The sequence below is a fragment of the Pectinophora gossypiella genome, chromosome 7 (genome assembly GCF_024362695.1).
Source record: "Pectinophora gossypiella chromosome 7, ilPecGoss1.1, whole genome shotgun sequence".
NCBI classification, from domain to species: Eukaryota; Metazoa; Arthropoda; class Insecta; order Lepidoptera; family Gelechiidae; genus Pectinophora; species Pectinophora gossypiella.
In genome coordinates, this window is record NC_065410.1 from 11,195,125 (window position 1) to 11,483,482 (window position 288,358).

A 288,358-nucleotide genomic window follows, 5' to 3' on the forward strand; every position below is an offset into this window, starting at 1 on the left:
CCGTAATTTTGACTGGATGGTAAAAAATATCGCATTAAAAAAAATCTATTTGACTTATTGGTTGTTTGAAAGAGATGGCTATTATTGTAAGACTACTTTACTTTATGTTTTCTGTGTGTTCAATGAAGTATAATATGTTATGTTATAATTGTGTTATAATTCATGCAATAAAGCCGCCAATTATCATGTACCTACCTAAACAAAGCTCTTACTGCTGTTAATGTTCTTTTTTGTGAAATAATGTACCTACCCAAGTATACTTATATCACCATCATCAGCCGTACGACGCCCACTGCTGGGCATAGGCCTCCCCCAAGGATCCTATACTACTACTTGTATATTTGTTATTTATTGGGAATCCCCATAACATTGTTAATGTTGTTATTTATTGTTAACTAGCTTTTGCCCGCGACTTCTTCCGCGTGGCGTGTTATAAATGAGAGATCTTTGTGTGTGTGGGAGTGCATATCAAATTTCAAGCATCTAACTTATGCAGTTTAGATTTTTTCATACAAATGTTTCTTTCCGCTAACTCCCGTTTCCGTGGGAATTTTGCAATATCCTGTTGCAACTAAGTTTTAAGTTAACTAAGGTACCTGCATGCCAAATTTCAAGCGTCTAACTTTCCCGCTAATTCCCGTTCCCGTGGGAATTCCGGGAATTCCTTTCTTAGTGCACCTCTACGGTACCTAAGCTACGTCCCTTCCAAATTTCAAGTCCCTACGTTTAGCCGTTTAGACTGTGCGTTGATATGTCAGTCAGTCAGTTTCTCCTTTTAAATATATTTAGATAATGATAATTACTTTATAGTTTCAGTTGAAATGTGAACATTTTATTATTGGATAAGGTTAGTATGAAGCGAATGGACGTACTTTCACTTCTGTTAGAGACAAAAAACTCTTCTCCAGTAAGTCTCCCTGATCAGCGCTACGCGTGTATCGTGCCGCGTAAGTCTAAGCTCCCTGATCAGCGCTACGCGTGTATCGTGCCGCGTAAGTCACCCTGATCAGCGCTACGCGTGTATCGTGCCGCATAAGTCTCCCTGATCAGCGCTACGCGTGTATCTTGCCGCATAAGTCTCCCTGATCAGCGCTACGCGTGTATCGTGCCGCGTAAGTCTCCCTGATCAGCGCTACGCGTGTATCGTACCGCGTAAGTCACCCTGATCAGCGCTACGCGTGTATCGTGCCGCATAAGTCTCCCTGATCAGCGCTACGCGTGTATCGTGCCGCGTAAGTCTCCCTGATCAGCGCTACGTATGTATTGTGCCGCGTGAGTCTCCCTGTTCTCCTGTTATCTCACTTCACCACATCACCCCCCCCCACGTTCCCCTTGTGATATTTCGTGTATTTTCTGGCTTTTGCGTATAATGCTGCGGGCAAGAATACTTACTAGTTTTCGTCTCCTCCGTGATCTTCTCCCCCCCACGTAGATCTGTGAATATAAAGTGCAAATAGGTAGGCATACATTTAAATTAAGAAATGGGAAAGCTTATTAACTAATTATTTACTACATTTATAAATAATCCTATGCCTATCGTCTCAACTGGGGTGACCAGAGCCACAAGTAATTAAAAGACAACTTGCAGACACTTTTGATAGCTACAAAGTCCTAAGATATTAGGATCCGCGTGGTGACAGATGATCACTCCGTCGGTCGATCATAAGTAAGTAGATATAATAAATAGATATTCCATCATGTTAAAGGACACAATGCCTTTGTCGGATTTTTCTACATGCCCAGAGAGGTTAGCCAAAGTTACAAACAATATCGAAAAGTGAAAAGTGATAGGTTTCATACCAGCGAGATACCTATTTGATTCGTTCGGGTTATCGTTTAATTTCCCCTTTCATTTTAAAATTACAACCTGACAATCTTTCGTCCCTTACCTTTTCCGTGGGTAAGAAAATGAAAAGTACTTATACATACATACATAAACTCACGCCTATTTCCCAATGGGGTAAGCAGAGACTATAGAATTCCATTTGCTTTGACTTATAACTTAAAATAAATCAGCACTAGCGCACGCCTACATATTTATTGTGCTAAGCCGCTTTGACATAATAACGCTCCAAATATATTTATAAATGAATACAAAACTTGAGGGACTCAATAAAGTACAGCTACTTGCTCCGCTAACGTAGTTATTAATTAATACGAAACTTGATGAGCGGGACAAACGTCAAAACGGCCATCACAGCATACCGCTAAAGTAGTAAAACTTACGTGGGCGTCGTCGTAAGTGTAGTAGTGGTAGTAGGTGTAGTCGGTGTACGTATATCGGGCTGTGGTGTAGCCACAAACATACTTCCCCATATAGCCCCAAATGTTAGCAAAAAAACGCACAAAAGGCTGAAAAAATGGATTAGGTGGCAAGTCGCCCATTTATTATCAGGCTTGCGGGCGAGTTAACACTTTTTATATTTGTTTGTAGTAGAATGGTCTCATGAGACTACACCAGCTTACTTCGAATGACGACTGAAGGGGTAATTGGGTGCTTCCCTGTATCAACCATCATTTGCAATATTTTAGGACCAAATTACCCATACATTCTTCGTTCGGGGTAAACTGGCTCAGTCTCATGAAACCAGACGAGTTACTACCAAAAATAAAAAAGTGTCAATTCGCCCGCAGGCCATATATTAAGGGGGTGATCTGCCACTTAACCCGCAAAAATGTATTATTCAGACTCTAAAGTCCTAGGACTAGTACTGCAACCTTCCTACAACATGGTAAAACACCCGCCGGTGCCAGTAAATAGAAGCATCTTCAGGGATTAACCACCGATATTAGGAAGCCAAATTACTGAATTGTGTAAGTACTTGAAAATATTTTATCTTTTTTTTTTTAAGAACGTCTAGGGTCGGCACAGGGCCCAGGTTTTTTTTGCAGCATATTTTCCTCAGCTGTACAGGTTGTTCGAGAAAAATCATATTTGTGTAAAATAATACGATTCAAAGTCTAACTATGTTACCTACTGAATATTTTTTTTAATAATATATGCTTGCGTTTGACCACAATCTCACCTGATGGTAAGTGACAATATGGTCTAGGATGGATCACGGTTACCTAGCAAATGCCTATTCACTCTAGCCTTGAAGACTCCCAGATTATAACGAGTCGGAAAAACAGACGACGGCAGACAGTCCCTGTTTTTTGCTGTTCGCATCAAAAAGGAAGAGGCAAAACGAAAAAAAGAAATTTTTGAATTTGAATTCTATGTGGTTTAGGATTGTTACAATAATTTACTACTGACTAAAAACTCGACCCTGTTTTCCCTGGGTACAATGATTCCCTATGGTCTTCTTGAAGAAACGCTGATCATAAGAGTAACAAACCAAATTCAAAATCTCGGAAAACTAAACAAAAAAGTAACTATTATATTCACATTGTAAGAGCAAAAACCATTGTAAATATAAGTTTTGTAAACTTTTCACAAAAACTGTACTTTATTTGGATCGTCTTAAACTTGGAGCATTTAACGATAAGTATCACTTAAATCCATTAAGATGAAACTGATACTCGTTGATTACTTGTTCATGAAGTTTCGTAAAATCATACCAAACCATTCAATTGTTAAGCCAAGAATATACTCAAGGGAAAATAGTTCGCGACGCGTAAAATGAGTATTGAGTCATTTATGATTTACATAAACGTTTATGACGTAGTTCTTCCTCTAACGTGTGGGTTTAAAACCCCACCCCACCAACAATTAACCCCATTAGACCCTTTGGTCAGGGTTATGTAAATAGTAACTGGAACCAACGGTTTAACGTGTCTTCCGAAGCACGGAAATAGTACTACAATAATACTGCCCCACACACGCCTTCCAAAAGTCCGGGACTCCATACTCCGGGATACCTACACCGATTGATTGCTTTTGTAGTAATAAATGTACTCCACTCCTTATCTTGTGTTGACAATGAAAATGAAGAATAGCTACCAACATTTGAAAACGATGCACAACTGTCCCTGGATAAATATAAACAGGACAATTAATGCCGTGGGAATTAGTAACTGTAGTAAGTACATTACAAAATAAGCGCGTTAATAAGTACATGTGGATTCAAACACGAAACTACGGGGTCTTAAGCCACAAGGTACTTAATGTATTATCGATCATAAATTATTGTATATCATGATCATTCATAAACAGAATATAAGAAAACCAGGTATACTCAATCCTATGACAAGTAGCCATTGATAACGTCCAACATTCCAAGGACGTAAATTTTATTATTGAAAATTAAGTGAATTACTGACTAATGTCATCATCATCATCATCACCAGCCCATGAATGTCCCCACTGCTGGCGCACGGGCCTTCCCTATGGATGGACAGGGAGATCTGACTAATTATGTGACAAGTAATATTATTTAATTACTATTACTTGTCACATATATAAAAATCATTAAAACTGTAAGTAAATATTTTACTGAAATTTCAAAAAAGTTAATATAAAAACATTAGTCGTGCGTGGGTAATTATTTTTTTAAGAAATGGCAACGCAGGGCGAGTTGACGTCAACTGGGCTAACCTTGAAACGTTAGCTGTCACTTTGAAACAACCTATATACGTCCCACTGCTAGGCACTGGCTTCCCCTCAATTAAGCATACTCAACCACGCTGCTCCACTGCGGGTTGGTAAAGACATTTTTACTGCTAATAGCCAGAACCAACGGCTTAACGTGCTTTCCGAAGCACTACTTTTTCGGACAATCAGGTGATTTAAGCCTGCAATCAAACAAAGCTTCTTACTAAACAAAGGACAGCCTCGCAAACTGATTTCGACAATTTCCCCATCGGAAATCGAACCCGGACCTCCAGATTGTGAGCCTAACGCTTTAACCACTACACCACGGAGGCTGTCTATTAAGTTTTTAGTCCATAAGAACCAATAGAATTTGCCCACGCACACGAACATCAAGGACCATTATTTATAGGCGATTAATTAAATATTCTGTAGGGTATTATGATAATACCTACTCGTGATTTAATATTCATCAAATAATAAAACTACTAAACAAATTAAAATATAATTATTTTAATATTTAATTTAAGTACGCTAGTTATACATTAGACAACAACTGAATAAAGATATTTTTGAATTTGAATTTGAATTTGAATTTGACAAGTTTAATCTTATTAAAAACTTTATTTAAATTATGATAAGTAAGTAAATACCTATACTTATTAAAAATAGTACAGTCTTGTACAGAAAAAAGAGGTTTCGCGGAAATATTGGATAAGTACATTAATCTTAAGTAAAATCACAACTTAAACAATTTGGTTACAAACGACAATGTTTAATGTCATAAGAAATATTTATTGTCCTAAACTCACTTTGTAGTTATAAAATATTGCCAAATAAACCCTAAAGAATTAGTACAAAGTTTACAACTGAAAGTTTTTTTTAATACAAACGGATGCACCTTTTTAGGAAAGTCTGTTAGACTTTCCAACAAAGTTGCATGCGTTTCACGACGCCCTGAGCCGAGGTTCGCGCCCAACTGGTACCCTCAGGTGTGTTGTCTTAAATTTTGTGCCGAGTGAGAGCCCTCAGCGCTCCCCATTTGTCCGGCCAAGTAGTTAATACCATTTCCGGCAATTCTACAATAAGTCACGTCAAAAAAATAGGAATGTTGAGATTAGGCCGATTGATTCTGTTCTATCTAACAGTATATCTATGCATGAAGCCCGCGTATAAATTGGTTTAAACTCAACACACATAGAAATAATTTAGTATCAGAAGCAATCCAACAGCTAGTTTTTGTAATGTTCGAGTATGGGTGCCCATGTTCACGCAGAAGGCTTCAAACTTTCGTTTCACACTTCGAAACGCTCCCGGAAACATACATTTATCTGTGTACGGTCACGAGTACTAATATGTGTACACTTTGAAACCATGTCACATTAACTTTTTTGCGAATGAAACCGTAAGTCTCATGAAATGTCAAATATCGACAAGCGACAAGGTTATAAAGTGGGTACATGATATTGACGTTGTACGTTGAGCTTAAAAAATATTAAAGCGGTTATTAGACTTGCCTATGCAACCTGCCCGATGCTTGAAGGTAACGGGCTCGGCGATTGGAACCCTATAGGTAGTATAACAGCAAATTGGTGGGCGTAACCATAGTAACACGATCTCGAGCGAGTCTACCGTGACCTTGACGCATTGGGCTGGATGGATTGGGTAGTCTAATAACCGCTTAAGGTCCCTCATCTTGTAGGGGTTATTACCTGTCCGACAGTCTAGATGCGTCACGGGTGGTTACTATGGTTAATCCCCACCAACTTGCTCGTGATCGTGGTTACCATGGTTACGCCCCGCCGACTTGCTATTAGATTACACGGTCTGATCGGGAAGTGGGAATAACCAAGGTAACCTGTAACTTTGACGCATCCAGGCTGTCGGACAGGTGGGTATAATCCCTTAAGTAAGGCTCGCTACGCACGCACTCCAAAATGATGACACTATGTGCATAAAGTACCTAGCTATGTTTCAGGGGTGATCCCTCCTACATTTACATAAAAAGCGTAACTATTTACGCCGTGATAATAGACCAGCGGCTCAAGTAAATATTAGAATGATAACACTGGAGAGGATTAAGGTAACATTCATTCGTCGTCGAACACCCACGCAGGCGTACGCGAGGCTCGAAAGACAATTCTTGGTGTGGCCGGAGTACTCGTTGTCGTCAGCCCGAAAGAAGACCTTGTGTCTGTGGGAAATAAGCCCCAATTAATGTTATATCATCTCACACTACAATAATTGCTGTGTACTTAAATTATTTATTGTTTGTGTTACATCCCTCTTTTGCCTATCAACGGGTAAAAAAACTATGAAAAAAATGTGCCACGAATACTAAACAGTACCTATTTGTTTACAAAATAATAATAATTAAGTATTTTAGGAGTTTTACTAATTGCGTGTGTATAAGAATGGTACAGCACTAACTACTTATGTCTAATTTGTTTATTTTTTAAAGTCAGCGTCTCGAAAATGCTTTTAAAACTTTTTGTATGTAATTATTATCGTCACTTTACGTTTTGTTTCCTTATTTTAAAAAGGCTAGTTTCCAACTAGTCAAATCATTGTTTTTTTACTAAACGTCAAAACACGAAATTACTGGGGAATTGGTATAAAAAAGCACACTGTGACGTCATAGAAAAACGTGACAGAATAGGACTTACGTTTTTCTTGATTAAAATTCGTAAATAAGTTAAGTGGAAAAAAGAAAATATTTTTCATTAGATTTAGCTCAGTCTTTATTTGGTAATCAAAATTTTACAATTTATCTTGAACCTAGTACACGACCCAATTGTCCGGCCAAATAGTTAATGCCATTTACGGCAATCTAGGTACAATTAATCACGTAAAAATAAACTATAAGTATGTCTATAATTTATGATCTTTTAAACGTGTTTATGTGAGTTCTGCAAGCTTACAGGCAGATACGATAAGATCGTTTTTATTTCAGGCCCTAACCATGTGTTTGTGCAACAGAAAACAAAACATACTTTCACATTTATATATTAGTAGTACGCAACAATGTGATATTAAGGTACAGATAGGACAAACAAAACGTGACAACTTGGTTCTTCAACATTGGTAAGTGCATCTGTGCGTTTCATGATTCATACACGTGCACATAATTACCAGGGAGACATCGATCGCATGTTTAGACATTTATTAATTAACGAAGACCATTTTCTGGAAACCAGCAGATAATGCAATCTGTCGCGTCAATACAATCCATAAACCTATTTAAATGCAATGCACATAAAGAGAAAATATTAGAAACATTTATAGCCGCAGCTGTAGCAAAGATGAGACGAGCTTGTTAACCATTACACCATTGCGCACTGGATCTCTTTAGATCGCTTTGGCCTTGCGAATTTTCTATGTTATACAGGTTGACAAGAACGAGGGCTAAATCCCGTCTATTTTATTGTAGTGAGTTTTCCCTTAGCACAGATAAGTGCTGGAAAAAAGTAAAATCATTCAATTCAAAAATGTTACATTGATCTTCAACAGGTTTATCCATGATAATTACGTTGAATAAATGATTCTGATTCTGATTGATATTCATCTTCAAGCTAAGTGGAGAATCAGATCAGATTGTCCCTATTTATATAATAGCAATATTAACTCTATGTGGGTTGTAAAATGGATGACTTTGGCCCACCTCACCAACCTTGGTGACCGGGTTATTGTTGATCCGTCAAATGGAAACCCGCTAAAAATGACTTCAGCAAATTTACCGTAGCCGTGATCGACAGCAACGACTTGATGATGCCTTCCGTACAATGGAATCACCTTAATTTTTGATAATAAATTCATAAAGGGATACCTTGTTTTACATGTCCCCATTGTGAATGAAACTTAGAACCTCCAAAACGTAAACTCAACGCTCTAGCCAGTAGAGCACAAAGTTGCCATTAACTTGACCTGAATATTGACTTAGTGAATTTGTCTTACCTATCGACCTCGTTTAATGGTCCAAAAAACACAGGGATCTATTTTCCTTAGACAGGAGAGAGAGAGAAAAAAAATAATGAAAGTGTACGAAGAGTCGTCGGAGGGAAACGGCAGTACTCTTGACGAACTATCGATTGCTGAGCTTGAATCGATCGATAACTGATTTGGATCAATATTCGATTGTATTGTAATATTCGATTGTATACTATCGATAGTATTTTCTTTGAGTAATGCAAGGATTATGGATACTATCGAAACTCAGCAATACTATCGATGTTATGAATAGCCTATTGATACTATTTTTTTTTAAACTACCGGTAGACTATCGATATATAGGTCATTGCCTATCGATAGGCAAAACTAAACGGCAGGCTTTCCTGAATTCTCCTCCCACAACGTCCATCTCAGGTAGTGTCCCTATCTCTACCTTATCATCAACAGTGTAGTCTACAAACAACACGAACATAACATCACAAACATAACATCCAAAAACTATACATACCTATATAGATTCTTCACCTGTCGCTTGCATGTTATGAAAAAAGCGATAAACTTTGTCCTGTCCTGAGCTCCTGGCTTTAAAAACATCAGAGTAATAGTAAGCTAATCGTATAAACTTTATTTTAATAGTAGATACTTCATCAACTATACCAATAGAAAAAATAGATTTCAAGCTGTTTTCGTCATGTGGCAATAGGCTCGCCCCCTATTGCATGGAACTTAACATCCCAGGCGAGTAGCTGTATGTACTATTCACATCTGCCTACCCCTTCAGGGATACAGGCGTGATGCTGTGTTATGTAGCTTTGTTGTTCGGCATATAAACATTCGCTATCTGTTGATATTTTTATTTTCTTTCTTTAGCTCTAATTTTTTTGTCATAAGTTGTTCTGACAAGTTTTTCATAATTAAAGCGGACCCCAGAATTAATTGCTATGGTTTTTGTTCCATACAATATCAGTTAAATGTTGACGCGTCAAATCCCGGTGCTGTACAATAATAGAAATAATAATTACCCATTATTTCTGTAGGCATATTCATCAGGTACTTCGCAGTCCAATAGGCCCCAAATGCTAGCAATCCGGTTACCAGTAGGCTGAAAACAAGGGTATATACAATACCAATGAAATAATATGTTGGTAAGTATGTCCAATTCCATGGTTTGGACGATGAAATTGGACATATAGGGTATTTTTCCTATTTAAACCTGTCTAGATTTGAAGGTTGACAATTGTATAAAAGGTACTTACATTATATTCGCTCTGCAAATTGAGACAAATTCGTTTTCTTTATAAGTACTTAATTATCTATTTTAATAAATACATACTGGATGAGTCTTCTTAGTATTGTTTTAAAATATTGCTAGATACTCTCATAAAGGTGAAACAGTATATTTTAATAATTATATTACAAGTCCTCTCAAACCCTCCTCCCACACACTAGTATTAGTTTATTCAAAAAAATATCGCAAGCACACGATCAAAAGTTCAAAAAAACTTAAAGAAACCAATCCAGATTATGCTTCCACACACAATACATATGTATAATATAAGAAACATGCTCGTAATATTTACATAGAAGACCACAGGCGTCAAAAGATGTCCTGCAGCCGGCATTGACTCTTTTATATTTGCTTTCCATTATTGTCAATGATGAACCAGGTGACAATCAGCCCAGCTCAACATGAACCACTATCTTTACACACGTTCTAAGAACGTTCTAAGTTATTTTGTTCCCTAAACTTGCGTGTAACTGAATTCTAAGTTACTTATTCATAAGTATAAGTTGTTTAACTGACTTTCAATAGCGCACAATCCACACCGCTAAGGCTAGAAAGTAAAAAAATCAAAGTGTCCTTTTATCAGACCTACAAAAACTTATGCTAAGAGATTTATTTGAATACAACTCCTCAGGGTTCAACAGATTTCACCCCAAGTACCATGCAACAGCTAGTCGGTAAATACATACCTTTGGAGTAAGTAAACACCACGAAATTCGACTTGCTACAATCCTGACACACCACATTCGCTTCTTCGACTCTCAGCAATCCTCACCGGTTTAAGTTAGTCAGCTAGTAGGTAAGTAGTATAAATATAATAATAAACACAACTTACAATCCAAAGGCCATTTTGAAGAATTTATCTTTTTAAAATTGATTTCACAGTACACAGTCGCATCACCATCGGTTGAATGAAACACCAGGAGACAGTCATGCAAACTTTTATATTTAGTTTTAAAGTTAAGGCCTGAACTCACTCGCTACATCATTTCACAAATTATTTCTCTCCGAGTGCCGTATTTTATCATTTTAAAAGCATTTACAGTTATATGAAATTTCTGCCGTTCGTTATATATATGTCCCTTAGTTACTTGATCAAATATTTCAATTTTATACATACAATAATGTATCCTGACGGACTGTTAAATGTCTACCCGTTGCCTTACTTGCGCTGATAACAATCAATGTCTGATATAGTTATTAAAACACGAATTGTACTTAAGAATAACTCATAACGAATCATAAATAATATTTTAACAATGTTTTGTAACAATAATAATTGACGATGACATAGGTCAAAGAATTAGGTTTACTGAGTCATCTTCGGATACTTCAAGACCTCATTGAAATAATGTAGTAAGTAAAAGCAACTATGCATCTAGTTTACAATGAGGGACTTTCCACCAACGCGACGGCTTAACGTGCGGTTCAAAGCACGGAATCATCTCACTTTTTCGGACAATCAGGTGACTCAAGCCTGTAATGTCCTTACAAAACAAAGGACAGCCTCATAAATGATTTCGACAATGTCCCCATCGGGAACCGAACCAAGACCTCCAGATCGTGATTTACGGAGGCTGTTACGGTCTAGTGGTTAGGTTAGGCTCACGATCTGGAGGCCCGGGTTCGATTCCCGAGGTATGTTAGGCATTAATTAAAAAAAGTATATCACGTTGTCAATTGTACAATAACATGAAAAGAAAGAAAAATCCGGAATCATAATTTATTTCAATAGTAACCTAAGTCAGGGATCATCAGCAGGATGAAGTCAATAGTTTTGCAAATGCCAGCAAGGAGGAATAGAATTCCAATGCTGACGTAGATTGAATCCACCTGTATTGACCAAATAAAACTTCATCAGTCATCATTATATTCCATTGCATATATACACACAGGAAATTGGTATCTATAAATGAGATTCATATGTATTATCGGTTCACGATCATCACGCTTGGCTCACGTTGCTTTGGTCTTTAAATTCGCAAGTCTGGAATTTTAATGGTTGAACTTTTAGGGGACGTTGTTGTAAAATAAATATTCCTTGAATTCTGTGGTCTTGTTCTGAATAGTACAACTCTGGCTCCATCTGGATCCATGAAGATGATTATTGTACATGTGCGTAATACTTATCTATTGTATTATGTTACTAAATTGAATAAGGACTATCCTCACACAATATTGTCTATATGCTAAGGGATTAGAGAACGGAATTCGACTCTGAAAGAAAAAGATGTCGGGATGAGACAGAAAATCTTTCCAAGTCCTACAGTACAGTCATGAGCAATATCATGTACCCACTTTAGAACCCTGTCGCACAGTATATTTGATATTTAATGAGACTTACGGTTTAATTTGTCAAAAAAGTTAATGTGACATGGTTTCAAAGTGTACATATTAGTACTCGTGACCGTACTTACAACGTTCCGTCTACTCGTAGATGTTTGCATTAAATCTTTCTAAAATCAAAAATAAGATTTAAGTATCTTTAAATCTAAATCAGTAGGTAATAAAGTACCTTATTTAATAAATCGACGTCTGGAGTGCCTCCACTTTCACGCACACTACGAACACTCTTGCACAATATGAAAGCTTCTATGGTTATCTACGAAAGTTGAAAAAAAATAACTTGACTTAAAATTAAACTGTTCCAAAATATAAGGTACCCAATACATGGTTATAACCACGGAATAGAAGAAAGAGGTTGGAACGGCCAAGTGAGCGCGTGCGCCATAAAAGTATGAGCAAATAGTTCATACTCCAACTTTGCACTCCACTCGTCCAAACTTTACATACGACTGTCATGCAAGGAGATCCCTCCTTATCACAGAAAAGCTAAAAACCTTAGTTTGATCGGCTGTTTATCAAAAAAATACTTTTGTATGCAGTATTTTACAGAAAGTAATGATAAAATTGCAACCTATCATATAAAATATACATTGCCGATAAAGTGGCTTTGTCCAGCCAAGTAGTTAATGCCATCTGCGGCAAAACTACAATAAGTCACTTAAAAAAAAAATTGTAAAGTGGCTATGCAATTAGAGAATGCAGTAGAGCTATCGTAGTTATCTGTTTGCAGGATTATTAAAATAAAAGAGAGTGGGGTCGAACCGCGACAGCGATACTCATACAAAATGCGCGTTAGGGCCTTTCCAACCACTTTCTTCTATTCCGTGGCTATGACATACCAACCCTATTCCAGCGAATAACATTAGAAATCCTCCAGTAAATGTGAAGTACGTGTACACGAGTGGATGAATTTTCTCATCGATAGTTTTAGATAAGAGTATGCCGATTGGGATGACTATTTGACTCCATATCGCTCCTCCAATAAGAGTTTGGATGTCCGTGTACCGGGGTCTAGCATAGGCTCCAAGGCCTCCCCACAGCGCTGCAGCAGCAACCACCAAACCCAAACATACCAGGCTCAAACAAAGGCTCACAATCTTCAAAAGCATCAGTAACCTGTAATCGACTTTATCGATCTCTTTCGTCTGCACATTTTGGCTCTATACATGGAAAACCAGCTATTTTCGCCAAATTGGAATTGTTTATTTTGATCGATACTTCATGACGATGTCAAAATTATTGTTTTCGTTTAAATACGGCTTACATAAGACAGACAAAGATCTGAGAACCATACAGCCTTGAATTGGACATATATTTTTTAATTCGTCCATGATTTTGGAACAGACTAAGGTCATCAGAACAATAGTGTGGATATTTTTATTAAATACGAGCTACTTGACTTGAGTCAAATGAGATACATTTTTACGAAACGTCAAAACGGAAGTTTTCTTTGGAGTTTGTATGGACATACCATCCTGTGACGTCATCAATAAAAGCACTCAAACGTCGTACTCACTGTTACTTAATTCGTAATTAAAATTCGAGAATAAGTCGAAAAGTAAAATGAGATTGATTTTTGAACATCAGCATAGACTGGCTTCTATTTTTAGATTAGCATTTTATAATTTATCTTTGACCCAGTCAAATACCCAATTAAAGGTCATCGGCTTATGTACTCCAGCATTTCTTCCTTAAAAACGTATTTAATTGTGTAAGTGATATATATGGAAAAATCTAAACTATTTATATACTTAAACCTAAAAATAGATTCAAATATTATCTACGCCTATAATATACATATATAACGAGGTACAGTTGGTTTGTATGTTTGAACGTTAGAACTATGTATACACTGGACCGATTTAATGCTAATTATAACAACAGCAGCAGCATCCGTGGTCTAGTATTTCTAGGCTCACGATCTGAAGGTCCGGGTTTGATTTTTGAGGCTTTTGAGGTTTGATAAAGACAACATTGATGGAGGCTGATTAACCTAATCAAGTTAATCAGCCTCAATTAATTCATAATCATGAATTAAGATGATGATAAGGCTACCAACCGAAACACCTCGACCAGCCCGAAGCAGTATGGTGGAGTATGCTTTTTACCCCCTCCCTTCGGTTGGTTGAGGTAATACCTAGATACGTCAGCGGTAAGGCGTATATAGGTTGCTCTTTTTCTCTCATGTAGGTTATGAGGTCAGTGACCAATCAACCAACGAACCACAACACAACAACCTTGGTGTCAAGTTGACTTTCGAACCGCCGAAGGCCCGAGACATGGATCACGACCACACATTTACTTGAGTAAATAGCAAACGGGGCCGACTCCATAAGCTGTCCCAATGAAATAAAATATGAATTAGCCATCTTTTTATAATATAACAAAGACTTTATTGCACAAACAGGAAAACACATAATAATACACATCATCATCATCATCAATTTAAGAGCCACGCTCTTGTCGGTGCAGCATTTTCCATGCTACTTTTTTAGGGAAAAATAGGGCAGTGGTTTCCCTCAAAACAATAAATAATACACATATAATTGTTATAATAAATAAATATAAATAAGTACTTAAAATACTACATATATTACGGAAGAAAAGGATGATATAAGTTAGGTAACAAAATCATGCGGATAAGGCCGCGGGCACAAAGCTAAATAAAGATAATCACGACTATGTACGGCAATTTGAGTTAATAATATCTTAAACACAATCTAAACCCCCAATTGGCCAATTACTTTAAAGTGACCTATGTCATACAATTCATAACTCAAATGTTAAATAGCGTAGTGCAAGTACCTCTTTAGTCGATTTATTTTTTTAAAACGTAGCTTCACAAATTAAGTTTTTATTTTTATTTTGTGGAAAATAACATTCTAAATATTATAATAAGTATACAAATAATATGTGTCTTTCCATCGTTTTAAATTAAATAACTAGAAAGAAAATTGAGAAAGTTATAAATTTTCATTATACTTATGATGTGTTTTTATTATAGATATTTGATACGTGCAATTTAAAATTCATTTCAAATAAATAACTATGGTGCGAGATAGGTTGCGATCGCAAGTTTTATTTGCAATTTTTTTAGCCTATCTCTGTTTAACTGCTTACAGTAACAAAGTCAATTATGTAAGTATTTTTTTACTAATAATAATAAAAAAAATATTTAGGTACAACCTGCGGCACACATATACATTTACAACATACACATTACAACACAACATTACATTTAGGTACTACTTGATTTTTCTAATAAAAAGTAGGCTTTTCTGCAGTAAGAGTATTTTCATGATCTAACAACATAACATAATTTCATAAACAATTCACATTCATTACACTTTCTATGAATTCGTATTTTTTTATATTACTATGTTTTACTAACTATTTATACTTACCTGCATTAATTATTTTTATTAAACTAACATTAAGTACTTAAGTATGTATAAATCTTTGTGATAATATTTGTCTATGTACCTACACCTTTATTCTATTTAAGTAATTAGTTACTATTAATCTATGTACATTATTAACGCATATTTATAAAACACGACCTTCGTGCCTCCCCCAGCAGGGTCCACATAATACCAGCGTCGTGGTTCACACCGCGACTTGTGCTGAGTGAGACCCTTTTATCTCAGGACGTCCACCACCACCGTATGATCATTTCGACGACCATCTGTTTAGCTTTTTTGTAATTGTTTTAAGTAAATTTTAAATGAGGTTATTGTCTTGTTTCTGTGTGTGGCGTCCTTTTATAATAAACAATTTCTATTCTATCACCACAAACTATGGCTCACCTTTTGTGCTGTCCTAAGTGCCCTAACACCTGCACTATTAAAGACCTTTACGAAGCCACTGACAATGCCGTAAGCGTGGCCAATTATTGGTCAGCAATAATTTAGTATCGATCGCCATCGACACGCAAAGAAGAAGATTCTATAAGATACGCTCACGACTAAATTCTCAAATGGGGAACTCAGCGGTCCATCCATCTCAAGATGAACTATGTACCCACGCTACCGTTATACCAACGCGATAGGTGATGAGCCGTATCGTCGTCTATGATGGTCGAGCAAACTGTGTTATTGATCACTATCGATAATACAATATATATAAAAACAAGTATGCAAAAAAGGAAGTCTGCCCTTTGTAAGTGTGGATTTGCATACGATTTGATTGATTTGATTTGAGGTATTTACTGTTATGTATATGCATAGTCTAGGCATAGTCAACCAAACATACGTGGCCATTATAAAAAACGTCCGGGACTCAGTTGCATCAAATTATTTGCGCAACCAGGTGAGGTGCCATTCATATTTACTTACTTTGGTTTCTTTTTACGTTTCTTATTGTAGAATTGGGGAGGGAGGCCTATGCCCAGCAGTGGGCGTCGTACGGCTGATGATGACTGTAGAATTTCCGCAAATGGCATAAACTACTTGGCGGGACAAATAGGATCTCACTCGATACAAAATTTAGTGTCCTTTGTTAGTGTCATTTGTGGTGGTGCTCAATAATTGCTGCCCACTTAGTGCCGCCTAGTGCCTATCTCTAGAGAATTGCTTCCAACAAATTAAAATAACATTTAAAGGTGACCGATGATTCTGACATCAGGATGGCCGGTCACTCGGTGTGTTTATGGCAATAGAGGTCAAGAGACGATAGTATTTATGAGCCAATAATTGTTTATTTAAATGTTATTTTATTGCTAAACTACGGTGGAAGCAATTCTCTAGTGTTAGGAACTAGGCGGCACTAAATGGGCAGCAATTATTGAGCACAAATTCAACTTAAAATACGTCTACAAAATACTAGTGACCGGTGATTCTGACGGACACAAAATATAAGACAACAGACCTGAGGGTGCCCGATTGGGCGCGAACCAGCTCAGAGCTTCGTCTAAGTGGAAAACCTTTTATACAACTACATACGTTTTGTTGGTATGGCTATGGTGTCTTAGTGAGACAAGGCTATATACATGACTGAGATTTGTAATGTGTTTCAGGGTGAATTTAATCTACATGTCGACAAATTCGAAAATTGCAAAGGGCCAAAACGCAAAGATTGCGCAGTAATATGGTCGAAAGTGCTACAAAACAGAAGTATTTATTATGACATTGACGTAACTGAAAACATGAAGCCTACGAAAGTAAGTAAATACATAGTCAATTTTATACATATAGCATAACGCTTCTTCTTCTTATCGTGTGGGTTGCGAGGTGGAATGCCAACCTCAGCAACCCTGGTGTCAAGGTTATTATTGAGTCGCCAAAGACCCCTGACATGACTCATGTAACGACTACATACTTACATCTGCAAATAGTAACCGGGACCAACGGCTTAACCTGCCTTCCGAAACACGGATCTTCTTACTTTCGGACAACCAGGTGATCAGCCTGTAATGTTCTAACCAAACTACGAACCACAAAGTGATTTTTGTGAGATGTCCCAACCGGGATTCGAACCCGGGACCTCCGGATCGGGAGCCCAACGCTCAACCACGGAAGCACAGAGACTGTTTGTTATTATCAACGCCTGATATAATTACAGTAGCTATAGTAACCAAAAAATGTTTTGCTTGAAGGCTTTTTTTATTGCCAACAATACAATACAACAACACAATCACAATAGCGTTATCATAGGGTCCGCTTACCTAATGGGTTCTTTTTTATCGCGAATTAATGATATAAGTTGTCCCTTTAGAAAGGACACAATCCTTTTGCCGGTTTTAAGAAGCTGGAGGTATTCTACTTTTAAGTACGTTATATTCGCACCCAGTCCAGCATAGAAGATCAGCTAAATCAAATTAACATAACAATCAACATAAGGTCACGACTATATCCCATCTGAGGTAGTTAGAGGTACATCCATCGCAAGATGAACTTAATACCCACACCTGGACCTTTCTCAAATTCAAATTCAATAATATCTTTATTATATAGGAGGAGCTCGGTGGCGCAGCGGTTAACGCGGTTGGTCTGCGATTGTTGAAGTTAAGCAACTTTCGCAAAGGCCGGTCATAGGATGGGTGACCACAAAAAAAAGTTTTCATCTCGAGCTCCTCCGTGCTTCGGAAGGCACGTTAAGCCGTTGGTCCCGGCTGCATTAGCAGTCGTTAATAACCATCAATCCGCACTGGGCCCGCGCGATGGTTTAAGGCCCGATCACCCTATCCATCCATAAGGTAGGCCCGTGCCCCAGCAGTGGGGACGTTAATGGGCTGATGATGATGAATATCTTTATTCACTAAGTAACTTAGTTACACTTTGATTCGTCAATTTCTACATAACAAACGTCTCATCCGCTTACTGCAGTATAGCCGAGAAAAAGAAGCTGAAAGAAAAACCTCGGCACTAGGCCATAGAATCAGGAATTAGATGTTTTTTTTAAAAACAAACAATGTTATACTGTTAGACAAACGAGATTTTATTTTTTGTAGATTAGTCGCAACTACAGCGTATTATACTTTTAATTTTTAATACTTACACAAAGATTCTTTCTTTTTACAGGGTAAAATCGTAGTGATGTCAAAAGGCAAACAGTTGGTGAGGTTACAGGCAGATAACCCTTGCAGTCACCTGTTCCTACGTCCTCTATTCCAGACAATGCTCAATGTCACTGAGAACTGCACTATCATTAAAGTATGAACTTTTTATTCACATGTTACAGTCAGAACCCGTTATTAGTCAAAACGCTATTTCCCCAGTCAAAACTGGTTTTAAGTAAAGGCCATTTTAAAAGTATAATTTGCGTCTGGCTGTGTGTAGCCGCTATTCATTTGTTATGTACCCTGATCAATTTCGTAACGAAGCTAATCTAAGCTAATACAGGTATATTTTTAGGTATTTCTACTTTTAACAAAAGGTTTTTAGCTAAAATTAGTTTTAACAAGGGAACTTTACGCAACTTAAAAAGTTTTTAGTTTACGCGGTTATTATCATAATTACATTTAAACGCGGTAGGAACCCGTTATTATGTGCTTTAACTTAAAAAGTATTATATCTATGAAGAAAATGTACAAGTTGTTCTTAAAGGCCTTATTACATTACGCGATCCATCGGGCCAGATACATCAGGATTAAGCAGTTAATACTACAGCGGGATGCAATGATTTCAGGGCTTATTATGCTACCCACAAAACACAAAATATATGATCTCGACGAAAAACGTCAAAGACGTAAAACTCATCCCAAGTCTTCCTACAATTACACATTTAACTCGGATGGACAGTTATTCTGCAACCAATGTGATCGGGTATTCAAAACCAAGTTCGGCTGTGCTAGATGGATAATTCATCTTGAGCTGAGTCATCCCCCTCCGTATTCGTTATGATGTCACTAACAGCCTGTATTACGCTACCCAATCCATCGGACCCGATGCAGCGGGATCGGTCAGTGTAATAGCTCATCGTGGGTGGCGCACGGTTTCGTCATACGTGTTATACTTACCTACACCTGACGCAGCGGTCACTATGGTTTGAGTAGTGTAATAAGCCCTTTCCTTTTACACCTACCGATGAATCGTATAATGCAATGAGGGCTTAAAATAAATTCCTTCTGATTTTTTTATTACTTACAGGGTCACTACACATTCAACGTAGATTTGGAAAAAATAGCGAAGACCTACTACCAAGGTAGTTTCTTGCTCGGCAATCTGTCATTCAAATCTATATTCTATAACAACGACTGCAACCTTTCATGTTCAATAGTCGAAGTTACCTTTAAAGATTCCTCTAAATTGCAATAATACCTGCTCGGTGGCACGGGAACCGAATTACATCGAGGGCTTTGATAAATAGCCCCACGACATCTATCCACATCCACGTAGACAGCATTCGCTACATCTATTCGTCGAAATCCTCGATATTATTATATTCGTGCCGCGCGGTTGCTATGCTGAGCCTGCTGTCGCAGTTTCGCCCACAACCCAATGTGTTTTGTATTTTTTGTATAACCCGTCATTCCGAATATTCCCTATTTCCATCAATCAATCAATTAATAATTCTTTATTGCACAAAACATAAACGCAGGACATGTACAGACGAATAAAATAATTTGGCCTATACATTAGCCTCATACTCAGAAATAGTGCAGCTGCAATAGTAAAAACTACTGAAAATCGATTCAAGACACCATAAACAAAAGTCCATAATCCTTAATGAGATGGGCAGAGTCCCAGATACCTAAATAAACAGACGTGGACTTACACCTACTTTTAATACGAAGTCTACCTCTGGTAAATCCTATGGGAACAGATTGTCAGATTGTTGTGTGCATTCCTAATACGCAGCCGTTAGAAAATCAGTTTTTAAGACATGTTTGTGGAAATAAGCAGCTGTTTTATACGTTCCTTAGAAGCACAAAAAATAACTTTAGTTTTAATTTTTGGTCACTTAATATTAGTTAGGACGTAGAAGATACCTAAATTGAATAACTTTCATGCAATCAAAATTTTTATATGTACTTTTAATAAAGAAGTTTAATGTATTGGTATTTGCAAATATCCAAGCCTACTCAATATTATTAAAAACAAACATTGTCATTCAATCGTAAATTCACTTGTTCAATACTCGTTCATAACTCAATCATTCATTCCATCAGTCACACTGTATTTTTCTTTCACTTTAAAATAATCCGTTAAACGAGCAAGTTGTTTTCTTTACCTGCGCCCACCTTTGCAATAGGTTATGGGCCCAGACCGCGATTTATAATTAGTATCCTATAAAGTGAATACGAATAAAGTAAACAAGACATTATAATAGTGTTAAAGTGTCCGTAATTTGTATATAGTGATAATAATGGATTCACGAAGCAAAAGAAACATTCAACCGTTCAACGGCGAAAGATACAGTACGTGGAAGTTTCGCATAAAATCACTTTTAGAAGAACTTCAAGTTATTTGTGTTATTGAAGATCCAATGCCTGCGGAACCTAATGCTGAATGGCTGAAGAAAAATATAATTGCTAAAGGTACAATTATTGAGTATTTGAGTGATTCGTTTTTGAGCTTCGCAAAAGATTCTGCTACCGCCAAATCTATAATACAAGGACTAGATAATATATACGAGCGAAGAAGTTTAGCTACACAATTAGCATTGCGTAAACAACTACTGAATTTGAAGTTACAACCAGATGAAACATTATTACAACTTTTTACAAAATTCGATAATTTGATTACCGAATTGATCGCTGCGGGTGCCAGGCTCGATGAGATGGATAAAATATCCCACATTCTTCTCACACTACCTACATCTTATGATGGTGTGATCACGGCATTAGAAACGCTTGGTGAAGAACATCTGAATTTAGTTTTCGTGAAAACACGCCTGTTGGATCAAGAAGTAAAACTGAAGGCTGAAGTTTCGACAGAAGTGAAGGTTTTATATACAGGAAACAAACGATTTTCGGGGCAAAATCCCTCAACCGGACCAAACAACAAAAAAGTAAACTACCCCCAAGGAAAAAATAATAATTTTCAAAACAAAAATTCTAACTACAAGATTACGAAGATGTATTGTGATCACTGTGGACGGCGTAACCACTTCAAGAAAGACTGCCGTTACTTCAAGAAAATACAACAAGGTGGCCAATCTACCAGCTCCAACAAGACGGTCAACAATGTACAAACATGTAACGCAGTTCAAACCTTCAACAATGACGAGGACAGTTTCGCTTTTATGTTATCAAAATGTAAGTTACCCTATGCTGCTGACAATCATCTAAGTAATAATGAAATTTGTTTTCTTTTAGATTCTGGTGCGACCGATCACATTGTCAATACAAGGGATGCATTTACGTCGTATGTTGAATTACCCACACCTTTAAAAATAGGAGTTGCGAAGAACGGCGCCTCCATTCTTGCGTTTGGTAAAGGACAAATTGAGGTAACCACAAATTTAGGTATTCAAGGAACCATTGACGACGTGTTATTTTCACCGGAGGTTCGTTACAATTTATTATCGGTAAATCGCATACAACAGAGTGGAATGTCGGTTGTTTTTGGTAATAATGGAGTTCAAGTTTACAATAAAAACAATAAATGTTACATGACTGGAGAAAATACTAACAATCTTTTTAGTATCACTTTTGAAATAAATAAATCTCAATGTAATTTAAATGTTGCTCAAAACAAATCAGATCAAAATCAGGTAAAAACTTATAATTTATGGCATAATCGATTAGGTCATTTAAACAAACAAAAATTTAATATACTCAAAAATTTTATTGATGAAAATGATTGGAAAATAATAGATGACGTCACACCTACTGATGAATTATGTGAACCTTGTATTCTTGGTAAACAATCTCGATTGCCTTTTGCAAAGAGTAAAAACAAATCATATAATATTAACCGACCACTTTATATTGTTCACTCTGATGTATGCGGCCCGATAACTCCATCAACTGTTGATGATAAAAATTATTTTGTTACATTTATTGATGATTTTACCCACTATACAGTTACATATTTAATGCATTCAAAATCAGAAGTTTTAAATTGTTTTAAAGATTATGTAGCAAAGAGTGAAAATTTATTTAACCTAAAAGTGACTAATTTATACTGCGATAACGGGCGAGAATATCTTTCCACTGATTTTAAAGCTTTTTGTGTTTGCAAGGGAATAACGTACCATTTGACGGTACCATATACGCCACAACAAAATGGTGTAGCAGAGCGCATGAATCGTACATTGACCGAAATGGCTAGAACATTGGTCACAAGTGCGAAGTTAGATAAATCTTTTTGGGGCGAAGCTATATTAACAAGTACATACCTAACAAATAGACTGCCCACAAAAGCGCTTACAAATTATAAAACACCATACGAAATGTGGCACAATAAAAAACCAAAAATAAGTCATTTAAAAATATTTGGTTCGACAGCTTATGTCCACGACAAAACTAGAAGAACAAAATTTGACGATAAATCTTTTAAAGCCATTCTAGTCGGTTATAGTCCAAATGGGTACAAATTATTTAATATTGAGAATAATCAATTTATTATTGCCCGAGATATTGTATTTGATGAGACAAATTTTGAAACTTCTAGACCTGTCACTAAGGACATAGTTCAAAAACCCCCCGAAATGGTCGATAAAGAACCATATCAAATTCCCGCCGAAATTAATAAGCCCGATAATGAATCGGCAAAGTTAATAGGCAACAAACACAAACAGCTACCTAACGATAACTCAGAAGCTGGATCTTCATCCGGCAAACTGAGACGTAGTGAAAGAATTCTCAACATACCTGCAAAAGATTATAAGCAGATGAATGATCCCGACTTATTTTTATCGCTCACGACTGCTCAATCGCTACCGATCACGTACGACGAAATTTTTGATAGAAATGATTCGGACAAATGGTTAAAAGCCATAAATAGCGAGATTATGTCACTTCATGATAATAAAACTTGGACACTTGTTGATCGACCAGATAATGTAAATATAGTTAGTTCTAAGTGGGTGTTTACGATAAAAAACAATGAATCTGGTGAGCCTACACGATATAAAGCGCGATTAGTTGCACGAGGCTTCACTCAACAATACCTTCAGGACTATGACGAAACGTTCGCTCCAGTTGCTCGCATATCTACTTTTAGATTTATTTTAGCACTGGCTAATCAGTTTGATCTACAATCACATCATATGGACGTAAAAACTGCTTTTTTAAACGGTGTCCTCAAAGAAGATATTTACATGGAAGTACCAAAAGGTGTTGTAGCTGAACCAAATCAAGTCTGTAAATTAAATAAAACACTTTACGGTTTAAAACAATCTTCTCGGTGTTGGTTTGAGCGTTTCGATCATGCCCTTAAGGCTATTGGTTTTAAAAATTCGCAAGTTGACCCCTGTCTATATGTTCTAGATAAGAATAATATAGATCAAAATATATATATCGTACTTTATGTAGATGATTTGATTATTTGTGCGAAAAACAAACAACATTTACAATTGTATAAAAATCGTTTAATGCAGGAATTTAATATGACTGACTTACAAGAGATTAAGCTGTTTTTAGGCATAAAAGTTGAGCGAAGTGAAGGGAAGTTGACATTAGACCAATCATTGTATCTCCAAAATGTTTTGAACAAATATTCTATGAGTGAATGTAATCCTTCTAAATCACCTTTTCCATCTAAATTAGATTATGATGCTTTAAATTCCGACTCATATTATGATGCACCATGTAGAAATGTCATAGGGTGTCTGATGTACGCCATGCTTTGTACGCGACCAGATATATGTGCTGCAATAGGAATTTTAAGTCGGTATCAAAGTAAAAATAATGAAGAATTATGGAAATGTTTAAAACATCTTTTGAGATACATAAAAGGGACTATTAATTTAAAACTGACCTATAACAAATGTGATTTTAAACAACTGGTTGTTGACTATGCAGATTCTGATTGGGGAGGCGACTTAGTCGATAGAAAGAGTACAACAGGGCATATATTTCAAGTGTTCGATAATTGTACAATTTCGTGGAATACACGAAAACAAAGCACAGTCGCCGCCTCCTCAACAGAAGCTGAATATATGGCCTTGTTTGAGGCTGTCAGAGAAGCGATATGGTTAAAATCGTTATTGACAAGCATACTAATTCCAATACAACAGCCAATAGTTATCTTTGAAGATAATAACAGTTGTATAAGTATCGCTAATAATCCATCAAATCACAAAAGGTCTAAACACATAGATATTAAGTACCATTTCACTAGAGAACAAATTGCTAATAAAGTAATAAAGCTAGAGTATATTTCTACAGGAAACCAACTGGCTGATATTTTCACGAAAATGGTGCCTACACCGAAGTTCTTAGAATTAAGGCAAAGATTAAACTTAATTTAATTTTATATCTTTATCAAAGTTAAATTTTAGAAAAATGTTTTTGTTAATAATCAGATTAAATTTAAAATAAGTATGTCTTAGTTAATATTGTATACTTGTAAAAATATGCTTGAATATTTGAGGGGGACTATTGGTATTTGCAAATATCCAAGCCTACTCAATATTATTAAAAACAAACATTGTCATTCAATCGTAAATTCACTTGTTCAATACTCGTTCATAACTCAATCATTCATTCCATCAGTCACACTGTATTTTTCTTTCACTTTAAAATAATCCGTTAAACGAGCAAGTTGTTTTCTTTACCTGCGCCCACCTTTGCAATATAATGAAACGTTATTTTATTTACCAATTCCTTATCTTTAAATGAAACGTAGTACTTAATCATCCATTTTGTTTACCGTTGCATTGACATAACATAAACTTTTTAATTAATTGAATGAATTGTAGAAGTCAATAATCTTTTATCTGAGGGCGACTGCACCGAGACCGGATCTTTTACATAACACATACATAACATAACATAGCCTCACGCCTTTATCCCCAAAGGGGTAGGCAGAGGTATATTGTATATATACGCACTACTTCTTAACTATGTTTAAGTTTTATGTGGGTAGTTGCCATAAACCGAAACTTTAACATTATCACTTATACGAAAATAAAGTATGCTTTAAATGATCATTCAGGTGCTTTAAATGATCACCTGAAGGACCGAGCGGAAAAATATATTGTCGTGAAATTTTGTCGATATTCCAACATTGATGGAGTCAATTTAAGTTTTGGCGTTTACTCTGGGTCTGCGCTGACCAAGCGCTGACCCTTATAAGTAAAAAACTATAGTAGCCTATGTAACTGTGTGCATGTGGTAATTTTTACGATGTACTTACCGCTAGTGCAATAAGTCCTATTTAGGAGATGGCTGGGAAGACAAGCAGCTAAACCTGTTCATGTTTTTATTCGTTCCCACTCTAGCTTACTCGTAGACGCAAAGGAAAAACGGTTCTCAAACTTTATTGACGATGGAACCCTTTGCGTGTGTGCATGTTAATTTATCGTGGTGGATTTTGTTTTCGAATTCATGTTTGGATCATAGATAATTATAACATGCTCAGCGGTAAGAAGCTCAGCAAGGAAAACATCGTGAAAAACCACATTGCCGAGAAATGCATTGTCGGAGGTATGTGACCTAACCGGCATTGGGCTGGTTGTCCCTTCGCGGGTTGGAAGGTCAGACAGGCAGTAGTTTTTGTAAAAAAACCGGGCCCATCAAATCTTCAAGTTAGGTAAGCGGACCTAGTGAAAAACTTGCACTTGAAAAACAACACTATTCATCTTGCGATGGATTTTGTAACATTACAAAGTTATGTAATTTGTAAAAACGCAAAACCAGCTCACACATGTACTTATTGAGTTATTATTTATAATAATCACATTGATTAAGATGGTACATTCTTTCACCATTTCTATATAATTCTTCTTCAACTTATGTATGTACGTAAATAAATAATTAATAACTTCGTAATTTCAGGCTTGAATAGACTTTTAATTATTATTTTTAAATTTAAATAATCTTTATTTTATTTCACAAAAATATAAACTTTCATGTAAGTTTAATTGGAGAGAAAAGGTACGATCTACTCTGAACTGGCGTGCGTGTATGAAACGATTGATGAATGTGGAAGAAGCAAGAGAAGTGTGTCAGGATCGAAGCAAATGGAATTCCATAGTCTCTCTTTAGCTCGGTCCATTGCGGTATTTTGGTAGAAAGGTATAATTATTTTATCAGGGTGCTACACTCGGTCCCATCCAATTGATTGAGACAATTATTGTATATTCTGTAATTGGGAAGGCCTGTGCCCAACAGTGGTATGTTCTAGAGTGTTTTTTTTAGAACGTCAAGGGCCCTGTACTAAGCTTTTCTTGTGCTGTTTTCGCGTGCTTAACTTCCCTCGGATTGTGAGAACCCGCAGTAGTCTTAGGCGGCTGATGTTCGATAAAAATTTCGAAGTGTCGATGTTATCTAATGAATACTCGTAAATTTATTTTTGAGTTCGAGTTTATTATTATTGTGTGGTAACAAAACATTGCGTGTCCTTCTTGATAATAGAGTTCATTTAATACCTATCTATGTAGATAGGATTAATCATTTAGGTACGAAATACTAAATGATATCTTATTCGTCGGAAACAGACCATATTTTGCAATTTTATAGGCATAACATAAGCTCACAACTAAGCACCTAATTACCAGTTAGCGTTGGTAATGACGTACATCCAGCGCAAGATGTTGTAAACTAATTACAGTTTCTCGTTGGATGAAGGTACCTCTGACTAGCCCAATTGGGAATATGACCGTGAGCTTAAGTTGTGTGTTAGGTATAGGCTTATCTCGATCCCCCAGTGATGTGCCGTTCGTAGGAAAGTTGTAAAAACTCTTATTATAGACTCTTATAACTCAAAAATAAAATATCCTGCGTGGATCATATGTCCAGCTTAAGCTCCCCTAACCAAGTCTCTGCCGCATCCGTCACACAATGCAGCTCGGCTATGCCACAACCGGTGCAGAGGACACTCGTTCACTATGTGAGATATGGTTTGATCCGGGTGACCACATAAACACTCTAAAAAACTCTTTAATAGCGAGGACACTGGCTTCTTTCTTTTTTAAATTGTTCTTTCTCGTATTCTGGTCTTATGTGCATAAAGGTTTCGTAATAAAGCTCTTTTTAAATAAGATTAACAGATTACCAACCTCCGTGGTCTAGTGGTTAGAGCGTTAGGCTCACGATCTGGAGGTCCGGGTTCGATTCCCGCCGGGGACATTGCCGAAATCACTTTGTGAGACTGTCCTTTGTTTGGTAAGGACTTTTCAGGCTTGAATCACCTGATTGACCGAAAAAGTAAGATGGTTCCGTGCTTCGGAGGGCACGTTAAGCCGTTGGTCCCGAAAATGGGAACATTTCCAAGAACGGCACTTCACTGCCCACCACCATAACAGTAACATTTATACACACAATATTGAATATAATGCATGAATACGGAGTACACCTTGCCGCCAACGATATGCCGGTGACGCCGGTTTATCGCCACATCGACGCGACTATAGCAAGTAGTAACATATAAAAACAAGCTATAATAGGGTGTACGATTGTATTGTTACTGTAGTAACTTGTGGTGAGCACTGTATTCAATAGGGTAAAAAGACGTGTGGTTATTCATTTAGCGTCACTCAGCGGGAGTCGACAGCGGGAGAAGCACGCGTCCTAACGTCAAAATAAAATCATATTTTTTATAAAAACACAATGGTGAAGGTCGACATCAAATATACTAAGGTAAGTTTAAATGTTTTCTCTTAAATTCCTTATTGAGTTTTACATAGAGAGTAATTGTTTATCCTAATTATCAACTTAGTTAAACTGAAAGTGACGACAGGACTTAGCTGGGAAGGAGTGGGCGTATTACTACTCAGTAAACAGCTCTGTTTACCCCTTCGGGGACAAGAGCGTGACGATATGTTAATATTGTTGTGAAGACAGGAGTTATATTTACTTAAGTAAACAACTCTTATCACAAATGAGTTACCTACCTATACCTACCTAATGTAATATTACTAATTCCTTACCTAAGGAGTACTTATAATTAATTATATTATTTTGAAACAACAAGAGTGTTTGGGTAGCCGCGAAAATATCAAATATATAATTTATCTAATATATGAAAACAATAGTTAGTGCATATACTTACTAATGTAAATAAATATCAGCGCGAAAAAAAACTTCTATGCTAATATCACTCATGCCTGCCAGTACCTAGTCATACTGGAGTTAAAAGTCTCTTCGTCAAACTTCAAATGTAAGTCATCGGTAAAATGTAAGTAACTGCTATAATGTAAGTCACCAGTAAAATGTAAGTCACTAATATAATGTAAGTCACCAGTAAAATGTAAGTCACCAGTATAACGTAAGTCACCAGTAAAATGTAAGTCAACGGTTACAATGTGCGTTCTGAAATGGCTGTGTAAATCAAATTCCAAGTAAGTAACTGTTTGTTTACATGAGGTAAACAATGCCTAGTTAATGGGAAATCATGCATTCTCTGCACGCCCGCAGTAATACCTCCAAGAACGGATGTATTAATATTTCTTTAACAACATGATGTTCTATTCGAGTTGACAGACTATGTATATGAGAGTTAGGCTAGTAGCCTATCAATTTACGATTCTATCTTAGGATTTATTGTAGCTCTTGAATCAATTGGGCCAGATCTCCGGATTAGTCCGTAAGTCTAAGGCATAATAGACAACAACTTTCTCTCTTCTGATATTTCTTTCAGCGCATATCGCTATCGACCTACTAAGGCCCGTTTCTCTCAAATACTATTATAATCCCTTCAGAAGACAATGATTTTGTACCGGGTACGAGACTTCAGCGCTCGCCATTATGTCCGGCCAAGTAGTTAATGCCATCTGAGGCAAATGTACAATAAATGACGTCAAATAAAACGGATTCCTGTTTCATCCCCTTCTTTAATTGAAATATTTGATGAGTCAGACATTTCAAGGGATTTTTTAGTTCGACACTGTCTAATTTTATTACCCGACTGCGGCGAAGCAAAAAGAAGGGTTATGTGTTTGACCACAATGTATGTGTGTATGCACATCTGTTCCAACCAAACTTCTACACTACCTGTCAGAATTTAACAAATAAGGTGACGCCGTGGTTCTATGCCAATTTGGTATAAGATTTTGCTTACTACGGCATACGACCGCCACGGCTATCTACTAAACTTCACTATTCGAAAGAATTTCAGAGAATTACACCTGTTTTCTGGTTTCACACTTTTTAGATTGTGACCTTTCCGTAGTCGCGTTTTAGTTTTTAAACTTATATTTTTAATCTATCAGATGAACAGAAGACTTACAGTTTCTTATCAGTTGACCTTTCTTGATCCTTGCTACGTGTAGGTAAGTGGAATAACAAGTAGATAATACCTATGTTATATATCTACTCTCTCACGTGATTCGGTGGCATTATGGTTGGCAAGAACAAAATGAGAGCACTTTTCGTATTGGCGATAGTGTTTTATCGCGTGTCTAAACATGGCAAGAGGTATTACGTTATATTAGGTCCATTAACGGAGAAATAACAGGTACGAAAAACATAAAAATTGCGGTTACATTTCGAATTCCTTTGAGTCGCATATAATATTAGGTAGCTTGTATTGCAATAGATCATAACACAATACAACAACGCCCCTGCATCCCCGAATAAGTAGGCAGTGATATATAGTATAAAATATGCACCCACTCCTTGCCAGCTATGTTTAAGCCCTATGTAAAAAGGAGCGAGCACATTGCCATTTACCTGGCATAAAGAGAAAGAGAAAATGTAATATCAAATATCTATGATCCAAACGTGAATTCAAACATACAAAGTCTACTAGATCTTCCAAAGAAAATTAATTTGGCTTATAATTTCATATGAAATCTTAACAAAGATTTAGATCTTGATAAAACGAATATTTGTTATTTGAACTACTCTGAACCAGCGCGGAGTGCATGTTGAAACGATTGATGGAAGAAGCAAAAGAAGTATGTCAGGATCGAATCAATTGGAATTACATAGTCTCTGCTTACCCCGGTACGAAATAGGCGTGAGTATATGTATGTAAAACGCATATTTGTCTTTTATTTCAGTTGTTCATCAACAACGAATGGGTAGACTCTGTCAGCAAGAAGACGTTCCCCACCATCAACCCTCAGGATGAGACCGTCATCACTCAGGTTGCCGAAGGAGACAAGGTAAACAAACTATAATAACATAAGTACGTTATCTTACGGATCATCCGTTATGGACAAAAAGATACACAGCAACCCTTTGATGTCTTATGTTATGTCAGTGGGCTCTGTTTCGACTCTTAAGATGATCCATTATGCGTGCTGTTGTAAGCCAACCTTACTCCTTCCAGAAGCTCAGAACCCTCCGGGGATTTTCACAGGCTTCACAGAGCGAGCAATCCCCTTGATTTGTACCCGTTATGCTGTCACTCCCGGGCATTCTAGAATCACATAGGAAGCAGTATGTTCTTCATCCAGACAGCTCGATGTCTTAAAATAAGACGAAATAATGGCAGCCTATGAGACAGAAAACAACAGATAGGTGAAAATTGATAAATGATTGACTACAGTAATTTATATTATACATCAATGGTATAATCTGTTTATATATTAATATATGTAAGCTCAACAGGTGACTATACATTTCATTGATATGAAAGTTGAGGGCAAAAACCTTTCCTTTGATATTTTTGCGTGCGTTAGACCTAACGACGTTTTTGTGTTTATTTTCCTTAGATGACATTCCATAAACTTAGAATGCTAATGGTTCTCACCCGCGGCTCAATACCTCCTAAAGTAATAATATTACAAAAATGTATTGTCTATTGTATTGTCCTTAGGCCGATGTGGACTTAGCCGTAGCTGCTGCAAAGAAGGCTTTCCATCGCTATTCCGAATGGCGCTTAATGGATGCATCCCATCGAGGTCGCCTCCTGTATAAGTTAGCAGACCTTATGGAGAGAGACGCTAAATACTTGAGTGAATTAGAGACCCTGGATTGTGGTAAACCTGTGAAGCAAGCTGAAGCAGAAATTATTTGGGCAGCAAATATCGTCAGGTTCTACGCTGGCAAAGCTGATAAGATTACAGGCAACACTATTCCTGCGGGTCAGTAATAAATCATCTCATATTGATGACACAACCAAATATGTAAATATACTTAATGATGGTAATATGGCTTTCTCCTTACAGATGGAGAGGTGTTAACATACACTTTGAAAGAGCCGGTTGGCGTGTGTGGACTTATACTGCCATGGAATTACCCGATTCCCTTGTTGACATTCAAGATCAGTCCCGCTTTAGCAGCTGGTGAGTCATATATTTAGGCAATTCGACAACCATTCTCATGATAACGAAAAGTTGTATGACAAATCAGCGAGCTGTAACCAAACCTACCAATTGTTAATGTCATCGGTTAGAGCGGATTGTCCACAGGTTTAATGTCCTTTCGATTTCCTCGTTTGAATGTCAACACTAAACATCATGGGGTGAGGTTATGACAATTAACCTATGACGCTTGTCTAATGCAGGCTGGTGAGTGAACAATAAAACTGCTGATTCGGTTCCAGAACGCAACTGTTGACGTGATCACTAATTAGATGTTCTGTTCTAATATTGTTCCCAGTATGCTTCTTGTGGAACCCTAGAATGGCTTATATTATTGCCAAAGTCGTTTATCAGCAGGATACACCAACTTTGCAGGTGAAGTTGGCATTAGCCCGTAATGTGTTAGTAAGACGTGAACAGCTAGATGCGTACCTACTAGACAGCGTAGAAACTAAGAGCCCCAAATAAAGGAAAGTGGATGAATAGGGCACAGGTCTTTATCCTGTTATCTGATTATGTAAGCTGACAAAATAAATAATGCATATAAACAGAAGGTATTGTAATCGTTCCCCAGGATGTACTGTGGTCGTAAAGCCTGCAGAACAGACTCCACTTACTGCTTTGGCTATGGCTGCCCTAGTGAAAGAAGCTGGCGTCCCTCCAGGAGTACTGAACATCGTCAACGGATATGGCCCAACTGCTGGAGCTGCTATTGCTAAGCACCCTGATGTCGACAAAATCTCTTTCACTGGATCCACTGAGGTAAATGTGCTATAATGAATTGAAAAATCCTACTTGATTGTTACTTTAATCCCTAATGTGGGCGGAGCCGCAAGTAATCAGAAGACCTCTCATAATCTTCACAGTTATGTTTAGAGCATTAGCTCTAAAGATTCTCACATAAGATCACCGATATACAAATTTAACTTTAGATGGCATCAAATTTCATAAAACACTAAAATAATACTCTTAATTTAGTATTGGTAATTGTATTACCGAGCGTCATAAGCGCTTTCGTAAGCGTGGATATCCATTACATAAATATTACTTGCTTATATTATTAGGTGGGCCGTCTTATAATGAATGTGGCGGCTGCTGAAAATCTGAAGCGTGTCACACTTGAGCTCGGAGGCAAGAGCCCTTTGGTGGTCTTCAACGACGCTGATGGTAAATATGATTTTCTTATTACATAGCAGAAATCTATGTTCCTACATTTTTTTTCCTACAAATGTTGTTCCAAGTAGTTTCCTTCTATAAATTCCATCACACCAGCCTTATCAACCAGAATTCCAAGAATTAAATACATGTTATGAAGATTTAATTATATTTCTTTGATTTTTGAGGAGACACACAAACACTAACTTATCAGACAGTCATCTTCACGATGTACACCTTATAAAATAGCAGTTTATTCAAATTAGTCTCAGTTTCAACCTAGATACCCTTTTAACTAATCGGATCAGCCAGGGCAGTAAAAATACGCGATGAAAACCATAGGTACCTTTATATTTTTATAATATGAAAACTATGGATGAAAATACCAAAAATGAGATATAAGAAAAAATTGTTTATTAAACTTCTTCGACAAAATCCAACAGCATTTTTATGACAAGTGTAGGTATTTTGACATTTGATAAAATTCTCACTCAGTCAAAAATAAGTCAAAGAAGTTCATAGCAAGTTCAAAGTCAAACTGAGTCAAACAAATCCTGTATTCAATGCAACGACCAAAATCATTCTCATCTTCAAATAATTTCAATAGATACTCCATAAAATGAAATTATTTGTAGCAAGAAGACGTAGGTAATCTAGAGTTGGGATGGATCTTAGAAACATTGCAAGGCATGTCACGCACGCCATGCGCCGCACGCTTCGCAATGTGTGTACGTTCATATTCCCGGCGAGGCATATGCTACGCACGTATAACACATATCATGGCGTGTAGCGTGGGTTAGGTATTTTATTCAGTACTTACCAATGAAATCAGAGGACGTTACGGTTCGCCTTTCAAATTTCCATAACAAAAATCTTTGTAACGATAAGGACTATGTATATTAGTATCCTGTTATTTGAGTCATATTATTTTGTAAGTAGGTACGTTTTATTGCCTTCGATCACGTTGATCAGCTGAAATAAATCTCATGTGTCGTCTGTCCTGTCGTGTACAAATAAATAAATAATTGATTGTAATTAACAGTTGAAAAAGCCGCAGCACTCGCGCACAGGGCTGCGTTCGCCAACGGTGGTCAATGCTGCGTGGCTGGTACCAGGACCTACGTGCAGTCCGGCATATACGACAAGTTCGTCGCGAAAGCTGCGGAAATCGCCAAGAAGAGAACCGTTGGAAATCCTTACACGGACGTACAACAGGGACCTCAGGTATGTATGTAACGTACATTAGTATTAACATCGTCGCCTTAAATGTCACAACAACTACATAGTTACTTTCCGTAACAAGTATTATAATGTAAGTAAGTATTTACTTTGAGATTTAAGTTTGTGATTTTATTTGTAGGAAGTAATCTCTGGAACTACTGAACCGATTAAAAGAAATATTTCACCAGTAAAAAGTTACATTATTCCTGTTAATGCAAATTTTATAACGAAAAAATCCACGCGGGCGATGTTCACGACATACAATTTATAATCTGTGCCTACTACATGTGTGTACTTACTTTAATTTCATTCGTCCCTTTCAAAATAAAGTCGCGAACGGAGCTGCAAGAAAAATCCTATTTTTATGTAAATTTTTACTATAGAAATAAATGTCTCCCTGATCTTGGTCCTTCGAGCCGGAAATAATATATAATGTATAGATACTCGTACCCTTACAACAAAGTCAATAGTTCTTTTTTTATTTTAGTACGTAGTTTCTATGTTCTATGTATTTGTTTACACCTGATTACATATATAATAAGTACCTACATAAATTAACATTTATTTCATAGTCTGTCGAGTCTCGGATATAGCAAGTAACGTACATTTACATAAATGTCGACTTCATTTTACTCAGAAGTTTAACACACCAAGATATTTGTACACTCGCCACTTATTAACAATCTCATAATGAATAAACACAAACATCTAAGATATTAGGGAAGCGCTGTATGAAAATAATATCTATATATTACTTACGTATATTATCCCGGCTGCATTACCAGTCGTTAATAAGCATCAATCCGCACTGGACTCGCGTGATGGTTTAAGGCCCGATCTCCCTATCCATCCATAGGGAAGGCCCGTGCCCCAACAGTGGGGACGTTAATGGGCTGATGATGACGATATTATTATAGTAATATATAAATGCTTATGATCAGATTTATGTACCTCCTTACTTAAATCAACCAATAACTTCTCAATAGTTCTCAACTTGTACAATTATCATTGTACTTATTCTGATTGATTTCTTTCAAAAATATAATGCTCTCCTTTTATGAACTTGGAGAGAAGTATATCTATTCCTTATGTCATTGCATAAAGCGTCGCTATTAATTTGGAGTAAGGAATACTCTAAATCGGTGCACAATTAGTACTAGACAACACAATAACGTAACCTAATAACCGTAACTAATTCTACAATAAAGTTTGCTTCCAATTCATGATCTTTGGAAGGCCTACGTGGTGTGTGATTAAAACCGTTAAAGGCTTTAGGACTATTTGGTGAAACCGGTCTACGATTATTTCTAAATAAAATGTTTCATTTTGACAGATTGACCTAGACATGTTCAACAAGGTGATGGGTTACATTGATGCTGGCAAGAAGGCTGGCGCCAGGTGCGTGGCTGGTGGTAACCGACAAGGCAAACTTGGCTACTATGTGGAGCCAACGGTATTTGCTGACGTCAAGGATGACATGAAAATTGCTCGTGAAGAGGTACAGTACAAGAACATTACTTTTTCAGACCCTAATAAATAATTTGGCACTAAGACTCCCTCAGTGTTATTACAAAAACTAAAACTAAAATATATTTTAGGTTTCAAAAGTTTAACTTTAAGTTTCCTTTGGCAATCTATGCACCAACATTACATGTACCCCATTTTTACGGTTCTAAAGTTGTTGTTGAATATTTAAATCAAGGCCTAATACTTAATGTCGAAGCCTAAAAAATAACCTTGCCTTTTACCAAGGCAAACATAACTCGCAGCATACGATACCTATAATATTAAGATGTGAGTCGACTGCGTCGGAGATAAAACCGTCTATACCAAACATGTAATCTCTCTAAGCGCCTAGGGCGCCAAATGTCATGTTAATAGTTTTATCAACATTTACTTTTATGCATTAATACTCGTATATTATATTATACCTATTGTATTGTAGAAGTATACTTTTATTCATTTTACCTCACTCTTCTTTACACTATTTTACACTGGAGACCACCACAACTTCAGACTGCCAGGAAAATGATGATCAATGTTCGTACTTCTGCTTTTTAGATCTTCGGCCCCGTCCAGAGCATTCTAAAGTTCGATACTTTCGAGGAAGTAGTGAACCGTGCCAATGACACCAACTACGGCTTAGGAGCTGGTGTAATCACCAAAGACATCAGCACAGCCCTGGCCTTCGTCAAGCAGGTGCGCGCTGGCACCATATGGTAAGCTCTCCTAGTCTTCTCTTGTGTGAATCGTAAGGCTAATTACTGACCTCATCAACCCAGTCAGGGTTGAGCCGCCAGAAGTATCTGACTAGATCAAGTAACGACTCCATATTAACTTATCTAAAAAGCAACCGGGCATAACATACATTCTGAAGCACGGATCAATCTTGCTTTTGGACAATCGAATTATCAGCCTGCAATGACAGTGATTTCGAGACATTCTCCAGGATTGGACCTCAGTATGCTCTATTCAGCCCACGGACACTAAAGATGTTTTACCATATTCCAGGGTCAACACTTACGAGCACGTAGCTGCCCAGACTCCATTCGGTGGTTTCAAAGAATCTGGAATTGGCCGTGAAATGTAAGTATTGCAACGGTGTCGACCTTAGTGATTGACATCCTCAATCTGATTATAATTTTATTTGACATTGTAAAGAAATGAAAATAGGTAGTGTACTACGGTTGTTGTTCTCTCAACCTGACATTTTTTTTCAGTTTGTTCTCCGATCACTTCGACAATGGCCGTTATGGTTGTAAGATTAAGCGACCCATTGCCATAACCTAAAAAAATGATTTTAATTCTCTCTGATTTCTCTCCTCTGCCATTCCATTCCACGTTCTACTTCCATTGTAGTTCTTTATTTTTTACACAAACCTTTTTTTTAAATGACACACAAAAAGCTAAATCAATCAGTTTAAAAGCAGCATAAAATGACCACGGTTCATTACAACCATTCCAGACTTTAATACCAAATGTGGGTACAGGTTGCCATAGGTGACTTATGTGCTTATGACTCTACCCCATCTTTGAATTACAAGTGCGAGTTATGATAATTATGATTGTCAGCCAATTACATGACTTTATAGTATACCGATCAACACACTTTTTCATGTTCTTTTCTTTTTGTTTTGATCAGGGGTGAAGACGGAATACTGCCATACTTGGAGAGCAAGACTGTGACCATAGACCTTCCAAAGAAACCTCTGCTGTAACTCGAAGATCAAAGTTCTTTCCTATACTGTAACCTAAGTACTAACCCTGTGCTAATCATATTCGTAACTTGTACTCATGAAATATATTTAAATAAATAAGTGAAACCATAAGATTTGTTTCAGTTTAATAAATAAATCAACTAGTAACACTTAAGTATTTACAATCAATAAATTAACTTAATAAATTAACAATTATAACAAGTTTATCTTCAGTCGAAAGGACAGGCTTCCTCGTGGTCCAAACTTACGCAGTACATCCCTCGAGCCCTGTAAACAACACAAAACAGATTGTCCAATATTAAAGCATTAAAACTGTCTATAAGAAGACTATGGTTCTGGACAGACGGACCGTATTTCAACTGCACTCCGACTGCCAAATTGCAGTTCCGATGCAGTTTGAATGCAGTTGACACGACTGCAATAGAACTGCAAACCAAACGTGCAGTCCGATTGCAGTTCAGTTGCAGTCGGCGTGCAGTCGTGCTGCACAGTTGGTTTGCAGTTCTATTGCAGTCGTGTCAACTGCATTCAAACTGCCGCTGAACTGCGATTTGTGGTTGGATTGCAGTTGAAATGCGGTCCGTCTGTCTAGAGCCCAAGTAAATATAATGTTACCAAATAATGTTTCCACTATAGATTTAGATTGGTTTCCACGACCTTTGGAAAAAAGTACCTATTTCCAATAGTTTTAGTATCAAAATCTACCTTAGACACTCTTCTGTTGGATATCCAGTTGTATATGGAACACTTTGGATATATAAAAAGCAAGAGGTGATTAGCGCAACGCCCATAATAGCCATCTAGTTAGGAAAGACGAACGATCCCTCAAGTCGGTTTTTGTCCCTATTTTTTTCTGGGAAGATAAACAGCAAATGCGTGCTTTTAATAAAAAGACAAGCAACTGATGAATACTTACGAATCAGGGGTGTCTTCGCTGACCCGCAGAGCTCGCCTGTTGTAGTGGATACCCCAACGTCCACGCTCTTTCGGACAAGTGGTGTCACAAGGCACGCCGACCATGCGAACTTTTTTCTTGATGCTCGCGGCAAAATAACATGAACTCATGAAGTGGCTACATCGAGCTATACCTGTATATAATACATTGAGGTAAGAAGTAGTTTAGTTGCATATTGACTAGGATAATAGAAAAAAGGAAGAGATGAACTGAATGATTTTATTAATTGGCGATTCAAAGCAGAATATACTGGGTTATTTAATATCTAAGTAATACATCTCAGATCTCCAGACTAGAGTTGCTCCAGAATTCGAACCCCCCGGTTTGCATGTTTCTCCTTCAATGCAACGCAAGAGTTCGATGGTAGAATATGCTCCATAAGTTCTTTCGGTGAAGCCTTCTGTGCCAAATGAAACGTATATTATAAAACGTTAAGAAAAAGAACGAGTGAGTGCAGTTTTCACTATCACCGTTGGCTCGATACGGCTCACCACCCATCACGTTGGTCTCACAGAAAACTCAGTGAGGTGTGGGTACTTAGTTTATCTGTCTACCCCATTAGGATATAGTCGTGAGTTTATGTCTGTTATGTTACGAAAACAACTTACGCATGAAATGTCCCTTGCAGCCGGGCTGCAACCTTCCACCGTTCACGCAGAAGTCAGCGTGGCCGACCAGGCCAGTCTCGCCCAGGAAACCGGCGTTCGTATGGATGACCTGCACCACGTGAGCGTCATCTCTTCCAAGCCGAAACAGCCGGGAGCCATATGCTGATACTAGAGGGCGAGCTGGATCTAGACCTGAACAAAAAAAATATATTTCAATCCAAACTCAAATGCTGGAGCGCAAGAATTGGGTAGTTTCCTAGGTCAAAGATAAATTATGAAGTTCTGATTACTAAATGGGTGAATCTCAAAATTTCAAGTTTGGTGGCGAAATTTTATATTATTTTTTCGTGAAAAATTGGGTTCCGACATGAAAAAGATCCAAAAGTATCCTCGGTTCCGACATGAAAAAGGAATTTTTCAATTCCCAATTTTCCCAATTACCCCAATTTTCCACGAAAAAATTATATGACAGTTCCAAACTTGGCACATTTTGATATTCACAAAAAACTTTTTCTTTTTTTCTGTTTAACTTACGAATTTCAATAAAGTAAAATGTAATAATAGTGCGACATTTTTTATATGACGTCACAGGTTGCTTTTTCATACAAATTCCATAGTAATTTCGTGTTTTGACTTTTATTAAAAAGTAACTGATTTGACTAGTTGGAAACCATCCTATTCAGTATAATTTGAAAACAACCGATCTATGTTCCAATTTTCATCAAACCAAATTGAAAAAGACAGAGAGAGACAGAGTGTTACTCCCTTGTTTTATAATATTAGTATGGAAATCAGAAATCAGAATCATTTATTCAATGTAATTATCATGGATAAACTTGTTGAAGGTCAATGTAACATTTTTGAATTTACGTCATTTCACAAGGTGTTATGGCTGAGGAGAAGAAATGACAAGAAACTGCAACAGCAACACATCTTTTAAATCAATGAGGGTACATTACAAGTTATTTAATAACTAGAGAAACACATTCAATACTAGACATTTTTATCATTTAGGTAATCATTAATCTTGTAATAAACTTTTTTACATAAAGTAAGCTTCACGTGAGCTTTAAATTTATTCTCTGACAAATTTAAAATATTATCTGGTATTTTATTGTCAAAACCCCAAAAAAGATGAATTTAATTTACTTAATCTAGATATGGCTGGGGACAGGGAGGAGTGGAAGAAGGGAAGAGAGGCCTTTGCCCTGCAGTGGGACATTGAGGGCTATTAATAATAATAATAATAATAATAGATATGGATATGGAAGTTTGTTAAGTGTGTATTGTATTTATTCCGTGGTTTAGCGCAAGACTTAATTTCAAATTGAAGACTGTTTCATACATACTTATATATACTCATACATACTACGTAAGTATACTTATACTTATGTAGAGAAAAGTAGAAAAAATAAGTCGCAAAAGGCATTTTCAAATTATTGGCGTAGCTGCGGCGGTACGCCCAAGCAGTTTATTGAACATAATTCGATTTGATAGTAACTTTTTAAATTAACTAGCGTGTGGGGCAGTGAAGCAGCATGGTGGAGTATGCTCCGTAACCTGTCTGATCGATCGATGGAGAACAGATATACCAACCATTCACATACTATCAGAATGTAACAATGCACTTTGACTAATATTGCAATTAAGTACAATAGATATTTGCAGACTATTTTTTTTAATGTTCCTTCTAGCTGAAAGAGAAAGTTTTATTTTGCACAAAGATAGACATAGTTGTAAGTATTTATATAAATAATATAGACTAGGCAGCGAGCAAAATTATGTAGGTACGATAAGCGGCATAAGTCCAATCAGGTTCTTAAAAGTAATTTTACTGATTGCACTTAAGACTTCTGTAGTAGACCAAAAACACCTACAAAAACATATTTTTTTATAATTATGACAAGTATATAATAATAATAATAATTCACCACTGGTTCATAATTTCACCACTGGTTGCAAATAATTCGCTGGGCTCAGTGACTGAACTTTTGCTCTTTGATTGTACAATTGTTCATTGGGTTAAAAGGGCGTCTCTTGAAGGGTCAAGAACTGGAAATGAACTTAGTATACTACTACAGCGACGGAAAATGGAGGGTTATGTGTTTAAGCGCAGTGTTTGCATGTATTTATGTTCCCCTTGATACTATTTAGAGCGCAATTTTTCCGTAGTTAGGTTAGGTTTAAATTGAACTTATTTTCACGCAAAAGCCATAATGCTACTCTGTATCCTGTTTGTTAGTTACTTAATTAAGTCAAATAATAATTCTCAGAAACAATAAACATTATCGGGACACAATTTATACGACACCAAACAAGAACACTATACCTAGGTACATATCTCCATATACCACGCATGATAACAGACAATTTACGCAAATAATTATAAATATGAAAATATAATATGACAATGATAATGGATTGTGAGGAGACATTTCGGGCGTGGCTAGTTTTACCGACAATCATTGTTATAAAGTAGATAGCTTGACAACGAATTGTCGAAAAATAATCATTTCGGTGGTCTAAGAATATAACGACACAGTTTCCAAGAATATAACAGCCTCTATGGAAAACAACTTACCAACTTAGACAATAGTGAAAGTTTTATCGAAATCGGCTCAGTAGTTTTAAAGTTGGTCAAAAAACAATAGTACCAACCCAAACCAATAACAAAGATCTCGTTGATGTCTTTTGTATAAAGGATCTTTTAGTAGGGAACAGCAAGACGTTGGAATTCGTTTAATATAATTGCAATAACTATTGGATTAAGAGCCTCCGTGGTCTAGTGGTTAGAGCATTAGGCTCACGATCTGGAGGTCCGGGTTCGATTCCCGATGGGGACATTGTCGAAATCACTTTGTGAGACTGTCCTTTGTTTGGTAAGGACTTTTCAGGCTTGAAAAATCTGATTGTCCGAAAAAGTAAGATGATTCCGTGCTTCGGAAGGCACGTTAAGCCGTTGGTCCCGGCTATTAGCCGTAGTACCTCCACCAACCCGCATTGGAGCAGCGTGGTGGAGTATGCTCCATATCCCCTCCGGTTGATTGAGGGGAGGCCTGTGCCCAGCAGTGAGACGTATATAGGCTGTTTATGTATGTGTTGGATTAAGAATCGTTTAACTTAGGGAATCATGCAAGTTCCATCAAAATCAGTTTAGTACTTTTCATGTTATCGTCAAAAAAACATTAATCTCGCATTTCGACTAAGAGTTGGCGGGTAATAATTATTTTTAGTGTAGCCTACAGTTGTGTGTTGCTAAAATATTAAAAACCGCCGGAATTTTGTTTACTTTCAAAACCAATTGCACCGGTTTGAATTCTTATGTAACGATGATACCAAACAGTGCACCTACCGTATGTGTCAACATAATGCCCGACCGATAACAACAATTGTTATCTTAACAAATGTTAATTTCAATTCTAAAAATACACCGTGACATTTATCACGATGCAGTAGAGCTCAAAATAAATCGCCTTTAACTTTTACACAGTATCACATAAATCAATTACAAAATGGAGATTAATTCAACCTGTTAATGGAATTTAGACTTTATTGCGATCATGCTAAAGTGTTATACCACCCAAGTTCAAGTTCAAAATCTATTTGTCAGTCTCAGTCGACCGGCGACCACGGGTAGGAGAGGACGTCTATATAGAACATTCTAATTCTAATAAACAGGAAAAATGGTGAAAGTGGACGTTAAATACACTAAGGTATGTGTTTATTTATTTTCTTCACTACTTTATTGGCAAATGGCCTAGTAGATGATTATACAGGGCTATTTTTGATCTGGATTCCAGACAGTAATGCCTAGACTAGGGTGTGGAATTCAACTAGTTTTGTATCCTACCGGGATAAGCAGAAACTAGGATGTCAGTATGCTTCGATCTTGATCAACTGGGCACCCTCAGGCCTGTTATCTTAAATATTGTACGGTCACGAGCATTAATATGTATACACTTTGGTACTACGTCACATTAACTTTTTTGACAAATTGAACTGTAAGTCTCACTAAATGTCAAATATGTTAGTGCGACAGAGTCCTAAAGTGGGTACATTATATTGCTCATGACTGTACCGGGTGAGAGCCTTCAGCGGTCCCCATTTGTCCGGCCAAGTAGTTAATGCCATCTGCGGCAAATCTACAATAAGTCACGTCAAAAAAAAATGAAAATGTTTAGGTTAGGTAGTATTTATGTATGAAATTATTGATGCAATACGTTAAGGTACTATAAAGGACTTTCCAGGCTTCGTTCCTCAAAAACAATATAGATGGCGCTGTACAGATTTTCCTTTGTTTAACCTTCTAATTTCATGGATTATGCATCTTTTATCGTTGGTTTTGGGTATAAATGATGACCCTTTTTTATTACAACCAGGCACAATTACATCTTCCACCCATTATTATTCTGATCAAAATAAAGAGAAGCAATGTAGGTAGCAACATAATTCTAATAATGTGATCCCAATATCAAGCAACAATTATTTTTACATATGCTTCCGTCATTACAATGTATTTTGGAATAATTATGTACCCGAGTAATGAGTAAATAGGTAATTATCACGTTTAAGCGTACAGTCATGAGTCATGAGCAATATAATGTACCCACTTTAGGACTCTGTCGCACTAACATATTTGACATTTAGTGAGACTTACAGTTCAATTTGTCAAAAAAGTTAATGTGTCATGGTACCAAAGTGTATACATATTAATGCTCGTGACCGTACAACGCCATCTACATTGTTTTTGGGGAACGTAGCCTGAAGAGTCACTCATTGATTTAAAATAGTTGTGGGTATACCCATTTACTCATGATATTGAATACCTGCCTCACTACATACACACCTTTTATAGTATTTGCAAAGTAAATTGTGAACACCGACCGCTTTTTAAACATTAACGATGACTAACTCGATTTAGCAGCGTAGGAACAGTTTTCTTTTTTAAAGAATATAGGGTCGCGTTTAACAAATAAAAGAGAAGGTGCAGGTCGTGTCGAATCGGGAGGTGAAGGTTTTGGCGGGAAGAAGAGAGGAATGGCGATTACTCCACCGACAAGAGCGCAGCTCTTAAATAGAGAGAGAGAGAGAGGGTCGCGTTTGACATATCTGGCACGCAAAACATATATTATAAAAAGAGCTTTAAGTATTACCAACTAACCCTCATGCAAATGAGACCATAGTACAAGAACGAACAATTTGAAAGAGAAAAGCAGCCAACGTCCTTACTATTAAAGAGTTTTTACAACGGGACCATTCCCGGAAACGGCACATCTCTGGTTAGGATGTAGCATTAAGCCTAAGTCAGTCGCACACTTAGAAAAAAATCGGTACAATATTATATGGAGCCAGGACCGATCGATTTGTAAAGACCATTTTGAGTTTCATTAGTACAATACAATACAAATACACTTTATTGCACCAAAATAAAAAGAAATAATTACAAAAAGACTTAACTAAGTAAAAGGCAAATGGCGGCCTTATCGCTAGAAACCTCACGGGCGGGGTGGCGGTGGCGGGCTTATCATTAGTACTAGAAAGTATAAAAGTCATGCAGATGTGGTGGTTTGCGGTTAATCCTGGGGAAATTGAATATTACGCTATTTTTATGCTACGATGTACAGTTGTCGAGATATTATCAAAAATCCGAAACGAGTGTGGCACAACAGCGGCCGGCAAAAACCAGAACCGACTACGTATTTTGTTGACAACTTTTCTAAGTGCCAGTTTTGTATGGCACCTTTGCTACATTTTTTTTTTTTTTCAATTGTATAATGTAGGTAGAATACAGATTAAATGATAAAAATGTTTTTGTAATTACACAACGAAGTAAATAGATTACAATTACATTATCTCGTAACTCGCAGTGTTACTTACTGAGTGAGATAAGAAATCATTGGAAAAAAATGCAATGTCTCTCTTACAATAACGATAAAAACTAGAAGTTCATATGTAGGCGGCAGCACTATTTTCAACCTCATTGGCATGCTTAAATATAATAACATTTATTTTCTAACTAAATAGGTATACTGACACTGTAATCAATAATAACTGTAATGAATTTTGCGCTTAACGCGTAATCTTTATATGTGGTTGGTGACCTTTTCGTTTATCACAGCTAATTCGACAAATAAGTAGGTATTTTAACATCTCACATTTTTCAATTCACAAAAGTATATACTCACTTGCCTTTTCGACGGATAAGAAAATGACGGGTATAACTTAAAATTAAATTAGGAAGTCGCCTTCGTCATCGTAATTGTCTGCAATCGGGACCACGGCTGCAAGTTGTCTTTGATTACTTGTAGCTCTGCCATTAGGGATTACAGGCGTTTGTTTATACATATATGTATTAATGCAAACTATCCAAAATACCCGGTTGTACCCGGTGAGCAATATGTGCTCTATGAAAAATTCAGACATAAGTAATATTTGTTGCCTACATACCTATTTTGATATCGCCTTTTCACCTAAATGACATCACGAATTTCGGATGGGAGTGACAAATCCGCAACGTCATTTTTATGCGATGCTGACTCTCTGTGATGCTGACAAATAAAACTCCATGAAAGCTAAATAAAACTACAAGAAACTAAGGTCTATAAACACTCTTTAAAAGAAGAAGAATCCAAACGATTCTCATAATGAAAAATGTGTACACAATCCCGAATCAAAGTCACATCGATATTAAAAAAGGTAAACAAAAAATATGGTAGGCGTCTGTGGCAATGCGCATACCGGAACACGCAAAGAGGAAGAAAGCTTGTCCAAAATGTCGCACGAGCGAGATGATTTAATATAAGTAATCGTCACGAAGAACATGTTTGGTGTCGTAAGACCGAAACCCCATTGTTTGACTATTGCGTCTGGAAATCTCGATCGCAAGAGGTTATAATTTATAATAAATGCCTCCATGCTGGACTGGGCATGAGCAAAAAACAGAACGCGTTGGGCTGTTTATCGTCCGGTTTATGATGTCAAAGCCAGTAGACGGATTGTCTGCTCGTTAATTATTTTATTTAAAATATGGATGTTGGGTTGATCACCAGTCCTCAAACGCTTCATCATATCTATCTTAGGGTTTTGTATCAAAAGTGGCGGTGTCACTACCTGTTACACGTAAGAAGACAACATACACATATTACGTACTTACAGTAATAATAGAATATTTAAAGACCTTCTTTTCGGGCTTTATAAGGCCGGAGTCCAACCTCTCCACACCAAACCTGGTGTGTGAGCCGCCGAAGGCGTTTGACTCGGGTATCGAGAAAATACTAAATGAATAGTGGTAATGTCGTAGAAACTAAAAGTAACTATATTTTTCAGTTGTTCATCAACAACGAGTGGGTGGACGCTGTAAGCAAGAAGACGTTCCCCACCATCAATCCTCAAGATGAGACTGTCATCACTCAGGTTGCCGAAGGAGACAAGGTAAATACTGTGCAAATAGCACAAAGTTTAAAACACCATGTGATCATTTCATTTCTTTTCCTAGGAAACTCATGCGTTTTGAGTATGTCCGACTCCTGACAAAAACACTCATTTTCAATGTTCTACATTCCACGCATATATTCTAGTTACAGAAGCGTCCTTATTTGCGGAGATTTCTTTTTTGTTTGCTTAGCTCCTATAGATTGCTTGTTATTTTTGTATTCGTTTCTCTCCATCTAAATACGATTGAATCACTATTGAAAAACTTTGATATAACTAATCCAAACGCTTCCACCAAGTCACAGTGGTGCAATATTTCATCAACATTCATGTAACTGTCAAAGAAGAGAGTAGTTAACACACAACAGAGCCGTTACCATGAGCATTGCAGATCGGAAAGTGGAAGAGTTTCCGTGTACACACAACAAACAAGAATGTACATTATAAATTATTCCTGGCCCAGAACGTACCCAGAAACTAGATGCAGCAATGGGGGTTGCTATGCGATACGCTTTGTGCACAACAGCGTAAAGCCGAGTAACGGACACCTAACCAGTAATTTGATATTCTCTTTTTAACACACTAGGGCACTTACAATGGGGCACAATAGCGAAAACACACAGAAAAAAACTGAAATGGAATTAAGTTACAAAAACTAGCCAGGATTCTTTAAATTAGATGTCTTTAGAGAAGTCCACAGACCCTGCTAACCATAATCTAAGGCCAGAGTCAAATATTATTAAAATCCTGAAGTTATATAATCACATAAATATACAAAACCTTCGTAAAGTTCCCAAAATACTTATTAACATTTCCGACTTCTAGTATCCTTCAATATTCTTTAAATCCTTTCTTTTGTTCTTTTTCTATAATATAATGGTCCATCATGATGTTAGAGAGGACACAATCCCTCAGTTGGATTTAACATGCTCGGGACGATAGCAGTTGAACGCATTGTATTTCGGGTAAAATTTCATAACATTATTTAATATTATTAATTATGTATTACTTCAGGCTGATGTGGACTTAGCAGTAGCTGCCGCAAAGAAAGCGTTCCATCGGTATTCAGAATGGCGTATGATGGACGCGTCACAGCGCGGACGACTTCTGCTGAAATTGGCTGATCTGCTCGAGTCCCAAGCCAGATACCTAGCCGAACTTGAAACTCTTGACTGCGGGAAACCGGTCAAGACCGCCGAAGAAGAAGTCTACTACTCCGCTAGCGTCTTCAGACACTACGCTGGCAAAGCTGATAAGATTACAGGAAGCACCATTCCTGCAGGTAAATAATTGGTCTTAAGCAGGCGAATAATAACTCAAAAAACTCATTTTCTTAAATTAAAAAACGACCTGTCACAGAAAGGAACGTTACTACTTCAAAACAGATGTAATTACTTTTGAAATTTCTCAATAGCGAGATATAAGAAGCTTACATTTGCCAGACAGATAATAACAAAATTTAATTGTAGTGTACCTATTATCTATCTCATGGAGATAACATGTGTTCGAGGCGAAGCCATCATAAGTTGGCGTGATTGAAAGGTTAAAAATTAGGTCACTGGTCAACATCTGATGACGATTGGTTAATAATGATGTTGTTTTTAGATCGGTCTATGGCATTCCATTAATATTATTCGTAATTAAAATTATTACCTATGTAGAATAAATTTTAGCACACTGCTGATAGTTTTATCAAGTAATTATTTCCCGCGGATTTTAGCCCACCTACAATGCCTTCAAAGCATTATAAACGTACCACTGATGAATATTAAGAGAACAATTTTTCAAACCATTTCTCTTTGTTAACATAATTACGAAACATACAGAACATAAATAGACGTTATCATCGGTTAAAAATAACAGCTTGATGCGGACGTTATTTATGCCTCAGCACAGAATGAAATATACCTACCTAGGTGTTTAAAATGGATAGTAACGTTAAGAAGCTCGATAATATTTAATTCTCTATTACAGATGGAGATGTTTTGTCTTTCACAATCAAGGAACCCGTGGGTGTTTGTGCTCAAATCATTCCCTGGAATTATCCAATTCCAATGCTGACCTGGAAACTCGCACCAGCCTTAGCCGCAGGTAAATAACTGATTTTGAAAATAAATAGACACCAGGATATAACACGCACTTTGTTACACAAGAATAAGAACCTGGAAAACCCATACCTACCTAAGTATCATTAAATAGGCAGCAGCAAACATGATCATCTTACTTGGACAGCAATGGACACTATGACCTGCAAATTAGTAGGCAAAAAAGTACCACCTACATCAACAGATCTGTCGAGCCTTAGCTCGGCAATACTACATTCTAGAGTTACATTTTGACAAGTTAGCCCTCTTACATAAGCACTTTACTTTTCACAAATCCAAAGACGTCTCGTCGACAGCAAAGTGCTGCTCATGTGTAAGACGTCTCAATCTGTTAATCATGATTTCCAGGGTGCACTATGATAGTGAAGCCAGCTGAGCAGACTCCCCTCACCGCTTTAGCCGTAGCAGCCTTGATCAAGGAAGCAGGGTTCCCGGCTGGTGTGGTCAACATCATTCCCGGCTACGGACCCACCGCGGGAGCCGCCCTAACTCATCATCCTGATGTTGACAAAGTCGCTTTTACTGGATCAACTGAGGTAAGCAGTCATACGTAAACTAACGGCTGTAATTCCTGAGGGATCGGACAACATGAACACATCACGGTAGGCACCAACTGAAGGTTATTAGTTCAAGTCAATTTTGACTAAGGAGGAGGTGGTGGTTTTTTTGGACTATTTAGAAAAAAATAAATTAAAGTGACCGCCAGCTGTACTATTATCTATTGTTTTGATTTGAGGTCCTAATAGTGAATGAATTTGGTTTATGTGCAACAAAAAATGGATTGAAGGATGCGAAAGAAAAAGAAAGAAATAATCTAGGTCATTTTTAATCAATGGTTCGTAAGAAAGGAACACTAAGATTTGGCTTACATTCAGGTTGGAAGAATTGTTATAGCGGCCGCTTCAGTAGTCAACTTGAAGCGTGTGACTCTGGAACTGGGAGGGAAGAGCCCTTTGGTCATCTTTAATGATGCTGATGGTAAGAATTGTAATATTTTCATATTACTCCGTTAACTAGGCAGCCCTAATTTTCTCAGGGGAAATATGAGAAAATACGGAAACGCTAACAGCATCAAATCTTAAATACATAATTTTGCGCTTTGATATGTTCTCATTCAAAACGTTGGTTATAGGTATATAAATCGAACAACAGATTAAAGTAAACACTTGAAGATAATACGTTCATAACAACAATTTGAAGTTCAAACAAACGATATACTTAATTTCATTATTATTTACACAATGATAGTTAAATCTCAAGAGGTACGCAATGGAAATTATCAGGGAAAGATAATTTTAAAGGATTATTCCACGATTTCGACAGATTGCGACATTTATTATTTTTCATATGACGCAATAATTAAAAAAAACGTAAATTGCTTATATTACATTATTATGAGAAGATAAAAAAATTACGTTAATATTGAGTCTACAATGTTGCAGCACTGCTTGTTTATCAAAATACACAACACTAAATAAATGATGTATAAAGCCGTGGACGTGTAACAGCTCGTAAAAAAATAAATATTATTAATTATAATGTATTTATTTGTTTAAAGGTGATGTTTATGTTCTCTTACAACATAGGGTTGTTTTAAATTCAATTTCTAATTTTATACTCTCGTTTCTGTTCAGTTTTGAGCGTCACTGAAGCCATAATACAGGGAATCATGATGTAAGCGAAGGTCTTAGAAGTGTGCTGCATTTAGGTAGTTTCCTAGGAAGTTAGGAAATACTCATTACTAAATCAACAGAGTCTAAAACAATTGATATTCTATTTTGTAATTTTAATACGTTTTTTTACGACATCATAGCGTTCATTTTTATACAAAATTCCTATTTTTATTTTTATTTTGACGTGTAGTAAAAACTAACTTGACTATTTGGAAACTACAGTTTTGTTTATCAACATTTTTTTTTGCAGTGGAGAAAGCAGCCCAAATAGCCCATGCCGCTGCATTTGCCAACGGTGGCCAGTGCTGCTGCGCTGGCACGAGGACCTACGTCCAGTCCGGCATTTACGACAAGTTCGTAAAGAAGGCTGCTGAGATCGCGCAAAAGAGATCCGTTGGGAACCCCTTCGATGATGTACAGCAAGGGCCTCAGGTAAATGAAACTTTTAATACCATGTCATTGTCGCTTTTCTTCATCTTCTTTTGTGCGGGTTGTAACGTCGAAGACCGACCACACCAAACTTTGGTGTTATTGTTGATCCACCAGAGGCATAACAGGGCTTAAGTAAAGCTGTCTTGGTTCAAATCCAATCTAAGTAAATAAAGGCATGCAATGGCTGAAGGAACTGCCCACAATAGTGGCCGTCACCAAGCCTCATTAGAGTATTGTAGTAGAATTATAAGAGTTAATATTTTTTGATGGTGTATCATATATTATGCTTTGGTGATTTAACGTGAAATCGGAATAAGTAGTAGGTATAATATCATCGTATGGGGACATACGAGCGAATGTCGAAATACAAGGTAATGATGTTTGTAAGAATTTAACATAAGTACCTATCAAAAAATAGTTAGAATCAAAGTTATGTCACTGGAACTGTAAGTTCTGTATAATGTGCAAATTTATTCCAGATTGACGCAGACATGTTTAAGAAGGTGTTGGGATATATCGAGGCTGGTAAGCAGGGTGGGGCAAGGTGCGTCGCTGGTGGTGACAGACATGGCAACAAAGGCTACTTCATCAAACCAACTGTCTTCGCTGATGTGAAAGATGACATGAAAATCGCTAGAGAAGAGGTAAATTTTAACAATACCTTACCTACCTTTACAAGAAATTGATATCTACCAGAAAAAAATTGAATAGGCTTTCAGAAAGTTTATCACCAAATGGTGGAACAGGCCTTAGTGTTTTTGTCACGTTGATGTTGTAATGACCATATTAGTTCGACGAACCTCCGTATTAGCAACAACATAGTGTCAATGTTTCACATCTTTACCTTTGACTACTTTTGTTTCTGCTCCCCAGATCTTCGGGCCGGTTCAGAGCATCCTGAAGTTCGAAACGTTTGAGGAGGTGATTGACCGCGCTAACGATTCCAAATACGGACTGGCTGCTGGTGTCATCACCAATGATATCACGACTGCGATGAGCTTCGCGAAGTTCGTACGAGCTGGCTCTTTGTGGTACGTTTTATTCTTTAGACAAGTAATACACTCCCACAGGCTATAGCCCACTTGCCGTATTGCCCCGCGGGCTTACATTTGTATGCGGAAGGAACTGATGAACTGACTAGCAAGAATTGTCTGGGTGACAAAATACTGTTTGACAAAATATACCATGACATTCTAGATTGGATTTTCTAAAAGCATCTTCGTCGATTACTCGCAGAGGCCTAAGTTTTTTCAATTTATTTTGGTTTCAGGGTAAACACTTATGACTACGTCACCAGCCAGACTCCGTTTGGTGGCTTCAAGGATTCTGGAATCGGCAGAGAGTTGTAAGTTCTACCACATTTTCACGTATTTTAGGAATAGTAGCACAATTTCAGTGATCCTTTAAACAATGGAAGAGCGATTGAAGAACTCTCGTAGCCAACTAGCATTGTTGAAAGGAGATGATCAGTAATGATAAAGTATATTAGAGTTTAAAGTATATAATAAATTATCTTCTTTGTATGTTTGTATTAAACGATAAAACCATTGAACGAATTCAGATACTAGGTATTTTACGTGGAGATTTTACCCAAACGAATCGCAAGTGAAATATTATATTTTAATATTGAAAAAACTGAAGGAATTATTTTCTAAAAACTGACATTTATTTTAGGGGTGAAGATGGAGTCAACCAGTATCTGGAAATCAAGACTGTTACAATGGCTGTTCCGAAGATGCCCCAACTTTAAAACTTCAATCGCAAATAAAGATTAAATATATATATTTTTTTATATTTTTATCTCACTTTTAAAATAAAGATGTTTTGTTCACTATAATTAATGTTTGAATTTTATTACCAAACGGATTATTTATTAATTTGACATTTATAAGACCTTACGCTACACCAGCGCCTTTAGCGGTGAATCCAGATGCGGTAGCTCATTCAGTGGAAAACGCGCCCAAAAAGAGACCGTCTTTAGGTTAGTAACGGCATAAGGTGAGACTCACCAACAATCTTGTACTGTTTCTCGGTGAGGTGGTTGGAGATCATGCCGCAGATGTGCGCGCCCAGGGAGTGGCCCACACATGTGATCTTCCTGGCCAGGGCACCTGCTTGTGTTATGTACGAGTATAACTGGGCTGCGCACTGGGATGCTAATCTGAAAAAAAAATCAATTGTTTACTTTCTGGTTGTCTTTTATGAAGATGCGACGAAGAAGCGATAGTGGTGCGTCAGGATTTCGTGGTCTTTGCCTTCCCCCATAGGAAATAGGCATGAACTTATGTATATGATCGGAGAATCGGTACTTGTTGAAACTGAAGGTACCCTACAATCCTATAACCATCTATCACAACTCCGGAACTTGTTATAGGTGAGGAAAAAGGCACAAGTATTGATGTAAGGCAGTAGATACACCTTCCTGAGAAAATACCATAATATGATGACCAGAGACAAAATATAGCAACGCGATACAATGTCTCGTGCTGCTTTATTACGAGCATGTTGTAAAAGTGGAGTAACTGATTTTGTAGGTGATGGGTTAGTCTTCTGCAGTGTCAAGGTTAAACGACAATTATTTATTCCAAAGAAACTGCAAATTTCCATTTAATAGCTTGTTACATTACAAGAGCCATGCCAAACGCCTCTGGCTGCTACTATAGAGTAATACTGATACCGGAACCAATATATAGGTACACCGTCTAAATCCTACGAATAAATAGTCTAAATCAGACTACGCTTGCGCAGTGCAGGGGCGCGGGGGTATGGCGACAGCGGGGACCGAGAGAGGTGCGGGCGGCAGGCCCATAACGCATTTTTATTTCAATTCAGTTCGCTCGTGATCGCACTGATTTAGACGGTCTACCTATAACTAGTAACATTTATAAGTAAGGCAATAGGACCACACTTTTTATACACAGAAGAAAAATATAGCTTTTTTATTATTATACAGCACCAACGGTTCAGATTATAGATTTACGATCTTATCTCTTCTGTGGTTCAGATGTAGATTGGATCGATGAAAGTGACTGATGATTTATGACAATATTTCACATCATAACAAAGCAAACACCAACAGATGTGAGAACAATTAAATAATACAGTTTCACCGTTGTTCACAGAAGGTAAAAGTACATAATAATGGGTATTGTTGCACGCTATTCCAGTGTTTAAAGGTATTAAATTACTGATAAGTGTTCGTGACTTTGCTACGGAGTTACCGGGTGAGAGCCCTCATCGTTGCCCTAAGGTTTCCCAGCGTAAATAGTTTCAATCGATCAAGGAAATTTCTTGTCAGAGCGTGGAAAAAGTTTATGGCATTTTAAACATTAATAATATAGAACACAGGTTTAAATGAAATTGGAACGGACATGTTTTTTGCATGCACCCAGGACGATAGGCGCTGGTTGTTATGTATTAGATGTAGATATTTCTGTCTGACAGACCTCGAAAGAGATGGCGCGACGTCTTGAAGGACTGACTGAATTACCTACTCACCAAGTGCGTATGTGCCTACAAGCCTGCAAAAAATAGGAAGAAGAGGGAAGTTTTGCCTAGCAGTTCGATCTTATCGTCAAGATTTGACAAACAAATTGTTTCCTTTGTAAGTCGCTTCCGATCTGTACTGACACTAAGTAGGTTACGAAAGAATATATTTAGGTATATTAATGTTAGGAAGTCCAAACTACTTAGTTGAATTATAAATTACCTCATAAACCGCTCTTACTATGATTAAGGCGCGCTTGATACCGTAAGCTCTCAAAATAACTTTTACTTGGCAGACTGGTTGACGCACAACCTAACTTACTAGATAGTAGATAACTGTTTCGCACTGATCTGCTTTTATAAACTGTCGATAGTATCGATAGTACTAGTAGTAGTAGTGTCGATAGTCCTATCGATAGTATCGATAGCTCATTTAGATCAATCATTTGGATCAGATGATCCGTGCTTCGGAAGGCACGTTAAGCCGTTGGTCCCGGTCTACTTACTGATGTAAGTATGTAGTCGTTACATGAGTCATGTCAGGGGCCTTTGGCGGCTCAATACTAACCCTGACACCAAGGTTGATGAGGTTGGTAATTCACCTCACAACCCACACGATAGAAGAAGAGAAGATTTAGATCGATACTGGTGCTGATTCCAATACACAGCATCTAATTTTATTTTAAGTTATGCCTGTCATTTTCTTATCCGCCAAAACGGAAAGAAAAACTTCATCGGGTTAGATTAAACTCATACCGAGTGGCCGTAAACATCATTTTTTTTTATTAAACGGTTTTATTTAGCTCACCCCGTTTGTTTTATTATTTATCCTTGGGTCAAATTTAGTAATTCAAATTTCACCCTCTTCCTGTCAACCGATTAAGCTGAAATTTTGTATACACTTTGGATTTTGGTGACAATACAATATGTTTATTCATTATCATTATAAATCCAAGATGGCGGCCGCTACAAAATGGCGGATAACGTAGGTTTTATCAATCCCATTAATATGGATATCAAATGAAAGGGCTCAACAAGCAGAATACAATATACTAAAAAAAAACCAAGATGGCGGCATTAAGTCGATAATTTGTAGACAATTGACGTGCCCCACGGTTTTATTTTAGTCTAGTCTATGCATATGTTTATAATTCCCACGACTGTATCTATTTTATTATTTTTTGGTTTTTAGTACATTTATCTTAAACATTGCAATGTATGTTTAACATAAAACCGTTTAACTTAAAAAGTTTTTTTTACCTATTTTTATTAAAAGATTTAAATAAGTAAATTTCGGTAGCTGTAAACTAATGGAAACATTTTGTATTTTAAGGAGCTGAGGGGCGCCACTATGAGGTGTCGCACCATCTAAATATATAGCTAGGGCCGCCACTGACGGTAGGAAAAAGTTGAAGCGAGGCGGAAAGCTATAACTTCTGGAACATAAAAGTCAAAATTATACCTTACAACCACTTACATGATTAAATTATACCATCACATATGTTAATCTTGGAAATGAATAATTTAATGGGCGTGGCGAGAAACCTCCGTGAAAACGGATTCTTTATGAAATCGTTGAGGCATAGTCTTAAGCGCACGATTCTTCGCGATTTAATCAATTAAAATCTTAGTGAAATGGCCACAAGCATCTTGTTTATTAACATAAATAATAGCTTAGATCGAAAGATATGAGCAATTCAAAAATGTTACCTAATGATTACCGAAAGTAGCTCTGTTTGTGTGTCAACTTCTGACCGATAAGAATGAAAATTGGCTGGTAGATTTTTGAACCAGCTCAGTGTACTAACCATGAAACCTAAGATGTTCATAAGGTAATAAATAAGTAAAAAACATCCTTACAAAAGTATACTCATCCGATCTGCCTTTTTATCGTTAACATCTAAAGAAAGTGACTATCTAAAGGGAGAGTTACACTTCTTCGAAAAGATACAAATACCGCTATAATATGCTAAAAATAACCACGAAACTGTGTCACCAGAGCTAAAGAAGTCGTGCGAAAACAAGATTTTTTAGTGTTCCGTATGGTAGATCAATGGTTCCGTAGGTAGGCCAAGTAGTGAATGCCATCCGAAGAAATCTACAATACGGCACGTCGCAACGAAACTGGGGTTTTAGAGTACCATTTTTAAAGTTTTTCTGCCTGTTCAAAGAAGCAACAAGAATTTTATAACCTACCATAAAATCCCTAAAACTAAACCACATCTTGTTTAAAGGATGGAATAGTGTTACATAGAGTCACGCCCGTGTCCTATTGGATTGGGCAGACATGTTACCTCCTGATGTATTTGACCCAAGGTGGGTAATGATGAATCATGTGCCAGGTTCTCGACCCATTGCTCAAATAGATTAGTAAGTACCTACGTTATTTTCAAAATGAGATTTGCTGCCACAGACAGCAGTCCTAACATAGATATTATGATAAATAGTGACAGGAATACGCGTTCAATATTTTGAATGATATAAAGGACATTGAAGATGGATTGAAAATGGGGGCCGTGGTACTCCAGTTGGTAAAACGCTTGCCTCTCACTTTGAGGTCGCAGGTTCGAATCCAGCACAGACCTAAACCAATGATTGTCGAATTTGGTTTTGTTTTCATGTCTGGGTTATAAATGTTTACCTATCACGTGCTCAGCAGTGAAGGAAAACATCGTGAGGAACCCACATTCCCGAGAAATGCTTTTTCGGAGGTATGTGACCTAACCTGTATTGGGCTGGTTTTCCCTTTGCGGGTTGGAAGGACAGACAGGCAGTCGCTTCTGTAAAAAACCGGACCTGTCAAATCTTCAGGTTAGGTAAGCGGACCCTGTGAAAAACGGGATAATGCTAGGGAGATAAAGGACATTGAAGATATAATAATTAACAACTCTGGTACTTAAATGAAAATGCGGAAATACTTGTGAAGAAACAAATAAAACTCTGGAACGCGCTAGAATAATGACCACGAGAGCTATAAGCACGTATCTATTTAAAGTTGAAAGCGCGATAAATGTAGAAAGATTTATCGCCCATATACACTCACGGGAGTGAACATAATTACACATGGTGTACCTTAATTTAAGTCGTACGATAGGAACATTAACTTACTTCATGTTGGAGAGAGACGACAGGTAGCACGGAAACCTAGTTAGCGGCGACCAGTCGACCATAAACACGTTGTAGTCTTTCCGAGACAAGTAGGCTGGGAACAAAGAGTAATCATCATTATCATTAGAGGTATAATGGGTACCTACATAAGGTGCTCAAGAAGATAGAGTCAAAAGGACACAATGAAAAGACAACTTGATTGAACAGTAAGTTCAGTGAGATGTGAGTACTTAGTTCATCTTGCGATTGGGGTACCTCTGACTACACTGTCTGATATGTTATGTATATCTTAACTCACGTCCACAGTGCTCAAGAGGGTAGAGTCAAAAGGACAAAATTGGAAGACAACTTGCAGCCACTTTTGTTTCGGATAATAAATATCATCACCAGCCCATTAACGTCCCCACTGCTGGGGCACGGGCCTTCCCTATGGATGGATAGGGAGATCGGGCCTTAAACCACCACGCGGGCCCAGTGCGGATTGGTGGTTATTAACGACTGCTAATGCAGCCGGGACCAACGGCTTAACATGCCTTCCGAAGCACAGAGGAGCTCGAGATGAAAACTTTTTTTGTGGTCACCCATCCTATGACCGGCCTTTGCGAAAGTTGCTTAACTTCAACAATCGCAGACCGAGCGCGTTTACCGCTGCGCCACCGAGCTCCTCTAATAATAATAAATAATATACAATATTTAGTCAAAATTCGTAAACATAAGCTCATGACTACATCCCGTGAGGTAGCCAGAGGTACATCCATTGGATGACGTACTAAGTACCCGAGCACAGTTCACCGAGCATTCTGTCAGACCACCGTGATAGATAGTGAGCCATATCGCCGTCTATAATGGTCGAGCCAACTGTGTTAATGAAAACTGCACAAAAAAAATGAAAATCAAAATGATAGGGGTCATTTCGTTCAGATAGATAGACAGTCCACTTTCAATTATCCCTCCCTAGAGGACTTATCTGATAGGTCCGGTAGTATAAGCGCCGACGCTGGTAACCGGTTCAGTATGTACTATAACAAATTCATCTTTATCTCTGAATATCAACAAGTGCCAAAAGAAGACAGGTTTCCAGTACACTCAGACAATTATAGTATGGAACCTTTGCAAACAGGTAGGTTAACTGACTTCTGAACTTGTTTCTCGAAAGTTCAAATCAACTTTCCTTCACAATAACTACAGGTTATAAGTAAATTCTTCGTCGGTGTCACTTAGTCTTTATACCCAGAGACGGTGATAAGGGAAACCGTGCAAAAGTTTTACAAACTTTTATTTACCATTGACATAACTTAAAACACCTCCACCAACCCGCAGTGGAGCAGCGTGGTGGAGTAGGCTCCATATCCCCTCCGGTTGATTGAGGGGAGGCCTGTGCCCAGCAGTGGGACGTATATAGGCAGTTTATGTTTATGTTTATAACTTAAAAAATCTTTTATTTAAGAGCCCAGTCTCCGGTTGCAGAAATCAGAATTTGAATATTTTCACCCCTCTCGGGGAGCACCCCGCTGACGTCACTATACCTGAAGTTGCTCTACTTTACTATTCCAAACATTCGGTAAAGAAATAAGCAAAAGTAAACTTAATGCTCGCAAAATAGGGTCTGGAATTGAATGTAGGTAGGTACAATTATTTCTTGCCCTTATCATCGTTATTCTGTGCGGGTCTTTTACTTGTATCATGTATATTTATATACAATACAATAAACGGTAGTCAAAGAAATAATCGTTACATTGCTTAAAAAAGTACAGTAATTGTCACCAAAAACTCGCAACTACTCAATTTTGCTGAGACTGCAGCCTTAAGTTAAAAATTGCCTGCCGGGAACGTTCCCAAAGTGGAAACATTCCTAAAAATGGCACAACACCCGTCCAATGATCAGGTAGAAGGAATGTCGCTGTGAGGCCAATGCCACATAGTCCACACGAAGAAGGAGATAAAAGGAACTTACCATCGCGTAGGAAGCTCATGGGTGTTTTGTCGTGAGTGCCGTTGAACCCATGGACGATGAGGACATTCTTCCTGTGCTGCTTCCACCCGTAGACGTCGAGCAGATGCTTGTGCCGCACATCTACCCATTGCTTGAAGGGACGTTCCCTGCTCACGGAACACTGATATACATAAGATCGTAGATTAGATTATAATCTGTGCTTACATCCTAAAGTGTTTATGGTTCGCCAAATGCAGCTTTTTCTCTAGGCTGATGAAGGTGACGGTCACCATATCGTCAGTGCGTCATTATCCTTTCATCATGGTGCAAACACATAAAATGATCATCACTAATTTAAGAGCCACGCTCTTGTTGGTGTAGCATTCTCCATGCGACTTTTTAGGGAAAAATAGGGCAGTGGTTTCCTTCTTGCCTTTCGCCCATCAACAACATAAATGATACTAGTCTAGATTTAAGTACTTACTATACAAAACTAGTCCCTAAAAATAGACAGATAAATCACATTTAGGGTCAAGTATTCTCGACTCACCCTGGAATCAAACCCGGGGCATTTTATAGAAGATTGGAGCTCACAGCAAAAAAGCTATAATTGTAGTCGCCAAGAAATGCCACCCGAGGCAAATCTTGAATGAGTCAAGTCAAAAATAAAATATTTTTTATAAGTACCTAAATTATTATTCAAATTACCCACTTACTCAAAATAATGCTCAAAGCCAAAATGATTTTCTTTCTCTATAATGTCTTTATACACACGTGCATAAACTTACGCTTATTTCCCACTGGAACGGGGAGAGTACATTTATTTCAAATATTTTACACATATTTTTTTTATTTAAAAATATCAATTAATAGTCCTACTAATGTAGTAACAAAAATATCGTAATTTAAAGCTGAAGATGATCTTTAATAAACTTATATTTTCAAGCTAAAATATTTAAATTTAAAGCCGTCTATAAGTCGTTCTTTTCGACGACTATTCAACGACCAGTTGACACATCTCAAGTCTAATGTTTAAAAAAACATCGGCTAACGTTTCCTGTAGATACTTACGGTGTGTACAGGAAAAAGTTGATCTCACTATCTGGACACTTCCACTCTCGTTTCATGACGCATCGAAAGTATCGGAAGTCAAGCATTGACATCAGGTTCGCTTCTGATTCAGGTACTGAAAAAAATGTTTTTTTTTAAGTACAGGTACGTGAACCTACTTTCAGACCTAACCTAACACACTCACACTCTCTCTATCTCTCTCTCTCTACCTATCCCGATAGGGATGTATATGAGAAACCAATGTTCACACTCACAAAGTATAATAACATTTTTCTTGTCATATTCTTACCATATAACCTATTATTATGAATGCCGTAATACTCGTATAATTATAATAACAATGTCGTTAGTCCACTTTCATTTATAGTAAACATTTAAATGAGCTTAGTCGATAAATATCTCGCTGGGTTGCATTTACATTACGTGATAGCTAGTGCATCGATACAAGTTTGGCAAGTTTCGATACAAACATCGATCGTAAAAAGAAAGCAAGCTTAACTTGAACATATTCTTCTTTCTTTAACGCATAAACTTGAATGTACAACTGTTGTATGAGCAATATAATGTACCCACTTTAGGACTCTGTCGCACTAACATATTAGACATTTAGTGAGACTTACAGTTCAGTTTGTCAAAAAAGTTAATGTGCCATGGTACCAAAGTGCATACATATTAATGCTCGTGACCGTACACAAAGTTGTTATCACACAAGTCAATGGATGCAACACGGACACAGACCACTTACCAATGCCATGGTCGAATAACTCGAAAGATTTTATGTTTAGTGTTGTAAAGGGATTGTATCGATATATTTTGTTACCCAAATCAAGTCAAAGCTGACATTTACAACATTTCTCAACACTATAAAAAATTGTTAATTGAAATAAATTAATACATTTAATAAAATCGATTTTTTTTATGTCTGTATTATCAAAGAGAATATAATTCAGTAACTTTTAAGTCTATTATCCGGCCCAATAGAAAATAACTTTACTACAGTTTTTTTTTTAGTTTTTTTAGGTATACCATCTAAGGTAAATCTACATTACGTTACTTCAAAATAACTACAGCATCAATCATAATACCTCATTCCCCTAGAATTATCCCGATTTTTCACAGGGTCCGCTTACCCAACCTGAAAGATTGACAGGTCCGATTTTTTTACAGAAGCAACCGCCTGTCTGACCTTGCAACCCGGTCACAATGCCTACCTACAAAGCGTAAATGATGACTAACTTTTGTAGCTGTCTCTAGATTTATCGATATAAACGAATATTCCTGAACAATCGATAAGGTATATATATCACGGTGTTTTTGGTCAACACTACTTCGATCGGAAATGAAATGCATCGATTTTCACTTCGGCCACGATAGTGAAATGCTATGTTTTAATTATGTAATACAAAATAGATCGAACGTAAGCGGTTAGTACATTTATAAACAGGGTGATAGTGACATCTTAACGAAAACCTTGAGCGAAGATTCAGACCATGATTCTGAGTTGATATCAAGTAGAATTTTCCGTCGCAAAAGTATGCAACTGAAAATATTAATTTTCAAGAATTTTCTGACAGGAAATTTCGCTTGATACGAGTATCAATTCAGAATCATGGTCTGAATCATCCCCGTTAATAATGTTACGGTGTTAGTGACATTGTAACGAAAATTTGACGGGTGATTCAGACCATGATTCTGATTGATATCAAGTAGAATTTTACCATTGAAAATAATTAAAAAAATCACAAAAAATAAACATGAATTTTGCGACAGAAAATACCACTTGATATTAACCCAGAATTATGGTTTGAATCATCCCCCTCAGTATTCGTTACGATGTCACTAACACCATGTATTTTATATTCATAAACGTAATAATGTCAGTTTACAAAAGATTCACGCACTGTATGTTGAACGAAAGGTAATAACAATTACCTTGTTTGTTTTATCTACCTTATTCAATATTTTAATCACGTATTGACCCGGTAGAAATAGTTATATGTTGACCTATTACGTTTCGTTTCGACGATCTACTAATACTTGTACACTAACTACTTAGTAATTTGTATCTATATTCCAGCAGTGGGAAGTACATAGGCTGATTATAACTTTTTAAGTAGGTACTTCATACAAAGTTTTAATATCCGTCGAGCACACCCGTATTAACATTTTACAACACGATTATTATAAAGTGCTATTACAGTGAGCCATAAAAATGTAGTGTTGTTCTAATTTTGTGTTATTTTACGCTTGGTTATGGTGAAAGCTTGGCAAGTATACTTGACTGTCTATAACGTTTCCTGGATAGGGACCAATCTAGCCACTTTCACGATCCGTACAGTTGGTCAATGACCACAAAGATTCACCCATGGGCTATGCAAAGTTGGCTACTTGCAAATCTAGTGGGTACTTACGCTATAAATTTTATTAAGCAGAAAGCACGTCACTTAAGTATCTTCCGAATCGTACGCGCTGTCAGAATTATCAGATTAGTATGGAATCGATGATAAAGTCGATTTATGTTTAGTTTATTTTGAGAAATTCGGGGCGGTATGTCAAATGCTGCACGCTGGGTGCATTCCGGACATCCGAACTATTAAAAAAAACATAATGAATACCTTATTTTTTCTGTGATAGTGATTACAATTCCATAGAAAACCGAAAATGCTCACATCGCGTACGATTTGAAAGATATATACATACATGCATTGCTTATATACGTATATTATGACTATCAACTCATACCCTGCATCTTTACTGTAGAAAGCACTCATGAAGTCGTTAGAAAACAATTTAAAATTACTTTCGATAGGTAAGTGTATGGTGATAAAGACAAAGTAATTATGTTGCTTTATTAGCAGCTCAGTCCCAATCACAGTCTTTCTTACGACATCCCTGGAATGATAGAAGATAGTTTTTTTTACTTCTTTAATCATTATTAGAATTGCATATTTATAGGGTAAGTAGCTACTACCTCTTTATTTTGTACAACCTAACTCATCCCAGGAAGAACCCCCTCATTATAAGGATAGTAAGCCGAGCAAATAGTGCTTGCCATCAGAGAAAATACTTAAGTGAGTGACGCTAGAAGACATTTTTATAACAAAGATTCAATACATAAGGTTCTGCACAATGTTGGTTAGGTTCATACAAATTGATATAATAGTATCCACATACATACACGCACAACTAAAATCACGCCTATTTTACATTGGGCAGATTGATCCTGACACAATACTTTTGCTTCTACCACTCTTAACAGAATGTTGTTCGCTGGTTTAGCAAACTCTTGACCTGACCTTTCTTTAAAACACCCTGAATTTACGCGCGGTATAATCGCCTGAGCTTTCTTCGCTACTCTACCACTTATATCCGCTATACAAATCTATAAAGGTATCATCTAGTAGGCGACAAACTGTCTATCTATAGTTATTACCTACATCAATCAATCGTCAATCGTTGCGGTCTGCAATTCGAAACACTTGGCACCACCGGAATAAAACCAATCTACTTACAAAACCAAAAAACGGTTTCCTTTTACTCTTATTTTTACAGTTACGCAAAATATAAGAACAGACTTTCTAGCAACTCGGTAACTTTCCTATGGTGTCAATAAGGCGATTACAGGCGATCTCAAATCTTATAGTTTAATAAGCTTTAATTATATACTTACCTATAGTCATTTACTAGGTAACTATTTATTACGAGTATGTACTCGTCTTTGCAAGTTTGTGTATGTACATACGGTCACGAGCATTAATATGTATACACTTTGGTACCATGTCACATTAACTTTTTTGACAAATTGAACTGTAAGTCTCACTAAATGTCAATATGTTAGTGCGACAGAGTACTAAAGTGGGTACATTATATTGCTCATGACTGTATATACACATTTGGGTACATACCCAAATTTGCAAATATAAACTCTATTGAAGCAAGAGAGCTATTAAAATACAAAATTAATATAATATACTTAATACCAATAAGTGGTGGCAGGTTTGTCTTCTAGCAACTTTTGACCTAGCCTACGTATCTATGGGATATCCCAAGAGGGATAATGGTATTGTTCGAAATGGAAATATAAGTGACAGATTGAGCAGGCTTTCATTCCTATGGGTGCTCCTGGCTGTGGTAGTATCCATCATATTTGACTAAATACCTGGAAATCTTCTCAAAAGTATAGTGTTTTCTACATGACTTAACCTGTAATAGGGCGGGTTATACTTTCGGGATGGTAGGCCAGGCAGACAGTCGCTTCTATAAAGAACCGGTCCTGTCAAATCCCTGAGGACTTATAACCTGAGTTATACTATAAGCGGACCCTATATGAAAACAAAATAACGCTAGGGAGATAATAATGATTTCGTACTTCGGAAGACATTGCTTTTCTGCTTTTGCTTTACCTTAGGCTGCTTGCTTGTTTTTGCTTTACTTTACACTCTTCTGCTTTTACCTAAGTCCTTACCTACTTAGTAATTACATCAGCCATGACAGCTCTATAATATAGGCAACACTACAAATCTGACACCAGGGTTGGTGAAGGTACAACCACGTGGTATGATGATGAATTATAAAGATGCCTTTTGTTTTTCTTTTCATTCCTGGCCAAGCACGGAACGTGAAACTTAAAATTGAAACGGCATGAATAATATTTAGACTCGAACCGCAGATTCGCGTGTTTAAGACGCATTTCTCCTCGCGTCTTCTTCAGCCAAGCGGCAAATATCGGCCTCAATGATTGTCAAGCGACAAGAAATTGAAAAGTAAGAGTAATAAAAAGTAAAGTAGTTTTTACTTAAGTACGATTAAAAACAAAAGGAATCTTTCACACGGAGCCATATTTTTGCTCATGTTTTTAAATTAAATAGTGCATATAATACCCATTCGAGTAAACAGAGCCACGCTAGGCTTTTGTAAAGCCGCCTGCAGACACTTTTTTTTAATTAAAAATACATCCAATGAATTTTAAGCTAACCAACATTCAGTAAACAAAATATTATGATAATTTTCAGAAAACTTTTAAGCCTTTTGACATCCTAAAACCAACAACATAAAACTTACCAATTTGCGTAGCAACTATGAGTATTCCAAATAATATTATGCCACACTTAATATTGCACATTTTAAAGGTTACCACTTGGAACTATTATTACACTAACAACATGTTATTATTTTTTCTCCGCAAACATTCATAATCGACGTGATCTCCGTGGATGCGCACGCGCAACGAAACGACCCGCGCCAATGAAGGCGACTTCAAAGTCAAGCCAAGCGTGCCTCTGACAACGCAGGAAGGAGAAATGGCCAACCGTGACCATCGAAGACATAACAAAAATAAGCCAATTTGTACGATGTAGCCGTTTAGAAAATATGGTAATCGGTATCGCAATGGATTTTCGACGGTTGAATGGCAAAAAAACTTCTATAACTTTTTACGTCGCTACTTTCGCCTGTTCGGTTTCCACTGTTCTAGATTCTAACATTCAGGGGTCTAGACGAGTCTAGATTACTTTCGTTTTGTATGTAGCATGTAATCATTTTCGCCAAATCGCAACTATTAATAGAATGAAACGAAAATGAAAGTGAGAGCACCTCATTCATCATAATACGTTCACGTCTCGATCTCGCAAATTATTAAGGCAGAGCATAAAATTCTGAACGTAGTATTACTTTTATTCTACGGTACTGACAGGATATTGTGTCCAATCATAAAATAAATGGAAAATGATCTAGTCAATTGAAAAAAATTATACCTATTTTTGTTTTTATAACAGAACTGGTAATACAAAATGTATCTAAAGGAAGTATTTATAATCTACTACTTACCTCTTCAAATAATATCTTATAACAATAGTGACAGCTAGGTAATTCCATCCCGACTCGAGATCTCAAATTTTGATTGAAAATATCAATACAATCAATTAATAAAATAATAATTAAATTAATCCAATCAATACGTGAAAATATAAAAAAAATTAAAGATGGCTGAAAACGATGAAAACTGCTTGTTTGTAATAGTAAGGTTATTTAAAACAAAATATTTTTTGAAAAAAGAAAAGCAAATGCCTTCAATATTACTAACTAAATAGTTAAGTTTTCTTTGAAAATCAGCATAGTCAAAACAAAAAGTATAAATCAAGAAGATTCGCCCAATCCCGACAATATCGAATGGGATCTCGTCATAATATTATGATTCAGTATTGATCCCGAGAAATTAGACGAGACCTCGCGAGAACGGGATTGCATTCCCTAGTCACAAACTGTCTGCCAACCTATTGCCTGTTTTTATAATATCTAGTCCGTCTTTGTTGGAAAGGATAGTCTCTTGCCCTACTTTTACATAGTCACACACACCTGTATGACGGAAGGGATAGGCAAAGGTGTATACATACATAGATACGAGTACACCCACTCCTCGCCAGCTATGTGTCGTGTGGTGTTGTGGTAAGTGTGTTGTTGGTATGTGTGTCTAGTATTACACGTAGTATTATTATTGTTAGTTTCATCTTTTACGACATAAGCAGAATAACAAAACGCGACTAAATCAGTTCTAACCTTCATCGAATATTACTTAACATTCACCGTTAGCTGTGTATGCTACTTAAAACATGTTTCTATTTTTATAACCAGCTCATAAAATGGTAGTAAGAATAACAAGGTCTGTAGTAGGTAGTAATAGAGACTTATCGCTTTAGGACTTTTCTGCAGAAAGAATCATAACCGAATTCTAGCGTTGACAGCGACTTTTCGAACGGCGACCCGCGCTACGGCGACTCTCTTTACGGCGAGTGGCCTTATTTTCCCTTTACGTCGAGCGAGTTTTGACGTTATTGTACAGTTATGGTAAAAACTGTTCTGCTGTTTTCTTATACTTTTTAGTTCGTTGTTTTTATATAAGTAGTAGTGTTAGACCTATTCTTTTTATTTATGATTTGGTTTTAATAGACAAATACTTACAATTAATTTTCCTCTTATTATTTTCTTAGTTACTTACCTTTTAAGAAACAAAATAATTATAGATGTGATAATACTTTACAGTTCGACACTGGATTTCACTGTGGTTAAATCCCTCCAAAACATGTAAGTTGTGTTGCCTGGAGGAGCCGACACATCACTATGTGCCGTACCCGGGAATGTTCTCATAATGGAAATGTGCCTGTTGTAAAACTCTTTAATAATAAGGACGCTGGCTACTTTTTTTCAAATTGTTATTTTTTGCATTCTGATCCCGTCTGGCTAAAGGCTAAGTAAAAGCTCTCTTTAATAACTTTTCCGCCTTTTTACTGCGAACGGAATGGATCACTACTCGGGACGCCTCCCAGGTATGTGTCGTCAAGGTGTTCATTTAATTCGGGTGTGTATTCGCTAGCGACTATAGAAACATTTGCATCTTGGCTACATAATTTATTATGCCCTCACCTCAGGCAAGATGGAATTCAAACGCTAACTTAGATGCGCTCATTCTGACATCTACCGGTACATTTCTGAATTAATGCAACAACAGATTGTTATTTAGTTTGAAATAGTTATAAGAATTTTCACGAGATGTCGGTATATAGGTACGTAAATAAACAGTCGAAATTAATGAAAAGAGCGTGATGTTGGACTGTTTTGTCAAACAAAACAAACACTGCATTGGTTTCATCTTATATTATTTTCCGTGTTAACTCAAACTTCATAGTGTACGAAGAAGATAATACATTAAAGGCATTTAGGTATTGTTATAAGCAGGTATGTACAAACCTTATTTATTTCTTTCTATTGATTTTATTGGTTATATTGGTTATATTGAATGTTGAGCTTGAATTTTTTTTATAATTCTTGAATTAAGTAATATTATGTACCGCTGTATTACTTATCTCAATACATAGGTAGGTACGTATGTGTGTGTATTTCAATAATGAATGGTCATAAACTGCAAATTTGTAACTTTTTCCCGCGCTTTTTACACCGCGAAAATGGTAAAGATTCTGGCGGGAAAAAAGTCTTTTGATTTAGTTTGACAGCTCCCTATAGAGTTAGTTTTCACAAGTAACAAACATTTAATAAAATTAAATTTGTGTCTGCCAAGGTTGATGAGTTCGGTCATTGACCTCACAACCCATATGAGAGAGAATTTCCATCAGAATAGACACTAATAGCTAGTAGGTACCTATTAGATTATTTGAAATAAAATGTTAACATTACAAAAGGTAGCACACCAGCGTTTATTGTAAGTAGGTCATTGCCAATTATGACGTCACTTTTTTACATCTTTTCTCCAAGTGTACCTATCACATGTTTGGTCTACTAAACGAATATGACAAACATGCAGTATTCTTCAATGTACCCAACTAATCTATTGACATTTGACTTTACTCGGCCTTCCTTATTCACATGTCATCAATCACGACGTAAATAAATGGGAATGACTCAAATGACCGTGAATGATGTAATTAAAACTTGTGTATAACTGAATTTTAGCACACTTTTCTTGAAATCTTCAACATAACATAACATCACGCCAGTATAACTGAAGGGGTAGGCAAAGGTGTATAATATATACTATAGACCCACTTCATCCAAAAACAAAGCAGTTCTAACCTCAGTTAAGATTAAGATTATTTGTGGAAAAGTTCGTCCGAAAACCAAGACCTAATTAAGAATTGATTGAACGACTACTGACTGATGTATTAGGTGGTAAAGTAGCGATAATTAAGAACTTTGCGTGCCCACCAAAACTGCGCCGGAAGTTGCGTAACTGTTATTGATTGATGGGGCTGACCACCTGATTGTCCGAAAGTAAGATGATCCGTGCTTCGGAAGGCACGTTAAACCGTTGGTCCCGATTACTACTTACTGTTGCAAGTAAGTAGTCTTTACATGAGCCATGTCAGGAGCCTTTTTTTATTTGAGGTAATCCACCTCTCAACCCACACGAGAGAAGAAGAAGATTCCTTATTCTATGCTTATAGGGTTGTTTTAGGACTTCGTTAGTATCAATCAACAACCGTCATAGGCCCGACCTGCGTCATAGATGCAGGTGTGGTCAAAGATAGTAGAGAAGTAACACAGACATTGCACATTGTAAAGGCACTAGATTTTTTACAGACTGGTCGTTCACTACCAGGCAGAGCCGGGAGCGTTTCTGGCATTAAAGCGGGAAATTATGACAAAACGCGCTGCACGTCGCGTCCTCAATATTTCTGTTTGATCGTACAGCATAACAAAAAGTCCAAGCTCTGGACATAGAATAAAGAGTAATACTCTGCTCTGAACCTCGCTGCACGTACAGAATTTGTAGGCAACGAAAGACATCACAGAAGTAGCCATTTACCTAATGTGTGACGGAAGCGGAAGCGGCCTGAAAACACCGCGAAAGAAACGCCTGGGAAACGTCGTGAAAGATGGTGCAAAATCTAAGCACCAACTAGCTAGGCTAGACAAACTATTAGATATTTTATTGATATTATGAATATTCAAAAACTACTTGATTTATCATTTCATTATCAACTTTATCGCTAGATTAACGGTTTAATACTTTACACATTGACTCAGTATGCTAAACGTTCATTTGCAGCTAATCAGTGTGTGTAAACACAAGATATTTCGGTTTACTTTCATTGTTTACAAAACTAATACTACAATGTTTTCAGGAAAACGAGGAGGTTATATAGATTTAGACATGGAACTTAATTCGCACGACACACACAGTAAGTTACCCATATTTTGTTTACTGATTCCTGTCTTCATTGCCATTATTTCATGAAGAAATTATTGTTATTTTCGTTGTGTTTTGAAAGTTTTTAGTGGTGGCGATCATTAATTCCGTTTTTAATTTATAGGTGGTCGTATTTACATGTTTGTAGGTAAATGTTTTTTAATGTTTGGTACTTGTGCAAGAGGTAACTTTTATAGGTGGCACCTACTCCAAACCTCCATCCATTTAACAGCTGCTTTTTGCTTTTGCTTAATGAGGGTCAATAATAAACTATCTCAGTCTAACTTTTAAACTTTTTTGCTTTCAATATTCTGAAAATAAATATCGTGTGTTAATTCAGCTTTATAATAATCGCAAATTGTATGCCGCAACTAATGAGATAATCGTATAAAAATCAATACTAACTTAGTATTACTAAGCACTTACTACCTACTTATCATTCACGTGCTGGGTTATCGGCATCAAATCCTAGTTGTTGTGGTTAGAACTTATACTTGCCGGCCAAAAATGGTCACAGTTTTGTTATAGAGTGAAACTACTGCTCTTAGTAGGGCGAGAACTTTTTAAAACTATAACTTTTATCCCACAGACGAGAGCGATAACAATAAACGCCACAATACGTAAGTTTTTCTATAAAAACTGTCAGTGATATCTTCTAACATTTAGTGACTTTTTATTCACTCATTTCCCTTTTGTTTTAAGATGGTGGGAAGCATTTTGCCTTCGATTTCACAATGTGGATACGACACCATCATGGCACCCGAACTGGTGGACTAAATTGTTCCCATTCCCAATTTTTCCCACGTACAGACAAACAGCACAACAGCTATGTATTATCATGTTTTGTGAGTATTTCCAACCGACTTCAAAAATAGTAGGGAGTTATGTTTATTACTTCTTTTTTTGACGTGTCTTATTGTAGATTTACCGCAAATGGCATTAACTACTTGGCCGGACAAATGGGGAGCGCTGTTTAGAACTATGTCTATGTTATTGGAAATAATATACTACTAAATCTAGTCCTGATGATGGGTTCCTGGAGGATATACTTTATTGCAATTTTTATCAATAAATTAAGCATTTGCATTCCTATAGTATTCGGTAGAGAAGAACTGTTGTCGTAGCTATAAAAAAATATCGTACACAAATTACCTAGGTACATTCCATTTCCTTCGATACCCGGATTGCTATAGTCAATCCCCGTTAGCATTACCCGAAGCGAAAAGCATTTTCGGTAACTAATAAGTTTAAGCAATTGGCCAAAAGTGATGAAAATTTTGAATTTCAGTCCTTCTCTCGTGGGGTATACTCTACGCCGAGCTCGGGAATCCCGTAGGTTTACAAGGAGAGCTTCTAAGCATGACAGTCCTCGTAATCACTGCATATTTGGTTGGCTGGATCTGGATGAAGATCACCACTCTACCAGCGCTCATTGGGATGCTATTGACTGGGATACTCTTTCAGAACCTACAGCTAGTCCATATGACAGACGAATATCGAAAACTTAATCAGGATTTGCGGTTGGTATCTACAGCTTATTTTTTTTTTGTTGTTCTGTAAAAAACCGGACCTGTCAAACCTTCAAGTTAGGTAAGCGGACTTATGATATTCGGATTATTTTGGTCATATTTTTTTTCCATTTAATTACACTTCGATAGTATAATTGATACGAGACACCTTGACCATCAAACCAAAAGACTCGGGTCTTCGGTTATGTGCAATTTGTCAATTTGCCTCAATTGTCCGAAAGTAAAATGGTCCGTTGCTTCCGACTCTGGAGAGCCTGTGAAGCAGTCAGCCCCAGCTACTTCACTGTAGTCGTGGCTAGGTACCTTTGGCGGCTCAATAGTAACCCTGCCTGACACCAAGGTTGACGAAGCATATCAGTAAGGCTCACAACACAACGCACACGAGAGAAGAAAGGGTGGACAATTGCACGCCAACACTAACGTAGAATTCTAGTTTATGCATCCGCCATCCAGTATGTAAATCTGAAGTCTGAAATAAATACATTATAATTATTTCCAGAAAAATCGCCCTAGTCATAATTTTGACTCGAGCTGGTCTTGGTCTTGATGCTGGTGTCTTAAAGAAGCACTATGCAGCAGTACTACAACTTGGTTTGCTGCCGTGGTTAGCTGAGTGTGTTCTGATTGCCGTCTTTACCCACTACTTATTGGGACTGCCTTGGATATGGGGTGAGGGTTTTTTACAGACAGATAATTTTGGCTTACTAACGCCCTTAGTACCTTTAAGGCACGTCACAAACCACATATAGACAGCTACACTGAGTAGGTACTAAAGATACCTAGGTATTTGTCTTTCCTGCGGTCAATACATTGGTCTATGGTTGTCTGGAAGAAATTGCTTTAAGCGATAAGGCCGCCATGTACTTAGTTAAGAGTCTTTTTGTAATTATTTCTTTTTTATTTTGGTGCAATAAAGTGTACTTTTATTGTATTGCACATTATCTTATACCTATGGTCTTAAGGCCCAGAGTCCTTTTAAATCTAAACCTCATTGTTTAAATATATTGCATGGAAATCTGGGCCGCGCAGGAGTCGGTATATGACATTCTAATATAAAAAATAACACCAATGAGAAAATGTGAGAAGTTTTCATCTAAGTACCTACTTACCATCATTTTGTGTACAATGTCTAATTCCAGGTTTTCTCCTCGGCTCGATGATAGCCTCTGTGTCCCCGGCAGTGGTGGTACCTTGTCTCTTTAGGCTCCGAGACGCAGGGTATGGTGTGGACAAGGGAATAACCACGGTTGTGGTAGCCGCTGCCGCCATCGACGACTCGATCAGCGTCGCTGTATTCGCCATCATTCTTAACGCTATGTTCTCGACTGGTTCTGCCACTTATAATATCATCAAGGTACTTATTTTGTTCTTAACATCAGCTCGCGACTATCCCAATCGGGCTAGTCAGAGGACTAAGTACCCCACCTCACCGAGTTTCGTGTTAGACCAACGTGATGTGGTGAGCCGTATCGCTATAATAGTTTTTGACGTGACTTATTGTAGATTTGCCGCAGATGACATTAACTACTTGGCCGGACAAATGGGGAGCGCTGAAGGCTCTCACCCGGTACAATGTTTAAGACAACAGGCCTGAGGGTGCCCAGTTGGGCGCGAACCTCGGCTCAGGGCGTCGTCTGAGAGGAAAAATATTTGAAAGAATTAATCAACCCTAGTGGGTCGATAGCGATAAGCGCTGAATGAGGGAAATCGTCGACCACGCCGGCGGGGTCGGTATCGGGGTCCTGAAGTGTTTGGTGTCGCGAGCTGATTGGCTGCCTCTATGGCACGAACCGGCACGGTGTTCACCGTTTGAGACGCAAGCGGTGTATCACAGAACCATATGACTTCATTTTTTTTGTCAAATTCCATACCTATTGTGGGGATGATGCGGCCGAGGGTAGAAGAAACTAAATTAGAAGCCTACCTATTTTTGGAGTGAACACGTACCAAAAATACCTAGAAGAATATGGGGCGATCCATTATTACCTACAACCAATATGAGTAACTCGTTAGCGCAAGGGCGGATCAAGCCCCAAGGCGACAGGTTGGGTCATGGGTGGCCACTGCAATTTTATCTAATTCTCTACGGAGATAGGCTGTCTGCGACCGGGTGAAGCAGGATCCGCTTCTGCGTTGGCAGCTATTTAGTGATATGTATCTCATTTCTTTTCTTTCAGGGACCTTTATCGATAGTAGCCGGAGTAATCGTAGGCTCACTATGGGGAGCTATGACTTCTGTTGTACCAGAGAAAGGAGATACTTATGTGATTCCACTGAGGTTCCTAGCTTTATTCTTAGGAGGACTGTTTTCACTGTTCATATCAAGTTTAATAGAATGGAGCGGGGCTGGTAAAGAAACTAAAGATTAAGTACAGGCCTCACTGGCGATGTGGTCCGTTGCGTTGTCCCAAACCTGTTTTCAAGTTAGGAACCTTTTTCTCTGCCGAGTGCCATACTAAGCGACGTTACAAGTTCGCAACGCATCGTGTGACATGCCGGTGTGATTAATAATATTTAAAATAACTAAATTGCGATTATATCGGGCTAAGCACTCTAACAGGAAGGGTTCTTCTTAAAAATTACTCTACATCCGTCCGTGTCAATTTTCATTTAAATCGGTCCAGTGATGTAAGTTTAAAAAGATAACTTTCACATTTATAATAATTGTTATACTTAGTATGGATATGGATGTATGTAGAACGCAGCGTTACCGCTCACTCAGACGACGTCGCAGCGTACCAACATTGCACCGTGGGGCCTCACTCTTAAATATTCTTGTTATTTGCCAGAGTAATAATATTTATCTGTTCCAGGGCCTCTTGCTATAGTATCTTCGGGATTTGTAGCAGCATATTATTGGAATAAGCAAGGTTGGCCAGTAAATAAAAATCCGGTTAGCAACTTATTCAGAATTTTATGGATTTTCTTCGAGCCCATATTGTTTGCTTTCACTGGGGCACAAATAACGGTAAATACTTAGGTACCTTTTACTTAATTTGTGGAGTTAATTATTAATTACTACCCACAGTTTAGTGTCACAATTCATTAACACAAAAAATAAGGCAGTAAGTAACCAGCTTAGAACATCATAATTATCTACTTACTACTAATTACATACGATATATGGTACGTTCAAGAATTTTGTACCTAATGAAAACTAAGATAAAGAAGTACCTACTTGGGTAGGTACCTATATATACCTCTAGACAATGTTTTCAAAAGATCTTAATAGTTAACTGCGTACAGGATAACACCAAACTCAATTTGATTACAGAGAGAAAAGAGGTATTAAATATTTGTAACAGAATTTTCTTTCAACAGACCTGAGAGTGAAGAGAGATTTCAAGATTTCATTTTATATACGTACTCACTTCTTAAGTATTTATATTTTCCACAGATAAGTGCCTTAGATCCTCAAGTAATAAAAATGGGAGCAATATGTCTGATTTCGAGCCTTGTGTTGCGGACAATTATCACCTTTGTCATTAGTTTTGGCTGCGGATTGAATAAGAAAGAGAAACTATTTATTGGTCTTACTTGGACAGCCAAAGCCACAGTTCAGGTAGGTACCTACTTATTAAAATTCCATGGTTTCCGTGGTCCAGTGGTTGAGCGTCGGGCTCCCGATCCAGAGGTCCCGGTTTCACAAAATAACTTTGTGAACCCTGGTTTTAGTTAAGATATTGCAGGCTGATCACTCGATTATCCAAAAGTAAGATGATCCATACTTCGGAAGGCACGTTAAGCCATTGGTCCCGGTTACCACTTAATGATATACGTAGTCGTTATATGAGTCATGTTAGGGACCTTTGGCAGCTTAATAATAACCTTGACACCAGGGTTGGTGAGGTTTGTAATCCACCTCATGACCCACACGATAGAAGAATTCCTGACGACCCGATTACTCTAGACTCTAGCCATAGAGGTGACCAATCAGCTCGCGACAATAAACACATCAGGACCCCAATATCGACCTCGGGGACGTTGTATAAGATTCCCAACATTCAGCAATTAGGCCTATCGCTATCGGAGACTATCGCTACTAGAGTCAATTAATTCTTTCAAATATAATCGCGCCCACGAGGGCACCCTTACGCTTGTTGACCTAGGCCCGTATTTATAAACCGCTCTTATCTCTGAGATCTATCTTGAGTGAGCTCTTAAGATGACGTCCTTATTAATAAACGGAACTTAAGTGCGCGTTTAGGGTTACGATATCAACTGAGTGACGCCGTATTAATAAACGAAACTCGGCTCTCAAGAGTGCTCTCAAGATGTTACTTAAGATCGTGTTTGCTGAGTGCCGTCAAACCGTGACTTGAGTGCGGGTTTTGTGATCTCGCGATAATGGAATTAGAAAATATTTTACAAGAAATCAATTATTACGACGATTTAGATCATTACGACGATTTGTTATGGCAAGATGCGTATCGTTTGCCAAAAGTTTATATCAGGGACGCCGAAAATCCCTTTGAAATGCGAGCGGATCGGTTCCAGAAAAGATACAGATTCTGCCAAGAATCTGTATTGTTTATAACATCGTTACTGAGAAGTGACTTAGAAAAACAGGACAACAGAGGTCTACCGATTGCTCCGGAAATAGCAGTTTTATTAACTCTGAGATTTTATGCTACAGCGTCATTTCAGGTAAGCTAGAATTTATTCAATACTAATTATTCTACTTTTGTCTTTAAAAAGTGTAAGTGACAGCACAATGAACACCGAAATTACTATGTATCTGAACATCTTGAGGTCTGAATACAGTAGAGCAATGCACCATATCCTTCTAAACGAGTAAATGAAAGAAAGCCTGTGTCCAGGACAGGAATAAGTTAGTAATAGGTAGTAATTTAATTTTACATAAATGACTTACACAAACCTTGCCTTTTCAGATAGTCTGTGGAGACTTACTGCACATATCACAGCCTACCGCCTCAAATATTATTACGAAGGTTTCAAAGTTGCTAGCTCAATTGCATACACACTACATAAAGTTTCCCCGAGGAGCAGAGGCTAACAGAAACAGAGAATTGTTTAAAGAGATGGGTAGACATGGATAGTGGCCTGGACTTCCCGGGATCGATGGAGCTATTGACTGTACCCATGTTAAAATTGTATCAACACCAGGGTGCCAGCACCATGAAGTCTTTAGAAATAGGAAATCAGATTTTTCTATTAATGTCCAGGTTGTTGCAGGGCCCCGCAGGGAAATATTAGACATAGTAGCCAGATGGGCAGGCAGCATGCACGATTCTAGGATATTTCAAATGTCATCAGTTTACATAAAATACACGCAGGGTATTTTAAATGGAAGACTTGTCGGAGACAATGGGTATCCTACACTACCTTTTGTTCTCACACCTATAAGACCTGCCCCCGAAGATGCTCCCTCAGTACGGTACAATAGAGCTCAAATAAAAACCAGAAATGTTGTGGAAAGAACATTCGGCATTTGGAAGCGGAGGTTTCCCTGTTTATCTAGAGGCCTAGGTAACAAACTGTCAACTGTTTCTCATATAATTGTATCATGTGCGGTATTACACAACTTGTCATTAATTTTAAATGATGTCATGGTTTTTGATGAGAATCAGAATGATGAACAAGAAGAAACAGATAGTTTAATACCAAGCACTAGCACTGGATTTTTAATTAGAAATTCAATTGTTGAAAATTATTACCAATAATCTTTATGAGCAGTGCTTTGTGATTGAATAGTATTTGAAATTATTTAATAAAACATATTTTATATATTGACTTATATGCTTTTATTTAATAAATTAACAATATTCCATTTATTATATTATGCCACATCCCCTCTTCAGGCATCAGTTGCAGTATCTGAAACAAATTAGATGAAAAGTGTTATTAATTATCCCAGGACTTAACAAAGCTATACTAGTTTTTAAAATAGTATGATGAGCAAGTAGATAATACTGATGTACCTGACGAACACTGCTGCTGCAGTTGAAGTTCTGCGAGGTCTGCTCTCGCCTTTGCTTCTCTTATTCTTTCTCTTAACAATAAAACCTCCAACTCATGAATCTCATTAGCCCGTCTCTGTCTGTCTTTATATTCCTTATCCAGAATAGAACTTTTATGCCTTTGAAAAGTTTGGGTAGCTGTATTTGATGGGTTAATAAGAGGTGGAGTAGGAAAACGTGGAGGTGGGGTAGGAAGACGTGGTGGTGGAGTGGATGTAGGAAGAGGTGGTGGTGGAGTGGAAGCAGTAAGAGGTGGTGGTGGTGGAGTGGATGTAGGGAGAGGTGGTGGTGGAGTGGTTGTAGGGAGAGGTGGTGGTGGAGTGGTTGTAGGGAGAGCTGGTGGTGGAGTGGTTGTAGTGAGAGACAGTAGTGGACCTACTTCAGGTGGAGGTGGTGTCAATGTTGTCCGGGTTGGGGCAAGGGCAAGTGGTGCTTGTGTAACAACAGCGCATGGGAATGGTGATGAAGAAAATGCACTGGTGGATGGTATTTGGGAAGAAGTTGGGGGAAGACAAGAGACGGGCTGCAAGTCCATATTTACTTCTTGGACGGCAAGGTCAGCGGTTACTGGAACAAAGTAATTTAAACAGAGAAATATAAAAAAGATCTAATTTACATATTTAAAAATGATAGAATTGATGATAGCTGTTTTTGGAGAATGTGTGGCTTACAACATACTGCCAGGTTTGAATCCCAGCTCTGGCTCTAGACCATTGGCCATAGGCTCACCCCTCAGACTTAAACATAGCTGGCAAGTAGTGATTTTGTATTTACTATATACTTCTGCCTACCCCTTCGGCGATATAGGCGTGATGCTATATTAGAAGAAAATTACTTACCTGGAATTGTATCAGAGTCAACAGCATCATCGATACCAACTATTAGAGCAGGGGCCACCTCAGACACATCTGGGTCTACAACTGCATCACTGGTTGCAGGCCCTCCTCCAGTAGCTAGCCGATGTTGACGTTCTTTTGTCAGTGCTTCCCTTTGCCGCTGCTTGAGGTTCATCCACAATCTCCTAAGTTGTTTATTTGTAACCTAAAATCAAGGATGCAATTATAAAAAACTAGCAAAAAGCGAGAGGAAATCGCGCACCAAAGGTTAAATAACTTTGTTTACCTGATTGGTAGCATGAGGGCTTGCGTTGTATTCTCTGGTTACAATATCCCAAGCTTCATTTTTTGCGCGTAATGAAGCGCCATCGGTATCCTTATTCTCTATCACCGAGGGGTATCTTTTCAATATATCCAAAAAAGTTTTCTTCTCGAGGGGAGTAAAAATATGCTTCTTAATTGTTGACATCGTTATGGACAGTAATTACTTTACGTTTATTATTGATAACTAAAGTCTAAACTATACAAAAACAAAACAAGTGGTTGCGAAGGACGCGTCTTTTTTTTTTGAGAATGATGTTTGTTGCGTTTTGTTTTCACTACACATTGCGTTTTGAAATCATAACAAATTATTTTTAAAACGTTAAATGACCGTTTTTATAATAAATTTAAATAACTTACGTTTGAATTATAATAATTTTAACATTTTAGTAAAGAATTGAACAATTTTTAATATGTTTGAAGCCCTAAACCGAAATATTTTTTTAAAGCAGGAACGAAACGTTGATTCGTTCGGTCTATAGTTCACTCAATTAGGACGTTTACTTGAGATCCTGAACTTGAGATCGATATCATGTGATACGCGCTCAATATTCGTCTATTAATTAACGTCGCACTTAAGACGCTGTTTACATCTTGAGAGTGACTCAGTTGATATCGCTCTTGAGAGCGGTATTGAGATCGGTTTATAAATACGGGCCTTAGGCCCGTATTTATAAACCGCTCTTATCTCTGAGATCTATCTTGAGTGAGCTCTTAAGATGACGTCCTTATTAATAAACGGAACTTAAGTGCGCGTTTAGGGTTACGATATCAACTGAGTGACGCCGTATTAATAAACGAAACTCGGCTCTCAAGAGTGCTCTCAAGATGTTACTTAAGATCGTGTTTGCTGAGTGCCGTCAAACCGTGACTTGAGTGCGGGTTTTGTGATCTCGCGATAATGGAATTAGAAAATATTTTACAAGAAATCAATTATTACGACGATTTAGATCATTACGACGATTTGTTATGGCAAGATGCGTATCGTTTGCCAAAAGTTTATATCAGGGACGCCGAAAATCGCTTTGAAATGCGAGCGGATCGGTTCCAGAAAAGATACAGATTCTGCCAAGAATCTGTATTGTTTATAACATCGTTACTGAGAAGTGACTTAGAAAAACAGGACAACAGAGGTCTACCGATTGCTCCGGAAATAGCAGTTTTATTAACTCTGAGATTTTATGCTACAGCGTCATTTCAGGTAAGCTAGAATTTATTCAATACTAATTATTCTACTTTTGTCTTTAAAAAGTGTAAGTGACAGCACAATGAACACCGAAATTACTATGTATCTGAACATCTTGAGGTCTGAATACAGTAGAGCAATGCACCATATCCTTCTGAACGAGTAAATGAAAGAAAGCCTGTGTCCAGGACAGGAATAAGTTAGTAATAGGTAGTAATTTAATTTTACATAAATGACTTACACAAACCTTGCCTTTTCAGATAGTCTGTGGAGACTTACTGCACATATCACAGCCTACCGCCTCAAATATTATTACGAAGGTTTCAAAGTTGCTAGCTCAATTGCATACACACTACATAAAGTTTCCCCGAGGAGCAGAGGCTAACAGAAACAGAGAATTGTTTAAAGAGATGGGTAGACATGGACAGTGGCCTGGACTTCCCGGGATCGATGGAGCTATTGACTGTACCCATGTTAAAATTGTATCAACACCAGGGTGCCAGCACCATGAAGTCTTTAGAAATAGGAAATCAGATTTTTCTATTAATGTCCAGGTTGTTGCAGGGCCCCGCAGGGAAATATTAGACATAGTAGCCAGATGGGCAGGCAGCATGCACGATTCTAGGATATTTCAAATGTCATCAGTTTACATAAAATACACGCAGGGTATTTTAAATGGAAGACTTGTCGGAGACAATGGGTATCCTACACTACCTTTTGTTCTCACACCTATAAGACCTGCCCCCGAAGATGCTCCCTCAGTACGGTACAATAGAGCTCAAATAAAAACCAGAAATGTTGTGGAAAGAACATTCGGCATTTGGAAGCGGAGATTTCCCTGTTTATCTAGAGGCCTAGGTAACAAACTGTCAACTGTTTCTCATATAATTGTATCATGTGCGGTATTACACAACTTGTCATTAATTTTAAATGATGTCATGGTTTTTGATGAGAATCAGAATGATGAACAAGAAGAAACAGATAGTTTAATACCAAGCACTAGCACTGGATTTTTAAAATTAGAAAATGGCCCCGATTCCTGCAGACATCTCTTAATTTTACTTTAAGTTACACCTGTCATTTTCTTATCCGCCGAAAAGGAAAGGGACGGATGATTGACAGCTCTTAATTTTAGGAAGAATGAGTAAATAAATGAATAACCCGGGCGAATTTTTAGACGGTTGTTTTAGATTTGTGCTTAAAATTGACGTGTGTTCCATAAATTTTATGCTTGTCGATTACCCGTCCCTTTCCTTTTCGGCGGATAAGAAAATGACAGATATAACCTAAAATAAAATTAGATGGTATTTACAGGAATTAGCACCATTCAATTGTTGAAAATTATTACCAATAATCTTTATGAGCAGTGCTTTGTGATTGAATAGTATTTGAAATTATTTAATAAAACATATTTTATATATTGACTTATATGCTTTTATTTAATAAATTAACAATATTCCATTTATTATATTATGCCACATCCCCTCTTCAGGCATCAGTTGCAGTATCTGAAACAAATTAGATGAAAAGTGTTATTAATTATCCCAGGACTTAACAAAGCTATACTAGTTTTTAAAATAGTATGATGAGCAAGTAGATAATACTGATGTACCTGACGAACACTGCTGCTGCAGTTGAAGTTCTGCGAGGTCTGCTCTCGCCTTTGCTTCTCTTATTCTTTCTCTTAACAATAAAACCTCCAACTCATGAATCTCATTAGCCCGTCTCTGTCTGTCTTTATATTCCTTATCCAGAATAGAACTTTTATGCCTTTGAAAAGTTTGGGTAGCTGTATTTGATGGGTTAATAAGAGGTGGAGTAGGAAAACGTGGAGGTGGGGTAGGAAGACGTGGTGGTGGAGTGGATGTAGGAAGAGGTGGTGGTGGAGTGGAAGCAGTAAGAGGTGGTGGTGGTGGAGTGGATGTAGGGAGAGGTGGTGGTGGAGTGGTTGTAGGGAGAGCTGGTGGTGGAGTGGTTGTAGTGAGAGACAGTAGTGGACCTACTCCAGGTGGAGGTGGTGTCAATGTTGTCCGGGTTGGGGCAAGGGCAAGTGGTGCTTGTGTAACAACAGCGCATGGGAATGGTGATGAAGAAAATGCACTGGTGGATGGTATTTGGGAAGAAGTTGGGGGAAGACAAGAGACGGGCTGCAAGTCCATATTTACTTCTTGGACGGCAAGGTCAGCGGTTACTGGAACAAAGTAATTTAAACAGAGAAATATAAAAAAGATCTAATTTACATATTTAAAAATGATAGAATTGATGATAGCTGTTTTTGGAGAATGTGTGGCTTACAACATACTGCCAGGTTTGAATCCCAGCTCTGGCTCTAGACCATTGGCCATAGGCTCACCCCTCAGACTTAAACATAGCTGGCAAGTAGTGATTTTGTATTTACTATATACTTCTGCCTACCCCTTCGGCGATATAGGCGTGATGCTATATTAGAAGAAAATTACTTACCTGGAATTGTATCAGAGTCAACAGCATCATCGATACCAACTATTAGAGCAGGGGCCACCTCAGACACATCTGGGTCTACAACTGCATCACTGGTTGCAGGCCCTCCTCCAGTAGCTAGCCGATGTTGACGTTCTTTTGTCAGTGCTTCCCTTTGCCGCTGCTTGAGGTTCATCCACAATCTCCTAAGTTGTTTATTTGTAACCTAAAATCAAGGATGCAATTATAAAAAACTAGCAAAAAGCGAGAGGAAATCGCGCACCAAAGGTTAAATAACTTTGTTTACCTGATTGGTAGCATGAGGGCTTGCGTTGTATTCTCTGGTTACAATATCCCAAGCTTCATTTTTTGCGCGTAATGAAGCGCCATCGGTATCCTTATTCTCTATCACCGAGGAGTATCTTTTCAATATATCCAAAAAAGTTTTCTTCTCGAGGGGAGTAAAAATATGCTTCTTAATTGTTGACATCGTTATGGACAGTAATTACTTTACGTTTATTATTGATAACTAAAGTCTAAACTATACAAAAACAAAACAAGTGGTTGCGAAGGACGCGTCTTTTTTTTTTGAGAATGATGTTTGTTGCGTTTTGTTTTCACTACACATTGCGTTTTGAAATCATAACAAATTATTTTTAAAACGTTAAATGACCGTTTTTATAATAAATTTAAATAACCTACGTTTGAATTATAATAATTTTAACATTTTAGTAAAGAATTGAACAATTTTTAATATGTTTGAAGCCCTAAACCGAAATATTTTTTTAAAGCAGGAACGAAACGTTGATTCGTTCGGTCTATAGTTCACTCAATTAGGACGTTTACTTGAGATCCTGAACTTGAGATCGATATCATGTGATACGCGCTCAATATTCGTCTATTAATTAACGTCGCACTTAAGACGCTGTTTACATCTTGAGAGTGACTCAGTTGATATCGCTCTTGAGAGCGGTATTGAGATCGGTTTATAAATACGGGCCTTAATTTTATTTACTGGGTGAGAGCCCTCAGCGCTCCCCATTTGTCCGACGGAGTAATTGATGCTAACCTGAAAAAAAACCTATAAGTGAAATTAAAAAAACAGGTGATTCAGCAGCATGCAATGTTCACTTTGTGATTTCGATAACGTCCCCAACAAAAAAAGGGAATCGAACCCGGACCTCCATATCAAAGACCTATGCTTTAACCACTACACCGCGGAGACCACCCCAAAGATACACAGAGGAAGGATGTACGATGTCATCACTTATTTAAGAGCCATGCTCTTGTCGGTGTAGCATTCTCCATGCTACTTTTAGGGAAAAATAGAGCAGTGGTTTCCCTCTTGCCTTCTGCCCCGCAGTACTCTGTCTGACGCGAGTAGAATGACGCCCAGAGTAGTCTATTTTAAAGCCGTACTAGGACTCCTGTCCTCCGCCTCTGAATAGTGCTGACAGTTACTGCTGCCCTCTGTCAGGTTTCAGGTTACAGTCCCTGTGACTCGCCTCTTCCGTCATGCATTGCCGTACCTATGGCTCCCATCTCCGCCTCCGCAACCGTTGAGGTCTTCACCCGTATCCCCGGGCAAGGGTTCTACGTTATACCCCGTAGGTCTGGGTCCCTATTCGAATTCAGCCACCATCTTACTCCGGCCTACTGAAGATGTGCGATGTACCTAGTCTAAAATCTTTAACTTTTGCAGGCAGCTCTCGGCCCCGCAGCATTAGATCTAGTCAACAGTGGAAGCTCAGCAGGTTTGCCCAAAGAAGAAGAGGAATATTACGCTAAAGCGCTTCTAGCTATGAGCGTTCTAAGTGTCGTGATATCAGCGCCGACTGGAGCCATACTCATCGCTCTGGCTGGTCCCAAGTTACTAAAGCAAAGCCAAAGTAAGCCTTTAAAATACCCATCTAATATACCTTAAAATATTGTCATAATAAACTTAAGAGCCACGCTCTAGTCGATATACTTATGTAGATTATTTCCATTGTACGTATTTATATGAACCGGTTCTAAAAAATACACTAATTTTCCATAACATTTTACATAGAAAATGTTCACTTTTTAATCTAAGTAATGGAGCTGTTATATAGGTACTGACGTTTTTAAACATTGTTGTTACAGATGATGCAGTATGACACTGAACGAAATTTAGAATTGTTTACAGAACTCGAATGACTAGTAAACTGTTTTAAAAGTAGGCATAAGTATACTTAATAGGTTATAGGTATTCCGCTGAGAAAACAAGTACTTACATTTTTCAATAAACATTTTATATTCTAATGTTACTTACCGGAACTTACATGTACCTATTTACTCTTCAGTAGGTACCTTATTTTAGTTCTTAAATTAATAATAATTTATAAATTAAATTATTATTCTAATCAAAGTTTTTCGAATTAATTATTATTTTTTTATCATTTTAATTTTCTAACAGTTTCTAACGTATTGTGAGAAAGGAGATTTTTATAATGTTCATGAACATTTAAACTGGCAATTACACTTGATAAAACTTGAACGATTGCCTTTTATTTATAAAAAATAAATACATTTTTTTTTATTGTGTAAATGGCAATCTAATAAGTTTTTTGAGATAATGTGCCAGAATCAGACCAAATACCTACTGCCGAAGTAAAAATGCCATTAGCCACAAATAAATAATAATTTGTTCAAATTATAATAATGTACGTAAACAATAATTTTATATTTCGGTAAAAATGTTTTTTTAGCGCCAACTAATTACATATGCATTCCGTTTAGTATACATGTAACATGTGACAAATGAAGTGAGATAGACTTATAGCATTTTTAAAGGAAGACAGTGACAGAACAATATTTTTTTTTTTTTTTTTGTTTCGGTTTTCCCCGAAGGGTAAGGCAAAGGGAACTATGCCCATACAGCCATGTCTTACGTATTTTTTTTCTTGATGATTAATGAAATGATGAAAGGTGATGATGATGAAACCTAAGCCCCCACCCTCGGAGTAGACTCCTACTCCGAACCCCAAACGAATTAACTCGAAAGTCCGCATAAACTTTCGAGTTATGAAGCGGCTTCTTGACACGAAGCGAAAATAGGCAGATACACTTTGTTTATTGAATACTCCAATATAATAACACTCGCGAATGTCTTCCGACTAACTTAATGCGATCATGAACCACAAAACACCACTTCGTATTAATTATTTATGACAGAACAATAAATGTGTAATTTTGCCGCTACAAGTTATTGACAAGTTATCAAAATGGAATGAACCGAATGCAATGTAAAAAAAAGTAAACTTCAAAACGTCAAAAAGTTGTTATTGTTGCGAACTTTAATTTGCTTGCTTAGGACTGCGTTAGGAGAAGAGAAGGATTGCACACGAGTTCTGAGTTTGTCTCAAAATTTTTGTGTTAATTGTGTATTATTCTCCCCTTTGCATTGTTTAATCGTATTTGTTCTGTCCATTGGTGTTGGGTAAGTGTTTTGTGCTTATTTAATGCCAGGTATCGTCGACGATGTCGTCGATTCCACCTAAACCACCGGACCCATGTGCTCGCGTGCAGGATAGTGACTGTTCTGGCCAGGAAGTAGAGATGGCTGATATGCCGCCTCCAAGCCGTAAACGCCGAGACGATTTAGACACTAATATTGATATCCCCAAAAAAACTAAAAATTCTCCATCTGACTCACTGCAAAACATTTGGGTTCATGAAAGCTTCGCCGACTCGAAAAAATACACTGATAATGACGACGGTCCCTTCATTGTCCATGTATCTCGTCAGGAAACTCACCCCAAAGCAGGTACCACCATTAGCCCAATCCAATTTGGCAAGTTATTAACTCATGCAAAAGTCACTGATGTTGCACGAAATGGAGTTAAGTTGGCGGGTCGCAACCGCATTTCCATTGAGTTCTTGTCCCCAGAGGCGGCAAATAACTTCCTGACAAACCCCTTGTTAGAGTCAAGTAGATTCTCTGCCATTATACCTACCTATAATATCACAAGGATGGGAATTATCCGTGGTGTTCCAACAGACTGGAGTTTATCTGAGTTTGTGGACAATGTTGAACTCCCAGATGGCTGTGGCCACATTTGTAAAGTCCGTAGACTAAACCGGAAAGTCTCAAAAGATGGTAATAATGAATGGGTCCCTACAGGCACTGTTGTTGTTACATTTACGGGTCAAACACTCCCTCAAAAAATTTTCTGTTTTTATACTTCACTTCCAGTGGAAGTGTACGAGCTACCCACCATTCAATGCCACAATTGTTGTCGATTTGGACACATTGCCAACGCCTGTCGCTCCAATAAACCTAGGTGCTTCCGATGCGCCCAACCTCACGCTGGGAACAACTGTTCCGTTCCAGAGGCAAATGCTACTTGTTTACTTTGTTTAGGTAGACACTTTGCCACAAGTAAATCTTGCCCAGAGCTTGGTCGACAAAAAGTAATTAAAATTACTATGGCTCAAGAGAACATCTCCTTCCCAGAGGCCTCAGCTAAGGTGCCACCGGTTCGCCGTGCGTATGCTGACGTGGCAAAAACTTTGTTTGCCCCAGTAGCTCCTCCACAATCTCCTCCATCACCCCATAGATTTATATCATACTCACAGCCTCACAGCCAATCAAGTTATCGGAAAACAGTTTTTACTCCGGTAGTGCGCCCAAGAGCTCCCTCGAGTCCGGGATATGATCGTGTAGCCCATCAGGCCTTAATTTCAGATAGAGATCCACCAGCCCCTAATAATGGGGTTTGTTTAAATAACTCTCCTACACCGAGAGGAGATAATCTGTTGGACCTTTTAGTGTCAATGCTTGTCAATATATTGAATAGATATAGTGATTTTTCACCACCGTCCCACGTTGCCAATTTGTTAGGAGACTTGTCAAATGTTATTAACAAAATTCAAAATTATTCAGTGGAACGCTCAGAGTCTACGTCCTAAGAAACATGAAGCCTTACTCATGATTAATTCTCACGATCCAGGAGTCTTTGCTATCTCGGAGACTTGGTTTATACCGGGATCCTATTTTAGGCTACCGGGCTTCTCCTGTCTCCGGGATGACAGAGCTGATGGATATGCTGGTGTTGCATTGTTTATTAAATCTACATTTACGTACTCCCGTATTCCTCTTCCAACTATAACAGGTATCAATGCCATTGCTGCCAAAATCCAAAATGTAACCATTATTTGCATTTATATTCCTAATCCCAGTGTAATTTCAATCTCGGACATTGAGTCAATTTTCTCCCACGTCTCTGGACCTGTTATTATTGTAGGGGATTTTAACATGTCACATTTAATATGGGGTGGTCCTGATTATGACCCCATCGGCTGTGATCTGGTCGACTTGATGGACTCCAGGAATCTTTGCCTCCTTAACGATGGCTCTCCAACGAGATATACTGCTCCGGACCGCAGAGTCAGCGCTGTTGACCTATCTATGTGCTCACCGGATATTAGATCTATGATCTCTTGGCAAATCCTACAAGAGAAATTTGGAAGCGATCACTACGTTATTGTTATTTCGTTTGACCAACCATCCCCTTCCCTCAGGTCTTTCGAACCCTTATTAAAATATCGTCTGTCTCGCGCAAATTGGGATAATTATTCTATTGAGGCTGATGCCAACTCTCATTCTGTCCCTCTCATCAATAATTCCAACGTTGAGGAAGGCTATAACCTTTTTGTTGAAGGCATTTGTAAAGCTGCAAACAATAACATCCCAATTAAAAAGTCTAAGATTGGTAGTAAAGTGTCTCCCCCTTGGTGGGATGTTCATTGTTCTGATATGTACAAACGCCGTAAAGAGGCAGAAATTAACTACTGCCTTACGATGACCATAGAGAACTATCTGCTTTTAAAAAAAATTTCAGCAGTTGCCAAACGTTTTTTCAAAAAAAAGAAACGGTCCTCATGGGTCCGATTCTGCCAGTCTCTTTCCCCTCGGACTCCTCCTTCCTTGTTATGGAGATCCATAAAACGTTTTAGGGGTTCTTTTTCTGGTCGTAGTTGCGACTCGAATGATTATTCAAAATGGATACATGAATTCACAAACAACCTGGCTCCTTTCTCGGCTGCTAACCATGACTGCTTATCTTCGCCATACCCTTCTGCTTTTCCTCATCACTCACTCAATGATCCATTTTCTATGGTAGAGCTTCTATCATCCCTTCAATCCCTTAGGGACTCATCACCTGGTATAGACGGTATCCCATATTCCTTTCTTAAAAAATCTGGCCAATTTACAAAATCTTTATTCCTTTCAATAGTTAACAAATTTTTTGAAACAGCTTTTGTTCCAGAGTCTTGGAAAAACCAGATAATTATCCCAATTTTAAAACCAGGGAAAAACCCTTCGAAATGCTCTTCCTACAGACCTATTGCTCTTTCATCAACCCTTTGCAAGACCATGGAACATATGTTAAAAAGAAGGTTGGAGTGGTTTGTTGAAAGTAAGAATATTTTAGCTAAAACTCAGTATGGGTTCCGTAAAGGTTTGAGCACCACTGATAGTATAGCTATTCTAACCACAGACATTAGAATTGCCCTCTCCAACAACCAGTTCTTAGTGGGAGTATTCCTTGATATCTCCGCTGCCTATGACAATGTCCTGCTTCCAGTTCTCAGGCAGAAACTGCTCAATCTGAGTATCCCTGTGAGGCTAGCATATTTCGTATGTAACTTGTTGATGGAGAGATCAATACAGGTTCGCGTTCAAGGTTCCCTTCTGGAACCAAGGCGTGTATGGAGAGGTTTACCGCAGGGTTCTGTTCTTAGTCCCCTGCTTTACAGCCTTTATACTTACGACCTAGAACTATGTGTTAATTCTTTTTGCAATGTCCTCCAGTATGCTGACGATTTAGTCTTATATGTTTCGTCTGACTCGTTAGAAGAGGCAACTACCAAACTTAACCAAGCTCTCTTATACCTCGAAGATTGGCTGTCAGATCATGGCCTGTCCCTGTCTGTAGGGAAGAGTTCCGCGGTTGTATTTACTAGAAAAAGATCTTTTCCGGACGTTGACATATCCTTTGCGGGCGAACAAATCCCTGTCTGCCAAGGTGTAAAATTTTTGGGGATATATTTGGACAAAACTATGTCAGGCAAAGACCATCTAAATTATATCGTAGACAAATGCGAAAAAAACATTAATATTTTACGCTCCCTATCAGGTGTATGGTGGGGTTCTCACCCCTACTCTCAAAAACTAGTCTATAATGCTATTGTCCGTTCAATTTTTGATTATGGGTCTCTTGTTTTGGAGCCTTGCAATAAAACTGCGTTAAGAACTTTAGATAAAGTCCAATATCAGTGCCTGAGGATTATTCTGGGTGCAATGAAAAGTTCTCCCACAAATGCCCTTCAAGTAGAAGCCTTAGATCCCCCTCTAGACACTCGTAGATCTTATCTCGCTGACAGATATTTTTCTAAAGTTATTCAGTATAACAATCACCCTTTATTACCAAAGCTAGAACTTCTCTCATCTATTATCCCACGCAACAATTATTGGTTCCATAAAGAACATCCATGTCTTATTAAGAGTCTCCAAAAATTTAAGGCCCTTGAGTATAAATGCTTTCAAACAAATATAAACCCTCTTTTCTTGACTTCATTTGATTCTCTCCTTTTTAAACCGAATATCATGCTCAGTTTTGGAATATTAAAGGACTCACCTGGTGCAAATGCTATCTTTGATGACAAAATTAATAGTGCATATAATGATTGGTTGCATCTTTATACAGACGCTTCAAAGGCAGATGATGGACGGGTTGGTGCCGCTGTCTGGGCACCAAAGTACTCAACCCTTTTAAGCTTCAAATGTCCTCCAATATGTACCGTGTTCACAGGCGAAGCTGTTGCTCTATTAGAAGCTGTTAAATTTATACGTGCCCATAACTTCCAAAAAACTATTATCTTTTCAGATTCTTTGAGCTGTCTTTATGCAATCGACTCAAACCAATTTACCTCCATTTCTAAATCACCTTTAATCTTACAAGTCAGAGAAATCTTATATGATTGCCACATTAATAACATTGAAGTAGTCATTGCCTGGATACCAAGCCATACGGGAATCAGAGGTAATGAAGTAGTTGATTCATTTGCTAGGGAAGCAATAACGTCCGGATGTGCCGATCATTATCAGTTTTACGCGCTTGATCTCGCGTGTATGGCGAAAGTAGATTTAAATAAAGCTTGGCAAAAAAGTTGGGATCGTTCCAAGCAAGTAAAAGGGCGGTACTACGGAGATATCCAACCTGAAATTCCCTCAAAACCATGGTTTTTCCGTTATCGCTCGGCGGACAAACAAACCACATCGGTTATATGCCGGCTCCGTATCGGCCACGCGTGCACCCCACTAAATTTATTTAAACTGAAGATACGAAATTCTCCCATGTGTGACTGCGGAACTGAAGAAGGCTCCACAGATCACATTTTCTTCAACTGCCCCTTACAACCTATTTCTTTGTATGATATCCTGCCATCGAAAATTCCCAGGCCCATCAATATGAAATCCCTGCTTTTATTCACTAACACGCCTTTCATTAGACTATTTTGTAAATATATTCATAGATGTGACATTAAATTATAATTATCTGTTATACTGACCAAATATTAAATTACTGTTATTAAGTGTGCATTTGTGACGTTTTGTTTTGTCTGTCTGTGTGCTTAATATCGTGTTTTCCTATTTCAGGTAATACAATACTTATCCCTGGAATTGACTTTGGATAAATTTATCAGACATTCTCTATGGACAAGTGTCTTTTCTATACTTGACTCTGGCAGTAATGGTTGTCTACTATACGACGACCGGTTGCCATTAACCATAAAGTTGAAGTTGAAGTTAATTTGCTTATTTCGCTGACGAAATGATGTAATTTATAATAAATTAGTGTATCTATAATATTTGTAAAGATGTCTGTTATCATTATAGCTGTGGCCACAGAAAGTGGCGTACCGATATTTTCAAGGAAACGAGGTAGCAACGATGGGGTAAGTGTAACTTCTGGCTAAATTTTATCTTATTTTTTATGTATTTTAGGATGATTTAAAGGAAAATTGCCATTTTTGCTACATAATAATTTAACGGTGAATATATAAACCAGGTTATTGACTAAATACATAGCAAAACTAACATTATAATCTTATTCCTTGCGTTTGTATGAAAAATCAGAGAATTGCTTAGAATTATATAAAAAATGGTATAATTGTGACTTGTATACAACATAAGTACAATTTTGCCCCAAGTTTTAGTAGAGGACATCATCTTGTTTGAGAGGAGGTCTGTTCGGAATGTTCGGATTGTCTTATATGGGTTAATGTTAGTCATAATTATCTATGTTGCAGGTCCAATTTTCAACTATAGCATCTCTGCACAGCATTAATATGTTCAGCAAATGTCACAACTCATCACTTGTCAGTACACGAGTAGAAAATGGAAACATTCTTTGGAAAGAATATAGTAAAAGGTAATAAGTTTTTTAATTTTATTTTGACTAGTATCTATCTCTTAATAAGTAACAAATTATTCTTAATTATCTGCTAAAATTTTATTTGTAATATTAATTACACTGAATTTTTTTTAATATCCATTTTCAAATTCAATTTTCATTTGTTAACTTTTTTGATTTTCATCTGTTTTTAAATTTCAGTGTAACCCTCATCGGGATTGCCACAGGTGGCCTAGAATGTGACCTTGAACTGCTTCTCTCCTGCGTTCATGATGTGATGATATTCTGCATTGGCAAGAAAGAGTTGGAGAATCTGAAGAACATTGACCAGATCAAACGTGACTTGAGACAGTGTTACCCAATATTGGACTATTTGCTAGAATCACTTGACCCGAATGCAGTCGCCAGTCCACTGCCTACATTGGTGTTGGATCTTATACAGAGTGTCTTATGTCCACAAGCACAACAGTTACAGGTAATTTAAGATAAATAGTCAGTTGCTTGAAATTAAATTATCATTACAAACCAAAAGACACTGACACTTATAACAAATCTGCTCATAGTAAACAGAAAAAAGAAGATACATACTGATTGCAGATTATAGCCAGGAAAAAAAACAAACTAAAAGCTAGAACATGCATGATTATGAAAAATACAAAAGAAAGAGAATAGAAATCATAGATACATAGTGAACTTTTACTGTTTATACCCCATCTGATTAATCTTGGCCTGTACTAATTGAAACAATGAAATAGACCATCATCAATTTAAGAGCCACGCTCTTGTCGGTGCAGCATTCTCCATGCTACTTTTTTAGGGAAAAATAGGGCAGTGGTTTCCCTCTTGCCTTCCGCCCCGCAGTACTCTGTCTGACATGAGTGGGATGGCGCCCAGAGTAGTCTATTACAAAGCCATACTAGGACTCCTGTCCTCCGCCTCTGAATAGTACTGACAGTTACTGCTGCCCTCTGTCAGGTAAATAAAAAAATAAAAATAGACAAGTAATTATAATATATTTTGTGGTAGATAATTTGTTACATTTTTCAGCAAGCACTTGACCATTACGCCGAGAGTGTGACCGGTCGTTGGGCATGTCTAAGCATCCATGGTCACCTGGTGGCCACAAGCTCTGACTTCTGTGAGTTGGACCCAAGAGAAGCCCGTCTTATGCTACTACTGGCCACTGCCCAGGATGGAGCACCCTTAAGAGACACTCCAGTTTATCTCCCCCATATGAGTCCTAATGTAAGTTGATGGTAAAATAATCATTAACAGCTAATTTAATATATTTATACTTTTCTGACCCCCTCCGGTTGATTGAGGGGAGGCCTGTGCCCAGCAGTGGGACGTATATAGGCTGTTTATGTATGTATGTATACTTTTCTACGAATTAATCAGAAGGGGAAGCATGTTTCACCATCTTTTCTGTATTGTTTGTTGTTGTGGTGTTTTTTATCCCATTATTTACCATTTATTAGCCAGCTATATGCAACTCCATATTCTTACATAATAACCAAGGATCCAGTGCTCTCTTGTTTAACCACTGTCTCAGATATTGGTAAGTGACGTTCTGTCGTAAAACCGCGCACGTATACCTAGCAAATTCCTATTCACTCTAGCCTTGAACTCTCAAGATTGCATGTCGGTAACACTGGCTATTTTGGGCCCACTATGGCTAGGAAGAGCAAGAAATAAAGATACATGGAAATCACTAGAGGAGGCTTTTGTGTCGAAAGGACAGACTACACAGGGGACTGTTAGCTCTTAAGAATTATATTTAAATATTTTATCATTGTTCTAAGTGTTTAGTTAAATAAAAGGCTTTGAAATTGAACACTGGCTATTTACGTTTCAACTTGTTTCTAGGTAGCCTTCAGAGCAGTGACTTGCAAGCTGTTAGCAGACGTGTACATTCTGGTGGTGTGCGGCGCGACGCCGACGTTGTCCGAGATCGATGAAATAGTTCTCCATTGCTGGGAGGGGTATGCACAGACCATTAAAGAGGCCAAACTCGTGTACCCAAGGAACTTCCCTATGAGCATTGCGTTTGAGAACTGTGTGCTGAGGTAAGTTATGGATGTTAACAATATTCAACATAATTTTTAATCGATCTCTATAAAGAGGACGTCCGTAAATCAATGCGTAGCCACTGAATCGTCGGTTCCCTTTGTGTCCACCTATGAATGCGAATGAACGTTTAGACCACAGTGCTCTAAAAGATATTATCCGTTGCAGAGCGTGTTCCATATGGAGTACTACGGAGCAATCGCATCACTAAAATAATCAAACACTCGTATCTCTATTCACGAAACTGATTTGTTTCGTATGATGGAGATAAGAGTAATATTGTAAAAAATAATTTTATTTCACAAACTGGAATCGCTGATGAGGGACGTAAAGCTGTCAGACTTAAATGGGATTGGACCGGACAGGACATGTTTGTCGCATGCACCCTGAACGGTGAGCAATGGATCGTCATTCATTGGGTGCCGTATGACGCTTAGAGACGTTGTGGTAGACCTCGGTAGGCACAGGACCGCGAAAAATGGAAAGAGACAAGGGAAGCCTTTGCCTAGCAGTGGGGCTAGATTGGATTAGAATTTTATGCTAAAAAAAGTTTTAAAATGTACACTGTTATTACAGCGTTTTATTAGTAAACATCAAAGGGAGACGGTGCGTCTTCTCTCGTCATCTGCACGCTCCCAGTCAGAAAGGGAAAACAATGTCTGGAGCACACCGCTTGGATATATTAAGAACATTTTACGTCACCACGGCTAGACACTTGGCGCCGGAGCTACGACTCAACGATGAACATAATAGAGGTAATGAATTGGTCAGTTGTTGGAACTGATTCTGGCAGACACCAACTTAAAATGAATTTGCCAGTTCTAAAATTAGTTCTATCTCTGTCTCGCACTTATTGTAAATGAGGGACGACACTATTGTTAGAGCTGTCAAACTAAGTTAAAATTAAGTTTGTCCGACTTAATATTGGTGCTGATTCCAGCAGACACCTCCTAATTTTAAGTTATTCAGGTAATTTTCTGTCCTTTTCGGCGGAGAAGAATATGACAGGTTTAACCTTGGTATAACTAACAAAAAATTGGAGATTACAAGAAAGACCTAGTTCCAAAACTTTCAAAATGAATTAATGTTTTTATGTTTCATAAACTTATACATAAGTACATAAACTCACACACAATTTTATCTTTTCAGAGGCTGACGATTTGGTAGGTCTATGCGAGACATATTGGTGCTCTGAATATCATAACTGCCATGCTCAAAGGTCTGGAAACCTCCTATGTTGCGTCCTTTATTCTTCTAGTGTGCCTACACATACTATGAGGTAAGCTGGCCTAACTTAACTAATTTACATGACATAAGGGAGGAATTCGAATACATGTCCATTCGAATGGTCATTCGAATATATCATTCACATTCGCCCATCACTACCAATCACTGTCCGATACCCTATCCAGAGACAGCATGCTATAGCGTGCTGGCTGACGCGCGCTATCGCCTCGTCGATTCCGCCGCGTGCAGTTGCTTTCTCTCGCTCTTGTATATAACAGTTCTGAGTAACAGAAAAGGATAGAAATCTAGGAATGAGCGATGAAGTGCTGATAAATATGTTTTAGACCCTAATCGTATAACTCGGTCTCTATATTGATTATATAGAAATGTGATTTTTTGAAACTGACAACTCTTGTACATTATTTGATAGTTTAGCCAATGAAGTGTGTCAAGATTGAAGCTAATGAAATTCCATAATCACTGTTTACCCCGGTGGGTAATAGGCGTGAGTTTATACATGTACGTATGTTTAGCCAATCATAAGATAGAATTCTATCTGTCAATAATTTATCTGATGTAGGGTAGTTTCCAACTAGTCAAATCACTTCAGTTACTTTTTACTAAACGTCAAAACATGAAATTACTATGGAATTTGTATGAAAGCAACCTGTGACGTCATAGAAAAACGTGACAAAATGTTGTACTTATTACATTTTTCATTATAAAAAATCGTAAATATATTAAATAGAATAAACGTTTTTTGTCACTTTTAGATATCTTTATTTAGTAATCAGATTTTCGTAATTTATCTTTGACCTAGGAAACTAGTAAATGCAGTCTTATTCTATTACCTATGAGACACAATTTTTATTATTATCTTGAGTTTTACTAATTTTGTGTTTGTTACAGATTGATAACCAGTCGGACACTACAAGATCTGATTACGAACAAAGATATTTATTGGTAACCTGTGATACCTACTTATAAACGTCAATGTATGCTACCAATTCCGTCCAAGACTTTTCTGAATTAATATTATCAATATTATTATACTTATATAAGGTAATGAAATAAAACAAATTTTTAATTTTATCGCTTTTATTACCAGAATGTTCAAACTCTAACACAATGTTTATCTGGAGTTCAAAAGGTAAGTCACTAAAAAGGCAAATTTGTATACTAAATATACACATTTCATTTACATTCCCATACCATCAGTTGTGATTTGTCATCTAAGTGTTGAAATTAATAAATAACATGATTTATTTAGACCTATTAATATAAAATATATGATGGTTTTATGATTGGTGTTTGTCGGATGCATTTAAAAAACATTTGAGTGTAAAATAATTTGATTTGTCAAATAAGTTCATTGCAAATGCTTTTGACGGTGGTTGCCCTTGAATATTTTGTAGGATAGTTACAAAACGTCGCCGTGTAGTGAAAAAACCCGGTAAGCAATTGCCAAAACACTTTCTGTTGTGATTTTCTTCAACAAACCTTGAAACGCACAGGCTATTTTTATTCCTGGTTATTTCTTTATGCTTGCTATATCTGCAATCTGTATCTACTATGATCACTTTGTTAAGAGCAAAGTTTCAGGTAGTGTCCTTCCAGAGAACAGCTTAATAAGCTAAGCTATGACCACTCATTCTTCTGAAATCAAATGAGACATATACAAATATAGGGTTAAAAACGAGACTACGAACTTTATCTAACTAAGATTGAACCAAGCGTATCCGTTGCGAGGTTTTCACTATAAGGTGATAAGCAGTTACCTTTATAACCGATGAAGCTTTGCCCCGAAACCGAATGGTATTGTAACACCGGCACTAAAGCATCTTTGATAAATTTATAAATAAATAACGAAAGTTGACGTATCATAAACATAGAAAAGTTGTGAATATCTTTACGAACTTTTACCCCGGCCATATTCTTGACTTACGTTTTTGTAACTATCCAACGACATATGTAAAACTACGAAATATCAGAGAGAATGTTGGCTAGAAATGAACCAGAAAAGCCCATCAAACCGTCATTCACTAAGCACCATAACATTATTACTTTTATACGGTTGGTATCACAAAATACGTAAAGCTAATTACATTTTATTTGATAATAACATGTCTGTTGAAAACTAGTTCCTAATTTTATACACCGTTTTGTAATTGTCCATTTTAGAATCCGTTTACATTATTATTAATTCCATTTTTGTGATGTTGTTTATTATAGTCATTTTTTCTTTTTAAATTCTAACAAAGGTAAAATCGTCTGTCAGACTTGATAAATGAGCTATTAAAAGTTAGAATATCAGCATACTTATTGCCAATGATAAATACGAACCATTTCATTATTTTCATCTCTTGTAAACATTACCATAACACAATTTAATTCATAGATAAAGATAAAACAACTGCAAACATCCTTAACTTATATTAAGTATGTGACAACGAAAAGCAGCCATTAACTTCTGTTGCCTCTCGTATGAGGTTTTATCATTTGTTCTGGCTTAGGCGCAATATTGAAATATAATACTGGTGCCTATTCGGGCGGACACAAACTTAACCTAATTTTAGTCTGACAACTATAAATTGTTGCTGACCTTCACTTACAATACGTACAAGAAAGAGATGCACCTAGTCCTGTCAAATTAAGTTTGTCGTTGCCTGAATCGACACCATTGCCTATAATTCTCTCTAGCATGTAGTGACAGCAGAACGGTACAGTACAGTCATGAGCAATATAATGTACCCACTTTAGGACTCTGTCGCACTAACATATTTGACATTTAGTGAGACTTACAGTTCAATTTGTCAAAAAAGTTAATGTGACATGGTACCAAAGTGTATACATATTAATGCTCGTGACCGTACAGCCTAGTGCGAAAGAGACGACAACTGTCACAACAAAAGAGAGAAAAATACTATACTGACAGTTGTCCTACTCACCATGCTATAACACAAGAGGTTTAAGACCATCAAGGGAGTTTCTGCACTACATTCAGAGTCCGTGATGGCGGACATCGAATGTAGTGCGTAAAAACTGCCATGCAACTGTTCTACGACCACGTTCGGATCCGTCATTCTCGGGCTTGCATCGAATGCTGAAACACCGTAGGGTCTGTTCATTCGCGACTGTTTTTAATAATTGAAAATATATATTTAAAAAGAAATCGCTCTTTTCTTACCCAACGAAGTGATCAATGTTATACGCTTACATTATTCTCTTTACAAAACTCGATCACTTCTTAGATCCGATAGTCTAATAAAATATAATAAGCTCACGACTATGTATTCCGAATTAATATAGTCAGAGGTACATCCATCACAAGATGAATCAAATATGTACACATGCTTGCTGTTAGACCAACGTGGTAGGTGGTGAGCCATATCGCCGTGCATAACGGCAGAGCCAACTGTGAAATAACGCTCAGGCCAAAACATCAACCGATTACAGACAAATAATAGAAGAAAGTTTAAAAACCAAATCGATAAAACTCCTAAATAAAACGAATATAACTCGCGGCATAAGATAGCAATAAAATCGAAGATCACGCAAAGCTTCAAAATTAATGTACAAATCTTATAAGTTAAAAATGCCTTCTACAATGGCTGTACTAAAATAGGCGGGTGTAGTGTGTAGATTTGTATTTATTTATATATAGTCACTTCTACCCACGATATCCGAGCATCATGCTACGAGGGCTGGTAGATGCCAGAAGACTAGACAGTCTTCCAGCAAAAATCTGTCCTTATCACGTAATAGAAAAAAGTAGTTGGAAGGGCCAAGTGAGCGCCATACAAGTATGAGCAAATAGTTCAAACTTCAACTTTGCACTTCACTCTTCCGCACGGAGCTCCGTGATATTGTGCATTATATCTTGCAGAGCAAAAAATCAAATATAGACTATCACGCAAGGAGATCCCTCCTTATCACAGGAATGCTAAAAACTTTAGTACGATCGGCTATTTATCATAAAAGTACTTTCGTATGCAGTATCTTACGAAAAGTAATGATAAAATTGCAGCCTATCACATAAAATATACATTGCCAGTTTCCAACCTCTTTCTTCCATTCCGTGGTCGTATTATCGTAGGTCCCTTTTACTATAATATTGCGTTCCAATATTCCAGTTTTACCAACACACAAGGAAGAAATTTATGGAGCTACTTGAAACTAGCCAACAGTCTGCACTGAGGCTGTTTTATTTTGCATTTGAGCTGTTGTATGAGGTCGAATATTTTCAGCGAAGGGCCTACTTTCATTTCTAGGAGTTCTATGATTTCGTCCTTAGATAATTGGAGCATCATTGGGCCTGTTATGTTGGCGAAATTGATGCAATATGGTTGGCAGTCGTTGACCGTTAAGAACTTGGCCACGTCTGCCGTCGTCCAGTTCTCTGGGTCGACTGTATTGAGGACTTCTAAGGGCACAGTGGTGTTGACTAGTCTAGGTATAACCTTGTCGGATTCCAATGCTTCTGAGCGCTCCGTTGACGATTCTTCGGGCATTTCATACTCTTCCGACGGATCCGTTTCTAACGGAGGATTCTGAAACAATATGATGTTACATAAGCTCACGAGAATATCCCAATAAAGCTACGTCTATCGCTAGATGAACTAAGTACCCACACCTCACCAAGGTTTCTGTTAGACCATCATGACAGGTGGTGAGCCAACACAATGCTGTGAATTGGAAAGCTATTACTCTACCTACTGCTCTACCTAACTATTCTAAAACTCATTTGTTACTTTTATGCAATATACTTTTTACATTACGTGGTGATTTGTGATCGAACCTCCTTGGGACCTTACCTTATCCTTCAGAGCGCTCTGACCACTAAAACACGGTAGCAGTTAACTCTCATTCATAATAGAATAAACACTTACAATTGGGACCATGGCTGTAGACGGTGCCATGTCGCCGTGGCATGTGGTGGCGGTGTCCATGGTGTTGAGACCTAATGCAACTTACCGATTCTTCGGATCTATGTTCGATTCCGTTTCCGTTTTTGTCGTCGTCGACTTCCATTTTGATGGGTTCTAGCGGCGCGCGGGGCTCGTCATTTGACACCTCAGACACGCTCGTCGGTGGCGACAAGCTCTTGGCCTCACCCATATCGGAGTTCTGAGAACTGTCTTCAGTTGAATTCAGAGGTTGAGGCACTACTTTCGGCGCTGTAAAATAAAAAAAAGACATAAATATCTGTAGTCTTCTAAGAATCGTGGCTGAAAGAATGGATGGCTCATTCTGAAAGCACTGGGTTATGTTATGACCCCCGTGTTACCTTTATGCCGTGTGACCAATCGCTGCTAACATGGTCTACTAACACCTATGGATAATATTATTAATATTCTTTATTATTAATATTCTTATGGATACTTTGCTGTTGTCTCTTTCACTCCCGTTGCAATGGGTACTCGCATGTGACAACAATAATTTCAATCAAACTGCGTAGAACGGTAATTCGGCACCACGAAACAAATCGTATTGAGCGCCGACCTTATCCCCTGTGGGTTTTACCTTAGTTTTAAATAGCCATAAGCCGCTAAGAAAGAGTGCGTGCGGACTGTTTCACTCGCAATTAAGCGTCAGTCGGTAAGAATGAGATGTTTGTAGCATCATCTTACCTGGCGCGTTATTCAAGAAGTGCGCCTAGAACAATGTGGTTTTTCGATAAGTTTTGTAAAACATAATTCTCCGTTATTGTCAATAGGATTGAACAGCACACAATAAGGAACAATACTATGTATAGAACGGCAACTCTCAGCTCCCCACCAGCGGCTGAGCTAGGTTTACCTATTTATTTTATGATAACGTCAATGTATAGTGTCGGTGTTAAAGATTTTTTGTAGTAAGTGGCCGGGGTGTGGTAATTAGTCAGAGAAATAGACGCGATAAAGCGTCTCCACCCGAGTTTGTCATAGTACTCACGTGGTCTCCGCCGTCGCCTGCTGGGCTTGGCGGGCGGCTTGCGCGGTTGGCGCGGCGGCGGCTGCAGTGGGCCCTCCAGCCGGTGGCCCACCGCGCGGCACCACCCCACCGGGTACATGTCCGTGCTGTGCGCCCACAACCACTGGTCATACTCCGCGCCCCACCCGTCGAAGTGTACCTACAATGGTAAACACATATCTACATAGATAATAATAAATAGCTTATATATTATATATCTGACTGCTGGGCACAGGCCTCCCCTCAAACAACATAGGGGGTATGGAGCTTACTCCACCACGCTGCTCCACTGCTGATAGGTGCAGTAAATAATGAATAATACATACATAATGAGGAGCTCGGTGGCGCAGCGGTAAACGCGCTCGGTCTGCGATTGTTGACGTAAAGCAACTTTCGCAGAGGCCGGTCATAGGATGGGTGACCACAAAAAACAAAAAAGTTTTCATCTCGAGCTCCTCCGTGCTTCGGAAGGCACGTTAAGCCGTTGGTCTCGGCTGCATTAGCAGTCGTTAATAACCACCAATCCGCACTGGGCCCGCGTGGTGGTTTAAGGCCCGATCTCCCTATCCATCTATAGGGAAGGCCCGTGCCCCAGCAGTGGGGACGTTAATGGGCTGATGATGATGATGACATACATAATAGAACTCTCCGCATCCACCGGTTGTACAGGACATTTACAAGAAGAAAACTTGTACAAAAGTGATATAGGTATTCTATACTATCTGTGATAGATGATATTATGCTGAGTGCAGTATAGCGCTGATAAAGATATGAAGGCCCAAGAGATAAGTAAAGGCACCCACCTTGAGCAAGTCGGAAACGACCCTGGCGATGGTAGCGACGCACACGAGGCGCGGGTCCATAAGGTCGGCACACTCCAGCCGCATTCCCGCCACGAAACCGTGTGATACCACGTGGCCGCGCGCCGCGAACACACTCCGCCCGGCCGCGCGGCTCCCACTCATTGATAGATACCTCTCCCAATGGAACTCTTCTGGCGTAATCCTGTATATCCGAATACCATTCGTCAACATTCGTGTGACGGCCTCCGTGGCCCGCTAGTTGAGCTTTGGGCTCTCGAGCATGAGGTCCCTATGGCTCATGTACAGACTACGTGACTTCGACATATCACCAGATGGCGTCAACAGATCTCTCATCTATCTTCCTAAAGACCTAACGACCTCCGTGGTTAAGCGTTGGGCTCACGATCTGGAGGGCCCGGGTTCGATTCCTGGTGGGGACATATCACAAAAAATACTTTGTGGTCCCTAGTTTGGTTAGGACATTACTGGCTGATCACCAGATTATCCGAAAGTAAGATGATCCGTGCTTCGGAAGGCACGTTAAGCCGTTGGTCCTGGTTACTACTTACTGATGTAAGTAAGTAGTCATTACATGAGCCATGTCAGGGCCTTTGGCAGCTCAAAAGTAACCCTGACACCAGGGTTAGAAGAAGATGAAGATCTATCTTCCGTTGAATAAAAATTTCTTCTAGTTTTATTTAGCATATATAAAAATTAAAATCAAATTATTAGTAATTAGAGATTAAAATCTTACCCAGACGGAGGCACGAGAGGTATATTGTTGGCCAAGGCAAATCCAACAGGAAATATACACGGTGACCTTTGATGGTAGCAAAACCAATCTGCGCCTGTGGCATCGGCAGGGTAACAATCTATTCTTATCATCATATACCCCTCATTCAATATCTGCATCACCGTAGCTGCACAAATGGCTGAAAGGTTCAATGGATCAATCGCTTCTAACTTTAGTCCCTCAGAAAACAATGGGGGTTCATTTGAAGGGTATTTGAAAAACATCTCCTGGGTCGTATCATTAGGCAACAGGCGGCCCGCAGCCACTCTCTGGCAGTAACTTTGCGGCGCATCTAAAGGATGACCAACTCTGAACGCCCATCCGACTGGATGTATCAATGGCGAGTCTTCGTGACACCAAAACCCATTGTCTTCAGGTGAGCTGTCATAGTATTTGATATGCAACCTCTTTCCAATTATTTCGCAAACACTTGCAACCTGAAATATGAAGAAATTTTATAAAATAAATTATGACATTAATTTAAGTTATTGGTTTATCTTTTGATTATTGAACTAGACCCATTCATTATGTGTTCTCATTTACGTGAATCAGAGTGCGACAAATAAGAAAGAAGATAAATTACAATTACCTTAACTTGTGAAATCCTATTTTTATCGACAACCTCCATGATGGAGCCGATGGAAAATCTTGATACTAGACTGTCATTCAATTTTGAATAAAAATTAGCTGGCAGGGTCCTTGCTCCTGTTAGCTGCTTGACTAGGAACCTGGAAATTCAAAAACATAAATACAGCTATCTCTTTATACTGATATATTTGATGTTCATTGGAGTCGTAGCATATTATATCTATTTAGGTTCATACTCCATCGGAAAAAATATTCTGGTTCAGTAGTACATACCTAGTATCATTTTGGAATTTCATGCATGTAGCATCAAGCCTCTGTATTTAAAACTTTACTTACTTCTTCCAATCTGTGTACTTGTCTTCAATGCTTCGCGGTGGTATGAGCGGCTTGCCGCGTGTGGCACACCAGCCTACAGGGTGCACCTCTGAACAACACAGGTTCACCCAGAAATCCTTAGAGTCATCACTCCCAAAACCCTCGTATCGGAGCAGCCCCATGTAGCCTTTCACCTGGTGTATAAAGTTATTCTAAATGATGCAATTTAAAATTATAAATCATACAGGTTCAGGCCCGATTTGGATAACTAAATAATGTCAAAAAAGAAACAAAGTACTTAAGACGCGTGGTGCCATAGAGACATGAAACTATACGTAACTAGAGGCAGACCATTAATAAAGAAGACAAGGCTATCTAATCTACTCAAGGACTGAAGAAGGTTAGCACACACAGAGTAGGAAGGAATGGAGCGGAACTAAGTAACTAAGTAACCTACTTATAGATAGTTACACTGCCTAGTAAGAGTGAAAAATGTTATGATGTGAATAGGTAAAAGCCTATAATAATAATGAAATCAATCACCTTCAAAACAGAAGCTACCCAAAAATAGTCACTCAACTTCTCCGAAAAGTTGTCACAGTCCGTATTCTTCACTTCTACCTTCATGCCTTCAAATGTGCTGTCCCACATTTCATGTAAGGGTGCATGTTTGAACAAGCTAACTGGGGCTGCTAGGAAGTCACATCCGAACAGCTCATCTTTCCATTCGTAACTGTTGGCAACCACAGCTGCAGATTGCTTGATTGGGCCAGCCTGGTAAAAATACAAATTATATTTAGTTACAATTTTCTTTAATCACAGCCCTCGCGGCACAGCAATGGCGTCAATTTATATCGAGAGCTTGGACCAATAGCCGTAAGATGTATATCCACGTAGATAGCATTTGTTGTGTCTATTATTAGTCGAAACCCTCGATATAATTCGCGCCGCGCGGTGCGGTTGCCATCCAGAGCATGCAAGACTAAGTAAAAAAATGTCCTAGAAGGTATTTTAGAAAATTCACTTAACATTGTTAATAATAATTATGAGTTCTTCAATTCATTTACTTTTATTTCTATGAGAATGAGAAGTATAGATTAATGTATGAACCTAATAACACATTAGACAGTCCCAAACAAAACTTAAGTCTGCTGGAATATATTTATTGCTGAAGTCCTAAATCTAGAATTTACCATTAAATCATTGTAAAACTGTATACTGAATAACAACAACCTGTAAATCATGAAGTGTGGCTTGCCACTGTTGCAGCTGTGGCAGTGGTTCCAACGGAATCATGCCTGCCATATGCTCTGTGCTCTCCATGAGTTTGAACTTCCACGTGTAACGGTGCTTCTTCCTCACACTACTCGTCTGGCATTGTGGTGAACAGAAATTATTGTTTTTTCTGTAGAAACCACTGCGACGACCAACACGTCCACAAAATTCACATAATGCTGAAATCACAGCTCTGTTATAGAGTAAAAAAGAATCAATAAGTGAAAAGATGAGGATGAATTTTGTAGTGATCATATTTAAAAAAAATAAGATTATTTACTTATATATTCAGCCTATTTCCACCTACTGCTGAGTATAGGCCTCCTCTCGAAGATTAATCATTACAGCATAAACAGAGATTATGATCTTCATAACAATTCATAACAAAAGTAGCTGTAAGTTAAATTCTGGTCACTTGTGGTATCTACACACCGCATTAAGGATCACAGGCGTGATCTTGTGTATGTAAATAAAGTATAAGCTACATTATAGGAGAATGATAAGTTCTTTGCATTGCGACCGGCTGTTAATCTATTTTAACACGATGGATTCTAAACACAGCAGCACAGCCAAGACACTTACCAAAACCATCCTTTTCCAATGGAACTATAGTGAGATCGTCGACAAGATTTTGTTCTTCAGGTGAACCAGAAACGTTATTTGCATTTACATCAGCGCCGGCATCGTAAAAAGCCATGTTTTAATGCAAGGCATCAAAAGAAAATCGAACACAGTTGTTGTAAACACTGCAATGGTCATTTCTTATAATTAATATTACGCTTCACAGATAGATTCTGCACGGTTCTTCTGATATCCAAGGAATATGTGCATATATATTATAGTTAATCTTAATTGTTTAATGATCTAAAAATGATTTTGATTGGTAAATTGTAGGTATCTATCGCAAAATCTTTAGCACTGCACTGCACGCACGCAAGCATCAAAGTTTATTGCGATTTTTTTTTTACATGTAGCGTTAGTTGTTTTGGCACACGAATAAGAACTAAACTACCACAAACTAATAAGAAGATACCACGTATCAGACTACCGACTTCCATAAATATTTTTGTAACAGGCGGGGTGAAATTGAATTTGGCATGTAATGTAATGTCGTCAAAGACCTTGTATAGAATAGACGGAGCATATTTAAGACGAAAGAAAAACATAGGTTTTGTCTTTCGCACTCATGTGAGCCGTCATAAGTTAAAAAGAGATAAATATACTATCGTCGTAACGTCTTTTGTACTCGTGTAGCGGGTTTGTTATAGAAACGTACCTATAGTATATGTTTTTGTATCAGAACCACTAGTGCCGTTCCATGTCTTTATCGACATTATTATTGGCTAAATATTTCATGTTAGTCCAAGATCTAAAAAAATATACATTACAAATTGAATGATTAATTAAATACAGAAATAACGACCTAGTATCCATACCTGGGTGGGTAGAACCACAAGTAAATTAGTTAAAACGATACCTATTTGTACCCTGATAGAAAGATACCTAAGAAGAACCGTACGTTGCGGTGACAGATTCAGAACCACTTATTCAACGTAATTATCATGGACAAACTTGTTAAAAGTCAATTTATCATTTTTTAATCTATGTCATTTCGCAAGGTGTTATGGCCGAGGAGGTCGAGGACGGTCCATCTAGTCCACATATACTATAGTATCATTTTAATACGACTACTACTATATTTAACTGACATACTAATTATTTTGTGCAATAGAGAATATTTGTATTGTATTGAAATATTTTTTTCATGCTAATGTAGAATACAAAAACGAAATAGCTGCAAATTTATCTATAAACTTATAACTAAACTTAAACTCACCATATGTGAGATATGTGAGTGAATATTGTTGGTACTGCATCTCTATGTAATATTTTTGTTTGGTATCCTGCTCGATAGAAAGCAAGATACATCGAAATGTAATTAGCACAGGCTTAAATAAGGAGAAGGCGTCCTTCAGAAGAGAGAATTATCTCGTTTCATGGTCTGAATCTAATTGTTTCTTAATTTCTTGTTTCGTAAATTAGGATATTTAGGAAATCTGGAAAATACAATATCTTTATGTAATCTTCATCCAAATCGGAAACAGGTCGAAAAATAAATTAAACGTGAATAGAATAACGCAACATGTAGATGTTACATTCAAACATAATATTATGTTATCGATATCAAAGGACAACACTACTTATAATACTTTGGGTACATGATCTGTCAAAGCTGATTAACGTAAAATGTGAAATCAATTATTTGTACAAATGTGACGGCTTTGCTGAAAATATGCGTCTGCATCGTGCTTAGGGCTCAATAAACTTTACAAAAACCAGACCACGTAATGTATTTCTTGCACACAAACATGTATTATGTGGTCGATAACTTACCCATGGTGAGACATTGTTTGATCGTTCTCCATTATAACACCCATTCTACTCTCACAACCAATAGCTACGCAAGCCATGGTTCATAATGAATAACTATTTCACAGATTGTTTATATAAAAAGTTAAAATAATGTCCCAAAACACCAAAAAACTAACGGCAGGTTTGGTATCCAGCTGACTACCACAACATCTCAAAACGGTAAACACTGACGTTCTAGACAGCGGTGTTTGTCTATGTTTGTTTCTTTTTTCCACAGAGATTGTTGCCATAGGGAAGAAAGAGAGCTGTGATAGTTTGATCGTCACTCTAAAATATTATCCGTCTATTCTATACAAGGTCTTTGAATGTCGTACAGCATGTTGGGCCATGCTGCAAATGTCAACAGCATTTTTGTTTTGCAAAAGCGAGCCATTCGAACGATTTACAAATTGGGACCCAAGACGTCATATAGAAATAAATTTAACGAAATTATCATATTAACTTTTTTTGGCTTCACAATATTATATTATTTTATTTTTATAATATCGTTTTGTTATTGTTAAGTAACTCTGTATGTTTTTTATATATTCACCTGTGTTATTTAAGTTATTTTAGCAAACAATCGATTTTTTTATATTTTAATCTCTCGGAAGAGGTAGAGGTGGTACGAGCCGTAGCCAAGAGTTGTTATTGGTTATTTATTATTATTATTATGTATGTCGTTTTCATATCTCGGGCTTATGGAGTCCCGAACTTTTGGAAGGCGTGCGTAGGGCCGAAGCCAACACGTAGAGGCCCCAGACAATTTAATCTAAATGCGGTGTGACACCAACCCGTGATTATCCCTGTATGCACTATGGGAGTGCACTCAAAGACAATCCCTGGTTCATGTAGAACTATTGCAGATTATGGGAACAAAGGGAACTGCGCTATTGGGTTGGGGTTAGTGGACCAGGATACTGGGGCTATGGGGGACTATGGCGTCTACTTATTATTATTATTACTACTTGTTTCAAAGTCGAAATAAAATCTGTAGAATAATACCGATCCCGTTAACAAGACCCTATCTTTTGAACATTCCACTCCTGTACATTAGGCCACTTGACGTGTCGACATTTGCCAAGTGAAATTCGATTATTTAAAAACAAAACGTAAGTACTAGAGATATTCGTCTCATCTGATACGTTGGATACGTAGTATCTCTTATTAGTCTGTGACTGTGTTGTCATTGCCATAACATAACATAGCGGATCGTGATTGTGGTTGAAGTTGAGTGTGCTGTGCGCACAGACCCTTTGGCACAGACCAAGTAGAGATGCTAGTGTGCGAGAGAGGCGGTTGACATTACCCCCGTCGCCTACAGGTCGAAAACTTTTTCTGTGAGACTGAATCGGCCGTGAGCAAGGACCAAAGTGCTTACGTGCTTTTATAACGGTTTTTAAAATTCATATTTTGTCAAAAACCATATAAAAAAAATCTCAAAAGGTCAGAACGACAACTGAGTCCTAGTCAAGTCAGGTCGTCTAAGTAACATCCACGGGCGAAAGATTTTTGTAAGGATTTCAGTATCGCGCAAGACGAGAGTCGCCGGCCGGTTTGCCGAGTCCGTTGGCCTAGCTCGCCGGACAAAGGGTGGCACGGATGGGTAAGAACCGTGTATGAACAGATAATCTGTAATAATTACCAGAAACTTTATGTAAAAAAATATATCGGTACAACGGAATGTGTTGTCTTTTTGCATATCCACTTAGAACTTACGAACTTATGTTTCTAACTCAAGTATTATTTATCATAATTATGTAACTGTATATTTACAAAAAGATTCTAGAATATTTTGTGAGTTAACGGTAATGATCTATTGGCATAGCATAGAATAAGGTAAGGAAAATACTTTGTCCACAAATGTACGAAGATCCGCCCAACTTGGCCGATTGGCTGCAAAGTCTGTAATTTCTTGCTTGCCTTCCATTTGACGGATAAAAAAAAGAAACAAAACAAAGTTATGGCCAGAAAATTACCATTTTATAAGGGAAACTGTAATGCACGACCATGATAAAGCCCAACCGAGTAATGTACATCCAAATATTCCGTGACCATATGTACACGGATTATCATCGCGTACATTCCGTGGCTGCGAATTAACACCTTGGACAAAAGCGACACAAGGTGATAAAGCCCATCCAAATATTCCGTGTACACTTCCTCCTATTGGCCGATCTCGCTCGTCGCCTATTGGTTAATTGATCAATCTATTATTTGTGGTTGTGCTACGTTTACACGCAGTAGGAATGTACTCTATTAAGATATAGCGAGAGAAACGGTGTCAAACAGGCTTGTTGGTAACCTCGTTTGTTTTTTATTCTATTTTTATACGTTTAAATAAATGTACGAACAAACGAAGAGCCGTTAACTTTTATCACAGTATGTTAGTATATCCTAATAAACAGTTTATAAAAAAAAGTCTGGAGGTTTGAAAGTTGTTTTATCAAAATGTTTGTCAGGACTTAAAGTTTGTGGACAGGAGCCATGCTTACCAGCTGTTCACGTTTACAATAATACATAAACTCAGTCCCGTGCACAATCCTTTGTGGGGTAATTAAATTAGAACCATTTGTTATAAGACAATTTTTGATACAAATCTTAAGTCAGATATGGTTGCCCAATCCGTAAGCCAGGAAAATACCCGAGAAGACAGGCAATTGAAGATATTCTACATTTTTGTATAAATTGACCGGTAGATTAACAAGGATTGGTTATGTAGATAATGGATTGGTTAACAAACCATTCCCTCATACTAGACTCTTTTTGTCAGAAAGAACCCAAAATCATAATTGCCCAGTCCATATGACCCAAAGTCAGGAATAACACAATTTCGCTGGCAACTGAAAATATTCTATAATTATTTTTACAAGACTAATAAGGATTGGTTATGTGATAATAGATTGGTTAATAAACCATCACCCGACATGGGTTAAGTCTTGAAACCTGGCCATATAATATAATACAAAATAAAATGAAAGTCCAGTCATTTCAGTAGGTAATTAAATTTACACATTTGAAACAGTTTATTTTAATATTTTATAATTACTTTTATAAGAGCATATTTATATACACTTCTCATCAAAAAAATCGAAACACTTCCGTTTTCATTGTTTCTGTCCGAATTTAACACAAAAAAGAATTCATACGATGAAAAAAAAATACATAAATGTATAGCTGGCAGTTTGGCCATTACAGTAATAAGCGAAAATTCTAAATTCAAAATTAGAATTTCATTTGTTTATCTTATAAACGAAATGAATCACTGTTTTGAGACAAATGTGTGTTTAGGGTTGGAGTACATTTAGCGTTTAAAAACTAAAAATTGGCGCCTATCCTTAAACTTTTTGTTTTTTATTTCAATACTGTGACTTTGGGACGTCTGAAAAAAGGTTTTTTTCTAAAACGTATGGATACTTCGCCCACAGAAGCCGCCCAAGTTGTGGCATTGCTGGATTCTGGCCTTAGTCAGCGTGTTGTGGCTGCAAGACTGCATCTAAGCCTGTCATCTGTTCATAGAGTCTATAAACGTTATCGGGAGACTGGTTTGTTCACGCGCCGTTCAGGATCTGGCAGGAATCGGGTCACTTCTGAGCGAGATGATCGATTTATTGTAACAACTTCTTTAAGAAATCGACGCCTTAACGCTTTTCAACTGCAGCAGCGGCTTCGTGTTGTACGAAGGGTGGCTGTAAGTGACTCTACAATTAGAAGAAGGTTGAAGGATCGTGGACTGGTACCGCATAAGCCAGTAAATGGGCCGAAATTAACTGCAGACCATCGAAGAGCGCGCCTTAACTTTGCACGTGAGCACCTAAATTGGTCATACCTACAGAACCGCCACCATAGCTGACCTTTTCTTCAATGCAGCATTGTGCATAGCGTTCTCCGTCTCTTCTGTAGACCTTGTTCCTTCCGTCGTTACCATACAGCATAATTTTACACTCATCAGAAAAGAGAACTTTGCTCCACTGTAGGTATGACCAATTTAGGTGCTCACGTGCAAAGTTAAGGCGCGCTCTTCGATGGTCTGCAGTTAATTTCGGCCCATTTGCTGGCTTATGCGGTACCAGTCCACGATCCTTCAACCTTCTTCTAATTGTAGAGTCACTTACAGCCACCCTTCGTACAACACGAAGCCGCTGCTGCAGTTGAAAAGCGTAAAGGCGTCGATTTCTTAAAGAAGTTGTTACAATAAATCGATCATCTCGCTCAGAAGTGACCCGATTCCTGCCAGATCCTGAACGGCGCGTGAACAAACCAGTCTCCCGATAACGTTTATAGACTCTATGAACAGATGACAGGCTTAGATGCAGTCTTGCAGCCACAACACGCTGACTAAGGCCAGAATCCAGCAATGCCACAACTTGGGCGGCTTCTGTGGGCGAAGTATCCATACGTTTTAGAAAAAAAACCTTTTTTCAGACGTCCCAAAGTCACAGTATTGAAATAAAAAACAAAAAGTTTAAGGATAGGCGCCAATTTTTAGTTTTTAAACGCTAAATGTACTCCAACCCTAAACACACATTTGTCTCAAAACAGTGATTCATTTCGTTTATAAGATAAACAAATGAAATTCTAATTTTGAATTTAGAATTTTCGCTTATTACTGTAATGGCCAAACTGCCAGCTATACATTTATGTATTTTTTTTCATCGTATGAATTCTTTTTTGTGTTAAATTCGGACAGAAACAATGAAAACGGAAGTGTTTCGATTTTTTTGATGAGAAGTGTATTTATACCACAGACCAAGTAGAGATGCTACGCACTAGACGGTAATGTTCCATAGTAAAAAAATTGCTCTGTGGAAACTGCTCTTATAGAACATGACAGCTCTTTTTTTAAATTGAATTATATGCCTTGGAAGTTAGTAGCTTTGGTTGGTAGCAATTTTAGCCTTTTTCAGCCTAAATCGCCTCCCCTTTTCACCCTATAAAATTTATTTATTATCAATTGGAAGGGGAATTTGAATATGATGAGTAGTGCTATTTATTATTTTATTTTAGGCAATTATTTTGATGTTGTTTCACTTTCCATATTTATCTACAGATAGAACACAAAAAAAATAATTCCCTCAACAGAATGGACTAGGTATGGGTGTGGCGTTGTAGGATGTTTATTTGTTTCTGTCGATTTAGAGCTGTTGTGAGGTTATTATTATTTTTTTACTTTCTGTTTCTTATTTCAGATGCACCCATTTACTCCATTCCTCGACGCCCTAGATAAAGAAAGCGGGTGATTGTCACGAAAAAAATCTGACATCAATTTGTGCAAGAATGTACTCTGATTACATGAGATCCAAAAAAACAATCCATTAAAAAATAAAATAATAAATAGCACTACTCATCATGTTCAAATTCCCCTTCCAATTGAAAATAAATAAATTTTATAGGGTGAAAAGGGGAGGCGATTTAGGCTGAAAAAGGCTAAAATTGCTACAAAGCTACTATTTTTTTATTTTGGTTTTCCCCGAAGGGTAAGGCAAAGGGAACTATGCCCATACAGCCATGTCAAATTGAAAAATAGATTAATGAAATGATGAAAGGTGATGATGATGAAACCTAAGCCCCCACCCTCGAAGTAGACTCCTACTCCGAACCCCAAACGAATTAACTCAAAAGTCCGCATAAACTTTCGAGTTATGAAGCGGCTTCCTGCCACGAAGCGAAAATAGGCAGATACACTTTGTTTATTGAATACTCCGATATAATAACACTCGCGAATGTCTTCCGACTAACTTAATGCGATCATTAACCACAAAACACCATTTCGTATTAATTATTTAGATTATTCAATGAAGAAAGCAACTGTCCCGTTCCCGTTTCCCGCCAAAAAGTCCCAAGGCAAAAAAAAAGGACTTCCAAGGCAAATCAATTTAAAAAAAGAGCTGTCATGTTCTATAAGTGCAATTTCAACAGAGGTTTTTTTTAATGGAACATTTCCGCCTGATGCGTAGCATCCTAGCATCTCTACTTGGTCTGTGCATTTACCATAATCTACCTGAGGATTCTGTTCCCATCCGTGTAATGTACATCCAAATAATTGGAAGCCAAGATGGCGGCCACCTATTCTATCAGCCAATCAGGGGTCAGTATCATAGACACAAAACTCCATTGCTATGCGTCGTTTTAATTAGTTAACCGTGTAGCTACATTAGGCAATTTTTTATTATCATAATGTTAGACAAGGACAAAATATAGGCCCAATAGTGCCCTCAGCTTTATTTGTTGAAACCGACCACATTATATGGCTTTTTGGCGGGAACGGAAACGGTACGGCTGCTTTCTTCATTGAATAATCTAAATAATTAATACGAAATGGTGTTTAATGGTCGCATTAAGTTAGTCGGAAAACATTGGCGATAGTTTTATTATATCTGAATATTTAATAAACGAAGTGTACCTACCTATTTTCGCTTCGTTCCAACAAGCCGCTTCATTACTTATTAATTCGTTTCTTTAATTCGGACTTTTTTTTTGTTTCTTTAATTAGTTTATGCGGACTTTTGAGTTAATTCGTTTGGGGTTCGGAGTAGGAGTCTACTCCGAGGGTGGGGGCTTAGGTTTCATCATTATCACCTTTCATCTTTACATTAATCATCAAGAAAAAAAATACGTAAGACATGGCTGTATGGGCATAGTTCCCTTTGCCTTACCCTTTGGGGAAAACCAAAACAAATAACAATTAACAATAACTTCAACCCAAATTCTGTCGCATCTATAATAAAATACAGTTCCCTTTGCCTTACCCTTCGGGGAAAACAAAAACAAAAAAAAAAAAAAAATATAATAAAATACAATAATTAACTTAATTTTATTGAATAAAAAGCCCAAAACTGATAAATTCCTCACAAAGTAAACGGTCAAGAGATGTTGAGACAATCTAAACTTGTAACATAAAGAGGAATTTATTTATATATCCACTACTATTACTTTGAGATTATTTTGTTGAATACGAAATGAGTTGAGAGCATTTAGGTATGTAATGAGTATTATTATAATATAATGTTACAAGATAAGTGACATTTTCAAAATTAGCTCATATAGGTACTATACTAACCCTTTTTAGTAAATAGAAGAAACTACTGAACCATGTTGGCTATTTAAAAAGCCAGTTACTTAACTTGATAACGACATTTCAAATATGTGATGCAGATAATGTTATTCAAATTAACAATCTCTTTTCAGTTCTGACGATCAAGAAGGAATATCACACAGGATTCATCATCATGCAAATGTTGAGGTTATGCTGCTCTACATCATACGTACTAAAGAAATAAATAAAAAGAATTAACGAAAATAAAATAAGTGTGAGAGTAGAATCCGTGACGCCAACTAAAGTAATACATGAACAGTGTCTTCACCTATAATTAATAAATAATGTACTAGTGGAAATGAGACGTTGGTTTTTATAATTGGAAGTGGAATTTTATAATTATTTTCGATTCATCATCATCATCAGCCCATTAACGTTCCCACTGCTGGAGCACGGGCCTTCCCTACAGAGTGATAGGGAGATCGGGCAATAAACCATCACGCGGGCCCAGTGCAGATTGATGGTTATTATCAACTGCTAATGCAGCCGGGACCAATGGCTTAACATGCCTTCCGAAGCACAGAGGAGCTCGAGATGAAAACTTTTTTTTTTGTGGTTCGATTATGTTGAATAAATTAATCTTTAATCTCAAACATCTTTTTTAAATACTCTCCCAGTAATAATTTTTGGGTAGTGACAAGAATTGAGAAAAGTATACTGCAATATATTATAATAGTTTAAACATATCAAAAGAATGAATGAATATCAACAGAGTTTTTAAACAAATGCCAAAAGTAAGCAGGCAAGTACATCAAACCATCTAAATCAGTGATCATATATGTTTGAGAAAGTTAAACAAATGTATCATAATAGAAAGTGGAATTCCATTGTCTCCGCTCACCTCAGTGGAAAGTTTAGCATTCAATTATTACTATCAATTATGGTTAGCCACACCTTTTTAAAGTAATATTATTGTCGCTATGCCCTCTCCCTAAATTAGAAAGAAAGAAAGAAACGTTTATTATAAAGGGACACCACAGTAACAAATATAAAATAAATAACAAATATATAATATAAAAACTAATAGCTAACATAATTAGCACTCCTAATTTGGTGAATATAAATCTATTTAAAAGAAAAATAATAGTAACTAGTACAAGCTTATAGTTATGTATAATTTATACCTCTTCGAGAGCATAGCAGAACAGATTAAGCAGATTAATACTGTGCTACTGCTAGTTTCATGGGACGGCACATGAAGTACAAAAATAAAGATATTTAATATTCAACATAATATAGGAAGTTATTTACTATATTTATTTTTAGTGTACAAACTACAAACAACCTGGGATAGATATTTGGAAATAGGTTACGCCGGTGAGGATATGGTTTGGACATGGTGATTTAAAACTGTCGGGATAGAATGGCACATGAAGTACAGAATACAGATACTTATTTTATTTTATTTATTTATAGATCACTTACAGCTATGTACATTATAACATTTAGTTAGAACATAATTAAACAAAGTAAAACAGTACTTATGTGTAGTGTAAGCCTATTACTTATATTAGATATACTATGCGAAATTGTTTGATTAAAAGGTACAAAAAAACCACCATATGCTCTGTATGCTAAAACAATAATTATAATATTTCAATATATAAATAAATATGTTTATTTTAGTGTTTGAGCATAATCGCACAGTCTATGAGAATATAATTCACTATGTGTTATTAGGTACTTGGAGTCATACTTCCAAGTATTGCAAGTATTGGATTGGAAACAAATTTACGAGTAGTTGGCATAGGATGGCACATAAGTACAGAATAGACAGGTTTTGACTTGATATAGGAATTTATTTGAAATAAATGACATATACACACAATTAAAATTGACCACATGATCAAATTATTCAAATAATAATATTAAGGAATGAAAAATAATGTTAAGTGTTCAATGTAATTATGAGCCACCAATAACAAAAAAGATGTCTGTGACATGGATCCCTAATATTCTCTCAGGTATGTAAGTACATTAAATATGAATGCAAATCTGTCTACCTATGAGTTATATATATAACAGCCTCCTTGGTCTAATGGTTCTCTAACCATAGCTCACAATCTGGAGATCCGGGTCTGATACCCAATGGGGACATAGTCAAAATCACTTTGAGGCTGTCAAGGTCCTTTGTATGGATAGGAAATTGCAGGCTTGAATCATCCAATTGTCTAAAGAAGTCAGATGATTCTGTGCTTCAGAAGGCACATCAAGCAGTTATTCCCGGGCTATTTAGGCCAAACACCGTCACTAATCTGCAGTCGAGCAGCATATAGTATGCTTCGTACCCCCTCCAGTTGATTTAAGGGATGCCTATGCCCAGCAGTGGGACATAATAAATAGGCTATTTATGTTTGTTTCTTATTAGAATAATTATCTAAGCATTATACTTGTTTTAGATGGTGACGAATAAAAAAAGAAGAACCCAGGAGTATAAAAAATACTTACATACATACCTACCATTGTGGTGCTGTACATACATACATAGTCACACCACCATACCAGGATGGACTGAGCCAAGCACTACCAAGAAGACCAACTGCAGCCTCTTGTGATGGACATAATGACCAGAGTGGTGACAGATAAGCAACCCATCACAAATATAAATATTTCTTTTTTCTGTGCAAGTTTTGATGTTATAAATAAAATACAATCAAAAAGTATTTGTAAAAAGTATGTTTTATTACTAGTTTAGTAGGGAACAGAAATAAAATAAATAAACAAATTTATTTTGTGTTTCTTCTACATCTGTGAGGTTTATTTGGGAACATTCACCAGTTTTTTCAGTTAAGGCCCTTGTTATCCTCCCATTGTTATGTAATCTGCTCGTTGTCACTCACAACTCCCAAATCTGAAGAGAAAACAAATATTAAAAATGCTGTATACACTTCCATCTCTCTAAACTTTAATAAATCAAGACAACATGCAGTCAGTTTTTTAAGATAGATACCAGTCCGTTACCTACATACATACATAAACAGCCTATATACATCCCACTGCTGGGCACAGGCCTCCCCTCAATCAACCAGAGGGGGTATGGAGCATACTCCACCATGCTGCTCCAAAAAAGAAAAACACCGTAAAAACACCTCCACCAACCCGCATTGGAGTCCATTACCTAGCCCATTATAATACTGAAGAAGATCCCTTCCTTAGTTACTATTCTTCTTCTATCATGTGAGTTATGAGATGGATTACCAACCTCATCAACCCTGGTGTCTGGGTTATTATTGAGCCGCCAAGGGTCCGCCTAGTAAGTAGTAACCAAGACCAACAGCTTAACATGCCTTCTGAAGCACTGATCATCTTACATTTGGACAATCAGGTGTTCAGCCTGTAATGTCCTAGCAAAACAAGGAATACAAAGCAAATTTTTCTCCACCAGGATTCGAACCCGGGACCTCTGGATTGTGAGCACAACGTTCAACTACTAGACCACGGAGGCCGTTATGTGTTTAGTTACTATGACTGGCATGATAAACGGTTTCATACATAACAGGCAAATTCACAAAGAGAGTCTTGACTCCGTTACTAATTACTTAAGTACCTACATAGGCATTTCATTAGATAAGTAAGCTACGTCAAGGGCCTTTAGTCTTGGACACCCGAATAGTCACAGCAGCAGGTTGATGAGGTTGGTCATTGATCTTACAAACCACATTAGAGAAAAAAACAGGATTAGCCGTTCCTCATATCTGGCCGTCCTAGGCCTGAGCCTAATCAGCCGTAAAGGAAATCCACTTACAACGAGCAACACTCACTTAAATATATTTTTAACTAGGAATATGCTTACATGTTGCCATTGCTCCAAGATGCATCAAAATTCTTCCATACTATTATATTATATATAGCTACAAACCCACTGACTGACTCACTCACTGACATAATTGTTCTCCCAGAAGGAGCGTCGGGGGGTCAAAATGATGTATGGGGGGTGTGATCGGGACCTCCCGGTGAGTATGGGAAAAATCCCAAATCTTGGAAAACTGCTCCGCATCAGGGAGACACCCTACAGTCTGGCGAAACTATCGCACCTAGAAAGATTCTTTTTTCACAAAACCTTCTTAAATCTTGGTCAAATTTTATTGTCGGTGAAAAAAAATCAAAATGGCGGAAAAACAAGATGGCCGCCATACAAAATTTCGTTTTTCCAGAAAATGTCTCGGGGGTAAAATCTGTGTATGGGGTTGTAATCGGAACGACTGGTTGAGTATGAAAATATTTCTCGATCTTCGAAAACTGCTCCGCATCAGGGCGGCACCCTACGGCCTGGCGAAACTATCGCACATGGAACGATTCTTTTTTCACAAAACTTATTTAAATCTTGGTCAAATTCTATCGTGAGTGAAAAAAAATCAAAATGGCGGAAAAACAAGATGGCCGCCATACAAAATTTTCGTTTTTCCCGAAAATGCCTCGGGGGTAAAAATGATCTATGAGGAATGTGATCGAAACATCATGTTGAGTATGGAAATACTTTTCGATCTTCAAAAGCTGCTCCGCATCAGAGAGACACCCTACAGCCTGGCGAAACTATCGCACCTGGAACTTTTTTGTTTTCGCGCAGCCTATTAAAGTCTTGGTCAAATTTTATCGCCAGTGAAAAAAAAAACAAAATGGCCGAAAAACAAGATGGCCGCCATACAAATTTTTGTTTTTCCAGAAAATGTCTCAGAGGTAAAAATTATGTATTGGGGTGTGATCGGAACGTCATCTTGGAAAACTGCTCCGCATCAGGGGTCACCCTACGGCCTGGCAAAACTATAGCACCTAGAACTTTTTTGATTTCACGACACCTATTTAAATCTTGGTCAAATTGTATTGTGGGTGAAAAAAAAAAACAAAATGGCGGAAAAACAAGATGGCCGCCATACATAATTTTGTTTTTCTAGAAAATTCCTCAAGGTCAAAAAATATGTATAGGGGTGTGATCGGAACGTCATCTTGGAAAACTGCTCCGCATCAGGGAGACACCCCACGGCCTGGCAAAACTATAGCACCTAGAACTTTTTTGATTTCACGAGATCTATTTTAGTCTTGGTCAAATTCTATCGCGGTAAAAAAATGGCGGGAAAACAAGACACGCGAGCAGCTTGCTGCGAGCGAACCACGCGACATCTAGTTATTATCTAGTTATTATATTATATAAAGCTACAAACCCACTGACTGACTGACTGACTGACTGACTGACTCACTGACTCACTGACAGGGTTGTTCTCCCAGAAGGAGCGCCGGGGGGTAAAAATGATGTATGGGAGATGTGATCACGATCTTCCGATGAGTAGGGGAAAACTTCCAGATCTTGGAAAACTGCTCCGCATCAGGGAGACACCCTACAGTCTGGCGCAACTATTATATCTGTATCAATTTTTTTTTCGCAAAACCTATTTAAATCTTGGTCAAATTTTATTGCCGGTGAAAAAAAATCAAAATGGCGGAAAAACAAGATGGCCGCCATACAAAAATTTGTTTTCCCAGAAAATGTCTCGGAGGTAAAAATGATGTATGGGAAATGTGATCAAAACGTCAAGCTGAGTATAGAAATTATGCTTGATCTTGAAAAACTGCTCCGCATCAGGGAGACACCCTATGGCCTGGCTAAACTATCAAACATAGAACATTTTTTTTTCCACTAAACCTACTTAATTCTTGGTCAAATTCAATCGCTGGTGATAAAAAATCAAAATGGCGGAAAAACAAGATGGCCGCCATACATATTTTTCGTTTTTCCCGGATAATGCCTCGGGGGTAAAAACTGTGTATGGGGATATCATCGGAACGTCGACTTCAATATAGAATAACTTCTAGATCTTTGAAATCTGCTCCGCATCAGAGAGACACCCTACGGCCTGGCGAAACTATCGCACCTAGGACTTTTTTGTTTTCACGATACCTATTTAAATCCTGGTCAAATTTTATCGCCGTTGAAAAAAAAAACAAAATGGCGGAAAAACAAGATGGCCGCCATACAAAATTTTCGTTTTTCTCGAAAATGCCTCGGGGTGAATATGATGTAAGAGGGATGAGATCAAAATGTCATATTGAGTATGGAAATACTTCCCGACCTTCAAAAACTGCTCCGCATCAGGGCGGCACCCTACGGCCTGGAAAAACTATCGCTCCTGGAACGATTCTTTTTTCACCAAACCTAATAAAATCTTGGTCAAATTTTATCGCCGGTGAAAAAAAAAACAAAATGGCCGAAAAACAAGATGGCCGCCATAAAAATTTTTGTTTGTCCAGAAAGTGTCTGGGGTGTAAAAACGATGTATAGGGGTGTTATCGGAACGTCATCTTGGAAAACTGCTCCGCATCAGGGAGACACCCTACGGCCTGCCGAAACTATCGCACCTGGAACGATTCTTTTTTCACGAAACCTATTTAATTCCTGGTCAAATTCAATCACCGGTGAAAAAAAAAACAAAATGGCGGAAAAACAAGATGGCCGCCATACAAAATTTTGTTTTTCTAGAAAATTTCTCAAGGTCAAAAAATACGTATAGGGGTGTGATCGGAACGTCATCTTGGAAAACTGCTCCGCATCAGGGAGACACCCTACGGCCTGGCAAAACTATAGCACCTAGAACTTTTTTGATTTCACGAGACATATTTAAGTCTTGGTCAAATTCTATCGCGGTAAAAAAATGGCGGGAAAACAAGACACGCGAGCAGCTTGCTGCGAGCGAACCACGCGACATCTAGTTATATTATATATAGCTACAAACCCACTGACTGACTGACTCACTCACTGACATAATTGTTCTCCCAGAAGGAGCGTCGGGGGGTCAAAATGATGTATGGGGGGTGTGATCGGGACCTCCCGGTGAGTATGGGAAAAATCCTAAATCTTGGAAAACTGCTCCGCATCAGGGAGACACCCTACAGTCTGGCGCAACTATTATACCTGGATCAATTTTTTTTTCGCAAAATCTATTTAAATCTTGGTCAAATTCTATTGTGGGTGAAAAAAAATCAAAATGGCGGAAAAACAAGATGGCCGCCATACAAAATTTTGTTTTTCCAGAAAATGTCTCGGAGGTAAAAACTGTGTATGGGGTTGTAATCGGAACGTCTTGTTGAGTATAAAAATACTTCATAATCTTGAAAAACTGCTCCGCATCAGGGAGACACCCTACGGCCTGGCAAAACTATCGCACCTGGAACTTTTCTGTTTTCACGAAACCTATTTAATTCTTGGTCACATTCTATCGTAGTTGAAAAAAAATCAAAATGGCGGAAAAACAAGATGGCCGCCATAAAAAATTTTCGTTTTTCTCGAAAATGCCTCGGGGTGAATGTGATGTAAGAGGGATGAGATCAAAATGTCATATTGAGTATGAAAATACTTCCCGACCTTCAAAAACTGCTCCGCATCAGGGCGGCACCCTACGGCCTGGGAAAACTATCGCACCTGGAACGATTCTTTTTTCACCAAACCTAATAAAATCTTGGTCAAATTTTTATAGCCTGTGAAAAAAAAACAAAATGGCGGAGAAACAAGATGGCCGCCATACAAAATTTTGTTTTTCTAGAAAATTCCTCAAGGTCCAAAAATATGTAGAGGGGTGTGATCGGAACGTCATCTTGGAAAACTGCTCCGCATCAGGAAAACACCCTACGGCCTGGCAAAACTATAGCACCTAGAACTTTATTGATTTCACGAGACCTATTCAGGTCTTGGTCAAATTCTATCGCGGTAAAAAAATGGCGGGAAAACAAGACACGCGAGCAGCTTGCTGCGAGCGAACCACGCGACATCTAGTTGTTTTATAAACATTAAAAGAGTTCATCCTCTTATTGATTTTCTTTATAATTATGTCATCCCACTTAAGGTTTCTGTCAAGTATTGCCTGAAAATTAGTAAAAAATCTGATTAATACAAGTAACTCAGATTAATATGATGTCTACAAGTTCTTTTATGACATATTTTTTCGATCACTCACCTCTTCATCACTAAATTTGTAGTGCAACTGCTCAGGAGGAAATCTAATACAATCACTCCTGTCTTCAAAACTTCGTGCTCACCTCATGCCGGACTTTCTCTACTTGGTAATTTAAGGCTTTTTACGTGTACGAATGAGTCCATATTAAAAGAGCTCAAGATCACGACGCGGCTCTCCTCAATATGCCGGAATCGTGCCCTAAGCTTCTTCGGACATATTATGCGGTCTCCGAAGCACAGTCTGGAGAAGCAGATCATCTTTGGGCAAATAGATGGCAAACGTGCGCGAGGAAGGGCGCCTACGAGGTGATCTGACATCGTGAAGAAGACGATGGGCGGCAGCATACAGAGGGCGGTGCACGCAGCATATAGTCGTACCAAGTGGAAAACCATAACCTGTGGTCGCGATCCTCACTTCTACATATATCTTAATATATAGGATAGTTGTCTATCGATCGGCAACACTAATCGAAATTCTCGCAACCAAGGACCAAGTATTTCAATGATTCTAATACTTGGTCTTTGGTGCTGGTTTTCCCTTCGGGGGTTGGAAGGTCAGACAGGCGGTACCTTTTTTTTAAATTAGAACTGTTAAATTTCAAGTTAGGGATATTAATTTAATATTATTATTTTGATAAATCATCTACCCAACGGATAGGCCTATCGATAACACGTTTTTTGCGATACTATTGATAAGCAACGATAGCATCGATACTAAAAAAAAAACTGTTAAATGAGTGGATGGGATTTTTTTTACAATACTATCGGAATTAAGGACCCTATCGATCGTACAAAACTATCGATAGTTCGATCGAAAACTATCGATAGGGCACTATCGCGGCAACACTACTATACACCATATTATTAAATTATTATGCGAGTAGAATAAAAGGAAAATTCTGTACCGTCGGCAAAGACCTTGTATAGAATATACAAGGTCTTTGACCGTCGGTGAAAAGTAATACAAGTCCAAAATTCAAGTTTTGAGAAAATCGAGTTTAAAGTTAAAAACATTCTAGCTCGCGACTTATAAGGAATAATGGAACAGAAGTTAGATGTGTCGATAGGTGATGATGGAAGGTTTCTTTTCTAATATTTAGAACCTAAACAGAAATGGTAGAGGATCAAAATAAATTACATGTATCAGTTGACACCAACTTTTATACTGTGTAAATTGATACAAGTCTAGTTATACCTTTTTACACACATAACTATACAAAAGTCATCGTTGATATATCATATTTCAATTAATAATTTTACAGTCTTATTCTACAAAAAACAAAATGTCTTGGAAGAAAGTTTATTTCATAAAGTTGTAGAAAGGCAAAATTCTATTTATTTTCTTTAAAAAGTAAAGAAACGTAACTTATATCAATTGACACAAACGATAAAGTATAACGAATTTGTGTCAAGTGGTTTAACATGACTTATTTTTTCGGTTTTATTGTGTAAAATGATACATGTTTTTACGAATTTCTAGTAATAAATACATATAAAGATGGTACACGTATATATAGTGTAAGGTGGCGATAATAAGATATTTTTGTTATGAAAACTCTCAAAACTCATAAATAACCAGTCAAAACCACCACTGCTGCTCACTACAAACACATTTTGTCCACTACACTACGCCCCTAATCAAAACCACTTTTGGTTCATTTTTGCAGTCAAAATCTTACAAATTCAATTATGATAATATTTCCACTCCTAACAAATGAAGGTAAGAGGAATCATATTAAGACTGGTCATTAGGAATGTTTCGGGCTAGCCTGGCAGTATGGCCTGAAGATAAAGGTGATGTACCTACGTACTTTTAAACCAAAATCACACAAACCGGTAAGTGTTACTTCTTTCCTGCTGAAACTATTTAAAAGATCACAACTCATTCCACAATCAAAATCCCCTAAGGTAAAGTAACATTCTATATTTCGAATTATCAAAATTCCCGGTCTAATGGGAGCCCGCAACATTGACAAAACGATAAACGGAGTCGAATCAATGTCGACGATAAGAATAGGTAGTGAAAATGAAGATCATTGGTTCACCTCCAAACCTATAGGTTACACAGGGCTATCCTCAGGGTAGGTTAGGGTAGGGGTCTGTTATGGTTAAGCTAAATGAGCTCGTTTCCGCAAAACTCTACACGTAAGCACACGTGGGGGACTTTCCGCGTATCCTCGCATATGGACCACTATTGTGTAGTGGGCAAACTTTCCACTATATCATCATCATCCTCCTGCCCTTATCTCACTCTAGGTGGGGTCGACACAACATGTATGGGCAAATGTCTCATCTTCTATCGTGTGGATTGTGAGGTGAATTACCAACCCCATCAACCCTGGTGTCAGGGTTATAACTGAGCCGCCATAGGCCCCTGACTTGACTCAATGAATACTCGAATGTCTCATAATATGTAATGTTATTTTAATGGGCTCAGTTTTCCGCATAAACGCAAGTGGTCCATTATGCGTGCTTTTATTGACTATGTAAGCCTACTAACTCCTTTCAGAAGCTCAAATACCTCCTGGGATTTTTACAAACTTTGTGACCTGGCTTAATTAAGGGGTTGTGCCCGTGGTGTTGCCAATTATTTATTCTAATCTAATCTATCCTACAAGATCCCACTGCTGTGCAAAGGCCTCCCCTTCCTCTTTCCATTTTTCACAGTCCTGTGCATAATTCTCTCTTATGTAATCAAAATACAGAAAAAAATATTACTGGTGGTGCTCAAGAGTTCAGAGTAGTTATTCCGTTTATAAAAATGAGGTAGCTCGACAAATTTACACCATTCAACGTGTTTGAGAAACTGGTAATCTTCTCTTGAGAAGATGTGGCAGATCCCGATGCTGCCGATGCCGAGCTGGATCCATCCATCCATGATGGATGCAATCGAACTTGTATGTATCATCCATGATGGATGGATGGATGGAAAAGTATGTACGATCATCTACGGCTGTGTAGGTTCAAAAATACCACTACCGGCGCTTGCATCAAAGATCTAACCAGCGTGTATTGAATGGCTTGCATATTAATTGGAGCTCGATAATATTTGGAGCCATTATTTCACGACTACAACCTCCTTAGCAATGAAGGCAGCGTTCAATCTGCCACCGCTTAACCTGCATGTAATCAAGAAAACTATGTAAAACAGCTATGCTTCGAGCTAAGGGAAGGAGACTAACGACAGTTATGACAAATCTCAAATACCTCTTGACTAACCCTACCATGGTGATAACGACGCCATGATCAGGACCCACAACTTATTGAGGTACTGTAATTAAGTACTACAAGGTGGCTATAGCAGAAAGAGAAAAAACACGGTTTGGTCTGAAGTACTAACTTAACCTATATACCCATTCGCAATGCGGATCAGATATGGTTTGCTGTGGCTCTAGACAAAATGTCTTCCCATAGACAGGTTTATGCGGAGGTCACCCTAGGATACACACTGGTGGCGCATGGAATCGAACTTGTATGTATCATTATACACGACACGTTATTGATATCCAAGATCGTATTTTCTGAAATATTTTGATATACACTTCTCATCAAAAAAATCGAAACACTTCCGTTTTCATTGTTTCTGTCCGAATTTAACACAAAAAAGAATTCATACGATGAAAAAAAATACATAAATGTATAGCTGGCAGTTTGGCCATTACAGTAATAAGCGAAAATTCTAAATTCAAAATTAGAATTTCATTTGTTTATCTTATAAACGAAATGAATCACTGTTTTGAGACAAATGTGTGTTTAGGGTTGGAGTACATTTAGCGTTTAAAAACTAAAAATTGGCGCCTATCCTTAAACTTTTTGTTTTTTATTTCAATACTGTGACTTTGGGACGTCTGAAAAAGGTTTTTTTTCTAAAACGTATGGATACTTCGCCCACAGAAGCCGCCCAAGTTGTGGCATTGCTGGATTCTGGCCTTAGTCAGCGTGTTGTGGCTGCAAGACTGCATCTAAGCCTGTCATCTGTTCATAGAGTCTATAAACGTTATCGGGAGACTGGTTTGTTCACGCGCCGTTCAGGATCTGTCAGGAATCGGGTCACTTCTGAGCGAGATGATCGATTTATTGTAACAACTTCTTTAAGAAATCGACGCCTTAACGCTTTTCAACTGCAGCAGCGGCTTCGTGTTGTACGAAGGGTGGCTGTAAGTGACTCTACAATTAGAAGAAGGTTGAAGGATCGTGGACTGGTACCGCATAAGCCAGCAAATGGGCCGAAATTAACTGCAGACCATCGAAGAGCGCGCCTTAACTTTGCACGTGAGCACCTAAATTGGTCATACCTACAGAACCGCCACCATAGCTGACCTTTTCTTCAATGCAGCATTGTGCATAGCGTTCTCCGTCTCTTCTGTAGACCTTGTTCCTTCCGTCGTTACCATACAGCATAATTTTACACTCATCAGAAAAGAGAACTTTGCTCCACTGTAGGTATGACCAATTTAGGTGCTCACGTGCAAAGTTAAGGCGCGCTCTTCGATGGTCTGCAGTTAATTTCGGCCCATTTGCTGGCTTATGCGGTACCAGTCCACGATCCTTCAACCTTCTTCTAATTGTAGAGTCATTTACAGCCACCCTTCGTACAACACGAAGCCGCTGCTGCAGTTGAAAAGCGTTAAGGCGTCGATTTCTTAAAGAAGTTGTTACAATAAATCGATCATCTCGCTCAGAAGTGACCCGATTCCTGCCAGATCCTGAACGGCGCGTGAACAAACCAGTCTTCCGATAACGTTTATAGACTCTATGAACAGATGACAGGCTTAGATGCAGTCTTGCAGCCACAACACGCTGACTAAGGCCAGAATCCAGCAATGCCACAACTTGGGCGGCTTCTGTGGGCGAAGTATCCATACGTTTTAGAAAAAAAACCTTTTTCAGACGTCCCAAAGTCACAGTATTGAAATAAAAAACAAAAAGTTTAAGGATAGGCGCCAATTTTTAGTTTTTAAACGCTAAATGTACTCCAACCCTAAACACACATTTGTCTCAAAACAGTGATTCATTTCGTTTATAAGATAAACAAATGAAATTCTAATTTTGAATTTAGAATTTTCGCTTATTACTGTAATGGCCAAACTGCCAGCTATACATTTATGTATTTTTTTTCATCGTATGAATTCTTTTTTGTGTTAAATTCGGACAGAAACAATGAAAACGGAAGTGTTTCGATTTTTTTGATGAGAAGTGTATATTAATTTATATTACTTTTCACGAAAAAACAAATTTGGTGTTTGATGTTACAACTAAAATTATATCATTAAACACGGACCGTGAGAATTCAAGGATTGCGTGTATTTTAATATAATTATGTTGAGTTGCATTTACTTACACCAAAATATTTAATGAAAATCTTCATTTCACTTTAATACAAGTTAAGATGAATTATGTTACACGTGTTATAACAGCATGAATCCTTCACAAACAGTACTTATATCACTGAACACAAAAATTATCACCGTATTTATAATAGCTACAGTTACGAGAATTAGACAGAAAGAAAGAGATTTTTTTGAACATGAAGTGTGTGCTAATAACTCAAAAGTGATACAACTCGAGTTGTATTACTTTTCACCGACGGTACAGAATTCTGATATCTTCTTCTATCGTACGATTGGGAGCCCCGGGTTCAAAACCCAAAAAAACACTTTGCGATCCCTAGTTTGGTTAGGACATTACAGGCTGATCACCTGATTGTCCGAAAGTAAGATGATCCGTGACTCGGAAAGCACGTTAAGCCGTTAGTCCTGGTTGGTTACTATTTACTGATGTAAGTGATTAATTGTTACAGGAGCCATGTCAGGGTTTTTGGCGGCTCAATCGTAACCCTGACACCATTATTGATGAGGCTGGTAGGTATTTCACTTCACAAATCACACGATAAGAAGATTAAATAAAATGATAGGCAAATAAGTTAATTAGTCAAAAGTTTGTTTGATAGTTTTCGTTTCAACTGTTGGTTTTTTATTTTATTTTAATGATGTGATAAATTTGCAATGCAATGTTTAAATTTTCAAAAATGCTGTATAATTAATTAAATGTTCGCTTTTGAAAAAACCCACACAGATGATTTAGATTAAATAGCAAATAGACAAATTATTATTGAACACTTAACATTATTTTTCATTCCTTAATATTATTATTTGAATAATTTGATCATGTGGTCAATTTTAATTGTGTGTATATGTCATTTATTTCAAATAAATTCCTATATCAAGTCAAAACCTGTCTATTCTGTACTTATGTGCCATCCTATGCCAACTACTCGTAAATTTGTTTCCAATCCAATACTTGCAATACTTGGAAGTATGACTCCAAGTACCTAATAACACATAGTGAATTATATTCTCATAGACTGTGCGATTATGCTCAAACACTAAAATAAACATATTTATTTATATATTGAAATATTATAATTATTGTTTTAGCATACAGAGCATATGGTGGTTTTTTTGTACCTTTTAATCAAACAATTTCGCATAGTATATCTAATATAAGTAATAGGCTTACACTACACATAAGTTCTGTTTTACTTTGTTTAATTATGTTCTAACTAAATGTTATAATGTACATAGCTGTAAGTGATCTATAAATAAATAAAATAAAATAAGTACCTGTATTCTGTACTTCATGTGCCATTCTATCCCGACAGTTTTAAATCACCATGTCCAAACCATATCCTCACCGGCGTAACCTATTTCCAAATATCTATCCCAGGTTGTTTGTAGTTTGTACACTAAAAATAAATATAGTAAATAACTTCCTATATTATGTTGAATATTAAATATCTTTATTTTTGTACTTCATGTGCCGTCCCATGAAACTAGCAGTAGCACAGTATTAATCTGCTTAATCTGTTCTGCTATGCTCTCGAAGAGGTATAAATTATACATAACTATAAGCTTGTACTAGTTACTATTATTTTTCTTTTAAATAGATTTATATTCACCAAATTAGGAGTGCTAATTATGTTAGCTATTAGTTTTTATATTATATATTTGTTATTTATTTTATATTTGTTACTGTGGTGTCCCTTTATAATAAACGTTTCTTTCTTTCTTTCTAATTTAGGGAGAGGGCATAGCGACAATAATATTACTTTAAAAAGGTGTGGCTAACCATAATTGATAGTAATAATTGAATGCTAAACTTTCCACTGAGGTGAGCGGAGACAATGGAATTCCACTTTCTATTATGATACATTTGTTTAACTTTCTCAAACATATATGATCACTGATTTAGATGGTTTGATGTACTTGCCTGCTTACTTTTGGCATTTGTTTAAAAACTCTGTTGATATTCATTCATTCTTTTGATATGTTTAAACTATTATAATATATTGCAGTATACTTTTCTCAATTCTTGTCACTACCCAAAAATTATTACTGGGAGAGTATTTAAAAAAGATGTTTGAGATTAAAGATTAATTTATTCAACATAATCGAACCACAAAAAAAAAAGTTTTCATCTCGAGCTCCTCTGTGCTTCGGAAGGCATGTTAAGCCATTGGTCCCGGCTGCATTAGCAGTTGATAATAACCATCAATCTGCACTGGGCCCGCGTGATGGTTTATTGCCCGATCTCCCTATCACTCTGTAGGGAAGGCCCGTGCTCCAGCAGTGGGAACGTTAATGGGCTGATGATGATGATGAATCGAAAATAATTATAAAATTCCACTTCCAATTATAAAAACCAACGTCTCATTTCCACTAGTACATTATTTATTAATTATAGGTGAAGACACTGTTCATGTATTACTTTAGTTGGCGTCACGGATTCTACTCTCACACTTATTTTATTTTCGTTAATTCTTTTTATTTATTTCTTTAGTACGTATGATGTAGAGCAGCATAACCTCAACATTTGCATGATGATGAATCCTGTGTGATATTCCTTCTTGATCGTCAGAACTGAAAAGAGATTGTTAATTTGAATAACATTATCTGCATCACATATTTGAAATGTCGTTATCAAGTTAAGTAACTGGCTTTTTAAATAGCCAACATGGTTCAGTAGTTTCTTCTATTTACTAAAAAGGGTTAGTATAGTACCTATATGAGCTAATTTTGAAAATGTCACTTATCTTGTAACATTATATTATAATAATACTCATTACATACCTAAATGCTCTCAACTCATTTCGTATTCAACAAAATAATCTCAAAGTAATAGTAGTGGATATATAAATAAATTCCTCTTTATGTTACAAGTTTAGATTGTCTCAACATCTCTTGACCGTTTACTTTGTGAGGAATTTATCAGTTTTGGGCTTTTTATTCAATAAAATTAAGTTAATTATTGTATTTTATTATAGATGCGACAGAATTTGGGTTGAAGTTATTGTTAATTGTTATTTGTTTTGGTTTTCCCCAAAGGGTAAGGCAAAGGGAACTATGCCCATACAGCCATGTCTTACGTATTTTTTTTCTTGATGATTAATGTAAAGATGAAAGGTGATAATGATGAAACCTAAGCCCCCACCCTCGGAGTAGACTCCTACTCCGAACCCCAAACGAATTAACTCAAAAGTCCGCATAAACTAATTAAAGAAACAAAAAAAAGTCCGAATTAAAGAAACGAATTAATAAGTAATGAAGCGGCTTGTTGGAACGAAGCGAAAATAGGTAGGTACACTTCGTTTATTAAATATTCAGATATAATAAAACTATCGCCAATGTTTTCCGACTAACTTAATGCGACCATTAAACACCATTTCGTATTAATTATTTAGATTATTCAATGAAGAAAGCAGCCGTACCGTTTCCGTTCCCGCCAAAAAGCCATATAATGTGGTCGGTTTCAACAAATAAAGCTGAGGGCACTATTGGGCCTATATTTTGTCCTTGTCTAACATTATGATAATAAAAAATTGCCTAATGTAGCTACACGGTTAACTAATTAAAACGACGCATAGCAATGGAGTTTTGTGTCTATGATACTGACCCCTGATTGGCTGATAGAATAGGTGGCCGCCATCTTGGCTTCCAATTATTTGGATGTACATTACACGGATGGGCAATCCGTGTACGGACTGATAATTCGCAGCCAATATTTCCCGACCATGGATTGTACACGCACGTATTCCGTGTACATTGTTATGTACACGGATTATCAGGTCGTACATTACGTGGATGTACATTAACCGGACTCATTTTATAATAGGTACATATCTCTAACTGGTCTGTATTTTACCGAGATTTTCCTAAAATAAAAAACAGTAATTCGTTATAAGCCGCGCCAATAAAGAAACGAATCGAAAATGGCGTCTAAGTACTTGCAAAGACAGATGGTAGGGTCAGCAATACTAGGGTTTAGTTCCCGGGAAATTTCGAAAAAATAGATATTTTTCAATTTTATTAAAAATATTTTTTAAGCAAGATTAATATTCCGGGATCGAAAACCCATTAGTTTCAAGCTTGTTAAGAGATACATAAGTATGTAGAATACATAGGTGTAAATATAAAACAATGCTTTGAGCGAAACATTATTATTTATTTATCAAAATAGACAAATTAATTTTGAGACGTTGATGGCTTTTCACCGGTTTTAGTAGACGTTGATGTCCCTTCACCGGGGTCATCGTAATCAATCTCTTCAATCCCAGACATCTCACTGTCCCTTTCTTCCGCCGAAGTATCAGTTTCACTTGATGAATCGTCGCTGCTATCCATACCCACTCGTATAATGAAATCATCTATTTCCGTTTCATTCGTAACGTCACGTGTCCAGTACATTTCTTCTACTCTTTTAATATGGTTGATTTGTTTTTTCCAGTCTTCAGCTGTTATTGATGAGATGGCATCTTTTGTTAGTTGTTCAATTTTGTTTTCATGCTGTTCCACATTTTTGTCAGCAACCCTTTGTTTTAACAAATTCCAGATATGCTCAATCGGGTTCAAATCACAGTTATATGGGGGCAATCTTAGGACTTCGTGTCCGTGTGATTTTAATAATTCATCCACTACATACTTTTTCTCTGGCATTTGTTTCTTTAACTCTGTTAGGAGCTCTGCTTTTGTCCATTCCTCTCTGTAGGTTATATTATGTTCCTTCATAAATTTTTTTACATCATCTTTTCGAGTAGCCGTTGTTGGTGCTTTGTCCAATTGCATCGAATGATACGAAGCATTGTCTAGTACTAGAATACATGATGGAGGCAGATTTGGAATTAATTTTTCATTCAAATATTTTAGAAAATTTTGGCCATCCATTTCGTCGTGGTAGTCACCTGTTTTACATTTCGCTTTAAAAACCAGGCCAGCACCACTCACGAAACCATTTTCACTTCCTGCGTGAACTATTACCCATCTTTGGCCAGGGCTGTCATTTTTTCGAATACCCTTATCCCTCGAACTTTGCCAGCATTTGCTTACTGTATAGTGGGCGTGAATCCATGTTTCATCCATATATATCACAGGTTTTTTATCGGGTCCTAATGCATCATTTTCTCTAATGCGTCGCAAATAGCGGGCTCGCCAAGCTTTAATATTGTCTTTTTCTATAAGAATCGATCTGTTTTGACGGCATTTTTTGAACCGATAGCCAAGTTTATTTTTTAAAATCCGCCTCAAAGTTGTTTTAGATCCTTTGAAATTTAAGTCTTTTTTTGCGGATGCCAATATTTTATTTAACGTGGGTACTTCTTTACGCACATCGTAAATAGAATTAACAATATTTCCGATGGCACAGATATCAAAATTGTCAATGGGGACTCTAGTATTATGTAGACCACGTCTCCCTTTGCTGGGTGTCCGAATTCTTGTCTTCTTCTCCTCAGCAAGTTGACCTTAAAAAACAAAAATAATTCTCAGCATTAATAAAAACATTGAACATTGCAGTTATCATCGGATATTAGCCGTAAATATCGAGAATATCTAAGAAGTACCTATTTATAAGCATATTTTATTCCTTATTTTTATAAAAGAAACAATTTGTATTATACATACTTATAAATCTTATTATAAGATTAAAACTTAATTTTCGTTTCCAAAAGAAAAATTTAGTTCAAAAATGGAATGAAAATATTTCCCATTAGTTGTTTTTTACAGAAGATAGCCTATATGGGCTATGAGCTTTTGCATGCTAACAGCTGGGCGAAAATAACTTAAAAAGAAAAACAAAGAACTAGCGATAAACTAGAACTCCGCGCCACAAAAGAAGTCCCGTGGATGAGGTCGTTGCACGTCAAAGGCGGCCATCTTGAGACACGAAAAAGAACTCTATTGCAAAGAAATAAGAAAAGTCAAATTTAGTTCCACAATATGCCGCGGGACTTCTTTCGTTTCAATCTAGGCAACATGGTCTTATTTTATGAATTAGGTATGATCTTAGCCTGCTCCACACTAACTGGACGAATTTAAAAAAAAAAATAACATCAATCGTGTAATATTGAGGTTATTTTATTATTTCTCGTAAATTATAGATTTCTTCACAAAAACTATTTAATGTCTATACTTGTGTACAAAATCATGCCGCGGGTTACTAATGACATACCCTTGTTAAATACGAAAAATATATTACATACCTTCTTTTTTTATTTTCACAATAGTGCTAACAGATAAACCCGTGGCCATGGCGGCGCGAGCGTTTGCGTATTGAAACGGATGATACCGTTCCAAATTTTTTTCTTCTTGGAAGTATTTGATGACGTTATAAACAATATCACGTGCATCACTTCGAAGAACCTTGCCTCGTTTTCCAGAAGTCGTCATAATGACCACGTATCAACACGGCACTTAAAAAGTTGGGTTAGGAATTTGGAAACAAACAGCGTCGTGAGCGTCGTAGCAGCGGAAGAGCAAAACCAGACCAGACTGATTCATTTTTTTTTTGTATACGGTACGCCCGTGTGTGAGTAAAGACAGCAATAGCGTGCGAGTGAGAGAGAACGATGAGTGACGCCATTTTCGATTCGTTTCTTTAATGGCGCGGCTTATACCTACCTACTGCTCTAGAGAAATCGAGTGAACTATTCTTCAACAACTTCCACTAGGTATTTCCAAAAATTACCTTGTAACATCACATATTGTAAGTATTCTTTGTTTATTTACTTGATATAATTATTATTATAGCGGTTTATAAGGGAAGTTGTCTATTTTCTTATTCCTAGAGAGGTTTTTACTTACCATTTCATGCGTTTCTTTACGTGTACGTAATACTTATTATTTCAGGGGTTTTTACTAGATCGCCTTAGTTTATATGGGTTTATGCATTAGTCGTCCACTGAACAAGGCATGAAAATGGATCAAGTGTATAGCCATATTGTAAACCTTGCACAATACTTTCGTCAGATGAGAATATTATATTTATTTCTTATATTATACCTAATTTATGTTCTATAGCATTGCAATCTAAAAATGGTCATTTATTGATTGATAACGGAAGCGGTCAGGTATGTTATAGAAGCAAAAGGACTTTTTGTCCAATATGAGTAATCTACGCACATATTAAAAATCACTTGCGTACCTATATAGTTTTATAAATAACTTGATCATACCTACTTGTCAAAAGAAAATGGTATGAGTTCATCATATTCTTTGTCTGTTGTGCTTTTTAGGTTTGCCTCGGGCATTAACTATCTGGCTGGACAAATGGGGAGCGGTGACTTCGGTTATCGCGCGCGGCACGATATATTTTCCATCCCCTTATCGTCCCCTTGGACATGATTTTTGGGATAAAAACTAGTACCTACCTAGTATGTCCTTCTCTAGATCGCAAACTATGTCCATACCAAATTTCATCTATATTAAGCAGTTTAAGCATGAAAATGTAGCAGACAGAGTTATTTTCGCATTTACCTATAATAGGTATTAGTGTGGATTTAGTAGGTGCAAGATGTCTGATTACTTGTGGCTCAGCTGACTCCATTATGGTAGAGGTTTATGTGTATCCATAAAACAAGTTGACTTGATGAAGATTTCCAGTTATTATTTTTAGATCATATATACCTACCTACATAGATTTATTACCATATTATCATTACTAATATCTACTGCACCTTATTATACAGAGAAAAGCTATTAGAGCTATTAAATTATAAAATCGAATTAAAAAAGTAGTGGATCTAAGACATGTCCATGATGATATGCAGCATTGTTGACCATTACTTTAAAAGTACCTATCTCTTTTAACTAAATGCCATGAAAAATCTTGAGTTTATTTTTTTATCAATTTTTTATTGAGGCTTGAGTCGCTTTTGGTGATTATGCCAGCCTCATAGTTTACTGCGTTTAATGATAATCAAACCATCAATTTACAAAAGATCAATATACAGCTCTACACCATACTGTTCAGGGATTTTTATTCTTAAGAGACACAGTACAGTATTTATATACAAGATTTGCCATTACAGATACTGGATCTGCCAACCAACCTCTCCTCCATGTAGTTTTTGGTGGAATAATTTCCTTCTAATCTCTTTGTTTCTTGAAATAGTGTTGGTTCTTTGTTTACTAGAAAGTGCAATACTAATGCTAAATGTACAATGTGATGTGTGTGTAATGCTAAGTGCTGAATGTTTCTTTCTTTCTTTCTTTCAATATTAAAAAGATATACTTACCTACTTTATGTTACTAGGGCAATCTATCAATCATTACCTACTTTATTGCACAAGTACAGAACAATTTATACATAACATAAAAGGAGTGCATAAGGGTGACCTTAATGCTCGACAGCAATTTCTTCGAGGCAAGTCTACATGTATTTAAACATAATGATTGTGTAACCAACATTGACATTATTAGGAGCAACAACACTATAAATCAGTTATCCATGGTCCCTACTGTATGATTGTATTTCATGAGAAAAGCTGAAGTAATTTTGAAACTGAAAAAAAAATTGGTATGTTCTTATCATTCCCTTTGTTTCAGCTTACAGCGTGAAAAATGGGGAAAGGTAAGTTTTTACTACAACTCTAAGGTCTAAGCTGAAGTGAAGTTAAGTATCGGAAGCATGTTATCTTAATTTGTTAAGACCCCAAAATAATACAAATAAAAATAAAAGTTAAAAAACTAAAACCCAACTACAGAAACATCACAATCTAAAAAGTATGAAACAAGAAAATAGGTATATTTGTCTGAAATTCGTATTCTGTGATAAAATTTTTAGGACAGATTGGCGTACGACCACAGCTGTCTCCTAAACATCACTATTCAGAAGAATTTCAGAGAAATACATACCTACCTACTTTCTTGTTTCATACTTTTTAGAGCTTGATTTTTCCGTAGTCGGGTTTTAGTTTTTAAACTTTTATTTAGTATTTAATGATGAGTTAAAATACTGTTTATATTTTAGGTAAGAAGAAAGATAAAAAGAAGGGTGCATCAGCAGAAAAAGAGGAGCCTATGCCAGCTCTAGATACATTGTCTATAAGTGAGGCTTCAACATCTAGGGAAACTTCTGCTCCTCCAGAGGCTGTTGCGCCAATTCCAGAAACTCCTAAGGAACCAGTGAAAGCACCGGAGAAGGAAGACGATGATGAAGGAGGCTTAGGTTTGGGGAAACGCAGGAACAAACCACGTAAGAAGAAGTCACAAGTTGCTGGACAGCACCCACCAGCAGCTACCGGTCCAGCACCTGCTGCGCTATCTCCCACCGACGCAGTGACTGCTCCTGCTCCGCCAACGGCCTGGGGTGCTGGAAGAGGTCGCGGACAACAACCGCAAAGTCCGCCGGGTTATCAACAGGCTGGACCGCCGGTTATTCAACAGTCTGGACCATCGGGTTATCAACAAGCTGGTCCGCCGGGTTATCAACAGGCTGGACCGCCGGTTATTCAACAGTCTGGACCGTCGGGTTATCAACAAGCTGGTCCGCCGGGTTATCAACAGGCTGGACCGCCGGTTATTCAACAGGCTGGACCTTCCGGTTATCAACAAGCTGGACCGCCGGGTTATCGACAGGCTGGACCGCAGGCTGTGGGACCATTTGCCCCGCCAGGGTTCCAACCAGGGTACCCTGGTTTTGAACAACCTGGACGCCCACGGCAACCTGGACCTGCGAGGCTTCCGAGTCCTCAGCCAGCCGCGGCGCCGACTTTCCCAGGGTTACCAGCTCAATCTCGGCAACCTGCCCTTCCGTCGCCGTCTGGGTTCCCGCGGATGTCGGAGCCTCGAGGCCGTGGTGTAGGGCGTGGACAGGCTCCGATGGCTCGACCACAAGCTCCAGGCGCGGGGCCAAGCCAACCAACACCATCAGCTGCTCAGCGGGCCCCAGCTCCATCACAACAGCAGCTTGTCGCCGCTGGTGACAGATTCAGAATACCTCACAAGATCCCTGGTAACGGAGTGCGTTACATATCGACTAAGCTGATCACCAACTACTTGCCGATGACTATAAAACCATTGAAAGTAGTGAGTATAATCAATAATCATACATAAACCACAACACACAAACCGCATCAGAAACCTTATGTATCTATCATCGCTTTTCATGATGATTTTTGTTACTGCTTTCACGCGCAACTGATCCTACTTATAATGTTTAAAAACCTGTGTACTAATGGCGTGAAAATAGAAGGAAAACATTATGAGCCGCAGTAGATTTCAATTCCTAGGTACAGTCATGAGCAATATCATGTACCCACTTTAGAACCCTGTCGCACTATCATGTTTGACATTTAATGAGACTTACAGTTTAATTTGTCAAAAAGTTAATGTGACATGGTTTTAAAGTGTATACATATTAGTACTCGTGACCGTACCTACTTTGTTTTTTCACTTGTTATAATAAAACCGACTTTTATTTGCATCACCTTACCAATAAAGCACCGACTGTGAAGTACCGAATTTGATTTAATGATTGGATTGAAATTTGCTTTACTGTCAAATACTTAAAAGCCGGGAATTTATAAATTGTGTTTTTAAAAAATAACAATGATTCAATAATGATTCTTAATTACTATGAACATTTTACAGCACCGTTACGACGTGTCATTTAAACCGGATCGCCCTAAGAAAATGATACCGTTAGCGTTCAAAATAGCGAAGCAAAAGAACTTCCCTAATCACGTGATTGCATTTGATCAGATGAAGAATTGTTACGCTTTGCAACCTCTTCCAAATGTCCCACAGGTGGACCGGTTGAACATTCCTGTAAGTATGTTGAAATAAAAATACCCTGCTTTTTAATGTCTCCAATAATGTTTTTCGACTTGGCCACGAGCAACGGAGTCGAAATTCCATCTGTTTGTTTTTTGTTATTAAGGTGGAGTTTTTGGATAATAATGGAAAAACGATGAATTTCGAAGTGTCTTTCAAAGCGACAGGTATCGTCGATTTGTCCACAATAATGAAGTAAGTGTGTGCATTTTATAAATATACGTTGGATTTCTTATCGTTGTAACATGCAATATAAATTAGAAATGACGCGTTGTATATTGTAGATAAACATATGTGATATTTACTTGAAAATACGTTGAGGAGCTCGGTGGCGCAGCGGTTAACGCGCTCGGTCTGCGATTGTTGAAGTAAAGCAACTTTCGCAAAGGCGGGTCATTGGATGGGTGACCACAAAAAAAAAAGTTTTCATCTCGAGCTCCTCCGTGCTTCGGAAGGCTCGTTAAGCCGTTGATCCCGGCTGCATTAGCAGTCGTTAATAACCATCAATCCGCACTGGGCCCGCGTGATGGTTTAAGGCCCGATCTCCCTACCCATCCATAGGGAAGGCCCGTGCCCCAGCAGTGGGGACGTTAATGGGCTGATGATGATGATGACGTGAAGTGAATGTTTATTTGTTCTGTCGTTTATTATATACAGGACAGCACATAAAGATGTATTGATTACTCACATTACAAGCAAGAATGTATTTCAGTTAAACAATTGACACGTCCACACGTCCACGTTAGTAACAGCCTCCGTGGTCTAGTGGTAAGAGCGTTAGGCTCACGATCTGGAGGTCCGGGTTCGATTCCCGATGGGGACATCGTCGAAATCACTTTGTGAGACTGTCTTTTGTTTGGTAAGGACTTTTCAGGCTTGAATCACCTGATTGTCCGAAAAAGTAAGTTGATTCCGTGCTTCGGAGGGCACGTTAAGCCGTTGGTCCCGGCTATTAGCCGTAAAACACCTCCACCAACCCGCAGTGGAGCAGCGTGGTGGAGTATGCTCCATACCCTCTCCGGTTGATTGAGAGGAGGCCTGTGCCCAGCAGTGGGACGTATATAGGCTATTTATGTATGTTAATTGACACGTCGACTGAGTTCTTATTTCATATATTTTGTATATTTTGAAGCTAACTTATTCTACGCTGAGTTGTCAACGACAATGATATTGGCCGACTAATCGGTGTCTAGTCATCGGTGCATCTATTTCTTTTTTGTTTTAGCTACATGAAAACTGGCGGCACATCGTTAAACCCTCCGACGGAAGCTATACAGTGCGTTGACGTCATCCTAAGACAGGGCACGCTCGAGAGCTACATTAAGGTATTTAACAATGGTCTTAATTTATTTTAAGTTATACCCGTCATTTTCTTATCCGTCTAAAAGGAAAGGGACGGATGATTGTCAATAAGTTAATTTTAAAATGAATGAATAAACCGTGCGAATAAAATAGCCATCTCCCTGGTATGCAATCCGTTTGAGGTGCTGTCTACTTAATTCTGTCGGGTTTTTGGCCTACTTATGTAAAATTTTTAGACGGTTGTTTTAGATTTCTGCTTAAAATTGACGTGTAGGTATTCCATAAATTTTATGCCTGTCGATTACCCGTCCCTTTCTTTTTCAACGGATAAGAAAATGACAGGTATAACTTAAAATTAGATGGCGTCTGCAGGAATTAGCACCATTAAGTATTTAAATATGCATCCCACTTTTGGGCCTCCTCTGTATTTATCCTATAATCCAGTAGATCTTAATATCACGCAAAAAGTGATGAACGTGAGTCTACTATGAACCCGAAAATAGCATTAAATTTTAAGTATTAACTTTTTATAAATCTGATTCTAAAGTTGGTGTACCCAAACCCAAAGGTTTGTGGGATACGTGATTCGACCGACGAAATGTTTATATATATTTTTTTTACTAAGATTAGGACCCTCTACCATTTTCGCAGTCTCATGCGTATGCGACCAGGCCCAATTTAAGTATTTTTAAAATTTTGTATATTTTGCAGGCTGGTCGCCAATTTTTCAAACGGCCTACCAATCCGATTAACCTGGGAGATGGCCTTGAAATGTGGACCGGTCTGTTCCAATCCGCAATATTTACTTCTTCAGCATTCGTCAATATTGATGGTTTGTATACTCATATCGTAAGTCTTAAAACTGTTATTATTAGCATTGAATAAGGAATAATACTACGTACAGAACGGCAACTCTCCGCTCCCCACCAGCGTCTGAGCTAGGTTTACCTCACCCCCCGCCACGGCCTTACTTTAGTCTTCAATCGCATGGCCGTAAGACGTTACACACACAGCGCGTGTACAATCAATGTCAATGTTTAGTGTCTGTGTAAAATAATTGTTTTCTACGCAGTGACCAGTTGTGCTATTAGTATGGATTACGTGGTAATATTGGGTCTTCTATTTCAGTGGCTCATAAGGGTTTCCCAAAGCAACAGCCCTTGATTGATGCTGTGGTGAAAGACTTCAGACTGGACCCTTATAATCCAATAAAAACCCAGAGAGGTCGTGGCGTGGAGAATTTCCAACTTTTCGTGAAAGGATTACGGGTAAGTGTGATTTTTAATAGAGTTTCGAAACCTTAAGGTGATTCGTTTTCCATACAAAAGTTGATGCAGTGCTACAGGAAAACGGATAGAGGAATATTGTTATAAAACCGATAAATAGTAATATTTTGGTGTATTATTTTCGCAAACTAACAAAAAATTAGGGTCCGAATACGAGAAGTACCATATTTCAGACCCTCAATTTTGATCAATTCTACATTTGTAGTGGTGCAGATTACAGTGTATTTGCTGAGCGTGTAGAGGTGTCAATGTTAGTTTGTGTGCGTGATAGTTTTTTTTTCTCTAAAGGCTTTGACTACTTGACAAGTGTAATAGAATGTCAGTGACAATTTATAAAGAGATTTTGTATGAAGAGAATAAATAAAAAACTAAAAATACTACAATCTGAGAAAAGGAATATTGGAAAAATATTTTTGTTTTAACGCATATTATTTAAACATTTTTAAATAATGGGTAAGTACCGTGTTTTAAAAGAGGACATATATTATAATAAAAAATCAATACATAAAATGAAATGGCTGTATGGGCATAGTTCCCTTTGCCTTACCCTTCGGGGAAAACCAAATCAAAAAAAAAGTTGTTGCATTTGCCGGCCTAAATAGTAGTCATTTTTAATTAATTGTTTTTCCATCCAACATACAGATTTATTTATATTCTCTTTGCCGCGGACTTTTTGGTGGAAACGGGAACGGGAAGGTTGATTTCTTCGTTGAATAATCTAAATAATCAATACGAAGTGGTGTTTTGTGGTTAATGATCACATTAAGTTAGTCGGAAAACATTCCCGATAGTATTATTAAATCGGAATATTCAATAAACAAAGTGTACCTATCTATTTTCGCTTTGCGCCAACAAGCCGCTTACTTCGTTTGGGGTTCGGAGTAGGAGTCTGCTCCGAGGGTGGGGGCTTAGGTTTCATCATTTCATTAATCATCATCAAGAAAAAAACACAAGACATGGCTGTATGGGCATAGTTCCCTTTGCCTTGCCCTTTGGGAAAAAAAATAAGATAAATTTTGAAATTCTTATGTATAATAAACAAACATCACAGACATCATGACAGATCTAAAACTAACGAAAATCTTTTTTCTTTTTTCTATTTGACTTATTTATGAATTTTAATCAAGAAAACGTGATAATAAGTTCGACAGCAACCAGTTCAGGTCCCCGAAACAGCCCATTTCAGGCCGCGTATATATGGAAATACTACTTCAATACGTCCCAGCCTAACGTCCTCGTTAAAAAAAGACGTCCTAACCTGAACTAACTAACCTAACAATAAACACCACGCGTAAATATAAGTCCAGAAATGCGCTGCAAGTCGTCTGGACTGGGCGCGAAAACAACATAGAATTCGATTAGCTGCTAAGTGTCCCGCATGCTATCACCAGCTGTCACTGACATACGTATGAAGTCCCGCGGATTTTATTGGAACTAAATGACAAGTCATAATAATTATATGCGGATACTGCGACATCAGCGCCGTGCTTGCGGGACGTCCTGAAGCGCTATTACATCTTTCAAACGCGATGCGACAAAGTTTGAACCGACGCAATTTAGGAAAAATCTACCTTATTATTACTGTACTGTGATCGTTATTTGTAAAATCATACAATACATATACACAATTCTTTATACACAATATAATTATTATGACATATTGTGGACTTTTCGGTAGACCTACAAAAAAGGAACAATTCAACCATACGTTGTTTTGTTATATCTCAATGGGCTCAGGCAGTGTTTTCGCCGAAAGCTCCAAGTCGGCTATATTTGTAACGATAATTATGTTTGACATTCATCATCATTTTTGAACCATTTTATACAAAAAAAAAAAAATACTTGTATAAATTATATACCCTAAAGCACGCCCATGAATCACTCTACTCATTGGTGAAAACCGTATGAAAATCCGTTCAGTAGTTTTTTAGTTAGCCGCATGTTCACTGATGCGATTAATGCCTGTTAGAATTTTACAAAATAAAAAATACGGAAATTACGGAAGGTACTTTAGTGCAAAGTACATTATTGTATAATTATAATATTATTGGTAAAAGTGATACTTTTTGAAAATTCCGTAACAAATAGACGGGTTCGCCAAATTCAATTGTAAAAAAAATTACAAAAAGTAAAAACAATTAAAACATGCACTTGGGTTTGAACCGTGAAACTTAAGAATGGCGGCGATTGCTTTACCAAATGCGCCATTTAGAAGTTAGAAGTAGACTTCAAATTATGCATCTCTTTTAATAGCTAACCTAGTTCGCATGTGTGTGTGACAGCTTCGTGTTTTTACACAAATTGAAATGACACCAACTTTTGATGCAATGTTTCAATATGATATCTGCAGTAAATACTTCAAAATTGTAGCTTAACTTAAAGATAATGTATGTAAGATTTCGCCACCTAACATTTCACTGGGTCAGAACTCAACACTAAACGAATAAATGGAAAAAAATACGAAAACTGCAGAAGTAACGCCATCTGCTGACGCAGCGTTACCTAGCTGACTGAAACGCATCACCTTAAGACATTCCAATTTCCTTAATCTCATCCTCTAAAAATGTTAAAAATATAAGAGCTATTATAAATGTTTAGTATATTAATAGTAGATTATTCTTCTTTTGGAATTTGTATTTTCTATATTATATTAATGGGGAGTTATACTCCTTATAATGTATCATGACTTGAATGACAGCACGACCAGGGGCCTGTTTAATAAAACTTACAATTGTAAATTACAATGACAATTTGATGTACATTGCGGAGTATGTGACCACGAATATTTTGCAGTTTCATATAGCTACGTAATGGACATCAAATTGTCGTTGTAATTTACAATTGTAAGTTTTATTAAACAGGCCCCAGGACAGTACGGTCACGAGCATTAATATGTATACACTTTGGTACCACGTCACATTAACTTTTTTGACAAATTGAACTGTGAGTCTCACTAAATGTCAAATATGTTAGTGCGACAGAGTCCTAAAGTGGGTACATTATATTGCTTATGACTGTACGTCGTCTAGGGATAGATATGTCTCTTTCGCGCTAACGGTATATAGATTAATACGAAAGAGACGATATATATCACTGTAATCATGGTACGTTTTTAAGGTTATAGACTACTTTTAGAATTGTTCGGAATCCTAAGCAACTGAACGCATTCTATACAGGGGTATAGAATGCGACGGAAAATTTCACTTGATATTAACTCAGAATCATGGTCTGAATCATCCCCCTCAGTATTCGTTACGATGACACTAACACCCTGCATTTATGTACAACCAATAAATAAAAAATATATCTTTCGTCTAGCACTATAAGCATCTGTATTGTTTCTTTGGATCAGGTTATGGCTACAGTCGGTGGCGACACAACGAAGAAAGGCCAGAAACGCGAGTTCATTTGTAATGAACTCGTCGACCCTCCAAATAAGTTGAAGTTCATTATGACAGATCCTAATGGCAAGCAAATAGAGATGACTGTTGCGGACTACTTCCTCAAGATAAAGAATATCAGGTGAGTGTTATAGAGTAATCCACCAACCTCATCAACCCTGGTGTCAGGGTTATTATTGAGCCGCCAAAGGCCCCTGACTTGGCTCATATAACGACTACTTACAACAGTAAAAATAGTCACCAGGACCAACGGTTTATCGTGCCTTCCGAAGCACGGATCATCTAACTTTTGGACAAGCAGGTGATCAGCCTTTAATGTCCTGACCAAACTAGGGATCACAAAGTGATTGTGATATGTCCCACTAACCGGGATTCGAACCCGGAACCTCCGGGTCGTGAGCCTGACGCGACGCTCAACACTGGACCACGGAGGCCGTTAGTGTCCACTTTGAGCGTCTCTTGCTTTTGTACGATAACCTGCAAAAGTCCAATCAGTTTCTTGCAAAGTAATAAATTAACTGTTTGCACTTCAAACCTCCAGGTTACATGTCGTTTCTGTAATAGACCAAATACACCTACAAAAACGTAAATTTTAATTTTATAATTATGACAACTAATGGTTCATAATTTCACCACTGTTTACAAATAATTCGCTGGGCTCAGTGAATGAACTTTTGCTCTTTGATTGTACATACATCATCATCATCATCGTGTCCTTAGAGTTATCTTGTTTTCATGGGGTCCGCTTATCTATCAGAACTAATAATGATCAAAGGTTCTTCATTTTCGTTAATTTAAAACTTAATTTGACACGATAAAAACTAGTTTGTCCCTTTCTTGCGCTTATTGTAAATTAAACACTAGTTTAAAAGCTATAAAACTGAAATTAGGTTAAGTTTGCACAAATTATATGTAAGTGTAATATATTTGTGTAATTATATTTTTAGACTGCGCTACCCCAACCAAAATTGCATGTCTGTTGGCCCTCGAGACAGAAACATCTATTATCCGTTGGAATTGCTTGAAGTGTCGTATGGCCAAGTAAGTATCATAGTAATATGAATTTTGTATCGAAAAATATTACTTGAATCCAATAATGTTTTATAGTATAGATGTGTATAAAGATGGCGTTTGTAAACCGTATATTTAAATACTGAGCAGGTATTCGAATTATTCGATTGTAGGAACGAGCTATTCGAATTATACGGAAAAAGAATGAAATTTAAAAAAATAAAATAAGGTAATTAAACTACTTAAAACAAGATATAATTTAAATTAATTGTGATCAAATATAATAGTTATTGAACAAAGAAATGAATGTCTTATTAAGTGTTTACAAAATGAAGTTAATAAGTGCTCGTATATTTTTAGGCTCAGAACAAGCAATTGAACGATATGCAATTATCGACGATGGTGAAGGAAGCCGCTACACCGCCAAACGAACGGAAGAGGAAAATTGAGGAAGTTATTTCCGACGTAAGTTACTGTTCTATTTTGATTATTTGTGTTATAAACGAGGTTAACAGCCTCCGTGGTCTAGTAACAGCCTCCGTGGTCTAGTAACAGCCTCCGTGGTCTAGTAACAGCCTCCGTGGTCTAGTGGTTAGAGCGTTAGGCTCACAATCTGGAGGTCCGGGTTTGAGGAGAAAATAAATAATTTTGAATTCCCGATGGGGACTATGTCGAAATCACTTTGTGAGACTGTCCTTTGTTTGGTGAGGACTTTTCAGGCTTGAATCACCAGATTGTCCGAAAAAGTAATATGATTCCGTGCTTCGGAGGGCACGTTAGGCCGTTGGTCCTGACTATTAGCCGTAAAAAAAAACACCTCCACCATCCCGCATTAGAGCAGCGTAGTGGAGTATGCTCCATACCCCCTCCGATTCATTGAGGGGAGGCCTGTGCCTAGCAGTAGGACGTATATAGGCTGTTTATGTATGTATGTTATGTATCAACGAGACTTCGCGGTGACAGCCAATCACTTAGAGGCAATGGCTGAAAACTAGCGCTGGTTGGTATGGTTCCATCACAGCACAAGGTATTCATAAATTACCTAATTAATTCGTCCTTAAAGAAAAATGTAAACTGCCACTGGCAATAAACTAATTTTATTTTCATTCTTATTCACGTTAATGTTGAAAACCTAGACTGTTCCAAGACTTATACAACAAATGCGATGATACTCAGTGTGATTAGCTCAATTCATGTTTGGTTCGTAGGTAAATAATTGATATCACGTGGCTTCCGGAATTTGTCGTGTTAATGCCAATAGGCTATCTCCTTTTTCATGGGACTTCCACAAAGCTGTCGAGGAGTGGGTGTATACAGGGTGTTAGTGACATCGTAACGAAAACTAAGGGGGATGATTCAGACTATGATTCTAAGTTGATATCAAGTGGAATTTTCTGTCGGAAAAAATATGAAAAATTTAGTGTTTTATTTTTAATTATTTTCAGTTACATATTTTTGCGGCGGAAAATTCCACTTGAAATCAACTTATAATCATGGTCTGAATCATCCCACAAAGTTTTCGTTATGATGTCACTACCACCCTGTATCGTATACAACTCTGCCAAACCCTTCGGGGATACAGGTGTGATAATAATATAAAAAAAATTGAGTAGCTCGGTGGCGCAGCGGTAAACGCGCTCGGTCTGCGATTGTTGAAGTTAAGCAACTTTCGCAAAGGCCGGTCATAGGATGGGTGACCACAAAAAAAGTTTTCATCTCGAGCTCCCCCGTGTTTCGGAAGGCATGTTAAGCCGTTGGTCCCGGCTGCATTAGCAGTCGTTAATAACCATCAATCCGCACTGGGCCCGCGTGATGGTTTAAGGCCCGATCTCCCTTTCCATCCATAGGGAAAGCCCGTGCCCCAGCAGTGGGGACGATAATGGGCTGATGATGATGAATAATAAAAAAAAAAATATGTAGGTAAAACCTACGACACACATATACATTTACAACATTAACATTCAGTACATTTTGGTACTATGTTATGAGTAACTTACACTTACCTGCTTACAGATGAACTATTCAAGGAATCCAGACTTCAAACATTTCGGTTTGGAGATAGGACAGAACTTTGTCCAAGTCGACGCTAAAGTGTTGACACCTCCTGTTCTGGACGTCGGGGGAAACCCAGTCAGACCCTCGTAAGACACTTCTATTTTATTATTTCGCTTGAAACTCAATCTCAAGAATATCTTTATTCATTAGGTAATAATGGTTTAACTTTGAATCGTCAGTTTTGACATAAAGGTATTTTTGTCGAACGCCTCATCTGCCTAAAACTACTGCAGCTTTTCACAACCTGTTTAGCCAAGGAAAAGTAGTTGCCAGAAAAACTTCAACACAAGGCCCTAGACGTTCATAAAAAAATCGAAAAAGATCTGGAGTCTAAAGAGGCATCATATCAATTCATCTAACAAGCAATATTGCAATGTAAAAGTGCGCAATGCGAAGAAATGTCAAATAGCAATATTGCTTTTTAGATGAATGGCTTCAATGTGGCGTTTTTAACCCCCTGGGCACTCTCCAACCCCCAACGCTCCTCGTTTTTCCGGCCAGGTAGTTAATGTCATGCGAGGTATAAAAGAACACTATCTGTTTGGAATGTAGTCAATAGCGAATTTATTACGTAACAAGTTTAATAGGTTGCAGTAATATTCGTTATTTCTTTATCAGGAGGGGCGCGTGGCAAGCTAATCGCCTTCTAAAACCCGAAGCTCTGTCTTCGTGGGGGCTGATTGCGATCGAATTGGACGTACACGCCTCTAATGGACAACAAATTTTGAACCTCGTAAGATTTTCTTTTAATTTCTTTTGTACATTGATGAAACTTACAATACAACTCAAAACGCTTTATTGCACTTAAAATAATCAGTTAGGTGATATAACAAGCAGCATTATTGCTAAGTAGCAATCTCTTCCAAGCAACCTATAAGTATAACAGATATTATATATTAAAGCGGGATAGTGCAGCATATGAATACTTGTAGATATAAAAATAAAATACAAAGATAGATACACTTACAAGTACATAAACTACATAATAATAATACAAATATAATTGTGATAATAAATAAATATCAATACTCTTTCTCCTTTTTTCTTCTTTGTTTAAGAAATGAAGAGTTTATTCGTTAATTAATTTTCTTTCGTTTAGATGAGAAACGTTGGAGGGGAACTGGGAATGTCAGTGTCTGAACCGCAAGTGTCTATGTACAACGTTCATATGAGAGATCTCCAGAACGTTCTGGAGAATTTCAGCAGGAAGGCAAGGTTCCTCATCATAATAGTCCCGACTAGAGGACGCGATTACTATCACAAGGTAAGACCTTATATGTTCATATGAAATAGGTACTTTTTTCATTGTTTTGACACAATTTTCACCTGATAATGAAGAAGAAGTGGCCCAGATACTGGTTCCGCAAGCGTGGTCAACGGTTTCCCTCATTCAGCGCTTATCGCTATCCTCCCACTAGGGTTGAATAATTCTTTCAAATATGATCCTTTCAGACGACGCTTTGAGCCGAGGTTCGCGTCCAACTGGTGTCTTACTTACTTTTTGGCTTAAATTTCTTACCGGGTGAGAGCTTTCAGCGCTCCCATTCTCAAATATAAGTCACTGGATTCTTAGACGTGTGTTTACTGTTCACTGATAATAGCCCTGTACAGTGCCAGGATCAAAATATCAATGTTTTTCACAGGTGAAGCAAATGGCAGAGATACATGTTGGTATACTAACGCAGTGTATCAAGGAAGCCACGGCATCTCGTCGAATGAACCCACAGACAGTTCGCAATATCCTGCTTAAGGTTCGTATCATAATTGGGATTGAAATCTAACGCTCGACTCTTAAACAAAAAATGAATTTGGAGGACGTATGTCAAGATTGAAGCAAAATGGAAATGAATCCTCAGTGGGAAATAGACATCTGTTTACGTACTTTGTATAGGCTTCAGTTCTGAACTGAATAAAAAACATAAAACACATTTAGCTTCTTGTCTTCGTAGGCATATCGTAAAACCGACAAAAGGATTGTGCACTTTCTAATATGATGGACCACATTATGGGCGAGGGGTTAAACCTGTCACCATAAGGTTCATCATATCCATCTTAGGACTTCACATCAAAAGCCTTCGCTGATCGTACTTGGAGTTCTGCCCACTTCATTAGGTTATTACGCGCGTGGGTTGAGATCGTATTTATAAAAGTGCGATGATGTGCGGCCAGATGTAATTCGGCCCTTACGCTTCTTTCACTCACATTAAAGTCGTAACGCCGACAGTTCTTTTAAAATCCAAACTCCATTGTTTTACTATTGTGTCTGGAAACCGCGGCTTTACGAGGTTTAAAGTCTTCATGCATGCTCGCCTGTTTAGAGTGCTGCGAGATACAGAAGAGATTCTGAAGTATTTGTGTTTGTTTCAGGTGAACTCAAAGTTGATGGGGATCAACCAGGCGTTGGATAAACAGAGTATTCCGCGATGTATCGCTGAGGGTGGTGTGATGGTCGTAGGCGCCGATGTTACGCATCCCTCTCCTGATCAGGTAACTATAGCACACCCCGGACCCTTCATACAAAAAACCTCGTTTTACACAGACACTACACATTGACGTTATCGTACACGCACATCTGTGACGTGAAACGTCTGACGCCCGAAGACTAAAGTAAGACCGAGAGGGTGAGGTAAACCTTGCTCAGCCGCTGGTGGTGAGCAGAGAGTTGCCGTTCCATATGTAGTGTTATTCCTTATTCTATATCTGGTGTCATGATTACTTTTAAGCCGCTAATGACCCCTGATATGGCTCAAGTAACGACTACATAATTAAATAGTAGCCGGCACTGATTGCTTGCGTGCCCTCTGAAGCACAGGTCATCTCACTTTCCGATCGGGTGATCAGCTTACAATACGGTATTTAAATTTGCGTGCTTTAGACAACATCGCTGCTTAACGTCAGGTGGCACACACTCAAACGCACACACAACGCACTCAAATATGTGGTCAAACGCACTCAAATCTTTTTAATAAAAAAAAGTTTATTTTTTATTATGTGAAAAAGAAACTGTTCGACCTTGTGAGATCTATTGTGACAAAGTCCCTAAATTAAAAATCCTCTAGACCAATTAGGTCTTTTTGGAGGACTCCATGACATTCTGGGGGTCCATTACAGGGCCCCCAGTGTGTATGAGGGCCTCACAGCTGCACAGCAGGTGTAATGGCGTCTCATTTCCGTTTAAACAGAATCTGCATAAAGGGGACTCGGTTAGTTCCATTCTATGTAGCTTGTTGAGTTTGGTTTTCATAACCCTTGAGGGCTCTTATTAGGATTCTTACCTGCCCCCTTGAGCATGAACCTAAGAGTAAGATCATCCGACCTATAAAAGTTTATTTGCCCAAATGTTTATTTCCAGACGTCGGTGCCAAGTATTGCAGCAGTTACAGCGTCGATAGACCCAAAATGCTTCATATACAACATCCAACTCAGTATCCAGACTCCAAAGGTACGTGTAACATATTTTTTTGACTTGACTTATTGTAGTTTTGCCTCAAATTGAATTAACCACTTGGCTGGACAAATGGGGAGAGCTTAGGGCTTCTCCGGGTTTTAAAATACAATAGATGTTCATTTTATTTAGCCAGAAGCGGCATCAGTGCTTGTAAGTTTCAAATATTTTTGTTATTTAATACAATACGATAAGGTTATTTATCTCATATTTGCAGAAGGAGATGATCGTTGAGTTTGAAGATATGATGGTGGAACATCTGAGGGTATATGCGAAGACCCAGGGAGGGTACCCTAGGAAGATCTACGTCTTCCGCGACGGTGTTTCAGAGGGACAATTTGCTCAGGTACCATATCTAGGTATCTACAGAAAAAAGTCAATATGATCCTGTGTGGTACACCCGCTTGCTTCTCAAAAGGGAAGCGCCAGTTCGAACCCCGATACAGCATTTGCACCAATGAGTTATTTATTTATCTAAGTGCACGGCTCACCACATACTACCTACGTTGGTCTAACGGAAAGCTCGGTGTGGTATAGGTACTTAGTTCACCTTGCGATGGATGTACCTCTGACTACCCCAATTGGGACATATTCTTGAGCTTATGTTATGTTGTTATATGCACATAAAGAACTTGATTTTGAACTGTTCAAGGCTAGAGTGAATAGGTACATAAGCGCGTCGGATTTAGACTCATTGTTACCAATATGATAAAATTATCGATCGATTCAATAAATTTTGTCGAAATCGATAAGTTAGTTTTTTCCCAAACATGCGTGACACGTGATTTTGTTCGTATTTTGACAGAATGACATGACTTACTTGAGTTAAATAAAAAAAAAAAAACAATAGTGGCCAAACGCAAACCTAAAGTAAATAAAAAAAGGAAGATTATCTCGGACGCTACATTTTGTTGGGTTTCCGATAGGATACACTGAGGTTTTCGCGGTTATTATCATAATCAAAACATACCAGGTTCTTACCGCGTTATTATCAGGGATGAGACTCCCGATATTTTAACACTGTTGCAAGTGCCATGATCGCGGGATGACCGGCATTATGTGTTTTAATTCCGATAGGATAGAAAAAGAACGTTTATAAAATGCTTTTTTAAGGTTTACTATCATATTCCTTCAATTTTACTTTCAGGTGATGAACAGTGAATTGCAAGCAGTCCACAAGGCTTACCAAAGGCTGAATGGGCCCCAGCGGAAACCTGAAGTACTATTCCTACTAGTACAAAAACGACATCATACTAGGTAATAATAGATAATAAATACAACTAATCTGCTTATATTTCATAATATTAGAAGCTGTTATTGTGTACTAGGTTAAAGATAATTTATGAAATTCTGGTGAAAGACAGATCCAAAACTGACGAAAAACGATTTTTTTTATCTATTTAAATTAATTATGAATTTAAATCAAGACATGTAATAATAAGTGTCATTTTATCACGTTCACGTTTTTCAGTGACGTCACAGTGTGCTTTTTCTTACAAACGCCATAGCAATTTCGTGTTTTGACGTTTGGTAAAATGTAACTGATTTGACTAGTTGGAAACTAGCCAATTTCATGTATCTCGTATCTTGGCAGATTCTTCAACCCTGACTCTCGAAAGGCGGCGTATAACGTGGAGCCAGGCACTGTGGTCGACACCCACATAGTTCACGCCCGGGAACTGGACTTCTACCTGGTAAGATCCTTTCTAATGATAGCGTCTGCTGGTAAATATGGTTAGGCCTCAAATTGGATGACAGCGGGGGCGGCGCGGCGGCGATAGCGGCGCGGGAAGCGGCGCGGCGGCCGCTGTTCCGTTCTCGATGCCAGCGGCCAGATCGCGCGGTGTTACGGCGGTATAGAGTTGTGTCTCGAATGTACGCGATGTCGATTTTCGATTATAGTTCTTTTGTTTCGTATGATTTATTATGGGCAAAAGAAGATCTGAATCCCTATAATGAACATAGGAAACAAATAGGCGAGTTTCAAACGCAGAGACACCACTCGACTAGAGCGCACCGCTCGGACCCCGCTCCCCGCGCCGCAGCCATCGAGAACACTTCAATATAAATCTTAGCATTTGAACGCTGATTGTCCGGAAGCAAGATGATCCGTGCTTCGGAAGGCACGTTAAGCTGTTGGTCCCGGTTACTACTTACTGATGTAAGTATGTAGTCGTTACATGACCTATGTCAGGGGCCTTTGGCGGCTCAGTAATAACCCTCACACCACATGAGTTTGGTATTCCACCTCACAACCCACACGATAAGTAGAAGACCATTCAGTAAGTCTATTGGGAAGGAAATACCCAGCAGTTCAACTGGTAAGACTACTGGGAATATTCGAGTAATCCACCCCACAACCCACACGAAAGGAGATTGGGCTACTGCGGTTGTTAAAGGTTACAATAACAAAGAATAAAAAAATGTGCAGGTGTCCCACCAAGCCATCAAGGGCACGGCGCGTCCGACGCGCTACCACGCAGTATGCAATGACGGCCGCATCCCTGACGACGAAGTGGAACAGCTGACCTTCTACCTGTGCCACCTGTACTCGCGCTGCATGCGCTCCGTGTCCTACCCCACTCCGACCTACTACGCGCATCTGGCCTGCTTACGGGCTAGGTCGCTCACTCAGTAAGTACTTTACATACTGTTAGCGTCTTCCTTTTTAATCGCTACATTTTATTAGCAAAATTGCGCTGCAATACATATCGTCACTGGAAAAGCAAAATAAAAGCCGTTTAAAGATTTTTTTTCGTTATTACAATACTCATTTATTTTTTGATGACGTCAACGCAAGATTACAGTTTTTTCATTTTCTGAAATCAATTCAGCGTATTTATCACGAATAAACTTGTTGAAGGCAAATTTAAAAATGTTGAATCTACTATTCTATGATATTATGACATTTTGGCGCTCACGTAAATTTTTTTACTGTAATAATATATACAAATCCCGGACGCGAGAGCCTGGAACGAAGAGGGATTAGTATAATTTGAAAAGGTTTAGTACAATTTACTCTGAAACGACGCGTGTGTATGAAACGATTGATGAATGTGGAGGAAACAAAAGTAGGCCAGGATCGAAGCAAATTGAATTCCATAGTCTCTACCTACCCCGCTAGGAAATAGGCGGGACTTTATGAATGTATGTATGAATATGATGAATCTCACTGTCACTTTTTGCGACATGTCTGGGTAGATAAGCACCTGAAAATGTTATATGGGTTTTGTAGGCTCCCAGCCCAGCCGTAAGCAAAGCGTAAGTGCGAGCGAGACTCGCTTCTCGTTTTCCTTCTTACTCCTTAGCGACTTATGGCTATTTAAGATTAAAGTAAGTGAGGTGCGGAGACTTACCGTTCTATACGTAATATTATTCTTTACTCCATGGTATAAGAAGACCAGTGGGCTTAGCTCCGTAAGCGCGCGACTCTTTCTCGCCTCGACATACGTCACCCGTCACTCTCTCACAGTACTGCACAGAAAGAGACAGACGATCTCTGTCGCGGCGAGAAAGAGTCGCGTGCTTACGGTGCTAGGCCCGCAGGTATGCTCAAAACTGACAGCTAGCATTTCAAGGTTAGCCCAGCTGACGTCATCCGACTCTGCGTTGCCATTTCGTAAAAAATAAACTATCCACAACCAATGTTTTTAATTTACTTTGCAAGGAAATTCTGTACTTTTAGTAAAATATTTACGTACAGTTTTAATGATTTTTATATATGTGATAAATAATAGTAATTAAATACATTAGTCAGTAATTCACTTAATTTTCAATAATAAAATTTCCGTTCTTGGAATGTTGGGGATACCAATAGAATGGTAACACTTACGTCATCAATGGGCTAGCGATGGCTAGAAATGGCGGCTTGTCATAGGATTGAGCATACCTGGTCTTATACCATGCTTTACTCTATGTTCACAGTCCAGTACGGAAGCACTAACACTTGTTTTTTTGCAGTGGCGAAAAATTCAACAATGAGGACCTTGAGCAGAATCCACGTCGGCTGAAGGTTTTGGATAGAATGCTAGAGTTCAGTCGCATGTTCTTCGTGTAAACAGTTTACACTACTAGAGCACTGTGACCAATCACGCTCGGACGCGACTGGAGATGCCTTTATAAGTATATCCTTCATAAAAATGCTATTAGAAGACGTACTCAAATAAATTGAAAGGCTTTTGTGTTTTAAGTTGTAATCCAGTCTATAAGACTGCTAGCCAAAAATATTTCACCTTACTCCTGCCATGACGTTTATGCCCTGAACGCTTAGCCAAAATTCTTCCAAAAAAAAAAATACGGGATTTCTATTTTCATTCTATTCTAAAAAAAAAACAACGTAAAAACATTTTATCTGAAGCCCCCAGTGAATAAGGACTCGCGCCTACTGCGAAATGTTCCATTCCCATTTCGAAAATTTCGAAGTTGAAACTCCGGGGTTTCCTTTCTTGGTCTTCCAGTACATTCTTGCCAATGTTACTGGATGAATTGTTATACAGGAGTCTTCCGGTTCGGACCTGAGGAAGATGTATACTTGCTTCAATACTTTTCCTCTATTTTAATTTTATATTTACGAATATTTATCCAGTACAATTGTGTATTGTTTCATTTTATTGTTTCAGTTAATCATAGTAGACATTATTTGTAGTTAAGATTTTCTACAATTGTTGATTCATATTTTTTTTTTTTTTTTACGAATTAAATATTGTTTCGACTTTCGTCTCCAGTAGTAGTCGAGCGTTGTTTGGTTCTATGCTCTATGTATAATTTTTTGCAAGGTACAGGAGTAAATGTGACTTGCAACAATTTAATTACTTTATATACATATTATACATATTTCTAACTCTTCCTCATAACTACCGCTTTTTAAGTATTTGTTTTCTATTACTCTAAAATCTAAATTGATATTATGTTAAAGAATTTGGTTTTTTAAGACGACATTTTTTTTTAGTTCCTAAATGACTTTTTTGTGTTAACGTATCGTTAGGTAATACTATTTGATTTTGTATTAATTTTAATTAAGTACTTGTAAATAGCATGTTGAAAAAACATCAATGTCAAATAAATCAATGAAAAATGTAAAAAAAATGTAAAACTGAAAATAAAAGAAAATCCACAGATTTCGTCTTGTGAAGAAAAAATAAACGACAATTGTAATCGTAGTCGTTCGTAATTAGCTGAAAATATTTATAAAGAATGTTATGGTGCATATAAACTAGAGCAATAAGTTGTTGCGAAGTGGAGGAATAAATAGCGAAGATTCTAATGTATTTCCAGCCAGTAGTTAACGTCATTTAGTCAAATAAAAAACTAAAGTATTTAGTTACATACATAGCATCACGACTGTATCCCCCGAAGGGTAAGTAGAGGTGTATAGTTACACACCTACTCCACGCCGCTATGTTTAAGTCCCGTGTAATAGGGGGCCAGCCTATATTAACTGAACACAAGTCCTGGAAACCACGCCACGTGATATCAATTATCTATTATCCAAATATGAATTAATTCAATGGTCACCCTGTGTAAGTCACGCGTTTTCTGAATAGGGGACTTAGTTTTGAACCGCTCGCCATCATTTACGTGCGAAAGTATATACCTGTCTCATCTTGCAAATGAAAGTTCTAATGCGCTACGTGAAACGGGTAATTCAAAAGTAAGGCCCCAGGGCTATCATGGATTTTAGGTATATATACTCTTAGGTTAAGGTATCTATACAGGTTGTTAGTGACATCGTACCGAATATTAAGGGGGTGATTCAGACCATGATTCTGAGTTAATTCAAGTGGAATTTGCTCTCTCGAAATTCTTGTCTTTTTTATATTTTCAATTCTATATTTTGCGATGATTAACTCAAAATCATGAGCTGAAACATCCCCCTCAGTATTCGTTACGATACGCACAGGTAGCCGTACAAGTACGTATGGTTGTTAGTGACACAGTAACGAAAACTTTGGGGGATTATTCATTCCATAATAAATTCTGAGTTTAATGAATTTCCTATCGGAAAATTCATTAAATTGTTAGTGTTTACTTTTCTATTATTTTCAGTTTGATACTTTTGCGACGAAAAATTCCACTTGATGTCAACTCAGAATCGTGATCCGAATCATCCCACGAAGTTTTCGTTACGATGTCACTAACACCCTGTTTATTGTGTGGGTCTCGTTGTCTGATATAAATAAATTAAAAATATTCTGTTAATGCCATCGGAGGCAAATCGACAATAAATCCAAAATAATTATTTTGTGCCAAAAAACGTTGTTACAAATAATTGCTCTAGTTTCTATGCACCATTAGGATACGATACCGTCGCGAGTTGATCATTTTTTTGGCAGATTTTATTTCGAATTTTGTTTTTTAACATAATCAAATACTTTTATTATTGGGTTACATTACAAGGGTGTCATAAGAGTTTGATAAAACCTTCTCTAAACAAATAATAAAAAAAAATATTTTTCAATTGCGATTTTTTATAGTACAAAAATTGGTCAATAATACACGACTTTATTTTAGTTTTCTTTAGTATTGTTATTAGGAGAACAACTGGTACCGTATACGAGTAGATAGTACCTATACAAAAAGCATCGAGATTTTTTATTATATTATTAAAGAAATATTCCAATAAAATGATCAAATCGTTTTGGATAAATTGGAAAACACAGGGTATGTCAGTTTCGTTGGTATTCCTTTTAAATAAGTAATATGTGTAAGCATAAATTTGATGTTTCCTATTTAGCTTACAAACGTAAGCACAGTTACATGGAATAACTATATAATCGCTTCTTTCGCTTTTGGTTTCGCGCCTCTCGTTTACTGTATATCATTTGTAATATTATATAGGCATTTTTTCTGGCGCGAACATAAACAATAGTTTCGACAGCTCCAAAAATACTGCCGTCTTCCACTTATGGTAGCACAAAAAAGAGACAGTTCTAAAACTGTCAAAAAATAAGTTGTATCTGTCAGAATCAGTTGCTAATTTCGGCCCATACGGCCTCATTTATAACATAACCTAAATTATAAGCACAAATTAAAAACGGGAATCTCCAAGTGTGTTATATAAAATACACATGTATTTTGCAGCTGTGTCGAAAATTTATCGATATTTCATACTAAGTAATGTTGCTATAATGTATCGCATTTTATCATTCTTGATGTTTATTGTAAAAGTTTAACTAGATAACACAACACAATATCTCTTAGAGCCCTATAGTAAACAGTCCTATACATAATAATATGAACGCCTGTATACGTCCCACTGATGGGCACAGGCCTTCCCTCTGTCAACCGGAGGGGGCATGGAACATACTCCACCACGCTGCCCTACTGCTGGATAAACCTAATAATCTTGTGCAATATATAATATGATTTCCGTAGAAAAAAAAGAGTCGTGTTAAACAAAATAAATGTGTAAGTATTTTTATCGCCATTAAACTGGGTTGTCAACTTTTAAATGCACACAATCGGTTTTTCGTTATAGCTGTACCAACGCAAAATTGTCTTTTTTTTATGAGCTGACATTGAAAATTTAAAAAATATGAAATGGATTGTATTCTTTTTCAAGTATTTATTCATCTTTTAATATAATTTAAAAAATTAGATGAAATAATATTTAATCGAAATTTCAGAACATATTTTAAGTATTTATTTAAACCTATATAAAATGACACCTGTATTTAAATTAATTTATAAATGAGTTTATATATTTATTTAAATAAAAGTGTCTGCTCAAAATCTAAGGTTTTATTCAAACTTCTTGTGGTCGCAACATGCTTCGCAAAGTTTTCCTCAACAGAAAATAAACTTGGTCGACTTACAACACTTTGATACCTCCTTTACTTTCAAAGTTTTGTACTGATTTTGTCATCAAAACAGCAAAAACGTCCAAAGGTGATAGAATGGGTAATGCACGTTTTACCAGATTTCATTTCATGTTTATCTTTTTTACACTGCCTATTTATAAAGATAAACTGATGATAAGGTTAATCATAGTTTAACGGACGATTAGACGTAAGACAATGATTTCCCGTCTTACTTTTATTTCGGCCATCTTTGGCATGCCATCAGTTTTTTCCATACATCATCATCATTTAGGACTGATTGCATGTTTAAAAATAATAGCAACAAGATAATCAATTCACGCCTAATTGAATCTTTACACTTGCCGTGCACGCTAAGGCTTAATTTAATCAATAAATTCAAATAAATTCCTGTTACAGGAATTCAAATTCTGTAGCTACAAGTATCACACCCACAAATTAGCCGCATCAATATTTACACTAATATTATAACTGCAAAAGTAACTTTGTACGTTACCCCCACGAGAGAATGGAATACTACACTACGATTATCCACTGTGGCTTGGTAGAGAAACATCAATCAAGGCTGTAGCAAAAGTTCGCTTCGTAAATTGTCTTTTCACGCCTAAACAGCTGGGGCGATTTTAATTAAAATTGGTAAGTACTTACATAGGAACCAAAACCCAGGGTCCGAAACAAAACAATAAATAAAAATAAGTAGAATGGTCCCGTCCCCCACTTCCAACAGATACTTTATACGTGTAAGTAGTTTCATTAGAATTCTGGCTAAACCCCGCGTATTTCGAGAAAGTCGCTATAGAACAAAAATATCGACTCGCTAAGACGCTTCGAATAAGATCAGATATGTCTGAAATCTGTTGGTGAAGGGAGACGTTTTGACTCATTGTCCTTTGTATCGGGTTCTGATCTCAGCCCCTCACTCCTGAGTCTTACTTTAGTTTTAAATGACCGTAACCCGCTAAGGAGTAAGGGGGAGAGCGCGCGAGTTGTGTCTTACTCGCACTTACACTTAAGGCGGTAAGGTAAGGGTGAGACTTGTATGGAGTGTCCGGCGTGTGTTTTGACATAAGGTATTTTCCAAAGATGTGCTTAAGTACTTTTCAGACACGGACATACACAAAAACATAGCCCTAGCAACACTTCGCGTAATGTAACACCGAGGACATCGATAAGGCAAAAATCACATTATGTGCACTTGATACCAACTGTGCGCCTTGTCTGCCAAACTGCTTCGAAAGCCATTGGTCCAGGATGCCTAACTTTGCTTTACTAAATTCTGTAACAGTATTCTATGTTTTTTTTAAAGAACAGAGTGAGTGTGCGATATAATAACGCGGATGAAGTCGCTGGCGATATGCTATTATAATAAATACGGCAGTGGTGGCATTTATGTCTGTAAGTTTCTCGGTCATGATCACTTCGTGCGAGTGGTCACGTAAGCATTTTGCGGTCTGTCTAGCTCGCTTAATTGTAGATAGTACTATAATCATACTCATAAACAGCCGGTATGCACACATACATACATAAACTCACGCCTATTACCCACCGGGGTAAGCAGAGACTATGGAATTCCATTTGCTTCGATTTTGACATACTTCTTTTGCTTTCTCCACATTCATTAAATTACATCATCGAACTGTCTGGCTCAAAAAAATAATTTAAAAAACCACTAAAATTTTCATAAATTTTCTGACAGGAAATTCAGAATCATGGTCTAAATCATCCCTGTCAGCATTTGTTACGGTGTCACTAACACCCACACGCACTTGTATGGCTACCTGTACGTACTTGTACGGGGTGTAAGTGACATCATAAACGAATGCAGTGGGGGGTGATTCAGCTCATTATTCTGAGTTAGTACCAAGTATTTTTTTTTAAAACAAAAACAACTAACAATCATGAAACTTGATATTAACTCTGAATCATGGCCGGAATCATCACCCTCAGTATTCGTTACGATGTTCACTAACACCCTGTTTATCAATGAAGAAAGAATATAACTGTGTTAAGGTAGGTCAAGTACACCTAATTGTGTAAATAGCATGAAGGTACGTAAGCATAAGCAACCTTTATTACACACAATCAATGTCTAGTCATCCAAGTGTTTAATAACTGACATCACACCATACACGAGTAAATAATGACCCTATATTTAACGCCTACTACATTATCTATCACCAACATTATTAACTCGCTAAGAAGTCGACTCACAGTTATACAGGGTGTTAGTGACATCTTACCGAATACTGAGGGGGATCAGTCCGTGATTCTGAGTCAATATCAAGTGGAATTTTCCGTCGCAAAATTCATGTTTATTTGAGTTATTAAAATTATTTTTAATTCTATACTTTTGGATGGAAAATTCCACTTGATATTAACCCAAAATCATGAACCGAATCATCACTCTCAATATTCGTTACGATGTCACTTACACCATGGTGCGGTTAGTGACACCGTAACAAAAACTTTGGGGGATAATTCAGATTTTATGATTCTGAGTTGATATCAAATGGAATTTCCTGTCGGAAAAAATATGAACATTTTGGTGAACTTATTTTAAAATTATTTTAATTTCCATACTTTTGCGACACTTGATATCAACTCAGAATCATGGTGTGAATCATCCGTCAAAGTTTTCGTTACGATGTCATTAACAACCTGTATAAGTATTATCGGATAGGAAAGTTAGGTAGGTATAGCGTCAATTTTGTTCTGGAAGCATTATATATAATAAACCTAGAACAAGTTTAGCAGTCAGCTGTTTGTCGTCCCGGGCATATCCTACAATCTACAATCCAACAAAGCGATTGTTTCATTTCTAACACGTTGGACTAATGTTATGGACGAATGTCTGATCCCTTGGCTCCATATGGTTCATCAAATACTTACATCATAGGATTTCATATCAATAGCAGCTGCAAGATGTCTTTAATTACTTGTGGCTCTGCTCACCCCATTGGGGATTAGATGTATATAAAAGTTAGGTAGGTAGTTACACATTATATTGGGCAATAGAAAACAAGTTCTTTTGAAAATAATTCTCTTCTATCGTGTGGGTTGTGAGGTGGATTACTAACCCCATGAACCCTGGTGTCAGGATTACTATTGAGCCGCTAAAGGTCCCTGACATGGCTCATGTAACGACTACTGGCTTACATCAGTAAACTAATTAGAATAATAATTAATTAATTTTAATAGTTTTGAATAAGTATTGTAAGCGTTTTCGCAGACTCGCAGATTTACCTACCTAACCATACTTTTTGTTTGTCTTTTGTGGTCGTTTTTGATGGAAAACAAATCTAAAGTAGGCATTCTGACAAATCTATACAATCCGACAGTTTTCTCTGCCTGCTCTGCAAAGGACATTAAAGTACCTATGTGAAAATAAAGGTTAGTTCCTTTTACTATAAATATTTGCGGAAAGGCGTGTTTGTGTTTGTAAGGCTCGTTATAAGTCGAGTTACAGTTCCGCTCTAACTGGTCACGCATAATGCATGAATAAACCGCATTACTTCAGTTTGCCTACCTTAGGTCAACTCTTACTTGAGTAACATGAGCCTTTGGCGGCTAAATAATAACCCTGATACCACGATTGCAAAGGTCATCGACCTTATAAACCGCACTACAGAAGAATAATTACTAACTTACTATGTTACAAGAACCATGATATAAAAGATAATATACTCACCCAAAAAAAAAGACACTACACACACACAACACTACTAAAAGATATTGTACTCATTCTATTTCTCTTTTGTTTTGCATTTTGTTTTTTCCTGTTTGTGCAATAAAGTATTTGTTATGTTATGTTAATAGGGAATTGTTATGGTAGAGTTTAATCAGATAAATATGGCAGCTTCTTTTTCTATCTTTGAAATATAATGTGTATCTTCTTCTTCTAATCCTTTTATCCCCTGTTGGGATGTAGGGCTCGAATAACAGATTTGCACTCCTGCAAATCTTTTGTAGCTTCTGTAGCTTGCTCCCATGACATGCCGAGAGTTTTCAACTCTCGGTCAACCGAGCGTTGCCAGGTCTCTTTGGGCCGCCCCCTTTAACGTGTAAGTATACCTAATTGAACAAAATTGTATTGCTATTTTGACTAACACAGTTGGCTCGGCTATTATAGACGGTGATACGGCTCACCACCTATCACGTTGGCCTAACAGAAAGCTCGGTGAGGTGTGGGTACTTAGTTCATCTTGCGATGGATGTACCTCTGACTACCCCAATTGGGATATAGTCGTGAGCGTATGTTATTTGTTGTTATGTTACCAAGTAGGTACTTCAAATGTCATCTGAGGCAAATCTACAATAAGTAAAAAAATCTGCTTCCTATACCTAAGCTAACCTAAGTTATTTCCACAGTAATTAGAATCAGTATGGTGTAACATCTTTAAGCCATTGCATTGAATTATGAAAAAAAACTTAGTCATTTGGTGGTTATTTACGAATTTACTAAAGTATTTGAAATGTATTTATGTACCATTTATTTATTACTATCTTTTTTAATTGGAATTGTTTCGTAATTCTAACTTTCAGTACACTATATAATCTCACTACCGAGGTGGACAGAGCCACAAACAATCGGAAAGAAACTCTTGTTGCCATTGCTGATTCGAAGTTATTATTTGAAAATAATGTAGGTAGGTTGGTACCTAATAATAAGTTGTTTATAATATACTTATATAAGTATTTTAGGCCTGTGCTGGATTCGAACCTGCGACCTCAAAGTGAGAGACAAGCGTTCTACCTACTGGCTACCACGGCTCAAAAAGCGGCAGCGTAAACGAAAGTTATTTTTTTATTTTCATTGTTCTATATTAAAGAAGGACACGAAATTAACAATTATTTCATCCTACATTCGGTGGCGCAGCGGTAAACGCGCTCGGTCTGCGATTGTTGAAGTTAAGTAACTTTCGCAAAGGCCAGTCATAGGATGGGTGACCACAAAAAAAAGTTTTCATCTCGAGCTCCTCCGTGCTTCAGAAGGCACGTTAAGCCGTTAGTCCCGGCTGCATTAGCAGTCGTTAATAACCATCAATCCGCACAGGGCCCGCGTGAAGCTCGATCTCCCTATCCATCCATAGGGAAGACCCGTGCCCCAGCAGTGGGGACGTTAATGGGATGATGAATGAATAGTAAAGAGATTAACATATCTTAAGGGTAATACATTAGTTACTGTAACCTTCATCTCTGCTGTGTGAAATCCTCATAAACCCTATATTATTCGTTCTTTTATTCTTTGTGTTGGTAGTGTATTTACAAAAGTATGTATGCAATACTTTGGAATTAGTCATGATTCATGATCCGATAAGAGCCAAGCATGTATTAAGTAGGTGTAGTATAATAATATTACAGTTAATCTGAATTCCTGAGGCCATGGATGTGATTTCCTTCCGGATATCAGAGGTTAGAGACATTACATAGAACTTGATGCATATGAATAGTAATCCATATACTTACACATAAACATATATAATCTCACGCTTTTTTTCCACTGGTAAGCAAAAAATTCATGTATGGATCATAAATGACTATCACGTGCTCAAAGATGAATTAAAACATCGTGAGGAAACCCATATTCCCGAGAAATGCATTTTCGGAGGAATGTAACTTAACCAGCCCAATACGGGCTATATACATCATAAACTGCCTATATACGTCCAACTGCTGGGCACAGGCCTCCCCTCAATCAACCGGAGGGGGGTACGGAGCATACTCCACCACGCTGCTCCACTGCGGGTTGGTGGAGGTGTTTTTACGGCTAATACCCGGGACTAACGGCTTAACGTGCCCTCCGAAGCACGGAATCATCTTACTTTTTCGGACAATCAGGTGATTCAAGGGATTCAAGGGCTATATACATAATGATACCACATATGATGATATGGGTCCTATACTTAAAGGTTGCCTGGAAGAGATTGCTACTTAGCAATAAGGCCGCCTATTGTACTAATTCTATGTCTCTTTTGTTTTGTATTTTGTTTTTTCCTGTTTGTGCAATAAAGTATTTGTTATGTTATGTTATGTTACCTAAATATTTATAAAATCGCTTACCTTGTCAGTGTTCAGGAAAAACTGCCTACTCACTAGGCGAGTTGGTACAGTACATGAACTTGTTTCGAGCCTACGATTTTATTAGGCGTTAGGTTCACAGCATGTTCTACATTAATTTCGCACAAACCTTCTAAGATTACATTTTTATTTAGTGGTTTGCCTAACCGAATAATGCTTACCCACATATCTACTTCGTCTCAATGTTGACAGAGTGGCATTGCTTTCGAACGCGACGTAGTTTTACGAAATCGATTCATATATTCAGTATACATTTTATTAACTGGAGGTCATATAATGAACTTAGTTCAGGAAGTGTCGAGGTCTGCCAACGCCATCCTTCCTTCCGGAACGATTATCTTATTCTAAAGTATGTATTACCAATTAGTTAGTTAAATGTTTATCTTAGCATTTAAATCGATAATGGATGCTGTCACACCGAAGCGTTACGGTTGATCGGCGACGTTTGCTGCTCGGTTTGTTCGCAAGGTTTTGAGTTACGAATCTATTATTAACTTGATATAATAATGCATAAACGTAATATATTAAATAATTAGATGCAGAGCCCTCTTTATAGTCTTTTTGTAGTTGTTATGGTACGGCAATATCATATCTCTCTAAGTTATCCTAGGTGCATATCGTAATCTGCAGTGTATTCTATGAACAATATAGTCGATTCTGTTTCGTCAGTATTTCGTTGTGTTTATTTCCACAAACCAATAGCCGATTCACGCTTTACCTCGTCGCACCAACCAGCGTTTGAGCATGGAATACGGAATAATACTACGTATAGGACGGCAACTCTCCGCTCCCCACCAATGTGAGCTAGTTTTACCTCACCCCCGCTCGAACTTAGTTTAGACTTGAATCGTATGGGCGTCAGACATCACACACACAGATGCGCGTGTACGATAACGTCAATGTGTGGTGTCTGTAAAACGAGGTTGGTTGTATGAAGTGTCCGGGGTGTGGTCTGAGCTAGGTTTACCTCACCCCCCTCGGTCTTACTTTAGTCTTCAATCGTATGGGCGTCACACGTCACACACAGATGCGTGTGTACGATAACATCATTGTGTAGTGTCTGTTTAAAATGAGGTGTTTTGTATGAACACGACGGAAGGGACTATACGGCATAGTAAGATTCATAGGCTTCATAAGTCTGTTTCAGACGATTCATGACTATCATTATCGCAGGATCATGTACTTTATTTTGCAGTAAGCGATTAGGTGTCTAGATATCCAAGGATCAAACATGGAACCATGATCAAGTGGCGGTGTAACACGTACTCTTGGTTATCTCGCTTATATTTAGACAAACACAATAGACATTTTGGCCGGTCAACACAGACTATTGTCGATATAGACACCCAAGGCTAACGCCACGTGCTTTCGCTTTCCTCCTAACGGAGGTAATGTTCGACAGAGCTTATGAAATATACTAAATGACAATCAAATACATAACAATTTCCACTGAGCGCCCCAGTTTGAAATTAATCGACTTCTCAATTGTCTGATATTTAAATTGTTATTTTATCTGTTGCCTCATAATTTTGACCTTTGCTGTTCAGCTTTATGTCTGCACGCGTATGGTTGAGGAGAGTAATTTATTGTAGGTAAGTATAATAAATAAATACGAACAATCATAAAACAATTGTCTTAATCGAAATAATAATATTTTGATTTTAGTGTGAAAATACGGAAAATTCCACTTAATGTCAACTCAGAAACATGGCCTGAAACATCCCTCAAAGTTATCGTTACGATGTCACTAACACCCTGTCATCAACATCAGCCCATTAACGTCCCCACTGCTGGGCCTTCCCTATGGATGGATAGGGAGATCGGGCCTTAAACCATCACGCAGGCCCAGTGCGGATTGATGGTTATTAACGACTGTTAATGCAGCCGGGACTAACGGCTTAACGTGCCTTCCGAAGCACGGAGGAGCTGGAGATGAAAACTTTTTTTTGTGGTCACCCATCCTATGACCGACCTTTGCGAAAGTTGCTTAACTTCAGCATTCGCAGACCGAGCGCGTTTACCGCTGCGCCACCGAGCTCCTAACCCTGTAAGTATATAATATATCCAATAGATAGTGGGCTATATTATGACCATTATTTTATTAGGTGAAGTGTCTGTTCAAAGTGAAGTATTAATTATATATTGCTATAATAAAATTCTAGATACCTACTATAATAAATTCTCATTATCTCCTTTTCCGACGATTAATCGCGTCCTACAGTTTTCCATTAGCCGTCATACAGCGTTTTATTGTACCTATACAACTTTATACTTCATTGTCCTCAAACTGTCTATTGTTTCAATTCTTTTGTCGTCAATTAAAAACACGAAGAGTTTACCCCAATGAACTTGGCCCAAATTCTCGGTTGTTAAGTAATAACTCAGTTTTTGTTAACTACGTCACGCTTGATCGAGACGAAGGCGCAAGGTGAAGGTTTTATAAGTTTATGTTAAAAGTTGTTTTGCCTATTTTGGGGTTACACCTGTTCTGTTTTTGTGTAGAATGTGGCTACATGTATCGTTCCCGGCTGAATGTCAATCACCTTTTTTGCGGAAACGATAAGGGCGTAGCAGTATGTGAATGAGGTCGTGTGTAGGTATATTTAAAATTGCCGTTCTATTTAATGATTATTATTGTCTTTTTTAAAACAACCTCTTATTTGCAGATATATAATAATAGCACACAAAACGTTCACGCTTTTAATTGCTAACAGGGCGGGCAGAGCCAAGAAGACGATATACGGGCAATTGGGTAGTTTCCTAGGTCAAAGATAAATTATGAAATTCCGATTACTAAATAAAGACAAATCTAAAGGTGACAAAAACGCTTTATTTTTTCTATTTATATTTTTATTATTTTGTCACATTTTTCTACGACGTCACAGGTTGCTTTTGTCATACAAATTACGTTTAGCAAAAAGTTTTGAATAGATGGAAACTATTACATACAATCACGACCCCCGAAGGGGTTACACAGGGGTGAATCGTACACCTACTCCTTGCCACCCAGTCGTTAGCTATGTTTAAGTCCTATGTAATAGAGGGTAACCGGGCACAAATCCTGGAAACCACAGCAGCAGCTGCAGACACACCACTGTGAATAAATGTGAGACTTTTCCCTAATCATCCTCCTGCCCTTAGCCCACTCTTAGTGAGGTCGGCACAACATGTATACCTCTTCTATTCATCTCAGTCAGTCTTCATCTCAGTACTTACACCTTTGACACATATATCCTTCTTCATAAAATCCATCTACATTTTCTTGCTCATCACGTTTCTCGTAACTCGTAAGTAATGTGCCCTTCATGCCTCCTCGTTGCAAGAACTGCTAACCTGTTGATCCTCAATCCCCACGGTTTCTTACTGCTAGAGTGAACAGGGGGGTTAAAATGGCCACATCGAAGCAATTCATCTAAGAAAGCAATATTGCTTTTTGACATTTGTTTGCATTGCGCACTTACTTTTATATGCGCAAAAGTCAAATTGCAATATTGCTTTCTTAGATGAATTGCGTCGATGTGGCCATTTTAACCCCCCAGGTATCTATTAGGTAAGCGTGTTTCACATTAGGTCTTATAACTGAAAAATTGGCGTACAAAAGAAGGCACAGACTGTATCTTATCTAGACATAAAATATCATTATCAAACATTGATGACTCCAAAGGTTTATCAGATCATTGAACCATGGTTGGCAATTGGGTCAGTGTCAACGGAACGAAGTTCAATGTTCCACGACAAATGTTTCTGTTATGTAACAGCTTTGTTGCGTAATTGTTGAAGCGAAGCTTTCACTTATCACGTCTTAGGTGTTAGGAACGGTGTCCGACTGTCGGAGGAAAAGTAAGGTTGTGGTTCTTGTGATGTACTGTGGATCATCATCACCTCCCTAGCGTTATCCGTTTTTCACAGGGTCCGCTTACCTAACCTGAAGATTTGACAGGTTCGATTTTTACAGAAGCGACTGCTTGCTGACTTCCCGACCCGTGTAGGGAAAACCAGCCCAATATAGGTTAAGTCACATATCTCCGAAAATGTTTTTAGATTGTAGATTTGCCGCAAATTGCATTAACTACTTGGCCGGACAATCGGCTCTCACCCGGTACAAAATTTAAAACAACAGGCCTGAGGGTGCTCAGGACGTCGTCTGAGAGAATAATATTTGCATTCAAATTCATTTATTCGTCGACATGGTAAAAGGGTTGTTACAATATAATATATGTCGCACTATGTCGCAAATTTCGGTATTTTAAAACATAACAGATTATTTAAATACAAATAAAATTAATAAATAAATTACAATAGCATTCAATATAATAAAAAAAATAACAATATATTGGAATAAAATGTCTTTTCAATTCAAACGTTAGAAAGTTATATGTCAAATAGGTAACATTAAGGTAAGTAAAAGAAAAGAATGAAAAAATAATATGACTCTAGTGGGTCGATAGCGGTAAGGCTGAATGAGGAAAATCGTCGACCACGCCGGCGGGGTCGGTATCGAGGTTCTGAAGTGTTGTTGTTGCGAGACTAAAGACTAAAGAGACTAGAGCTAGAGACTTAAGAGAAGACAATGTTGTTCATAATATCAAGAGTGTTCATACTAATTTCTACTTAAGTACACATACATACATAATATTAAGATCACGCCTATTTTCCGATGGAGCAGGTAGAGGCCACGGAATTACATTTACTACAATCCTGACTCACACTTCTTCCACTTTCATCAAAAACGTCATGCATACTTCCCGATTTAAAGTACGGTCACGAGCATTAATATGAATACACTTTGGTGCCATATCACATTAACTTTTTTGACAAATTGAACTGTAAGTCTCACTAAATGTCGAATACGTTAGTGCGACAGAGTCCTAAAGTGGGTACATTATATTGCTCATGACTGTCCTCTTGACCTGAGGTTTCTTTGAAATATCCTGGATCTAATCTCTATATGTACGCCTAGGTTTTCCTCTTGTAATTCCTAAATATACCTATATATTAATTATTGTTATAGATAAAAACAATTATCCTCACAAATATGCTTAAAGATATTGGCACGTTTTGAATGTCATGATAATTGATGTGATCAGTCGATTTGTTCAGGTCTGTGGCCACATTCAAGGCCGTCTGTTATTTAAAACAGACCTTGTATAAACGTCTATACTTTTATCTTACACTAGATATGGAAAATCGATCAAGACATCATTGAACATTATATTATATTTACAGAAAAAAATACAAAAATACTTTATTTGTTTAAAACAATTTTCAGTAATGTAGGTGATTCGAGTCGCCTTTTAAGCCAAGTATCTGTGTCAGTCTCCGCTCTTCCATAAAAAAAATGTTTACAAATAAAATAAAACAGTATTACACATAATTACGTATTTCTTCTATGAAACCCATTTTAAAACGATGAAAATATAATAAGTTTCCACTTCTTCTTATACCAGCCTCATCAACCCTGGTGTCAGGGTTATTATTGAGCCGCCAAAGGCCCCTGACATGACTCATGTTACGAGTACATACTTACATCAGTAAGTAGTAACCGGAACTTTCGGCTTAACGTACCTTTCGAAGCACGGAACATCTTACTTTTCGGACAATCAGGTGATCAGCCTGTAATGTCCTTACCAAACTAGGGATCACAAAGTGATTTTTTGTGATATGTTTCCACCGGGATGCGAACCCGGAGTGAGCTCAATGCTCAACCACTGGACCACGGAAGCCGTTAGTTTCCACTTAGGGTTTCATGTAAAAAGCAAGCAAATTGTCTTCTGATATCTTGTGATTCTGCCCACATGATTGAGGATTACGGCCGAAAGTGTATGTATGTATTATATTCCTGCCTTCTAAGGAAATACAATTATACCTAACGTTCGGTGACGATATAGCCTATGGTAGAACACACTTGAACATAAAGTAATTCTTAAGGGAGAAGACAGTATGGGCGCAACTTTAATAAATATTACGAACATGATTATCTGCTGTGTGTTTATCGCCATCTAAGGCTCACGAGTAGAGTGTCACTGGCAAAAGACCACATTACATAATAGAACATCACGTCTATATCCCCGACGGGGTAAGCAGAGGTGTCTTAGGGTGGTATTAATAAACCAATCTCAGCTTTGAGACGGCCCTCAAGATCATGTCAATGTGACAGTTCTCATATAAAACAGGGACTTGAGCATAATCTTGAGGGCAGTCTCAGCTGAGATTAGTTTATTAATACCACCCTTAGTACACACACACTTCTCATCACCTATGTTTTAAGTCCAATGTAATAGGGAGGAGCCTGTCCTATTACCATTAACCGGGCAATCCTTAAAATCACATGATGTAAATTTTATGATCCAAACATGAATTCATAAAGTGGAATTCAGTGGTTTCAAGTTCGGCGTGGAAAATGACAAGCCAGGTTCTAACCCCGTCAATTGAGTGTAAAACTGTGGTCGATGGTGAGACATGCTCCGAATACATTCCGCTTGGGGACGGTACTGAAAAATTATCGGCGTCCGAAAGACGTAATATACGATCCCGACGACCCTATTACTCTAGCCATAGAGGCAGCCAATCAGCTCGCGACACCAAACACTTCAGGACCCCGATACCGCCCTCACCGGCGTGGTCGACGATTTCCCTCATTCAGCGCTTATCGCTATCAACCCACTAGGGTCGATTAATTCTTTCAAATATTTTTCCTCTCAGACGACGCCCTGAGCCGAGGTTCGCGCCCAACTGGGCACCCTCAGGCCTGTTGTCTTAAACGTTGTATCGGGTGAGAGCCTTCAGCGCTCCCCATTTGTCCGGCCAAGTAGTTAATGCCATCTGCGGCAAATCTACAATAAGTCACGTCAAAAAAAAAGGTGAGACATGCTCACTAACCTAGAACGTGCCTATTCAAACTTGAATTGAAGATGCCTAGATTAATGAACTGGCATTTATACGTTTTTTTTGTTTTTATAGCATTCACTCGTGGTTTTGGGAAGCTCATAAAAAAGACATACATAACATAAACAGCCTATATACGTCTCACTGCTGGGCACAGGCCTCCCCTCAAACGACCGGAGAGGGTATGGAGCATACTCCACCACGCTGCTCCAAAGAAAATAAGATAATTTATAAGATTGTGTTTTGAGATTGTTAAGTTGTTTTTGTCTGTATTGTGATCGTCTTGGCAAGACGGGAAGACAGATGGAACTAAGGCTGTTACTGAATGGTGGCCAAGGGGTGGTATGCGATATCTAGGCGGACCACCAGCCCGTGGTCGTATGACATTGTGAGGTATGCCGAAAGCAATGGATGAGACTTGCACAGAACCGGAAAGGATGGCGTGAAAGAGAGGAGGCCTATACCCAGCAGTGGGTGGATACAGGCTGAGTAGATAGATAAGATTTTCATAGCGTGATCTACTTCAGACACCATTGCCACTAGCTGGTGAGATTGTGTTTAACGCGAACCCATTTTCAATCGAAAAAAAATGGAAATTACTTTAAGTGATAGGTCTAGATACTAGCGTGATGTTTCTAGTACGAGGTTGACGAAGCCTTGTTTGCATGATAACTGTATCGTTTGTATGACACTAAGTAGTTTTCTACAAAGTATACTACTATTGTTTTCCCGCGCTGTTGCTTGTAGGTATGGAAAACATTTTTTTTTTGTAGTCGTAAGGCTCAAAGTCCTATAAATCTCATTTGTCATTGAACTTTTTTTTGTAGAGGCCTTAAGATTCGCTACTTGGCCAGTGCAGGAGTAGATAGAGGTGTACGTATATACACCCACTCATAGACAACTGTGTTATTGCTATTAACCGCGGTTAAACCTCGCTTCTGTCTACCCCTTTGGGGATACAGGCGTGACGACATTTTATGTTAAAGGTATCTTTTTTAGTTTAGAGTTCCAAGAGATTCCATTCCTTACCGTTCCATTTTAATCATCAAATCAAGTCAATGTTATTCTTATAGACACAGGTACTTACAAACTTTTCTCTCTTATTAATGTTGCTGAACTATAATCTTGTATTATAGATTCAATCATCATGAACTGACCTTTTCATCTGCAAGACAATGTAGTAAAGTAGAATAGAAGTCCACGGGCGTATCGCGTGATGATCTGGTATCTGTAAATCGCTTTAAATTCTCATTAGGTTTTTCCTTAATCCAAACAGTGGATGGATTTTCCACGAATCATTGTGAATCTAATCATCTTTCTCATTCAAACCTATTTTCTTTGAATGTTATTTTTTGTTTGTTTACGTGTGCAATTGCTTGCAATGTTAATAAAAGTTTAATAAGTTTAGATTCATCATCATCACCAGCCCATTAACGTCCCCACTGCTGGGGCACGGGCCTTCCTTATGGATGGATAGGGAGATTGGGCCTTAAACCACCACGCGGGCCCATTGCGGATTGGTGGTTATTAACGACTGCTAATGCAGCCGGGACCAACGGCTTAACGTGCCTTCCGAATCACGGAGGTGGTCGAGATGAAAACTATTTTTTTTTGTGGTCACCCAACCTATGGCCGGCCTTTGCGAAAGTTGCTTAACTTCAAAAATCGCAGACCGAGTGCGTTTACCGCTGCGCCACCGAGCGCCTCAAGATTTAGAAGAAGTTTAGATTAACTGATCTATTTTTTATACTTATTAAGTAATCACGTGCAAAGCCTGAAAATGTTGATGACTAAAAACACATTATACTTTTATATCTACCACTTAGTTTGATTTTATTTACATGCTGGACTGGGAGTGTATGAAAAGCATATGCCTAATTAGAATAAAAAAATTGGTCATAATATAAATGTAAATAATATAATAATATAAATATAAATTGGTCAACGTCTAATAATAATAATGTGAATGCAGATGTTCAGTTGCTTATTGTTCTTCACATGTTCTAAAATCTGCTGGATAATATCCTAATATTATGGACGGTAGATAATTTTTTTCATCAACAATTAATATTGATTTAATATTTACGTAGATAAAGTCGTCGCGTAGAACAATCTTACGACTTCCGGATTCTGATGCCACATTGCTCTATAGAGCTTTACAACCACCTGGCTAACATAAAAGGACGTTGACAAATCGGCGGTTTGCGGTTCCAAGCGGATTAAAAAAAACTTCGAAGAAGGATATCTGAGTGACCATTCACTGGCATTGCGCGTGCACACCCGGAGGGCATTCACCTTGCGCGGACACGCGGAAGTGTCGCCTCACATACACACGGCCACACTGAGAAACAATACTCCTTTAATTAGCAGACTATGGAAAATTACATAAACAGCCTATTTACGTCCCACTGCTGGGCACAGGCCTCCCCTCAATCAACCGGAGGGGGTATGGAGCATACTCCACCAATGCTGCTCCAATGCGGGTTGGTGGAGGTGTTTTTACGGCTAATAGCCGGGACCAACGGCTTAACGTGCCCTCCGAAGCACGGAATCATCTTACTTTTTCGAACAATCAGGTGATTCAAGCCTGAAAAGTCCTTGCTAAACAAAGGACAGTCTCACAAAGTGATTTTGACAATGTCCCCATCGGGAATCGAACCCGGACCTCCAGATCGTGAGCGTAACGCTCTAACCACTAGACCACGGAGGCTGTTATGGAAAATTAAGGATAATTAAATTAGGCACCTACTAAGCTATCTAGGCATGTCGATACGAAAATCCACCTACGACGTTAAAATCGTTAAAGTTTATATAGATAAACTTTAGATATAGATCTAACCTATCTACATATTAATACGAGTACTTACCTATTTTTTATCGTTCCGATGACATTCAGATTTTATCAGCCCAGTGTTTTGTAGGGAATGCAATCCCGACTCGAGATCGCAAATTCGAGATCATACGGGATTGGAAATATCATCCCGCGAGATCCCGAGAAAAAAAATCGGGAATCGCGTCTAGTTCATAAAACGATTGAAACTGCTTATTTGTGATAGTGATGTTAATTAAAATAAAATATTTTTTGAAAGAAAACAAACACTTTTATTCTTCGATATTACTAACTAAATAATGAAGTTTTCTTTGGGAATCAGCATAATCAAAACAAAAATATAACTCTCGGAGATTCGCTCAATTCCGCCGATCTCGAATGGGATACTTCGGGATTGATCCTGCAAAATTAGACGAGATCTCGCGAGTTCGGGATTCTTTCTCTTTTCTTTTTTCCTTTTCGGTGATAAAATCTCTAAAAACTCATATACAAGGTGTTAGTGACATGGTAACGAGAACTTTGAGGGATGATTGAGACCATGATTCTGAGTTGATATCAAGTGGAATTTTCCGTCGCAAAAGTATGGAACTGAAATTAATTTAAAAAACACAAAAAAAATCATGAATTTTCCGACTGAAAGTTCCACTTGATATCAACTCAGAATCATGGTCTGAACCATCCTCCTCAGTATTCGTTACGGTGTCACTAACACTCATTCCTACTTGTATGGCAACCTGTATATCCATCAACGGGGTGTTAGTGACATCTTAACGCATACTGAGAGGGATGATTCCACACGACGGAAAATTCCAAAAACTTGATATCAACTCAGAATCATGGTCTGAATCATCCCCCTCAGTATTCGTTACGATGTCACTAACACCCTATACAGTTTCAGTTTAGAAACTCATCATAGGTAATTCTATTTGTCATCCCGTTCTATCCTGTTTGTCACAAAATTTCGTCATAAAACGAGTGGGATTTTGCACTCTTATTACCTGTCACCAATATTGCTTAGTAATAGCAATTCAGCTATTTAAACTAAGTATTAAATCAATGTTATTATTGTTTTAGCTTTACAGTCACAATAGGTGAATCATAGCACTCGTGAGCAGGAGCGATGACGCATTGAAGGACGTTTTACGATCGCCATACTCTAACCATACACACATACATACGTAAACTCACGCCCGAAACCCCTAATGGGATGAGCAGAACCACTAGTAACCAGAAAACAACATAATATAGCAACTTTAGTATGCAAATCCGATTTAAGTATAGGTAACTAGCTAATTTAGAGTAAGATTTATAATCATCATCATGTCGTCCAAACCGTATTCCGCGACTTCTTAATATCTATCCTCGGTCTATGTTCTGGTGGGCTCTGATGTGGCTGGCGAAACCAAACTTGGATTTGAAGATCCATTGAGTATGTAGTTATAGGAGGGTTTCGGTCGAGTCTTCCGTATTTGGCGCTTTGCGTCGAGATCTACGATTTATAAAAATTATTGTACGTCAGAACATGTCTGATTGTGCTGAGCCATAATACTTACTTCCAACACAATGTACCTCCACAATTACTGCAATAAATCGTATTTCATTTCATTACATATGAAGCCCTAAAATGAGTACTTATGATACAAATATTCTTCACATAACATAGCAAATATTCTTTAACTATTGCAATATAATTGGGTAGTTTCCAACTAGTCAAATCAGTTAATTTTTACTAAACGTCAAAACACGAAATGACTATGGAATTTGTATTTTTCTTTATTAAAATTCATAAATAAGTTAATTTAAAAAAAGGTAACGTTTTTGTCACCTTTAGATCTTTCTTTAGTTAGTATTAATCAGAATTTCATAATAAAAAATATTTTTGACCTAGGAAACAACCCAATTATGATATTAAGAATCAGAAAATAGTTCAGTACCGCGATGCGATAGAAAATGATTCAACTCTTCGATTGGTTTATTCTTCTTAAAGTGTGGGTTATGAGGTGGGGTACCAGCCTCATCAACCCTGGTGTCAGGGTTATTGTAGGCCCCTGAGATGGCTTATTGGCTTATTTATCGTTTTGAACTCGACATGTCGGTGCTATAGCGGGTGCTATACTGATTCTCGATAACCAGTCGTTGTGGTCGCTGTTATCCCTCCTTCAGCGCTTATAGTTGTCGGCCCACTTTGGGCTTATTTTCTCCAACATAATCCCTGAGGAAATGCTTTGAACCGAGGTGGCCCTTGGCGCCCTCAAGCGCTATAAAAATCCATTGCAATGAAGGGAGGGCAGATCGTTACCAATTCATATTTCCGTGTAGTAATGTATGTATTTAGAACAATTACTTATTAATTGCCCAAGGTAATAACTTTTATGGGGAATATAGAACATTCATTATCATACAAATGGTTATGTATGGAAGTAGATTACAATAATTACACGTGTTATGTTAGAAATGAAATAAGACATTGTAACAAGAGTTACGTTTTCCGTTCCACGCACGGTGGGAAACAAAAAAAAAAACTAAAAATATTCCAGAATTATTACGAGTATCACTTTGGATATAGTGGTAAATACGTACTCCTTCTTCTTCTCTCGTACTCACGTGGGGTGTAAGGTCAGTGACTGACCTGGTGACTGGGTTACTATTGAGCCACCAATGGCCCTGAGAAGGCTCAAGTAACGACTACATACTTAACTAGATAATAGCTGGCGACTACATACTTAATATAGCCGGGACGACTACTTAATGTGCCATCCGCAGTAATACCGCGTCACATTAACGTTTTTTAAAAATTGAACTATAAGGGTAGTATTAATAAAGAAATCTTAGCTGAAACTGCCCTCAAAATGATGCTCAGGTCCCTGTTTTTTATAAGAACCATCAAATTGCCATGATCTTGAGGACAGTCTCGAAACATTGTTACTTACCACCCTAAGGGTGGTATTAATAAACTAATCTCAACTTGGAGACTGCCCTCAAGATCATGTCAATGTGACAATTCTTATATAAAAACAGGGACTTGAGCATGATTTTGAGGGTAGTCTCAGCTGAGATTCGTTGATTAATACCACCCTAGGTCTTACTTAATGTAAAATATGTTAGTGCGACATGGTTCTAAAATGAGTACAATAATATTGCTCAAGACTGTAGTACCTCGCCTTTGTATAACAGATCAAAAATAAATCAAATAAATAAAAAAATAATATCTGTCGATTTGCGTTGAAGTCTTTTGTACAGGCAAAAATTCCACGTTACCATTTCACATACATTTACTAAGTATCAATCCCTACTATTAAAACTATAGAAGTTTCATACAAACTTTGTCACCCCATTTTACCCTCTTAAGGGTTTATATTCGCAAAATCCCGTCTTAGTGAGCGCGCACGTCCTAAAAGGAACCCCATTCAAAATTTGAGTCCCCTAGTACTTGTGGTTTCTGAGATTTCGTGGTGAGTGAGTCAGTCAAACTTTCGCTTTTATACATATCGTATACAGGTAGATAGTATTAATAAAATCAATTAAGTTGCAAATAAAAAAAATCCCATAAACAGGATGATTGTCCGAAAAAGTAAGATGATTCTGTGCTTCGGAGGGCACGTTAAGCCGTTGGTCCCGGCTATTGGCCGTAAAAACACCTCCACCAACCCGCATTGGAGCAGCGTGGTGGAGTATGCTCCATACCCCCTCCGGTTGATTGGGGGGAGGCTGTGCCCAGCAGTGGGACGTATATACTATTTATGTATGTATGTATGAACAGGATGAGGATCTAGTGTAATTGTTAACACTATCCAGGTTATGATAAGAGCTGAAGGTTCGAATCTTATTTGATTTAGAATTTTCATCGACGATAATTTCCATTATAAACATAAGGATTGTTGGACCCATCGAAGGCGTATGGAGTATATATCGCTCCACTGCGGAGTAGTGGAGCCATATGGCTTGTTGTTGTTGGCTTGGCAATTGAACCCCTTTATTTGATAATGAAGGTGTGTCTATTAAAACAATGCAATATAACGTAACAGAGTACATCAGAAGGAAGACTAACTTCCTCTTGAGAGTGAAGCCGCTGGAGTCGCGCCACAACGACTCCTGAATTCCAGACACAATAGTTCATTTGATATGAATGGATCAACCAACTTTAAAACGGACCGAAGGCATACTAACTTAACCATACATTCTTTCCTTAAAAATCATAAACCATAAAAATATATCTCTTCAGAAGAATCGCGCAAACCACTTAAGCCCTCGAATCCACTGAAACGAAAAATCCAATAACGGGTGCCACCACGTGGATAACTAACACTTCCCTAAGGCGGAGGTCACTCGCTGTCCTATATAACTACAGCACACCGCTTCAGTGCGTACTAATCAACTCACGCGCAAGCCGTCAACAGCTCCTGTACGTACCCTTAATTAAAACAGAAAAAAAAACGTGTCGTGTATTGTCAAGGCCGTTTGCGAAAGTTCAAACTTACGTGATCTAATAAGCGTGGCATTGGTGTATGGTATTGGTGCATTATACCACCACCGTTTGGTTGCAGTGACGCTCCGACAACAGTCAGTCTGACCGCAGCCGTAGCCACAGTGTGCGCGCAGTGAAGTGACAGTGCAAGAACAAGCCAACATGACCTACCTCAAAACCGTAAGTTTAAAAAATATAAATTAAAAAGATAGAAAAATTTAAAAATCGAACGTAAGAAACTTGTTAAATAACTATTCAGTTTTGGTCAAACGGGTTTCTGTTTTTAATTTAAAAATTTATTTTGTTTTAATTTTTCAAACCATAACAATATAATAATCATTAATAAGAAAGTTTATATTTTAAAAACAAAATTCACCGGAAATATATTACTTATTCCTATCTACTTATAATAATTTCATTCCAATTAAATAATAATTTTCTATTTATATTGAAGCTAAAATTAGGAAATAACGTGAACTGAACGTAACGCGTATTAAATAACATTTTTCGTGTCGAATTATGTAACGAATCGCAAGATTATACTCATAATAACATTATATATATAAAACGCTGCTTAAGACATTATTTTTATGTTATAATATTATTTACCGGAATTGAATTTACTAAGATACGAAAGTTATTACCTGTAAGCTTCGACGCGTCTCGTGAATTCACTTATACTAACTACATATTACATCAAGTGAGATTAAACACGTTACTTATGCAGGGCTGGAAGCGTATAAAACATAGAACATGTTAAGTTTATCTTCCTAGATATGTCAAACACCGATAGAGGTATTGTAACCTATCTAATTGTCCCCTTTATTGGGTTAATTTTGTGGAAGATTAGGTCATTATATGTCTCTATACGGTTTATATCTATCAGACTTCCTATCAAAAGTGGCTACAGGTTGTTTTGTTATTAGTTTCTTGTTTATCTTTCCGCGTTAAGGATCATTTTATGTATGTAAGACTGAAGACAAAGATATTGCTTTAAAAGGACATAAAAGGTAAACAATGGATGTTTGTATGAAACTGAGAATATTTAAACAAAACGATCGCCTTGTACAGTATGTTCCCAAACAAGAACCTCGATGACACGATGCGATAAAGCGCAAGCGCATACATTTGAAACCGAAAGTGGTTAACGACAAGCGCTCTACGTAAATAAGATCTACTAAGTTTCAAAAGAATATAAATTAGAATGTTGTGATTACTTAGGAACGAGAAAAGATAAAGAGTAATTTATAAAACAAATGACAGATACTTTCTCGCATGTTATTGCTATCAGGGTAAGCAGAGCCACAATATCGTAGAATATGACTATTGGAGAATAGATTAGTATGATGACCCGTTATGGTGACTGATTATTACCAGACCATGAATATACACAGCTTCTTAAGTTCGTTAATTAAAGGGTCATTTCGTGATATATCATGACCCAATCCGTAAACGCTGTCCTGAAACACGATGTCAAACGACGTATCTGCAAAACACAAATATATAATATGTACTATATACTCGTAAACCCCAACGTTCTTTTGAAATCCAATACTCATTGTTTAGCTACTGTGTCTGAAAAACCGGATCCTACGAAAGTAGTAGTTTTACCTTATTGAAACTGTCAACTGTATTAGACAATTAATTACCTAAAAGCTATACAAGGAAGCTATACAAATCATATAAGTAACTAATGCACCAACAAAGGAATCTGTAGCCTCTTTTTTGTCGTGACCTAATGTTGATTTGTCACAAATGGATTTATCTACTTGGGCAAAAATGTCGCCTCTGAGTTGTTTGAAAATGATAAGTACGATGAACTGTATTGAGTATGTAAACTTCAAAAGTGGACCTAACGTGATGAAACTTCTGCTCCCGCGCAACAAGATTGATAATTACTAGTTAAACAATGACAGGGACTAATTTATTGCTCGCTGAAATATTCTCGTAAAACTACCATTAGCAAAGCTGTATGTTACAGTGGCTAAAACAAATTATTCGAATTATCTTTTCGACATCAGTCAATACCAAGACAAATGTTTTAGAAACATAGTATTAAGCTAGTATTGAATAATAGTTATATCAGTTGGTTGATCCACAGGTGTATGCAAATTACATCTGAACGTAAATACACTTCTCATCAAAAAAATCGAAACACTTCCGTTTTCATTGTTTCTGTCCGAATTTAACACAAAAAAGAATTCATACGATGAAAAAAAATACATAAATGTATAGCTGGCAGTTTGGCCATTACTGTAATAAGCGAAAATTCTAAATTCAAAATTAGAATTTCATTTGTTTATCTTATAAACGAAATGAATCACTGTTTTGAGACAAATGTGTGTTTAGGGTTGGAGTACATTTAGCGTTTAAAAACTAAAAATTGGCGCCTATCCTTAAACTTTTTGTTTTTTATTTCAATACTGTGACTTTGGGACGTCTGAAAAAAGGTTTTTTTTCTAAAACGTATGGATACTTCGTCCACAGAAGCCGCCCAAGTTGTGGCATTGCTGGATTCTGGCCTTAGTCAGCGTGTTGTGGCTGCAAGACTGCATCTAAGCCTGTCATCTGTTCATAGAGTCTATAAACGTTATCGGGAGACTGGTTTGTTCACGCGCCGTTCAGGATCTGGCAGGAATCGGGTCACTTCTGAGCGAGATGATCGATTTATTGTAACAACTTCTTTAAGAAATCGACGCCTTAACGCTTTTCAACTGCAGCAGCGGCTTCGTGTTGTACGAAGGGTGGCTGTAAGTGACTCTACAATTAGAAGAAGGTTGAAGGATCGTGGACTGGTACCGCATAAGCCAGCAAATGGGCCGAAATTAACTGCAGACCATCGAAGAGCGCGCCTTAACTTTGCACGTGAGCACCTAAATTGGTCATACCTACAGAACCGTCACCATAGCTGACCTTTTCTTCAATGCAGCATTGTGCATAGCGTTCTCCGTCTCTTCTGTAGACCTTGTTCCTTCCATACAGCATAATTTTACACTCATCAGAAAAGAGAACTTTGCTCCACTGTAGGTATGACCAATTTAGGTGCTCACGTGCAAAGTTAAGGCGCGCTCTTCGATGGTCTGCAGTTCATTTCGGCCCATTTGCTGGCTTATGCGGTACCAGTCCACGATCCTTCAACCTTCTTCTAATTGTAGAGTCACTTACAGCCACCCTTCGTACAACACGAAGCCGCTGCTGCAGTTGAAAAGCGTTAAGGCGTCGATTTCTTAAAGAAGTTGTTACAATAAATCGATCATCTCGCTCAGAAGTGACCCGATTCCTGCCAGATCCTGAACGGCGCGTGAACAAACCAGTCTCCCGATAACGTTTATAGACTCTATGAACAGATGACAGGCTTAGATGCAGTCTTGCAGCCACAACACGCTGACTAAGGCCAGAATCCAGCAATGCCACAACTTGGGCGGCTTCTGTGGGCGAAGTATCCATACGTTTTAGAAAAAAAACCTTTTTTCAGACGTCCCAAAGTCACAGTATTGAAATAAAAAACAAAAAGTTTAAGGATAGGCGCCAATTTTCAGTTTTTAAACGCTAAATGTACTCCAACCCTAAACACACATTTGTCTCAAAACAGTGATTCATTTCGTTTATAAGATAAACAAATGAAATTCTAATTTTGAATTTAGAATTTTCGCTTATTACTGTAATGGCCAAACTGCCAGCTATACATTTATGTATTTTTTTTCATCGTATGAATTCTTTTTTGTGTTAAATTCGGACAGAAACAATGAAAACGGAAGTGTTTCGATTTTTTTGATGAGAAGTGTAGATACCTACAATATATCCGTTTAGGAAAGTAACGTAGTTACTTAATGTGCACTTTTTGATCTTTGATATATTATGTGTATATTATAAAAGTTTGTGAATAATGTGTGTGTTGATTTTCGTAAAAAGAACTAATCTATAGCGCATACCTAGTTTTTGGTAATATAAACAATATCAATTTAATTATAAAGTTTTAAAACACCTTTGTCACATGCAACTTTAGTAGCATCCTTTTCTTGATAGTAAATGTAACTTTATTGATATAGTGTAAAGTAAATTAAAGTTGCACTAACTCTTAGCTAAATAAATAGTTATTTTAGTAAAGTCTGTCAGTTACTTTCAGGGTCAGGCAAGAATAGTTCGTATGCCTATCGTTTAGTCCACATTTTTGTTTAATTAAAAGTACTGTTAATCAAATGTACACTTATTTATAGTAACTTTATTAACCTGTCGGTTCTAAATAAGGGTTTCCTTGAAGTACGTTTTTGCCTTCAAATGATTTAGCATCTTACTTTTCCGATTACGTTCCAAGTTTTTGTGCGTTCACGCAGTTCGAAGCAAAGCAGTGTTATTTAACACTCGTCATAAATCTGTCCATATATTTACGTAAGTAAATGGAATCAACATGATTTTGAACATACTAAAATGTTGTATATTTGGGTGAGAACATCTCTACAAACTCTTAAATTAAATATATTATTTAAATCCAGACTAGGTTTTCTACTACAAAAACAAATATATAAAATTAACAAATAAAATAGTACACTACTTATTTATATGCATGGTTAAGTTTTCTGTTACAGTCATAAAATAAAATAGGCAATGAAAATAGCAATCAAAAATATAAATAATAGCAATTTGCAGCTGATTATTTATATTGATTTGTTACAAGTTCCCATATCACTATTTGCCATCAGACTCGTACAAGTAATAGAACCATAATCAACACTTTATTAATCAAACAAAATTGTCTGACAATTGGTAATATATAGCAGTAGACTGTCGGTAGATAAATATTCGTAGGCTGTAAATCTGCGGGTCAATTCCTAGGTTATTGCTATTACTGCTTTCGATCGCATTCAGATTTCAAGCCTCAATACTAAATTGTTATTTATTGCTCCATTTACCTCGATAATTTTGGACGGTTATAAAAACTAATATGTATATATTTTACAACAGTTACATGAAACAATTTTAGTAGACTCACTAAACGGTAAAACAATAATAATATTATTTAAAAAATAAAAAGATATTTGTACTTAACTCATCTTTAATTTTCTATGCTTATTGTAAGTTTACGAGTGCGTGAGTCTTTTATCTAAAGTATTATTATTTTACAAAGATTACTAAAGAAGCGATAAATGAAGACTTTTGAAAGTAACTCAATTTTCTATCCCTTCGAAGCGTTTCTGAATTACAGTGTAGAGTTTTGTAATTGAAACAACAAAGCTTGTAGATAGTAATACGAGTGCAGCTGTTAGTCTATAACTGTAGATTGCATCGGCTTTTCAATATATCTCAATGATTTACACCTACTTTTATTACACGGTAACTTTGTAGTGTGTAAGTGGGCTTACGTCACTTCGTCGATGCTTCCTCGTTGGGCAATAGCACATCTCAAACTGATTAATTTAATTTAAGCCCGATGAAGTTTACGTGTGTAAAACTAGGTCGGATTGTGAATGTATTAATCAAATTTAAACGCGTGGTTAAGGTTTGCTTGTAACTTTGAATGATTTTTTTTAATAAGTAATAAACGAAATAAAATAAAAGTTTTTCTGAGCTGTTACGTGGAAAATGAAGGTAAATTAATGTCCATTCGAATTATGAAAAATCAATAAATTTACCATGGTACAAAAAGCGTAATTACTAGTTTGTTTTATGATTTATTTCTTACAATAAAAAATATATAAATTAAACATAGATTATACGTCATTAAAACTCGACACACTCATATTTTTTTATTAATTACGGCCAAGGGCGTGCCGTATTATAAAACAATCGCGAGGGTGGTTCACATGATAATTGCAAAAAAAATCTTTTGTGGTTTATTTGCAATTAAGCCTCGTTTAGATGATGATCAGCTGCTCGTGACCGAGATATGTAAAAAGCGACCTTGGTGTAGTATGGCCTCCGTGACCCGAGGTGCGTTGATTTGTAACGTTTTGTAATGCTGTTTTGACGTATGTTACAAACACGGACGTAAGTTCAAGTTTGGTAATATAGAACCTGACAGATCATTAACTGAATCCATATTTGAATTCCTTAGGGCCATTTCTCACTAGATCTCTACGGTGGCGCCACCATAGTCGCGCTGGCCAACCAACAAGATACCAAGCGTCAATTGCAACATTTGTTTGTGTCAACATGGTTTCAACTGCATACACCATGGTGTCCTAGTGAGATAGGGCCCTTAAACTCTATAAACTTATACATACATACGCAGCTTAAATACAAACATAAAGATATATAAGTTCTAGGCAAAGGCCTCTCCTCAATCAATCCGGCGGTATGAAAAATACTTCACCACGCTCCTTGGGTACCGGCATGCTCTCTAAGAGATTTAAATTGTAGGTAAAAGAAACGAAATAAAGATATTACATTTTTGATATGATATTTAACAATAAAATCCTAGTAACAGCTCTTATGATTTTATGACCACTTTTCTGGTATTTACTTAATTAGCACAAATAGTAAAGTAACCAGTTTTATTTCACTGTAAATCTTATTTGCAAGTCTGCACTTACAAAAACAATAAATAAAAATTTACACAACGGATTGTGGTTTAAACTAGAACTAATAAACAGACGAAATAAGTTTTCGCGTCACCGATATTAAATAACTATTTTAACAGCAACTTGATAACGCAGTAAACGTTTAAGATAATCGTGCTAAAGTCACATTGTATATCTGAAACTATAGAGATAATGGCAGTTAGACAAAAGCTTGAAATGGAAATAAACTTAGGTAATAAAATAACTTGAATTACTTAAGTATATTACTTTAACGAGGACGGTTTAAAATGAGCTGCTTCGGTCGTTGCAAAACTTGCAAGGAGTGCCTTAGTGATTGTAGATAATTAAATGAAGTTATTAAGTAGTCTCGGACCCCTAAATTGAGGGTTGATATCTATAATTTGTCAAGGTAATAGATTTTGTATTTCGTACAAAAGTGAATATCAAATTCTATGGCAGCAAATGTAATTATCAAAATCTGGAGAATCTGGGCGATGGTCGGTTCAACATAGCCATCATCGAACAAAATATCAGGATTAGATGCAAGTCGTTTTCAAATAACCTGTAGCACTGGCTACTCCTGTAGGGATTGTGCGCGTGAGTCATTTCTGTAATTACTTCTAAAACCTAGCGGCGGTAACTTACATTAAAATAACCCTAAACACGTTACTAACATAATAGCTAGTAACATGATTATGGTTTAGTCATAAAGCCATAACAAAACTGGCCAAATAATAATAGTTAAAACCTTAGTCTAAATGCAGTTAGGTATCCATATAAATACCGTCAAAATAAATACTGTAAAATTACGTTTTATGATTAACTCAACCGTTGTAATAGTAACTTTTGAAACATCGTTATGGTCACGTTTTAATATAGCTTTCATGAGCTAAAATTGTCTATAAATTATATCTATCATAAAATATCGAATTGGAAAATATGTAAGTAAGTAAAGTTAAAGTCAGCCAACTTCATCCATAATGCTTTGAAAAACTGTCTTACAAAAAGAAACTGCTTTATTTTATTCTTCTTATTCATAAAGAAAAGAATTCCATTGCTGTATCTGTTATAATGTGCATGGAAGAGCTTCTGTTGTAATTATTAAAAAAAAAATGAAAAATATATTGCTATTCTATGGTTAAGATAAATAATACTATTTTCGTTATACAAGTCTCTTCAGGTTGTTAGATAAATGAGTCATTGTCTCATAATAATTTTGAACTAACTAGTTTTGCCTGATGTTACGTTTGCGTGTTTCGTGATTGGGTGAACAGACAACACTACAATATATAAGATATAAAGCAAGTAAACATGCACATTACGAGTTGGATCAGCGGTTTTCTAATTTAAACACATAAGTAATATAAACTCATGCCTACATAGAATCTGAGGATTTACTCGGGTTTGAAAAGACCACATTGAAGCAATTCATCAAAAAGAAACAATATTGCTGTTTGCCAGTTACTTATGTACTTTTATGTGCGCAAATGACAAATTGTATTTTCAGTTTTTATGACATCTAAAGCATTCCTGAAAAGATAAGCATCGCTTTGTTGGGAAGGATCGGACAATAGGACCCACACCTTTCTCATTAGTGCCTTCTGTACTGCTTCTTTAGGGTGAAATTGCCATATTATATAATCACTAGTATACCTTTGTACATCCATCGTCTCTGCTTATATAAGAAGTACTTTTTTGTACATAAACATTAATGGGATTAGTACATTCTAATGTTAATATTGTATGGAACAATCTTCATGATTACTAGCTATTTGGTGAATGAATACATTACCTTAATATTACATAATTTTACTAAAAAATGTAAACGTTAATTTCGTTTATTGACATAAATATACTTATATTTATTTCATGTCCTAGAGAATCAAATGTTGTAGGAAAAATTTTTGAAGGCATTTTTCATGACATATAATTTAAATAAAAAGCTTTAATTTTGCTTACATTTTTATTTGGTAAGAATTGTGTAACTTTAGTTAATGGAAAGCGTGCGCAAAATTGACCACATTATGTATTTTATATTTATGTTATCATATTACCTTGTAGAAAGCGAAATTCGGCGTATCGGCTTTTGAGGACTTTCGGCGAAATATATAAATAAATCGTAAATGTCTTCTGATCCTAATATAAAATTGAACAATATATTTATCTGGTTCTGTTTTTGAAGTCAGTAGTCCATAAAAATATTATGAATAATAATACGTGTACAAGAAAATTACAATCTTACATATTCTATTACCTAAAATAGATTAGTATTTTTTGTTATTCCGCAAAAAATATAAATATATGCCAATTAACAAACATAAGATAAACAAAATGTTTATATTTCCGCATTGTTAAGTACCAGATTAAAATATAGAATGTATTGAAAAGTTCAGGGTCTCGTAGTAAATTAATCAGTAGTTTATTTCTTACTGACTTTTTCACATTCATGTTTTTTTATAGTAATTAGAGTGTGGAAATATTATTTTTATTTTATTACAATTGGACCGAACATTTAAATATGTTCTAATTTTAAATGTAAGTTAAGATACAATCATCTTAGTTTTTTTGGAATTTAATTTAAATAGTATTGTAATGTAAAAAAACCACGTGTAAGGTCTAAAACGGGCCAATTTTTTTTTAGTAGAACCTACTACATCTAGTTGAGACAATTGTACATTAAGATTTGCCTTGACTTCTATACGGAGGCCGAAGACAGAGGAAGCGAGCTTGTTACAATGGGAATTTCGACCATTCACGATTACATAGTGTCGTTACACCGAAGGCCAATTCGACATTTTGATGACATAAAGAGTAATAAAGCACGTAATTATTATGAGAACGTCATTTAGAGGTCTTTAACACTATTCCCATGAGATAATTATCAAGTACAGTGTATGTTTTATAATAATAACAGATTAATGAATGAACAAATGTGTCGAATATATACTTTCAAATTACGTCTACAGGTGTCATATTTCTATCTAATTATTACATTCATACTCATTTGTTTACATGCATAAGAGGGCCTGATGGCCTATCTCCCGTAATTAATTTGTTTATTCTTCATACATACATACATACATAAACTCACGCCCGTAATCCCTAATGGGGTGGGCAGAGCCACAAGTAATCAAAGACAACTTGCAGCCACTGTTGATACGAAGTCCAAAGATGGATATGATGAACCTTATGGTGATAAGGGATCAGCCTATCGCCCATAACATTAGTCCATCATGTTAGAGGACACAATCCCTCTGTCGGTTTTTACGACATGCCCGGGAAGAGAAGCAGCTGAACGTGTTCTATGTTTTTTATATGCTCCCAGAACAGCATAGAAGCATTTTGTTTATTCTTCATTGTTTTATTAAGGCCGCTGGTAGAGCTAATAATAGGTACAATAATAGGTATCAGTTGTTGATAAGTGACAACAAAACTGTAATATACATACTTGTTTACGTATATAACAATATATACAACATTAAAAATATATTCAGAGATATTACCATCGCAATATGAACTAAGTACCGAGCTCTCTGTTAGACCAACGTGATAGGTGGTGAGCCGTATCGCTGTTTATAGTGGTTGAGCTAACTGTGTTAGTGAAAACTGCACTTAAGATAAATTAAGAACTCATTGGTGCAACTCCGGCATCGGGATTTGAACCGGCGCCGCTGGTTTGGGAAGTAAGCCACGAACCACAGGACCACAGTGCCTCTGACTAACCCAATTGGGATATAGTCGTGAGCTTATGGTATGTTTAAAAACATAATAGAACTATAGCAATTGAGTAATCCCGGTAAGAATGTGAACTTGTATGAATGAAATGCCAGAAACGTGTTGCAAGAAACTATGTCACGAATCAATGTTCGCCGGTGACATACGACATACAATGTTTTGTTTACATACTTGGCTGTGTCACACGATACTGTGTATAGTTGCATAATATATTCGACAATATATCAGAACGTTTTCTATCTTTAACGAGTTTACTAAGACTTCATGATTTATAAGATGCGTAGGTGGAACCTAGGGATTACCCAATAATAGCCGCATTATTCTTTTAAATAAATAATAGCGGTTTAATAGGTTTATTTTATTTATTAGTAGTTGTTTCTCTATGAACAGATATTTAAGTAATTTCATAAGTAAGTAAAAAATAAATATATGTAAAAAAACTTGTAATGAAATCATATTTTCTTGCTCTCTCTATTGAGGCGATCAATTTGCCTTTAAATCTTCCCAAAAATCTAGTTCAATAACATTCCATGCATTCAATAGCGTGACATGGTAGCTACCAAACTATACTATAGTTAACATGCGTCTCTATTAAAACGATTGAGTTCGCAAAATCGCTATAAACACACTTAGATAGACCGTAAAAAAGCGATAAATTTAGTCACGGAAGACGGAAGTACGCATTCAGGACCGGTCGGCGCACTGACACGCGATCGACGCATGTGTGCGTTGATATGCGCGAGCGCAGCCTCCGGCGAGCTTCCCGCTGCGCGTGACGTCACCTTATAGGTGCGCGCCATTCATTAATGCGCTTAGATTTAATACGTGATTTATGATTAAGTAATAATTAATTCGTTTTATTTTTTTGTAAGCGTTTTGTATTTGTTAGTTAATATGGGATATTGAGAATTGATTTAAATCTTCATTAATTTACTTTCAAAGTATTACGTTCCAATTATTTTTATTATTAGCCTGTGTGATCCCACTGCTGGGCAAAGGCCTCTCACATGCCTTTCCAAGTATCCCGGTTCCGTGCGAGCTCTATCGATAACGTTCCAATTATTTTCATAGCATTTTAGCAGAGGATTCAGCTCTCCCCATTTGTCCGGTCAAATCATCATATGAAGATGACCGGACCTGTTTTTCACAGGGTCCGCTTACCTAACCTGAAGATATGATAGATCCGGATTTTTGCAGAAACGACTGTCTGTCTGACCTTCCAACCCACGAAAGGAAGTCCAGCTCAATACTGGTTAGGTCACATACCTCCGAAACGCATTTCTCGGGTATGTGGGTCACGATGATTTCCCAAACATGAATTCAAAAATCATAGGTTTAGGCCCGTGCTGGATTCGAACTTGTGACCGTTCAGTGAGAGTCAAGCGTTCTTCCAACACGGCTACAAATAGTAAATGTAAATATATATTATTATCATATATGACAAAAAATATTACCTTGTTAGAACTAGAACCCTATTCGAAAGGGTCAGTTGCACAACCGAGAAATCGTTCTGGGTCAGCAATTAACAAGATTAGGGTTTTATTTTTCCCACTCTACTTCCAATTACAGTCAATTTACATACGCACCTTACCATTTCGTGGTCCAGAACAAAACGCTCGTTTGAAGTCAAAAAGTATAAATTATCGCAGTACGTAACCCACTTTGAAAGTAACCGGTGATTTTTGACGTCTTACGAAATAACGTTTTGTAGACTAAAGGAAATAAAGTCAAATTACTATGCATTGTCATGGAATATTAGATAGTGAATTGTTTGGTGCAAAATTTATTATATTAAGTATATTGGATTTAAAACATATTATTTTATTTTTTCTAGATATTATTAATCCACTAAACCATCCAATTCGACTTTATGAGTTCGAATTCGTGTTTGGAATGATGCAAAACCTATGAAGGCAATAGGCTAGTTTCCAACTAGTCAAATCAGTTACTTTTTACTAAACGTCAAAACACAAAATTACTGTGGAGTTTGTATGAAATAGCACAGTGTGACGTCATAGGAAAACGTGATAAAATGTCGGACTTATTATTACGTTTTTCTAGATTAAAATTAAAAAATAAGATAAATGGAAAAAAGATAATGTTTTTCGTTAGTTCTAAATATGTCTTTATTTAGTAATCAGAATTTCATAACTTATTACCTAGTACACGACCCAACCCCGTTAATGGAAACAGACACGCGCCCTATTTCATGGGACTTTAACATGGCTGACGAGGAGCGGTAATACTATACACCCTGCCTACCCCTTCGGGAATATAGGTGTGATGCTATGTTGTTATGTTAGAATTCTGAAAACGATTCAAATAATAAATATATATAACATAATCCATTAAATACCTTTATAACATTAGAGGTGAGGTGGCTATAAAGTTTTCTTTACCGATTACTCATAGACCCCGATCATGCTAATTTTACCCCTTAAGGCTAAAACTATGCTATTAAACAGACCACTTAGTCATAGTTCAAAGAGTTCCGTATCCTGAGATCCGAAATACGACCCAACTGTCTGATATTTAGCATGAAGCCGGATTACTTAGGTACTAATAATTCTAGGGCTCTATTTAATAAATATTACGATTATAAAATAGTTAATATTTGATGTTTATTGTGTCACCACTATAAAAAAGGACTATGCCTGTCCCCCCAAAAGGGTAGGCGAAGGTATAGTAACACCCACTCCTCGCCTATGTTCAAGTCTCATGAGTAATAGGGGGCGAGACGATAGCCGTTAACCGCACACATCACCTGGGGCCTGTTTAATATAATTTACAATTATAAATTACAATGACAATTTGATGTACATTGCGGAGTGTGTGATCACGAATATTTTGTAGTTTCATATTACCTACGTAATGAACACCAAATTGTCATTGTAATTTACAATTGTAAGTTTTATTAAACAGGCCCCTGGAAGCCACATGATATCAATTATATATACAAACATTGAATACAATTGAATACAGTGGCTTAAAGACCCACTATAAGGCCAGAAATATTTCTGATTAAGCTACACACACTCCACATGAAAATGTAATTGTATTTAACAATTGTATTGTGTATTAAACAGGGCCCTGGACGCATCCTAAAACGTTCTAAGAAATTGCTTCGCAAAACACCAGCCACGCCTTTTATTCGGAATAATGAAACCGTTTAATAGCCGATTAAATGCTGAAATGCTAATGACCTGAATTGTTGGTTAAGGAGCATCCTGTTCAAAAAGTAGAGCAGTGGGCAATAGCAAAGGATTTCATAATGAGACAATGTAAAGGTCGACCAGGTACTGTTAGGTAAAGATGTTCAGCGTTAGAAATTGATTAGCCGATTTTATTAATTAGACGATCTATTTCGTACCTGCGCTTGTGAAAGATAAAGAGAATTACACCAATAATTCTATCGAAACTTTTTTCATACAGTTGTTAGCCAAATCAATAAGAAATAAGGGCTTGAGTCTATGTAATGAATGTAAGAACTCTAAGTAACCTTGACACCAGGGTTGATGAGGTTGGTAATTCACCTCACAACCCACACGATAGAAGAAGTAATAAGGAAGATTTCGAGGAAGGTTTTAATATTATACACAATCATTCACAAGATATTAAATATAATGATTACAAAAAAGACGAATATGGAACTGACTTTAAGATTACGTGTTAGTACTACATTATGTAAGATTATTTTCAAAACATGTGTACTTATACAACTGTACAAAAAGATCACCGACATATGATGTAGCGAAATTTTATGTCACAGTAACGCAAATAGTGGTTCTATCTTAAGTTTTTGCATGTCATTCATAACTAAACCGCAATGAATGAACAGTCTAAAAATATATATTTTTGCAAAGGCAATTGCAGTGTATTTTAGTTTGTTAGTAATTGAGATGGTTCTTTAGGTCTGTAACAAGAATAGAATACAACTAAGCGCAAAAATAATTACCGTGAATCCGGTTACGGTTAATGACAATTGTGGCCACATCGACCCGGAAACCGAACAGTACAGATTTTTCTTGATTTAGTTTCCCGAATATTAAAGCGAAGATATATAAACGCACCTATTAGGCAAAGAAAGTTGCATGAAATGACTTAACACGATGCATAAAAAGCAATAACAATTCACAAAATGACAAGGCATGAAAATATGTACTTTATGTAATTATTGCCACAACCACACAATGCCACTGTTTTGAATTTATTGGTTGTTCATTTATGATTGTACAAAACGTAATGTGTGACATCATTTAAAGAGTAGGTTTATGCGTGTCATAGCGCACATCGTAACAGTTGCAAGGTATTGTTATTGAAGCAAGTGAGTAGTAAGAAACATTTCTAATGTACTCTCTAAACGTGAACCTTACTCGTGCGTTCAATTCCTGATTGTACATTTATTCGTAATTTCTAACGTTTTAGAATTACGAAGTAATAAACTTCAACCACTTTCGTTTCATTACAATGATCTACAATATACTGTTCGGATATTGACAGCTTATTATGATAAAGCTACAATAAAATTTAAATTGATGTCAGAATGTATACTCCCGTATCGATAGTCAATATTTTACAATATTCTGTACTAGGTCAATTGCTATAACGTTTAGAAAACGTTTGAAAAGGCCCTAAATTATGTTGGTGTCGGGGTTAGACTAGACTAGATATTACAGTACGGAAAGCTTAGAATAATGGCTTTCACAATAATGTACTTAAAAGGCTTGAGGAAGTGATAAGTAAAAGAAACTAACTAAAGACCTTTTTAAGTGATATCGAACTTGGTTTTTTTTTAATCTTTATACTATATATACCTCTAATTTTGTGTCTCTTATGTAGCGAGCTTTGTAATAATCATACTATTATCTAGATAGCTCTTAATAGCACACTTAACCTTCATAAAGTAGGTGACAGACAACGCAAGTTACGTCTAATATTTGCTTTATCGTGCAGTCAGCAAACATTAGTATATTTTTATACATTTATCTGTTTTTTATCTACTCAAATATTTGGTCTGACCGCATCCTTCAGTGGTTAGCAAATATTGTAAGGCCGAGAACTTGACACGGTTACTTTTTAAATAATTTTACGACCAGTTTTTACGTCAACATAAAAACTAACACATTTGAACCAAGAACATTTTTAGACCGTATGAAACTGAAACAGTATTTACAACAATTTATTTATAAACGTACCCAGTTGTAAACATTGACAGACTAACAAAATTTTATTGTAAAACTCAAAATTTTAATAATATAATTTGGTATATTACGGGTCCAAATATGCATCCCTGAGTAATTTTTCCCTAAAACTTATTACTAATTAAACCTACACTTCTTATTTTTGAAATATTCTAGTTTTATTGAGCTAACAATTCTGTTAGTTTAAAGGGAAGGTTTACGATTACGAATAAACGCTTAAATCCGACATATATATTTATTGACACTTCAATGATCAAGTTGTTGAAAGCTTTGGTATGTTCGACAAACGATGCCCAACTGGGCACCCTCAGGCCTGTTGTCTTAAACGTTGTACCGGGTGAGAGCCTTCAGCGCTCCCCATTTGTCCGGCCAAGTAGTTAATGCCATCTGCGGCAAATCAATACAATAAGTCACGTCAAAAAAAAATAAAAAAAAATCAATGATCAAGTTGTTGAAAGCTTTGGTATGTTCGACAAACTCACTCCTGTTTGATATCTTATTTATTTATTGTCCTCTTCACTCAGTTATGGTACAACTACTAGAACTCTGCTTCTTTTAGTACCTACTTAGGTACATGCTGTAGAAGGTGAACGACATATTATGCAATGTATAGGTATAACCAGGGAATCACGAGAAACAAAACTACTTGAAACAATTATTACAATGGCGTTAGATAAACAACGCATTTTCGGAATTGCGTTTATGTAAATGTACAAGTAATTACAAGCTAATGTAATTTAATTTTCTTGCATGTTCAATGAATTTAGATACATACACCTAATTCATTTTATAAAATTTCGATAATTTACTTACATACTGTTAACAACAAAATCTATACTGAGTATAATTACAGCAAAATAATTTAAGTAAGTACATACATAAATACATAAACTCACGCCCGTAATCCCTAATGGGGTTGGCAGAGCCACAAGTAATCAAAGACAAACCTCAAATGGCTCGGTTCATCTGACCATGATTTCTTAATATAAGAAAATCACCTTGCTCAACTCGAATTATACGACCACTATGAGAATCGCGTGTTAAGGGATATCCGACTTGCGTGATAACGATAAGAATTAACAAGCTGTTATATATTCATTTTATATTGCTGTAAAGTTATTTTTGTTTCCTCTTATAATTAAAAGTATATTAATTAAACTTCGCATCTAACTCTATAATAAAATGTAATAAAACATAATGCTAATTAGGTCAGTAATTCGTAATAGACAAGAATCATGAAGTTCGGTAGATATACACGTATTTAAAATTTTAAGACTTTAGAATCTGTATACTTACTTACATGCTTACATGCATACGTACACTCACGCCTATTTCCCACCGGGGTAAGCAGAGACTATGGTATTCCATTTGCTTCGATTTTGACACACTACCGCCCTACCTATTTAAGTATTATAAATGCCCATAGGTCTTAAAATCACTATATTCTATCTAACTATTCATTATAACGTTTTATGGCCCATGTAAACTGTTAACCGATCGACATTTACATTGTAGATTAATGATAAACGATAAAATTAACGAGATTACTGGTAAAGCAAAGGTGTATAAAGAACATTACATCATATTGTCGGCGAACCCATAGACTTTTTACAAGACTTAAGATACTTAGTACCAGGTTTAAAATATAGGCTTATTATGACTTGTCAATTAGTTCCATTTCAAGCCGTGGATTTCAAAAAAAATCCTTTCAGTATTTCGTTCTTGTAAGACAAATCTGAAAGGAAGGTTTATGGTTTTAAGCATTTATAAACTTAAATATTTTTTACTTTCATTTTTTCGCAGAAATCAGCATCAATATAGCATAAGTTGTTACTTACTTAAATAATATTCTCATTTCATATTAGTTTGATTTAGGTATCTAAGTATATCAATATATCTTTGCTCGTTCTAACTTAATAAATTTTACTTAATAGTCCTAAATATGCTAAGTATTATAGCCTAGTGGTCACAAGATCCAAGCATAACCACAATGGTCGTTGTGCGCTTACGCAAAGTGTTGCAAGCGTGCGTACACACTAGATACAGTTCAGTTTCGCACCGCATACTTGCGCATGATTCGGCGTAACTTCATAGCTTGTTTTTAAACTATTTAAGTAAAATACCTTTTTGTTCCGGCCAAGTAGTGAATGTCATTTGAGGAAATGCGTCTCTTCTAAGAGTCGAAAATAAATCAGTATATATTTTTTTAATCCATTTCAAAAAACTATCGTTTTTACAATCCTGAGTCATGAGTCATGTCAGGGGCCTTTGGCAGATTAATAGTGACCATGACAACAGGGTTGATGAGCTTCGTAATCCACCTCATAATCCACAGGATAGAAGGAGAAGAAAATCCTGGCAAGTAATGAATGTCACCTCAAAAAAAAAATATTCATCAAACGAATGTTTTTGAGTTGTGCCAGTTTTTCACAGAAGGTGCGGCATTGTTAACCGTACTCCTGCGCACAATAACCGCGCCGGCATATCGACGTCACGCGCCTAATGGACATTCTGTTGTCATAAGTTTCACACTATCAACAGATTCAGGGCACGTTTAGATAAATATACAGATATTAAGTATAGCGTAGTATAATGTAGTTTAGTGTAGTGTACCTATAGTAACTGTTTTGTAAGTAATGAAGGTCTTGTTGTTTCTTTATGGTAAACGTCCCACTATGCGACTCCCACACTCTATCCAGCACATACTTTTTAAAAATGGGGAATTTGTATTTTTCAATTAATTTTGTAGTCAAACAGAAAAAGGCGCATTTCCAAATCTTACGAGGTGAGTGCCCTCAGCGCTTCCCATTTTCCCGGCTAAGTAGTATTAGCCTTCCGAGGTAATCTCAAATCAAATGTAAATTAACCACATGTAAAAAAAATCATAAAAGCTCAGAGGGATGTGGGTACCTAAATCATCTTGTGATGGATGTAACTCTGACTACCTTATTGGGATATAGCGATGACCTTATGTTAAAAAAATAAAGAATCAGAATCATTTATTCAACGTAATTATCATGGATAAACTTGTTGAAGGTCAATACATCTGTAGGTAAAGAGAAAAACGATGTAAACGATAGGTACTCTACACGTTTTCCATTTTATTTCTCAGTCCTATCACGCAAAGGTCAATGCAAAGATTTACTAGAATTTGTAATTTTCTTACACTTCGTTTACTAAGATAGTGTTTCAACACAAGATAGATACGGCGCAGCATGATTAGATTGAAAAATTTGTAGGTCAAGTACAAAATGTTCTTGAAGAGAGATCAAGAAGATCCCTAGTTAGCTTAACTAGGGATCACAAAGTGATTTTGTGATATGTCCCCACTGGGATTCGAAGTCTGGACCTTTGGATCGTGTGCTTCGGCACACCTAACCATTGGACCACAGAGGACATTTCATTATATCTATCGTAAGACTTCGTATAAGATCTTCAAGTCATCTTTTCCGGGGTCTACCACAATATCCCAAAAACCAATGCGTTTACGTTTCTGAGATGCTGTTGTAAAAACTATTAAATAGGAAGAATACTGGCGTTTTTTTTTTCAAATTGTTCTTTCTTGTACTCTGATCCTATCTGCCTAAAGGTAATAGATCTCTTTACATAACCTTTGCGCCTTTTTACTGTTAGGAATGTTTCCAAAGTGGGAATATTCCGGCACGTAACTCCGCAATCTTTGAATTTTTACTCGCCTTATAGTTGTCTGGAAGAAATCGCTTTAAACGATAAGGCTGCCATTTGCCATCTTTTGTAGTCTCTTTTGTAACTATTTTCTTTTATTTTGGTGCTATAAAGTATTGTATCACTGTTCAGGATGCATGCTGTACACACAGCCAGCCCAGTCCAACTACAGTCGTTACAAATAATAATATATTACATTTCACGACATTTCTAATCTAAATTGAATTTAGCAGTCCGTGTTTATGCGCTTAAGTAAACTAAGATAAATATTAAGGTGTTTCATTACTTCACTCATATCTGCCCACAAGCAATAGGCCGACATTATGAATAGTTGCGTTAATATTATATCGGAATTTGTTTCATATTATTTATCGCTATATTATCGCGGAAAACAACTATTTTGTAGCCATATTGAACGATGTTTGATATATTAAAGATTCTTCTTTTAAAATGTGGAAATTACTTCAAGCGGGATACATAGAATTTCCTGCTACTTACTTATAGTTTTTACGGTCCCAGTGCTAGACAAAGATCTAATAATCTTCATTTTCCCAATTCCTTTTTCTATTTACTTCCTTGGTTAACATGTAATGATCAGGCAATGTAAAATATTTTCTAATAAACTATCATTCTTACTTCTTTCATTGAAATTATGGCGACATTCTGATATAAAATCAGTTATATATAAATTTAACATTTCTAATAAGGCGCCAAAGAGTCTATTAATAATGAAATATGACCCACTCATTCATTATCATCATTAATCATACTTGTAGGTATCTGTCAGGTTTCTCGTATAACGTACTGACTACTTGGTAACATTTACGTACAGTGAATAATTCTGGAAATAATAGCTTTAAATTAATGTATATGGAAAATAATGCTCGGTATAGAATTTGTAGAGTAAGAAGACTTCCTAAATAGATATTTATAAATTAAAAAACTACATTTAATGCAATTCCTGCAGGGTCTGTACGACGACCGCGCAGTGCCGAATTATATCGATAGCTTCGACCAATAAACGCAGCGAATGCTATCTACTTAGATAAACGTCGAACGGCTATTGGTCGAAGTCCTCGATGTCATTCGCGCGGCGCGGTTGCTTTGCCGCGAAGGCTGATATGTACTATAACGCTAAGACTTTTAACGTGACTTATTTACCTAAAACAGCGTTAACTACTTGCCCGGACAACTGGAAAGCGTTGAGCTCTCCAATACTCTACATATAACGACGTAGATGAAACTCGTTAGTTGGTTACTATAGTTTTGTATAGGTGGGTGCAAACTCAAAGGCACGGTAGTTAGACCGGTTGTTATCCAGTTCCCTACTATAGTTTTATCTCTCGAACAGTTTCATCAATAGCTAAGTAACTTCCTAGACTGTAAGGCTAGTGCAGATTCCTGACCAACCGATTCTTCGATCCCTATCGCTGAGCGATTGTACTGTCATCTGAAGATAGTGATTTACTTCAATGTGAATCTTGTACTATTCGCGCGATTTCTAGCCATTAAGAAATCGAACATTCTATATTTAAATTTATCTAGCCAATTGATGGAACTCTAAGCCGATATCAAGTCTTCGGTGTAATTATGTAGGGCTTAAATTGCTTCACGACGCGAGATTGAATACCTAAACATAAACATTCTATATTTAAATTTATCTAGACAATTGATGGAACTCTAGGCCGATCTCAAGTCTTCGGTGTATATAGGGCTTAAATTGCTTCACATTGAATACCTACCTATCGAACTGTAGTTGTTGTTTGTGTCTTTACTTGTATTGCTTCAGTTTATTTGCTTCTCCGCTGGATTGCGTTAAAAGTTTATCGTTCATCATTCCGAGTTTCTCGTAAGAACGGATTGTATCCCTTTTAATTGATGTAATACAAAATCGTTTCATGCGGAAAGCCACGGGAGCTCCGTGGTTCCTTCGCAATGAAAATCTGCACAATGACCTAGGTCTGCCAACCATTGCCCAATGGCTCAAATTAGCTTCCAAACGTTTTTTCGATTCTGCTCCGCACCACCCAAATCCCCTGGTAGTTGCGGCTTCCGAATACATCCCGCTTAGGGACGGTACTGAAAAGTATCGGCGTCCGAAGGACGTAATATACGATCCCGACGACCCGATTACTCTAGCCATAGAGGCAGCCAATCAGCTCGCGACACCAAACACTTCAGGACCCCGATACCGACCCCGCCGGCGTGGTCGACGATTTCCCTCATTCAGCGCTTATCGCTATCGACCCACTAGGGTCGATTAATTCTTTCAAATATTTTTCCTCTCAGACGACGCCCTGAGCCGAGGTTCGCGCCCAACTGGGCACCCTCAGGCCTGTTGTCTTAAACGTTGTACCGGGTGAGAGCCCGCTCCCCATTTGTCCGGCCAAGTAGTTAATGCCATCTGCGGCAAATCTACAATAAGTCACGTCAAAAAAAAAAAATCTAATTGATGAACCGTATCTAGGACGATGATGCGAGCTTCGAAGGGCTTCGTTAATATATTTTTTCAATAATTTTTATTTGCATATACTACTATGATGGTGTACAAGTTGCTAAGTTGGTAATGAGTTTCAAATCACAGACCCTTTCGGCTACTATTGAGTTAAGTAAGTAGTTGGTCACATGTTTTTAGAGGCTCAACAGTAACACTGACACCAGGGCTGCTGAGGTGTGCATCCCCAAAGGGGTAGGTAGACACGTAGAGGCATATAAAGCTATGCTTAAGTTGTTCGTGTACTTATGTTTTTTTATATTAATAAGTATTTTATAAGCACATTACGGAGCCATTGGCCGTGACCTACAGAATGAATATGACAACGGTTAACGTGTACTGTCTAGAATTCTTGTGTTTCCATAATACATTTATAATGAAAATTAAATTGCAACATTGTACTAATGTTCTGGTCAGCCAGCCTTAGTATCAAGGACGCATGCATGAAGGCATAGGAACTACGTTTATAATAAAAAGGGTTTATGTGCCTATTTCAATCTTATGTATCTAGATTTCATAGAAGTTAATAAAATCAAAAAATATTTATTTATTTAAGTTACTTCATCAGAAAATATTTACTGAATAACAAGATTAGCTTAGCTTTTTGCTAAAGAATAATCACCATACAACGCAGGGGTAAGGTAGGTAGAGGTGTAATAGGGGGCAATTCAAGTTATAAATAAATAAACAGCCTATATACGTCCCACTGCTGGGCACAGGCCTCCCCTCAATCAACTGGATGGGGTATGGAGCATTCTCCACCACGCTGCTCCAATGCAGGTTGGTGGAGGTATTTTTATGGCTAATAGCCGCGACCAACGGCTTAACGTGCCCTCCGAAGAACAGAATCATCTTAATTTTTCGGGCAATCAGGTGATTCAAGCCTGAAAAGTCCTTGCAAAGGACAGTCTCACAAAGTGATTTCGACAGTGTCCCCATCGGGAATCGAACCCGGACCTCCAGATCGTGAGCCTAACGCTCTAACCACTAGACCACGGAGGCTGTTGCTGGTGTGTGTGAATCAAGTTATATTTGTATACATAATGATTTCTTTTAATAATTGACAGCATTAGTTGAAGAGCGAACTAGTTCAGTACAATAAGTGATTATATTTCAATAAGATAACATTTTACAAGTCTCAAAGGGCGGTAAGAATCAGATCTGTCAAAATACGTAAGCTAGTGTCGTGATGTTCATTAGCGTAGTGACGTTTCAGTCAGATAGATCGATCGTTTTCTATCTAACATTAATAGCCTTTTTATTTCATTTATTTTACGTTTAATCGAGTGCTTTATTAGTATGACGAATATAGGTACTTGCTGTGCTAATGCAACATGCTCGAACATTATGACGTTAAAATAGAAACACCAAAGAAACAACATTCTTAGCTCCTTACCAACGGAAATCGGAAAAAGCCACTGATTAGAACTAGTCTAATTACATAAATACCTTCAAGTATATCTGATTTTAAAATACTTAGCACAAGTTACGTAAAAAACTGAACTATGAAATGGGAGGAAACGGAAATTGATAAAGTTACACTCAGCCCGTAGTCTAGTAGTACTTGATGATTTGTCAAGACAGTTAAGAAACTTCAAACGCGATCATAAACAGGTCGGGTAGTCGAGTCGGATTCTAGCTCTTCTTAGGAAACGTCTTACAGCACATAGTACAATATTTTGCTTACTATGAACAAGATTCTCTGCTGTATTCTGGCTAAGTAGTTAATACCATTTTCGATAAATCTAAATTAAGCGACTAAATTGGAGATGTCCTTAGAAAAGGTTTAATACGATCTACTCTGAACCGGCGTGCGTGTATGAAGCGATTGATGAATGTGGACGAAGCAAGAGAAGTGTGTCAGGATCGAAGCAAATGGAATTCTATAGTCTCTGCTTACCCCGTTGGGAAATAGGCGTGAGTTTATAATGGATTGAGAGTAAATAAAAACATAAAACCCTATTAATATTTACCGCTTTGTCACAGCCTGGACACTTCATACAAAAATCTCATTCTTACCATGTGCTGTGCCGCTTTACCGTGTAAGTGTGAGCGAGACAGATAGTCTGCGCGCGCTCCTTTACTCCTTAGTGGCTTACGCCCATTTAGACTAAAGTAAGACCCAGAGGGGGTGAGGTAAACCTAGCTCGGTGCCCGATACGAATTGGTGCGGGGCGGAGTTTTACGTGTTTACGTGTTTGTTATAAAATATAAGTATCATAAAAGTATCATATAAAACATAAATATAAATATCGAAGAATGCTTATTTACCTAAAATCTACCAATTTGATTGTAATATGCTTTATTTCCACACTAATTGGTGTAGAGACAGTACCCAATATGACGGTAACAGTTTCATATTAATGCACTTGCAACAAATATGGTAATAACGTTGCGTCGGCGCGACAAAACTAAACGCTGTAGCGATTGCCGATAGCGAACAGTTTCGACATAGTACATAGTTCTGTTGACACAGGACTAGTATCGGAATTGGTCATTGGCCATACAATAACTTCGGACTGCGTTCCTAGCGAGGTGAGAGAGAGGACCAATGGCCAAGAATCAAGATTATTATTTCCCTTTAAAGCAAGTATTAGTTGTCTCGGCGCGAGTAGTCTAATGGAAAAGGATATATTTTTTGCAAAGTACGAGTTAGAGCGGTCTTGATCATTCGAATCCTTTTATAGAAGACAATTATAATGAAGTTTATATACCTATATAGACCTATAGGTAAAATAAAAATATAAACGTATATACAGGGTGCTAGTGACATCGTAACGAAAATGATGAATCATGATGATTCAGACCATGATTCTGAGTTAATATCAAGTGGAACTTCTTGTCGGAAAATTCATGAAAATTTTCGTGTTATTTAATTATTTTCTGTTCCATACTTTTGCGACGGAAAATTCCACTTGATATCGACTCAGATTCATAGTCTGAATCATCCCTCAAAGTTTTCGTTACAATGTCACTAACACCCTGTATATAATAGAAGCAAATAAGAAGACCGGAGGCATTATAGATAAAGTACGTTTGATTGATTTACACGTCTAAAATACGTTTATATATAAGTTTTAATTAAAAGCAAAAATTGCAGTTTGTTGCACCACAGCTGAATATGTATTTTATACTAAATATAAATATAGGGCACCTTGTAAAATTTATCGTTTTATTACACAAATACTTATTAGTAACCTACAACCACTTTCTAAACCTGTGAAGCAAAATATATGGGTGTATTTAAATTTTACTCTACAACATTTAATTACGTACGTCTAAATTGACTTTTGATTATTAATTGCAAAGTATAATAATAAAATAATTATTATCAATTGCACGTAATAACACTTATTAATTAGATCAGATAATGTATTAAAATTATTGATGTCTTCATACCGAATATGGCACAGTAATTGACAGAATATTTCATTTACTTTTTTATGCTACTGCAATTAAATATAATAGTACTGGCTTAATTCGCTGAAAGAAGATAATATATTAAATTTTGAAAAGTTGAGATACCTACATTGATATATTATAGATATATAACCATTCATAATTCACTTTATAATCACCAACAATGAATATAACAAACATTCAATTTCCAAAAAAAAAAAACACAATAACAAAAAGATAAATGAATGCTCACACACATTATATTCTATTATATCCCTATTTCCGGATAAGACTTAACGAGACAATCTCGATACGATACTAAGTCGATAAACCGAGGTGAACAGCCTCGAATTGCATATATGCACGTGCTCTCATATCGGGCACAGTTCACTCGCAGGCCTTAGTTGAGGTCACATATCAAGTTCACACACCTGTTCTGAACCTGTTCGATATATCGTTTGCTTACGTAACTTAGTTTGCCTACATTTCCGTGATTTCCCTTCCTACTGTATAGGGTTGCCGTTTAATGGTTTTAAAAGTAGTTTTGGGTGGTTGGGCGATGTTTGAAGAGTTTTAAATTGGGTCAAAGATTTTATGTGGTAATGAAGGTTTTATATAGATTGTGTTAGACTTACAAATACATAACGCACGGCAAAGACGTCTTGTTTTATGAGTCTTGTATTTGTGACCGTATATCCTGTCTTAAGATCTAGAATTCTACATAGGTTGCCTGTTGTGCTCTTTATTTTTCTTTTGTTTCTGTAAGTACCTCTGTGTTTCCTGTGTTTGTATTAAAGTATATGGTATGTTAGAATTCTCTTTATGATGGATTTTCGATTAGTTCAATTTAGACTAGAATGTTAGAGTGTTTGTTAGAATCTTTTATTAAAGCCAAAATATATTATATTATATTATCGTTGTACTGTAGAGTGAAAACCATTGATTGATTTTTTCCTAATTCAATAAATTTGATTATTTCTAAATGCCTACAGGCATCAAGAGTCAAAGTGAGAAAACATTTGATATTGATTTTTTTGTGATGTTTTTTTTTAATGGCAACCCTACTCACAGATGAAGTTACAAAACGGTTAATTGTATTCAACGCTTGCAGGGAAGTTTATATGCATGTTTTGTTAAACTATTGCGGCTTCGCTTTTGCAACGCTTATGTAACTATACTATTTCTGTATTAATGCAGATTGTTGATAATCTACATGACTAACAAATACCGCGGCTTCGTTAATAAATACCCTATTTATGGATAAGTCTGCTCTTGTTGTAACAGTGTGGAGTATACTCTATTTCATTGCTTCACTGCCGCTTAGTAATTTAGTCTATTATCCACATTTTGTCATATATTCTAAGCTGTTCAAAGGTTATATATTCCAGACGATGACGAACATTAAGTGTAATACATAACATAGCCTCACGGCTATATCCTAATTGGGGTAGACAGAGGTATATCCATTGCAAGATGAATTAAGTACCCAAACCTCACCGAAATTTTTGTTAGACCAACGTGGTACGTGGTGAGCTGTATCGCCGTCTAATGGGCGAGTCAACTGTTAGTAAAAACTGTAGTAATTTAACTAACTTAAGTGGTATTTATATGGCCAAACTCATATATAAGTAAAGTATGAATATGTCGCAGGGATATGATAAAAACGGGGATTTGATCAATTCCCTAAGGGATTTGATCAAATCACGGAGGATGTTAAAATAACAACACGATTTTATCTATTCCCTAAACAAATCTAGAGAATTGAACAAATCCTTAAATTAGTTCAGTGAAACGACAAAAATAATTTTGCTTTGGTATTTTAAAAGTTTATTTGGTAAGATATACCTACATAATTATGATAATCAGGTGTGTGTAATACAAGGAAATATTGATATAAAAATCACCATTACTTAGAACATTTTTTTTGAGACTTACGGTTTAAGTTGTCAAAATTAGTACTCGTGACCGTACGAAATTTCATAGATTCGCATTTCTTATGGATATTTTGACGTTATTATTAACCGGACAATAGAAATATTTGGTTCGTTTACACGTTTTGTTGAATACTGTTTTATATGTAGCGTCGCCATTAAAGAAACTAAGTACGTAGATATCCTATTAGACATATGTAGCTATTTGACTTTTGAAGTAGGTAAACATAACATAAACTGCCTATATACGTCTCACTGCTGGGCACAGGCCTCCCCTCAATCAACCGGAGGGGGTATGGAGCATACTCCACCACGCTGCTCCACTGCGGGTTGGTTGCGAGTAGGTAAACATGATATTATATTACCTTAACACTATTTTCTAGGACAAAAATTTGTCACTTTGTAATTTGCAAAATAACTTTTTTTTAACTTCTAAACCGAAAACCACAATTTTTATTTTTTTAGTCACACACACTCACTATTTCGATGTTATAATTTCCTCACAATCCATCTACAGAAAATAAATACTGTACTTAGCAAGTTTTTATCTACGTTACATCAACCATACTGAGTAAAAAAACCAAAACTACTCGTTTACAACAGTACAGCTGACTAAGCCATCAAAACAAACACTTGCATACGAAATATCATAATCATTTGCATATGTCCGTATAAGATTATAGTCTACACGCGTACTATGGAAGGACATTCTAAGCGTAGACGAGAATGTAAGCATGCAACATTATAATAAACAGCACTGAAAGTAGGTATATAGACTAAGGTCACGGAAGACCGACCGCTTGGTTAAGGTGCTACTACACTGCGTTATAATGCGAATATTATTATTATTTGTATGACGTTTTCATGTCTCGGGCCTATGGAGTCCTGGACTTTTGGAAGGCGTGCGTGCCAACACGTAGGGGCCCCTTAAGACAATTTAATCTAAATGTATTGTGACACCAACCGGCGATTAACTCTGTATGCACTATTGGAGTGCTCCCAAAGACAATCCCGGTTCGTGTAGGACTATTGCAGATTATGGGAACAAAGGGCTGGGGTTGGCGGTTAGTGAATTGTTATTATTATTATTATATTATGCGAATATAATGTTGCCTTATTGCGAGCTTGTACAAATTGTAGCACGCTTTGTTTGTGTTTAAGATACTTAAAGACTTGATGGTTCAATGCCCTTTGGTTAGATTATAATTGTATGAAAGTCTAGGATTTCGTTAAGTAGGTACCAGTTTTTTTTTGGAATTTAAGTTAATATTTACTCTTTAACAAGAGCACCGTTGAGACCTCGATAAACTTATTCTACCTAGTTCCTAGATAGAATTAGACACATATCTAAATTCTTTCTGTTAAGCCGTTGGTCCCGCTTACTACTTACTGATGTTAGTTAGCAGTCGTTACATGAGCCATGTCAGGGGCCTTAGGCGACTCAATAGTAACCCTGACACCAGGGTTGATTGGGTTGGTAACCCACCTCTCAACCCACACGATAGAAGATTTTCTGTGAATTTATTCAAGTAATACTGCAAATGTACCTATTGAAAAATCGCGCTTCGCATGCCTCTGCTGTGTGCGGCAACCTTTATTAAACAAAAAATACATACTTTATAATAGAATTAAGAATAGATCGCAATGTTGTTATGCGATAAAAGAAATAACTACCTACGTTTTATTAATTGTGTTACCTACGCAATAAGATTAAAGTTTGATTGATGTATAATATTGATGAAATATTTAGGGCTCGTAAAGCTTTATGATAAGTGGATAATTGATTATTATAGACGATCAGAGGGCAGTGAGGTATAATGAGGTAGAACGGGAGTATGAAAAGTAAACAGTAATGGTAATAGTGACACTAAAACGACCATTACTCGATTATTATATTAAACTCATTACGTTCAAAATGGAAAATAATACGTTTTTAATAAATTACTTAGGCAATATAAATAGTGTAATATAAATATTTAGTAACAAATTCTTTTTGACAAATAGCAAGCCGGCGCCTTTGTCCCGCGCAAAATATACGTTCGATTTTTGAAAAATACTGTGGGTGATACTGGCTGTTTGAGTTGGTTTAAAACCTCACCATCAGCCGTATGACGCCCACTGCTGGGCATAGGCCTCCCCCAAGGATCTCCACGACGATCGGTCCTGCGCTGCCCGCAGGTTTAAAACCTAATATTGTTCATTTGTTTGTTCCAGGCTATTGTCGTATGCGCGTGCATAGCGCTGGCCGCGGCGCAATATGATTTCGGATTTGACTACTCGGACGGTTACCTAGCAACCAACTTCGGAGGGCCTAGCTACAATATGCTGTCCTCGGCGGCTGCGAGAGACCCTAGAGCTAACACAGGTAACCTTTTACAATATACATACCTAAACTCAGAACCTACAAGAAATTAAAAGACAACTTGGAGCAAGTTTTTATAAGAAATCATTGGATGGGTATGATTAACCGTATGGTGCCAGAGATGTGCCGTTCTCGGCAGAAAAAGGCGAAAAATTTATGAAAAAATGCTTTATTAGGCAAATGGGAGATGTACTTAGACAAGGTTCAGTAAGATCTACTCTGAACCGGCGTGCGTGAAACGATTGATGAATGTGAAGGGAGCAAAAGAAGTATGTCAGGATCAAAGCAAATGGAATTCCATAGTTTCTGCTTACCAGTGGAAAATAGGCGTGAGTTTATGTATATAATATGCATGTTTTAGGCAGATAAGACCAGAGTACAAGAAAGAATAATTTGAAAAAGAAAACCAGCCAGTGTCATTAATATTAAAGAGTTTTAACACACCGCCCGGCATATCACTGCTGGTAATAGGTGATCAGCTCATTGCCAATTTATAATGGTTTATCATGTTAGAAGGGACTCTATCTCCCAGACGATTTTTACTACAACTACGTAGTATCTACTGTATATATTATGTGCTACCATAGGCTCAAAATAGAGACAACTTATGCCCGTAATTTGACTTTGAGTTAATAGCACAACTAGGTACTTTGGGATGGATGTACGACTAACCTGATTGCGAATATAGTCGTGATTGTATATTAGAATTGAAGTTGTAAGGTAGAATATGATTACCAAAATTGTAGGAGAATAATAATTAGCTCATTATTTCAATGAATATTTTGAAATACAAACGAATATAAACATGTGCATCGATAGCAATGAAATGTATGTGGGTTATTCGTCAACTAATAATTACAAGACCTTGATAGCACATGTTATCAGACACAGATCATTATCGGAGGAAGCGATTATCGTTCATTTTAACAATAATTGCGTACTTTACACTGAAGGCTTCGAAGAGAACAATGCCACGCGATCTTATCGCCGGGTGAGAGTTACGAAAATGCATAAAATTTTATGTTGGCTGCATTTGGCCTGGCAATCAGTCATCGTCGAGGCTGATATCAGCGATAAAAGCCAATCGCGAGTTCCTAGTAAACTATTTCACAATAGTAGTCAAATTTGTGTGGCCGTGGCGCCTGCAGATACCTATCTTGATGCATTAAATGCGTTGTTTGTTACGAAAAGTTACGGTTGCGTATTTAATATTGTCCACTCAACTGTCAAATGTTCTCTGATTGTTACACTTGGCCATAATGATGTTGTATTGCACAAGATGTTTGGGCGAGGCCTAATCTTTGACAAAGTGGGAGGAAGTCCATTGAAGCTATTATAATTGCGTGTCACTATCATTACGTGTATTACGACAATGGACATTAAAACGTTTGTAAACGCTTTTATTTTAGTTCAAGGGCCTTAACCCTTTACTTGATTCGTGGACGTCGTATCAATGTAATTTATACAGTCATTAGGCAGTCAGACGTTGAGTAATAATAGAAATCTCAGGTGTATCTTGACGATCAATTGGCTCGATCTATATGCAGTACTGATGCGCCTAGAGCAGCGCGGTGGGTACACAATCGGTTCGTTCTTACGCAAAGAAAATGTAAATTGGTTTGCCTAGATTTATTTAAACAAGACCGATCGAGTTTAAATTATGTTTAATTTCCATAGAGGTGAGCCTTGTGTCGGTATTACTTTGAATATCTTGCGTCGAGCGAGACTTTATCTAATGGTTTACTATTATTATAATCCAAGAGTCTATCTAGAACTACAGATTTTTATCTTTCTAACAAAGATTTTCTTTATAATGAGAAAGTAGATACAGACTGTCTACCAAAATTCTTTTATAATCTCGAGAATTACGTCAATCAATGTAGTTTCTGTTTTCAAAAATATTGTGAAAACCATCATCCAAAATCATTAGTGTTATAATAGAACAAAACAATAATAAAAATCATTGTCACGTCTTCAAATTACGTTTCGTTACACTACATATTACAAAAGTAAGTAATGGTAGAATAAGTGTATCACGCACTTGTTGTTTGTAGCTAACGGTTATTTGGCTTCAAATTGTGGAACAGATATACCTGCTTAGGTAACTATTACTATGTTGGACAATGTTGTTAGAAGGGCTCTTACCTAGAGTAGCTTTTAGGAGTTACCTTTTAGTAGGTATACGAAATATACTTATTTTATTTTACTTTCTTCAGGGAGCTAACAGCTTCAATTACAAATAAATACAAAGGTAGTCAGCAGAAGGCCAATTACTAGCTTCCACGTATAAAAGTGTAATAACAAAGAAAGTTCTTATGTCTTAAACTTTACACAAACCATAAGTAAAAGGTAAATACCATAAGCAAATAAGCAAAAACCATAAGCAAACCATAGGTAAAAAGTCGAACAGAGTGATAATAGAAATAAGAAATAAACAGATAAATAAATAACAATAAAGTAAGTGTCAAACACTGTTAAGGAAACTACTTATGAGACATTTTTTTAGTATAGTCAAAGCTGCTGCAGAATAAGTCAATATGTCAATAGAAAGTAATACGTATAGGTCTATTTTACAGAACTTAATTTTACCTGTTTCAATTGATAGATTGATTAGTTTTAATTTCAAAAAGTTGTTTAAAGTATTTTTTTATAACACTCACCCCTGCTTAGGGAAACTCGCAAAGGGTTCAAGTTCCGTCCGAGTTACATTTTTTTTCGAATTATATCCTCTTTAAAAATTTGTAAGTTCTTGATTAATATTACTCTTATCTATTTTTATTCTGTAGAATTTAAAACTATCCACCAGAATTCAAAACAATTAATAAAAATCATTAATTATATTCTCTCGGTTGAATATCGAAAGTAGTAATATATTATCCTAAAACAATAAAATTAAAGTTATAAACAATGCAAAAATATGAAACCGTAAATCAATTTGTTTCTCTCACAAATGCAGTATACGAATTTAAGTTCCAAATTAATTTTAAGATTTGTTATACCTTGGTACTTTTGTTATTATGTTACAGAATGGTATAAGTAAATTTCAAAATATTTTTTTTTATGAATAAAAACATATTTTATTACTTATATATATCTAGTGGTATTAAAAACAAGTATAAATACTGTAAACATGTGTGTCCTAAACAAATTTAATTACTATCACCTAATAACAACATTGTAATATTATATAGGTCGACATGAAAAAGCATAGAAAGCATATAATAAGCAGCCCTTGGCGAGCCTTCAGCGCTCCCCATTTGTCCGACCAAGTAGCCATCTGAGCGAACCTACAATAAGTTACCAAAAAGGCAAGCTTTTAGTTCCTATTGTTACATAAAACAGAACGTACTTATATTTTATAACGTACGTAACGTAACGTACTTATCCTTGGGGAAGTCCTATGCCCAGCAGTGGGCGTCGTACGGCTGATGATGATGATGATGACTTATTTTTTATATTCATAATGTAACTAAAGCATTCTTTTACTTCACTAGTTCCGATGACATTATTACGAAAGCATTCGATAATACTTAGACTCGGCTAACTTCGGTGGAAGGTCTAAACCTGGCTAATGACAGAATCATGCTCGGCTCAGCAAAAAGCATCGAGGACGTGGTACAACGTGTCGCCCCTGACGACCCTCAATCAGAATTAATTATAACGCCGCATTGTACAGTATACGATGTAATAATGTTTTTTTTTATGCCCGTAAACCGACCTCTATGGTTCAGTGGTTGGACGTTCGGCTCACGAGCCATAGGTCTCGGCTTTGAATCTCAATAGGGACGTATCACAAAAAGACGCTGTGTGATCTCTAGTTTGGTTAGGACTTTGCAGGCTAATCACCATCTATCGATTTATTTATTTATTTATATATATGGTTGAAGGCGATGGACTGATCACTAGTTAGTACTCACTATACGGTTCATAATTTCAGGTATGGATACGATTTTTCATTTCATATTAAAAGTGGCAGAAATTTCTCTTCAGATTACTTGTGGTGCTAGACTTCCTCAGACTTCGAAAATATTATACAAACATTCAGATTAATTGAATAGATTTTTTAATCTGAAAAAATGGAATTCCAGTGGGAAATAGGCGTGAGTTTATCTATATCTAATTCTTATGTGACTATCCGCGTATACTTTATGCCACAGTCAACTGTACACTTACAGATATTGAGAGAATTTGAGATCAACCAGCGGTTAGCGTATCGTAACAACGGCGGGACATGTCGCAATCTAAAGCAGGACATTCGATCGGGGAATAGACGGGACGCAAGACAATATTTATAGACTTGAATACATATTTGTATTTAAACCCTCGGTTGCCACAGTTTCCCTACAGACGTCCGCGCTCAATTATTATGTTTTATAACTCATGCTTGCAATTTGTGCCATACCTCGTTTTGAATTACAATTTATCATTATCAAATTAGATACAGTGCACTGCCCGACTGGTTTAATCTATCAATTATCATCCGTCTTCCAGTCGAAGGGAATTGATTTTGCGAAAACATTACCCAAGATAGAATCAAAATCGTGTAACTGACGCCGAATTAATTAAACTGCAATTGAAAGGTACTTTGGTCAATTACTTTCATATTTAATTTATCGTCCAATCACAAATTGTCAATCAAGTAATAAAATCATTGAAATGCCTTTCCCAATATTGGGTGAAAGATTATTTATCGAATATCCGTTATTTGGAAATGCAAGTATTTTTGTATTCTCGGTGATAAAAAAAATTAAGAATAATGGACACAATTGTTATAGCTAATTGATTCGCTATCAATTTAGAGTTCAATTTGACTTAATAAATATGAAAAAAGTTTTACGTTGTAAATTAAAGGCGTAGGTACTTATGTATCTTTGCTACTTCTCACGTATCTGTGATTTGAACGTCATCATCATCATCATCAGCCCATTAACGTCCCCACTGCTGGGGCACGGGCCTTCCCTATGGATGGATAGGGAGATCGGGCCTTAAACCATCACGCGGGCCCATTGCGGATTGATGGCTATTAACGACTGCTAATGCAGCCGGGACCAACGGCTTAACGGATTTGAACGTAAATTACTTTAAATTATTTTCGTGTCTGTGCGGGCAAGTCGCGCCGAGATAATCGGTTTCCCAACAGCCAGATATGATCCTGATGTTATCTAACAATTAGTTGTGGCTAATTTAATTGTTTCAAGTGGATGTGGACATGTCCGTTGCAGATTTCAATGCTCTGTTTCGCTATACTTTCAATGTCGCACGCCCTTAGCAACTGGGGCGTGCGTACTGCCCGACCGGACCAGATTCTTTGCATGCATGTACGAATAACTGCTTGAATACTTCCGTGGAATTCGTGTAGTGACTCTAGAGTGACTCAGAGGTTGCGAAAGATGATTTGCGTCTGGACTAGATTGTGATTTTGATGTCCATGAAAACATAAACATAATAAACGCTCGCCGCTCTTGCTGAGAATAAATTAATATAAATTGTTAGGCAAACGTAAAGCATACCTTTTTAACAAGAATTGTTCCTATTATTTTAGGTTGCCCGGAAGAGATTGCTACTTAGCAATAAGGCCGCCTATTGTACTAATTCTATTTCTCTTTTGTTTTGTATTTTGTATTTTGTTTTGTCCTGTTTGTGCAATAAAGTATTTGTTTTGTTATGTTATGTTATTCCGAAAGGATCACTTAGGCGCACTACGAGTTTTTCGCCGCGCGGCAGAAAAGAGCAGCGGCATAATGTCGCACTGTAATACTGCGCCTCTGTGGCGGCTCAAATCAAATCAAATCATTTATTTTGCAAAAGTCGAGTGCTGCCGTCAAGTGCACGTAATACAATTTAAAACTGTTTGGTACAGAATTATAGTGCGACATTATGCCGCTGCTTTTTTCTGCCGCGCGGCGAAAAACTCCTAGTGCGCGCCTGGCCTTAAACATATATTTATACGTAAGGTAAGGTACGTTAAAATCCTAATATTGTTTGATTTTTATCTTACGATACGATACGTACTTTGTGAGTCTTTACCGCAATAATTAAAAATAAGTATATTTTTTATTCATTCCAATAACACATCATCTGTAATCTCGAATAGATAATTAAATAATTACAATGGTAATTTTAGTCGACATAAACCAATTCCCATTTAATTACGTGCGATATTTCAATATACGAGATAGATACGGGCCTTATTATGCGCACATTTAAGTGATTATGATGAATATACAAATATTTAAGCGACATTCCTTTCGGCGCATTCGTAAAAGTAAGATAGACGGCGCAACAATGCGATACTCTTAAGTTACTTATGTACTCTACTTATCATTCCATCAATCTTGTTGGCGAAATAAATTAATTATATGCTCCGACTTGTTAGAAAAATAAACTAGGCTAGGCCTTAATGTGCCTATATCTCAATTGCTCCATACTTAATAACATAATTGTCTTCAGATAATGTTGTCATTAATTTCAGCAGCAACAATTAAGTGGACATGTTAGGTTGCAAAATGAAATTCAATTAAGATAATAATGGAACTTTTTGCAACCTTTTAGTGTGTGAGATAGTATCTTCTGTGCGAAAGTAAGTAGTCCTGTAAATATATCGGGTGATATATTATGTATACTTATCGTAACGTATGTAGATAATAATCGCCTATGATCATTGGAGTTGACAGTCATTTTAGTTTTGTACTGTTTGTTGCAAAACTCAAAAGATAAAAAATTTTTATTATAGATGTAAGTTTACTTATGGCGTATTGTGGCTTTGCCCACGCGAATAAAGCTTGTACGCGCTTTTAAGGGCAGATATCTGAGTGAAACTGTCTTTAACATTTCCTCTGCAAAAATTGTCACCAATTTACATTTTAATTATAACTATTTTATTCCATGAAAAGTTCCAAGCAATAGTTTTAAATGATCCAATAATTGACTTTGCATGTTATTATAAAGGCTTATTTAGAATATCCTTGAGTAGGTAGCAATTATAGTAGGCCACTTTGCAGACCTATTTAGTTGAGAACATCTTATTTAAAGCCCGTAGTGTATTAGGTTCTACTAGGTATATAATTTGCTAAGCATTCATATAATTATTGTAGGTTAGGTCCGATATTGAGGTCAATGAAAGCAGTAGAATGTCATAAATATACAGTCCGTTGCGTAATTGATTAATTACAAACCTACAAGTACAGTTAAGACTTGTGAAGGTAAATTACAAAGTTGCTTTAATTTGACTTTGTACAATAAAATCTGCAATGTACAGTGTAATGTAATGGTAATTAAGTAAGTAAATATGATAAAAAACTTATCAGATGAAGCGCTTGCGTTTATTAAAATATATTACGGTTGGTTTGCTATATTTTCGAGGACATTTATTTATTTATTTTATTTAAGGAAAACCAACAGTCATAGACACATACATAGTCTTAACTTTTCTGCTGGGCTATGATTAATGAAGAAAACTTACTGAGATTATTCTTCTTCTCTTCTCTCGTGTGGGCTGTGAGGTGGATTATCAACCTCATCAACCCTGGTGTCAGGGTTATTACTGAGCCGCCAAAGGCCCCTGACGTGACTCATGTAACGACTACGTACTTACAATAGTAAGTAGAAACCGGGACCAACTGCTTATCGTGCCTTTCGAACCACGGATCATCCTACTTTCGGATATACAGACATACAAACACTGAGATTATTACAAATCGAAGATTAAAAATATAGCGTCATGAAAGAATCCCGTGGGTTATAATGGAATTAATCGACAAGTCATAATAATTCTATGCAGAATCTGCGACACGTCTTTCTTAGCGCTCTACATTTTAAACCTGGTTTTATCTATAGTCTTCGTTTTGTATTAAGATGGATAAAGGTCATGATATCGCTCATCATAACAATGCTCATCCACTGCACCTCGAAGGTCGTTTGCCTATTAACAAGTACATAAGTACTTCATGGTTTTAAAACGTGATGATAATGGTGAGGTCACTTATTGGCCTCACAGCCCATGCGATTGAAGAAGAACATCATCAATTAACTCTGTTCGACTCTGCGCAACTTATAGCTATTTTAGGCTGCATCTCTATTTATAACATTATATAAATATTCATAAGATCTTAAAAATAACACTGTTTTTTCTCTTAACAAGCCGGTTACACGAAAAGCCATTAACATTTACTTTAATTTGGGGTAATAAACGTAATTGTGATCTTAGCATCTTCCGACTTCCAACCGATAATTCCGGTTCAATTTCCAATCGTTTATGTAATACGAAAGTGTACCGTTTCGGTGAACACTAATTCATAAAATATGCACGACCGTATAAATCAATATTGGCCCCGATTCCTGCAGACACCGCCTAATTTTATTTTAAGTTATATCCGTCATTTTCATATCCGTCGAAAAGGAAAGGGACGGATGATTCACAGCTCTTAATTTTAGGAAGAATGAGTAAATGAATGAATAACCCGGGCGAATCAAAAGGTACGTCGCTGGTATGCAATCCGTTTGACGTGCTGTCCACTTAACTGTGTCGGGTTATTGACGGACGTAAAATTTTTAGACGATTGGTTTAGATTTGTGCTTAAAATTGACGTGTGTTCCATAAATTTTATGCTTGTCGATTACCCGTCCCTTTCCTTTTCGGCGGATAAGAAAATGACAGATATAACTTAAAATAAAATTAGATGGTATTTACAGGAATTAGCACCATTATAACGTTTATTGGTCATTTAAAACGTAAGTACTTATATAGAGAGTTAAAAGTCTAATGATAGTCACTGTGGTCCTGTGTGTCACCAGCTTGCTTTCCTGACCCCGGATACCAGACTTGCAACAATGAGTTATTAATTGATTTTAAGTGCAATTTTCAGTAACTGGCTCGACCATTAGGTAATAATGCACGGCGATGCGGCTCTCCACCTATCACGTTGGTGTAACAGAAAGCTCGGTGAAGCTAGGGTACTCTGTGTATCTTCTGATCAGCCGAATTGGGATAATAACCGTGAGCTTATGTTATGTTATAGCGAAAGGTCATTAACCCGCTTTCGCATAGATCCGATAGCCAACTCTTATAACATCAGGATCAATACATAATTTCTCTTTCGTTTATTTGATTCCAGAATATACAAAGGAACTTTACCTTCAACGATTAAAATTGATTTTGTAGTGTTTTGTCTCTTTTAGATCGTGACCTTAGGTGTCTATTGTTCAGGCTTTGTTCGATTATAAAAATAATAATAAATATCGAGTCCATTAGAAACTGATATAAGCTATAACATGGTTGCATAACTTTTTTATTATAGTCTTCAGAAGAGACATTAAGACTAGACGCATCTGCGTTATGAAACTCTGAACTTTAGATGAGAAACATCTCTGTACCACTTTCTTTTTCTTTATAAAATGATTACAATAGTTTTATAATGTTTACGTCATGTTTATAATCTTCATATTATGGACTAGTTTCAGAAATGAATATTTTGAATTTGAATTTTGAATGGTGGCGAAAATATCGAACAGATTTGTTGATAGTTTTTTGCACAATATTTCAAATTTTGGAAAATACTGGCAGCTCTTAAAATATTCTTCTTTCATATTTCGCGTTGTATAGTTCAACCCTTGTGTCAGAGTTGACAAGAGCAACCTTCTCTCTGACGTAGTTCATTACAAAACGACTGCAGGGATCAATGGCTAAACGTGCCTTCCTAAACAAAGAATCAGACAATGAGGAAACAAAAAACATGGGAATCAATCTTATTTTTCGCACAATCAGGTGATTCAGCCTGCAATGTACCCACTACTAGCAGTTGAAGGTCATTCAATAACAATAATTAAATAATGTAAGACAAAAAGCGAAATCCTGTACTTTTTGTTTGTTACTAATGATGATGATTATTCAAAGAATTTTCCCACAGAGTTTTTAATTTTTTATTCGATATTTTAATGTTCCTTTTTTAAAAATTCCAGGTCCGGTTGTGTTCCCCCCCTCGCCCCCCGGCGACCCGTCTCAGACCAGCGGCGTGGTGGTCGGTGCTTCTGGCTTCGGTTTCGTACCCCCCGGCTCCCAAGGTAAACCCTACGGCCGATGAGTAACCCTAGTCAACCAGTAGCTAGCACTAATCTTGTACAAATTTAATTCAGCCGGATTATAGATTAATATTAATATGCCATTTTGATATTCATACTTATTTGGAATTAAAACTTTTTGTTCACGTCTTTTTATTATTTAATGTTTACTTTTTCTTTGTTTATTTTTTGAATTTAGAATATTTTTGTTTTTGTACTGGTAGGTACATCTTTTTGTTCAATTTCCTTCGCTGGTTTCGACATGAATCTCAGAATGGCATATTTTGTAGTAAATTATTTTGTAAGTTATAATTGCATGGGTAGTTTTTGCATGAGTTGTTTCCTGTGTAAAAGTCCCGAAATTGGTCTGAAACCTGTAGTTGGGAATGAAATAATTGTAGATTTGATAATGTGATTGGGTTGTACTTATACTGCGATGTATGTGAACAACATTTTTGTTATAAATAAGCTGTAAATAGGCCTGTGTACGTATTTATAATTTAAAAATAAAAAATAAGAGTTTTTGCCTGTTTTATTTTGGTATCCTTTAGATTAATTCACACAATGTATGCATGCTTGCACCTTTTTAATAATGTGAATATGGTCTTGTAAAGCTATAAAATGTCTAATTGGCAGTAATAATTGGTCACAATACGGGTTCATTTCCTTGCAAATTTTAAAACAACGAAGAACCAGTCTAAGACCTTCTCTCGCAGCCACAAGAGCGTTAATAAAATGGGTTCAACTTATAATGGTTAAAAACGGTCCAAACGAACAAGGTAAGAATCGTTTTCAGCCTGATTTGAACCGTCATAACTTGACGATTTGGATAATTTTGACCAAATTTCTGAGTTAAGACTATACTTAATAATTAGTTTTAGCTTTATAAGACTTTTAACCTGTAGTTATGCTGAAGAAAACGTACTGTACATAGAAATATCGGCAAACTTGGTCGGTGGTAGCTTGGATTAGTATTTATCCTGGTAAGTCCTGGTTTGTCGATTCTACGCACTCACTAATAAAATTACGATTGAATAATTTGGTCTGGATATAACACCATAAGTACCTACCTAAGTAGTTAGAGTTCATCGTGAGTAGTTTATTTTATTCTGTAAATAAATAGTAAGTAGGTACTTGGGGTCAATCGTAAGTATTTTGTTTGGTGACCTGATAACATCCTGATAATAGGAGGTAAGTAGTTAGGGTCAATCGTAAGTATTTTGTTTGGTGATATTTTATGATAACATTTTGCTAATAGTAGGCAAGCAGTTGGGGTCGATCATAAGTATTATGCTTGGTGATATGATAATATTCTGTTAATATTAAGTAAGTATGGTAAGTGGTGGCATGGTAAGTAGTTGGGGTTGATTGTAAGTATTTTGGTGATAAGTGACCACATTTTGTAAATAGCTGTAAAGATTTCAGTTTACATATGACTTTTTAAACTTATAAACACTTGCTACAGTCGAGTGAGTGCTATCAGAGACAAATAGCTTTCTTTATGTAACTTATCGTAGACCACTTAACACGTTGGCCTAACAGAAAGATGGTGAGGTCTGGGTACTTAATAAGTTCATCTGGAAATGGATGTGGGTACCTCTGACTACCCCAATTGGGATATAGTCGTGAGCGAATTATATGTTACCGTAGATATCTCTGTTTAAAACTTAATCCACGTTTTTTATTTGCTTCTAGAATAGTATAGAAGCCTCTTGGGCTCAATAAATGTACGAAATAAATACTTACGCGATGAAACTTTCGATAATAGTTATACTTCAATGTTGCATCCTCGAGATTTAACATACCATGTAGTCCGTTCTTCAATTTACTGCATCGTCTATCACACTGTTTAGAGAGGCTGAATAGAAGCCAGATTCTAAATAGAGAAAAAAAAATCATTGAAGTCGTTACTGGTTCACTCATTCGCGCCGCTGTCATTTCATTCGTTTTTCGTTTCTTGCATCGTCTACACGTCACTCAGTTAATAAAAAACAAGTTTTGTAAATTAACCAACATTCGTGAATCTTTTTGTTTTGTTTTTCTTCTTAAACTTTTGTTTGTTTGATAAGAGATTCCTAAGTATGGGTAAACGAAAACACAAACGTGATGATAAACATATCAGCAAGAAAATTCGTCGTTTAGTAGAAAAAAATCTAAGGGAACATGCCGGTGAGTACTTTTTTTCCTTGTACCTACAACTACCTACGTTTAGAATTTTTATTCTCTCATTCAATTATGCAAGTACTATAGTTTCAAATAACGGTTAAGCATATTTTACTATCTTAACGTGGTAGCACGAGATGCTATCCTGATAGTGATGTACGAACATGTTGTTCCTTAAAGTGGTGATACGTGATATTATCCAGGAACATAAATTACTACTTTCCTAAAGTGGTAGTACGTGATACTGCCCAGAAAGTAATTATGCGTACGTTATTTCAGAACGACGACGCAGGCGCACACGTTCAGAATCCTTCAATACATCTTCTTCAGAAGATTACCGATCAGATGCAGAATATTCTGCTGACGATAGCAGACGTAATGCGGATTATGAATTAGAAAATGAGGTGGATGATTATTCAAATAGACCACAATCTATTGTAAGCAAAATATCGCAAGACCAATCGCTACAGCCAGTAGAAGATGCTGACATACCAGAAGTTATTACGCCTTCTGAAACACAACCGACTAACTTCGAGACCCTCAATCAGAGCCAACCATCGACATCCGATGTGCCACAAGAAATACTTTCGGTTCTTGGCGTAGCCAAAATATCAGAACGACCTCTAGGAGAAAAAATCCCTAGTGAGATCTCTGAACGCTGGGGTAATATTTTACTAGACGGCTTGACAAAAGAGCACAAAGTCACATTGATTGAAAAGATGCTTGTCCCAGAGAACTTTACTTTGGCGCATGCCCCGAAATTAAACCCTGAGGTGGCTGCAGTTTTATCCGAAGCTGCAAAAAATCGAGATAAAAGACTCGAAAAATCTCAGAACCAACTTGGATCCGGTCTAGCTGGCTTGGTAAACCTCACGAAGGACCTTATTAACACGGATTTGGAAAAACTTGAAACCATAAAAAGGATTTCAGAAATAGCGCAAGTTCTATTAGATCTACATCACGATGAAACCAATAATCGTCGTAAATTGATAGTACCGCTATTAGATAAAAGATTCTGGAGTACCATACAAGGAGTTAAAAGAGACTCCTTTTTGTTTGGGGAAAGATTAAGTGAAAGTATTAAAAATACAAAAGATATCGAGAGATCTAGCCAACAAATTAAAAAATCCGCTCCGCCCCAGCAATCGTTTCAACGTAAAAATACAACATTCTCGGGAAACTACCGAGCCCCTCCTCGACTGCCGGCCAATGCGAAGCCAGCACCCAAGTACCACGAGTCACAGACGTCGACCTCGACGAGGAGGGCCACCACCAACCAGCCGCGCGGCCGGGGTGCTCATTCCGGTCGAATGCAGGACCGCCGTCGCAAATAGAGGTACCTCACGCTGGACGTATTCAGTATTTTCTTCATAATTGGCTAACAATTACTGATGATCCTGTTGTTCTGTCATATGTCAGAGGATATAAAATACCTTTCATTGCAGAAGTATGCCAAGTATATGAACCTACAAATCCCTCTTATTCAGAAAAAGAAATGACAAAATCTATTGAAAAACTACTTCTATTAGGTGCAATCTCACCCTGTAATGACATGAAAAATCAGTTTATTTCTTCGGTTTTCCTGACTCCCAAAAGTACTGGCGGCTACCGATTTATACTTAACTTGAAAAAACTAAATAAGTTCGTTTATACTGACCATTTTAAAATGGAAGATACACGCACGGCTATAAGACTAATTTCCCCCGGCTCATATATGGCCACAATAGACTTGAAGGAAGCATACTTTCTAATTCCCATCCATCCTTTGCATAGGAAATATTTAAGATTTAGATTAGATCAATTATATGAATTTAATTGTTTACCTTATGGACTTAGTTCTGCGCCTTTTGTGTTTACAAAGCTTTTAAAACCATTTCTTACGTTACTTCGAAGTCAAGGCCATACTTTGATCGCATATTTGGATGACATTCTATGCATAGGCTCTGATTATGAATCATGCCTAAATACAGTCAAAACTGTCACTAAAACTTTACAAAATTTAGGATTCGTAATTAATTTTGAAAAAAGTTGCACGGATCCAAAGCTAGTATGCAAGTTTTTAGGTTTTAACATTAATTCTATAACAATGGTTTTAGAGTTACCTGAAGAGAAAATCGAAAAAATTACAAATTTAGTTCAAAAATTAAAACACAAATGTAGTACTACTGTTCGAAATTTTGCCAAATTTATCGGTACCTTAACAGCGGCCTGCTCTGCTGTAGCTTATGGGTGGATGTACATCAAAAATTTTGAACGTGAAAAATTTTTAGCACTTGATACATCAAATGGTAATTACGATATCCTAATGCCAATAAAATCACATTTGCAAGAGGACTTTTCATGGTGGTCCGAACTTTCATATAAAGCTAGTAATTCGATCAATAAAAATAATTATGAATTAGAAATCTACACCGATTCATCTTTAACTGGTTGGGGAGCGGTGTGCAATGGTGAGGTGGCTAGAGGACACTGGTCACTGGAAGAATCCAGCAATCATATAAATTATCTTGAGCTGCTTGCAGCCTTTTTAGGATTAAAATCATTCTGTCGAAGCTCAAAGGATATCAATGTCCTACTCAGAATTGATAACACCACTGCCATTGCATATATAAATAAAATGGGTGGAATACAATTCCCTCATTTAAACAAAATTACCAGGGATATATGGCAGTGGTGTGAACACAGGAACATTCACGTCTTCGCTTCCTACATTAGATCTCGGGATAATACAGACGCTGATCAGGCTTCTAGACACACCAACATCGACACTGAGTGGAGTCTTAATTTAGAACATTACAATAGACTCACGAAAAAATTCGGGTTACCTGATATAGACCTTTTCGCATCCCGATTAAATTATAAATGTCAACGGTATATATCATGGAAACGAGATCCTGGAGCCCATGAAATCGATGCGTTTACTGTTAAATGGGATCAATATTTCTTTTATAGTTTCCCACCATTTGCACTGATTTTAAAATGTCTTCGAAAAATAGTGAACGACAAAGCAACTGGCATTTTTATAGTTCCAAATTGGCCTAGTCAACCCTGGTATCCCCTGTTCAAATCATTAACTATATCTGATGTAATTTACCTTACACCTAATAAAAATCTATTACTCTCTCCTTTCAGAGAGCAACACCCGTTGTGGAGCAGTCTTACCCTGGCGTGTGCAATATTATCAGGCAAGCGTACTTAAAACGCAACTTTACAACCGAAACCATCGATATTATGATTAACTCCTTGTCTAAAAACACAATATCACAATATAATGTAGCCTTAAAACAATGGTTCCAGTTTTGTCAACTACACAACACTGATCTGTATGATGTTACAGTGGCCTTTATTCTAAATTTTTTTACACATATTTTCCAAAAAGGTGCCAGCTATGGTACACTTAATTCTTTTAGGTCAGCCTTATCACTAATCCTTAGTAAAAAATTATCAAATGATGAAAACATTAGTCGATTCTTTAAAGGAGTATTTCGAATCAAACCTACGTTCCCTAAATATAACGCAATATGGAACCCTAACCTTGTTTTAGAATACTTATCGAAATTATACCCAAATGAATCATTAAATCTAAATATGTTAACAAAAAAATTAGTAACTCTACTTGCGTTGTCAACAGGACAACGAGTCCAGACGTTATCATTAATTAATGTTCAAGAAGTAAATATTACTGATTCTCAAATCACTATACCTATCAATGAAGTTATTAAAACTTCACGTCCGAACAGGCATAATCCTAATCTGATTATTCCTTTTTTTAAACAGAAAGAATCCATTTGCCCTGCAATGACACTCTGTACATATATAAGTAAGACTTCCGAACTTCGGAATGCCCCCAATACAAATAAACTCATTCTTACATTCAAAAAACCGATGCATGCTGCCAGCCCACAAACCATTAGTCGCTGGATCAAACAAACATTAGGCAAGAGTGGCGTGGACGTGAGCACCTTCAGTGCGCACAGTACCCGCCACGCGGCCACGTCCGCGGCTAATAGGTCCGGCGTTGCTATTGATGTAATTAAAAAAAACTGCTGGGTGGACTGGCAACTCTATCTGTTTCGCAAAATTCTATAATCAACCTTTGATTAATACGGAATGTGATAGTTCATTTGCTGAAGCAATTATAAACGACCAAACTTAAAATTTCCTTTGTTTTTTGGAATGATATAATTAAAAATTGATTTTAAGTGTACTTATGGCGTATTTTATTCTGCAAACGCTAAACATCTACATGGTATGTTAAATCTCGAGGATGCAACATTGAAGTATAATTTATGGTTAAAAGAACTTACCTTAAGTGAATTTCAACCAAAATTATACGAAATGTTGCATCCGAAGAGATTTAACAACCCACCCAACCCCGTCAGACATTTTACCTATGAGTTCTACCTTTCAATCGGTAGTACCTACCTTACAAAATCCTATCGCATACGTTATCTGACCTTTTTTGAAACCCCTTTATTGCAGAATAAAACAAATCTAAAACGAATGAAATGACAGCGGCGCGAATGAGTGAACCAGTAACGACTTCAATGATTTTTTTTTTCTCTATTTAGAATCTGGCTTCTATTCAGCCTCTCTAAACAGTGTGATAGACGATGCAGTAAATTGAAGAACGGACTACATGGTATGTTAAATCTCTTCGGATGCAACATTTCGTATAATTTTGGTTGAAATTCACTTAAGGTAAGTTCTTTTAACCATAAAATATTTAAATTTATTTACACTAGATAGGTATTTGGAACTCGAATCTCCTTTTATTTCCTATTCAGTTCAGAAGCTGAAGTCCAAAGTAGATTACGTAGTATTAATTGGTCACAATACGGGTTCATTTTCTTGCAAATTTTTGAAACAACGAACAACCAGTCTACACCGTTCTTAGGGGAGGCCTATGCCCAGCAGTGGGCGTCATACGGCTGATGATGATGAAAGGCTCTTGGGTTCCGTAACATTGCCTTTGAGGAAGTCGATTTCAACATCAGCTGATAGATCACATAGAAGGGACAAGTAGATACCAATGATATGCTAGTAAAATGGAGCTAAAGTTATGTAAAAAGAAACTTTATTATCTAGCTTTCAGGCAGATAGTATCTTATAACCTGGGGTCCTTTAAATCACGGGTGAATAGTCATCTTCTGGGTAAGCTCGTTCCACCGTCGACCTCTTCTTCTCCTCGCGGAAGAACGAAGTCAAAAGCAAACACATCTTAATTAAAAAGAAAAAAACAGAGTACAAGAAAGAACAATTTGAAAAAAGAAGCAGCCAGTGCTCTTACCATTAAAGAGTTTTACAATAGGAACATTCTCGGGAACGACATACTGAATGACCTTCAAAATGTTTCGTCTTGTCACTTCTCACTCTAGATCCTAATACAGTTACGACTAATGAGCGTTTGACCTTCAAACTGCCGGAACAGAAATTAATATTATATTCTTATTAGCAACATGAACGGCCTCTGTGGTGCAGTGAGCGTTAGGATCCGTAAGGATCCCGGTGAACCTTATGGTGACAAGGGTCCTGTCGTCCACAGCAATTGTCCATCGTATTAGAAAGGAGTAAGGACACAATCTCTTTGTCGGATTTGTTGACGTGTTCTATGTTTTTATTCCATTTAGAAGGAGGACACAAACGTTCGATTTAGTTGGTTGTAAACTGTCGTATCGTGTCCTGTTGAAAACTACTTCTCCGAATCCGGAATCAATCCGGCGTCGTGCGTGAATGTGACCTTGTGACTGCCGTATCGGAAAGCGTCCAAGTCGTTTCCCTGTCTATTTTCTTTGTCAGTCGGAGATTGGCGTTTTATGTTCTATTTTTAAACTCTTCTATCCGTGTATTGGATTTTGCTTTGCGTACGGTTACGAGTACAAATATCTATACACGTTGAAACCATGTCACATTAACTTTTTTGACAAATTTAACCGTAAGTCTCATTAAATGTCAAATACGATAGTGCGATAGGATTCTAAAGTGGGTACATGATATTGCTCATGACTGTACGGTTTGTTAAACTACAAAAAATCCGTAAACGAAAACTAAACCTATGCGCTCGCGGCGTTCCGGACTGGAGTTTTAGGGTCCTAGTCTCGCTCACTAGGGACACCATGTGGTTCCGCCACCAGTGGGATATTATTCGAGATTCGGTTGCCAGCAACATATAAGTTGCTCAACCAAGTGATGTACCCTTTATACAACTACATTTGAGATAGAGCCTTTACCTAATGTTGGAGTCTGCAAGTGCAACCCTTTCACGGACAGAGACCATGGGTCATTGATTGTTCATAATAGATAGTATGAGAGTATGACAACTTGGAATCGGAACGTCATTAGACGTTCTGTCCTTGAAAGTGTTAAACAGAAATCAGTCGTTTTGTAAAAACTCTCAAGCTTCCACAAAACTCGCGGTATTACTTGAAAAGCCGCAAGTTAAAAAAAAGGATATGAAATAGTCCAATAAAAGATGCCGCTGTGTCTGTATAAGTAGTAATTGCCAGGAAAATCTGAATCTACAATAAATAACAATTCATCATACACTGACTTCGAAAATAATAGTTTATCGGTCTCGATGGGACTAGGAATTAAAAGAAATAAAACCTTTCAAAAATTATATTTAATTGTTTTATTCCTAATATTAAAATAAGTACTAGCCTTTTTTTAAACAGAAAGTTCGGTGAAGCGTGAATAGTTCATCTTGCGATGGATATTCCTCTGAATAGCTTATTTGCGAATATAGTCATGAACTTATTTTTTTTAACAGAACAGGTAGAAGCAGTAGTTCAACAAGTTCTTTACCTAGAGATTAGTCTTCAAAATAAATCTTGAATACCTTCGATAGTGGCCCAATTATCTCTGTCAACAGAATAATTTAATAAATCCTAAGTAGTAGTGCTATGAATTCATTAAAATAAAGTCGGATGTAATGGTAGATATATTTGATAAATGTTTGTTTTATTTATAGTATACAATAACTTACACTTGAGAAAACGTTGTTGGGTAAAAATAATTGTTTTGTAATTATTAATTAGAGGACTGAAGCTAGGACCATCGAGTTTTGTTCCAAATGAACATGGCGACGAGACAGTATCTCTCTATTTTGTTAACGGTTTTTGTCAATCCCAGTTTAATAAAAAAAAGTGCAATGCATGTAGGAAAGTGATTAGAATGGAACGTAATGATTGATAAGAAAATAAAATATCGTTGTTTATGGGACGGGAGGATTTTTTTTTAAATATAAGAGGTTGTCACTGTTGATACGAAGTCCAAAGATGGATATGATGAACCTTATGGTGATAAGGGATCAGCCTATCGCCCATAACATTAGTCCATCATGTTAGAGGACACAATCCCTCTGTCGGGTGTGTCTTCGTATCAACAGTGGCTGCAAGTTGTCTTTGATTACTTGTGGCTCTGCCCACCCCATTAGGGATTACGGGCGTGAGTTTATGTATGTATGTATGTAGGTTGTTTATGACTATTAGGGTCGGAGTGTAAAGGTGCATTCGTTTTTTGTAAAAAGGAGAAAATAAAAGGAGTGAAGATAAATAAAATATCCCTTTTAATTCTACATCCCACAATTAGACAACCAGCCAATTTTAGTAAATAAGCTCCCAAATATCTGATCACCGCTTACGCGTCTTCAAACTCGAGATTTAAACATTATTTATTGATTATTGATGATTAAATACTTGGCCAGATGTTTCATTGCGCATGACATTACTAAAGTAACATATTATATACATGCATACATGTTGATGTATGCATGTATATAATATGTTACCATTAATGGGTATAACCCAACGGTTATACGCATTAATGGTCCCGATTCCTGCAGACCGCCTTATTTTATTTTAAGTTATACTCTTAATTTTCTTATCCACCTAAAAGGAAAGGGACGGAAGATTGAAAACAGTTCATTTTAAAATGAATGAATGAATAATCTAAATAATCCAAAATTCTAAATGTTTGACGTGTGCTGTCAACTTAATTCTGTTGGGTTATCGGCCAATACTGAACGATGCAGCCATAAAGAACAAAAAGTTGAGGTATCGGCACATATTAAATATTGGATGGGTTTTTTAAATTTCTGCCTAAATTGTCGTATGTTCCATAAATGTTATGCCTGTCGATTAACCGTCCCTTTCCTTTTCGGCGGATAAGAAAATGACAGCAATAACTTAAAATTGAAAACAGTAATTAGATGGTGTGGACTGGGATCAGCACCATTATACACCAATAGTTATATATGTTATGTGTGTTGTTAAGTAAGGTATAGCAAAATAGGATGACATTTCAATTATTCATCACGAACCTTTTTAATTGTGTTTGCTGAAATTTCTCGATGACTTCATTTATTTTGGGGCGCTGTGTTGCCCTCCCTGGCCATTCAATTTAGGTCCGCTCTTAATCTCACCGGCACTCTACGGTCAAACGCATTTTAATTATGAAATTGACATATCACAACTGGCGCCGCGCGGGATATAATATAGAGTTGGGAATTATTGGAATACACTGATGACAGAGATTCAATCTTTGTTTTTAATTGCTTATTTGTAAAACGAAAAGGTAACAAAACTTTCTTACCTATTTACTACTGTTATAGAAGAGCGGGGTCTCCTGGTACAGGCATATTTTGCTTAAAAAGAGGCTCCAGTAATTAGTTTAAGAAAAACATGTAAGAAAAGAAAATAAATTCTTTTTGATTTTTTTTTTATTTTTTATGACTCAATGACGGACTTTTCAGGCTTCGTTCCCAAAAAAAAATAAAGATGGCCTTCGTTTAACCTAATTTCATAGATAGCAGACATTATCTTTTATCTTTGTTTTTGGGTGTAAATGCTGTGAGTCAATTGATATTACGCACAGACACAACACATCTTCCACCCAATATTATTCTGATCAAAATATAGAGAAGCAATATAGCAACATACTTTGATCTAAATATTAAGCAACAATTATTTTTATATACGCTCCTGCCATTCCATTATATTTTAGAATAATTATGAACCCGAGGTATGAGAAGAAAAGTAATTATCACGTTAAATCTGTACAGCGCCATCTATATTTTTTTGGGGAACATCCCTCATTGATTCTCATTTGATTCTGCTTCGAAACAACTGCTAGTTGACACATTGACTAGAGTCATTATAGTAAATAGAGAGAGAGAGAGAGAGAGGTCTTTATATTATACAAAGTTGTATTATTTATTACAAAAGTAATGTAGTTAACGATATCTACAATAATATAAATATCTGAATAATTATAAATAAAAACGTTGGCACCACGAAAACATAAACTTAATTTTCTCGTTTAAAAGAAAGGCCGAATATTTACTTTTAATAATAATTCTATGAAGGAGAGCGAATAATTTAATACTCGTATAATTTTCATGATAAAATCTAGAGTCAAGTCACAAAATATTGAATCACTGAAATAGACATGACCCTGTCACTAGCAAGCATTGGCCCGTTCATTTTATGATTTAATAAAAGAGTTTGGACTTATAATATTAATTGGAGTACGCCTCCGCCATTTTTAGCCGGACCTTTTGATATTTATCTAATGCATATTTATATATTTGCTCACAAAGGGGCTGTCATGTGCGTTTGTTGAATTAATTTGCAAAAGTTTCGTTCTAAACGTTACCCTCTGATGTATTATGATTACTTAACTTACGAACATTTATAACCATTGATGTATAACATGTTACTATAGAAGGCTGTGATAGGCTTTTTAGTAGATATTATGTTGTTTGCGTTTATTATAGACTGAAAAAAAAATCTTAATTTTAAGCACTTAGGTATCTTTCTTTTTACGGGTGTGTAGTTGTGGATGAAAAAACTTAAAAACAGTATAAGTACTAAGTATGCTTATCAAAGAGTATCGTTTATGTAACTCAAATAATCGGTATTATAAAGTGTGATTGGAGTAAGTTACCGCTATAAAAACAGCCCCGAAGCATGTTTTTATGCACGCAAATCGCACTTGATGCGATGAGTAAACCCTTTTGGCTATCCGACAAATACACTAATTCTATTGGGTCATTTATCGCGTCGCGCGCGTTATGCTTGATGCACGGTACGTAGGTATCCAATATGTCTCATTATATTATCAATACCAAAATTAGCTGAAACTTGTTTTCCGACTTTTTTTTGGTTCGTATGAACGTGAGTTGATGAACATAATTAAAACACATAAAACAGAGTTCGGATGGTTCCGAACATTCTGACATCAAATGTAGAAACAAACAGCAAAGAAGGAGGGTAGACAAATATGTTTGCCTGTAGAAAATTATGGATTGCCTACTCCACTCCAATTTCAGCAGTCATCCCGTGATCATGGCACTTGAAACAGTTAAAACACATAATAACGGGTTTTTACCGCGTTTATTACCGCGTAAACTTAAAACAATGTACTTGAAACAGTGTTGAAATATCCGGAGTATCATATCTCTGTTTTTGACAGGGTAAGAAGCAGTTATCAGGCGTTTTAATTGTGATAATAACCACGTAAACCTTAAGCAAAGTTTATAAACAATTCAATTCAATTCTTTATTCATAATAAATATTTCACGTCAACAAATAATTATAAATAAATGTAATTATAAATGAATATCAATAATATATTGCTTTTTACCTTACAATTTAAATTGTTTTTTTTTTTTAAATGATTGTAAAGAAGATAAAATAATACAGGCACACAAGAAACAAGGTTCATAAGAAATGTTTAAAGAAACGATCTCTCTGAGGGTGGAAAAACGGATGTGTCGGGAAACTTTGTCTAAAGTTACGAACTCTTAGACACTTTCAGCTTTTTGCTGTGACAGCTTAGACGTGTATAACTACTTATTTGAAAACAAACGTTTATTTCGTACTATTCATACAGTGCAGTGTACAAACATACATACATACATAAACTCACGCCTATTTCCCACCGAGGTAAGCAGAGACTATAGAATTCCATTTGCTTCGATCCTGACACACTATACAAACAATTATACAAAATTAACAATTAAAAAAAATATATAATTATATTAATTTTTTAATTATATCTTCAGTGTACGGTCACGCGCATTAATATGTATACACTTTGGTACCATGTCGCATTAACTTTTTTGACAAATTGAACTGTAAGTCTCACTAAATGTCAAACATGTTAGTGCGACAGAGTCCTAAAGTGGGTACATTATATTGCTCATGACTGTACAAACAAATATTATTATCTAAATTCCTAAGTAAAATAAAACGCCTGCTTAAATTTTTATAGCTAGATTTCTCTCTCATGTTTATGATGTAACGTTCAAATACTAGGAGCAGTTCATCAGAAACATGTTTCAAAAATAAAAGAATACACATAACATAACACGACTATTGGGGCTAGTCGAGGTCCATCCATCGCAAGTTGAACTGTGTACTTTCTGTACTTAATAAAAAATACACGTCTCACAGATATAAAATAAATAATATTGGATTCGTTCAGTTCATATTTAGTATTTCCAATTTCTAATAAGTAGATTGAATTGAACACCTTCAACAAATATCTAACGTAGGTTACGCTCACTAAAACGGGATACTTTTAATGTTTGAAATACCAGGACAGCATAGAATTTTAAGTGGTCGCCGCGAACGTCTTTAATTTACGGCCTATTAAAAATTCACAACGAAAGTACCAGGGCCACAGAATGTGCTAGGAATGCCCCCTTGTTCCCGGCATACGGCGCGGAAGTGACGCGTCTCGCCACAGCGGCGCCGCACCGGAACTCGCTGAAGGGTTGCCCCGTCACAAATCAAGTTATGAGGAACGCCACAAAAGGAAACTTTGTGCATTTCCGGGCCGGCGAGCGTGAAATCCGCAGCAGGCACACGATTCTATTCCCTAAAGTTAATTTAACAAGCGCTCGTGTCGCATGAGTGAGCTCGTAAGTAAATTGCACAGGAACGGTTGCAGTTGTGATGGCCTGAAAATGTTCAACAATTGCTGATTCGACATAGATTTTTTATAAAATGCAGGATTTACTTTACAAACGAGCTGTAATACCTAATAGGGTGTGCGGTGATATTTATTAATTTAAAACGGCATTCGAGTTATCCATCCCGTGGTTCTCGAGATTAGTCTTAATTTTGTAATAAACTTATGCATAAGATAAGAAAAAAATATATATTCTGGAGCCTATATGAGAATTGATATAATTTTATTTTTCTTTCAGCTCCGTCCCTACCACGGTACTTCTACTCTGGATATTTCTTAAGAAGATAGAACGGCCATCCCATCATTAGCTATGTATAGAAAAATATTCGATTTACCACTGTCTGTGTAAGTAATATTATTATGTACAAATAATAATTTAATAAAACCCGAAGTACCTTATACTTATAAAAGCTAATTTAATGTAATGTAAAAATATTTTTATGATAAATATTAACTATATTCTGCAGTTATAATATTATTTATATTTAAACAAGTAGAATTTATTTTTGTATGGCGAAGAATGTATTATGTTAACTTTGGTAGCTCGATCAAGAATATTATTAAATCGCAGACAATAAAACTGTAGAAAAACTAATTTGTGATAAATATTATTAAAAATTTAAACATGTGAATGAATGACTTAGGGGTATTCATAATTATGAATTATTTCATATTTATGATAAATACTGCGCTAGTCTGGTATGAGTGTTTTTGGCCTAATGAGGGATTATCCAGGCTATGTTCCGCAATAATACAGATGGCGCTGTCGAGATTTAAAATAAAAAAAAGCAAATATACTTTATTGCACATCATCATCAGCCGTACGACGCCCACTGCTGGGCTTAGGCCTCCCCCAAGGATCTCCACGACGATCGGTCCTGCGCTGACCGCATCCAGCGGCTTCCCGCGACCTTCACCAGATCGTCGGTCCACCTTGTAGCGGGCCTACCCACTGAGCTTCGTCCGACACGTGGTCGCCATTACAGAACCTTTCCGCCCCATCGGCCATCGGTTCTCCTCGCTATGTATCCTGCCCACTGCCACTTCAGCTGCACACAACATACAAAACAAATCACAAATGGACGAAAGATACAGCACAATCTGGCGGCCTTATCTAACGTGATATTTTACTATTTTCTCTGTTATGTCACAATGTTATGTCACAAGCACATATAAAAATAATTGTTGCTTTTATGTTTTAAGTAGAATTATATTGCTAATTGATTTTTATTTTGACCAGAATAATAATGGGTGGAAGATGTAATTGTGCCTGGGTGTAATAAAAAGGGTCACCATTTATACCCAAAATCGAAGATAAAAGATGATGTCTGATATCCATGAAATAAGCAGGTTAAATGAAAAAAGAATATTTACGTCGCCATCTATATTGTTTTTGAAGAACGTAGCTTGGATAGTCGCTCATTTGTGCAATAGGTTTAGTAAGGAATGTAACAAAAATAGCGAAATTGTATCTATTATATTATATAAGTGTAAATAAAATTGGTACACTGTAACGGTGGTTATTTTATTTATATTTAAATAAGAGCGTCTCGTCGTCTCCCATTATCCCGTTTTTCACAGGGTCTGCTTACCTAACCTGAAGATTTGACAGGTCCAGCTTTTTACAGATGCGACTGCCTGTCTGACCTTCCAACCCGCGAAGGAAAATACAGCCCGCTACAGGTTAGGTCACATACCTCCGAAAAATGCATTTCTCGGGAATGTGGGTTTCTTTACGATGATGTTTTCCTTCATCGTTGAGCACGTGATAATCATTTATGATCCAAACATGATTTCGAAAACAAATTCGACAATCATTGGTTTAGGCCTCTGCTGGATTCGAACGTGCGACCTCAAAGTGAGAGACAAGCGTTCTAACGACTAGGCTACCACGGCTCTTTTATGATTAAATAAAAGCATGTTATTCTTATTGTTGTTATGTTGTTGTTAAAGTAGCATGGAGAATGCTACACTGAAAAAACGTGGTTCTTAAATTAGTGATGTGTGATGTATTTCTTATTCACCCGTAATAATTATTAAGAACATTGCCCAAAAAGCACAAAAGACAGTTTTTTTTGTATCCATCATACAAAAATAACCATCAAATTGTCGAAAATGTATGAATTCAGCTCTTGACGGTTTTGTTTGGAATTCAATCTCATTGTAGGTACCTACTAGTAATATTATAACATTCATTCCTTAAAGTGTGATATATTATGTGTCCTCTAACATGATGGACTAATGTTATGGGCGATAGGCTGATCCCTTATCACCATAAGGTTCATCATATCCATCTTTGGACTTCGTATCAACAGTGGCTGCAAGTTGATTACTTGAGGCTCTGCCCACCCCATTAGGGATTACGGGCGTGAGTTTATGTATGTATGTATGTATGATATATTATCCCAATCTATATCTTTTTGGGGAATATATCGTAATTTTCGTAACATAGACAAATAAAAGAAGACATTTCTTGAACAATATAAATTTTAATCACAGTACGAACAGTAAAGTTATTTTTACACCTTTTTTCCGTAGACCAAACAAAACAAAAAAATCTTAAAAAAAATATTAAGTATATAGCTTTTTTTTTGGATTTTTTAAGCGCTTGTAAGACTAAAGTGTTTACAGTGTAAACCTTTGCAGTATATAGTATTTTTTTATAATTTTTCTTTAGTGTTACACCGCTTTATATTTGCTTAACATAATAATAATTAATTACATTTTTAGGAATCCTCGTTATCCATTGACATAACCTGTCGTTGTCGTTTTGTATTGAAGTCGTTTTCAAAGGGATTTCACGTAGACGTTAATACCTGGAAATAAAAAATGTGTGTTAAAATTAGAACAAGTAATGACGTGAAAAATAAACAGTATATAAACATACCAATGACGCAGAGGCCTAATTTGAATCAACCGTAGGACTAGTGGAGTATGCTTAGGCTACTAGCATAGAATTACTCCACCGACAAGAGCGCAGCTCTTAAATAAAGAGAGAGTAGCATAGAATAAGGAATAATACTTCGTACGTATAGAACGGCCACTCTCCGCTCCCTACCAGCCTCTGCAGCGTCTTAAATTCCATAGCCACTTTACCGGCAATGTATGTTTTATGTCATAGGCACCAATTTTATAATTATATTTCGTAAAATACTGGATACAAAAGTATTTTGTTGGTAAATGGCTGATCATACTAAGGTTTTTAGCTTTCCTGTTATGAGGGTTCTCCTTGCATGATAGTCGATATTTGACTTTTACTATCACAGAGCTTCTTGTGTCGTAAAGTTTGCGGATTAGTGGAGTTCGAAGTTGAAGTACTTATAAGAAATATTTGCTCATAATTGTAAGGCGCGCGTTTCCCAATTGGCTCTTCCAACCTCTATCTTCTATATACTATATACTCACTTATGGTGTGCCGCTGCTTGTTGGCGGGCAAGCACATGTCCTGGGCCTTGACGCGTAGCCTCTGTTTTCTATAAAAAATATTTATAATAAAATAGCAAATATCACTTGAACGTGTTCGGATTACGAACAAAATGTAAAAATGTCTGTGGTTTTGGTTACTATAAAAAAGGTAGTGTCATAGACAAAGAAAGATACTTCCTTCTTAGCATCAAAAATGGATGCATAAGTAATTAAAATTAATTTAAACAATACAAAAAAAACACGGTGATTTATAAAACATTAATAATAATAAAAGTGTAAAATGTGTAGCTATGTGAGAAAACAATAAACTTTTCAAATATTAATTATGTGGTCGTTTAATTACAATACCAGCACACCACTCAACTATTACACCTAGAACGCCACAGAACGTAGAAATAAAACTGGTGATAACTCAATAAAGAGAGTATTAGCTTGCATCCAAAATGTCGCTGGTAGGCATTGTACCCACCCTGTATCTCCGGGTAAACAGAGGACTATAATATACGTATATAATTATTATACATCCATTCTTCTAAAAACGAATAACCAGTTTCACGTCTAAGTAAAAAAATACAATTATTGATGACGTCATAAATATATGTATATATCTATATATAAAAAAAAACGTAGTAAGTACTTCCTCGTTTTGACGTATCGTAAGAGTCTACTTTCTGTTCAAGATGGAAGTATTGTATTAAAACATATACAGGGTGTTAGTGACATCGTAACGAAAACTTTGAGGGGTGGTTCAGGCCATGATTCTGAGTTGATATCAAGTAGAAATTTCCGTCGCAAAAGTATGGATTGGAAAATAATTAAAAAGAAAAGAAAAAATTTCATGAATTTTTTGACACGAAATTCCACTTGATATCAACTCAGAATCATGGTCTGAACCATCCCCCTCAGTATTCGTTACGGTGTCACTAACACCCATACCTACTTGTATGGCTACCGTATGTACTTTTACGGGGTGTAAGTGTCATCGTAACGAATACTGAGAGGGATGATTCATCTGATTATTCTGAGTTAATATCAAGTGGAATTTCCCATCGCAAAAGTATAGAATTGAAAATAATTTAAAAAAACTAAAAAAAAAACATGAATTCTGCGATGGAAAATTCCACTTGATTTTAATTCAGAATCATGGTCTGAATCAACCCCCTCAGTATTCGTTACGATGTCACTAACACCCAGTATACATATACACCCTTATAAAATATTATACAAATACATATACTAAGTATTTATATAACAAACTAGCGAAATACCTTACACGAACGGACAAAAAACATATTGTATTATTTCTTCTAAAGCCTTGGAATAAATACCGAATGCATTAAAACATAGTCATATTAGTCATATTTTATATATACATAAACTAAGCACAATAAGTATATTAATCATTTGCTTTACAATTTTTAAAATAATTATAAGTAAAAGTACTGGTTTGAGAAACAAAAAAAAATAGTAAATTAACTTACGGTTTCTATTCTTGGTGGTTCTGTACACACGTCTCCATCTTTGCTTGTATAGCGCCCGTGATTCGTAGATTATTATCGTTGTAGGTGGACATATATAAGGTGGATAAGGACCGCTGTTATACGGATACGGATAATACGGATATGGATAATAAGGCACAACTACTCTTCTCACGTGTGGACCAGCTTCATACTCATTACGGCAGTTAGTAGAAGCTAAAATTCAAAAGAAATATATTAATAAATATACAAGCTGTAGTAAAACCATAACGAAAACTTGGAGCGATGATTGTGAGTTGATATCAAATGGAATTTTCAGTCGGAAAAAGTATACGTATTTTCCGACAGGAAATTAAACTTGATATCATGGACTGACTCATACCCTAAAGTTTGGGTCACGGTGTTACTTCTTTTTTATTATTTTTATTATTATTGAATACACCGAAAAAATTACAAAACAATTAAAATAACACCGTTAAACCCCTCACGGGTTTGTCTCAACGCTACAATCCGCTTACAACTACTTAGTCAATAACATATCTAAATATATAAAAGGAGAAACTGACTGACATATCAACGCACAGCCTAAACGGCTTAACGTAGGCACTTCAAATTTGGAAGGGACGTAGCTTAGGTACCGTAGAGGTGCACTAAGAAAGGAATTCCCGGAATTTCCACGGGAACGGGAAATAGCGGAAAAATCCTTTTGTATGAAAAATCCAAACCGCTTAAGTTAGACGCTTGAAATTTGGCATGCAGGTACCTTAGTTAAAGCTTAGTTGCAACAGGATATTGCAAAATTCTGACGGAAACGGGAGTTAGCGGGAAAAAAACATTTGTATGAAAAAATCGAAACCGCCTAAGATAGATGTTTTCAATCTAGCATGCATGCATACCTTAGTAAATATAAAGTTTAGTTATGGCTGTATTTTGAAAAATGGGAGTTAGCGGGAAAAAAATGTATGAAAAAATCTAAACTGCATAAGTTAGATGCTTAAAATTTGATATGCACTCCCACACACACAAAGATCTTTCTTTTATAACACGCCACGCGGACGAAGTCGCGGGCAAAAGCTAGTATTATAATATATAAAAATAAACCTAACACCCATACGTAACCGTATGGCTATCTGTATGTACCAACGGGGTTTAGTGACATCGTAACGAACACCGAGGGGGATGATTCAGCTCATGATTCTGAATGAATATATCAAGTGGAATTTTCCATTGCAAAAAGAATTGGAAAAAAAAGAAACACAAATAAATCACGAATTTCGCGACGGACACTTCAAGTTGATATTATCTTAGAATCATGCAAAATCAAAATTCAAATGCTGTAAGTATTCGGTGCGGTGTCACTAACAGCAGTAACAGCTTATATAAGTTAGGGAATGGTCACGGGCCAGTTAAACGATCGAAGTATGGACTATGAAGTCCATTGGCAATGACATGAGCCAATGATTCTGAAATCATTCGTGTAGTTATCATTATATTGTATTCTATAGGGTGACTACCCATCGATGTGTTCTGGTACGCATTTCTGGACCAATGCATGGTATCTCGTCCCACTACTTTCTCCCTGCCTATTCATTCATACTATCTTAAGACAATGTAAAGAACGTTAAACAGCGGATGAGTAAATACATATTCTTTAACAAAAGAGCACCTTACAAACATCAAAGGAATTTTCCATCGCAAATGTATACAATTGAAAATAATTTAAAAAAAACTAAAAAAAATCATGAATTTTGCGACGGAAAATTCCACTTGATATTAACCCAGAATCATGGTCTGAATCATCCCCCTGAGTATTCGTTACGATGTCACTAACACCCTGTATGTTAAGTCATTTTCTAGGCGTCCTAACCTAGTCAGTAAAACGCTTGCCTGTCACTTTGAGGTCGCAGGTTCCACTTCAGCACAGGCCTATTACCAATGATAGCCGAATTTATTTTCTAATTCATGTTTGGATCATAAATAATTATAACGTGCTCAGCGGTGAAGGAAAACATCGCGAGGAAACCCACGTTCTCGAGAAATGCCTTTTCGGAGGTACCTATATGACCTAACCTATATTGGGCTGGTATACCCTTCGCGGGTCGGAAGGTCAGACAGGCAGTCGCATGTGTACAAAACCGGTCATGACAAATCATCAGTTTAGGTAAGCGGACCCTGTGACATTACATTTAAAAATAATACATTTTCATGCAATACTTCAGATGAATTGTTTGTGTTAATTACTTTATACAAAAAGGTTGCCTTAACATTCACGCGATTGATGAACAATTCACTATTCGAGTCTAATGGTATTGGTACGCGACCAATTCCTAAACAAACTTACCAGTGCACTCTGAGCCGGTGTCGTCACTGCCTGTTTCATCACTGGTAGGAGGAGTGGGATTTCCGGAATCGTCGTTTTCGCAAGTTTCGTTGCCATTGTCGTCGTCCGTGCAGTTATCTGATACACGAATTCAACACTCAATGGCAAACATGAACTTTTTGTTTATTTACAATGATGAAAATTCTCTATTGGTGTCAAGTGGTATTGGTACGCGACCAATTATGAAACAAACTTACCAGTGCAGTCTGAGCCGGTGTCGTCACTGCCTGTTTCATCACTGGTAGGAGGAGTGGGATTTCCGGCATCGTCGTTTTCGCAAGTTTCATTGCCATTGTCGTCGGCCGTGCAGTTATCTGATACACGATTTCAACACTCAATGGCAAACATGAACTTTTTGTTTATTTACAAGGATGAAAATTCTCTATTGGTGTCAAGTGGTATTGGTACGCGACCAATTATGAAACAAACTTACCAGTGCAGTCTGAGCCGGTGTCGTCAGTGCCTGTTTCATCACTGGTAGGAGGAGTGGGATTTCCGGAATCGTCGTTTTCGCAAGTTTCATTGCCATTGTCGTCGTCCGTGCAGTTATCTGATACACGATTTCAACACTCAATGGCAAACATGAACTTTTTGTTTATTTACACTGATGAAAATTCTCTATTGGTGTCAAGTGGTATTGGTACGCGACCAATTCCTAAACAAACTTACCAGTGCAGTCTGAGCCGGTGTCGTCACTGCCTGTTTCATCACTGGTAGGAGGAGTGGGATTTCCGGAATCGTCGTTTTCGCAAGTTTCATTGCCATTGTCGTCGGCCGTGCAGTTATCTGATACACGATTTCAACACTCAATGGCAAACATGAACTTTTTGTTTATTTACAAGGATGAAAATTCTCTATTGGTGTCAAGTGGTATTGGTACGCGACCAATTATGAAACAAACTTACCAGTGCAGTCTGAGCCGGTGTCGTCACTGCCTGTTTCATCACTGGTAGGAGGAGTGGGATTTCCGGAATCGTCGTTTTCGCAAGTTTCATTGCCATTGTCGTCGTCCGTGCAGTTATCTGATACACGATTTCAACACTCAATGGCAAACATGAACTTTTTGTTTATTTACAATGATGAAAATTCTCTATTGGTGTCAAGTGGTATTGGTACGCGACCAATTATGAAACAAACTTACCAGTGCAGTCTGAGCCGGTGTCGTCACTGCCTGTTTCATCACTGGTAGGAGGAGTGGGATTTCCGGAATCGTCGTTTTTGCAAGTTTCATTGCCATTGTCGTCGGCCGTGCAGTTATCTGATACACGATTTCAACACTCAATGGCAAACATGAACTTTTTGTTTATTTACAATGTTGAAAATCTCTATTGGTGTCAAGTGGTATTGGTACGCGACCAATTATGAAACAAACTTACCAGTGCAGTCTGAGCCGGTGTCGTCACTGCCTGTTTCATCACTGGTAGGAGGAGTGGGATTTCCGGAATCGTCGTTTTCGCAAGTTTCATTGCCATTGTCGTCGTCCGTGCAGTTATCTGATACACGATTTCAACACTCAACGGCAAACATGAACTTTTTGTATTTACAAGGATGAAAATTCTCTATTGGTGTCAAGTGGTATTGGTACGCGACCAATTATGAAACAAACTTACCAGTGCAGTCTGAGCCGGTGTCGTCACTGCCTGTTTCATCACTGGTAGGAGGAGTGGGATTTCCGGCATCGTCGTTTTCGCAAGTTTCATTGCCATTGTCGTCGGCCGTGCAGTTATCTGATACACGATTTCAACACTCAATGGCAAACATTAACTTTTGTTTATTTACAAGGATGAAAATTCTCTATTGGTGTCAAGTGGTATTGGTACGCGACCAATTATGAAACAAACTTACCAGTGCAGTCTGAGCCGGTGTCGTCACTGCCTGTTTCATCACTGGTAGGAGGAGTGGGATTTCCGGCATCGTCGTTTTCGCAAGTTTCATTGCCATTGTCGTCGGCCGTGCAGTTATCTGATACACGATTTCAACACTCAATGGCAAACATGAACTTTTTGTTTATTTACAAGGATGAAAATTCTCTATTGGTGTCAAGTGATAATGGTACGCGACCAATTATGAAACAAACTTACCAGTGCAGTCTGAGCCGGTGTCGTCACTGCCTGTTTCATCACTGGTAGGAGGAGTGGGATTTCCGGAATCGTCGTTTTCGCAAGTTTCATTGCCATTGTCGTCGGCCGTGCAGTTATCTGATACACGATTTCAACACTCAATGGCAAACATGAACTTTTTGTTTATTTACAAGGATGAAAATTCTCTATTGGTGTCAAGTGGTATTGGTACGCGACCAATTATGAAACAAACTTACCAGTGCAGTCTGAGCCGGTGTCGTCACTGCCTGTTTCATCACTGGTAGGAGGAGTGGGATTTCCGGAATCGTCGTTTTCGCAAGTTTCATTGCCATTGTCGTCGTCCGTGCAGTTATCTGATACACGATTTCAACACTCAATGGCAAACATGAACTTTTTGTTTATTTACAAGGATGAAAATTCTCTATTGGTGTCAAGTGGTATTGGTACGCGACCAATTATGAAACAAACTTACCAGTGCAGTCTGAGCCGGTGTCGTCACTGCCTGTTTCATCACTGGTAGGAGGAGTGGGATTTCCGGAATCGTCGTTTTCGCAAGTTTCATTGCCATTGTCGTCGGCCGTGCAGTTATCTGATACACGATTTCAACACTCAATGGCAAACATGAACTTTTTGTTTATTTACAAGGATGAAAATTCTCTATTGGTGTCAAGTGATATTGGTACGCGACCAATTATGAAACAAACTTACCAGTGCAGTCTGAGCCGGTGTCGTCACTGCCTGTTTCATCACTGGTAGGAGGAGTGGGATTTCCGGAATCGTCGTTTTCGCAAGTTTCATTGCCATTGTCGTCGTCCGTGCAGTTATCTGATACACGATTTCAACACTCAATGGCAAACATGAACTTTTTGTTTATTTACAAGGATGAAAATTCTCTATTGGTGTCAAGTGGTATTGGTACGCGACCAATTATGAAACAAACTTACCAGTGCAGTCTGAGCCGGTGTCGTCACTGCCTGTTTCATCACTGGTAGGAGGAGTGGGATTTCCGGCATCGTCGTTTTCGCAAGTTTCATTGCCATTGTCGTCGTCCGTGCAGTTATCTGATACACGAGTTCAACACTCAATGGCAAGCATGAACTTTTTGTTTATTTACAAGGATGAAAATTCTCTATTGGTGTCAAGTGGTATTGGTACGCGACCAATTATTAATCAAACTTACCAGTGCAGTCTGAGCCGGTGTCGTCACTGCCTGTTTCATCACTGGTAGGAGGAGTGGGATTTCCGGCATCGTCGTTTTCGCAAGTTTCATTGCCATTGTCGTCGTCCGTGCAGTTATCTGATACACGATTTCAACACTCAATGGCAAACATGAATTTTTTGTTTATTTACAATGATGAAAATTCTCTATTGGTGACAAGTGGTATTGGTACGCGACTAATTATGAAACAAACTTACCAGTGCAGTCTGAGCCGGTGTCGTCACTGCCTGTTTCATCACTGGTAGGAGGAGTGGGATTTCCGGAATCGTCGTTTTCGCAAGTTTCATTGCCATTGTCGTCGTCCGTGCAGTTATCTGATACACGATTTCAACACTCAATGGCAAACATGAACTTTTTGTTTATTTACAGGGATGAAAATTCTCTATTGGTGTCAAGTGGTATTGGTACGCGACCAATTATGAAACAAACTTACCAGTGCAGTCTGAGCCGGTGTCGTCACTGCCTGTTTCATCACTGGTAGGAGGAGTGGGATTTCCGGAATCGTCGTTTTCGCAAGTTTCATTGCCATTGTCGTCGTCCGTGCAGTTATCTGATACACGATTTCAACACTCAATGGCAAACATGAACTTTTTGTTTATTTACAATGATGAAAATTCTCTATTGGTGTCAAGTGGTATTGGTACGCGACCAATTATGAAACAAACTTACCAGTGCAGTCTGAGCCGGTGTCGTCACTGCCTGTTTCATCACTGGTAGGAGGAGTGGGATTTCCGGAATCGTCGTTTTCGCAAGTTTCATTGCCATTGTCGTCGTCCGTGCAGTTATCTGATACACGATTTCAACACTCAATGGCAAGCATGAACTTTTTGTTTATTTACAAGGATGAAAATTCTCTATTGGTGTCAAGTGGTATTGGTACGCGACCAATTATGAAACAAACTTACCAGTGCAGTCTGAGCCGGTGTCGTCACTGCCTGTTTCATCACTGGTAGGAGGAGTGGGATTTCCGGAATCGTCGTTTTCGCAAGTTTCATTGCCATTGTCGTCGTCCGTGCAGTTATCTGATACACGATTTCAACACTCAATGGCAAACATGAACTTTTTGTTTATTTACAATGATGAAAATTCTCTATTGGTGTCAAGTGGTATTGGTACGCGACCAATTATTAAACAAACTTACCAGTGCAGTCTGAGCCGGTGTCGTCACTGCCTGTTTCATCACTGGTAGGAGGAGTGGGATTTCCGGAATCGTCGTTTTCGCAAGTTTCATTTCCACTGTCGTCGTCCGTGCAGTTATCTGATACACGATTTCAACACTCAATGGCAAACATTAACTTTTGTTTATTTACAAGGATGAAAATTCTCTATTGGTGTCAAGTGGTAATGGTACGCGACCAATTATGAAACAAACTTACCAGTGCAGTCTGAGCCGGTGTCGTCACTGCCTGTTTCATCACTGGTAGGAGGAGTGGGATTTCCGGAATCGTCGTTTTCGCAAGTTTCATTGCCATTGTCGTCGTCCGTGCAGTTATCTGATACACGATTTCAACACTCAATGGCAAACATGAACTTTTTGTTTATTTACAAGGATGAAAATTCTCTATTGGTGTCAAGTGGTATTGGTACGCGACCAATTATGAAACAAACTTACCAGTGCAGTCTGAGCCGGTGTCGTCACTGCCTGTTTCATCACTGGTAGGAGGAGTGGGATTTCCGGAATCGTCGTTTTCGCAAGTTTCATTGCCATTGTCGTCGTCCGTGCAGTTATCTGATACACGATTTCAACACTCAATGGCAAACATGAACTTTTTGTTTATTTACAAGGATGAAAATTCTCTATTGGTGTCAAGTGGTATTGGTACGCGACCAATTATGAAACAAACTTACCAGTGCAGTCTGAGCCGGTGTCGTCACTGCCTGTTTCATCACTGGTAGGAGGAGTGGGATTTCCGGAATCGTCGTTTTCGCAAGTTTCATTGCCATTGTCGTCGTCCGTGCAGTTATCTGATACACGATTTCAACACTCAATGGCAAACATGAACTTTTTGTTTATTTACAAGGATGAAAATTCTCTATTGGTGTCAAGTGGTATTGGTACGCGACCAATTATGAAACAAACTTACCAGTGCAGTCTGAGCCGGTGTCGTCACTGCCTGTTTCATCACTGGTAGGAGGAGTGGGATTTCCGGAATCGTCGTTTTCGCAAGTTTCATTGCCATTGTCGTCGTCCGTGCAGTTATCTGATACACGATTTCAACACTCAATGGCAAACATGAACTTTTTGTTTATTTACAAGGATGAAAATTCTCTATTGGTGTCAAGTGGTATTGGTACGCGACCAATTATGAAACAAACTTACCAGTGCAGTCTGAGCCGGTGTCGTCACTGCCTGTTTCATCACTGGTAGGAGGAGTGGGATTTCCGGAATCGTCGTTTTCGCAAGTTTCATTGCCATTGTCGTCGGCCGTGCAGTTATCTGATACACGATTTCAACACTCAATGGCAAACATGAACTTTTTGTTTATTTACAAGGATGAAAATTCTCTATTGGTGTCAAGTGATATTGGTACGCGACCAATTATGAAACAAACTTACCAGTGCAGTTTGAGCCGGTGTCGTCACTGCCTGTTTCATCACTGGTAGGAGGAGTGGGATTTCCGGAATCGTCGTTTTCGCAAGTTTCATTGCCATTGTCGTCGTCCGTGCAGTTATCTGATACACGATTTCAACACTCAATGGCAAACATGAACTTTTTGTTTATTTATGTTAGTTTGTATAAGATAAAAAAAAAAACGCATCTCTATGACGTCCATCTGACACTTCTCCTGTCATAATTTTTCCCACTGTGTTCTAATCGCTATTTGAAATATAAAACAATATTACGTGTACAGTTTGTTTGTTTTATAAACCACGATATAAAATCTCACATGGTAGCAGAGCGTGGTTCATCATAAATAAATATTCAAGGAATATTCAGATATTTGTGAAGGAAAGTCGCATCATACATTTTAGAGGTTACAATTACAACGTGCTCATAGCCGTTCTCACAAAAAGATGTCGAGTGGAAACAACTTCAATATAGAAAAACTCACGGGTCGTGATAACTATTCCAATTGGAAATTTGCTATGACCGCATACTTACAGCACGAAGGCCTCTGGAACTGTGTAACAGGCATGGAAAAAGACTCTGAAAAGGACGTAAAAGCGAAGTGCAAACTGATTTTATTATTAGACCCAATTAATTACATACACGTACAGGATGCGAAAACAGCGAAAGAGGTTTGGGAAAACTTAGCGCGAGCATTCGATGACAATGGTCTGACGAGAAAAGTGGCCCTTTTAAGGGATCTTATCACCACTACATTAGAAGCTTCAAGAAATGTAGAAGACTATGTCAATAAAGTCATGACCACTGCCCATAAATTAAGAAATATTGGGTTTGAAGTCGACGACGAGTGGCTAGGAACGCTAATGTTAGCTGGTCTTCCAGAAGTATACAAACCAATGATTATGGGCATCGAAAGCTCAGGAATTAAAATCAGTGCAGATTCAATAAAAACCAAACTTCTACAAGAAGTTCAGAGTTCATCGGAATCCACAGCATTTTTCATAAATAATAAAAAGAAGACTGAAAAACAACAAACTGACTACTCAAAGCCGAAGGGTCCGAGGTGTTACAACTGTAACAAATATGGGCACATAGGAAGAAATTGCCGTGCACCTAAGAAGACATCCAGCAATAAGGAAGAGGAGAAGGGATTTGTTGCAGCTTTTTCGGCTTCTGAAATGATTAAAGACAGATGGTATATTGACTCCGGGGCGTCTGTGCATATGACAAATAGGAGGGATTGGATGTATGATCAGAGGCATCCACCAATATCCAATGTCACTGTTGCAAGCAAGTCATTACTGCCTGTCGAATGTATGGGAAATGTGGATTTAGTTGTGAATGGGAATGGAGGTAAGGTGCAAGTAAGGGACATTTTATATGTACCTCAGCTAGCAGCAAACTTACTATCAGTCAGTGCTATGATCAAGAATGGCTGTTCAGTAAATTTCAACAAAGACGGTTGTGAGATTTACAGTAATAACGGAAAGTTGCTGTGCTCAGCCACTTTAGAGCACAACCTGTACTTGCTAAAGACACATGCTGAAGCTAGTGCCAATCTAAGCACTGCTAATGTGCAAAATGCCACCGCACTATGGCATCGGCGCATGGCACACTTGAACTTTGCAGATGTGAATCGTTTACCACACTGCACAGAGGGAGTAAAACTGCAAGAAGATATCAAAATACCACTTACTTGTACAACCTGCTTGGAAGGGAAACAGTCCAGATTGCCATTTAGAAATAGTGTCTCACAAACTACAGGAACATTGGAGCTGATTCATTCTGATCTCTGTGGCCCCATGGAAACTCAGTCTCTAGGAGGTATGAAATATTTTATTACCTTTATTGATGATTACTCAAAAACTGTTCATGTGTATTTTCTTAAAGATAAACTGAATGTGTTAGAAGTTCTAAAAGATTACAAGAATAAAGTAGAGAAGGAATTGAACAGAAAAATTAAGATTATACGCACAGATAATGGGAAAGAGTACTGTAATCATAATTTCCAGGGTTATTTGAGTCAACATGGGATCAAACATCAGACAAGTACTCCCTATACACCACAGCAAAACGGCTTAGCTGAGCGAATGAACCGAACATTGATTGAGAGAGCTAAATGCATGATGCTTGATGCCAAACTGCCGAAACAGTTCTGGGCAGAAGCGACGGCCACTGCAGCCTACATAATTAACCGATCTCCCACTAGATCAATTGGTGAGAAAACTCCATTAGAAGTTTGGTCAGGACAAAAGCCAAACCTGTCGCATATGCGGATTTTTGGCTCAGAGGCAATGGTTCAGATACCTGAACAAAGAAGAACAAAATGGGATCCTAAGTCAAAAAGAATGATATTGGTCGGTTACTGTGACAACTCGAAGGGGTACCGACTGGCAGACCCTGAAACAAATAAAATTTGTAAAAGTAGAGACGTAGTTTTCTTAGAGAATTTACAACAGTATAGTAAAATTTACGTACCTTGTAATGTTGACAGTTGCAGTCCATCATCTTCACGGATAACTGAAAAAAAGGAGGAATGTATGGAGGGGGAGGAAATAGTCCAGCCTTCTGGTCCAGAAAGTGAAGGATGTTCCAGCGAATATGAAACGGACACTGGTGAAGATGCCACATACATTCCTGATCAGAAGATAACCATCACTCCAAGACAAATCACATTAAGACCACGTAACAAAGAATCTTCAAAGTACAGTTATTTTTGTCCTGCTACAAATCTGACCGATCCTCAGACCGTTGAAGAGGCTTTATCATCTAAGGAAGGAGATAAATGGAAGAATGCAATGGAAGAAGAGTATTCCTCCTTAATGAAAAATGAAACATGGACATTGGCTGAGTTACCACCTGGTAAGAAGGCCCTTCCTTGCAAGTGGATTTTCAAAACTAAAACCAATGAGAAAGGTGAAATATTAAGATACAAGGCCAGACTAGTGATAAAAGGATATGCACAACGTAAAGGCATTGATTATGACGAAATATTTTCACCAGTCGTAAGGTATACATCAGTGCGCTACCTTATGGCATTGTCGGCGAAATTCGATCTTGATATTGAACAGATGGATGCAGTCACAGCATTTTTACAAGGAGATATTGACACTGAAATATATATGGTACAACCTGAAGTATACAATACTGGAGACCAAGTATGCAAACTTCATAAATCCATTTATGGACTAAAGCAGGCAAGTAGGCAGTGGAACATCAAGCTAGACAGCATTTTAAAGGAAATTGGATTAACTAGATCTAAAATTGATCCTTGCATATACTACTATGTAAATGAGAATGTCATGATATATGTTGCAGTATGGGTTGATGACCTAATAATATTTTCAAATAACAAAGAAAAGAAATTAGCTATAAAACATAAGCTAAAAGAGAAATTTGAGATGAAAGATTTTGGAGAAATAAAGCAATGTATTGGACTTAATATATCAAGAAATAGAAAGAATGGAGAAGTTGAGATAAATCAAGAAAAGTATATAATGGAGATTTTAGAACGCTTTAATATGTCTGATTGCAAACCTGCGAGAACCCCAATTGAAGTGGGCGTGAAGTTCGATAGTAATAATGAAGATGTTTGCGAAAACATACCCTATCGACAGGCAATTGGCTGCTTAGTTTACCTGGCTCAAACAACTAGACCAGACATCACATTTTCAACTAACAAGCTGAGTCAATACTGCAATAGTCCTAATAGGAGTCACTGGGTAGCAGTAAAGAGAATTATGAGATATCTCCAAGGTACCAAAGATTGGAAACTTTGTTACAAGAAGGAAAGCCATGACTACATAACAGGCTATTGTGACGCTGACTGGGCCAGCAGCCCAGATGATAGACGGTCCTGCACCGGTTTTTCATTTCTGTTTCAGGGTGGCTGTATTGCGTGGGGTACGCGTAAACAGTCTACAGTGGCACTCTCGACGGCTGAAGCGGAGTATATGTCCATGGCGGCCGCGGCTCAAGAAGCCCTTTGGTTGCGCCAGCTCCAAGCAGAACTGGGCCAGTGTGTGAACGGACCATTGAACATTTTCTGTGACAATCAAAGTGCAGTGTATCTTGCTAATACTGACTGTTATAAGCCTAAGACCAAACACATAGATATAAGGTTTCATTTTCTTAGAGATAATGTAAACAAATGTTTAATTAAGTTTTCTCATATAAATGGGGATAAAATGTTAGCAGATATATTAACGAAGGGTATTGTTTATGAAAAACATTTATTCTGTGCTAAAGGATTAGGGTTGCGTTTTTAGAGGGAGTGTTAGTTTGTATAAGATAAAAAAAAAAAAACGCATCTCTATGACGTCCATCTGACACTTCTCCTGTCATAATTTTTCCCACTGTGTTCTAATCGCTATTTGAAATATAAAACAATATTACGTGTACAGTTTGTTTGTTTTATAAACCACGATATAAAATCTCACAATTTACAAGGATGAAAATTCTCTATTGGTGTCAAGTGGTATTGGTACGCGACCAATTATGAAACAAACTTACCAGTGCAGTCTGAGCCGGTGTCGTCACTGCCTGTTTCATCACTGGTAGGAGGAGTGGGATTTCCGGAATCGTCGTTTTCGCAAGTTTCATTGCCATTGTCGTCGTCCGTGCAGTTATCTGATACACGATTTCAACACTCAATGGCAAACATGAAATTTTTGTTTATTTACAAGGATGAAAATTCTCTATTGGTGTCAAGTGGTATTGGTACGCGACCAATTATGAAACAAACTTACCAGTGCAGTCTGAGCCGGTGTCGTCACTGCCTGTTTCATCACTGGTAGGAGGAGTGGGATTTCCGGAATCGTCGTTTTCGCAAGTTTCATTGCCATTGTCGTCGGCCGTGCAGTTATCTGATACACGATTTCAACACTCAATGGCAAACATGAACTTTTTGTTTATTTACAAGGATGAAAATTCTCTATTGGTGTCAAGTGGTATTGGTACGCGACCAATTATGAAACAAACTTACCAGTGCAGTCTGAGCCGGTGTCGTCACTGCCTGTTTCATCACTGGTAGGAGGAGTGGGATTTCCGGCATCGTCGTTTTCGCAAGTTTCATTGCCATTGTCGTCGGCCGTGCAGTTATCTGATACACGATTTCAACACTCAATGGCACATGAACTTTTTGTTTATTTACAAGGATGAAAATTCTCTATTGGTGTCAAGTGGTATTGGTACGCGACCAATTATGAAACAAACTTACCAGTGCAGTCTGAGCCGGTGTCGTCACTGCCTGTTTCATCACTGGTAGGAGGAGTGGGATTTCCGGAATCGTCGTTTTCGCAAGTTTCATTGCCATTGTCGTCGTCCGTGCAGTTATCTGATACACGATTTCAACACTCAATGGCAAACATGAACTTTTTGTTTATTTACAAGGATGAAAATTCTCTATTGGTGTCAAGTGGTATTGGTACGCGACCAATTATGAAACAAACTTACCAGTGCAGTCTGAGCCGGTGTCGTCACTGCCTGTTTCATCACTGGTAGGAGGAGTGGGATTTCCGGAATCGTCGTTTTCGCAAGTTTCATTGCCATTGTCGTCGGCCGTGCAGTTATCTGATACACGATTTCAACACTCAATGGCAAACATGAACTTTTTGTTTATTTACAATGATGAAAATTCTCTATTGGTGTCAAGTGGTATTGGTACGCGACCAATTATGAAACAAACTTACCAGTGCAGTCTGAGCCGGTGTCGTCACTGCCTGTTTCATCACTGGTAGGAGGAGTGGGATTTCCAGCATCGTCGTTTTCGCAAGTTTCATTGCCATTGTCGTCGGCCGTGCAGTTATCTGATACACGATTTCAACACTCAATGGCAAACATGAACTTTTTGTTTATTTACAATGATGAAAATTCTATATTGGTGTCAAGTGATAATGGTACGCGACCAATTATGAAACAAACTTACCAGTGCAGTCTGAGCCGGTGTCGTCACTGCCTGTTTCATCACTGGTAGGAGGAGTGGGATTTCCGGAATCGTCGTTTTCGCAAGTTTCATTGCCATTGTCGTCGGCCGTGCAGTTATCTGATACACGATTTCAACACTCAATGGCAAACATGAACTTTTTGTTTATTTACAAGGATGAAAATTCTCTATTGGTGTCAAGTGGTATTGGTACGCGACCAATTATGAAACAAACTTACCAGTGCAGTCTGAGCCGGTGTCGTCACTGCCTGTTTCATCACTGGTAGGAGGAGTGGGATTTCCGGAATCGTCGTTTTCGCAAGTTTCATTGCCATTGTCGTCGTCCGTGCAGTTATCTGATACACGATTTCAACACTCAATGGCAAACATGAACTTTTTGTTTATTTACAAGGATGAAAATTCTCTATTGGTGTCAAGTGGTATTGGTACGCGACCAATTATGAAACAAACTTACCAGTGCAGTCTGAGCCGGTGTCGTCACTGCCTGTTTCATCACTGGTAGGAGGAGTGGGATTTCCGGAATCGTCGTTTTCGCAAGTTTCATTGCCATTGTCGTCGTCCGTGCAGTTATCTGATACACGATTTCAACACTCAATGGCAAACATGAACTTTTTGTTTATTTACAAGGATGAAAATTCTCTATTGGTGTCAAGTGATATTGGTACGCGACCAATTATGAAACAAACTTACCAGTGCAGTCTGAGCCGGTGTCGTCACTGCCTGTTTCATCACTGGTAGGAGGAGTGGGATTTCCGGAATCGTCGTTTTCGCAAGTTTCATTGCCATTGTCGTCGTCCGTGCAGTTATCTGATACACGATTTTCAACACTCAATGGCAAACATGAACTTTTTGTTTATTTACAAGGATGAAAATTCTCTATTGGTGTCAAGTGGTATTGGTACGCGACCAATTATGAAACAAACTTACCAGTGCAGTCTGAGCCGGTGTCGTCACTGCCTGTTTCATCACTGGTAGGAGGAGTGGGATTTCCGGAATCGTCGTTTTCGCAAGTTTCATTGCCATTGTCGTCGTCCGTGCAGTTATCTGATACACGATTTCAACACTCAATGGCAAACATGAAATTTTTGTTTATTTACAAGGATGAAAATTCTCTATTGGTGTCAAGTGGTATTGGTACGCGACCAATTATGAAACAAACTTACCAGTGCAGTCTGAGCCGGTGTCGTCACTGCCTGTTTCATCACTGGTAGGAGGAGTGGGATTTCCGGAATCGTCGTTTTCGCAAGTTTCATTGCCATTGTCGTCGTCCGTGCAGTTATCTGATACACGATTTCAACACTCAATGGCAAACATGAACTTTTTGTTTATTTACAAGGATGAAAATTCTCTATTGGTGTCAAGTGGTATTGGTACGCGACCAATTATGAAACAAACTTACCAGTGCAGTCTGAGCCGGTGTCGTCACTGCCTGTTTCATCACTGGTAGGAGGAGTGGGATTTCCGGAATCGTCGTTTTCGCAAGTTTCATTGCCATTGTCGTCGTCCGTGCAGTTATCTGATACACGATTTCAACACTCAATGGCAAACATGAACTTTTTGTTTATTTACAAGGATGAAAATTCTCTATTGGTGTCAAGTGGTATTGGTACGCGACCAATTATGAAACAAACTTACCAGTGCAGTCTGAGCCGGTGTCGTCACTGCCTGTTTCATCACTGGTAGGAGGAGTGGGATTTCCGGAATCGTCGTTTTCGCAAGTTTCATTGCCATTGTCGTCGTCCGTGCAGTTATCTGATACACGATTTCAACACTCAATGGCAAACATGAACTTTTTGTTTATTTACAATGATGAAAATTCTCTATTGGTGTCAAGTGGTATTGGTACGCGACCAATTATGAAACAAACTTACCAGTGCAGTCTGAGCCGGTGTCGTCACTGCCTGTTTCATCACTGGTAGGAGGAGTGGGATTTCCGGAATCGTCGTTTTCGCAAGTTTCATTGCCATTGTCGTCGTCCGTGCAGTTATCTGATACACGATTTCAACACTCAATGGCAAACATGAACTTTTTGTTTATTTACAATGATGAAAATTCTCTATTGGTGACAAGTGGTATTGGTACGCGACCAATTATGAAACAAACTTACCAGTGCAGTCTGAGCCGGTGTCGTCACTGCCTGTTTCATCACTGGTAGGAGGACTGGGATTTCCGGAATCGTCGTTTTCGCAAGTTTCATTGCCATTGTCGTCGTCCGTGCAGTTATCTGATACACGATTTCAACACTCAATGGCAAACATGAACTTTTTGTTTATTTACAATGATGAAAATTCTCTATTGGTGTCAAGTGGTATTGGTACGCGACCAATTATGAAACAAACTTACCAGTGCAGTCTGAGCCGGTGTCGTCACTGCCTGTTTCATCACTGGTAGGAGGAGTGGGATTTCCGGAATCGTCGTTTTCGCAAGTTTCATTGCCATTGTCGTCTTCCGTGCAGTTATCTGATACACGATTTCAACCCTCAATGGCAAACATGAACTTTTTGTTTATTTACAAGGATGAAAATTCTCTATTGGTGTCAAGTGATATTGGTACGCGACCAATTATGAAACAAACTTACCAGTGCAGTCTGAGCCGGTGTCGTCACTGCCTGTTTCATCACTGGTAGGAGGACTGGGATTTCCGGATTCGTCGTTTTCGCAAGTTTCATTGCCATTGTCGTCGTCCGTGCAGTTATCTGATACACGATTTCAACACTCAATGGCAAACATGAATTTTTTGTTTATTTACAATGATGAAAATTCTCTATTGGTGACAAGTGGTATTGGTACGCGACTAATTATGAAACAAACTTACCAGTGCAGTCTGAGCCGGTGTCGTCACTGCCTGTTTCATCACTGGTAGGAGGACTGGGATTTCCGGCATCGTCGTTTTCGCAAGTTTCATTGCCATTGTCGTCGTCCGTGCAGTTATCTGATACACGATTTCAACACTCAATGGCAAACATTAACTTTTTGTTTATTTACAATGATGAAAATTCTCTATTGGTGTCAAGTGGTATTGGTACGCGACCAATTATGAAACAAACTTACCAGTGCAGTCTGAGCCGGTGTCGTCACTGCCTGTTTCATCACTGGTAGGAGGAGTGGGATTTCCGGAATCGTCGTTTTCGCAAGTTTCATTGCCATTGTCGTCGTCCGTGCAGTTATCTGATACACGATTTCAACACTCAATGGCAAACATGAACTTTTTGTTTATTTACAATGATGAAAATTCTCTATTGGTGTCAAGTGGTATTGGTACGCGACCAATTATGAAACAAACTTACCAGTGCAGTCTGAGCCGGTGTCGTCACTGCCTGTTTCATCACTGGTAGGAGGAGTGGGATTTCCGGAATCGTCGTTTTCGCAAGTTTCATTGCCATTGTCGTCGTCCGTGCAGTTATCTGATACACGATTTCAACACTCAATGGCAAACATGAACTTTTTGTTTATTTACAATGATGAAAATTCTCTATTGGTGTCAAGTGGTATTGGTACGCGACCAATTATGAAACAAACTTACCAGTGCAGTCTGAGCCGGTGTCGTCACTGCCTGTTTCATCACTGGTAGGAGGAGTGGGATTTCCGGAATCGTCGTTTTCGCAAGTTTCATTGCCATTGTCGTCGTCCGTGCAGTTATCTGATACACGATTTCAACACTCAATGGCAAACATGAACTTTTTGTTTATTTACAATGATGAAAATTCTCTATTGGTGACAAGTGGTATTGGTACGCGACCTACTATGACACAAACTTACCAGTGCAGTCTGAGCCGGTGTCGTCACTGCCTGTTTCATCACTGGTAGGAGGACTGGGATTTCCGGAATCGTCGTTTTCGCAAGTTTCATTGCCATTGTCGTCGTCCGTGCAGTTATCTGATACACGATTTCAACACTCAATGGCAAACATGAATTTTTTGTTTATTTACAATGATGAAAATTCTCTATTGGTGACAAGTGGTATTGGTACGCGACTAATTATGAAACAAACTTACCAGTGCAGTCTGAGCCGGTGTCGTCACTGCCTGTTTCATCACTGGTAGGAGGACTGGGATTTCCGGAATCGTCGTTTTCGCAAGTTTCATTGCCATTGTCGTCGTCCGTGCAGTTATCTGATACACGATTTCAACACTCAATGGCAAACATGAACTTTTTGTTTATTTACAATGATGAAAATTCTCTATTGGTGTCAAGTGGTATTGGTACGCGACCAATTATGAAACAAACTTACCAGTGCAGTCTGAGCCGGTGTCGTCACTGCCTGTTTCATCACTGGTAGGAGGAGTGGGATTTCCGGAATCGTCGTTTTCGCAAGTTTCATTGCCATTGTCGTCGTCCGTGCAGTTATCTGATACACGATTTCAACACTCAATGGCAAACATGAACTTTTTGTTTATTTACAATGATGAAAATTCTCTATTGGTGACAAGTGGTATTGGTACGCGACCAATTATGAAACAAACTTACCAGTGCAGTCTGAGCCGGTGTCGTCACTGCCTGTTTCATCACTGGTAGGAGGAGTGGGATTTCCGGCATCGTCGTTTTCGCAAGTTTCATTGCCATTGTCGTCGTCCGTGCAGTTATCTGATACACGATTTCAACACTCAATGGCAAACATGAACTTTTTGTTTATTTACAATGATGAAAATTCTCTATTGGTGTCAAGTGGTATTGGTACGCGACCAATTATGAAACAAACTTACCAGTGCAGTCTGAGCCGGTGTCGTCACTGCCTGTTTCATCACTGGTAGGAGGAGTGGGATTTCCGGAATCGTCGTTTTCGCAAGTTTCATTGCCATTGTCGTCGTCCGTGCAGTTATCTGATACACGATTTCAACACTCAATGGCAAACATGAACTTTTTGTTTATTTACAATGATGAAAATTCTCTATTGGTGTCAAGTGGTATTGGTACGCGACCAATTATTAAACAAACTTACCAGTGCAGTCTGAGCCGGTGTCGTCACTGCCTGTTTCATCACTGGTAGGAGGAGTGGGATTTCCGGAATCGTCGTTTTCGCAAGTTTCATTGCCATTGTCGTCGTCCGTGCAGTTATCTGATACACGATTTCAACACTCAATGGCAAACATGAACTTTTTGTTTATTTACAAGGATGAAAATTCTCTATTGGTGTCAAGTGGTATTGGTACGCGACCAATTATGAAACAAACTTACCAGTGCAGTCTGAGCCGGTGTCGTCACTGCCTGTTTCATCACTGGTAGGAGGACTGGGATTTCCGGATTCGTCGTTTTCGCAAGTTTCATTGCCATTGTCGTCGTCCGTGCAGTTATCTGATACACGATTTCAACACTCAATGGCAAACATGAATTTTTTGTTTATTTACAATGATGAAAATTCTCTATTGGTGACAAGTGGTATTGGTACGCGACTAATTATGAAACAAACTTACCAGTGCAGTCTGAGCCGGTGTCGTCACTGCCTGTTTCATCACTGGTAGGAGGAGTGGGATTTCCGGAATCGTCGTTTTCGCAAGTTTCATTGCCATTGTCGTCGTCCGTGCAGTTATCTGATACACGATTTCAACACTCAATGGCAAACATGAACTTTTTGTTTAATTATAATGATGAAAATTCTCTATTGGTGACAAGTGGTATTGGTACGCGACCAATTATTAAACAAACTTACCAGTGCAGTCTGAGCCGGTGTCGTCACTGCCTGTTTCATCACTGGTAGGAGGACTGGGATTTCCGGAATCGTCGTTTTCGCAAGTTTCATTGCCATTGTCGTCGTCCGTGCAGTTATCTGATACACGAGTTCAACACTCAATGGCAAACATGAACTTTTTGTTTATTCACAAGGATGAAAATTCTCTATTGGTGTCAAGTGGTATTGGTACGCGACCAATTATTAAACAAACTTACCAGTGCAGTCTGAGCCGGTGTCGTCACTGCCTGTTTCATCACTGGTAGGAGGAGTGGGATTTCCGGAATCGTCGTTTTCGCAAGTTTCATTGCCATTGTCGTCGTCCGTGCAGTTATCTGATACACGATTTCAACACTCAATGGCAAACATGAACTTTTTGTTTATTTACAAGGATGAAAATTCTCTATTGGTGTCAAGTGGTATTGGTACGCGACCAATTATGAAACAAACTTACCAGTGCAGTCTGAGCCGGTGTCGTCACTGCCTGTTTCATCACTGGTAGGAGGAGTGGGATTTCCGGAATCGTCGTTTTCGCAAGTTTCATTGCCATTGTCGTCGTCCGTGCAGTTATCTGATACACGATTTCAACACTCAATGGCAAGCATGAACTTTTTGTTTATTTACAAGGATGAAAATTCTCTATTGGTGTCAAGTGGTATTGGTACGCGACCAATTATTAAACAAACTTACCAGTGCAGTTTGAGCCGGTGTCGTCACTGCCTGTTTCATCACTGGTAGGAGGAGTGGGATTTCCGGAATCGTCGTTTTCGCAAGTTTCATTGCCATTGTCTTCGTCCGTGCAGTTATCTGATACACGATTTCAACACTCAATGGCAATTATGAACTTTTTCTATATTTACAAATATGAAAAATTCATTAATATTTATAAGTTGAGATGTTTTGTTTATTACTTTGTATAGCATATTATAGTTGCGTAATTTACGTCCTTTACTCAAATGGTATTACTACGCGACCAATTATTAAACAAATTAGGAGTGCACTCTTATCCGGTGTCGTTACTGCCTGTTTCGTCCCAGGTAATTTTGGCTGGAGAAGTGGGATTTTTGGTATCTTTGTTTTTGGAAGTTTCATTGCAATTGTCGTCGTCCGTGCAGTTAGCTGATACATTATTTTAACAGACAAAGTTTCTTATGAACTTTTTTTTATGTCAAGATCCTTCATTATATTTTATCTTGTTAGCGTGGAACTTGCGATAAATAACGACGATGCGCTGAATTATTAATTCGATGCAAATTTTCTTAAATCACTTTTTTGTTTTTCAAATGCCATTTATTTGTTCATGACAAATTTTTAAACAAACTTACTAGAGCAATCTGAGCAGGAGTTTTTATTTTCGCATGGTTCATTTTGGTTGGTGTCGGGTTGACAATCTTCATTGCCTGCAGTGTCGACAGAATTGGAGTCTGCTGCTGCATTATCAAAACAAAACATGTTCATAAAATTATTGAAAAATTTTAAGTATCTAAATTTATAATTTACAAAAACATCTCTTGCGACGATTTGCATTCGTAGATTCTGTTGGTTTTATTTTGATTAAGACGTAGTCGTGCAGTCGGTGTAGTGGCGCAGCCACTGGTGACTCGCTTTGAGCATTCTTCTACGCAATTGTTACTTGGTTGCTAAGGAAAACGATCATGTCACACTCACGTGTACTTATACATCTATATCTTCCTAGCGTTATCCCGTTGATACAGGGCCCTCTTACCTAACCTGAAGATCTGACATGTCCGGTTTTTACAGAAGCGACTGCCTGACTGACCTTTCCAACCCGCGAAGGTAAAAGCAGCCCATTACAGATTAGGTCACATACCTCCGAAAATGCATTTCTCGGGAATGTGGGCCACACTCATATTACATTTGAAGTTTTTTTTAGGTAACTGGTCGATACGTGTTTAAAGTTAAATATGGCCGACGTTTAGGCCGCGTTGCAGCGACTGTGGTCACGGGATGGCTATCGAGGCTTGTGGTTTTCATTGCGAAGGTTATGTAACTACCCTCATCAGATGCCAACACATAAACCTCTCAGATATGTCAGACGATTACTTCCGATCGCAAGTATATCTGGATTCTATGGCGCTGATAAATTTATGTTGAAATTCTTATGCTTTTTTATTTCAACAGCTTTAAGTACAGCTTCAAGTTTTTGTACAATCCGTGGATCATTAGGTCGGTTGATCTCGATCCAGTGGTTAGTTCCTGCATCAGGAAGATGTTCGGCGATAGCGGATACCTACATGTTCAAACACATGTCCAGTTTATCGAAAGAAAAATGCATGAAATTCAGCATATGGCTACCGTCGCATAGGAATAGGATGTACCCAGAAAATATTCCGACTGTTAAAGTTTCCAAAAACAGTTTTGGAAAAACCATCGTCCGAAACACGCAATATAGGATTATTTTGACTCGATTATTCTATAGAGGTACCCACCACAAACACTTCAGCTACCCGAAACCAATGTTCCATGCTGTTTATCAACCTGAGAATGTTGTTTTCTGAACAACCAATAACATACATACGTACATATGTTGTGTGTTGTTGAGTGTTTAAATTAATTGCTATTCTTTAGTCTTGCTTTAGCGAGAGAGAGTGAGTGAGTGTTTAGTGAGAGAGTTTTAATTCATGAACGGCTAACCCGATTTGTCTAATTTTAGTTTTGAAATACTGTGTATTCGTGATAGTCTAGGAAAGGTTTCAATGATGAGCACATAATGGAAAAGAGTGATACGAAGTTCGCCAGATCATCCAGTTATAAATATAAACTTACCAACGGCATCCGATGTGGCGCCGGCATAAGAATCTCCACTGCCGTCATTGGTGGCTACAATATCAAAAACAAAATTAACATACCAAGTACCTAATAATCATAATCAACACTTTTTGGTATTTTTGTTACGATATGCGTGTAGAAAAGAATCGAAAAATGTTCTTTAAGGCAATATTAAAAACTCTCTCGATCTCTTTCAGAGTCCACCTTTTGTAGGTACCTATTTGTTTTTGTTTCTTTTTGTCATTAATCATGTATTAATATGTGTACAATAAACAGTAAATAAAAACGTGTGGCTCTACCTTTTAATAGGTACCTATTCCAATAGAAATTGCAAGGTTTATTAAATGACCTATTCAGAGGCGGAGGACAGGAGTCCTAGTATGGCTTTGTAATAGACTATTCTGGGCGCCATCCCACACGCGTCAGACAGAGTACTGCAAGGCGGAAGGCAATAGGGAAACCACTGCCCTGTTTTTCCCTAAAAAAGTAGCATGTAAATGCTGCACCGACAAGAGCGTAGCTCTTAAATTGATGATGATGATTAAATAACCTGATACAAAAAGTCAATTTTAACACACACAGACGTACCCAGAGCATCCAACAAAACAAAAATAATGTCAATTTTCATTACGTAAGTATATTGTAAAAAAATAAAGTCAGCTTTTTTCTTTCTGTTTTATGTTGCTGTAAAGAGTGTTCTTTGTGCTAAACGAAGTAGCTATTCAAATTAGCCTTACTTAATCAGTGATACGATATATACCAACAATCCAACCTCAAACTAGACCTAGCTCTCAATTTGTCCAGCCAAGTAATGAAATTCATAAGAAAAGGATTTCCATTCAAATTTTCGTTCCAGGCGTAGCCAGGGATAAAAAGAAAACCTTTGAGTCTTCGATGACAACTGACCCGACAACCCAAAGTTGGCTGTTGTCTTTTGGGCACTTCAAAGGGGATCGCAGTTTTAAGTGTATTTATAAGTATAAAATAAACTCACCATCGGCATTTGATTCTGCGCCGGCGTAAGAAATGCCACTGTTTTTGCTTGTGGCTACAGTATCAAAACAAAACACATTAAAAAAAATACTTTTTTATCAATCAGGAGCCACAGGTTCGAGGGTAAGCATGAGCTCAATGAGCCATAAATTATCCGACCGTTAAAAAAATATGCAAGCAATGGTGCTAATTCCTGTAAAAACCATCTAATTTTATTTTAAGTTATATCTGTCATTTTCTTATCCGCCGAAAAGGAAAGGGACGGGTAATCGACAAGCATAAAATTTATGGAACACACGTCAATTTTAAGCACAAATCTAAACCAACCGTCTAAAAATTTTACATTAGTCAATAACCCGACACATTCATTTACTCATTCTTCCTAAAATTAAGAGCTGTGAATCATCCGTCCCTTTCCTTTTCGACGGATATGAAAATGAAGGATATAACTTAAAATAAAATTAGGCGGTGTGTCCAGGAATCGGGGCCATTGTGTGAATTATTTTATAATAAGGGACTTTCCAGGCTACGTTCTTCAAAATAATATAGATGGCTTTGTATTATTTATTTATTTATTTAGGTACGCATACAGCAATACATATGGAACTTTTACAGACAGCATTATACATAGAAAGACTTGATATATATGCTTGCCAATTACATGCGTACACAGCATTCACCGATAATATAATTTGTACGTGATAATTACCTGTTTTCACATTACTCTGGTGCATAATTATTCCAAAATACAATGTAATGGCAGAAGCATAGATAAAAATAATTGTTGCTTGATATTTGGATCACGTTAGGAATAGAATTACGTTGCTACCTATATTGCTTCTCTTTATTCTGATCAGTAATGTGTGGCAGATGTATTTCTGCCTGGGTGTAATAAAAAGGGTCATCATTTACGTAAGTATATCCAAAAACATAGATAAATAATGCATATGTCTGTTATCCATGAAATTAGAAGGTTACATACATACATACATAAACTCACGCCCGTAATCCCTAATAAAAAAAATAAAAAAAAAATATAAATAAATTAGAAGGAAAAAAATATAAAGAGAGGATATAAATTAGAAGGTTAAAGGAAGAAATGTCTGTGCAGCGCCATCTGTATTGTTTTAGAGGAACGTCGCCTATAAAGTCCCTCATTGGATTCAATTTTGCTTGGCTGTGATGTTCACTGCTTGTTTATTTCTTATTGGTAATGCGGTGTTTTAAGTATAAACTTACCTTCGGCATTTGATTCGGAGTCGGCTACTGCAGTTCCACTGCCTTTATTGGTAGCTACAATATTAAAACAAAATAAGTACATTAATATACTTTTATACTTATATACTTTTCTTCTATGCTCATTCTCACTTTAGGGTGAGGTCGGTTCTCTTAAACTGACGGCTTCAGATCGTCCTATGTAGTCAGGTCGGGTAGTTTTTTGGTTTCGAAACTTTTTTTGTCTATACGAAATCTGTGACCAAAGAATAAAACGTCACATTGAAGCAATTCATTATCTGAAAAGCAATATTGCTATTTGACTTTATTGACATTGCGCATTTACTTTTATATGCTCAAATGTCAAATTGCAATATTGTATTGCACGTGGCGTTTTTAGACCCCGCTGACCAGGGATGCAGAGAGAAACGGATATTACTTTTTGCGCTGTTTTGACTTATTTGTTAATTTTCCACCAAAGTCACCTGTAAGTTTTATTAATCAGGAATAATGTCAAATATGTCAATGTGAGGACTTTTTGGCGGGAACGGGAACGGGACAGTTGCTTTCTTCATTGAATAATCTAAATAATTAATAGGAAGTGGTGTTTTGTGGTTAATGATCGCATTAAGTTAGTCGGAAAACATTCGCGACAGTGTCATTATATCGGAATATTCAATAAAAAAAGTGTATCTTTTTTCGCTTAGTGCCAACAAGCCGCTTCATAACTCGAAAGTTTATGCGGACTCTTGAGTTAATTCGTTTGGGGTTCGGAGTAGGAGTCTGCTCCGAGGGTGGGGACTTAGGTTTCAATTCAATTGAATTGAATTGGTTTCATCATTCATCGTCATCACATTTCATCATTTCATTTCATCAAGAAAAAAGAAATGCGTAAGACATTGCTGTATGGGCATAGTTCCCTTTCTTTTACCCTTCGGGTTGATTTATTTGTCGGATTGACACACACACACACACACACACAACACACAGGGCTCTGTAGGTTCTGTAGACTGGTGAGCATTTGAAGATTTTGATGAGGGATGAAAAAGCGAAAGTAGTGTGCCAGGATCTTAGTAAGTAGAACTCCTTGGTGTCTGGCTATCCCAATGGTATAATACGTGTGATCTTATGTACGAACTCACCGGTAGCATCTGATTGGGACTCAGCTACAGCAATTCCGTCGCTGGTACTATCGGCTATAATATAAAACAAAATATATTTAAAATTAAACATAAAACATAAACAGCCCATATAACAACTGGAGGGGTTATGGAGAATACTCCACCACGCTGCTCCATTGCGGGTTGCGGGTTTAAAATATAATAATAATTATTATTGTTACTATTTCTTTATTTTGTAATCTGGGGGGGTTAAAAAGGTCATACTGAAGTAATTTATCTGAAAAAGCAAAATTGTTATTTGATATTTGTTGACACTGCGCACTTACTTTTATATGCGCTAACTGATTCTATGTGGACTTTTTAGACCCCCAGATTAAAAAAATATATTTGTCAAAGCAGGTGGCCGATGCACTTGTCTGCTCGACATCTCTACTACTCAAATATCGTGAAGCGTTCCACATTTTTTACCCGACATATTAAAAAAAATAGTAATATAGCATATAAAACGAGGATGGAATTAAAAAAATAAAGTATTCAAAGATTCTACCTATTTATTTAAAATCTTGAATGAATATGAATAGACTATAAATATAGACTTACCAACAGAATTTGATTCAGCGGTGGCTACGGCAGTTCCACAATCAGTGTTGTCAGCTATAATATTAAAACATAAATTAATGTTCTAAAGTCATGACACTCAACTTACTAGTCTTAATACACGACACACAATCGACAAGACAAGACACAATTCGATAAGACACGACGAATGCATTAGAAACATCATAGAAGGGAAGCTACAAGGAAAGAGAGGAAGGGGAAAACCAAGAAGAGCTTAGCACAGTTTAAAGGCGAACGTCGTGTTTTATAAGGAAGAGAAAGAATTAGCCTTTGATAGGCAAGAGCGTGGCTCTTAAATCAATGATGATGATGATGTTGGCAGTATGATATGCTCGACTCCAGTGAGAAGTCCTCAAGTCGAGGACGTAAGTGTCAACTTAAAATACCAAAATGCTCAGCTGAGTCGAGTAGAGGCAGAGCCGAGTTACCATCTTAAAATGCGGATGTTAAACTTACCAGCAGCATTTGATCCTGACCCGGCATACGAAGTGCTACCGTCATTGCTCGTGGCTACAATGTCGAAAAAACACGTTTATACTAGCTTTTGCCCGCGACTTCATCCGCGTGGAAGGATTTTTCCCGCTAATTCCCGTTCCCGTGGGAATTTCGGGAATTCCTTTCTTAGTGCACCTCTACGATACCTAAGCTACGTCCCTTCCAAATTTCAAGTGCCTACGTTTAGCCGTTTAGCCTGTGCGTTGATATGTCAGTCAGTCAGTTTGTCCATTTATATCTCAAAAAAAATGTACAGTCATGAGCAATATCATGTACCCACTTAAGAACCCTGTCGCACTATATTTGTCATTTAATGAGACTTACCGATTAATTTGTTAAAAAAAGTTACTGTGACATGGTTTCAGAGTGTAAACATATTAGTACTCGTGACCGTACGTAAAGATCGAAGAGTTTTTGAGTTAGCCAATAAAGTCAAACCCAATCCATCTTACATTTTCGCGGTTAAACAAATGAAGGTTAACATCCGCTGACAATAAGATTATAAAGTCATTATTATTATCGTTTTGTCAAAAAGGCCACATTAAAGCAATTCTTTTTAAAAAGCAATTTTTTGACATATTTTGCTGGCATTGTACACTTACTTATACAGAATGTTAGTGAAATCGTAACGAAAACTTTGAGGGATGATTCAGACCATGATTCTATGTAGATAATTTTCCATCGCAAAGGTATAGATTTGAAAAAACCAAATAAAAATACATGAACTTTGCGACGGAAAATTCATCTCACATTTAATAAATGTATTTTTTCCTTTTTTTAGTATATGGTCATGTTATTGATTTTCAGTCACTGTGGCATCCTTACATAATAAATGTACTTACTTATCTTTCTTTCTTGCTAAACATGTGCCACAGATTATAAACATAAACTTACCGACGGCATTTGATCCAGCGCCTGCGTAGGAATCTCCACTGCCGTTGTTTTTGGCTATATCAAATTAGAAATTAATATAAATACTTATTAAAACAGTTAATGCTAAATTTTCACCCATACCTACTTGTATGGCTACCGTATGTACTTGTACGGGGTGTAAGTGATATCGTAACGGATACTGAGAGGGATGATTCAGCTCATTATTCTGAGTTAATATCAATTGGAATTTTCCATCGCAAATTGTGATGTCCCCGCCGGGATTCGAACCCGGGGCTTCCGGATTGTGAGCCCAACGCTCAACCACTGAACCACGGAGGCCGTAATGAGGGAATGAAAGATTATTTTAGTTTCCTCTGAAACACGGAGTCATCTTATTTTCCTGACCAAACTCGGGATAGTCTCAAAACTAGCACAAAAAAAATGGCACAAGTAAGCTGTAACTGTGATACATCTTGTATAGTACACTCTGAGCAATCCAACCAAAATCTAACTAAGTAAACGTGTTTATCACGGCTACGTAAATATTGGAACGCCATTTTAGTATGCAAATAAAGAATAATGAATATTGAACTTTATGTAATTTAGAGGCTTGAATTTAGAGCTTTGATTAGAAAAAAATACTTACCAACGGCTTTTGACCCCGCGTCGGCAATGGATGTTCCATTCTCGGTGCTGTTGGCTATATAATAATATAATAGACTAAATTTAAAATTGGTATAAGTAATTATCTACGTTAATAAAATCTATATTAATCTTCAGTTTTCATTATTTTGTAAAATAAAAATGGCACAAGTAAGCTGTATCAATGATAATTACATCCTGTATAGTACAATCTGAATAATCCAACCAAAATCTAACTGAACGTGTTTATCAGGGCTACCTACGTAAATATTGGAACGCTTATTTTTTGTAGGGTTACCGTTCTATGCGTTGTATTCTTTATTCTCAATTTATTCTAAGACATGTTTAAAATAAACTTACCGACGGCATTGGATCCTGCGGCTGCAATAGCAGTTCCACTGCCTGTGTTGTTGGCTACAATACCAAAACAAAATGTGTTTAAAATTTTCTTAAAATATAATTTCTTATATAGCACTACTAGCGACTCCTGACGGTATCACCCCGTCGCCGTTCATAATGATACTACTGAGCTCACGACTATATTCCAACAAGGGTAGTCAGAGGGTACGGTCACGGGCATTAATATGTATACACTTTGGTACCATGTCACATTAACTTTTTGACAAATTGAAGTGTAAGTCTTGCTAAATGTCAAATATGTTAGTGTGACAGAGTCCTAAAGTGGGTACATTATATTGCTCATGACTGTAAATCCGTCGCAAGATGATCTAAGTACCCACACTTCATCGAGCTTTGTAAGCTGTCTAATTGTCGAGCCAATTATGTTAAAACTGCGCATGATAAATTGATAACTCATGAGTGTAAGTCCGGTACCGGTCTTCGAACCGGCGCTTCATATTTCTTGAAATATAACTTGAAAACAGCACTAGCAACTCTGGGTGTTTCTCGTCGGTATTTATTTATTTTTATTTTATTTTATTCGGGTGTGGGGGAGAGCCCGTGCCGTAGGGCTCCCCAGTGTTCCAGGCAGCCCTCGGCGGAGGGGGAGGCGCTTCACGCGCTGCCATGGGCGCTGGGCCCGCAAGGGCATCCGCCGGCGGGGACGCGGTTGTGTGCAATTGCGTTCCCGTATCCCCGCCACACGGCGGCAAGGAGGAACACCGTTGGGTTTTAGTGGGTATACCAGGTGGCGACACCCGGGGAGTCCCACATAACCACGTCGTCCCCCCGGGCGGCGTGGTATGCGTAACGCATTTCCCAACGTTAAAAAAAAAGGGTGTGGGGGAGGGGGGAGGGGTTACCTCGATATGCAACATTATTAAATTCTTAAATAAATTAATTAAGTATGTTATCTCGTACTTAGTGATTAAATAGTGTAATTACCAACGGCAGCTGAACCAGCGTTGGCATACGAAGCTCCACCGTTGGTACTGTCTGCTACAATGTCAAAGGGAAATACTTTAATATTAAAATAATTATCACCACGGTGCCGATTTTATCGGAGAAAATTTAGGTGGGTAATTTTTTATTTGCCAGCTCTTAAATGACCGTCATTCATAACATAATTTGTCACGACTACATCCTAATGGGGTAGTCGGAGGTACATCTTCCTGTGATAGGGACAATTTTCTCATTATAACTTTGTAATGTCGCAACTCTTTAGTTGGGCAGCGACTGGCTGGTGGCCGGCCTGTCATGAAATCACATTTTTGTTTTATCTTTTTATACGTTTTTTGTTTTCTATTGTCTTTCTGCGGAGCTCTTCTCGCTTACATTTTTTGATAGTTTGTTGATGGGCACAACAATAGTGTGGTCATTATGAATTCAGTCATCGATTGCTAAATGACATAAAACGTAACATAAGCTTACAGTACATCCATCGCAAGATAAACTAAGTACCCACGCCTCACCGGGCATTCTGCTAGAGCAACGTAGTACGTAGGTAGGTGGTGAGCCGTATCGCCGTCTATAACGGTCGAGCCAACTGTGTTAGTCAAAACTGCACTTAGAATAAATTAATAACTCATTGGTACAAGTCCGGTATCGGTGTTTGAACCAGCGCTCCATGTTTGCGAAGCAACCCGGAGAACCATAGAACCACATTAACCATCCTTCACTTTAAATAAAGGCTAGAAAGAGGTAGAGATAGTTGTTGTGAATTTGTTATTTTTCTTGTGTGTTTGTGCAATAAAAAAGTTTTGTATTGTATTATAGAACTGTCATAAACAGTGATCGGGATAGGAGTGTCGTCATCGTCATCATCATCATCACCAGCCCATTCATATCCCCACTGCTGGGGCACGGGCTGGATGGATAGAGACCGGGCCTTAAACCACCACGCGGGCCCAGTGCGGACTGGTGGTTATTAACGACTGCTAATGCAGCTGGGACCAACGGCTTAACGTGCCTTCCGAAGCACGGAGGAGCACGAGATGAAACTTTTTTTTGTGGTCACCCATCCTACGACCGGCCTTTGCGAAAGTTGCTTAACTTCAGCAATCGCAGACCGAGCGCGTTTACCGCTGCGCCACCGAGCTCTTCGAGGAGGGTCGTAAATAATAATAACCTGTTAAAATCTTCTGTGATAAACTGGTAACAAATTTCAGGTAGCAAAAACATAAGACATCTGTCCACTACTTATCTTCGATTTATTTTTCGTTCATCCTGAAGTTTTGTCCCGCCTGTCACCATACGATACATGATATCCAGCTTTATTTTTCGACTTATCGTATCAACACACTCATATCAAGACACTTGCTCTGATTACTGGTTACTGCCCACCCCATTAGGGGTCATGGGCGTAAGTTTATGTATAATTACCAACGGCATCAGCTTCAGATGTGGCTATCGAGGAACCCTTGCCGTTACTGTAAGCTGTAAGTGATTAAAAAAAAAAACTTATATCAAGGATTTCGATTTTAAAGCACGTTTTTATACTGAAAAAATATAACCAAAACAATTTGTTTGTTTATTCTAGTAGTATGGGGAACTGTCAAAATTTAAGAACACTCAACAGTAGCGACACCTGATGGGAGAAATATGTAGTTTTTATCCTCATTGCACTAAAACAAGGAAACTATTGCAATAAAACTTATCTATACAGATATGGGAATGAAAGATTATTATAGTGTTGTTTATGAGGTGAATTGGAGGTGAAGTTTATGAACGTGCCCTGAGGGGGTGTGAGAGGGAGAGAGAGAGAAAGAGGAAGCAAGATGGCGGCGGTGGGATTATTAGAAGCGAGGATATGCTCTGGATTACAATTTTTTTGAGAGAAAATATAAAATACAGATATAGGTAGATTTACCTGTTGATTCTGCATTGGCAACTGCTGCGCTTGTCCCCGAACCTTAAGAAATGTCATGTTTAAACAATATTGATAAAAATAACCTTACTTTTATCAATATTGTTGTACTTATAGTTTGTAATATCTACAATACAATACAAAACTCTTTATTGCACTTAAAACAAATATTAAAATAAACAATTATAGTCAGTTAGGTAGTATAAAAGGCGGCTTTATTGTTATCTACCTAGATAAGTAAGAGGTATAATTAGCAAAATATTGACTGTTATTTGCTTCCATCTTAATGTTTCTATGCTGGATTGAGAACGTAAATTAACATATGAGGCTTAATGAGACGTTCAGTCGCTTATTCCCGGACATGTCCTAAAAACTGGTGTTGGCTTCGCGCTCGACTTGGCGGGGCCACTACCGCGCCCCCCGATTGAGTCCAACCTAGATTGGATTTCGCCAGAATGCTTTGTCATCTGGCCATTAGATATTTACCTTTCGAATTTTAAATGTAGCTCTAAGGGTGGTATTAATAAACGAATCTCAGCTGAGACTACCCTCAAGATCATACTCAAGTGACTGTTTTTATACCCCTATAAGAACTGTCACATTGACATGATCTTGAGGACAGTCTCGAAGCTGAGATTAGTATATTAATACCATCCTAACTGTTATCCCAAGCTTACGTGATTAATTTAATACGAGTCGATGGAGCTGATATAATATGTTTTGTTAAAAATAAAAGAGAAAAAATAAACAGAGAAAAGCCTGCAAAAAAATTACACACATTTAATAAAAAAAAACTCAATCTTTATTTCTAAAAGTTAAGAGGATACTGTATGTACTTACCGTTTGCAGAGGATGTGGCTGTTGAAAATAATATTGTATATGTACGTATATTATAATTTTATTGTAATATATTTTGTTATATTAAGTACGTATATTGTATTTAAAATAGTATAAGTAATTGTATTTACCACTTGCAATACTAGTTGCTACAGCTGAACTACCGCGCTGAGATCCTGTATAAAATTAATTACCCATATAATAATTATTCACTATAATATCGAACATAGATCGCAAAATTACGCTATAGCTTTTAATGTATAACTGTCTCTTGGAAAAATACCACTATCTATCCGCTCCCAAATCCTTCCGATTGGATTTTCAATAACAAGAATACAAACATAAATGTTATAACATTCCAAATTACCTAGCTAATAATAATTCTTTTTTCACATCCCGTTTTTCACAGGATCCGCTTACCTAACCTGATGATTTGACAGGTCCGGTTTTTTTACAGAAGCGACTGTCTGTGTGACTTTCCAACCAAAGGAAAAACTAACCCAATACAGGTTAGGTCACATATCTCCGAAAATGCATTTCTCGGCAATGTGGGTTTCCTCTCCATGTTTTTCTTTCACCGCTGAGTATGTTACATGAATGACATGAATTCGAAAACAATTTTGGCTGTCATTGGTTTAGGCCTGTGCTGGATTCGAACCTGCGGCCTCAAAGTGAGAGGCAAGCGTTCTACCAACTGGGCTACCACGGCTCTCACGTAGGTAGCTGCTATGTTAATATATTTTATTACTGTGTAAAAATGAATATTATAAAGAAATACGTTTACCGGATTTAGACATGCGCTGAGCAGCAATCGCCTCTGCTCTAGATCTGGCATCACTTCTTGGAGCTGCTATAAAAAAAATATAAATAAAAAAAAAATTGTTTATTTTCAGATAATTAAAAATCCATTGATCAGATTGTTAGTAAAACAAAATCCTTAAGAATACTGTGGTAGTATGCCACTGTGATGGTTTAAAAAACTGATTAATTCGTGTTAATAAAACTGAAACGATCTTTTCTTTTTGTAAGTATTGTGTTGAATAGAGGCTTAAAAATGGACCACACAACCGGCGTACTTATAAGTAAGGCCATATCTATCTATTTTCCTAGCGTTATCCCGGTTTCACAGGATCCGCTTACCTAACCTAAAGATTTGACAGGTCCGGTTTTTACAGAAGCGACTGCCTGTCTGACCTTTTAACTAAAAGGGAAAACCAGCCCAATACAGGTTAGGTCATATGAATCTATAAAATGTAGTGGAGCCCTTAATTATTTCTTATTTTATGACTAAATAGTGCATAAATAATCAGGTTGCAATGCAAATTAATATTTTATAGGAATCAAATAAGTAAATTTAAAATAATGTTGTGTGTGTATCTCGAAACGCACAAAAATATAAGGTATCCTAGGGCTCGCTTATTTTTTTTTAATAATATAAAGTGTTACGTAATTCAACTTTAAAAGTGTTCAAATTAAAAACATCATAAACAAATCTTATTTTATAGTTACAGTTAATAAATTAAAGTAGCAATAGAGTCTTACTTACCACCAGAATTTGAGTTTTGTGCTAGAGCCCCTAGAAATAGGGGCCCCAGAAATAGTATCAAAACTAGGAAATGTTTGACCCCCAACATCGTGAGTAGTACAAACCCTCACTTTTCCAAGCCACACACTTTTAAACTGAAAAAACTATAATTTATTTACACTCGAAATCGTGAACCGATTAATTTGTTAAATTGCATTATGTTAATATTTATGATCGAATCAGGCTCATACGTGACACAAAGTGCATGAAATCTTTTTATTAATTTCTAATTTTAAATAAGTAGGTATTTCATGACTAGAAAATAAACATGGCGCTTCTATATAAATATCTAAATCACGATTACGATACACGTGTATATTTTGTAATACCTATGTCATTAACCTGTTTTTATTCTTTCAATTAGGTTGGTTAATAATGTATTTATAATGATATGGGGGTGTCTAGTTAATACACCACAGAGGTCTCGGGTTCGATGCTCAGTCGAGTCAATTTCGAATTTGTTTTTTTCTGAATATGCAGCGGACGCATTTCTTTTAATTGTTAATTAATAGTGTTTAAGTAAAAATAAAACAAAATACAAGTTATTATTCGTGCTATAATTTAGATATAAACAAATATAATTATAATTTTCTATTTGTGTATTTCAAAGAAGAAATCTCTACGTCTATCTACGTCTGTTGTTGTCCATTTTACAAAGCTTTCTACAGTTTCTACCATTTGTGGAAACATTTAATTAGTTTAGCAACAGTAGGTTACACTTATTATGGACCTATCTATGTTTTAGGTTGGGTCGTATATATGGTGCGTAGTAAATTAAAGAATTGATACGATGTGCTGCAGATCTGAAACAAAAACGACATTCCAATTTCAAATTGGTCGACAAGAATCGTGTGGAAATTAGAGGGCGCTGGTGTGCATCAGTTGCATATACATACACTATTTACAACAACTATCAAAAATGCCCTTTTCACAGGACGCGGCATAAGTTCTGGGGAGTTAAATAGCCACATCAAAGCAATTTATCTGAGAAAGCAATATTTCAATTTGCAATTTGCGCATATAAAAGTAAGTGCGCAATGCAAACAACTATCAAATAGCAATATTGCTTTCTTAGATGAATTGCTTCGATGTGTCCATTTTAACCCCCTAGTTTATCTTACAATAGATGTATGGTCTCGAGTACTAATGTGTATACAAAATGTGTATACTTTGAAACCATGTCACATTATCTTTTTTGACAAATTAAACCGTAAGTCTCATTAAATGTCAAACAGTGGCGGCCCTAGCGAAATATTTAGGTGGTGCGAGACCTCGCATTGGCTAAAAATATACCAATAGACCACACTTTTGTTAAAAAGGCCACATCGAAGCAATTCATCTAAATAAGCAATATTGCAATTTGACATTTGCGCATATAAAAGTAAGTGCGTAATGCAAACAAATGTCAAATATTTAATTAATAAGTGAAAAGTGCCCACGTTTCACTTATTCTTATATTAGACAACGTGGTGATAGGAGTGGTGAGCCAGTATCGCCCTCTATAATGGTCGAGCCAACTCTGAGGATATTAAGATAGAACCAAAATAAAAAATGATTATTTTTTGATAAAAAAAAAGTACTAACTGAACTATAAGTATTTAAATTCATAATAAAGTAGCCGTTTCCAGACAATTTGAATGGAGCTTGCGATCGCATCAGAAACATCGCAATCATCTTCCTGGTAGGGACGTCGGCATACACCCAGTCACAGTTGTATATTCGTTCCGAAAATTTTAGGCTCTGAAATGGGCACAAAAAAAGTCATTAAATTTAGGCAGGTACTTACTGTATTGATGTGATCTCTTATAGACACATCTTACTAGCTGGTAGTGCGTTTTATTAAAGGTAAGTTGGTTTTGGAATCCTTCGGTTTATTAAGGGGACGCTTGTGCCCAGCAGTGGGATGTATATAGGCTGTTTATCATATTAAGATTACGTAGTTTTGGTATAAAGTAAATGGAGAGTCTGTAGACGGAGGGCCAATGCCGTGCGCTTGGCAGAGCTGAAGGTATAAATAAAGCCAGTTTTTGCGGTTTCTTTGCGACATGCCCTCTGGATGTAATAATGGGAATTGAAGAGAAATATATAAAACATCAACTAAGTAACTGGAAAGCATTCCATTCAGTACATACAAAACATGAACGATTTTATTTTTAAATGTAATACCTACAACTTACTTACTGTTATTTTATGTAGCGTCTGCGTCTTACTATTGGGCCGCCGAAGGCCCCTGATATGGCTCATGTAACGACTACTAACTTGCTTAACTAAGTAGTAACCGGGACCAACGACTTAACGTGCCTTCCGAAACACGGATCATCTTATTTTCGGACAATCTGGTGATCAGCCAGTAATGTTCTAGCCAAACTAGGGATCACAAAATGATTTTCGTGATACATCCCCACCGGGATTTGAACCCGGGACGTCCGGATCGTGAGCCGAACCACTGGACCACGGAGGCCGTTTTACGCCGCCCTGTTATTTTTTTAAAGGTACTTACGTGATTTAAGAGTACTTGTCCCATCATGCATTGTATACATGTATCCAAAACAATAGATAAAAAGAAGAAAAAGTAGCGAAGTGTTTCATAGAGACCGTCCACCACCTGAGTAATGAAATTTTATTTTTAGAAAAAAAAAATATTTATTTATTTGTACACAATAAAACAGACACAAGGAAAATACAAAGAAAACAGATAGTATAGGTAAGCTATATTGTAGATGATATTGCTTTTTGTTAATTTACGAAAATATCCATATTGATATTTTTATTTTTTTTTATGGTTTATCTTATCGAGCATGTCATGATGCATCAGTAAAAGGATTGTACTATTATTTTAAACATGGCATAGATAGTTTGGTTAGATTCCGCATTATAATGGGCACCTTTCAACCTGGTACGAAAGGGGGAAAATTGCAAATTACTAAGGGAGGTATTGCAATTTAACTGTTATTCTTTATACAATAAGTGATTGTATTTAATTGGTGACATCTGAGATGTAAATTATTTAATTACTTATACATTTATTTGAATAAATTCTGTTATATTTTAACTATTATTTATACAAATGAAATTTGATTAATTCGGAGATGTCCTAAGAAAAGGTTTAGTACGATCTACTTTGAACCGGCGTGCCTGTTTGAAGCGATTGTGGAGGAAGCAAAAGAAGTGTATCGAAGCAATTGGAATTTCATAGTGTCTGCTTACCCCGGTGGGAAATAGGCGTGAGCTTATGTATGTATTTTTTGTACAAATGCGACAGAGGGATTGTGTCCAGGTCTTTAGACTGATCCCTTACCTGCTGCATCGGCTGGATATGATGATTATTCTAGTGGTAAGGACATCGTATCAACAGTGGTTGCAAGTTGTCTGTGATTATGTGTGGCTCTGCCCACCCCACTAAGGATTACGGGCGTAGGTTTACGTATATGTATTTGTACAAATATTCAAATACTTACCGTGCAGGTAAACGCTGTGAGGCAAATGAAAACAACGGCAAAACTGCAAGCGATAAACATGGCTTTACCTAAACATGCATCCAATCCAGATGAGAACCTGAAACGTAAAATATTCAAAACGTTATTAAATGGTCTTACAACGACAAAGGTCCTAATTCCTGCAGACACCTTCCTATTTTATTTAAAGTTACATCTGTCATTTTCTTATCCACCGAATAGGAAAGGGACGGATGATTGACAGCTGTTAATTTTGAAAAGAACGAATGAATAAGCCGGGAAATCAAATAGGTATCTCGCTGGTATGCAAGCCGATTGACGTGTGCTGTCAACGTAATTCTGTCTGGTTAGTGACGGATGTAAAATTTTAAGATGGGTGATTTAGCTTTGTGCCTAAAACTGACGCCTTAAATTTTATGCTTGTCGATTACTCGTACCTTTCCTTTTTGTCGAATGAGTAAATGGCATTTAGATGGTGTTTATAGGAATTAGCACCAATGACAGAACGAACAGAAGACAAATATGTGTATGCAATCATTTATAATAGGGTAAGTACTGTAAAGGTAAGTAATTAAGTATATTATTAGCGACTGTACCGACTCGATCACGGCATACAGGAAAGGTTGGAAGGGCTAAGCGTGAAACGCGCGCCATATGGCTAAACTATTTGCTCATACTTATGAGCAAATAGACTCTAGCCGACAAGCGCGAGAGGCGACACAGAAGTGAGAGGGCCGATTTACCACCTATACCATCTAATAACCCTCAACTACAATGCCAGTCGTGCGGCCGCTACTGTCGCTCTCGCATTGGACTTTACAGCCATTTTAAAAGCTGCCACAGAAACGCTGTTTGAATCATCTGATAAAGATGTAAAGGCCTGAGATGATGATTATATAAGTATGAGCAAATATTTTATACCTCAACTTTACACTCCACTCGTCAGTCGATGCACGGAATTCCGCGAAAATATAATAAAAAGTCGTCTTGTGTGTGTTGTGTTGTGTGTTGTGTGTGTGGCAATAACTCAAATATCGACTAATGCATCCTTGCATTATCCCTACTTGGATTCTGCATAAAAAATACTTTTGTATGCAGTATCTTACGAAAAGTAATGATAAAATTGCAGACTATCACATAAAATAAACATTGACGGAAAGTGGCCATGGAATTTGAGAAGCAGTAGAGCTATCGTAGTTATCTGTTTGCAGGAGTAGTTGTAAAAGAGAAAAGGTTCCTCTGGTGACAGCGGTTCTTATATAAAATGCGCGTTAGGGCTTTTCCAATCTCCTTCTTCTAAGCCGTGGACTTGACTCAGCTACGCGTTGGTATACAATATTTATCATACGGGCTTCTTAGAGGAATGCATAAGACCACTATTATGGTTCTCGAAATTAGCCCGTTACATAGAACAGACGTACTAATTTGTGAGAATCTTAATTAATTATCATGAGCTCAGAGGTGATGGAACGTCGTGGGGAAACCCACATACCTATTCGGGAAATGTGTTCTCGAAAGTACGTATATGTAACGGAACCTATAATTGGTTTTCCCTTTGGGTTGGTAGGTCAGTCAAGCAGTCGTTTCTCGATTACCAACCTCACAGGCCATGATATTGTAGATGGAGAGGCCTCTGATATGGCTTATGTCTACTATACGTATCACGAACCCGGGACCAACGATTTAACGTGTCCTTCGAAACACGAAACCTGGTAATTTTTATATCCACTACGTTATTTAGATTGTAATTGCCTGAGGTGTACTTTTAATGAAATACTTTTATATTTTTGACTTATAAAACATCTACATAATAATATGTAAGTTATGTATTGGCATTTTTTTCTAAAGTTTAATGGTTATAATCTTCTTCACCGACCTCCGTGGTCCAGTGGTTGAGCGTTGGGCTGAAGATCCGGAGGTCCTGGGTTCGATTCACGGTGGGTACATATCACAAAAATTACTTTGTGGTCCCTAGTTTGGTTAGGACATTACAGGCTGATCATCGGAATGTCAGAAAGTAAGATGATCCGTGCTTCGGAAGGCATGTTATGTCGTTGGTCCCGGTTACTACTTACTTACTGATGTAAGTAAGTAGTCGTTACAAGAGCCATGCCTTTGCCGGCTCAATAGTAACCCTGACACCAGGGTTCATGAGGTTGGTACTCCACCTCACAAACCACACGATAGAAGAGTTATACCTAATTATGTATCTCCATAATATTTTATTGTTTACAGAAACAAAAATTATTGATGGTAGGTACTTACTCAAACAACACAGCGTGCCTTTTTATAATGTACTTCAAATTATTTTTGATTATTTCATGGGTTTTATTTAGATTCCTTCGTTTGATAATATTATTAATATTATCCTTACTTATTATATTTTCCATAGATTTCCCCAATAAGTTTAATTCCAAACAAATAAATAATATGCTGAATGCATGTATTAAATTTGCCATAGATATTACGATTACCACCATTGCAGTCATGGATCCTTCCCAAATGTAGATAACTGTATACCACTTCACTTTATCGAAGGGGTACCAGGCGTCAAATGGGTACAGGTAGTGCAATTCATTGCCAAGGATCCTGTGTTCATAATTCATTATCACCCATGGAAACGCATCGACAAGCCCAGACACCCCAATAGTAGCCAGCAGAATCAATTTATACAGGCGTTTTGACCATTTTACGTATTTAATAAAAGATTTTGCGTGCAAAGGAATGAGGTCCCATAAGTCGTCGCGGAAGTGCTTAAATATTTTGTCGTAAAGTTCCTTGTTTTTGTGCATTATCCTATATCTTACTGCTGATAGCAAACATGCACCAATGTTTGGTACGAAATTTGTGATTTGCAACCAATCGGTGAGACCAGTCAAACAAAGTGTTAAAATGAGTTGAAATAAAGTGAGGAGATGAAGGAAATAGACGAAATAGTAACACATAATGCTTCGTTTAGATCTGCCGATAAACGGACATACGAATAATTTGGAACCGTAATATTCTATGGATTTTAAAATTTTTAAATAATCTTCTTTATAAGCTTCCAGTTCCATTCTTATTACGTAATTAACAAACTTCGTTCACGTTTGGCTCTCTCTAGACCAATGTTAATATGGAAATGAATTGTGACTTTGACTAAAACCATTCGGTTAAAGTAATCAAACTGTCATACGTGTAAAGATATAATAACACATTTTAATCAATCTGATCAAAGACTGAAAATGGTTTAATCAGACTTGATCAATCTGACGTTCTTTCGAATGTTACATTACAAGTAGAGTCTCAATTGAAACTAGAAGATTTTTATGTGTGTGTTTTTTACTCTATGGTGATGATAGGGAAAACCATTATTTAAAATATTCTTTAACTCGTTCTTGTAATCACCCTAAATGGGCTAAGATGTTCGGATCGAAACACTACTCCTCATCCCCCTAGCATTATCCCGTTTTCCACAGTGTCAAATTACCTAACCTGAAGATTTGACAGGTCCGGTTTTTTACAGAAGCGACTGCCTGTCTGACCTTCCAACCCGCGAAGGGAAATCCATCCCAATCAGTCATACCTCCGAAAATGCATTTCTCGGGAATGTTAGTTTCCTCACGATGTTTTCCTTCACCGCTGAGCACGTGATAATAATTATTTATTCAAAGATGAATTCAAAAACAAATTCGACAATCATTGGTTTAGGCCTGTGCTAGATTCGAACCTGCGACCTCAAAGTGAGAGGCAAGCGTTCTTACTCTTACTTTATTTAGTTTTATTACTCTCTCCAGAACTACACGATGTTCTGTTACACGTAAACGCTCTAGTTTGTATGCAACATTAAGTAAAAGTTAGTAATTTATCAGGTGAAGGCCAAATGAAATTGAAGACTGAGCACACATCAGAACAAATTAGAAAGAAAACGCTGTATATTAAATCATCGTTTTCCCTCGGTCTTGTGTAGTGACTGTAAGGTTGAAATTCGCAAATCTGTAAAGTAATCGGGATTTAATATTGACAGAAGCAGGTCAAGATGGTCCTCAAAGGTAGCGATTGCTTATAATTTGCTCGTATTGTTCACGGGGTAATCACAGAAGGGCACTTGACAGAACCTTTGATGCATCACTAATATGGGGATTAAATCCTATAAGCATGTCATCCACTCCATTCTAATGGAGGCAAGAGAATGGCTTTTATACGGATTTGTGATTCCCTTTGGTTATTTGATTTGGAAATTTTAATACCCTTCGCTCTTCTGAGTGTATTACACGGTGGCTTCAAATGATTAAATATTCATAACAATTGTTTAAAATAATTTTATATTATTTACCAGCTGAGGCATATATAAAAAAACCGTAAAAAATAACAATAAAAACACCACCAGCTTATAAATAGAATACTTCTTCCAGAGTGTCACACTGAGGCAGAGCGCCCAAAACGCTGACAGCATTTCCCCTCTGAACTGCCAGGCCTATTCTCTGCGCAAAAATGCTGCCAGCTCTTGACTATATTATTTAGAGTTTTAAAATCTCAGGTTTAATATACTTGATCAAAATATAACGTACATCCATCTTGAATAATAAACTATCTATATTGATCGTTTAAAATAATCTAAACTGGAATATTTTCTCCAATCTTCTCTTCTTCTTCTAACGTTTGGGCTGTGAGGTGTTTTACCAACCTCAGCAACCCTGGTATCAGGGTTATTATTGAGCCGCCAAAGGCCCCTAATAATGAGAATTCGTAATCGATAGATTACTTTTCACATATCTTCTCTTTTCTATCATATGTAAGTACCTATCTAAATTGATCGTTTCACCCTTTCAGCACTTGTTATTGAGTACCGACCTCATCAACAGAAAATATTACCGTATTACGACTGAATAAAGAACCAAATGTTCATTCAAATTGGGAATCCAAAAACGCATTCGTCTCCAAATTGTGCTCATTTATGGAATGCTTCCAGAATCCATATAAATGTGATGTTATACGCTCAAGGATTGTCCTCTACACCGACCAGTATACAAGACCCTCCCTTCTCTCAGCCAGCCGAAGAATAAAGGAAACAGAAGGTGAATTCAATAAGCGAAAAGAGATCTTTTCAAATTGGAAATATAATAGGAGTGAGGCGTATTCGAGCCCTTTACGTGTATTCTTTATTCACACGCAATAGGATATGTTCTCATATGAAGGGGTATATTCATAGAGTTGCTGCAACTGTTACTTTGCTTCTATGATGATTATTTTTCAACATTTTACACTGCTAACTAATATTGTGATAAATTGAAATTTATATATATGTTTTTAAATATTTATGAAAAGTAGTTTATTTATTTATTACTAGTTTATTTAATAATTTATTATACATTGTAATCTTTCTCGTTTACTTTGATATATAACCATTTACTACGAATTACCAATAATTTTATTATTTATCATCACATCTAATAGGATATTTTCTCCGATACAGAAACGGTGCAAACTACTCTACAGAAATCCAAAGTTTCCATCAAAATGGAGACGTCACAAAGAATAATAGGAAGACTGGAAGGTTACGCTAGATATGTTCTTGCCGACACAATGGATTCCTCTTATTTGAACCGAAGCTTATACGTCAAATTTCACATCCTGAAAGGCTCACCCCACCGAGGAATCTTTATAAATAGTTGTGAAGAAGCTTAATTTAATGGAAATCCGTATTGGAATAATGCGTGCCGAGAAGTCAACGGATTGTAAGGTATGACGCTTAATTGAGTTTGATTGAGGGTGGTGAGGACGGAAGTATTTTTACGGGATTCGTGAGGTAATTGATCTAACAGTTACTACGTATAGAAATTATGATGAATATAGGAAGTTAGTTCATGTACAGTCATGAGCAATATAATGTACCCACTTTAGGACTCGTATAGCGCGACTAACAATTTGACATTTAGTGAGACTTACAGTTCAATTTGTCAAAAAAGTTAATGTGACATAATACCAAAGTGTATATATATTAATGCTCGTGACCGTACAGGACTCTTATACAAATATATTCTTAAAAACTGATTATATATTGTAAGTAATTCGTGTGATTCTTGAGTGACTTTTTATCGAGGACCTTCTTACGGCTATTCGGGATTGCAAAACAATAAAGACCCCTCCTATATTCATAATAAATTAGTTTAACTCTCATTTTTTTCGTGTTTTAAAAGCAGGATGCATTAAACTTAAAGGTTTACTCGCGTATGTAATCGTAACGATGTTTAATTTTCCAAAGTTTCTTTTTTTCCTACGTAACTGGTCACATAAAATCATGCTTTAGAAAATTTGTAGCCACTTTCTAAATCCTTGATTATATTTTTGAATCGGAGATGGATGTAATAAATAAAAACAGTAGTTTATACACATCATATTCGACATAAACAGAAACACAGAATTTACAAAATTGATCCACCAAACTAACCAAGGCCATTTCTCTGCCCTTCACTGAGGCAATTCCTGTTCGGCGAGTCCTTGACGTGGGGGTGGGCGCCTCTTACTTCAGTAGGCCGGAGTGAGATGGTGGCTGAGTTCGCATAGGGACCCAGACCTACGGGGTATAACGTAGAACCCTTACTCAGGGACACGGGTGAAGACGTCAACGGTTGCAGAACTAAATAGACTACTATGGGCGCCATCACACTCGCGTCAGACAGACTACTGCGGGGTAGAAGGCAAGAAGAAAACCACTGCCCTACTTTTCCCTAAAAAGTAGCATAGAGAATGCTACACCGTCAAGAGCGTGGCTCTTAAATTAGTGACGAAGCTAACCAAGAGGAAACTATAACAAAATATTTGTTAGTATTCAGTGCAAATTAAAATAAATTAAATGCAAACAAAGAACTCTCCAAAGAGACACGGTGAAGTAAGCTCTTACTTGGAGTATCGTCAAACAAGCATTCGCATTGTACTAATTAAAGAGACTAAATGAAGGGCCTACAGACCCATTATGCAGAAATCCTGATGTTTTACTGAAACAGAAGTAGATTTTTTTTTTAATTATGTGTATTTTTTCTTCACAATTAAAGAACTCTTGTTCGCTTGAGCCTCTAGTATTATGGTACTTTAGTTCTTGCTATATTCAATTATAATGTCTAGGGTAAACAGTCCAAATATTGTTTCGTAAACACACCAATGAATTATTAATTTATCTTAAGTGCAACAGATGACTCGACCATTATAGACGTCGATACGGCTCACCATCTATAATATTGGTCTAACAAAAGCTCGGTGAGGTGTAAGAACTCAGTTCATCTTGCGACGGATGATGACCTTTGGCTAGATCAGCTGCAAAATATAGTCGTGTGTTTATGTTATTTCATAAAAAGTTACCTCCGTGATCTTTGAGGACATCACATTAAGAAGACAACTTGCAGCCACTTTGGCCTTTATATCTACCATGCTGCTTCAGTCAGGATTGTTGGAAGTGTTATACGACTTGTAGATGGGACCAATGACTTAACGTGCCTTCTGAAGCACGGAATCATTTTAATTTTCCAGGCAATCAGGTGTAACAAGGCATGTCCTGACCAAATAAAGGACAGTCTTACAAAGTGATTTCGACAATGTTGCCAACGTGAATCGAACCCGAACCTTCAGATCGCGAGCTCATCGCAACGCTCTAACCAATAAACAACAGAAGCTGTCAAAATTGATACAAAATTATTAAATTTAGTAAACTGAAAGGTATCTATAAAGATAGGTGATCAACCCATCATACACGTAATGATCCATCATCAAATCAAATCAAATATACTTTATTGCACAGAACTAAAATTTCAACAATCAGACATAACACATGAAAACAGTACAATTTGGGCGGCCTTATTGCTCTAGAGCAATTTCTTCCAGGCAACCACCAAAAGGAAACAAACATTTGCAAACAACTTGGATGCGGGATGGTGCAATAAAAAATAAATACCTAAAAGTAAAACTAAAGTTAATATAATAAATACTCTATATCTATACTATCACCTTAGAAAGGCACTATATGTACGTATATTAGGTTTTCAAAACGTCCAGGAAGATAAGAAGCTAAAATTAGTTAGTATGTTCTTTTATTCCCTCCCAGTCTAGCACAGAATTTATTGTTTACCCGAGTAAGTCTTTTAGGAGCAGCCTTTTAAATTTCCTGCTTTTATCTCCGTAGCAACATCACCAACCACAATATAGTTTCATTAGTTATTTTAATAGCCAATAAAGTTATCCCGATTTATAGCAACTATTACGTGTGTGGAATCAAGCGAGACCTCGCCATGAATAATGGTAGACCCCTAACTTTAATAAGGTCCCGCTTGCAATTTTACAGTTTTCCTCTCTTATAGTTTATTTCGCAATTTCGTAGGGTGAAAGGTTGTACATTAATAATGAAACTAGTGTATAGTATTGTACAGACAAAGTGAAGCGCGTCTCTGGACGTTTCGATACAATAAGTATCTACAATGCCGTACAATACTCTTGTACACGTGAAAAATAAAAACATAAATAATATAGAGAGATGACACATGGCGACCTTATTGCTAACAAGCATTTTTTTCCAGAGAGTGACGAGACTTATTGTAGATTTGCCGCAGATGACATTAACAACTTGGCCAGACAAATGGGGAACGCTAAGGGCTCTCACCCGGTACAAAATTTAAGACAACAGGCCAGAGGGTGCCCAGTTGGACGCGAACATCGGCTCAGGGCGTCGTCTGAAAGGAAGAATATTTGAAAGAATTGATCGACCCTAGTGGGTTGATGTCGATAAGCGCTGAATGAGGGAAATTGTCGACCACGCCGGCGGGTCGGTATCGGGGTTCTGAAGTGTATAATTTGCTTAACAATTAAAAAGGTTATGAGAAAAGCACATACGCCCGAAGATTTAGTGTTCCTTCGTTTTGAAAGCTCAAAAACCATTTCGACTAGACGACGAATCAGACTTTTTTTAAACACAACTTACCTGTATAAAACCTACGTAAAGCACAGAGGTAAAATATGAAAAATTATCATACTTTAAGCTAGAATTGTTTTCATAGAGATTTGAAAGTCAAATTCTGTAAAAGCTAAAGTGAAAATTTAATACGGGCAAGTTTCAGAAATATGAATATTCAAGTAAAACATTTGTGTTTAGATAAATTGCTTAGTTGCTACAATTTTATTTTACTTCAAGGTTAAGTACCTACTAGTTAAGATTTTAATTACACTTTGCTTCATCATCACAAGCTCATTAACGTCCCCACTGCTGGGGCACGGGCCTTCACTATGGATGGATAGGGAGATCGAGCCTTAAGCCACCACGCGGGCCCAGTGCGGATTGGTGGTTATTAACGACTGCTAATGCAGCCGGGACCAATGGCTTAACGTACCTTCTAAAGCACGAAGGAGTTCGAGAAAACGAAACTGAAAAGTTTTTTTTTGTGGTCACCCATCCTATGACCGGCCTTTGCGAAAGTTGCTTAACTTCAACAATCGCAGACCGAGCTTTTTTTTTTTTGACGTGACTTATTGTAGATTTTCCGCAGATGGCATTAACTACTGTTTGTTTGTACCTATTGTTTGTATTACATAAATAAATAAATAAGTACTTGGCCGCGCGTTTACCGCTGCGCCACCGAGCTCCTCAACACTTTGCTTATGAGAGTTTATTGGTACGAGAATGTCAAGGTAGATAAATCTCACGCTGGATGAGAACTCGCAACTCATTATTTTACCCGACAGAGTATACAGGGTGTTAGTGACATCGTAACGCATACTAAGGGGGGAGCGATTTAGCTCTTCGCGAAAGTATAGAATTGAAAGTAATTTAAAATAAACACAAAAAATACACGAATTTTGCGACGGAAAATTCCACTCGAATCATGGTTAGAATCATCCCCCTCAGTATTCGTTACGAGGTCACTAACACCCTATATAATTATGTATACATACCGTATGAGGTGAAAAATCTATAATAAACTTAAATATAACACGTCACAACAAAGACAAATCCAACAGTAACTTCAGGAAGTTTGTTTAGTTACAAAAAAGGTTTCTTTAGTTAAAAATAACAGATTATGCTCTAGTACCTTTATGAACTGCGTCATCGGATCTCAAAAGTCTATACTGAAATCAAACTCACTCGCACTTATTAGGCTTATGGAGTGCAAATAGTAACGTCTACCGCACTATTGTTGTGCCCATCAACAAAGTATACAAAGTTATAACGAGAATATCATCCCTATCACAGACTAGTTTACCAAAGTTCATTTACCTTGCTGCTAGTGTCTACAGCCATCCGTTATAGTAATGCGAACAATCTGTCGTTTAGACGAGGTATAATTCACTTCTCTATACAGCAATGATGCTTATAATGGCTATTTTGCTAGCTTCTTTATTGCTATTGCGTTTTTTCTGCCTTGCGATTGTCGTTTGTTTCAAGATTGTGGAAGAAATGAATGGGTGACATCAATTTTGGCGCCATATCTTTTTTGTCGTGTTAACAAAAAAGGTTGATTTTGTTTCAAAAGAAAGATACTTACTTACTTGCTATGATACTTTTAGTAGGCAAAACCACAATAACTTTTGTAACGTAGTAAAGGTTCACGTATAGATTTTATATACTAGTTTTCTATACATTGTTTGAGGTTTACGCGGTTATTATCATAATTGAAACACATAATAAACGCGGTAAAACTAGTCGTCTAGACTAGAATAATAATTCATTTCATCATGTCAGACTTTAGGATCACAACAGTCCCAATCATCTACTTCGATACCTTACAGGTTCAACCAAGTAACATAATATCATGCATATATCTCCGAAGAGGTAGGGGTGTTTAGTACCTATATATACATACTCCTAGCCAGTTGAGATAAAAAAAAATCCTCCCCAGTCTCTTACAAAATCAACAAGCATAACAATAATTTCCAAGCAGGCCAATAAAGGCAACTAGCTGCCAAAACGCAATATAATAATTAACCGCCGGCCACAATACAGTTATTATCTCTGAGCTGCGGTCAGCAGAATTTATAGAGGAATTATTATTGAAAATCCCCTCCGAGGACAAATCGTCCCGGTTGCTAGAGGCAACGACTTTGTATACAGGTTGGACAGAGGGAGATAGTTAGAGGAAGCTTACCTACATAAGAACACACTACCATTACAAGATGCATCATAATTGGCGATATCTTGACAGAGTACGATGGGAGTGGCTGTATAATTGTCACGGTTTGCATTAGGAACTATTAACGTCTAATACATACGTACAACTTAGCTCGAGGAGCTCTGTGGCGCAGCGGTAAATGCGCTCGGTCTGCGATTGTTGAAGTTAAGCAACTTTCGCAGAGGCCGGTCATAGGATGGGTGACCACAAAAAAATAAAAAAAAGTTTTCATCTCGAGCTCCTCCGTGCTTCGGAAGGCACGTTAAGCTGTCGGTCCCGGCTGCATTAGCAGTCGTTAATAACCACCAATCCGCACTGGGCCCGCGTGGTGGTTTAAGGCCCGATCTCTCTATTCATCCATAGGGAAGGCCCGTGCCCCAGCAGTGGGGACGTTAATGGGCTGGTGATGATGATGATGATATACAACTTCCCCTGTATATAAAAATCACATACATACACAAGTAACTTATACTTTTTCTTCAATTAGTTTATGTACAGTCATGGATTATCCCTCACCCTCCCACATCCATTTCAGAACCCAGTCGCATTTAACATATTTGTCCATCTATTCCAAAATGTTCAACCAGTGAACTCAATTTGTCAAAAAAGTTAATATGACATGGTACTAAAGTGTATACATATTAATTCTCATGACTGTATTATGTGTTTCACTTTTGTCAGTTATACCCATGTGTATTGCAGGGAACAACAATTATAATAATGTGTAACCTAAATGCGCTTTCTCGTGCTACTAAAAAAAAGTATTTGAGTTATTTTTTTGGAATAAAGTAGTTCCAAAATGTTCTTATTATTATTATACCACAACAATTGGTAATTTCCACATCAATTTCGAATTGAATATTCAAGGACCCTCTTCCAAGGATGAAATATGCCACGCATCCCATTAAATCATATTCCATATCGAAATACCTGTTACATAGTTACACCCTAATCAATGTCCAGACAGAACAATAACGTGTGGTCATCCTCGAAAATTCAATAAATTCGGACGAAGGTGGGTTTTACGATACTGCTGGCGATAAAGCGATTTAGACAATATTTTTATTTTAATTGTAATTATATTCATAAATGAGGAGCTCGGTGGCGCGGCGGTTAACGCGCTCGGTCTGCGATTGTTGAAGTTAAGCGACTTTCGCAAAGGCCGGTCATAGGATGGGTGACCACAGAAAAAAAAAGTATTCATCTCGAGCTCCTCCGTGCTTCGGAAGGCACGTTAAGTCGTTAGTCCCGGCTGCATTAGCAGTCGTTAATAACCACTAATCCGCACTGGGCCCGCGTGGTGGTTTAAGGCCCGATCTCCCTATCCATCCGTAGGGAAGGCCCGTGCCCTAGCAGTGGGGACGTTAATGGACTGGTGATGATGATGATGATATTCATAAATATTCTTTATCAGTAAGTATATACATTTAGAAACATACGGAATGTCATGCCTATTGCAGGGTAAGCAGAGCCAGATATCAATAATAATATTGGGTTGTTGACAACTTGGGAAAATGCTTATGTGCGATATCGCTTTATTTAATTTTATTTAAACCCATTTTTTAATATTTTGACCATCACGATACATTTTGTTTTTTTTTTTTGTACTTATAGCAGGAATCTAGTGTCAGTAGCAGTCGTTTCTGTGTAAAACTCGACCTGTCAAATCTTCAGGTTAGGTAAGCGAACCTCGAGAAAACGGTATACCGCTAAGGAGATGATGATATATGCAAGTTATGGGGTACCTACCTACCTAAAACTGGTATTTTAATATTTGACAGTTATGCCAAAAATTCAGTGTGAGTCTGGTTGTCTGGATGAAGTCGCTTTAAGTGATATACGTAGTTAAGTCTCTTTTCTAACTATTTATTTTGGTGTAATAAAGTATATTTCTGTTGTATTGTGAGTTATTTTTAACTACTGTCTTATTAATAAATAAATGCTCAATAATCTTTTCCCGCTTTCTGCTTCCCGTTTCTCGCTCCTCGCAAATATTTAGCCATGCGCCGCAGGGTGACCACGACTCTAGCCAGTCGAGTGGAAACTTTTGAATCGCCGACAGCAACATTGGCCGAGGGGCAGTCTTTTGTCCGCAAAATTGCCTTATTTCATGGTCCTAATAAGGGTTTCTGTAACTATCAATTGTAATTGACCACTCTTTGATGTC

General features: G+C 37.4%; 14 protein-coding genes and 5 long non-coding RNA genes across 30 annotated transcripts; 9 read left to right on the forward strand and 10 right to left on the reverse strand.

The window, feature by feature from the left end:
• The first annotated feature begins 28,197 nt into the window (after positions 1–28,197).
• Positions 28,198–37,615, forward strand: LOC126368428 (aldehyde dehydrogenase X, mitochondrial-like). Its single transcript, XM_050012425.1, has 11 exons — positions 28,198–28,299; positions 30,663–30,767; positions 31,424–31,691; positions 31,776–31,892; positions 32,485–32,672; positions 32,975–33,077; positions 34,108–34,289; positions 35,620–35,784; positions 36,348–36,505; positions 36,798–36,872; positions 37,429–37,615. The coding sequence occupies exons 1-11, from the start codon at positions 28,270–28,272 to the stop codon at positions 37,502–37,504; spliced, it is 1,467 nt and encodes a 488-aa protein (XP_049868382.1). The 5' UTR covers positions 28,198–28,269; the 3' UTR covers positions 37,505–37,615.
• On the forward strand, positions 28,201–52,545 carry LOC126368427 (aldehyde dehydrogenase X, mitochondrial-like). 2 transcript variants are annotated; one of them, XM_050012424.1, is made up of 11 exons: positions 28,201–28,299; positions 46,394–46,498; positions 47,513–47,780; positions 48,473–48,589; positions 48,952–49,139; positions 49,479–49,581; positions 50,527–50,708; positions 51,188–51,352; positions 51,582–51,739; positions 51,979–52,053; positions 52,383–52,545. In XM_050012424.1, the coding sequence occupies exons 1-11, from the start codon at positions 28,270–28,272 to the stop codon at positions 52,456–52,458; spliced, it is 1,467 nt and encodes a 488-aa protein (XP_049868381.1). In that variant the 5' UTR covers positions 28,201–28,269; the 3' UTR covers positions 52,459–52,545. The 2 variants fall into 2 exon arrangements, with proteins under 2 accessions (XP_049868381.1, XP_049868380.1); XM_050012423.1 differs by lacking the exon at positions 28,201–28,299 and adding an exon at positions 42,678–42,780.
• Positions 37,706–65,533, reverse strand: LOC126368462 (lipase member H-A-like). The gene is made up of 8 exons (XM_050012475.1): positions 65,368–65,533; positions 60,307–60,421; positions 59,257–59,402; positions 57,303–57,396; positions 52,718–52,869; positions 39,068–39,259; positions 38,421–38,592; positions 37,706–37,771 (listed from the first exon to the last, which is right to left on the reverse strand). Exons 1-8 carry the CDS (start codon positions 65,426–65,428, stop codon positions 37,714–37,716), a joined length of 990 nt encoding a protein of 329 aa, XP_049868432.1. The 5' UTR covers positions 65,429–65,533; the 3' UTR covers positions 37,706–37,713.
• Positions 65,534–67,874: 2,341 nt separating this feature from the next.
• LOC126368420 (sodium/hydrogen exchanger 9B2-like) lies at positions 67,875–84,930 on the forward strand. Of its 2 annotated transcripts, XM_050012414.1 has the most exons (13): positions 67,875–68,037; positions 69,942–69,998; positions 70,131–70,154; positions 70,596–70,626; positions 70,709–70,851; positions 71,295–71,526; positions 72,035–72,204; positions 72,675–72,889; positions 73,713–73,884; positions 74,349–74,503; positions 74,933–75,097; positions 84,001–84,187; positions 84,423–84,930. In XM_050012414.1, exons 2-13 carry the CDS (start codon positions 69,971–69,973, stop codon positions 84,434–84,436), a joined length of 1,536 nt encoding a protein of 511 aa, XP_049868371.1. In that variant the 5' UTR covers positions 67,875–68,037; positions 69,942–69,970; the 3' UTR covers positions 84,437–84,930. The 2 variants fall into 2 exon arrangements, with proteins under 2 accessions (XP_049868371.1, XP_049868372.1); XM_050012415.1 differs by lacking the exon at positions 70,131–70,154 and having other exon boundaries at positions 84,423–84,929.
• LOC126368458 (protein diaphanous homolog 1-like) lies at positions 77,248–79,008 on the reverse strand. 2 transcript variants are annotated; one of them, XM_050012464.1, is made up of 4 exons: positions 78,639–79,008; positions 78,356–78,557; positions 77,478–78,083; positions 77,248–77,373 (listed from the first exon to the last, which is right to left on the reverse strand). In XM_050012464.1, the coding sequence occupies exons 1-4, from the start codon at positions 78,819–78,821 to the stop codon at positions 77,354–77,356; spliced, it is 1,011 nt and encodes a 336-aa protein (XP_049868421.1). In that variant the 5' UTR covers positions 78,822–79,008; the 3' UTR covers positions 77,248–77,353. The 2 variants fall into 2 exon arrangements, with proteins under 2 accessions (XP_049868421.1, XP_049868420.1); XM_050012463.1 differs by lacking the exon at positions 77,248–77,373 and having other exon boundaries at positions 77,431–78,083; positions 78,639–78,920.
• Positions 79,558–81,283, forward strand: LOC126368452 (putative nuclease HARBI1). The gene is made up of 2 exons (XM_050012454.1): positions 79,558–79,874; positions 80,120–81,283. The coding sequence occupies exons 1-2, from the start codon at positions 79,575–79,577 to the stop codon at positions 80,924–80,926; spliced, it is 1,107 nt and encodes a 368-aa protein (XP_049868411.1). The 5' UTR covers positions 79,558–79,574; the 3' UTR covers positions 80,927–81,283.
• On the reverse strand, positions 81,333–83,305 carry LOC126368461 (uncharacterized). 2 transcript variants are annotated; one of them, XM_050012474.1, is made up of 4 exons: positions 82,606–82,867; positions 82,323–82,524; positions 81,472–82,050; positions 81,333–81,367 (listed from the first exon to the last, which is right to left on the reverse strand). In XM_050012474.1, exons 1-4 carry the CDS (start codon positions 82,786–82,788, stop codon positions 81,348–81,350), a joined length of 984 nt encoding a protein of 327 aa, XP_049868431.1. In that variant the 5' UTR covers positions 82,789–82,867; the 3' UTR covers positions 81,333–81,347. The 2 variants fall into 2 exon arrangements, with proteins under 2 accessions (XP_049868431.1, XP_049868430.1); XM_050012473.1 differs by lacking the exon at positions 81,333–81,367 and having other exon boundaries at positions 81,381–82,050; positions 82,606–83,305.
• A 666-nt stretch (positions 84,931–85,596) lies between the features above and the next one.
• LOC126368372 (protein fuzzy homolog) lies at positions 85,597–96,122 on the forward strand. Of its 7 annotated transcripts, XM_050012312.1 has the most exons (10): positions 85,618–85,758; positions 90,212–90,367; positions 90,985–91,283; positions 91,638–91,759; positions 91,943–92,216; positions 92,789–92,986; positions 93,608–93,807; positions 94,385–94,563; positions 94,958–95,087; positions 95,945–96,122. In XM_050012312.1, exons 3-10 carry the CDS (start codon positions 91,206–91,208, stop codon positions 96,000–96,002), a joined length of 1,239 nt encoding a protein of 412 aa, XP_049868269.1. In that variant the 5' UTR covers positions 85,618–85,758; positions 90,212–90,367; positions 90,985–91,205; the 3' UTR covers positions 96,003–96,122. The 7 variants fall into 7 exon arrangements, 6 of the variants coding, with proteins under 6 accessions (XP_049868265.1, XP_049868269.1, XP_049868267.1 ...); XM_050012310.1 differs by lacking the exon at positions 90,212–90,367; XM_050012313.1 differs by lacking the exon at positions 90,212–90,367 and having other exon boundaries at positions 85,623–85,673.
• Positions 96,123–96,508: 386 nt separating this feature from the next.
• LOC126368380 (polycomb protein Sfmbt) lies at positions 96,509–105,767 on the reverse strand. 2 transcript variants are annotated; one of them, XM_050012333.1, is made up of 10 exons: positions 105,344–105,767; positions 104,720–104,940; positions 104,030–104,260; positions 103,508–103,680; positions 103,173–103,311; positions 102,545–103,020; positions 101,791–101,992; positions 100,970–101,147; positions 100,010–100,212; positions 96,509–99,585 (listed from the first exon to the last, which is right to left on the reverse strand). In XM_050012333.1, exons 1-10 carry the CDS (start codon positions 105,456–105,458, stop codon positions 99,202–99,204), a joined length of 2,322 nt encoding a protein of 773 aa, XP_049868290.1. In that variant the 5' UTR covers positions 105,459–105,767; the 3' UTR covers positions 96,509–99,201. The 2 variants fall into 2 exon arrangements, with proteins under 2 accessions (XP_049868290.1, XP_049868291.1); XM_050012334.1 differs by having other exon boundaries at positions 104,720–104,954; positions 105,344–105,471.
• Positions 105,768–113,956: 8,189 nt separating this feature from the next.
• Positions 113,957–115,550, forward strand: LOC126368524 (uncharacterized). Its single transcript, XR_007566589.1, has 3 exons — positions 113,957–114,151; positions 114,362–115,003; positions 115,536–115,550. It is a non-coding gene; the product is annotated as an uncharacterized LOC126368524 (long non-coding RNA).
• A 620-nt stretch (positions 115,551–116,170) lies between these two features.
• Positions 116,171–116,994, forward strand: LOC126368535 (uncharacterized). Its single transcript, XR_007566599.1, has 2 exons — positions 116,171–116,233; positions 116,669–116,994. It is a non-coding gene; the product is annotated as an uncharacterized LOC126368535 (long non-coding RNA).
• On the reverse strand, positions 116,931–118,107 carry LOC126368532 (uncharacterized). The gene is made up of 2 exons (XR_007566596.1): positions 118,063–118,107; positions 116,931–117,120 (listed from the first exon to the last, which is right to left on the reverse strand). It is a non-coding gene; the product is annotated as an uncharacterized LOC126368532 (long non-coding RNA).
• Positions 118,108–125,743: 7,636 nt separating this feature from the next.
• Positions 125,744–182,670, reverse strand: LOC126368536 (uncharacterized). The gene is made up of 2 exons (XR_007566600.1): positions 181,806–182,670; positions 125,744–126,531 (listed from the first exon to the last, which is right to left on the reverse strand). It is a non-coding gene; the product is annotated as an uncharacterized LOC126368536 (long non-coding RNA).
• On the reverse strand, positions 128,942–130,560 carry LOC126368523 (uncharacterized). The gene is made up of 3 exons (XR_007566588.1): positions 130,341–130,560; positions 129,489–130,130; positions 128,942–128,956 (listed from the first exon to the last, which is right to left on the reverse strand). It is a non-coding gene; the product is annotated as an uncharacterized LOC126368523 (long non-coding RNA).
• Positions 131,692–134,089, reverse strand: LOC126368429 (uncharacterized). The gene is made up of 2 exons (XM_050012427.1): positions 133,745–134,089; positions 131,692–133,006 (listed from the first exon to the last, which is right to left on the reverse strand). The coding sequence occupies exons 1-2, from the start codon at positions 133,929–133,931 to the stop codon at positions 131,733–131,735; spliced, it is 1,461 nt and encodes a 486-aa protein (XP_049868384.1). The 5' UTR covers positions 133,932–134,089; the 3' UTR covers positions 131,692–131,732.
• Positions 134,115–157,197, forward strand: LOC126368370 (protein argonaute-2-like). The gene is made up of 22 exons (XM_050012304.1): positions 134,115–134,247; positions 136,089–136,113; positions 136,513–137,570; positions 138,135–138,311; positions 138,424–138,512; positions 139,543–139,642; positions 140,331–140,451; positions 140,748–140,887; positions 144,258–144,427; positions 145,254–145,347; positions 145,678–145,782; positions 147,331–147,458; positions 147,991–148,105; positions 148,472–148,636; positions 149,016–149,123; positions 149,740–149,859; positions 150,725–150,814; positions 151,035–151,163; positions 151,965–152,074; positions 152,412–152,511; positions 153,249–153,451; positions 154,778–157,197. The coding sequence occupies exons 2-22, from the start codon at positions 136,104–136,106 to the stop codon at positions 154,872–154,874; spliced, it is 3,429 nt and encodes a 1,142-aa protein (XP_049868261.1). The 5' UTR covers positions 134,115–134,247; positions 136,089–136,103; the 3' UTR covers positions 154,875–157,197.
• Positions 178,773–233,545, forward strand: LOC126368515 (uncharacterized). The gene is made up of 5 exons (XM_050012543.1): positions 178,773–178,829; positions 178,972–179,072; positions 208,069–208,219; positions 218,174–218,275; positions 232,650–233,545. The coding sequence occupies exons 2-5, from the start codon at positions 179,055–179,057 to the stop codon at positions 232,697–232,699; spliced, it is 321 nt and encodes a 106-aa protein (XP_049868500.1). The 5' UTR covers positions 178,773–178,829; positions 178,972–179,054; the 3' UTR covers positions 232,700–233,545.
• Positions 233,546–254,070: 20,525 nt separating this feature from the next.
• On the reverse strand, positions 254,071–271,688 carry LOC126368317 (clumping factor A-like). The gene is made up of 22 exons (XM_050012225.1): positions 271,569–271,688; positions 270,807–270,872; positions 270,154–270,198; positions 270,026–270,043; positions 269,189–269,230; positions 268,702–268,755; positions 267,265–267,318; positions 266,281–266,334; positions 265,925–265,978; positions 265,300–265,353; positions 264,367–264,420; positions 263,893–263,946; positions 263,314–263,367; positions 262,196–262,249; positions 260,958–261,011; positions 259,961–260,014; positions 258,499–258,603; positions 257,864–257,980; positions 256,684–256,800; positions 255,268–255,384; positions 254,324–254,440; positions 254,071–254,204 (listed from the first exon to the last, which is right to left on the reverse strand). Exons 1-22 carry the CDS (start codon positions 271,654–271,656, stop codon positions 254,071–254,073), a joined length of 1,560 nt encoding a protein of 519 aa, XP_049868182.1. The 5' UTR covers positions 271,657–271,688.
• Positions 271,689–272,169: 481 nt separating this feature from the next.
• LOC126368512 (putative odorant receptor 85d) lies at positions 272,170–276,000 on the reverse strand. Its single transcript, XM_050012540.1, has 5 exons — positions 275,984–276,000; positions 275,066–275,162; positions 274,108–274,212; positions 273,192–273,347; positions 272,170–272,410 (listed from the first exon to the last, which is right to left on the reverse strand). The coding sequence occupies exons 2-5, from the start codon at positions 275,123–275,125 to the stop codon at positions 272,342–272,344; spliced, it is 390 nt and encodes a 129-aa protein (XP_049868497.1). The 5' UTR covers positions 275,126–275,162; positions 275,984–276,000; the 3' UTR covers positions 272,170–272,341.
• Between the last annotated feature and the right edge of the window lie 12,358 nt (positions 276,001–288,358).

Bases quoted from the DNA above. Each gene is read 5' to 3' on its own strand.
- LOC126368429 (XM_050012427.1), bottom strand. From the start codon at position 133,931: ATGACGACTTCTGGAAAACGAGGCAAGGTTCTTCGAAGTGATGCACGT. The intron at 133,007-133,744 runs GTATGTAATATA...TTGTTTTTTAAG, and splicing joins TGTGAAAATAAAAAAAGAAG to GTCAACTTGCTGAGGAGAAG.
- LOC126368427 (XM_050012424.1), top strand. From the start codon at position 28,270: ATGGTGAAGGTCGACATCAAATATACTAAG. The intron at 50,709-51,187 runs GTAAATGAAACT...AATTTATTCCAG, and splicing joins ATGTACAGCAAGGGCCTCAG to ATTGACGCAGACATGTTTAA. The intron at 51,353-51,581 runs GTAAATTTTAAC...TCTGCTCCCCAG, and splicing joins TGAAAATCGCTAGAGAAGAG to ATCTTCGGGCCGGTTCAGAG.
- LOC126368515 (XM_050012543.1), top strand. The intron at 208,220-218,173 runs GTAACCTTTTAC...TAAAAATTCCAG, and splicing joins AGACCCTAGAGCTAACACAG to GTCCGGTTGTGTTCCCCCCC. The intron at 218,276-232,649 runs GTAAACCCTACG...TTTTTCTTTCAG, and splicing joins CGTACCCCCCGGCTCCCAAG to CTCCGTCCCTACCACGGTAC.
- LOC126368372 (XM_050012307.1), top strand. From the start codon at position 87,175: ATGTTATTAACAAAATTCAAAATTATTCAGTGGAACGCTCAGAGTCTA. The intron at 90,368-90,984 runs GTAATGAAGTAG...TTCCTATTTCAG, and splicing joins AAGCCATACGGGAATCAGAG to GTAATACAATACTTATCCCT.
- LOC126368428 (XM_050012425.1), top strand. From the start codon at position 28,270: ATGGTGAAGGTCGACATCAAATATACTAAG. The intron at 31,692-31,775 runs GTCAGTAATAAA...TTCTCCTTACAG, and splicing joins AGGCAACACTATTCCTGCGG to ATGGAGAGGTGTTAACATAC. The intron at 36,506-36,797 runs GTAAGCTCTCCT...ACCATATTCCAG, and splicing joins GTGCGCGCTGGCACCATATG to GGTCAACACTTACGAGCACG.
- LOC126368462 (XM_050012475.1), bottom strand. From the start codon at position 65,428: ATGTGCAATATTAAGTGTGGCATAATATTATTTGGAATACTCATAGTT. The intron at 39,260-52,717 runs GTGAGTCTCACC...TTTTTTGTTCAG, and splicing joins GAAACAGTACAAGATTGTTG to GTCTAGATCCAGCTCGCCCT. The intron at 37,772-38,420 runs GTAAGTATTCAT...TGTTGTTTACAG, and splicing joins AGCGAAGACACCCCTGATTC to GGCTCGAGGGATGTACTGCG.
- LOC126368420 (XM_050012414.1), top strand. From the start codon at position 69,971: ATGGAACTTAATTCGCACGACACACACA. The intron at 70,155-70,595 runs GTAAATGTTTTT...TTTATCCCACAG, and splicing joins TCGTATTTACATGTTTGTAG to ACGAGAGCGATAACAATAAA. The intron at 73,885-74,348 runs GTAAAGAAACTA...TATCTGTTCCAG, and splicing joins AATAGAATGGAGCGGGGCTG to GGCCTCTTGCTATAGTATCT.
- LOC126368458 (XM_050012463.1), bottom strand. From the start codon at position 78,821: ATGTCAACAATTAAGAAGCATATTTTTACTCCCCTCGAGAAGAAAACT. The intron at 78,558-78,638 runs GTAAACAAAGTT...CCTTGATTTTAG, and splicing joins GCCCTCATGCTACCAATCAG to GTTACAAATAAACAACTTAG. The intron at 78,084-78,355 runs GTAAGTAATTTT...ACTTTGTTCCAG, and splicing joins TGACTCTGATACAATTCCAG to TAACCGCTGACCTTGCCGTC.
- LOC126368452 (XM_050012454.1), top strand. From the start codon at position 79,575: ATGGAATTAGAAAATATTTTACAAGAAATCAATTATTACGACGATTTA. The intron at 79,875-80,119 runs GTAAGCTAGAAT...TTGCCTTTTCAG, and splicing joins ATGCTACAGCGTCATTTCAG to ATAGTCTGTGGAGACTTACT.
- LOC126368370 (XM_050012304.1), top strand. The intron at 140,888-144,257 runs GTAAGTGTGATT...TCTTTGGATCAG, and splicing joins TTTTCGTGAAAGGATTACGG to GTTATGGCTACAGTCGGTGG. The intron at 147,459-147,990 runs GTAAGACACTTC...TTTCTTTATCAG, and splicing joins GGAAACCCAGTCAGACCCTC to GAGGGGCGCGTGGCAAGCTA.
- LOC126368512 (XM_050012540.1), bottom strand. From the start codon at position 275,125: ATGTTTATCGCTTGCAGTTTTGCCGTTGTTTTCATTTGCCTCACAGCG. The intron at 273,348-274,107 runs GTAAGTACCTTT...TGCCCATTTCAG, and splicing joins GACAAGTACTCTTAAATCAC to AGCCTAAAATTTTCGGAACG. The intron at 272,411-273,191 runs GTTAGTACTTTT...TTTTTGTTTCAG, and splicing joins ATTTAAATACTTATAGTTCA to ATCTGCAGCACATCGTATCA.
- LOC126368317 (XM_050012225.1), bottom strand. From the start codon at position 271,656: ATGTTGGGGGTCAAACATTTCCTAGTTTTGATACTATTTCTGGGGCCC. The intron at 257,981-258,498 runs GTAAGTTTGTTT...ATCGTGTATCAG, and splicing joins CTCCTGCTCAGATTGCTCTA to ATAACTGCACGGACGAAGAC. The intron at 255,385-256,683 runs GTAAGTTTGTTT...ATCGTGTATCAG, and splicing joins CACCGGCTCAGACTGCACTG to ATAACTGCACGGACGACGAC.
- LOC126368461 (XM_050012473.1), bottom strand. From the start codon at position 82,788: ATGTCAACAATTAAGAAGCATATTTTTACTCCCCTCGAGAAGAAAACT. The intron at 82,525-82,605 runs GTAAACAAAGTT...CCTTGATTTTAG, and splicing joins GCCCTCATGCTACCAATCAG to GTTACAAATAAACAACTTAG. The intron at 82,051-82,322 runs GTAAGTAATTTT...ACTTTGTTCCAG, and splicing joins TGACTCTGATACAATTCCAG to TAACCGCTGACCTTGCCGTC.
- LOC126368380 (XM_050012333.1), bottom strand. From the start codon at position 105,458: ATGGCTTTTTACGATGCCGGCGCTGATGTAAATGCAAATAACGTTTCT. The intron at 104,261-104,719 runs GTTGTTGTTATT...TATTTTTACCAG, and splicing joins CCACACTTCATGATTTACAG to GCTGGCCCAATCAAGCAATC. The intron at 99,586-100,009 runs GTAAGTTGCATT...ATATTGTTTCAG, and splicing joins AACATAGATCCGAAGAATCG to AATCCTCCGTTAGAAACGGA.